This window comes from Muntiacus reevesi, chromosome 13, assembly GCF_963930625.1.
Source record: "Muntiacus reevesi chromosome 13, mMunRee1.1, whole genome shotgun sequence".
Lineage (NCBI taxonomy): Eukaryota > Metazoa > Chordata > Mammalia > Artiodactyla > Cervidae > Muntiacus > Muntiacus reevesi.
The window spans coordinates 56,180,047-56,430,699 of record NC_089261.1 but is presented as its reverse complement, the minus strand read 5'-3'; the positions used below and the strand labels follow the sequence as shown (position 1 = coordinate 56,430,699).

At 41.3% G+C, this 250,653-nt stretch overlaps 1 protein-coding gene, 2 non-coding genes and 1 pseudogene across 4 annotated transcripts; 1 reads left to right on the top strand and 3 right to left on the bottom strand.

Annotated features, from left to right (window-relative positions):
- Window positions 1–24,782: 24,782 nt before the first annotated feature.
- On the bottom strand, window positions 24,783–153,764 carry GAB1 (GRB2 associated binding protein 1). 2 transcript variants are annotated; one of them, XM_065904397.1, is made up of 11 exons: window positions 152,825–153,764; window positions 67,169–67,463; window positions 53,776–54,001; window positions 48,846–49,447; window positions 47,330–47,415; window positions 46,835–47,138; window positions 37,786–37,875; window positions 35,983–36,076; window positions 33,520–33,643; window positions 30,256–30,378; window positions 24,783–29,425 (listed from the first exon to the last, which is right to left on the bottom strand). In XM_065904397.1, the coding sequence occupies exons 1-11, from the start codon at window positions 152,894–152,896 to the stop codon at window positions 29,267–29,269; spliced, it is 2,175 nt and encodes a 724-aa protein (XP_065760469.1). In that variant the 5' UTR covers window positions 152,897–153,764; the 3' UTR covers window positions 24,783–29,266. The 2 variants fall into 2 exon arrangements, with proteins under 2 accessions (XP_065760469.1, XP_065760471.1); XM_065904399.1 differs by lacking the exon at window positions 37,786–37,875 and having other exon boundaries at window positions 24,786–29,425; window positions 152,825–153,758.
- Window positions 63,690–63,815, bottom strand: LOC136146188 (small nucleolar RNA SNORD22). Its single transcript, XR_010658921.1, has one exon. It is a non-coding gene; the product is annotated as a small nucleolar RNA SNORD22 (small nucleolar RNA).
- An 11,952-nt stretch (window positions 153,765–165,716) lies between the features above and the next one.
- Window positions 165,717–165,789, top strand: TRNAK-UUU (transfer RNA lysine (anticodon UUU)). The gene has a single exon. It is a non-coding gene; the product is annotated as a tRNA-Lys (tRNA).
- A 33,873-nt stretch (window positions 165,790–199,662) lies between these two features.
- On the bottom strand, window positions 199,663–206,003 carry LOC136146009 (COX assembly mitochondrial protein homolog; annotated as a pseudogene).
- Between the last annotated feature and the right edge of the window lie 44,650 nt (window positions 206,004–250,653).

The window sequence follows — 250,653 nt, the reverse complement described above, 5'->3', positions numbered from 1 at the left end:
CTCGTCTGCCCTGCTTGGCAGGGATCTGCGGCACTCCCTGAAAACTTGCCCAGGTTTTGCGCCGCCTACTGCAGCATAGAGGCCTGTGCAGGCCTTAACACTTTCACTGCCGCCGCTTATTGGTGTGACGCCAGTGTGTTGAAGATGGTGTAGTTATCCCAGTTGTCTAAGCAAAAGGGCCCGTTAGTGTAATTTTTTTGTCTACACGTTGGCTGTTTGAATCATTTATAAATTCCTTCTATTTCTCTTTGGTATAGAGTTAAACGATATTTTCTCTGAATTTACATGCTAAACATAAGCAAACTGCCCATCACCATGTAAATGAGAATCATGAGTAATCGATAGGTAAGAGAGGCTATGGGTTGTATCTTTTCCTCAACCACTAATATTAAATTAAAATGTACAGACTTCTGTACATTTCTTTCTCCTTAAGAAATCGAATAATCACCAGTGGTTACGCCTTCCGCTGTACTCAGCACAGCCTGTGGTTCTTTTGCGCACGGATCTGCTGCAAATTATCATGAACATCGTGTTCTACTCAATAGAAAATCGTACTGCTGTAAATTACTATCTGCCCTGCACAGGCTCTTATTCATCTTTGTATCCCCATATCCAGTATTCTATCAGTAGGTATTGAATAGAGGAGACACACTTTTCAAGAGTTAAGATTTGAGCAAACTGTTGATTATGTTGAATTTCAAACAGAAGGGCTCTCCTCTGAATCAAAAGGCTGCAAACTCTTAACTGGTCAAATAATAATTTTTTAATTGAAATCTGGAAAAATGCCCCCCAGCCCATCAGAAATGCTATTGAGACTACAAAGAACCATCTAAGCATATACGAACAGAAAAATACACAAATGATGTTTGTCGTAGTCTTTGCCTGTTACTGCAAAAAGCTAGCAGTAGTGAGTCCAACATAGAAAGTATGATTTTAAAGCTGTTGTACACCCACACAGTGAACTATTATTGATCTTTAACAACCATTAATGTAGAAGTGTTTATTATATAGCATTAACTGAAAAAAATTAAGTTCAAAAACATGAATAAAACATTGGAAGGATGATCATAAAAGTATTGAAAGTGATTGTTGTTGGCATGTATTTCCTAATTCTTTTCAGTTTGTATTTTTATTTTTTTCTGAAGTGAATCTGTGTATTACTGTATTGAGCAAACTTATTTTTTTTTCAAACTTATTTTTAATATTTAAAAACTACTTTCACCAGAAAAAGATTATGTGGAAGTAAAAAGTTAGTGTCTAGGGTAACAGACACTGACATACACTCAACAAATACTTAGGAACAGATATTTATTTAATATTGACATTAAGAAGAAAATGTATAACATGTATTTAATATTCAGACTATTTCTTCACTCTCCAGGTAAGTATCTTGGATCTTGGTTTGGAAACCCTAAAAATACACTGAATATGTAAATGGATGACTCTTGAAGGCTGACAATATGAAAAACAGTAGCAAGAGAAACAATAAAATTACCTCCAAAATGACACCTGTCTTTCTTAACACAGACATTCATACTGTGACTGCATTTCTCATACGAAAGCTATATGAGAATCCTGTGGGGGTAATTACAGAGGAAAGATACTTAGAAGAAAGGAGGAAGAGGAAACAGAATGTTTGAACCCAGGAATCCAACCACAGGGACAGAGAAACATTTTGATCAAGGTGTAGGAGCAGATAGAAAAGGGAGCGAGGAGCTACAGAAAAGACAATGTTTGAAAACCGAGTGGCAGACAGTAGTGCCCATTTAGTGGCCAAATGACAAAAGGCTATTGTTCTTCAAATGCTGACAGGCTGAAACTTCCAGCTAGTTCTGAAATTGATAGCATTGTATGAGATAAGTGTAGTTAGTAAGAGTAGGTTGGAGAGTCAGGCAAGTCTGGAATCTCATGTAGGTACAAGAATTTAATATTTGTGTGAATTCAGGCAAATTACCTAACTTCTTTGAAGTCAGTCTTTTCCTCATCTTTTTATTATTCCAACTTTATATTTGGATGACATTCTTACAATAATGTTATAAGAATTATAATAATTATAATCATAAGATAACAGTTATATTAACCTAATTATAACATAATAATGTCATAAGAATTAAATGAAATCTCGTATGCAGGGTGTTTAATACAGTGCCTGACATATACTGAGCTCTGGGTTCAAGTGTTAGGTGTTCTAAATACTGAAGGATCATAAGCCTAAGGGTCAGAGTAGGGTCATCTACTGTTTTTATTAATAAGGAGGAGGGTAAAGGGAATAGTGTCATGAAAACACTAGAAAGAAATACTTCTTTAAACATGTTCCCCGAAATAAATACTATAATGTAACATCATGATAGTTTATCTCAAATATGCAAATACATGTTGTCTACACCTAAAATTCTCTCTGCTGGATGTAGTGTGCTAGAACGGTTTGTGCTGTGCTGAGCAAAGTGGAGCAGAGAGATAACTGCCAGAGGACAAAAGATGCCAAAGAGCTGGGACTCTTTCAACATTTTGGCCTTGAATGGTAACAAAAAGGATTTTATTAAGTTTATCAAGAACACAGGAAGAATGCTGAGCCTGTCTTTATCACATGCTCATTTTATTTTGTGAAAACCTAGGAAAGTAAGTCTGGTTACTACCTGACAACTATAAAACAGTATTGAGTTTGTGAGTATCTTAAGAATGGGCGTTTCCAACATTAGATACCAATGATCCCATGTACATCTTTTTCAGAATTCTCTTACTTAGGTCATTTGCCATATGAGGGGATTTCAATTAAAGAAAAGTATTAAGTAAAGTTCCAATGCATCTCTCTCATGTTTGGTCACCAACTCATATCAGTGGGTGACTCTGTCTGCTTGGTGTTTGTACATATGTTTATGCCGTCATTTAAACTTGCCTTTTCCCTCCTACTATTTACAAGTTAAAAATTCAAGTTCTCTGTGCATTTCCTCCCTTGTAAAAAGAATTTTTTTTCTTCTTACTTGAATGCTTACTTTCAAAAAGTGGAATAGTCTCAAATCAAAGCTTCCATCTCAGAAGCCTAGAAAAAGAAGAGCAAAATAAATCCAAAGTAAGCAGAAGGGAAAAATAAACGCAAGAGCAGAAATCACTGAAATTAAAATCAGAAAAACTCAGACAAAATAAGGCAAGGAACTGCTTCTTGACAGGACAAAATTGACAAAATGTTTGGAAAACTAACAAAGACAACACAAATCATCAATATTAGGAATTAAACAGAACCCATAGTTACTGACATTGAAAACATCAAAAAGATAAAGGGAATACTACAAGCATAAATTTGACAAATTAAATAGACCACTTTTTGGAAAAATAACTCAGACAATATGAAGTAGATAATTTGAATAGTGTTATAACTATTTAGGAAATTAAATTCATAACGTAAAAGCTCCTCAAAAGAAATCTCTAAACCCAGATGGTTTCATTGGTGATTTCTATCATCTATGTCTACACAATTCTACACAAATTTTATACAATCTCCTCCCAAAATATAGAAAAGGATGCACTTCCCAAATCATTTTATGAAGCTACTATAACCCTCATACCAAACCAAGGATATTGTATAAAAGAAAATGAAAGTCCAATATCTTAATGAATATAGATGTAAATATCCTTAACAAAATATTAGCAAATACAATTATGCAATGGATAAAAAGAACTGTGTAAATAGAATTTATTCCAGTGATGCAAAAGTAGTTCAATACTTGAAAATTAATGTTATCTGCCATATTAAGAGGTTAGAGAAGAAAACTCACTTGATTATATCAAGCAATGCAGAAAAGGCATTTGACAAAGTTTCGACATCTTTTCATAATGAAAACTCGCAGGAAAAAAAAGTATATAGGGAGACTTCCTCCACTTGATAAAGAGCATCTAAAATACCTTCAACCCAACATGATACTTTGTGAGACTGAATGTTTTTCCTCTAAGATCAGAAACAGGCAAAGATCCTGCTCACACCCCTGTGTGAGTGCTGGAAAGGAAAAATAAAACTGTCTCCATTTGCCAATGACACGATTATCTACATAGAAAATCCCAAGAAATCTGCCAGAAAAAGCCAAAGGCCTAATAAGTGGATTCTGGAAGTTTTCAGGGTAAAGAATAAGCATTCAAAAATCAACTGTATTTCTACAAATTAGCAATGAACATGTGGAGTCGGTGCAGAGGTTTTTCAACAAATGGTCCTGGAGAAATCTCCATGGGGTTGGGGGGTGGGGGGGAGAAGCAACCCTGACCAAAGTCTCACACCTGACACTCTGCAAAAATTAACTCAAAATAGATAGTAGACTTAATGTAAAACAGAAAACTAAAAAGTTTTAGAGAAAAATATGGGAAAATGCTAAGGATCTACGGTTGGGCGTAGGTTTATCTTTGACACCAAACGTGTGATCAGTAGAAGGAAAAATTAATAAATTGAATAAAAAATTAAAAGTTTTTGCTCTATAAGAGACTGTCAAGGAGATGACAAGTTGCAGAGTGGGAGAAAAATATTTACAAACACATGTCAAACAAAGGATGAGTATCGAATTTTATAAAGAACTCTCAAAATTCAACAGGAAAAAAGCAAGCAGTCTATGTCAAACATGAGAAAAATAAATGAAGTGACATTTCGCTGAAAAAGGCATACAGATGGCAAATTAGCACATTAAAGATGCTCAAAAGCATTAGTCATTAGAAAAATGCAAATTTAAACCACAATAAGATATTCCTTCATACCTAACAGAATGGCTAAAATTAAAAACAATGACAACATGAAATGCCGGTGAGTATACCAAGAAAATGAATCACTCATACGTTGCTGGCGGAAATGTGGTGCTAAGGAGCTCATAGGCCCAAAACCCTGAGAATGGGTGCTTTAGGAACAAACTATTTTCCTCAAAAAACAAAAGCATGTGCATAGTTGTATTTCTCTGAAACTATTGCTCCTAAGTATGTGATCCCAATCATTTGCTTTAATCATAACTTCCCTATGACTCAGATGATAAAGCGTGTGCCTCAGATGGTAAAGCAATGCAGGAGACCCAGGCTCAATCCCTGGGTTGGGAAGATCCCCGGAGAAGGAAGTGGCAACCCGCTCCAGTACTCTTGGCTGAAAAACTCCAAGGACTGTCGCCTGAGGAGCCTGGTAAGCAGTAGTCCATGGACTCACAAAGAGTCGGACACGACTGAGCGACTTCTTTCACTTTCTTTAACCAAAGAAATTTTATTTTCCAGAAAACTAAAGGGTAAGTCATTGTGAACTGTATGATCTACATTTTAGCGAACTAGCAGAACTTATGAATACATAGAACACAACTTTCTGCAGCCACACACATCCTTTATAAGGCTTCACAAAGTGGCAAAGTAAGCATGTTCATTTAACAGACACAAAGAAATAGTCTCTTTGTAGCGTTTAAAATACAAAGTGAAATGGTATACACTGAAAATTATGCTTAGTGATCAATGTTTCAATGTCATGTCTTAAAAATGACTTAGGCATCCAAGGAATATCTGGGAATCAGTTTGTTACAAGTCTAAGGTATTAAGTTATCTAAGTAAATTATCCTTAAGCTAACATACTGTAAAATGTAGCTTCTATTGAAAATCAGAGTAATAATTCATTTTGGCTGGAATTCAACTCAGGTCCTTGTTGGTAACCACTGTGGGATATATTTTTATTCATTTTCCTGCATGTCTCTCTAGAATGGCTTTCTCCACTTTGTCTTGTTTCCTCTGCTCTTGATTAATTAAGTACAATGTATTTGCTTTGTCCCAGTTTCCAGTTGGCTGTGCATTCTAGTACTTCATAGATTACTATCAATGTTTCAGTTTCAAATTCCTAGTGTTGGGAAATGGATCAACCCGCTCAGATCAGATGCTCATTCCAGATTTATTAGGTGTTAAAAGGGGTTCAGCTGCTAGATACAAATATAGTCACCCAGGTCTGCCTCTTGAGCAGGAGCCAGGATGGGAGGCAGATTCTCGAAGAAGAGTTGGAGATGCAAAGCATTGACTGGCATCTCCAGCATAGGTTTGCAGTCTATATGTGTCACAGAAAATTAAAATTTTTATTAAAAAAAAATCTACTCATGTTCCCATTCAAGCACTGTGATTCTTTAAATTTTCATTCATGGTTTAAATTCCATCAAAGATATCAATTCTAAGCTCAATTGCACTTGAAGTACATTCAGCTAAATTGTATTTGAAATATGTTTTGTGAGAGCTTTAATTTCACATCTGAGCTCTTTAGGTATGTGTGTGCGTATGTGTGTGTGTGTGCTCAGTCATGTCCAACTCTTTGTGACCCCATGGACTGTAGCACGCCAGGCTCCTCTGTCCTTGGAATTTTCCAGGCAAAAATACTGGAGTGGGTTACAATTTCCTTCCCCAGGGAATCTTCATAAAAACAGATGTAAACTTAGCATCTTGTCAATTCTAAAACTTCCTTCATCAGCTTTCGATCTCTCTCAAACTAGATGCTCTTCACAAGTGTTGAAGGTAATCTTCTGTCCACAGTAAATGCCCCAGAGGGCTTGGGAGGGGGAATTCCTGTCACTTGGTTACCAGTCAAGAGACCACTGAGTTGCATTCTTAAAAATAGCACCACTTTTGGTTCTGCCCTGGGAAGATGAACTACTTCAGAACCTAGCTAGGGGAAGGAAGTGGAGATTATGTAAATCTCACATTCAGACATTAAAGAGAAGGCCGGAAGTCAAAGGGGGCATCCATTCACTATTTTGTAAGAGAAGCAGGAATTATGGAGCAGGGACCTTGACTTTACAAGAAGTTTGTAAGACTCCCTAACATTTGCAGGCCACTCTTGCTTGTCATTTTTATCACTTTTTGGTGCACACTTAAAATCTGAACTCTTTTACCACTGAACTGTCTTCTTCTATGGTCCTTTCAGCACTTTGAATTGATGAACCACTGATATTTGGAAATAGTCTGAATTATTTTGCAAATATTTAAAACTTTTTATTATTGGAAGATAATGGCTTTACAATGGTGTGTTAATTCCTGATGAACAGCAACAGGAATCAGTTATATGGATACATACATCTTCTCCCTCCTGAGCCTCCCTCTCACCCCACCTCCCCATCCCCCCCCAGGCCATCACAGAGCGTAGAGCTGAGCTCACAAGGTTCTCACTATTTATTTTGCACATGCTATTGTATATAAGTCAATGCTACTCTCCCAATTAATAGTCCAAATTTTAATTCTGGATTAAACTCTCAATGAAGTGCTTATTTTCATGATGCTGTAATTTCCTTTATGAAACTGGTAAATCTTATGCAACTTCAATTCCAACTCAGAACCTTAAGGTGGAAATAGTGATTGTAATTGTATCTTCCAGATGGTTGGTATTTTATTTACATATGGTAGTCATGTCCTTACAGCAGTAGACACATACGAAAGGTTTACTGGGTGGAAACACCTGTTAAGGATAAAGGGGGAAAGCAGGAGCAGGCAGGGAGTGCCTTCAGAGATGCAGGAGGAACACTTGTGAAGTGTTCCTGGGAACACTGGGAAGGAAGACGCTCAGCTTTCAGCAGAGCTCTAAGAAAGATGGAGACCAGGCTGATGGGGAGTTTTTAAGCCACCATCTCCTGTGAGATCAGTGCCATGTTGCATGCTAATACTCCTAATACCAGTGCCTGCTTGGACAGACTGGAAGAGTACACAGCAGTACAGGGTCAGTAGTCTGGGGGTGTTTTGAGGGGTGGGGGTAATAAGCTGGGGGTCAGGAAGGTGGGCCAAGATGGGCAGTCGCTGAGGCTACCATTGTAGCACATGGTAGTTTCATGATGTTGAACCAGAGGCTGTCACTCCAAAATATGCTGGTTTGGCATGATTATTATTGTGATCTGGAGGCAAAGGAGAATCAGAACCAACAGATGCAGAAAGAAGCCTTCCTAGAGCTAAAAGCAGAAACTTCTGAAAAATGAAGAAAGCCATGACTTCCCTCTCCCGGGGAAGTTTTATAGCTAGGAGGAAGACAGAAAGTCGACATATACACACCACTGATACTATGTATATTGACAAAATAGATAACTAATGAGAACTTACTGTAGCGCAGGGAAGGCTCTGTGGTGACCTCAATGGGAAGGAAATCCAAAACAGAGGAGAAATGTGTATACGCATGACTGATTCACTTTCCTGTGTAGTAGAAACGAACACAACATTGTAAACCAACTATACTCCAGTAAAAATTTAAAAAATAAAACAGAAAGTCAGCACCAAGATGAACCTACACAAACCCTAGTCCATTCTTTTCCTGCATATATTTACCTTCCTACATTTTGCAGCCCTCGAAATCCTAAAATCTAGTCCTTTGTCTTGTCACTGCTCAGCAAATTTATCGTTCTTTTGTTAAGATACTGTAGAAGCTCAAGCTCTAAGCACTCCCTTTAAATTACTCTTCATTGAGGTTTCTCCTGCAGTTTGTACACAGCACATTAGTAAGCTCTTTGGTTTTTCTCTTGTTAAGCTTTTGTCAGTCTAATATTGTAGGGCCCCAGACAAGGAACTTCGGATGGTAGAAAGAACTTTTTTTTTCCCTAGCGAGGCCACAAACATATATGACATGTTTTAGCAAGAGAAAGATACACTTTTAATAAATTTGTCTTCCAGTTTTACTTAATTAATTTCCAATGAATTTATACACACAAATATACACACACGTAGGGCTTCCCAGCTGGCACTAGTGGTAAAGAATTTGCCTGCCAATGCGGGAGACCCAAGAGACACGGGGTTTCAATCCCTGGGTTGGGAAGATCCCCTGGAGGAGGGCATGGCAACCAACCCACTCCAGTATTCTTGTCTGGAGAATCCCTTGGATGGGGGAGCCTGGTGAGCTACAGTCCATAGGGTCACAAAGTCAGACACAGCCAAGGAGACTTAGCACGCCTACAATCTTCCATCAAAGCACAAACACATGCACAAACACTCACAACCTTCAGTGTAGAAAAATTAAACATCGACTTATTCTTGAACCTTTAGTTTGGACTTACAAAGCTCCCAGGTTCTCAGAGGAAGGTAAAATCTAACTGAAAGGGGGTTTGCACTTTGATGAAGGTGATACCGAATGCTTATTTGTTAGCTACATGTATCATGCCAAGTGCTGGTCCAAGTGTTTTATTAATACAGTGCTAACTTATTTGGCCCTCGCATTGTTATTATTGTTTAGTTGCTGAGTTATAGACTGTAGCCAGTCAGGCCCCTCTGTCCATGGGATCCCATTAGCCCTTGAGAAAAGGGTAACATTTGCTCCCATTCTGCAGAGAGAGAAACAGACAGAAAAGGTAAAGTGGTTTATACATTGTATAGCCAGTGTGTGATACGGCAGATAAGTTAGACCAAATTATGTTCGAGTAAAAGACGAGAAACACTATGGTTCAAGGCTGGTAGCTTATTATGAGTGTGGAAATCAGTGAAGACTACACAAATGAGAACAAAAAGAAGTTATTTATTCAGAGCTGACTATACCACGGAAGTTCACAGCCATCACTTGCTCTAGGCGGAGTGGGAAAGCGTTATAGTCTTATCCTGCCTGCTACACAGCACCACCTAAAAAAAAAGGGAACCTGTGTGCCCAGCTCTCTGGTGAGGGAAAAATTCAAACACAGGAAAGAGGAGATGGAAAATAAAGTTTCAGAAAAGTAATACTCAAAGCCAAGCATATCCCCAGGGGCATGCCAACTCAGCTCCAAGGCAGATATCAAGAAAGAGACTAAATATTCCAACGGAAGAAGAAGATTGTCAGGTTGGATAACGCAATATAACTGGTCTAAATGCCACTCATAAGAGACACGTGTTAAAATAAGGATTCTTGAAGGTTGAAAATAGAGATAGAAAAAGATAGTCCTTGCAAATACTTAACCCAGAGCAAACTATTATCATTATAATAACAAGAAGCATTACTAGAAATAAAAAGCGATACTTCATAGAGATGAAAGAAGCAATTTAGCAGGAAAACATAAAAATTCTGCTTGTATGCATCTACTGACAAAGCCTCAAAATACACAAAGCAAAATAATTAGAAAAATCTATCATTAAGTGGGAAATTTCACATTCTTTTCTGAGAAACTGATACAACACACAGCAAAAAGAAGTCAGTATGGATAGATGTAAAACTGATATCAAGCTTGACCTAATTAACATATGTATAAAATTGCACCTGCCAACTGTAGGTACTCATTCTTTTCAGGAACACATTTGCCAAATTTGAGGCTATGCTGAGTCGTAAAGCAACTGTTAATAAATTTCAAATACTTGAAATCAAGAGCATTTTCTCTGATCATACAGGAATTTAGCTAGAAGTCAGTAATTTAAAAATTACTATAAGTCTCTCATGTTCAGTAATTAGTCAGTGTAACTCTAAAAAAGTAAAAATGGAAATTACAAAATATTTTGAACTAAATATTGGTAAAAATACGAAATTCTAAAATTGTAGAATAATAGCTAAAGCCAAATCAATAATCCAAGTATTCATCTCTGTAAATTACAAAAAACTCAACAAAGTAAATTCATACTGAAAGGAAGGATATGGTGAAAAAGTAATGTTAGACATTAATGAAAGAGAAAAGAGATGTACAATAAGTATCAGCATTGCCAAAATCTACCTCTTTGGAAAGACTAATAAAATTAACAAACCCCCAGAAAGTCCAGGTAAGAAAAGTGAAAGCACAGTAAAATAACAAGAGTGAAAAACAGCATTACTACAGAGTCACCTGGCATTTAAAAGACAGTAAAAGCCTATTACGAACATTTTTCTAAGAATTTGAATTTTTTTTGAAAAGGACAAATTTCTAGAAAAACATGAAATCCAAAACTGACAAAAGGACAAATAGAAATTTTGAATAGTTTTCTATCTGTGTGAAGTACTCCTGTTTCCATCGAAGTCTTCCTGGGCTCTGAATTCCATCTGTAGCCATTTCAAGGAGTTTACGCCTACAGTTAGTCCTTTTAAAAAAAAAAAAAATTATGTATTTGGTTGTGCCAAACCTTAGTTTCGGCACTTGGGATCCTTGATCTTCACTGCAGCACGAAGGATCTTTAGTTGCAGCATGTAAACTCTTAGTTGCGGCATGTGGAGCCTAATTCCCTGACCTGGGATTGAACCTGTGCCCCGTGCATTGGGAGGAGTCTTAGCCACACCTCCAGGATTACCAGGGAGGTCCCCAATTAAACCTTCTCTTCTCTGGATCATAGATTTTTTTTTTCCTTCTCTATTAGATCTTTGCCACCAGCATGTGTACATGGGTTAGTGTCTGATACTCTAAACACACTCCCCCTCTCACACACACAACTAACCCCTCTGATATCTTTGATATCTCATCCCTCAATATTTTTTTTAAATCTTTTCATAGAAAAATTTCTTGAAAGGGCTGTTAGACGGATTGAAGTCTGTACTTGGGAACCATCTGGACTGCCCTAACCACACTCTTGTCCCCAGCACCATACTGAAAGTGCTAGCGTCAATCAATGATTTTCATGGCGTCAAATCAAATGGCTGTTTCTCTGTTCTTTCACCTCTCAGTAGGATTTCACATTTTTGATCACTCCCTTTTTCCTGAAGTACTCTGTGTTCATAAGACTACAAACTCCTGGTTTCCTTCTTGCTTTAGTACACATTCTTTCTCAGTCTCCTTTGCTGACTCTTTGTCCTCTGCTCGATTTCTCCGTGTTGGACTGAGTCATGCAATCAACTCTCTTTTCTAACTGCACATTCTCCCTAGGTATTCATCCATTTCCAGGATTTTGTATACAGCTATACTGTGAGGACTCCCTACTATCTATCTGTGTGTGTGTGTGTGTGTTGTCGTGTCAGACTCTTTGTGAGACCACGTGCTGTAGCCTGCCGGGCTCCTCTGTCCATGGGGTTTCCCAGGTGAGAAAACTGCTGTGGGTTACCATTTCCTTCTCCAGTCCATCTTCCCAACGCAGGTATCCAACCTGAGTCTTTTGTGTCTCCTACATTGGCAGGCTGATTCTTTACCACTGAGCCACCTGGGAAGCCCATATATATCTTTTATCCACCCCCTGAGATTTTATCACATTCAATAGACTGTCCATCACAATGAGATACACTTCACATCAGAATGGACATCATCAAAAAGATGACAAATAGCAAATGTTGGTAAGCATGTGGAGAAAAGGAAACCCTTGTACACTGTTGCTGGGGATGTAAATTGGTGCAAACACAGCAGAAAATAGTATGGAGTCTTCTCAAAAAAAATAAAATTAGAACTACCATATGACCCAATGTCATATGGTGTGGAGTAATTCCACTCCTGGCTATATATCTGAAAAACATAAAAAACACCGATTTGAAATGTTACATGCACCCCAATGCTTATGGCAGCATTATTTACAGTTGCCAAGATATGGAAGCAACCTAGGTGTTCACTGACAGATGAAGGGATAAAGATGTGATTGATATATATCTATATACAATGGAATACTTCTCAGCCATAAAAAAGAATGAAATTTTGCCATTTGGAACATGGATAGACCCATAGAGTATTATGCTAAGTGAAATAAGCCAGACAGAATAAGACAAACTCTGTATGATGTCATTTATATGGAATCAGAAAGATACAAAGTGAAAGTGAAAGTGAAGTCACTCAGTCGTGTCCGACTCCTTGCGACTCCATGGACTGTAGCCCACCAGGCTCCTCCATCCATGGGATTTTCCAGGCAAGAGTACTGGAGTGGGTTGCCATTTCCTTCTCCAGGGTGTCTTCCCGACCCAGGGATCGAACCCGGGTCTCCCGCATTGTAGGCAGACGCTTTACCATCTGAGCCACCAGGGAAGCCCCCTAAAAAGATACAATAAACTAGCAAATGCAATGAAAAAGAAATAGATTCCCAAATATAGAGAACAAACTAGTGGTTACAAGTGGAGAGAGGAAGCAGAAAGATGCAACATAGGGGTAAGAGATTCAGAGATACATGTATAAAATAAATAAGCTTCAAGGATATACTGTATTGCACAGGGAACATAGCTAATATTTTAGGATAACTATAAATACAATATAATCTTAAAACACTATGAATTACTATGCTGTACACCATATTGCACACAAACTATGTGTGCTTGCTAAATTGCTTCAGTCATTTCCGACGCTTCGTGACTCTATGGACTGCAGCCCACCAGGCTCCTCTGTCCATGGGATTCTCCAGCCGAGAATACTGGAGTGGGTTGCCATGCCCTCTTCTAGGGGCTCTTCCCAACCCAGGGATTGAACCTGAGTCTCTTATGTTTCCTGCATTGGCAAGTGGGTTCTTTACCACTAGGGCCATCTGGGAGACCCACAAAAACTATACTTCAGGACAAAAACAAAAAAACAAACATAAGGCCCAGACAGATAGGCTGCTGCTGCTGCTGCTAAGTCATGCCAGTCGTGTCCGACTCTGTGCAACCCCATAGACGGCAGCCCACCAGGCTCCTCTGTCCCTGGGATTCTCCAGGCAAGAACACGGGAGTGGGTTGCCATTGCCTTCTCCAGACAGATAGGCTGAGTAGAGCCCTATCTAGAGTTAAGAGGGGCCAGGTGAGAGAAAACACGGGAGTAAATAAAGGCAGGAGCAGAAGAGAGGAGAATGGACTAAAGACAGAGGAGAATTTAGTATATTGAGTAGAGAGAAAAGACTGAGGGGTTTTGAAACGTTTGAGAAGAATTCCTCACAATGAGAACATCACAGCACACGCGTTGATAAAACGAATGTGTCAGCAGCACCTTTCTCCTCCTGAGTCTGTTTCCCAGCTCCCCTAACTCCCTGCCATTTAGTCTTCACATGCTGCCCAGTCCCTTCTCCAGCTTTGCTCTGCTCTGTCTTCCTGCAGCTACAAAAACAGGGAGTTAGAACAGAGTTAAAGCTGAGTAAAACTAAAATGTCACAGGAAATCATCAAAGGCTATTCAATCTACCGCATCCAATATGGCACATGACTGTAAACTTTATTAATAGCAGCGAGAATTAAGTCAATTCTGCCAATTGTTCATTTGGTAAATTGGTCTGATTCTGTGAGCCCTAGGGTGGAAACTTGGCACTGGATGGCTGAAGGAGGTGGAGGGAAAAGGTCATTAGAGCTCAAGGAGCCGAGAGAAGCTAGTGTTCTGTATGTGCTACTCAGGAGGCTATTAAAGTCACACAGAGACCTGAAAAAATGGGGAAGAGGAGAAGATAGCGATCTATGGGGTGAGGGTGGCGGGCAAGATGGCATGACCACCAAATGAGACGGGTGGCCAGGAGTCACTAGATCGTAGCAACAAGTGCAGTGGTTTCTTAAACTAAATTGCTAGAGATCTGGGAGGAGAAGGGAGTCTTGTCCGAAGCACTGTTAGCCAGGAAGGGAACTTACTTCCTGCTCCCAGGGCTGGGGCTCTGACAGGAAATAGTTCCATTTAAAAGAGCTGGGAACATGATATTCTCAGGGTAGCCCACATCCCATCAAGGCAAATTGGGCATGAAGTGGAGATAAAGTTTCTACAGAACCAGAGGAAAGGCTTGGCCAAAGGAAAGGGGTGGGAGATGCTAGCTGATGGAATGATCATTTGGGGGTTGGAGATGCTAGTAACAGGAATTCAGGGAAAGTTGGGGAGATGGAGAATGAGGGGAGCCCTCAAGTGTGATGGCTGGTACTGTGGTTGGAGTAGTGTTGGTGATGGACAAAGAGCAGTCCAGAGCAGGACCATCCTTCTCTCCTATTGTAAGCCTCTGAGGGATCATCTCAGCTCAGAAGTTTTCCATTTTTGCAGCTGTAAAAGGAGGACAATTGAATGTTTGTAGCGGCATAATGCATAACAATCAGAGTGGAAATAATCTAAATGCCTGTCAACTGATGAATAGATAATTAAATGTAGCTGAGTGGAATATTACTCAGCTGTAAAAAGGAAGGAAATGCTGATACATGCTACAACATGGGTGGACCTTGTACATGCTAAGCCTAGTGAAAAAAGAAAGTCACAGAAGACCACCTATCATACTGTATGGTTCTATATATATTAAATGCCTAGAAAAGGGGACTCTACAGAGACACAATAGATCAGCGGTTGCCTAGGGTTTATGGGTAGGGTTGGGGAAACAGGTAGTGACTGCTAACAGGTAAGAAGTTTCTCTTTGGAGTGATGAAAATGTTCTAAAATAAATTGTGATGACAGTTGCACAATTCTGAATGTACCAAAAACTGCTGAGTTGTACACTTTAAATGAGTGAGGTGTATGGTATGTGAATTATATCTCAATAGAAAAGGAGGGCAATAACTCCTGTTCTAATCAAACAAAATATGGATGTGAGAATTCTTTAGAGACCAAAAAGTACAAAGTACCTTTGAGATTGCTAAGGCAAGTGTGGGGATACCTTCCTTGAGAGCATCAAGAAAGGGTTAAAATTTGGGGGCTGGTCATAACTGAGTAATTGAAGGTGTGATGACAGACTATATGGCTTCAAGGAACTTTTATATTTGTAATTCTGTGAAAGAAGTCATAAGTTTATTCCCTTGTCTGGACTTGCCTTGCAGATTCAGTTTTATGCACAAGGGGGCGATGTCCACTAAATAACAAATGCGCAAGCGGCTGGAAATACTCAAATATAATCTTAGGGGAAAAACAAAGTATCATTAAGAACAACTGAAATTTATTAGTTCCATTAATACATATGAATTTGCTTATGAGTATACATCTGGGTAAACAAATAATGTGAAAGGAATATTTTTTGGTGCATAATATTGTTTGCTTTCTGTGTTTTATACTATGTCATTGTGTTCTTTGTTCAAAATATTATATAGAAAAATAATTCATAAGATTGTTTTGTGCTCTTATTCAGATTAAAATATCAACTTTTTAAAAGGGATGTAAAGAATATATGCAAATTGTAGACATTATTTAAAAAGTTTTTTCAGAGATTGCCAATTCATACTAATAACTTAAAAACATATTCCAGTGAACTTAAGGTTTTATTCTTACCATTCTGTTGTCTCTCTCTTCTTCTTTCCTTCCTTCCTTTCTTTCTTTCTCCCTTTATTTCTCCCTTTTTTCTTTCTATCTCTTTTTCTACAGGAAATATCTATTAGCTTTTCAATTATTTTTCAATTTTCTACAACCAAAGTCTTCAACAGAAAGCTTAAAGAATACTGCAGAAAGTACTCAATCCCTTGACAACAATTATTAATATTTTGCTTTATTTAAATCTGTTTCTCTACAAATGTATATATTGTGAGCAATTTTTTCAGATTTGTTTCAGGATTTTTTTTTAGATGCTCTCACTTTAAGTATTTCAAAATGCATATATTTGATGACGGTTATCCAACTTCAACTACAGTACCATAATACTATTACTACACCTGAGAATATTGACTAATTCCTCAATATTGCTTAGCTTCTAGCCCACTTACAATTTTCTATTTGTGCCTAAAACATTTTATACAGCTTTTCCCCTCCATTCAAGGTTTACACATGGTGTGGTGGTTGTTATGCGTCGGAAGACAGTTCAGTTCAGTTCAGTCGCTCAGTCGTGTCCGACTCTTTGTGACCCCATGAATCGCAGCGCCCCAGGCCTCCCTGTCCATCACAAACTCCCAGAGTTTACTCAAACTCATGTCCATCAAGTCAGTGATGCCATCCAGCCATCTCATCCTCTGTTGTCCCCCTTCTCCTGCCCCCAAGCCCTCCCAGCATCAGGGTCTTTTCCAATGAGTCAACTCTTCGCATGAGGTGGCCAAATTACTGGAGTTTCAGCTTCAGCATCAGTCCTTCCAATGAACACCCAGGACTGATCTCCTTTAGTATGGACTGGTTGGGTCTCCTTGCAGTCCAAGGACAGAGGGAATGAAAAGTGCCCACTGAATTGAGAAGACCTCCTGAGACCAAAAAAATGAGAAAGACAGTTCCATATAATCAGTGGATCAGTGTATTCTAGGGTAACTTACTTTCAGGGTGGGACTGGGTGGACAGTGATCCCAAAGCATTCATAGCTGCACTCCATACCGCCAAGGGGCCACTGTGACAATTCTATAGTTAACCTAGGGCAACAGAGGAGAGTGAGAAAGCTGGTTTAAAACTCAACATTCAAAAAACGAAGATCATGGCATCTGGTCCCATCACTTCCTGGCAAATAGAATATATTTAAAATAGTATATATTAATGTTCATTTTGCCTATTTATCTCTAGCAATCTTTTATCTATAGATTTGCTTGAATTTTCTACATGCATAATCATATCATTTGAATAATAGCAGTTTTATTTATTTTGTTCAAATCCCCTACTTCTCTTTGGTAGGGTCCCTTAGTTCATAACGAATGAAAATGCTAATAGTGGACATACTGGTCTTACTTTAGGTCTCAAGGAGAAAGTTGTCAATATTTCATCTTATGAAGTATCATGTTTGATGATGGATTTTTAAAATAGATATTCTTTTCTTGGTAATGCATTTCTTTTTTTTCATGTTACTAAGAGTTTTGTTTTCAGTATATATGAAACTAAGCATAGAGATTGAAATTATCAACAGGTTTTCTGCATTAGTTAAAATGACTGTGTGTATTTTCCCCTTTATTTTACTAATGTGGTGTATTGCCTTGTATTCTTGAACTCACGTAGGATTGGCATTCTTTCTTAAATATATGATAGTATCTATTGGAGATTTTATTTTAGCCCAGAATTCTCTTTGTAAAAAAGGTTTTTAACTATAAAATTCATTTTAGTTGATAATTCATCTTAGTTGATATAGGACTATTCAAAATTTTTTCTTTTCTCAGCTGTAGTGTTTTTTTAATAGCAATTTGCTCATTTTATAAAATTTTCAAATTAATTTGCCTAAGGTTGCCCATAATATCTTTTTTATTGTTATTTTAATGTCTGTAATATCTGTAGGGCTATCTGGCTATTTTAATCCTGTTAGTTACATACAAACATAGACTTATATTATGCTTAGTTACGTAGACAATTTTTACATAGCAGTATATCTTGAAAAATCATTGATGACATCAAATATTCCTTTATTACAATGGTTAGAATGTTTTCCAGTAGCAGAAACTAGTTTTCAAATAGAATCTTACACTTACCTTCCAACATGGAAACAGAAGCACCCTAATTAAAGCAAGGTGAAAAGGCATTGGATCTCACAAACTTGGACTCCCTTTTATTTCAGAGGTTTCTCTTATTGAGGAACACACTTGAAAATTATTGTTGTATATTGTAAATGACTACATACATATGTATGCACAATTTAACCAACCCTCCAATGTTGGATACACTTCCAATTCCTTGGAGATAAATTATTGTGCACGTGTTTAATTCTTCAGGGTTGGTGGTGGTGGTTTAGTCGCTAAGTCACCTCTCACTCTTGTGACCCCACGAACTGTACCCCACCAGGCTCCTCTGTCCATGGGATTTCCCAGGCAAGAATACCGAAGTGGGTTGCCATTCCCTTCTCCAGGGAATCTTTCTGACCCGGGGATTGAGCCCATGTCTCCTGCGTTTTGCAGGCGGTCTTCTGCATTGCAGGCAGATTCTTTACCACTGAGCCACCAATCTTTAGGGTTAATTACTTGATATTCAGTTACTATATGGTTGCTATACGGTTAAATATAGTTTCAAGACATTAAAATTGTAATAATAAACTGCTCTTTAAAAACAGTTGTACCGATTTGTGTTCCCAGAGGTAGTATATGCTAGTGTTTCACTTCCCACGCCTGTATCCAAATTGGATCTTTTCATTGAGTATTTTAAAATGCTGAAAACAATATCATGCAGTCTTTAAAGATGATGATTCAGATACATGTTTAACACCTGGGAAGATATTTATAACAGCAGTCGGTGCAGAAAGCAGAATCCAGCTGCACATTTGCAGGCAAAGAAAGGGAAGTAACACAGCTTGAGTGTTTTCCTCTTACTCCTACCCCTCCCCCTCAATTTTCTTTAATTATACAGTTTTGCAATATGAGAATAGGAAAAATATTCCAGAATGCAAGGGGCAGAAAATGACCCCAATGTAATCTTCAACAGAGGCAAGCCACTCTAGCAATTTTAAACAAAATGGGATTTAATATAGAGAATAAAGAATTGACAATCACTGGCAGGTGTGTATGGCCTTTAGCAATGATTCTCAGGACAATGCCATCAAAGGGCCAGGCTTGGAAACAATCAGAAACCTGGATTCAGGAAACCACTTCACTAGTGGCTGATTCCAGGATCACTTGCCCATGGTTCCATGAGGGTGCAGGGAGCCACCACAGATGATGGCTCCCCGAATTCACCATCTTAGCTGTCAGCCAAGGATCAGGAACACACTGCTTCATCTACCAAATGTAAGTGGCTAGATCTAACAGTAATGATGCTTTGCAGAGTTCTGCCTCCCTCTCCACTGAACTGTTTCTGAATTTAAGTGATTGTTACTGGTGGAAAGTGGATGATGGGCAGAGTGCTAGCTGCAAGGAAGTCTGGGAAATGTAGTTTTTATTCTTACAGCTTCTGAAGTACAGGTTGTTGCTGTTCAGTTCCTAAGTCATGTCTGACTCTGCGAATCCATGGACTGCAGCACACCAGGCTTCCCTGCCCTTCACTGTTTCCTGGAGTTTGCTCAAACTCATGTCTATTGAGTCGGTGATGCCATCCAACCATCTCATCCTCTGTCACCCCTTTCTCCTCCTGCCCTCAATCTTTCCCAGCATCAGGGTCTTTTCCAATTAGTTTACTGTTCACATCAGGTGGTCAAAGTCTTGGAGCTTCAACTTTAGCATCAGTCCCTCCAGTGAATATTCAGGGTTGATTGCTTTTAGGATGCTGTCCAAGGGACACCCAAGAGTCTTCTCCAGCACAACAATCTGAAAGTATCAATTCTTTGGTGCTCGACCTTCATGGTCCAACTGTCACATCTGTACATGACTACTGGAAAAGCTATAGCTCTGACTATTACAGACCTTTGTCTAAAAAGAGTTTTGATCAGGTGTTTAAGCAAGCTAATCTTCCACAGACCCTTTATTTCTTTGATGGTTTGATATGTGAATATGAAACCATGAAAATATGAAGATTGTGAAGGATTTTCTCTGTTGGCTTTTAGCCTTCTCTGCCTTGCCATTTGCCCTGAGAAGATGACCTCTGTGTATTATACATCTCCTGGGGCTGCTGGTTGCTTTAGCCACTGGCAAGTCATAAGAGAGGTAACCTCACTCCCTTGCAGCTGGTTCGCATTTGGGAGTGGTTGTGTCCTTCTACCTAAGACTCAAGTGTGGACAGCTCTTGCTGGATGTCAGTAGCATCACCTTCCATCTGCTCCTTAGATCTAAAAGTGGTGATGGCTAGTTACTGTCACTAAGGGTTTTTAACTTCCCTTCACCCAATGCACAGATTTGCAATTGTTTCTTCATTCAACTCTCTTCAGTTACTCCTCAGAGTGTGACATCTTTTCTTGCTGGGGATGTGGTGGATGAGACAGATATTAAATAAAACATAGTTTTTATTCTAAGGTGCATACAGCTAGGTTGATGAGCTAAACATAGCTAATGATTATGAACTGAACTGTGTCCCCAAATTCATATTGAAGATTCAACCCCCATACCTAAGAATATGTTTTTGGAGATGGGACCTTTAAAGAAATAGTTAAGGTTAAATGAGTCATAAAGATGGGGGGGTCTCATTCAATGTGGCTGGTGTCCTTATAATGAGAGAATGTGACACCAGGATTCCAAAGGCCAAGTGAAAAGGCCAAGTGAGAAGGCAGCCATCTATAAACCAAGGAAAGAAACTTCAGAAGAAACTAAATCTGCCTACACCTTGACCTTGAACTTCCAGCCTCCAGAACTGTGAAAAAATAAATCCATTATTTAAGCTCCCCAGTCTGTGGTACTTTGAGATAGCAGCCCTAGCAAATTAATATCCCATCACAAAAGCCAAATACGAAAAACAGAAGAGATTTACCAGTATTGAGTCTTTCAAGGGGAGGAGCAGCATCTCTGGGTGGGGGAGTTAAGGGAAGGCCTTGTGGAATTGTTTTTGCTGGAACTTCAAGGTTGGAGAGAATAACTACTTTGCAGTGTCATGGGGATTAAGTAAGTGTAAATATAAAACACAGCGTCTCAAGACTTCCCTGTTGGTCCAGTGGCTAAGACTCTGTGTTCCCAATGCAGGGGGCCCAGGTTTGATTCCTGGTCAGGGAACTAAATCCCATATCCTGTAACTAAAGAGTTCGCATACTGCAACTAAATATTCAACATGCTGCAACTAAGACCCAGTGCAAGTAAACACATAAATAATAAATATTAAAAAATATAAAGTGTCTCAATATCTGTTGAACCACTTTGTAATTTACAAGGACCCACAGCTAAATTCACAGATGCAGTTTCAGGGCTATTTCCTGACTTCCTGTGGCCTACTCTTTCCAGTGGAGTAGTAAGATGTTCTAACATCTTAAAGTTCTTAACTCTCAATAAACTTGAGTTCCTTGGTCCTTAAGGTCATCTACTTTTGGTGTCATCTCTTAACACTCAACTCTGTGAAAACTAGCCTCTAAGATTCTTTCAGTAATCCCAGTTTCTGGTATTCACATCCTTGTATGTCTCCTCCTACAATGAATAGGGAGTAGACCAGATGACCCAGTAGAGCGCATGACATTGTAAGGCTTCCAAACCTAGGTCACAAAAGGCATGGAAGCCTCTGCTGGGTCTCGGGGATCACTAGCTTGGGTGGAGCCAGCAGCCATGCCATGAGGACACTCAAGCAGCTCTGGAAGAAGTCCACGTGAAGAGGACACAGGCCTGCTGCCACTTCCCAGCCATGTGGTTCAACCTCCTTGGGAACACATCCTTCATCTCAAGAGTACTGCAGTCTCAACTGATTCAACTTCATTTCACTAGAGACTGAGCCAGAATTGCCACGCCAAGATACTCCTTAACTTCTGACTGTGGGAAACTGTGAGAATGGATGATGATGATTATTTTTTAAACCACTACATTTTAGTTTATTACATAGCATTAGATATTGACACATTTATATTACATTACATTAATATTTATAACCTTCCATCTAACACATAGGGGCTTCTCAGGTGGCTCAGTGGTAAAAGAATCTGCCTGCAGTGCAAAAGACACAGATGTGGGTTCAGTCCCCGGGTCGAGAAGATGCCCTGGAGGAGGGCATGGCAACCCGCTCCAGTATTCTTGCCTGGAAAATCCCACAGACAGAGGAGCCTGATGGGCTACAGTCCATGGGGCCCGTAAAGAGTCAGATATGACTGATCACACACATCTAATACACAACACAGTTCTCCGCATTCTACTTGTTTTCTTCTCTTTTTGCACCCCTCTTCTCAGAAAATGAAACCAATAGCAAACTGATAAATGAATTGTCCATATTGTTCTTCTTTGTATAAAATGACTTCTTTTTCCTTCTTGCCAGTCATCCAAAGTTTGGCTCAATCTCCACTTCTATGAAGCTTTTGATCTACTATATTTTAACGGTCTTTGCCCAGTACCTCACTGTTGGTACTTCAGAAGTAACTACTGACCATCCTGTATCATTTATTTTACACGCATCCTTGTAAAGGTAAGACTGATGCAGATTTCTTCTGCGTCTCCCACAGCACCTAGCATAATGCCACACAAGTAGCAGCTACTCTGGGGAAGTGATTTAATTTTTAATAGACCATCCATCCAGTCAAATCAAAATCTGGAAAAGCAGTACTTCTGTCTTAGTCTGAATTCCAAAGTTATTGATTTAAAGATTGAAATAAGCAATTTTCAGACTGTTTTTAGGTATATAGAGTTTATGTTCTACATACAAAAGGGAAATTTAAAGCAAGGATAATTAAATAAGCATATTAAAGTCATAGCATATGACAAGGGCCAAGACTACAAAAAAAGTGCAGCAAATGAACTTGTGTTCATAATAGGATCCTGTATACCATCCAACAAGAATTCAGTAATCTTTCTGTTCCTCTTAGCTTCTGCTCTCTCTCCTTTGGGATGCTAATATAATGATTCCTGAAAGAAAAAAAAAAATTATGGTCCACAGAAGTGGAAATCTGTTTCACTGTAAGTAAATGGCTTCAGAAATTCAACACTTTAATTTCAGAAAACATTTTTGGAGTAGATTGTCAACATATTCAAATTGTTTTTGTAACTTGCATTTCAAATTAAACCTCAAAATCATTGCTTGCTCTTTCTATAAATACATAGATATCTCAGAATAATGAATTAACAGGGGTTTCCAGAGAAAGAATCTACTTATCCATCCATCCCTATATCTATTTAACTACTGAGATAGAACCAATATAATCTATTTGTCTATCTCTCTGTCCATCTCCTCAGGAGATTTGAAGGAACCGGCTCATACAATTGTGAGGTGGCAAGTTTGAAATTCGTAGGGTAAATCAGTAGGCTGCAAATTCACACAGGATTTCTGTTATAGTCTTGAGGCAAAAATTCCTTCTTTGGTAGGAAACTTCAGTTTTTGCTTTGAAGGCCTTCAACTAATTGGATGAGGACCACCCACCCTCTGGAAGGTGATGGGCTTTGCCTAAATTGATTGTAATGTTAAAGACATCTACACAGCATTTTTGCAGCAACATCTATACCAGTGTTTGAACAAACACATGGGCACCACAGCTTAGTCAAGTTGAAACAATCATTTGATACCCTACCTGAGAATGTAGGCTTTTAAAACATTTATTTGACTTTTTTGTTTTCTGTACCATCACATACTGAGTCCTCCAAATACTTTGGGAATCACACACAAAATCAGAGACACACTGAGCCATGAGTGAATCACCAAAACAACCATGATTAGTTGGAATAAATCCTGTTCAGTGAATTATAGGAACAAACTTCAGAAACATAATTTTCTATAAGTGTTTATTAATAAATAACTGTATAATATTAAAACAGAATCTAAGGGGAGAATGTGACTCACCACGAGAGCTAATAAAATGCCTCCTGCTACTGACTCAGCTTTTAAATATGCAATGATGTGCATTCACAGAATGGCCAAAGTATTCTCCAGAAAACTCTAACAAAACTCTAATTCAAAACATGTGCTGGTATCAGAGAAGCAGCTTTCCCCCCAGAGAAGGTATATGCAAATATCCAGAGATTTCACCATGTACAGGGTGACAGACAGATGGGGAAGAATGATCTCAGAAATGTCACCCTCTCGAGCTTCCCAAATATGATCTAATGACAGAGTTGCACACTGCCACAACTTACGGTAATTCTTGGGGTCTAATGAAGCACTGGAGGCGCCTGAAAATGTTCCTAGATATGGAAAGGTCGATCCTATTACAATTTCCCAAGTCATGTTGGAAATGTGTTTCCTGACCCAAAGGTTCTCACTTACTGGCCTTTTACTCAACAAAGTGCCGCTAGGACTGAGCAGATGAAGAAATAAAGGGTATATGCATGGGGCAACAGTCTCAGGAGGTTTTTGTATTTAGTTAGAGCATGACTGTTAACATTTTAGCATGGTTTAGTGGGATATTTGGGGTTTCCCTGGTGGCTCAGATGGTAAAGAATCCACATTTCCTGCAATGCAGGAGACCTGAATTTGATCCCTGGGTCGGGAAGATCCCCCAGAGAAGGAAATGGCAACCCATTCCAGCATTCTTGCCTGGAGAATTCCATGGACAGAGGAGCCTGGTGGGCTACAGTCCATGGGGTTGCAAAGAGTTGGACACAACTGAGTAACTAACACTCATTCAGTCAGTGGGATCTTTATTGTAGAAAGTGAGCGACCCTCTAGAAGCAGAACTGGGAAACATAGTTAACAGCAGAATCATGTTTTTGGTTTAGATAAAGATTCTAAGGAAGGGTTGAAGATAGAAATTTACACATCCTTATTGGTTCACAGTCTCAGAATCCAAATTAAGTATTTAAGGTCTTGAAACCAAATTGTTTGAAAAGTTTTATTTGGTAGCAGAAAATATCGACAACTGGATCTTTACAAAAGAAGGGAGAAATAAATTTATACATAAGATTCTGCTGTGGAAATTTGGGATGGTTATCAACAATAGATTTAGGTTACAAGAACTCACACAAAGCCATGTCTTTTTAATAAAGGAAGCAAGAAGCTAGGTTAATCCCTTGATGAAACAGACTGTTGAAACTCATAATATACACCATACTGAACCTAAAGAAAGATAGACCTATGGAGGATGAATTATTTCAAGTTGCAGTAATATATAAACATATTTATCAGATTAAAACCAATCATCTCAAAACCTGACAAGTGATTTCTCATCATCACAAGTCCATGATGTCTAAAATATTCATTTGTACCATGGCTTTTCATCTCACAGTTGTTAGTATTTTAAATTATGTACAGATTTACATAAAGCAGATGTTATTGTTTTTCTGGAGTATGACCCCCTCTCTCTGGATCCACTTGGTTTGGTCATGTTATGTCAATCCTGTTAAAAAGCTGACTGCTTATCTAACCATAGAGGATAAGACCAACCGCAATGACCTGAAGATAGGAATAAAAAGAATTGGCGCTGTTTCTAAAATTTTTAAAAAGATAATTCACTTGAAATACTAACACTGATGCTTTCAATGGGTCAAATAAAGAGGCACTAAGAGTGTCTGGGAGTATCTAAGCATTATGCTTAAGGTATGGTGTACAGGCATAAAATAGTGAATAGCTAAACAAAACAAAAAATACTATTTTTGCTAAAGGGAGAATGCAGGCAACTTCCCACTAGTAGCAAAACAAACACTGGGGTTCAGTTTCCAGTTTGAGTGCGTTTATGAATATGGAGATTATAAGCGCCCATGAATTAAATATAAAGAGTTCAGAGGGAACTATGACTTAGGACATCACTGTGTAAGCATGGCAGTATTTCTGTATCCAATTAGTCTATGGTTAAACACAATGCTACATGTACATACACACACTCATAGTACCTTCATGGAAGTCTCTAAAATGCCTACAGTGGCTTATACAGTATTGATGAAACATAAAAGATGAAAATGTATGGCATGCAGATAAAAACCATTTTTATAGCTTACTGAGTGATAACTCCTGTGGGTTAAGTAGCTTAAATTATTCAAGTTCGAATTTTGATTTTTTAAGTGGCACTGCACACTGGGATTCAAACTTTCATGAAATTGTACAGTTTTTCAAAAGAAAGACTAGAAGGGAGAGAGCATAAACATGGTGGAAAAGACTTCTGATTTATAACTCAACTGTTACATGGTTGTTTAACAAGTGGTGTTCAACACATGTCTGGCCAGAACTCAGCTTCTTGTAGGGATTAAGGGTATTAAGGGGTCTGTTCCCCCAATGGCTTAATGGTAAAGAATCTGCCTGCAATGCAGGAGGCACAAGAGACATGGGTTTGATCCCTGGGTCAGGCAGATCCCCTGGAGAAGGAAATGGCAACCCACTCCAGTATTCTTGCCTGGAAAATTCCATGGACAGAGGAGTTTGGCGGGGCTACAGTTCATGGAGTTGCAAAGAGTCAGACACAACTTGAGCATGCTCACATATGTGTGTATACATATATACATACACACACATATAGGTATTAAAAATGTTTGATTCAAATTTGGTTTTTATAAAAGTGCATAGTTTAAAAACTTACTAAAAATTCTACCACACTGGAGACCGCTTATGTATAAATTTCTACTACCAGGATAATTTACTTTTATATAAACTGGGAATACGACTATAACTATCTCTAGTTAAAGAATCTCCTGTAATGTGTGTTTAAACCCTATTATTTTACTTACTTACATTTGCATGAATCAAAATTCTCTTGATAGTACTTAAATAACAAGGCAAAGAAACAGACTGGCAGCTGAGGCTTCACCAACTATAATCTCAACTTCACATTTGTGTTACTTAGAGATCAATGTTAGATTCTTAGTAATGGACTAAGACAAGCAGACATAAATGTGGACTCAAGATATGATTACACTGATTAAATGGACTTTTCAGGCTTTATGTAATGGGCTTATACAAAGTTTACTTTAAAAAGATTCTAGTGCTAAAAAATGTTTGGGAGATACTGTTCTATAAGAGACTGTCTTTCCATTTAATTTGCTAATCCAGTATTTAATGCGATTTACTGTAACATACTGCTTAATACATTTCAATTCTTAAATTACTCAGCCTAATGGGAAAATTTCTACACATTAGTGTTGCGGGTCTTCAAAAATGATAACTTGTAAAATATTTAGGAATTCCACTAAAAAAGTCATAATTGCCTTAGGCTTTTCTGATAGGTCACTTTAAAAACAATATTTCTAACTTTGAATTAGTCACATATCTATTGTTATATTCTAAATCTCAAAACATGTTTATCCTCCATGCAACACAAGTAAGTATCCTCACACTAAAAACTGTGTTGTGTGTTTTGATAGTTGAACATTTCAATGATTTTTTACTTTATTTTGTGGTTTCATTATAAAACAGCTTGCACACACCAAACTCAAACAATCTTTTTTATTTAAAAACCCACCTCAAAATTCAGTTCTGGGTTTAGTTTCTGTTTAAAAAGAAGCAAACATTTAAAAGCATCAAATGTTATTCGTCTACAATTCATCTTGTTATGAGTGTTTTTTTAGTTCATGGAGGGGACATAAACCCATTACATAAGTCAGGCACCATACAGTGGCCAAGAGCCAGAAATCAGGGCACATCTGTGTTTTCAGGCAACAGTTAGAGGTCCCAAGTGGGGGGGGGGGTAACTTGACTCAGCTGTAGGCTCTCCGATCTCTATGCCCCCTCCAAAAACTGTTAGTAAGTCTCAAATCAGTACATAAGAGATTGTATGTAACGTATTTAAAACCCAATCAAACCAACAAGTATATCTGCTTTCTAAATTACATTGCAAAGCCAAGACAGATAAATTATAGCCTCGCTATATATAATGTGTGGTCTTGATATCCATGTCATAGGACCATGTTATAGGTGAGACAGAATTATATGATACCTCTGGTGGTTTCAGAAATCTAGTTGGAAGAAGTCCATGGCTATAAGATTTCACATTATAGCAAGCCTCCACTATTTCTTGAATTGGGACGGTGAATATAAATCACAGTACAAAATCGTTAATGTTTTTTTTTACTGGAAAAGCAATATAGGTGCTACATATGAGAATCACTTACATAACATCTATTTTTAAAAAAAAACAACGCAGATATAAAACATTAATTGCATAGGGATTTAAATAGGATAAGGCCAAGAAGAATATTAAGTTTTTTAAAAAACCATAGAAAGGGCACTATGGTGTCAAAAGACAGAATTTCATTCTTAGAGTAATAAATCTGCATGACTGTCTGATTAAAAGTCACAGTATGTTGCTATAACTAACAGTGAATATCAACTGTGTCATTAATTCCAAACTGGAAACCAACAACGTTAGAGGATTAACAAGAACACAACTAAAGCTTGTTGCATAAACCTGATCAGTGTATTAGCACATCAGTGCCTGGTACGTACCTGATTAGCTGTATGATCTACACTTTGCAAATTTTAATACACGGTAACAAGTGTGAAAGCACATCCTTACCACATGCCATGAGTGATCTGTACACTTACTTGTTAGTGTCATTATTCACTCTTTCCAAGGTGTCAGAGCCCACCTGGCAGAATCTTCACTCAGTGAACCAGAAACACTGTAATTAAGAAAATATAACAAGGTTCCACCACTGAAAACTAAATGTCCATGAACCAGAGAACTAAGTCCTGACACCAGTATGGACATGATGTTCATTCAGCACTTTGAAAGGCACTGAACGATGAGTTCAACTCTACTTTGTATTTTAAGCTAACGATTACCCTGCGAAGTTTCAGGTAGAATGGCAGATTGTGAAGGTACTTCTCGGGCCGTATTCTTATCCTGCAGGTGAAAGAGCAATTTCTCGATGGGAGAGTAGCTTAGTTTACTCAGCATCGCTCTTAAGAGTAGTGTGAGAAAAAACAAGAACTCCCAATAGAATCATGTTAAGGTCCACTTGGGAATACCCAAACCAATGCTTCAAATGAAAAAGTGCATAAATATAGTAATACTACAAGTGTGTTAACTACAGAACAAATGTTTCTCTGGGAGCCAAACAATAGTATTTTCCCACATTATTTACATGTGATGAATTGTTCAGATACCACAAAGCACCATTTACAGTCTTGACAGCTTGATTAAGCCTGAAAGGTCCTCCGACTTTGACTCTACTTAGTTGAGGATCTACCTAGAGTAGAAGGGTCAAGTTATCTCGGGTCAAGCAGGATTTCTCTTTACAGTTCAGTCCTCTTTTGTTCAGACACATCAAAGCAGTCTTTTCATTTCACATTCTTGGCTGGTGTTTCAGACTCTGTGGATTGCCGCCCATCGGTCCAGGCTTCCCGGGTGCTTTTCAGAGCGAGGGTCTTCTGCTGGTCAACCACCACATAGTCCACTCTCTCGTCGGCTACACTGCTGCCTGAGCCGCTGCTCTTTTGCTAAAAAGCAAAGGAAAAGTCCCGTAAGTTCCCACAGAAGAAGGAGTGCTTCTGCATGAACTCCAGTCTTAAAACATGAGCACATACACACTGTGAATAACTTCTGAAATTCTTCTGGTTCACCAAAAAAATAACACCAACTACTGCAATTTAATGATGCTGTCGCTGTCCTAACTGTACTCTGCTTTCCCACTAATTTTAGAATTCTTATATTTAAGAATTAGGGACTTCCCTTGTGATCCAGTGGCTAAGACTCCGGGCTCCTAATGCAGGAAAGTGTAAATAGACAGTGTCTGTATAAGAAGAATGTGTGTATGTGTTAGTCGCTAAGTCGTGTCCGACTCTTTGCAACCCCATGGGCAGCCCACCAGACTCCCCTGTTCATGGAATTCTCCAGGTAAGGATACTGGAGTGGGTTGCCATTTCCTCCATGATATCATAAGAATACAACTAATAATGTCTACTTTGTGAGTATAACAATACCAACAAAAAACTTAAAACTTTTGGACAAAGTCAGTAAGGGAATAATTTGAGTAAACTAACATTGGAAAGAGAGAGAAGACCATGATTAACTGTGGAACTTCAGAATTTTCTAAGCAAGCATTTTAATGATAATCCCCAAGACAGTACAAAGTATGTAACTTCCATGCCATTAGACGTGAAAAAATAAATTAATCTGCAAAACTGTTGTTTGTGATTTATAAAAAGGCACTAAGTAATAGACTTTTCTAAATTTAAATTAAACATACTAATAGAATTAACTCAAAGGAGACAGTTCTTCAGGTTTCACACGTGAGCTAAGTACACTTATAGAAAGAGGTTTCACTTACCTTACGTGGTGGTGTGGATTTCCCAGAATCTAAATCTAGATCTAGGTATTCCACTTGTTTGTCTCCTTTGGGCTTGATCATTGGGCTGTTTCCTCCATCAAGACTATTACTGCCAAAAAGATTCTGAAAGTACAATATGGTAAAATCAACTGTCAAACACTCATGAGACATACTGCTCTTTACCTTGTCTGCCATCTATATAAGCCTAAATATTAAATTTAGGAGAATATAGCTTGAAGAAATGTCTCCATAGAAGATAGTATTTTGGGACAGGGAAAGATAAGTAATATTTTAAGAGGTGATTAAAACATAGTTTTGGGACTTTCCTGGTGGTTCGGTGGTTGGGAATCTGCCTGTCAATGCAGGGGACATGGGTTCGATCCCGGGTCTGGGAGGATTCCACATGCCCTGGGGCAATCAAGCCCATGCGTTGCAACTACTGAGCCTGCATACCTCAGCTACTGAAGTCCATGTACCCTAGAGCCCACGGTGCACAATGAGAGAAGCCGCCCGCAACGAGAAGCCCTTGCACCTCAACTAGAGAGCCCACGTGCAGAACGAGGACCCAGGGCGGCCAAAAATAAAATTTAAAAACAACAACCACCAAAAAAAAAAAAAAAGCTTAGGTAAGCAAGCTAAAAGTAGTTTGAAGAGTAACACTTGGCTCAGACTAAGCCTGGGACGTCAAGCTATAGTTAGTTGGAATAGTTCTACCTCAATGCTATCTGAACTCAATTACATTCTTTAACTATAGGATCCTTTAGTCCATGTTTTCTGATTTTTTTTTTTTTTAGGGATTGAACAAGATGGTGGAAAGGACCTGAGCTCACATCTTCTTAAATTAAAATTTTCTCTTAAAGTTCTACATTTTATTTAAAGGCTTTCATGCCAAAGTATGGTAACTAAAGGCTATGAATACTGACTCTATTGGCAAAGACTATTTTCCAACCATCTGGAATTTTTATCACTTGTTTCTGTCTTCTCTTAGCCATATCTTTCTGTCCCTAACGGGGGCTGTACAATAGAAGGGCTACTGTCTAAGAAAAGAAAAAGAAAAAGGGAAGACAGAGGAAGCACTAAACGACAAGAACAAAAAAGCCTGAGGCAGAAAAATGAAGAAAAGAAATAGGCTATTAGGAACATGATGATCGATGCTAAGTAAAAAGGAAAGGATGATGTGAATTTATATGCCTGCATACACCCTCTACTCTGATTACGGCAGTCTTCAAATGTGCTCCAATAAATGATTTGTTCCCAGGCCTTGCTGCTTTTAACCTGAACTAAGAAGGTTCCTGACTTCTCCTAGGTGACACTACATACTAGGGGCCTTCACCTTGTACCCTCTATCACACAGATACTATTGTTCACATGTTAGCTCATACTTTTGAAGAAAACCATAATTGATGTAATCAACTTGACACTTTTATACTTGTTTGAATGACCAACACAATTGGAACGCTGCATAAATCTGCTGTTGATTCTTTCATACTGCTTCTCCCTTTCTTTTGGGTTAAACAGAGTAAAACGTGGTTTAGGGAAAGGATGATTGCCAGGAAAACAGAGTTTATTCACTCATTTGTAAACAGAGCTGCCAACAGCCTGTGTGAAACATTTTTATGAATCAGGAAACGGTGCTCCTTTCTGGGGCAACAAAGTTCTGCCCCCAGGACCCACAGCCTAGGGAGCAGGACGTGGTCTGGGTTGCACTGCAAATGCAGTGTGTGTGTGTGGTTTGCTGGCATGTGTATGCAGTAGACAATCTGCATTACTGAATGTCATGGACCTATTTGGAGGAGTAGGTTTTTAAACCAAATTGATCAACTACTGCTAATAAAACATTAGAAAAGCACTGAGAGTAACATGCAGGGCACAAAAAATGCAAGCAAATATTACTCCTCAGTTAGTATAAATAGCTATTCTCCCCCTCAACCCTGCCTTTATCTTAATTCATGAAAAACTGAAATTTTTTTCTCTAAATGACTCCATATCTCATGCTCATATAAAAAAACCAAGCTGGACTGTGTGTGGGAGTATGTGAAATTTTATATTCAAATGCAAAGACAGAGCTCATACCTGGAATTTCCCTAACTGAAAACATACAGAATTATTCACAGTGTTGCAGGCTATGAACGGAACCCTTGACTTCATGTGATGCGCACATTTAATCTAAGTTGTTCCTAAAGTGAATTTCTCAGAATTGCTACTTAAATTGTATTCTGTCTAATAATTAATAGAACTGGAATTTTTTTCATCCTTAAGTATTGTTAAAATCTATGTCCCAACAAAAAAGTCTGTTTGCTCTCTATCTAATCTCAACTGGGAACAGCCTGTGTCTGCCTTCTAGTTTTTAATGCAGTGTTTTCCCAAAAGAGTTTAGAAAAACCCTAAGATTCTAGGAGTTATTGTGAAATGTTCTGTGAATTAGAAGAGAAAAAAAAAAAAAAAGTTGGGACTTCCCTGGTGGCCCAGTGGTTAAGACTTTGCACTTCCACTGCAGAGAGCGAGTGTTGGGTTCCTTAGTCAGGGAACTAAGATCACGCATGCCATGTGTTATGGCAAAAAAAAAAAGAAAAAACTAGTGCTTTTTCTAAAATTCTTGAAAAAAAAATACATACAAGTATTAAGCATATTTTTGTTACCGTTACAATGTATATGTCTTTAGTAATGATGTACCATAACTTGAATTTCAGGTTTAATTAAGTGAATTTCATAACTTAATTTTCATTAATGAAATGAACATTAAGAATGAACATTAAGAGTTCATTAATGAACTCGTAAGAGTTCATTGCATGAATGCTTGATTTTAGATCTTTGTGTAAGTGAATACACAAAGCACCCTGAGCTCCCTGATATGAGTCTGGAGAAATGCGTTATAAAATGCTTCCAGTATAAAGCATTTTCTTGAATGGTTTCAAAACATCAAGTACATATGAAAAGAACTATAACTGGAAAATTTGTTTTATCATTTTTACCTAACTTATATCTACTTTATAGATATAGTATCACACTCTGACCCTATATTTGTTTTCGACTTTATGATCTGCTTTTCAAAAGCATTTTTGAAACTCTCCTTAAATTCTTATTCAAATTCCTCACTCTCCAGTATGGAATGAATTAAAATATATACAAAGCAAAAAAAAAAAAAAAAAAAAGGTGTCCTTTTTCCTGAAGTAAATAAAGAAAGGTGGATGGGTAGCATGTATGTATGAACTGGGAGAAAGGCTGAGCTGCGGGAGAGAGATGCGCAGAGAAGACGCTACTTACGGAGTCCTCACTGGACAGGTTGGGGTTCATGGGGACGTAATTCTCCTCACTGTCGTGCGAGTCGCTGCTGGACGTCGTGCTGTGCACGGAGTCCGGCCGGGGAGACAGCGGAAACCTGGAGGCGCTGACGGCAGAGAGGGTCGTCACACACGCGGCAGAGAGGGCCGTCACACACGCGGCAGAGAGGGCCGTCACACACGCGGCAGAGAGGGTCGTCACACACACGGCTGAGAGGGCCGTCACACACGCGGCTGAGAGGGCCGTCACACACGCGGCAGAGAGCGTCGTCACACACGCGGCTGAGAGGGCCGTCACACACGCGGCAGAGAGGGCCGTCACACACGCGGCAGAGAGGGCCGTCACACACGCGGCTGAGAGGGCCGTCACACACGCGGCTGAGAGGGCCGTCACACACGCGGCAGAGAGCGTCGTCACACACGCGGCTGAGAGGGCCGTCACACACGCGGCTGAGAGGGCCGTCACACACGCGGCTGAGAGGGCCGTCACACACGCGGCTGAGAGGGCCGTCACACACGAGGCAGAGAGGGCCGTCACACACGCGGCTGAGAGGGCCGTCACACACGCGGCAGAGAGGGCCGTCACACACGCGGCAGAGAGGGCCGTCACACACGCGGCAGAGAGGGCCGTCACACACGCGGCAGAGAGGGCCGTCACACACGCGGCTGAGAGGGCCGTCACACACGCGGCAGAGAGCGTCGTCACACACGCGGCAGAGAGGGCCGTCACACACGCGGCTGAGAGGGCCGTCACACACGCGGCAGAGAGGGCCGTCACACACGCGGCAGAGAGGGTCGTCACACACGCGGCTGAGAGGGCCGTCACACACGCGGCAGAGAGCGTCGTCACACACGCGGCAGAGAGGGCCGTCACACACGCGGCTGAGAGGGCCGTCACACACGCGGCTGAGAGGGCCGTCACACACGCGGCTGAGAGGGCCGTCACACACGCGGCAGAGAGGGCCGTCACACACGCGGCAGAGAGCGTCGTCACACACGCGGCAGAGAGGGCCGTCACACACGCGGCACAGAGGGCCGTCACACGCGCGGCACAGAGGGCCGTCACACGCGCGGCACAGAGGGCCGTCACACGCGCGGCACAGAGGGCCGTCACACGCGCGGCACAGAGGGCCGTCACACGCGCGGCACAGAGGGCCGTCACACGCGCGGCAGAGAGGGCCGTCACACACACGCCCCCGCCCAGGTCTCTCAGCTCGCTTCCACGGCCAGAGGAAGCGAGAGGGCATGTTCCTCCCGTAACTATGGAAGCTTGCCATCATTCACTATCCATATTTATTACAGTATACTTCACTGCAGATGTTCAAACACACAACTAGTATTTACAGCTGTTTGTAAACAGATATTTTTAAAAAAACTTACAGATATTAAAAAAAAAAACTTTGAAAGGTTACTTTCCATTTAGAGTTATTACAGAACACTGCTATATTCTCCATGTTGTACAACACATTCTTGAGCCTGTTACACCCAGGAGTGTGTACCTCCTACTTCCCTTTCCCTATCCCTCTCCCCCACCCTGTCCGGTACCCTAGTTTACTCTCTACATCTGCAAGTAGGCCTCTGTGAAGGGATGCTGAGCTGTGTTAAGCCGCGTCAGCCATGTCCGACTCTCTGCGGCCCTCTGGACTGTAGCCCACCAGGCTCCTCTGTCCATGGGATTCTCCAGGCAAGAACACTGGAGTGGGTTGCCATGCCCTCCTCCCAGGGGGTCTTCCCAATTCAGGGATTGAACCCACATCTCCCCATAAAGGGATGTTTCTGAGCATCTAATAGCCTTGTGCAGAGCAAAAAAAAAAAAAAAAAAGTATTGCAAGTGATATGGGGGATAATGATATGGGGGATAAATAGAAAGTCACAGCTTTAAATCAGAGATTTAGAATTCCTATTTTTTAAAAAAATTTGTTCATACATATAAAATATGAACACGTCAATAGAGGTTTGTAACTATGAACATTCTTTTTATTTCCACACATATATTTAAATGAATCTTTATTAAATAATCCTCACTAGAAACTACCATAGTTCCCAGATCAGTAGTTCTCAGAAATTTCTAGTCTCATGAACCTTTCACACTCTTAAAAAATTATTGAGAACCCCAAGGAACTTTTGTTTATAGGGTGATATCTATTGATATTCACCATATTACAAATAATAGAAAAAAATTTAAACGTAAGCATACACAAAGGCATACTCTACTAGCTGTCACAACCATATCACCCAGTTTTAGCCACCTCTGGAAAACTCCAGTGTACATTCATGAGAGGAGAGTGGAAAAGCAAATGACATCTTAATATATTAAAGAAAATAGCTCTGACTTCACAGAAACCCAAAATGGGGGGGTTCCCCAGACCATCCTCTGGGAACCACTGTTTCAGGTACTTTCCATTATAAAGAACAATTGAGCTATGTATTTTATACAAAGACTTACTCTCGAGCAAAACTCCTAGTGATGGGAGATCTAACTGGGGCTTGTAATTCTTCCCATTCTGGCAAAGGTTTTATTTCTAAAGGTGCTGGCTTGACTGAAACAAGAGAGAAAAAATGAGATTTTAGTACATAGAAATTTGGAAAACATGACCTTCTTTCTACACCTCTATTATAGCCAGAGTACACCTAGGACCAGCTAGTTTTCACATGAAAAGAAATTCACAGATGTTATGTGATTTCTCCAAGGTTACACAGCTAAAAAAATTAGTGACAATCGCTAAATTAGATAATTTCCTGACTGTTTACTGAAAGTCTAAATAAAGCAAATTACATGTTGCTTCTTAATTGAAGTAAATATTTTATGACTATAAACTTAATGAGAACAAGAAAGAATAATGTGGCACAATTCCTTCATAGTTATTTGATTTATAATTTTCATTATTTCCTTATTTTTTCTACTAATGCTATCATCAAACACAGAGGTTTAATTTTCTATGTAAAAATGTTCCTCATTATCCATACCGAAGCATGAGGTGTACAACTTTACACACAAAATGATGTTTAGAAAGCGATAAACACACTTTGCTAAAACCAAAAACTGAAAAAGGAATCAATGATTAAATTTTTGAAATTAATTCAGGTCCAGTCTGGAACCAAATAGAACAAAGCAGTAATTACATCTTTATACTCAAACTCAGATCTGAGAAAGGCCATAAAATTAAACAACTACCTCAAATTTTTCGCTTCCTTTAACCAACAACGTCCTCTATCAAATTAAGTAAAAATAAATGCTAATATTCTCATTAGCTTTATTTGTAAGAGGTCTTCACTAACTTACCCCATTATTGCAATTAATTACTGCGAGAATTAATTACTCTGCTAGTACATACCACAGAGCTCTCTGCCCTCAAAGTAGGACTCAGATTCCAGAATCAGAAAATGAGCAAAAGAACTACAACATCATCTGTTAATATTCATTATAATTTAGGAGACTATTTAAACGTACTAGGTAAACATTTTATAGTTACATTTCATCCTACCACCCTAAAGAAAAAATTTTCCATTTTTTTCTCAGTATCCCTCCTCCAGCCTTTGTCCATTTGTATGTACTTTGAAACACCAAGTTATAATCATCTTCAAACTATAAAACATGTAGCCATTTTAAAGGATTATGTAGATCCAATGAGGCTTATGCCAAAATATTTTTGTCAACTCAAATACAAAAAAATTCAATGTATTTTTCTGAAGGCTACACTGACTTCAGTTCGAGTTAAAATAATTTTGTTCATCTATACACTTAAGATGGACATGTACAAGAATACTGTGCTTATACTGAAAGCATTTAACTCTGATGTTTCATTTTTTTAAAGCCCAAAGACAAATAGCAGTTTAGCTGTCAAATTCTAAGTAATGGCATAAAATAGTGAATCCATGGAAATGATTGTATATTGTCTCAGAACAGAATATATACATTATACATAAATACAGGAGATGGTTGGAACTCACTAGCAGTTCACAAGCTTAAAGAAATCACTGTACTGATGTCTAAAAGGTTAAAAGAATAATGCGAAAGGATAAGACAACATCACACATGATCAAATATTTAACATGCTGCTGTTAATGGCATAACAAATAGACTCATTGTATATTATGGGAAGCATTCACTTTAGAAAGTATATGCTGGTAAGTTTTATTTCCAACAGCAATAGAATTTAAGACTCTTCTTTACTTTTTAAGGAAAAAAAAATCACAGAATAAATAAATTCCCAACACCCCATCCAGCATGCGGTGCTAAAGTACATACCCTTTCTTCTTGTAGCAAAGTCACCTATGGTTTGTGAATCAGTTCGCTCTAAACCATGGGGTTTGGGTCTTAAAATTTTAGGACTTTGACCTAATTGGTAAAAAGAAGACTCTCTTAATATAATGTTATTTTTTTAATTGGAAAAAAAAAATGGATTCTGTAAAAAAGCAACAGAGCCCTGAGCAGAAACATTACATCTCAAAAGCATCAACAAAGTTTGTTTGTGTAGACTATTTCAGTCTTGCTACTGCATATCATTCATGCTTAAAACCACAGGAACCAGAAAGTTGCATGCAACAATGTCATAAGCAAACTGTTATAAAAGATGGTAGGGTTTTGGTGACATAACCACCTAGTTAGTTGTTATCTTTATTTGGAGGAATGGAGGAAAAACATGTGCCATGTTAGTTTTCCTTCTAACATGTCTTAGAAAATCGGATTGAAGAAAAAATGATAAAACCCCACAGTGAGGCAGCAAGTACATCTTTTCTTTGAAGTCTGGTGTCTCATACAAAAGTACCAAGGCCTACTTTCTTAATTTGATGGAGGTGTTTTAAAACCCTTAATCTGACTACTCCTTCATCTCCTGAAAGCACTCTTCTAGAGGAGCAATGCTACAATGTCTGCAAATCCAAAGTCAAAACCAAGACCAGCATTTATTTCCCCTGGATACTCGGTGGCTCCCTGTGATGCCATTTTGCAAGGATTAGATGTCTAGATTCCAGAACCGCTGATTATCTGACTTAATATGAGAACTGTTTTGTTTTGCTTTTTGTTCATGCACCATGCAGCTTGCAGTTCCCCAAGCAGGGACTGAATCCATGCCCTTGGCGAGGAAGGCACAGGGTCCTAACGACCGGATCACCAGCGAATTCCCGTTTTAATTTGAGAATTGGAGAGCATAAATTCAGTCGCTATCTCCCTGCCCCACCCCCGCAACGGGCTGCCCCCTCTTCCCGCCCCCAATCTCTGCCATGCACAAGTACTGCCGAAAAGCCTTATGAAAAGTACAGGTTTACCATCCAGCAACTGGCCTCACACTTTTTCCCACTGAAAGCCTGGAGATGCAGGCTGGAGATGCTGGGGTAGCAATGTCATTTCAATCAGGAATTTAAACTACTTTATTCTCAATGATACCAAATTCTCTTTTTTCTTGGCATTTACAAAACTGAGTCGACATCTATTATATTAGATGGCAAAATTAGTTTGCTGATTCAACATTGATAGCTAAGCACCTCACTGACCGAAATCTACAAATTTTTGAAAATATGATTTTCTAGCTTATAAAACAGGAAAATTCCCTAATTCACAGGTACTCTCAGAGGTACTCTTTAGTTGTCTTCATAGAAGAATACTTTATTAAGTGAATTTTTTTTTTTACATAGCATTTATAAAATTTACATGTGTTTTCTACTCCATGCAACAGTTCAGGTTGATTTTAGGACAAATGTCTAAAGGTGAAAAGGTCCTGAACTGAACCTAGTCACTTAGGCATTTTGGTGGCTTCATTTCTTTGTATTTTTATTGCCCGGCTCAACCTGACATTTACATTCCAGACAGAAATGCAAGTATTAGTCTCTCAGTCATCTCCCACTCTTTGCGACCTCATGGACTCTAGCCTGCCAGGCTCCCCTGTCCACGGGATTTTCCAGGCAAGAACACTGGAGTGGGCTGCCATTCCCTTCACCAGGGGATCTTCCCGACCCAGGGATAAACCCTCATCTCCTGCACTGGCAGGCAGACTGAAATGAAAATGAAAGTGATACTCAAATGATGGCTCAATATGATTGGGCTGGCCAAGAGGTTAATTCAGGCTATGAACCTTTTGGTCAATCCAATACTTACGAGGAGAGAAAGGAGAAAAATCCAAAGTATATGTACTTCTCCTCTACAGCCTGGAGGCAAACATTTATTTGAATGTTTCTCTGATTACTTAAGAAAAGTGAAAATAAGGAGTAAGAAATAAGAATACTAAAGTAAAGGCAAAAGAATGAACCAACTTTGAGGATACACTCTTCTCAAATTCTGAGGGTTGATAATAACTCATCTGAGCCTCAGCCTTTAAATCCAAGGCAATTACAAGTGGGCTTTAGGTAGATTAGTTTTATTTTTTTTTTTAGCTAGATTAGTTTTGAACAAAGAAAGTGACATGACACATTTTGTTTAGCAAACAGTACTGACTAGAGGTGAAATCCCCATTGCACTGTAACCCTTATAGATAAGCGCAATCTCACCCAGGATTGTCAATCTCTGGATCATGTGATGGCTCCCTCATGGGTAACACAATCTGATAAGTCTTAACCTCTGATTCAGATCTACTCCAGGATCCTTATTTGCATATCGACAAAGCCACCCCCATGTGGAGGTTCTGTAGGCTTTCACACTACATGTTCAAAAATGGAATTTAGCTTCTCCAACCCACCACGTATCTGCTTTGTTTTCCCTCTCCCCACTTGCTGAGGCAGATCTCTTAGGAGTTACTATAGATTTCACTTTCTCTCTAATCTCCCTATATCAATTTAAATTTCTATTTGTAATGACAATAGTTTGTTTTCCTTCAGCCAAGAAAATGACAAAATCTGAAGTCTGAAGCTCTTCCTTCCATCTTTAATGTGCACTTTATTTACTTACTTGGTTTATTTTTCAGAAAATGATGAACTCACATAGTATAGCTAAATGACCTCCATCTATACTTCAAGTGCCCTCCAAGCTTGTAAAACAATCACTCTAGGTCCCTGACTCGAGGCAGCTATGAGAACCACAGAAGGGACTTTGGTTAATGTGTTCCTGTCTGATCATCTTTAAAGTGAGGCTTCTAGAACCCTGGGTTTTGAAAACCTGGCAAACCACTCTTCAAAGAAGATGCTGAAGAAGTATGATTGTATAACATTTTACATTAAAAAAAATACCATTTTTTCCCTATCATAGCCTTAAATCTTAGAATGAACTTTCTAGAAGCTAATCTGAGTATGTTACTTGCCTCCATAAAACCTTTCAGTTGTGTTCTCAGAATAAAGCTCAAACTCATTAGCATGGACTACTTGAACCGCCAGGGGCCAGCATGTGACAGGCCTTTGGCATTCTTTCCTGCATTCTTAACTTCCTCCCTCCCACCCAAGCCAGTCCTGTGTTCCCCCGGGTACGCTGTTGATTCTAACTAGAAGATCTATCATTGTTTAATTGCCATTCATCCTCTCAGACTTTCCTCAGAGGAGGGAGCTAACAGTGCCAAGAGCTTACCTCAACCACAGTGTCTTTTTGTGCTAATTATGATAATGTGTTTACTTTTCTACCTCCTCCAGTAAACTGGGAGCTTCTAAATTACCTTTTCTTCCTTCGGCTTCAAGACCTCAAACCTATCCGAAGGTATATTCTATCACTGGGAGATCCTTCAATCTGTTTTGATGAACTGTCAATCTCTTAAAGCTTAATCTGATAGTTGTGTTTAACCTGATCAATGTTATAATTTTGTGTTTGTCTCTGAAGAGGAAAAAACAAAAAGCAACTGAATGTTGTTTCAAAAGTGGATCATTCCAAATATGGTCAAGGCTGTCAGTCATATGAGGTGTCAAGCTTCAAAGAAGTAGATGCAATACTTTTTGAAAAGTCCACACACGATTAAGTATTATTTTATTTTAAAATGCTTTTTATTAATTTTTTTTCATTGTACTGCAGGGTATGCGGGATATTAGTTTCCCAACCAGGGATCAAACCTGTGTCCCTTGCATTGGGAGCAAAGAGTCTTAACCACTGGACTCCCAGAGAAAACTCAAGTATTATTTTTACTTACATAGATTCAACTCAAAGTGGAAAATTTATTTTCTCTATCATTATAGGTTTAACTTAGCCTGTTTACTCATCTGAAGTTTCAAAGATGATGCTACTATTTCCAGTAGGCATCTCAAAAACCAAGAAAGAAAAAAACTAATTCATAACATTAGTCGTCTCTGTTAATTCCAAAAAGTAATCACGGTAGCACACTGGAAAGCTTCTACACTTGTTTGAATGGTCTTATACAAAGGGGACTATAATTGTGGTAATTATATTGGAGAGCATTAGTTGCTCAGTTGTGTCCGACTCTTTTGGAACCCCATGAACTGCAGCCCGCCAGGCTCCTTTGTTTATGGGATTTCCCAGGCAAGAACAATGGAGTGGGTTGCCATTTCCTTCTCCAGAGGATCTTCCCAACCCAGAGATGGAACTTGGGTCTCCTACATTGCAGATGGAGATGCATTTTACCTGCTGAGGCATCATAATGGAAGGTCAGGAAAAGGAAAAAAAGCCCAAAGGCAGAGGCTGTACTGTAAATATGCCCTCTATACTCATGTCCTTTAAACTGTAACCATCAATCCACAAATCTGACTTGAGTCAAACTTTAATACTTGCTTATATTTACTGGTGTCATTTATCCATCTTTAAATATGTATTATAGTACAAACATGATCTTTAAAAGAGCATGTTACTTTTTAACAACATTCAAAAAACTTCTTTAGAAGCTCCCTTGAAAAATATTCTTATCAAAGATACAAGTGTGCCAAAAGGATCTACCTAGGGAGGCTGCTCGGTACGTCTTCTGGGTGCTTTCTACACCAAAGTGGAGATCTAGCCAGACATGAAGATACTTTAACCAAACTAATGTATAGAAACACCAGAAAAAACCTCACACTGCTTTTATGAAAAACCAGCACAACAACTAGAGGTCAGAACTACTGTAGAAAGCCACGAATGGACAAAGCCAAATGAAACAAAATAAAAAGACAGCATACCTGGGGCTTGAACAGCTGCTATTAACATTTCATGTTAGAGACTGAATGAGCCTAGCAAAGTGCAGGGATGAAAGCTGGGAGGTTTACGTAAGGACTTACTTTAAGAGAAACCACAATATTTCACAGAAATTTCCCAAACTTTACAAAACTGCTTTTCCACTAAAATATGAAAGTTTCAACTGAAGCAATCAAAACAGAATTTGTCCTACATTTCCAATGACTCCTCTGCTTTCCTAATATTTAATACATGAAATTATGATTTTTCTCCTCTATTAATATACATAAGGCATGGCTCAGAACAAATACTCTTGTGACAGAAATAGTATGGGCGAAAATATAGCTACTACAGTTGGGTGATAGATAAAGGATCCATGAAAATACATTAAATATAAGTGTTTAAAACATGTATGTATTTCTGTAGCTTCAATTACTCGGAAGTATTTGAAAAACTCATCTGCTAACTACTAATTACAGCAGCTGACATCCATAATGGGTGGTATAAACAAGACTAGAATGTCACTCATCCACTGTAGACCCTTCCCAAAACCACAATCACAGAAACTGGTTATATTGGGCGTTGAATCGGTTATACTGAGTTTTGAAACTAACGAAGCCATATTTTATAGTGCTAGGTTTGCTTATTATGAGGTTTAGTTAATAAGAGATACTAGAATAACAGATTGAGTCATGTATCTGATGTCACAAAATCTGAAATGAAAACAGACTCATCAGATACTATGCACAGTGAGAAAAATTTCAGGACCATTTTATAGGTTATTAAGTTTTTTGTTTTTAAATGTATGCCAAGTAACTTAAAAAAAAGTATCTTAAAGTCTTTATTGAATTTGTTACAATATTGCTTCTGTTTTTATTTTATTTTTTTTAGCCCTGAGGCATATGAAATCTTAGTTTCCCAACCAGGGATTGAACCCACACCCCTGCATTGGAGAGTGAAGTCTTAACCACTGGACCACCAAGGAAATCTCTATAGTTTAAGATTTTAAGGATAAACTTTTCTCTAAGATCTGAAGATTAAAATGTTTTTCTCAAATAGCTATAACTTTCTAAAGTGAGTTGATAATGTGTGCCCTGCAGTATTAAATACTTTCTCATGCTTCCTCTCATATCATATATTAATTTTCAAAAGTAGAGCAGTGTTAAAGAACAGCAAAACACACTTTTTTTTTTTTTCTATTTGCATGCAATATTTCCAGGTGGTACTAGAGGTAAAGAACCCTCCTGCCAATGCAGGACAGTCTTCCTGGATGGGGAGATCCCCTGGAGGAGGGCATGGCAATCCACTTCAATATTCTTGCCTGGAGAATCCCATGGACAGAGGAGCCTGGCAGACTACAGTCCATGGGGTCTCAGGGTCAGAGATGACCAAAGCGACTTAGCACAGCACGTGCACATTTACTAGTTATCATGGAAACTTTCTGAGGTAAGCAAGGTAGATTTGTTATCCCCATTTTACAGATGAGGAAACCAAGTCCCTGAGGGCCAAGGGACTTGACCAAGGCTCACAGCTGGGGACTGACGGAACTGGTACCCAAAAAACACTTCTTATTTTTTTAAATTACTATGACTTTAGTAACCTCTTTACTGTCTTGCTAAACTTGTTCTCCTTTTTCTAAAAAAATTTTCTTTGCCAAAAACTATGTGGAAATTTTATTCTGGGTGCTTTTTCAGTTCATTTCGTATCTAAGCAATGATGCCAAATCAGTCATCTGACCCATGAGCTCAGGATGGTCTTTCAATAATTCAGTTTATTTTTTTTTCCCTGCTGTGCCATGTAACTTGTGGAATCTTAGTTCCCCTACCAGAGACTGAACTCAGGCCTTCAATGGTGAAAGCGCAGTGTACTAACCACAGGGCCACAAGGGAAGTCCCTCAGCTAATTTTTTAAAGATGAAACAGAATCTTCAAAAGTAACTATAGTAGAGTCTACAAAAGTTCTATAGTAGAGTCACCATAGGTTGGTTCAGAGCACTAGGATAATCTCTCATGTACTAGAACATATAGTACTTTCACTATACATAGGGAGGTATAATATGCAATACATACAATGTATAGTACACATGCCATATTATTATGCTCTGTACATAAAATAATATATACCATAATCCAGGGCCTATGAACTCTGTCAGACCTAGATGATACTAAAAGTGTGTGACTATGATCCTGCAACTTTTCCATATCAATAGGAACCTTTTCTGATTCTGAGTTGTGCTTACCACATGGAACTACGAACTGTGAAATACACAGGGAATTTTCAAGCTGTACTCTGTCGAGCCAGAGGGGAACAAAGCCTGAAGGACTCAGGGCTCTGTCCCTCACCCAAACCGCTCCACCTCCATAGTTATGCAGGACCTCAGGATGTAAAACCATTACGTTTGGTGTCAAAAGCTAGCGATCTGCTGCTCACGTGCAATAATTTAGAGGAAAACAAGAAAACAATCATCTGAGCATTAAAATGAAGATCTCTTTCACAGAGTTCATAACACTTCCATCTTAATCCTTCCACCATCTGTGGGCTCAATTATAAATCTACCCATGCCCAAACGTACGTTTGTTTGTTGTAGGCAAAGAATAAAATGACTGGTGATGTCTAAATAGATCTTAAAGCAAATGAAGACCCAGAGAAACAAGAGGAGAAGTTATCACAGAAAAAGCCTGGGATGCTCACGCCCTTTCTAAAGTAGCTAGCCCCGATCAGGGCCCTGCTGCCGGGGCCGTGTGGATGGCCGGGAGTGTGACATGACCGACTGCCCAGCTGTCTAACCGAAGATGGGGACAGACCCACAGGCAGCCCGCACGTGGGCTGGCCTCCAATCTACAGTGCGGACGGACAACTGAGACCCATCCGACGGTGGCTGAGCGAACTGGTAAGTCAGTAACGAACAAGGCAATTAGCAGGGGGTATGGAAGCTGCGAGGGCCCATAAAAAGCAGCCTTGGGAAGGCATCGTGGCCACAGACGCACATCGGAGGCGGAAGTTCTCTGACAGCTGAAAGCACAGAAAGTAGAGGAGACAGCATCAAAGAAAACAGGAAAGAAGGGAAGAATGTGAGGGAGAAGCAAGCAGGATCAGAGACCTTCCGGAGGACAGAAATGCAGGGAAGGCAGGACCAAGTCTCAGCTGCCACTCACTTTCTCTGTTCATTTACTTAGCAGAACAAAATAAAGCTCATTCTCTTGAAGATATTCCTACTCTCAGTCTCACACTGGAAACTTAACTACAGTAACTACTAAAGAGCCAAGACCAGGTTAATGAGAAATTTACACAAACATTAACATGCTTTTAAAAAATCTACATACAGCACATGAGACTTTTCAAATGTGCTGGATGCCCCAGAGACGGTGCCCCGCATCCCACCGCCAACATACTAACCTATTTGGTTGCCAAGATTAAATCACACCAGCAGCACGCTGGTTTTAACAACTCGAATCCAAATTGTAAAAACATGGGTATATATGACCAATTTGGCTGAAAAGTTTCTTTTACATCGAGTTCTTGACAAACCATGCCACCATAGAATTTAATGTTACTTATGAAGCCCAGGACAAAAGAACAGACCAGAAGCATTTGCTTATACCCCAGCCAAGGTAGAATCACGTTTCAGAAGTTGTTATACGGACAGAATAGAAAGAGTATACAAGCAACCTTGTACGTCTTAAATAATGACGTCAAGGGCACTAATGATCTCAAGTTTGCTTTGATATCAAATACTCTGGAGAAGAGGTTACCAAAGGGAAGAAAAGACCATATCTGGCTTGTAAAAGTGTATGTGGTGTGGTCTGCAATGTTCTGTTGTTTCAAATAATTAAATTAGCTAGTACAGCTTAGAAATCAAAAGATAATATAAGTAGGACCCCCAACTTTGGACTTCTTTTGATAATCGGATATTTTCCTCTAGGAGCTATGTTAATTTCACAAGTTTACAAAGGGCTGCCGCCAGACAATGGTTAATTACTCCATTTGCATGGGGCAAGCGCATTTCAGTTTTTCCTAATTATCATCCATGGCTTGCCAATCCTGGTGAATATTTTGGTTTGTAACCTCTGCTCTAGAGATAGGAGACTTAAAAACATACAGCATCAACATATGACATAACAATTATTCATCTCTAAAAAGGAATACCACTATAAAACAAGTGGATGACTAAGATAATGTGAAACACTTCTGAATTACTAGTCCCGATTCTGTTTTGGATTTAATGACAGTTAAATGCGGATCTAAACCGGCAACCCCTGGTCCTTTTGCCATGCCATGCTCTCCGTACCTTTTCTGTCTGGTTTGAGGTTCCGATCCACGGGGGGTGGTTCACAGTCTGCAACAGGAACTGGCCTTCTGGGAGGGGTCTTGGGGCTGGACCTGAAGCCCATATGAGCGGGAGGAGGCACTTGCATTCCAAATGAAGAAAAGTCAAATGTCCCTGGAGTCATTGGAACATAATTTGCTTCCTGAATTGGTTCTGTAAAACTGCTGGAATGTTGTCGTGGTGGAGAGTTGGGATTCATGGGCACGTAATTTTCATCCAGTTCTTCACTTGATACACTTCCCGCTGTCAATATGTTTTTGATTTTCTAAAACACACATACATTTCTTTTAATAAACAAGAACTATTGTCAAACAGGAAAATACAACTATAAGTCATGCCTATTCATGTGGATCTGAAGGGACTTTTATTTCAGGATATCATTTAGTCTCAGGGCCCTAAGTGTAAAGGTTTTGACGATGAAATACATTTGATGATGCCAAGGTCAATTATACTTACAAAATGGTTGTGGAAGCCTTCGAGGGAACTAGATCTATCACTTGGAAATGTTCGTGGAATATCATAGCAGTCTTGAGAACTAGCATCTAAAACAGAGAACAAACTATCAATTTTCTCCCCATCTTTGCCAGTTCTCAGGGTAATCAGGCATGACCTTCTCTCTCTCTTTTCATATATTCACACTTCACACACATAAAGTTTAAAAAGGATGCTCAAAGAAAAATATCTTAAATTGAAACATTAAATAACTAGGAAATACAGACACTTATAGGCTAACCAGTAGTAGTATTTGGCTATGACACTGAGACAGGTTATCTAAAGACGGAAAAAGAAATACTTCTATTTCCTCATCTTTTGCACCCTTGGGTCCAACTTACATCTCACTAACTTATAACAACCTCAAGATACATTACAGCCACTTCGAGGACTAAGTTAGAAATTGGTACTGAATGGCTAGACAAGTATTAGTACAAGCACCATTCACAACAAATCAGATCTTCATCTTCTTTAAAACAACTGGATAACACTATCACGAAATCCAAAAGTGTCAGGACGTAGTTTTTAGGGTCTGTGCCTTTTAAACTTTTTTTTTTTTTTTAATTTTCAGACCTCTAAGAACCTCAGAATCTAACCCAGACTCAACGGTACAGAAATTGGTAAAATGACTAGGGGTAAGGGGAGAGAGAAGATTCACAGTTTTAAAAATAAATAAAGCCAAATAAACAAAAAGCAGAATGACTTGATTGGAACTGAGTACCAACTGGCAGACATAATGTAAAAACTGTTATCTGGGAAGGAAACGAACGGAGTCCTGAGTACCACCTGGCAGACACAGTGTGAAAACTGTTGATCTGGGAAGGAAGGAAACAGAGCCGAACAGATGTGGCACAGAAGTGGCCGAAATGGGACACAAATACAGGAAGGGGCATGACCAGCAAGGCTTTGTGGCTGGTCCATTTCCTGTTCCTCTGCCCCGGGTCTGCTCACCCAGGATGTGGAGAGGAGGGAGAAACAGAGGCGCAGGCTTCCTGATGCCCAGAGTATTTATTACTAAGGCCACACTTCTTCAGGGCTGTAAAACTCCTCCTCTTCTTCCCTCACAGCGAAACACCCACACAGGCACACGCCGAACACACAAACACACTTCCCAGGATTTACTGAGACTCTGACACCTTTGCTATCTCAGGGGATACCTGCAGCGCTGAAGGAAAAACGGACTGTCCTTTAACATCACACTGCTTCCAAGAACAAAAAGAGGTTTTGGGGACTTTTCTGGTGGTCCAGTGGTTAAGGTTCCAGGCTTCCAGTGCATGGGCCACAGGTTCGACCCCTGGTGGGGGAACTAAGATCCCACCTGCCGCAAAGCGCAGCAAACAAATTAAAAAATAAATAAAACAAATAAAACATTAAAAAACAAAAAAAAAGAAAAACTGCAGGAGAAAATGTTAAAAAAAAAAAGAGAGAGAGAGATTTTCTACCATTAACCTCTAACCCGGGAGAAGCCAATCGTGCTGACCTTTTCGCAATTTGTTCAGATCCACAGTGGAAATGGTATTGCTACGTGAGGGCGGCAGGCCGGCTGTTGGGATACAGTAACTGCTATCAGTGTCCGAGGCCGTGCGTGCGATGCTGCACGTGTCCACAGGAGATCGGTCATGAGCCGGGTGCGGTTTCGGTGGCCGAGGCGGAGGAATATCTGGAATAGTGTCGAGCTTTGACGTCTGCCCCAAGGCGCCTTCTGGAAATGTCCGTGGAATCTGGTAAGTATTACCCGGTGTTGGAGGAATGTCATAACTAATAGATACATGCCTCATTTGAGGCTCCACGGTCGAGGTCCCAGACGGGGTGTTAAAAACATACAGTTCTCCGTCTGCTTCGGTACTCGATGGAGACACCTTTGGTAAAACGTCGTGGGAGTAGCTGCGGGGCAGGTTATAAAGGCTGGAGTCTACGGAGAGGGATGCAGCGCGAGACGGTGGAGAGTCGTACATCATATGCTGCTGGAAAAAGCCGTTCACTCCATGTTTGCTCTGGGAGGAAGCGGGGTTTTTATGAGAAGGGACGTTATCATTGCAGTCGGTTTCCGAAGAGGTGGATTTTGCAGAATCAGCATGCGTTCTAAATAAAAATGGTTAATGACAGAAAAGAAAACACGGTGAAGACCTAGGGCTACATTTTAGTAAATATACTTCTAGCTTAGCAATCAAAATCCATGGCTTTTTCTCATTCGATTTTTTGGTCTGTGTGATCCATCCGATTGAAAGCACGAATGTCCCTGAGTTTTTAAGGATTATGCACCAGAGAACAATACCGCCACCGCAAAACCAAAAGCATTCTCCCTAATTCCTGTTCTGTACCTGCCCACACCCTCAACTCCACCTATGAATTCCACACATAAAATCACAATTCCTGAAGCATTGGAATTAGAAAGGTACAAAACTCGGAGGAAGGTAAATGATTAAGGCACACGACACTGGGAAAAGCATTTCCTCTGAAGAGCATGCAAAAACTTCATACCAATAGCTTATCAAGGTGATCCTTAGCTCTTTAGCTCACCTGTGGCACTCTGTTGTCAAATCTAACGATGATCTGGTATTGAATGAATTCAGTGTGATCTACAAGGTGTCAACTCAATAGGTTCTGCGTATCTTCCTTTCTACTAATTTTCTTTAACAAATATTTAGCCAATGTCATAGGATCAAAGGATCAAAATACAAGCCATGGGGTTAGCCAACTCCAAACAATAATTCACCTTGAGAAATTTCATTAGAGTGTTTTTTATACTTTGGGAGTGTTTTCAGTCTCTGTATTTTGTGGTATCACAAAATTTGGGAGTAAGTCAAGATGCAGCTACCAATATCAGAGTGCTTGTCCTTCCTTAATGCTAAACTAGATCCCTTAACTACCTATGTGTGTTGTTCAAAGTCCTGGAGGAACTTAAACTCAATATTTAAAAAATAGTAACTTGTGATAGTTCTTTTCAAGGTCATATCTTCCTGACATCTTGGTAACATCTGACATTGGGTATTGCATTTATTCACTGAAACTCTCCCCTCCTGCCTGGTATCACAGGGACTTGACTGCAATATCTTGACTTTCCTTCTTCCTCACTGATTATGCCCTTGCTTCACTGACCAAGCCTTTCTTCCTATCTCTCCACCTGGAAGTGACTATCAGAAAACAGTCCTCTAAGTCTTTACTGCATACACCATTAAAAAATCCTCCTTTCCTGTAACTTCATCCTTACTGAATGCTGACAACTCCCATCTTCTCACCAAACTCTGAGTCCCATATCTGCAAATGGCTCAAATTTATTTTCACTTGCTTATCCCAGAATTCCCGTGCTCATGTGTACCAAATCAAACTCAATGTACCTCTCAAATTGGTGGCCCTTTCTGACTTGCCTTGACAAGAAATGTCTTTATCTGAATTGTCTAAACTGGGAACCCCATCGGCTTTGATTTATTCTCTTTGATCACCACCATCGCTTGGGCACAAAGTCCTTCTTTCTACCCAAGTTATCTTTTCCTCTTCTCTGTTCCCACTGTCACCACCCAAGTTCAGGTCTGGGTCTCTGCTGAAATCTGCAACACTGGATCCTCCTCAGTAAACTTCTTTCCTCTGGTTTCTCCCTCTTCCAATATATCCATAGTACCATCTGCAGGACCAAGACTGTTAGAAGATCAATATTTTCAAAACCTGGTTTTCATGTCACTCATCTAATTCAGAGAAAATCCTGTTAAGAGTTCCTACAGTCTATGGGAACTACAAAAAGCCCACAAACTACTTGGCACTGAGGCTACTATTATTAATAGCCTGGTTCCACCTTATACATCCAATCTTACGACCTGCTGGTTGCTCAATGGAACCCTTCACTCCAAGCAGGCTCTCTTCCTTATTGTCTTCCTCTGGGGGCTCTCATCTTCACTTTCCCTTGCCCTTAGGCTATTTTTACATAAATTTTTAATGACGGTCTCCTCCCACCAACCAGGTGTGGTTCAAAGCCTACTCCTCCTATGAAGTGTCTCACCTTCCATCTCGAAAACACATGCACTGTCCTTTCTAGGAATTTCTAACACATATTCTAAAATGTGCACTTCATTTAATTCAAACGTGAAGAGGAAGCTAGAAATACAATGAGTACTAAGTTCCCTGTCCCTGACTGGTTTAGAGTTTAATGGAGAATAAATGCAATTAGCAAGTTACTTCTGATTCTTGGAGACACGGAGGCCCAACTAGGATGCTGTGAAAACCCAGAGACATGTAATCCTGCCTGGGTGTTTGGGGGAAGGTCTCCTAGAGGAGCAGAAGTCTGAGCTCAGTCCTGCAGGACAAACATAGTTGTCAAGGCAATGCTCACATCTTGCCTTCATCTATAAGTACTTCATGCTTTACTTTTCAACTCTGAGGGTGACTGCACCTGAGGGCGCTGTATCTTATGTCATTAGTTTGTACCTTTGTAGAACCTAGCCAAACGGTGAGCCCATAGTGGATACTTCACAAATATTTGCTATTAAACTGTCACTTTTGCAAAATACAGATACAAAATATATCTGAGTAATGATTCTGAGCATAATGTCTGTGACAACAGGAACACGGTGATACCAGTGAGACTGATGAAAGAGGCTACATAAAAAGAAAATGTACTTAAATCTGTCACTTAGCTGTTGGCTTTTAAAAAGGCAGATACGGAAAAATAATTGTAGAGTTCCCCTAAAATAAAATCTTAGTTAGTAGCATATGCAACAAAGTTGCGAGTGTATAATTTTAAATTCTCACAGCAAACAAGCAAAATCAAGTTAGAATTTTATATTATTAACTTGTGATTTATAATTTTTTTTTTTTACTTTTACAGGTAAAATCCCATTATAACAAATATATAGAAACTTATCTTTGAAAGTTTTGTGAGCTTCTTCTGCTATCCTAGGGAATGGTTCTTAGAAACTAATTTATGGATCTTAACAAATGCTATGTAAAATTTTTTGAACAAGGCGTTTGTATGATCCTAGGGTCCAATAGCAGTCATTTCCTACATGAAAAAAAAAATCTTTCTTTTGTTACAAAAATAATTCTGGAATCTAATATGTTTAAAAAATATCTTTCATATTTCAATGCAATTCACATCCTCCTTAAATAATGCAAATTAAGACAAGAAATGTACCCAGTATTACTAGTTCTGGGATAGACTGAGGGCAAAAGGAGAAAGGCATGACAGAGAATGAGGTGGTTGGATGGCATCACTGACTCAAATGGTCATGAGTTGGAGCAAACTCGGGGAAACAGTGAAGGACAGGGAAGCCTGGCGTGCTGCAGTTCACAGGGTCGCAAAGAGAAGCACAGGACTTAGCAACTGAAAAACAGCAGCCTTACGAGGTGTCATACAGCTGCTGATGGCATCACAGGCATCATGATCATCTGCTTCTGGCTCAAACCTTATTACTACTTCCAGCCTTCCAGTTATCAACATCAACTGAGAAGAATAATCAATTAAAATATAATTAGCTTAGAAGAAGAGAGGGGTCTGGGAGCAGAGATAAAGATGACAGGGAGGGACTTCCCTGGTAGTCAGGTGGTGGACTTTACCTTCCAACGCAGGGGGTGCGGGTTCAATTCCTAGTTAGGGAACTAAGATCCCACATGCCTAGCGGCCAAAAAACCAAAACAGAAAACAGAAACAACATTGTAACAAGTTCAATAAAGACTTTAAAAAATGGGGCACATTAAAAAAAAAAGGGGGGGGTGACAGTTTGGGCTTGGGGAAAGGTTTTATACTTTTGGTCAAGCACTGAAACCCATATACTTCATTCTACTTAAAAATCTGTTAAGTCAAGGCATGTGGTAAGCTCTGCTTCATTGCCAGGTGTGAAGATTTGAAAGTTTCAAAGTTTTTAGCAATATATTTGATTTTGCCACATTTTAGTAACATCTGATTTGTTTAATCCACAGAATTTGCTGTATTGGGATTTTACCTGTGTGATTAATTTCTCACACAGATTCAAAGCAACCACAACACACTCACTGCAATGGAATCGTTTTGCTTTCAAAATCTTCTAGCAGTAGGTATTCCTCTCCTTCTTCAGAAACAAAAGATGACCCTTGGCTGGTTTACAATCACATAAGAAATGGAGCAAGATCACCATTTATAAATCAGTGACATCTGTTAAGCAAGTAACACTGTGAGTCCGTAACAAAGACTAAGACCCAGGAGACAGATTTCCAAAAAAGCCCTGAAGGCATGAGTGTTCTTAGCCAAAAAATGATCAACAATGTGTTTCTTCAATAAAATCTCCTGAATATCAGAAATCATTAGCAGAGGAACATCACCCTGAAGTGTAAGCCTAAGAGATGACCTTCTATAGATGGTTTCTTTTAAGCCTTCACATCAGGGTTAAAAATGTTTCAAGGAAAGGGGCCTAAGTGATGCACGCACACCACGCGTGGTTTACCTGCTGGGTTCAGGTTTCTTGCTTTGACAGTTGATTAGCAAGAGGTAGTCTTGAGGATCCTCCTGGATGCCAAGGGTTTCCAGGTGTGGTGGAAGGCTGATGAGCTGATAGGGAGGCGGCGCAGCAGCAGAGGAGGCATCCCCCTGGGAGGATGGTGGTGCTGCACTTATGGCCAATGGTAAATCGGCTGGTGCCGGTAAGGAGCTGCCAGGTGGCTTCACAGGATCTGCAAAACCCAAGTGTGGCCATCACTGTCCATCCCATTTTAAGGTTTCTTTAACACAGCTACTTGAAAGTTCGGGGATAAATCGCTGAAACACAGAGAACCTGGATAAACTAGGACAAGGTCAGTTAAAATTTGTACCATGTAAATGGTAATTCTGATACAGAAAACTATTGGTTCTCATTAAAAGAGATCTGAAGATAGGGCTCTTTCTTCCAGATGCTCTTAAACAAACAAACAAACAAAAGCCACAGTGGGGAATTCCCTGGCAGTCCTTTCACTGCTGGGGCCTGGGTTCAATCCCTGGTCAGGCAGTTAAGATTCCAAATGCCACAAAAAAAAAACCCAAACAAACCATGGTTAACATTGCCTTGAAAACTTTGATTTTGAGGCTATTGGGAATGGAGATGTTAGCACAAGTAGCAGTAGATTTTTTCCCCATGATAATCAAGTGGAAAAGCCAACCTTTCTAAGCCAAGCCAGCCTTCTAAGGAGACCCACTCTATTGTATGGTATCTACAGGCACATGACGCTGTGTACACCAGGGCCAGCTCTTCTCCCAAGTTTATTCTGTTGTTCATTCTTTTCTTTGTACCTCTCAACTGACCAGTCTTGTTCCAGGACTCACATTTAAGGAAACAGCTTTGCTTTAAGGTATCACCTCTTCCCTCAGCTCATAGCCTTATTTTCCATTTACTGGATTTCTGTAGTATTTTCATGCAAAAGCATTCGGCAGAGAAAGTAGTAATTTATTAAACACTTAACTGCATTCTGAGAAGACATAAGAAAATAGCTAAACTGTGTAATATGAGTAATTTGAAAACAACTGGAAAGCCTAGAAAAAAAATCTCACTGTATTCACTGACAACCAAGGAAATTATTGAGGACCCAGGAGAAAAACTGTTAGTCTGGTTAGCAATACGAGGCTATAAATCCAAGGAAAAAGGATAAATGCTCATATTCAAATATACAAATCTGTTTATATTAGAACAGAAAAGGCTGGGTTGAAACTGAGATTTTTCACAACAGAACATTACCTAAAGATGCTAAAACATGGTAAGAAGACTTAAAATGTTCTACAGAATAGAATAACAGGCAGGTCATTTGGTCTGTCAATTCCCTAGGGAAGGGCTACACCTCCGTTCTATCTTCTTTGAAATCTACAGAATAAGCCCACATGCTTTTGATGAGGTCTTTATGTATTCAACATTAACATCCACATATGCACTACAGCCAGGATTAAGTAACTTATTTCAAAACTCTTCTTCCTAGGCAGAGAAGCTCATATCCTAATGGTAAAGCCTGAATAATAACATGGGAGTATTGTATCTTTCACCCCGGATAGCTCAGTTGGTAAAGAATCCGCCTGCAATGCAGGAGACCCCGTTCAATTCTTGGGTCGGGAAGATCTGCTTGAGAAGGGATAGACTACCCACTCCAGTGTTCCTGGGCTTCCCTTGTGGCTCAGCTGGTAAAGAATCCACTTGCAATGTGGGAGACCTGGGTTCAGTCCCTGGGTTGGGAAGATCCCCTGGAGAAGGGAAAGGCTACCCACTCCAGTATTCTGGCCTGGAGAATTCCATGGACTATATAGTCCATGGAGTCGCAAAGAGTTGGACATGACTGAGTGACTTTCACTTCACTTCATGGTCATCTTTGGGCTTCCCAGCAGCTCAGCGGTAAAGAATCCACCAGCCAATGCAGGAGACGTGGGTTCAAGCCGTGGGTTGGGAAGATCCCCTGGAGAAGGAAATGGCAACCCACTTCAGTATTCTTGCCTGAGAGGAAATCTCATGGATAGAGAAGCCTGGTGGGCTACAGTCCATGGGGTCGCAAAGAGTCAGACATGACTCAGTGACGTTCACTTATGACAGGAATTCATTCATTCATTCTTTCTTATTTATGAAAGGCTAGAACAGAAGATGGTGGAAAAATAAAACTTTCCAACATTTATATGAGATAATGCCATAATTTCACGAGAACTCACATGAACCTCATCATGTCTGATGTTGGTTATGGTGTTTATAACAAACCTCATGAAATTTTTACTGCTTTGATTCTGTAACAAATATAAAGAGATTTATTCAAGGGGATTTAAAATGCCACAGATTTTTCAGTGAATCAGAGTAAATCCTCGTGCAGTGTTCAACTTCAGAAAACTATGAAAAATATTTACCCTTTAAAGAGCTTAAGAAAAATACATACAACATTGAGGCCAGAAAAGCAGCAGAGAGATCACAGAGTAGCTGCTGCATCCCATGTACCCGAAAGGGTGTGTTTACAAGTATATTTCACATACTTCTTTCTTCTACCACAGAGATTTGGTGAAACTGTACAATCCAGTTCAGTGTTTACTTCTGACCAAACAAAATCAAACCAAACACAGCAAAAACATTACTGTATAAAACAGTATGAATTCTAGTTTTCCACAGTAATTCCTGAAATAACTTTTCCAGGTGGTTGCTCTCATGGATACACTTTTCCTATAGCAGAAACCACACTGGATGGCTGTATACTACATGAACGGAGTGATTCATCTCAAGTGGGAAAACAGTCACCCAGCTAAGCAATCAGTTTTGTCCAGCCTTCTTTTTATTAACACAATGGGACTGTTTCATTTTTAACCCTCCATTTCTGCCACCTGCGAATGATGCAAGAGACTTTCAATTTTCTGGAAGGAGGGGAAAAAAAAGGAATGGGGATTGTTTTACTATCTTGTTCATGACATGGGAAGACTTGGGTATACTTCTAAGTGGCAAGAATTAGAGAGAAACTTCCATTATGTTCACTAGCAAGCTTACGGAAGAAAAGACTTCAAACAGCCGTGAACAGCAATCCCAGTCGTTCCGAAAAGCATTAATAACTTGGGACTCAGATAATGGACCATCTTTAACATTTAGTGTTTGGGATGATTTTACTCATGGTAATTTGACTACATACTCAACTCTGTACATTTCAATGCCAGTATGGCATGGTGTCTAGATATTCTATAACAGAAGATTTCTAGTCAAAGTTAACCAACTGATCTGAAAGAAGAACCTTCTCTTTGACCTTATAAAGACATTGCATTAGCCCCCATTTGACCCTATGAGTAGTTGAGCAGACTGTGTTTATCACTTTCTGCCTCACTTGGGTTTCTGACTTACTGATCTTTCTAAGTAATACCAGTATCATGTTTCTGGGAATCAAACATCAGCATAGGGTGTGCTTCTGTGTGTAAAATTATTTCCTGTCTCTTAATTCAGAAGCCATGACGAGAATCATTAGCATGTAGTAAAGGCCCAATAAGCTACTGTAGCAAACTCTTAGTTGAATTTTACTTAGAAAGCTCATAAGGACTGCTAAGTCTTAACAAGTCTTCAGTGAACAAGAGTAGATTCTTCTTGAGGAGAACCACAAATAATAGATTGGGTCACAGGATCCCTACCTTAATGCACAGGTTTTCTTTTTTACCTTTATGCACATTATGGTTTCTGGAACCATAATCCTCTGGAGTAAGTGTCCCTCCCATAAGATGGGATGGGGTGCCGAGATAATGCCTTGAAATATTCAAAATACTATATCTTTTAACCAAATGGAGCATGTGCTTAAGCCCAGGGAAGCAATGACACTCTTTCTTACTTGGTAAGGGAGACTGTTACAAAAATGACATGACAAGACCCTCTGATTTTGAAACTACTGACACACCCCATGTGAGCAAGTGGTGCATATAGGCAAGTCACTTCAGCCGTGTCTGACTCTCGGCAACCCCGTGGACTCTAGCCCCGCCAGGCCACATGGGATCCATGGGATTCTCCAGGCAAGAATACTAGAGTGGATTGCCATGTCCTCCTCCACAGGGTCTTCCCGACCCAGGGATCAAACTCGTGTCTCGTGTGTCTCCAGCATTTGCAGACAGGTTCTACGAGCACTACCTGGGAGGCCCAAGCATGCGGTAATAAAATAACTTATAATATATTCACACAGTGGAGGGCTACATAGGATGTAGAATGCCACATGGAACATGGATGGGTCTCACAGACTTAGTACTGGAAAAAAGTCAGACTCAAAGGTTTTACTGAGTTCAAGCATCGGCAAAACTGTAGTGAGAGAAGCAAAATAATGGTTGCATTTGAACTTTTTTCTGTGTTTTTACAAGGAAGACGCATGGGAAAACCTTGTGGGGGATTGGATTTGTTCCATTTCTTGGTTTGAGTGGCCAGTTTCACAGATTTCTATTTCTACATATAGATACAGAATGGATAAATAAAACTGTATTGAACTGTACACTGCATTGAACTGTACCTTTCACAGCAATTAAGTTATAGCTGAGTAAGAGTAAATAAAAGGAAATTTAAGTTCCCCAATTAAGAAGCAGTGCTTTGCAGAAATGGGAGCAGGTGCATATTCTCACACATTAGTTTATCTACTTTTCTAAAAGGAGGAATATCAGAGAATCACATTATTTTTTTTAAAGCCAGTATTACCCAGGCATTTTGAGAAAAGCAACTCAACTGATTAAGAGGCAAATTTTTAAACGTGCACCTGAAATGAGACCAGGAGCCTTTGCACCAAGCTGTGTTCAGCCCTAAGGCTGAGTTTCCTGGCACTTGTTTAGCAGATTTTATAGCTTCCACCTCAGTGTAGAAACAAAAATAAAACTGCACATTTCCAAGAAAAACAAAAGAAATTAGTTTCTAAGTCTCCAGACTACTAAATAAAAGCATTCATAGGAACCACACACAGTGCAATGAGCTAGAATTGAAAAACAGATTCAGCCTGCCAGCATTCTGAGTATTCAATAATAGCAATGGTCACCTGGGGCGGCGGAAATAACATGGTAACGATATTTTGAGAGGTTCCTGGAATCAAAACACAGGTCAGATTTTTCCCCTTTCCTTTTGTTTTCAGGAGAAAATTAGTTATTCTCCTAGGGATCGGGGATAGTTATGTTCTCAGACTGTAATGCCAAGCACAGTCTATTTCTTTTCATGTCTACTGAAACTAGTTACAGTGAAAAATCATTTTGTGTTATTAGTTTTAAGCCAAGAGTGGAAGCAAGTTTGGCTGTCTGGAAAGGGAAGAGCCCAGGGCTCAGGGGACAGATCTAGGTAAAGACAAAAGCACCTATTATTTCATGAGTGGGGGTGAGATCTATCTGGAAGCATGAGAGTATAAAGCAGGTAGTAAAGTTAATGGAAGAACAAAGACATTTTGATATTTGCCTTGTCATATTCAACTGTATAAATGTGATCACAAAGGGTAACAGCAGTTCTCTGTAGTTTAGAATTTGATACAAATCTTTACAGATGCATAATTTTTAAAAAGGCATCTAGCAAAGTCAGTTACTACAAATGAATAGGGAAATGCAGTGGTTGGCTTTAAAGCCTTTTTGCAGTTTTGGTACTGTGCATCAAAAACCAAAACTATGGAGCAAAATAAACTATTTGTGTGGATCCCTGATAGGACACAATGAAGACTGCTCATCTTTCACTGATTTATTCCAAGAAACTCAAGTCTCTAACACAGCCTAGTAAGACATTTCTAACTGTGGTTATTTGGGAGATGGCCAAGATGAATTTGTAAAATATCTAAACTGTAGAATTGAAAAAATAAACACAGTTGAATTCAGAGTTAGCTCAGGATCGAAAATCGAAAAGTATTGGCAAATTGAAACTCTTAGGGACTTGCTTTAATGAACAGAAAAGTCATTTGTGATTAGCGTAGCTCTTCTTGGTAACCAACTTAGCATATATACATCAAATTTGATTAATCATACTGAATTTGATTAATCATACATTTTCTTATGACCTCTCGCTTCATAGATACTGTGAAAATTACAAGTTCACAAACTGAGAGCTTCACTCAAGACAGACACACTTCTGATCTGTTTATAAGGATCTGAGTTTTGCTACTGGAAAGGTGGCTTTCAAGTTTTGAAACTTCCCCCTCCCCATGCTAGGAAGTTTACGAAGTGAAAACAGGCATTGTAACTGATTCTGATTAATGCCCCTGAAACCGCTCTGTTAAGGACAAAAATTAAGCTCTCAGTACAGTGTCAGTTATAGTCACAGAGCCATTTAAAACTACCGAGGCTTTTCCTGGCCCTCCTGAGACAAAAATCAGCTGCTCTCTATGCTTTTTTTCCTGTTTAGCAGAGCACCTATCAACCTGCATCATATTTCCTAGCATCTGCCTCTCTATGACTAGACTGGGCTTCTGAGATGGTGCAAGTGGTAAAGACCCTGCCTGCCAATGCAGGAGACTTAAGAGACGTGGGTTTGATGCCCTGGTTGGGAAGATCCCCTGCAGTAGGGAATGGCAACCCACTCCAGATTCTTGCCTAGGAAACCCCATGGACAGAGGAGCCTGGTGGGCTACAGTCCTTGTGGTCACAAAGAGCTGGACACAACTGAAGTGATTTCGCATGCATGAACTACTGTAAACTCTATGAAGGTAAGAAGTGTATTTACACACTCTCATGGTATCACACTTTAATATATATGTATACTTTTATATTATATATTATATAATATATTAATTATATAGATTATACTAATTATACCAACTATACTAATATAGGTTACATATTAATATTTTAATATATACTGAAGTACGACATATAAATAAATATAAACATATGTATACACACACAGACACATATGCGTATAACTTGTGCTGTGCCGTGCTGTCATTTCAGTTGTGTCTGACTCTCTAACCCTGTGGACTGTAGCCCACTAGGCTCCTCTGTCTATGGGATTCTCTAGGCAAGAATATTTATCAACTGTAATGAATTATTCTGGGTATGAATATTCTCTCATAAGATGCTCAGTTCTCTGCCTGTAATACTTCATCTGTCTCCCTAACTAGTCACCTAATATATATTGGTTGAATGCCCAAAGCCTAGCAGATCCCTGGCAAACTCAAATAACTGGGTAGATTAATGAATCAGTTTTCTAAAGCAGACAAAACTTACCTACTTCCTACAGCTGACTGGGTGGGTGTTCATCAAGTTCCCAGATGATAAGAACCATTCTACAGTGAACAAATGAACCAGACTCTATGCCTTAACACTTGTAAAGCTAATTTGGGATACCTGAGCATTAGACATTCTCATCTGGGGGGTTATCAACTCTAACCACCCTATGAAAGTGCTTCTAAAAAATCACACACTTACATTCCTTGACAGAAGAATGTACTAAGAGGGCATATAATATCCTTTGTTAACTAGGAGAATTATAAAGAAAACAAATAGAGAGACAGAAGAACACCTACTGGAGTCTTCAGATCAGCTGAATCGGTACCAATGGAAACACAAGTCTGACTTCATATCCCCCCAAACAAATTCTGAACTGAAAAGGTAGCAGGTAAAAGAACAACACTGACACAAAGACTATACAAATACTTCAATTATTTTAGCTGACAATCCATTATACAGTGCAGCAAATGTGGTGTCTAAATAAATCATTATCATTACTGACTGGCTGTTAAATAACCATTAGAAAGAGAGCCATGTTGTCCGTTGACAGATGAGTGGATAAAGAAGCGGTGTTACATATATACAATGGAGTATTACTCAGCCATAAAAAGGAATACAATTGAGTCTGTTCCAATGAGGTGGATGAACCTAGAGCCTATTATACAGAAAGAAAAACAGTGTCATATAAAATGCATATTTATGGAATCTAGAAAGATGGGACTGACGAACCTATCTGCAGGGCAGCAATGGAGACACAGACATAGAGAATGGACTTGTGGACACAGAAGGGGAAGGAGAGGGCGGGGCGAGTGGAGAGAGCATGGAAACACACGCATTACCGTATTTGCTGTATGACTCAGGAAACATGCACATTACCGTATTTTCTGTATGACTCAGGAAACATGCACGTTACCATACGTAAAGTAGAGAGCCAGTGGGAACTGGCTGTGTGACCCAGGGAGCTCAAGCCAGTGCTCGGTGACAACTAAAGACGGGTGGGATGGGACGGGAGGTGGGAGGGAGGCTCAAGAGGGAGGGGACACATGTATATATACCTATGGCTGATTTATGCTCCCCTGGTAGCTCAGACGGTGAAAAATCTGCCTGCAATGTGGGTGACATGGGTTGATCCCTGGGTTGGGAAGACCCCCTGGAGGAGGGCATGGCAACCCACTCCAGGATTCTTGCCTGGAGAATCCCATGGACAGAGGAGCCTGGTGGGCGCAAAGAGTCAGACATGACTGAGTGACTAAACACAGCACAGCGCATGGCTGATTGAGGTTGATGTATGGCAGAAACCAACACAATATTGTAAAGCAATTATCCTTCAATTAAAAATAAAAAATATATATGTACAAAACAGAATTTGAAAAAGAATAGATACATGTAAATATATAACTGAATCACTTTTGTTGCAGACCTGAAACACAACACTGCTAATCAACTGTATTCCAATATAAAATAAAAAGTTTTAAAAAATAAATAAAATTAAAAAAGATACATTGAATAAAAAATTTTAAAAAAAAGAGCCATCTCATTTGTGACTTCAACTTAAAAATCCTCCACTGCATTCAGCTACAGATCATGTATGCAAGCAAAAAAGGAGTTTAACTGGATTAAGAAATAATACCCACAGGTCCACTTGAACTGGGAACATATTTAGTAACTTTACAAAAACAACCAAAGCTTTAATTCCTTATGCACAACAATTTCTTGAGGCTTTTAATCAGCAGAACTCTGTTGAAGTGCTCTGTCATTAGCCTCCTGTCTAAATCAGTCACCTCCTTCCCTATCTCAGTGCTGTTTTCCCGTGAGCATTCTGGAGTCCCTCAGCAGGGGCTCCCCCCTCCCCACTGGGCCAATCCCAGTCCTAGAAGCCTCCTTCTCCTGGGGGCTGCCTGGCCAGAGAGGAAACTGTGCTGACCTGAGCTAATTAGAGATGATGACTGTTTCACTTGAATCCAAATCTTGATGTTGATTGTTAATACAATTTTTCCACCCCTCACCAAAGCTCCAAGTGCTCCTAAGTGCATATATTTGGAAATGCACACTTGTCGATGTGAGTGTAACCATGAAGATTACAGGGTCAAAGACCTCGGGCCACCTTTATTTTTACTTTTTGGCTCTGCGAACCTATATTAGTACTGGAGTCCCCTACACGGATTCTTAGTGTTTGTTTTAAAAAGTGGAGAAGCAGACAAGGAATCTAAATGGTAAGGACAGCTACATCAGTTCAGTTCAGTTCAGTTCAGTCCAGTCGCTCAGTCATGTCCGACTCTTTGCGACCCCATGAATCGCAGCACGCCAGGCCTCCCTGTCCATCACCAACTCCCGGAGTTTACTCAAACACATGTCCATCGAGTCGGTGATGCCATCTGGCCATCTCATCCTCTGTCGTCCCCTTCTCCTCCTGCCCCCAATCCCTCCCAGCATCAGGGTCTTTTCCAATGAGTCAACTCTTCGCGTGAGGAGGCCAAAGTGTTGGGAGTTTCAGCTTCAGCATCAGTCCTTCCAATGAAAACCCAGGACTGATCTGCTTTAGGATGGACTGGTTGGATCTCCTTGCAGTCCAAGAGACTCTCAAGAGTCTTCTCTAACACCACAGTTCAAAAGCATTAATTCTTCGGCACTTAGCATTCTTTTTTTTGGGGGAGGGGAGAAAAAAAAATCTGCTTTTCAGATAAATAAACCAGTCCTTTATTCCCCTCTTTTTCTTGTTTAGAAATTCTCATGATCCCTCAGACAGTTGCCTCTGGAACGAGCTTTCCTCTTCTCCCCCAGCCAGCCCCAGTGGGTTCACCTTTACAGGCTCTGGGACTAGGACAGGAAGTAAGACTTGTGAATATTTCTTCACTGGGAAGGCACTTAGCATTCTTTACGTCCAACTCTCACATCCATACAAGACCACTGGAAAAACCATAGCCTTGACTAGACGGACTTTTGCTGGCAAAGTAATGTCTCTGTTTTTTAATATGCTATCTAGGTTGGTCATAACTTTCCTTCCAAGGATTAGGCATCTTTTAATTTCATGGCTGCAATCACCATCTGCAGTGATTTTGGAGCCCCCCAAAATAAAGTCTGACACTGTTTCCAGTGTTTCCCTATCTATTTCCCATGAAGTGATGGGACCAGATGCCATGATCTTAGTTTTCTGAATGTTGAGCTTTAAGCCAACTTTTTCACTCTCCTCTTTTACTTTCATCAAGAGGCTTTTTAGTTCCTCTTCATTTTCTGCCATAAGGGTGGTGTCATCTGCATATCTGAGGTTATTGATATTTCTCCCGGCAATCTTGATTCCAGCTTATGCTGCATCTAGCCCAGCATTTCTCATAATGTACTCTGCATATAAGTTAAATAAGCAGGGTGACAATATACAGCCTTGACATACTCATTTTCCTATTTGGAACCGGTCTGTTGTTCCATGTCCAGGTCTAACTGCTGCTTCCTGACCTGCATACAGGTTTCTCAAGAGGCAGGTCAGATGTCTGGTATTCCCAACTCCTTCAGAATTTTCCACAGTTTATTGTGATCCACACAGTCAAAGGCTTTGGCATAGTCAATAAAGCAGAAATAGATGTTTTTCTGGAACTCTCTTGCTTTTTCAATGATCCAGTGAATGTTGGCAATTTGATCTCTGGTTCCTCTGCCTTTTCTAAATACAGCTTGAACATCTGGAAGTTCATGGTTCACGTATTGCTGAATCCTGGCTTGGAGAATTTTGAGCATTACTTTACAAGCGTGTGAGATGAGTGCAATTGTGCGGTAGTTTGAGCATTCTTTGGCATTGCCTTTCTTTGGGATTGGAATGAAAACTGATCTTTTCCAGTCCTGTGGCCACTGCTGAGTTTTCCAAATTTGCTGGCATATTGAGTGCAGCACTTTCACAGCATCATCTTTTAGGATTTGAAATAGCTCAACTGGAATTCCATCACCTCCACTAGCTTTGTTCATGGTGATGCTTCCTAAGGCCCACTTGACTTCACATTCCAGGATATTTGGTTCTAGGTGAGTGAACACACCATTGTGATTATCTGGGTCGTGAAGATCATTTTTGTACAGTTCTTCTGTGTATTCTTGCCACCTCTTCTTAATATCTTCTGCTTCTGTTAGGTCCATACCATTTCTGTCTTTTATTGAACCCATCTTGCATGAAATGCTCCCTTGGTATCTCTAATTTTCTTGAAGAGATCTCTAGTCTTTCCCATTCTGTTGTTTTCCTCTATTTCTTTGCATTGATGGCTGAAGAAAGCTTTCTTATCCCTCCTGGCTATTCTTTGGAACTCTGCATTCAAATGGGAATGTCTTTTCTTTTCGCTTCTCTTCTTTTCACAGCTATTTGTAAGAGGAATTCCACCTGTAAAATTCTTCTTGAGGTCTTTAATCACTCAGTTCTTCCAGGTTGTTGTTCAGTTGCTCAGTCGCATCCAACTCTTTGCAACCCCATGGACTGCAGCACTCCAGGCTTCCCTTTCCTTCACTGTCTCCTGGGTTTACTCAAACTCATGTCCACTGAGTCGGTGACACCATCCAACCATCTCATCCTCTGTCTCCCCCTTCTCCTCCTGCCCTCAATTGTTCCCAGCATCAGGGCCTTTTCCAGAGATTTGACTCTTCACTATAGGTGACAAAGTATTGGAGTTTCATCTTCAGCATCAGTCCTTTCAATGAATATCCACGGCTGAATGCCTTTAGGATTGACTGTTTTGATCTCCTTGCTGTTCAAGGGACTCTCAAGAGTCTTCTCCAACACCAGTTTGAAAGCAACAATTCTTTGGCACTCAGCCTTCTTTATGGTCCAATTCTCACATCCGTACATGACTTTTGCCATAGGTTCTTCCAGGACAGGCACCCAAATATTAGATACTTAAGAAACTCTTCCCTTGCCTCTATCATTCACAGTCCTCTTCTCCAACCAAAGAGGAGTCCACTTCACCACTGCATCCTTCCCTAGCCCCTAAGCCTGCAGGTTCTGCATCCCTCCTTTCATTCATGTAGACAGAATACTACTTCCTTCAAAAGTCTACAGTTCACAATTGATCTTCTCTAAGAAGCTTTTCTTCACCACCTCTGTTTCCAAACTCAGGTCTCTTCTTCCTCCACATGCTTTATAGGGCATCTGTGTTAAGTAAATTGAGATGTTTTTTCTTTTTCATCATGTTTTGTGACTGATTCTCAATTTTCTTTTCATAGGTATTGATAGTCACCTTGGCTATTTCATAACTCCACAATCCAATAGTGTTTAAAAATAAGCCCTGTGTCCATTATTAGACGAATGGATAAAGAGGGTGTGGTGTTTATATATATATATACATATAATGGAATATAACGTATGTATTATATCATGATGTGATATGATATACTATAATATATACCATCAATATAACATATATAATCGAATAATACTCGGTCATGAAAAAGTCACGTTGCTACTTGCAACAACATAAATAGACCTGGAGGGTGTTATGTTAAGTGAAATAAGTCAGACAAAAAAATACAAACACCTTATGATATCACTCAAATGTGGCATTTAAAAAACGTTACAGACTAGTGAATACAACAAAAAAGAAGCAGACTCAGATACAGAGATGAAATTAGTGATCACCAGTAGGGAGTGGGGAGGGAGAGGGGCAAGATAAAGTTAAGGGACCTCAAGATAAGGGCATTAAGAGATTCAAAGGGGATTAAGAGATTCAAACTATTATGTATTAAAGAAACTGTAAGGATATATTGTATAACACAGAGTACATAGCCAGTATTTTACTTATAAAGAGCACACCCTTTAAAAACCATGAACCATTATATTGGACAGCTGTAACATATAATACTGTATAGCAACTATACTTCAGTTCAAAAAACTTCTAAAGAATTAAGTCGCATGAAAATGTTATTTTAATAGGTTGAAATATCAAGTATCAGCAGTGTTAAGGTTTAACTTAGTATTTACACTGGAACTCAAGAAACACTCTTAAATTTGAAGTATGCCTTCTTGTCATCTTCAGGACCTTATTTAGACGTTGCCCCACAATGATAGTCTTTCCTTCTAAAATTTACATAAAGTTTCTCTCTAGACATTGAGAGGTGTGCTTTTTCTACATGTTGTTACTATTATAAAAAATATATTGTGTAACTGAAATAACAATGAATTTTATAATGGCTTTTAAAATGCAGTAATAAAGGAGAACTCAGGGTGAATCACAAAATCCTGAACTTACCTTCTTCTGTAGGATTAAACCCACAGATGTCACAAATACAACGAACCCACTTATTCATTTCCTCCTCGCTGTCGGCTACCAAGTAGAAAATCCGGTCAATGGTGTTGATATCAAAAATGTAGCTGTTTTCAAACTCTTTTTTGTTAAATGTCAATCCAGCGTCAACTTGCTGACATAAATTTAAATCAATAATACGGATAGGCTTCTTGGCGTGATCATTTTTGTAATATTCCAAGACATCTGGGTCTCCAGTTAAACGGCCACTGCGTAACACAAACCATCTCCTCTTCCATGCCTAGGAACAAAACAAAAATATCCATCCAGTGTTAAGCTGAGAGAAGTTTTTCAGATGCACATTTGTCAAATCAAATTTACAAAATCACTGACTATAGAAAGTCACATATGATGTTTTGTTTTCATAGAATAATGTATCATTCCTGCCAAGTTTACTGGTGTCTAGTCAATTAACTCAATAATGTGTGTATATACACACTTATTATTCTCTATCATCTGATAAAGTATTAGAAGACATTGCTTGATATTAGAAGACATTATACTGATGTACTATCAAGTCAACAAATCAAGGAAGATTTAGTTGTCATTAAATATAAAAAAGTAAATGGTGCTGGAAAAACCGGATATCAACTTGCAAAAGAATTAAAGTAGACCCTCACCTTACATTATACAGAGATAAACTCAAAACGGATCAAAAACCTAAATGTAAGAGCTAAAACTATAAAACTCTTAGAAAAGCACATAGGGGAACGCTTCACAATGTTAGATTTGACAATGATTACTTGAATATGATACTAAGAGCATGGGAAACAAACAAACAAAAAAAACAGATAAACTGGACTGCATCAAAATTGAAAACTTCTGTATTTTAAAGAAGGACATGATCAAAGGGTGAAAATACAACTCACAGGAGGGGAGAAAACACTTGCAAATCACATATCTGATAAGACATTAATGTACCGAATAACTCCTACAGAACTCCTACAACCTAATGATAACAACAGAAATATACAACTCAGTTCAAGAAAGGGCAAAGGACTTTCATATTATACATAAAGAAGCCTAGAAATTCTTTCACTATTATCCTCTTTAACCTCAACATTGATCAAATTAAAAAAAAAAAACACCACAACCAATTGTCTGAAACAGTTGACTTCATCAGTTTTTAAACCCAACATCTCTGTCCAGAGACGAAATGAAGCTTTACTCTTCTGTGAGGGTCTTCCTGAGTGGGCAGTCAGACCAAAAAGGTCTGACTGCCTTTAGCAAGATTCAAGTTACCTACTAAGAGCCATTCTCTGCTCTAGACTGAACATACAAGGTCAGACCACCAGGAAGTGGAAGAACTGAGAAACAGTAACGTATGTACCCCAAGGGAATCAAATCTTCATGGACATTGTCCACTTCTGCCCATCTGGAGAACATGATGGAGCATCAGTCACATCGCAGTCCCCTAATTTTGGAAAAGTGTAACAAGGCAGAGTATGTCTCTTCCAGTGATAACTTGGGGGGGTACTGACAGCTTTATGCTTATGGCATGTTCAGAAATTTTCTTCAGAGCAGTATATGAGTTTGGTCTCCACCTATAGTCTATTCAGGCTTCCAGGTGGTGCAGTAGTAAAGAATATGCCTGAGAGTACAGGAGACATGGGTTCAATCCCTGGGTCAGGAAGATCCCCTGGAGAAGGAAATGGCAACCCACTACAGTGTTCTTGCCTGGAAAATTCCATGGACAGAGGAGCCTGGTGGGCTACAGTCCATGGGGTCGCAAAGAATCAGACATGACTGAGTGCACACACACAAATACACACGCACACACACAACAGTCTAATCAGACAAAAATGTTCATGACGTTGGTACTATAATGTAGGGCAATCCCCCTTCCCCAAATGGTACTTCTGTTTCTTCATTAACATATTGATCCCTTTATTTTAAAAAATCTACAAAATTTATAATCACTGAAAGGACTACTACATGTAGTGACATGATAGGGTCCCTATTTTTTTTTTCTTTTGCAGAACTTGGCATCTGTAACACAAAAGGCATGGCAGTATCCACTAAAATCTGCTTTATTTTATCCTGAAAAATACATGCAAACCGAGAGGAGGACTAACCAAAACCCACATAAACTTCTCCAATAGGTGTTTAGTCTCAGCCTCCATAATGACCACCTTTTTAAATAAATTCTGACACGAGTTAATTTTGACTTGTAGTTCATTGATGGAGTCACAGCTAGGAAGCTGTGACAATTCTCTGAGGCAGAGAAAACGAAAATTAAGGGACTGGAGTGGTGCAAAAACCAGTTCATGTGGTCTATAACAATTCGGACAACTGTTTCGATAACTGAATCAACCAGGGTGATAACTTCAGGTTTCACATTTTAAAAGGTTCTTTAAATTGAATTCACCCAAGAAAATTTAGACATACTAAGAACTAAATCAATGAAATAATCAGTTCATAAGTTATTGATTTTACTATAAATGACATGCTAGGTTATTTGTGTGAAGAAATGATAGGAAATTCATGATTTCTTCTCTCCAAGAATCTACTGGCTATGAAGAAAACACTCGTCATACTTGCAGATACTTGAGAATATAGCAAGCCTAGTAAAATACATGCAGGACTACAGACAGAGGAGCCTGGCAGGCTACAGCTCAAGTGGCTGCAAAAGAGTCGGACCCCGTGACTTAGTGACTCAATGACAACAGTCAAATGGACTGGCATTCCTTCATGGAAAAACTTACGCAATCCTTTAATGAGAAGATCAAGTAGAAAAATCACAAAGACCTAAAATATTATATATGTACTTCTTTAATATCGACAAGATTTTAAAAAATATCTATTTGGCTGCACTGGGTCTTAGCTGCAGCATGCAGGATCTTTGGTTGTGGAGTACAGACTCTCTAGCATGGTGCACGGGGTCAGGTGTTCCGTCCCATGTGGGATATTCGTTCTCTGCCCAGGAACTGAACCTGGGTCTCCTGTATTGCAAGCTGGATTCTTAACCACTGGACCACCAGGGAAGACCGTATATCAAGATTTTCAATTTATTTCTCAGTCTGACTGCAGCTCAAAGTTAAAAGCAAATGATTAGTGTCCAGAAGAAGGCACTGTTGGAGTTCTACAGATGCTTTAGATAATACTGAAAAGTTATAAAGTGTTAAATCCGCATGAATTTAGCACTGGATTCTGGATTATAAAAATCCATTCATAAGTCTATTTATTTCAAAATAAATAAATATCATCTCTTAGTAAAAATCATGCCCTCATGGCTACCTCCTTATCAAGCAGTAAGCTTTAAAAAGGAATAGACAAGTAAAGAAAAAGGAAAACACAGTATTATGTCACTTATCCAGGGCCATCAAGGAATCATATCTTTTTGTAAGTGATTTCTCCAGATGGTGAAAGTTCTGTCTTTAAATACAGAAATGACTTTTTAAAACTTTAATGTGGTTGGTGCAAGGAAATCTTTCTAAAATGCCTTACTACATAATTCATTGAACATAATTCATGCATCCCCCTATGACTCAGACTAAATATTACAGGCACCAACTTCTATCCTCCCCAGTGCAGCTCTCAGGCTGTAAGATGTATGCAGAGTTGTGTGTTATTTGCTCAGTCGTGTCCAACTCTTTGCAACCCCATCGACTGTGGTCCGTCGGACTCCTCTGTCCATGGAATTGTCCAGGCAAGAACACTGGCGTGGGTTGCCATTCTCTTCTCCAGGAGATCTTCCCAATCCAAAGATCAAACCTGGGTCTCCTGCATTGCAAGCAGATTCTTTACCATCAGAGCGACCAGGGAAGCCAGTATGCAAGGTTATCGGCCCCTATACTAAATGCTACCATATTGTTGTGCTTGTATAGTTCATCTCTAAATCCCTAAATACAGTCATTTTTTTTCCTCTTAAGTTTAATCAGCTGTCCCTTCTCCTGCTAATCATATGATTTATAGGATGTCAAACTGTCTCCTGTCTTGGAGACTTTGCACATGCTGGTTCCTAAGTCCAGAACGTTCCTTCCTCTCTTTGCCAGGCAGACTTTCACCTTTAGGTTTCTCTTTCTTGACCACCCTCAACCCATCACTCCCCAGTGTAGAGTAGGGCATAATTTTAGGGATCTCATCACTTACCTATGTATTGATTTTTATAATTCTGTGATCCAATTTTTCTTTGTATTTCTTTATTTAGTTATCTAACTTCCCAAGCAGATCGTAAAGTCTGAGTAGACAGTGACCATTATTTGCCATTACATACTCAATGCATAGCCCAGGGCCAAGTACATAGAAATATTTATACAATAAACAGAATTCCCGTAAGCCTGTGAAGTCGTCACAATTTTCAGGTTATTAGATTAGATACATGGGCCACACTGAATAGAAAGGCATGCTTTCAAAACCTCTTCCACCTGAGAAAAAGAGCTCCAATGCCGAATGGATATATAATAAAGTAGACAAAAGCGAGCTTTGCCAAAACACACGCACAAAACACCCTGGGAAAACAACAAAAAGAGAGAACAATGCAATACGTCCCTTTGCTACAGTTCTCATGTCACTCTTGATCATCTGGCTGACTGTGGCTCCCCCATCCATCTCTATGTTTCCCTCTTGAAATGATACTGTTAACATGTAAAAGGCCCTTGGAAACGAAAATAAACAGCCAAGAAATGAACAGCAATGAATCGTGGGCACTGGGCAGATTGGGGCAAGCGATGACAGAGGCCGAGAAGACATTATCTAAGAGATGAACCCTTGCAGCAGGAAATTACAACATGAAAACACAGAATTTAGCCCAGCAGCACCTGCCACTTATTTATTTATTTTTAACATGGTCCAAATGCGAGTGTTTGTCTCAGTCACAAAATGAGTCACTCTCATTGAATCTGGCACAGCTTAAACGGGAAAACAAAAGCAATTACATAAACTACACACTTTAATAAGGCAGATACAAAGGTTCTCTGGATTAGGGTACAAAGCGCGATTTAGCCACAGAATAAAGCTTGATGCTCAACAAGAGAACTGACCTCAGCACCCTCGCTAATCGCAGCACAAAAGCTTCTCTATGTTTTGTCTGAGCACAAACTCGGTCCACATAAATCAGTCTTTGTTATCCGAAAATATCTGGGATTCTTAAAGTTTGCCCTATTTTTATCCTTGCTGCCTTGGTAGCCCCAGAGAAAGCTGTACATTGCCTTACCAGTTCTACACTGCAGGAACGGACCAAACAAGGACACATTTTTTTAGGAAACACTCAAAGCCATTTTAAACAAAATACATGTGAAAAATCATTTTACCCACTGGCTAAAGAGCAGGTGTGGTTAAGGGAGCTATGCAAACATTTATTTTGTTGTCATTGCCTACATGCAACAGTCAGTTCAACCTGAAGTTGAATAGATGATGCGTTAAAATAAGATTGCACCAGCAGGTCTGCATTTTGAAGCAGCTTAAAAGCACCACAGTCTGATGCCCGTGTCCCATCTCAGGGTTGCAAGATTAAATTTGGCTACTATATGAAAGTCAAAAGAGAATAGCCACAAAGAGTGCACAAATCCCAATGGACATATATTTATATCAGACGGTGAAACTAAACATCTACAATGCTTGGAGTACTCGCATTATTGCTTTTACCTGTCCCCTATATTCAGTGACTGCCTGCTGCCTGCAGGATAAGCCAAACTCTCTCTGGCAAGAATACAGGGCCCTCCCAGCTTCTGCTATCTCTCCAGCCCCACTTTTTGCTGCTCTGCCTTTCAACTGCATTGGAAATACATGCAGGTCCCTTAATACTCTGCTTCTGTACTGCCTCTGGCCCTGATACATTCTGGCCCTTAGCACATAATCCACTCCTAGATTTAGCTCAGACTTTAGGAAACCATCCCTGAATGGCCCCCTCCAAGCTCTCCGTTTCCCCCTCATTTCCAGTTACATAGTTTGACATCCCTACAAGTGAGATTCTTGAGGACTGGAGCCGTGTCTTTTCACCTTTCATCTTCTCCTAGTCCCAGGCTGGTGCTCAGGCAATGCTGAATATGTCAAGGGAGACACGGATGAAAATATGGAAGTTCTCACACTCTCTGTGCATTAAAGGGATACTGACATGACTGTAATCTTTCCAGTCCATTTACAACTGGGCTGAGAAGAATTATTCAGGAAGGACAGAGGTGCATAAACCATAAATTCATCAGTTTTAAAACTCTACAGCTATGAGAGGTTTTCTTGTTTGTTTGTTTGTTTGTCTGTTTTTGGCCACACCATGCAGCATGTGGAATCTTAGTTTCCCGACCAGGGATCGAACCAACAGCCTCTGCATTGGAAGTGTAAAGTCTTAACCACTGCACCAAGAGGGATGTCTCAGCATAGGGCATTTCAAATGCTCACCAGGTGATTCAAATGTGCTCAGACAGAATTAGGCTGGTTTTTGAAAAAGAATTAAGCAAACAAACAAGTATAGAGGTTCTTTTAAGATTTTATCTAATTCCATCTCTTCTCAAGCCTTCTGCTGCCACCAAAGCAGTTTATCTGTTCTCTCCTCAATTTTGTCCACAGTGTTTACCCCACTGGAGAGTATATTTGAACTCCTTTCTACTACTGGAAACCTAATCATTCTCCAAAGTTCTGTTCAAATCTTTCCCTTGTCTTGCCACACCTGCTCTCTGGAGTCTTCGTGAAAGTCTTCTGCATGGCTATGGACAGCTTAGAACCATCTGTTATTTTATCATTTTCACTGGTGGCTCAGACGATAAAGAATCTGCCTGCAATGAGGAGACCTGAGTTCCATCCATAGGTTGGAAAGATCCTCCGAAGGAGGAAATGGCAACCCATTCCAGTATGCTTGCCTTTAGAGACCCATGGACACAGGAGCCTGATGGGTTACAGTTATCTTAATATGTACATTTCCAAACATTCCAAATACTCATGAATTATTTTCCCAACCTGACATCCAGTTCTTTGAAAGCTGAGACCATTCCTTAAATTTTTTTGTGTCTGCTGCGGACAGCCAGTGAACTTAAATGAAAAGACCTCAGGGAGAGAAAAAAAGAAGTTCACTGTTGTTACTAGGGTAGTCCAAACTCACAGGTCGGTGTACAAAACCATACTTATTATACATCAAAACAATACTTACCCTCCCTGCCTCTCTAGCCAACACACATATTTTGTTGTTTTCAGTCTAACACATCCTCTTACTCTCACCTAATGACCCTACTCTGCCTTCAAGAGTTAGCTTTAGACTCTTCTTTGCAACTTCCCTCAGCTTGCTCTGAGCTAAGGCACCTAACCTACTTGCTCCTGCTTCTCTGAGATCTCAGCACACAGGTCCTAGGTAGTATGTTCCCTTCGAGTGGTTCAGAAAAACCTCTAATGACTCCATCCAGGTCTGTCATAGTCGCTGAATCCTCAACTTGACCTTGACCGGACAAGCTGAAGAATAGCACTTTCTATATTCTTGAGTCAACCGCCCTTCCATCATGAAACATCACCACTGTAATTTTACTAACCCACTATTATCCTAGGAAATTGGTGGAAAAAAAGAGTGACACTTTCTTATTCTGAAACCTCTTAAAAGGTATTTCACGACTGAAATTTAAGGAAAGAAGGTCATAACTGTGAATTCAAAATTTATGTACAATCTTGGAAATCTGTAAAATGTTAACAAAGATAGGTGTTTCACTAAATGAAAATGCTATTTTTCAATAAGGGAGGTTTTAATCTAAACTTCACCAGCAGGGTAATGATTAAATTTAAATAAATCTCGAGATATAAATACAATAATAAATTGATGCAAAACATTTAAAAAGTGAGACAAATCCATATATATGAAAAATGCATGCATGTTCAGTTGTTAAGTTTTCTCCAACTCTTGTGACCCCATGGACTGTAGCCTGCCAGGCTCCTCTGTCCATGGGATTTTTCAGGCAAGAATACTGGAGTGGACTACCATTTCCTTTTCTAGAGGATTTTTCCAACCCAGGGATCGAACCTGCGTCTCTTGCAGGCAAATTCTTTATCACTGAGCCACCTGGGAAGCACATATATGAAAAATACTCACAAGATAATTGTTAAACTTAAAAAAAAAAAAAGCTACAGAATTGCATGATTCCATTTTGTCTGAAATGATCTTGTCTGTATGTATAAACTGTGTTTAGAGGGCAGGTCTGGAAGGAGACACATAGGAAGTGTTAACTGCGGTCATTCCAGGAATAGACTTGGGAGGGTCAGACCAGTTTCATATTTTTATTTTATATAATTTTGTGTCTGATTTTTTTCCAAGGACTTTCCATTCAGTACTGTTATAATTTTAAAAATATTACATTTTTAAAAAGCTTATGCTTCAAAATGCTCTAAAAAGGATGCCTATTAATTAATATTATAAATCTAGGAATGATGTACATAAGACAAAAGGGCTTATATCTGTATGGAAATGCATATTCCTCTTCATATTCTGGAGTTAGTGAACAAATTTAGCCTTTCTTTTAAATATAGAATTCCAGGATACATCTGGAGAGACTGAGTCTTAGTCAGGAAACAGCTTAGACAAAGTATAACTACTTTGTTTTAAAAACTGGAATTTAGAGGGTTAAAAAAAAAAAGGAAAGGTGGAAGCACTTAAAATAGAGAAACAAATTTCTTCTCACAAAGTCTGGTGGTCTTAACATTCTTACAATTTTAATTTATTTGAAAAACCATGTCAGTAAACGGTCATATACTTAGATATTTAAATATCTAAAATAAGCACTTTGGGAATTACTTTTCCTATTAAAAACATTACCTTTCCAGAATAATAATACAACTAGGGTAAATGAAATAAAGAAAAACAAATTAGCCATGAAGCAGGGACAAAAGAAAACCATTTGCTTTAAAATACTTGAGTTGTTTTCCAGGAAGCACCATCTTTTCTCATAGAGCAAAATAAGGAAAAAACAGGCTCACTGGAAGTTTCCACTCCATTGGCTCTGTCATTAAGATCATCTGTTCCAAACACACACAAGCCTAAAATTTCCTGTTTTCAAACTATTGTCACCATCTTCTAGCCTAGTGTTATCTGTGCTAACTTTAGCTTAGTAATATAAACAAAAGAATACACCAAAAATAATGCAAGACAATGCCTAGAGGTAGGCTAACAACTGTGCCACAAACTTCTTAAATAGGGGTTTACATACAGTGTCTGGACAAAAGCAAATTAGCTGGATCTAAAGCAGTTTCGTAATAGCAAAGCTAGCAAAAATAACAAAAATCAAATTTAACTCAAACACTATGGTAGCTGGAAAAAAAATTTCAGGGAATTTTAAATGACTAATGAAAGTGCATCTCATTTACTTGTTGAAATCATTGCTAAACTGATGCCTCCCTCAAAACTCTGGTGGAAGTCCTGTATCAAAAGAATAAACAAAACAGCAATGACAGAAACTCCCTGATATTTTGCATACACAAACTAGTTCTCACACCTTTTGGGATCATTAGACCGTTCTGTGAATCTAACAAAAGCAATATAACCTTTTCTTTAAAAAAAGGCACATAAGTAACATCGCAGTTTCAAGGGTTCACAGGACTCCTGGGGCACATGATAAGAATGCTTGAAACAGGACTTGCCTTTACTTCTTACTACAAAGAAGAGTTTGATATGAGGCTCTGGACCCCAACTAGGCACATTCATTTCTAAAATTCCACAGGAAGGTAGGTCACCTCTCAACACAGCATGGTGGGGCAGGTTGAATATATATTTTCACTTGTGAATACAAGTTCATCTCTCATCATATTTCCAAGTGTGAGGGTTATGGGACACACTAACCCTGTGAATTTCCAAGGTTTCCTCACCCCGACGAGGAGGAAGCTAAGAGGCAAGAGACTGGCTAACGTGGATGCAAGATAAACTTGCAACGTCCTGTGAGGCTGGGGATGAAGGCTTGGGGTGACTTCATAGTGAACCTGTACTGGGAAGAAAGACCGCCTGCCTTGGGTTTCATGTCATCTCACCCTTGGCCTGTGACCAAGTACTCCAAGAGTCAGTGCGCTCACATCAGCGTGTGATCACAGGACGGTGGCGTCAGCGAGTCCACCTCAACTTCAGGAATCAGCCTTCAGCCTGCCTTTGGCCTAGATGAAAGGTATTTGGGAGTCCTATGTTATCTGGTTAGCTGGAGATTTAGGACGGCAGCTGTAGTGACTTCCGGAGCAAGTGTGTACCTGGCTGTGTCTTTTGCACATCTCCCTAAGAACCCGTGGAAGCAGAGGTAGCACAAATGCCCAGACAGATTCCTCCCAATTTAGCTGAAAACAGCAAAAGTACCATAAAGGGCTGTGAGCTTTACACAGGTCCAGAGTCATCAAACCATTCATTTCATCTCTAGGAGTCTCACTAAAGGCAATAATCCAAATACATAGGGCATTCAAGCACTCAGTACAATGTTGGTTATATGAGTAAATATTTGAAACAATCTAAATATGCAACAATAGGTAGGGTGAGCAACCATTCCGGTTTCCCCAAGACCATCCCTATTTTTACAAGTCAAAATTCCACATCCTGGGAAACTCCTCAGTCCTAAGCAAACCAGGAAACAAACTGGTAACAGTAGGAAATTGAGGAAATAAATTAAGATACGTTTCTATGAAGGAGTCTGACACAGTCATTAAAATGATGCCTTTGAATGGCATTTTAAAGATCCCCCTCCCCCATGGTTTGAAAAATTTCCAAACACTGAGAGGGCTTGGCCAGGAACTAATCTTTTCCACTTTGGAGTATCTGGGATCTGCTGTGAAGGGAAACTGCAACTCCTTCCTGTCCATCAACACCTTCCCTGGCGCTCTGTGACCTGCTCCAGGTAAAGCTGACTGCTCCAGGGTATCCAGAGCACCTGTGCAAATTTCTATCTGAGTATGCTTCTCCTGACTGTCACGAAGTCCTTTGAACAGCGGTTTCCTACCTGGGACCTTGTCTCATTTCTCTTCCATCTGAGCGCTCAGCAGAGTGCCGAGCAGGCAAGGACGTGGTGTCTTAAAAGACAAGTGTGACAGCTGTTACCTGAGCAAATAAATGAATGAATCAATGCCTCCTGGTGACCCTGAAGATGCCGTCTCTGCTCTCTATGAACCTAGTCTCTGTGTAAATCAATGCTATGCCAAACCAACAGTGAGTCTTCTCGTTGCTCTAAGAGTTCAGCTACAAATCCCATCAAATCTCCTCCTCTGCAAGGTTCAGTCAACAAAAAGTGAAACTACTCAGTCAAGACACAAGTCAATACGAAACCATATGGAACAATGCCAGTGTGCTACAATCCTGGAACCACAGCTTCAGACCACAACTTCAGACAAGTCCCTACAGTATCGAGACATCTACATATTTTAGTTATAAAACATTTATGTTAGTATATTTAATTATATATACAACTATTCTCCTATATATTCAACTTTGGGGTGTGTGTGTAATGACATTCCTGTCTCTGAGGGTAGGATGTAATATCATTAGGAGAATAAAGGCAACAAGGCATGTACTATGAAGAAAGAAGTACAGTGTCAAGGGACATGGTTAAGTGAAGAATAAGATGTGAGAACTTTAAATTTTGTTGTTTCAGTGGTAGGAAATTGCTATCACATCTGAAAATCACCATAATTTCTAGCACAGGAACAAATTCTAAGTGCAGTTTTAGAGCAATGCTGTCCAACAGACCTTTCTGGCATGGTGCAAATGGCTATGTTGACCATCATAGCAGCTACAAGTCACATGCAGCCACAGAGAACTTAAGACGTGTCTGGTGCGACTCAGGAGTGGATTTTCCAGTTCATTTAATTTAGCCACATGCGTGTAGTTGCTATCATTGGACAGTGCTGCTTTAAAGTCTATTTCTTCAACTTGAGCAAGAGGCAATACCAATTGCTAAAGAGGCTGCAGTTCTAAATAAGAAAACCCACAACGAATGTTTAAAATTGTGAAATGTTACTGTAGGCTGCTGTGCCTGAGATGCTGACGATTATGTGAATATGTTTCCTGATTTTACTGTGCCCCACAAATGCATGTCCCCTGCACTGTTTTCACTAATATTGTTCTTGGGAAAAGAACATGCTTGCTTAAATAGTGACATTAAAAAAAAATATAACACGAATAACACTTTGAAATTAAAAAAAAAAAATTATCTTTCATAAACCCAACAAGGGTCTAAACTCTTTCTTGTTTAGCTATTCAAGTCAAAATAATAATTAATTCTGGAATAAAGCTACCATTTTTAGTTTCCAGCAAAACATAGAAAAACATTCTCTTTTTCTCCCGTTTTGTACTGAACATTCACAATTCACAATAAAGTAAAACACTGCTATCTGGATGACACTTTAGAAACAACACTTTCACATTAAGAAGTAGAGGAGAAGCGTAAAGCGGTACAAAACAAAATTTCAATTTCCATAATTACATTTATCTTGAATGAGCCAGAAAAATGCTTTGTATAATTTTCTTCTTGACATGAAACTCAATCTAAAGCTTCCGGAACAAAAGGTATGTGGCAATGAAAGGCTTCCTTGGAAAGATATACTTCCAAAGAGATGAATTATGCATTCTGGAGTCATTGACTATAAAGCACATTAAGTTCAAGAGGCAAGGAAGAAGAATCTCACCCAAACAGAAGTAAGCACAAAGCCGAACATGACACAAAAATTACTCCACAGACAATGAACGAAGAGGATCTTTGGTGGGACCATAGAAGGCTGAGCCCGAGTGCTGACAGGGATGCTCCCCCCACCCCCGCCCCTCTTCAATGAAAGAGGGGAGCATTATCCTTTGGAAAGACGTGATTCTTTGGGGGAAACACTTTCATTCATGTGACATCCAGATAATCATCTCACCCTATAAAAAAAGCTGTTGATCATTTTTCAACTAATGATCAACTAATTTTCAACTAATTTTCAGCTCTCTTTTTCAACTAATCAGCACCATCTTGCCCATTCTATGACGTCTTGGCCCTAAAAAGAGCCCGGCTTTCTTTTTTCTGTCAACTTTCCATCTCCCTCTACACCACCCAAGTCTTATAACCTTTGACCAATAGGAAGTAAAAAGGGAAAGACTAGAGATCTCTTCAAGAAAATTAGAGATACTAAGGGAATGCTTCAGGCAAAGATGGGCTCAATAAAGGGCAGAAATGGTAGGGACATAACGGAAGCAGAAGATATTAAGAAGAGGTGGCAAGAATACACAGAAGAACTGTACAGAAAAGGTCTTAACAACCCAGATAATCAAGATGGTATGATCACTCACCTAGAGCCAGACATCCTGGAATGTGAAGTCAAGTGGGCCTTAGGAAGCATCACCATGAACAAAGCTAGTAGAGGCAATGGAATTCCAGTTGAGCTATTTCAAATTCTAAAAGATGATGCTGTGAAAGTGCTGCACACGATATGCCAACGAGTTTGGAAAATTCAGCAGTGGCCACAGGACTGGAAAAGGTCAGTTTTCATTCCAATCCCAAAGAAAGGCAATGCCAAAGAATGCTCAAACTACCACACAATTGCACTCATCTCACACGCTAGTAAAGTAATGCTCAAAATTCTCCAAGCCAGGCTTCAACAGTACGTGAACGGAGAACTTCCAGATATTCAAGCTGTATTTAGAAAAGGCAGAGGAACCAGAGATCAAATTGCCAACATCCGCTGGATTATCGAAAAAGCAAGAGAGTTCCAGAAAAACATCTACTTCTGCTTTATTGACTATGCCAAAGCCTTTGACTGTGTGGATCACAATAAACTGTGGAAAATTCTGAAAGAGATGGAAATACCAGACCACCTGACCTGCCTCCTGAGAAATCTGTATGCAGGTCAGGAAACAACAGTTAGACCTGGACATGGAACAACACACTGGTTCCAAATCGGGAAACGAGTACATCAAGGCTGTATACTGTCACCCTGCTTATTTAACTTATATGCAGAGTACATCATGAGAAACGCTGGGCTGGAGGAAGCACAAGCTGCAATCAAGATTGCCAGGAGAAATATCAATAACCTCAGATATGCAGATGACACCACCCTTATGGCAGAAAGTGAAGAAGAGCTAAAGAGCCTCTTGATGAAAGTGAAAGAGGAGCATGAAAAAGTTGGCTTAAAACTCAACATTCAGAAAACTAAGATCATGGCATCTGGTCCCATCACTTCATGGTAAATAGATGGGGAAACAGTGGAAGCAGTGCTAGACTTTATTTTTTTGGGCTCCAAAATAACTGCAGAGGATGATAGCAGCCATGAAATTAAAAGACGCTTGCTCCTTGGAAGGAAAGTTATGACCAACCTAGACAGCATATTAAAAAGCAGAGACATTACTTTGCCAACAAAGTTCCGTCTAGTCAAGGCTATGGTTTTTCCAGTGGTCATGTATGGATGTAAGAATTGGACTCTAAAGAAAGCTGAGTGCCAAAGAATTGATGCTTTTGAACTGTGGTGTTGGAGAAGAGTCTTGAGACTCCCTGGACTGCAAGGAGATTCAACCAGTCCATCCTAAAGCAGATCAGTCCTGGGTGTTCATTGGAAGGACTGATGTTGAAGCTGAAACTCCAATACTTTAGCCACCTGATGTGAAGAGCTGACTCATTTGAAAAGATCCTGATGCTAGCAAAGACTTAGGGTGGGAGGAGGAGGGGACGACAGAGGATGAGATGATTGGATGGCATCACCGATTCCATGGACATGAGTTCGAGTAAACTCCGGGAGTTGGTGATGGACAGGGAGGTCTGGTGTGCTGCGGTTCATGGGGTCACAAAGAGTCGGACACTACTGAGCGACTGAACTGAGTGACACGGGACTGGAAAGAACCATGACTGGAAGGATCTACAAGTACATGAATTAACGCTGAGGACTGGGAGAGAACGGCTGGGGGAAAGAGAAAAAGACTAGCTATTTCTGCTGGCCCCATTTGGCAGGACCCAACTCATCCTAAACTCCAAGAAAAACTGTTACTGAAGTTATACAGTTCATAAAAGCTTTTAAAAAAAGACCATATGTATAATAAAACATATAGACATATCACTTGCAGTTGACACAAGATAACTTACACACGTCTCTGCTTTAAATATGTTAGAAACCCCAGACAATCAGTCATTCACAAAGTGCCGGCATCTGAGGTAACAGACGGCAAATGACTGTGTCTGACTTGCCAACTTGGAAGTTCACTCAAGTCTGCAGAAGCTAAAAATAGCCACACAAACATGTTTACAACATTGTGAAAATACAGGATCCACACTGTTTTCTAAATATAGACCTTGAGTCCGAAGCACAGGGATTGGTTCTGGGTTTTCAGAGACGTCACTGGTACATCCCACACTTGGCCACAGAAGTCCACATTTCAGGCTTTTACTGTAAATATATAATTGGTGGTATTTAACTAGAGTGAAGGTGGTGTGGATCTGGAAGGGAGAGGACAAGTAGGAAAAAAAAATGGTATCGCTTCCTCTGTTTAATTAGAGGGCTTCAGAAGACCACAAACCCCCAAGTCCTTATGGTGGGATCAGCCTGTCATGAAATTCTGAAAGAGGATATCCTGCCTATATTTTTCCACCCAGTATGTCCACGCTCTGATCTAGTCCCTGCCCCGTCCCTAAGACTGTAGGTGCTACTGAAGTAGATACATGTAGACAGGGAGTCAGATGGAATATGTACATATGCATAAAAGTCCCTGCATCCCACTTGGTCCATGAGTAGTGTAGGCATGTTAAAGGCAACAATTCTTTGGCTGTGCTACATGGCTTGTGGGAGCTTATTAATAGTTCCCCGACCAGGGATTGAACCTGTGTCCTTGGCAGTGGAAGCGCAGAGTCCTAACCACTGGACTGCCAGGAAATTCCCAAAGGCAATAGTTCTAATTCTTGTCCTGTTCCTAAAAAGTGAAGTCATTCTAGCTCAAACACAGGGGGAAATTTCTAGCTAAAACCCATAATGCTTTATCAACTGGGATTGCTGGTAGGAGGGGAAGGGAGTGCTAAGACTATAAAAAATTCAAAGGAGTATGCTATTAGTGTAGGAAAAAATATTCAGTCTAAGTTATGAAAAATTATTTTTTGTTATTAATTGGTGGATAGAGTTTGTTTAGATTTTATCCTCTGCATTTAATTCTAAAAACTTAGCTATTAAAAGAAGTAAGAAAAAGAAAAACCTATAGCAACAGACTTAGCCCTATACTAGTATATTATAAACGTCACATGTAGAATCCATATTTCTGGAGGTTATTCGAGATCCAAGAAAAGTGTTCTCCAGAATAAAACTGTGTAAGTTGTATAGGCATTTTCTTAACAAAATAAACTACAATCAACGACAAATTCAACAGAAAAACTGGAGGAAATTATATATAATCCTACCACTATCAAAAATACATTTTTCCATATTTTCATCTAGTTTTTATTCATGTACATACATACTTTCAAAGCAGCTAACTTTTTCTAAAAAACTGGAGGATAATTGCTTTACAATGCTGTGTCGCTTTTGCTGTACGGAAGCGTGAAGGAGCTGTAAGTAGACATGCGTCCCCTCCCTCCTGTGACCCCACCGCCGTTATCCCCTCTCGTCATCACAGAGCACCAAGCTGAGGCCTCTGTGCTCTCCGGTAGCTTCTCAACGGCTATGTATTTTACACATGGTAGCGTATATGTGTCAGTGCTAAGCAGCTAACTTTTAAAACACAGATGGTGTGTTTTTGCTTTCCTGAGCCACACTTCTAACTTTCAGAAGCTTAAAATTCTTGGGTTTAAAATTTTAATTCATTAATATTTCACTAACATTCACTAAGAGTCATTAATTTTTCCAGGTGTTGCTTATCATGCTAGGATTTACAGAAATAAAGGTGAAGCCCTCACTGAAATGCTTTCTGAAACCTGATAAAGAAAACACACCCAAGGACTATAAAAACACAGGACATTTATTCACCATGAGCTTCTTTAGCATAGAATCCCAGATACACTCTAGCAATTAAGATATTTAATTATAACTCAAAGGATGTCCTACTGGGCCTTGTCTAATTTTGTACAGTATGCAGTTGATGCTCTAAGCACATAATGATGAAAATAAACATGTATTATCTTCTTGAAAGAAATGGTAGCATTTGTTTACCAATAATGGCAACCTCATTCTGTATAGAATGATTTATTAAATCTAACAGAAAAAGAATTTATTCCAGAAAAAAAGACTTTTTGATACTTCAACTTAATGTTAGGCATTGTAAACTGAAGATATTCTCAGAATAAATGTTTATACCTTAAGATTAAAAGATTAGGCAATACATTATCTACAATGAACAGAGGATAGTTCGGTCCAAAAATAGAGAAGCTGAGGAGAAACCAAGTGTCTCTGGGCTTCCCTGGTGGCTCAGTGGTAAAGAAGCCACCGGCCAATGCAGGGGACCCAGGGTTGGAGCCCTGGGTAGACAGATCCCCGGAGAGGGAAATGGTGACGTACTGCAGTATTCTTGCCTGGAGAATCCCATGGACAGAGGAGCTTGGTGGCCTGCAGTCCATGGGGTCTCAAAGCATCTGACACGACTTAGCCACTATACAACAACAAGAGTTATCTCTAGTTAAAATCTGACTAGCTTTAAAAAAAAAAGAAAGAAAATCAAATCAAAAGCACCGGTTCTATATTTTGTTGAATAATTGACCATGAAAAGACAAATTAACGAGGTTTTCACTTAAAGATTAAAATTCTGTAACCCTAGGCTGGCAGAGGTTAATGAGTTTCAGGTAACTAGATCTAATTTTTGGTGGAGCAAAGACAAAGAAAGAAAGAAAAAAAAAGACCTTTAGCTAGTCTCCTAGACCTGTCACTGAGGTCCCCACACCAACCCCATATGGTTTTCTAATCTTTAGGAGCAGTTGAGAAAGAATAATCAGAAATAAAAACTACCCAGCATTGTAGCCATCATGTATTCCTTCCGGGGAGGAGGACAATTCCTTGCAGAGGTGGGAGTGGGGGGGTGGGAGGTACAAACTACTGGCTGTAAAATAGGCTACCAGGATGTACTGTACAACATGGGGAATATAATCAATACTTTATAATAACTGCAAATGAAGTATAATCTTTAAAAATTTTATTAAAAAATTATAAAAGAATTGAAAGGAAAAAAAAAAAAGAATCCCTTCTTTGTCCTCTCAGCCTAGTCCTTTCACCAAATGGCTTGGGGAGCAATTGCACAAACATTTGCTACGTGCAGCCTCCTAAGAACTCCCTCTTCACTGCTCTCGTCTCAAAACCTAACACACACAAGGCTTGACAAAAGTAGGAACCCAATGAGTGGTTACTGAGTGAATGAATGAAGAACAGTATTCATGGATAAGGTGAACCTCACAGGGACCGTCATTATGGTCGTCCATAAATAATAATTAGTGGTTTGAGGTTCGATGCCAGAAACATGCTAGAAAAGCAAAAGAAATATACTGTGATGATGAATTAATTGAGAAACTATCATTAAGCCTGAATAAGTATTTACACTTTAAATATATAGTTGAAATAGATGCTATTATGTGAAATACACAAAACAGAAAGAACTTGCCCCAAGGTATCCAGAAAGAGCAGCAGACACAGGGCATAGCTTTATAGCTGGTTTCCTCTGTATTCCGTTCTGTTTTCTGCCCCCTAGTGGAGCCCTCGTGAGCAGAGAAAACATAAAAGAGGCAGGCACTTCAGAAATCAGGAAAACCCAAAATAGAACCTAAAGTGAAAGGCACAAGGAGATTACTTTGGACTTCTACGAATCAGTTCCTCAAGGACAGAAAGCTAACTTCTAAATTCGTATTCAACACTTTTGCTCCGAAGACAAAACTCTCGTATCAACTTAGGTAGGTTCACTGTTTCCTTATGCACCTTTGAACCTTTCATCATTACCTTTTAAGGAAAAGTTGGCATCTCTAGATTGCACCCAGGTGGCATATGGGTTTCTGCATATTTAAGAAGACAATTTACTAACTGCTACTTTCTAAGTTCACCTGGTCAGCCTGCTTTAACTTCAGGTGTTTTTCAGGTGCCTTTGACATGAGTGGCTAAAACAGAAAAACTTCCACAAAGATGCCTCCGGCAAGCTCTGTATTCATTTTCACTGCACTTCAAATCGAGGGACAGGTAAAGTGAAACAGAGACGCTTAACAGGGATGGCAGACGCGGCTGATGACTCCTCCCAGAAAGCAGGCTTATCTCCATGGGGATCTTTCTGTCTGGAGAGGGGTGTGGGTTTTGTCTATGATCTCATCTGTTGCAGCAGCCGACTCGCCTCCAAACCGGCGGCCCATTTTATACCCGAGTTTCGCACTAACATGTACAGTTCTTTAAATATGAAGATGACAGACGCTGCTACTGACTTATGTAAACAACCAGTCACATGAGCCCCTCCACTCCTTCTGACTGGTGACACACCTCTGCAAGCCCACCGGCCAGAGCTACACAAACTTCACTCACTGAACAAAACACCCGGCAATCACTCCTGAAGGGGAGATACAAGTCTTCAGCGTTTCGGGGTGTCAGGGACCCAGTGGTTCCACTTCTTAACCTCTGAAAGAATCAGAATGCTAAATAACTTATGATTATTTTAAATAAAATGATCTCCAGAGACGTGATACTAGATTTTTCTCCTGTATGTACGGACTTGCACATCTAAAACTCCTGCACTGGTGAGATCTGTTTCCCAGAACTGTATATAAAACAAATAAGAGGATTCATACCAAAAAAACATTCAGAGATGAACAAAGGGACTAAGATAAACAGTTCCCTTAATTATCACATTTACCGCCCTTGGTAGAAGTGCATTAGTGTGATAGTTCTGGCAGGTTCTAAAAACAGTTCATTTCCAGTGATTTATGACTATATCTTATATGTGACACAGTTATCAGCTTTAAACACCCTCACCAGCTTTTTCACGGAGGAAACAGAGAGGCCTAAATCAGGGGAGACGGAGTAGTCAAGTTTATTTTAATAAGCAAATGGTCAGGGGAGAGGAACACAAGAGGTAACATTTTTTTTTCTGTTCTCAGCCTGCTGTGGATGCTATGAAAGGCAAGAGGAATGAGAAGACAGCTGACAGACGTCTTCCTCTGTTCCTTTACCTTTTCCCTTTGGACAAACCCTCGGCAACAGCAAGTATCAAGAACACAGAGGAAAACTGTGCTGGTAATGCCTTCCCAACTTTCTTCTTGCTCAGATCCCTACTACAAAGGCAAGGAGCAGCAAACTTCCACCTCTGAGGACCTTCAAAAGATTTACTCCAAGCATCAAGATTCCTATGTCAGGAAGAAGGGATGTGGGGGAACTTCCCCAGCTCTCTATACTTGGGTGTTATGGATTCTTCGTTTAATTTTTATCTGCTGTTTTACTACCACGTTATTTATAGAGGGCAAAGTAGCTAAAAAACTGACTTTCTTAAAACTTACTATGTTTAGACAATGATATCACTACTAAATTTGAAATATGATATTATGATATAATTCTTCAAGCATGCTTATATATCTAATTTAATGTTTTGAAGTCTGTTCAAGTGATTCATTAAAATGAGTAACAAGGGAACAAATGAGACAGCTGTTGTGTTTGTAGATCTGATTTGCAGCATGCCGTTTGAGCTCAACAAGCTACTCAAGAAAAGAACTGTTCCTGTTTTCAAATAATTATATTTTAAAAATCAGTGCAGTATCCCTATTAAAGACTTAAGTTCATACAAGTAGCGCTAACTTTCTGCATGCTATGAAATTAAACTTACAGCATTCATCATAATTTGTAATCACAATGATTATTTTGTTTGATGGTTCGTTTAGCATCTTCTCTCTCCAAGGAGACAATAAGGAATTAAGAGGAGACTGAGCCTCTCCAGTCCACCAAGCTTCTAGCACATCGGATGATATGATAGGTGCTGAATAAAGGTATGTATATTAAAGTGTTCTATTAAATTCATATCTGCAGAAGGTCAAATATCAAGTTGTACAGGAGAGTTTATCACACAATACTGTAATCCCACTGCCGGCATCCTCACCCTGAGCTGGACTCTAAAGAGAAGCTAGTCCTGGTTTGGGCTTCTCTTGGTGGTTACCCTGGGTTGGTTATTCCTAGTTAAACCCCTCATCACAGATGCATTCTCCACCTGTCTCTGTGTCTGGGGAAGAGTTGAGTGTATTTATCCCCCTCTCTCCCAGCTTTACCTAATTCCTGAGCACAGAGCCCCTGGGTGGTTACTCCTCATTGTTTCAGGGCTCAGGGGTTTGGTATATACAGCTTTTTAAATGAGCATTTATTATTTCCTCCCCTGTCCCTCCAGCCCTAAGGGTATGAGGACCCTCATGTAAGCCCAACCCACAGCCCCATAAACAGTTCCTTCATTAAGGTCTGCATCTGAACGAGTCTCTTCCTAGTATATAAAAGATACATCCTATTTCCAAATACTATGCTTCTACATGACTTCCCATTTTCAGACATGATCTATGGAGGTCTAGCCTTGACAGCTCACTTTCCCCTACTGCCTCTTCCCCCTTCCTCCCGAAGTAGTGATAACCCCAGTTCAGCCCCTCGACCAGATGGATTCTGTACCACATACTAAGCCACTGTTGTGCTTTCTCAGGCGTAGGGTGTAATTTTCTAGGAAAAACTTGTTTTCGTCCCCTCCTCCATCTTTCCTCAATGACCTCCTACTGCCTAATTTTCATCTGCTATCCACATACTCTCACACTATCAAGGCTGATAACACATTCTGTCCTATAACCACCTCAATTTTCTGGTGTTGGGCATTTACACTGGAGACCGTGGGTATGTTGTTCCCCACGGCCCCTGGGACTAGGATTGCACTGGCTTCTCTGTGTGTGCAGGGTCAGCATCATTAGCCCCAGGCCATACAATGAAGCATGCTCCTTGGGTTAAGGTTTAATGGAGTCTCTGCTTTCTACTTCATCAATTCCCTTCATCAGATCGTCAACCTTTCCCAAGCCTCCCACTGTAACGCCTGTTTTATCAATCCTCTCCTTTCCTAGGTCCACTCTACTTGAGTCCTCCCGTGCCTCAACCTTCTGCTTCAACAGCAGTTCCTTCTGTGATTTCCCGCTGCATTTTCCCAGGGTGGGTCCACCAGGCCCCGCAGGCCAGCTTTCCTCCGTCTTGGTTTACTCCTCATTTTGTTACAGCCAAACCCTAAGAAAGGGTATATGGAAGGTATGCTTTAAAAGATGACAGCAAAAAAGATGTATGCACTCCACTGTTCATGGCAGCACAATTTATAATACCCAAGACATGGAAGCAACCGAAATGTCCATTGACAGATGAATGGACAAAGGAGGTGTGGCATATATATGTATACACACACACATATATGCACAGTGGAATACAACTTAGCCGCCAAAAAGAATGTTATTTGCAGCAACATGGGTGGGTCTAGAAATTATCACACTAAGTGAGCTCAGAAAAAGAAGGACAGATACAGTATGATAGCACTTAAATGTGAAATCTAAAATATGATACAAATGAACTTATCTACAAAACAAAACAGATTTATAGACATTAAGAACAGACTCGGGGTGGCCAAGAGGGGAGGAGCATGGGGGAGGAATAGTTTGGAAGTTTAAGATGAACAGATACATGCTACTATGTATAAAACAGATTTAAAAAAGGACCTACTGTATAGCACAAGGAACTGTATTTGAAATGTCATAATAACCTATCATGGAAAAAAAATCTGAAAATAAACACACATACACACACATTTGTATAACTGATTTACAACACTGTAAATCAGCTATACTTCAATAAAAACAATTAATTGATTTTAAAAAATGGCAGCAGAGCATAGTGGTTAATAACATTGTATAATCAATTGCTCCTGGAAAGAACACTGTTTTAAATATGGGTACTTATTAGGCTATTCTCTTCGAATAAAGGGAACAATAATATAGCCTGCTCTCCATATCTGTATGTTGCTCATTCATAGTTTCAACTAATCTCAGATCAAAAATATTTGGAAAAAATAAACTCCAGAAAGTTCCAAAGAGCGAAACTTCAATTTGTTCCAGCAACTATTTACACAACATCTAGACTGTACTAGGTATCACAGATAATCCAGAGATGATTTAAAAGTCTACAGGAGGGGAATTCCCTGGTGGCACCCATCGGTAAGAACACGCCTGCCAATGCAGGGGACACGGGTTCCACCCCTGGATGGGATTCCACTCTCTGTGGGGCAGCTGAGTCCATGCGCCACAACTACTGAGCCTGCACTCCAGGGCCCTGGAGCTTCAACTACTGAGCCTGTACACCTCGAGCCTGTGCTTCACAGTGAGAGAAGCCACTGCAATGAGAAGCCCAAGCTCCAAAACAAAGAGCAGCTGCTGCTTGCTGCACCTAGGGCAAGCCCACGGGAAAGCCACGAACACACAGCACAGCCAAAAGTTAAATAAATTTTTTTTTAAAAAAAGTCTACAGGAGGATGTGCAATAAGCCATTTTATATAAAGAACTTGAGCATCCATGGATTGTGGTATTCGAGGTGGGTCCTGAACCCCTCCCCCTCAGATACCAAGGGACAACTGTATTTTAAAACCCCTCTCAAACATTTTTAGCGACAACTAAAGGCTTTAACTGCCTGAGTCATGGGTATCTAGCAGTCTTACACCTCACCATTTACAATGTTATTTGGGCTTCCCTGGTGACTCAGACAGTAAAGAAACTGCCTGCAATGCAGGAGACCTGGGTTTGATCCCTGGATCGGGAAGATCCCCTGGAGAAGGGAATGGCAACCCACTCCAGTATTCTTGCCTGGAGAATCCCATGGACAGAGGAGCCTGGCGGGCTATACAGTTCATGAGGTCACAAGAGTCGGACATGACTGAGCGACTGAAGCTGTTACAATATTATTAACCCATGAAAACATGGATTTCATGTTGCTTCTTTTATGTGCTCAACTGTTCATGGGTTTAAAACAGAATTCATTCAAAATTTATTCTTAAAATATCCATCTCAGCACAAAAACGGCTAGAATGATGCCAGCTGACAACCTACATGTGTCTGGGGAGGATATTTCAGTGGAAATGACAAATAACTGTATTTAATCCATTCATTCATTCATTCACTCATCCAAAAATATTTACTGAGTAACTTCAGGTGCCACTATTTTGGCTCCTGGAGAAACGTTTAGTAGTTTACAAAACAAAAACTGGGACTTCCCTGGTGGTACAAGGGTTAAGACTCTGAACTTCCACTGCAAGGGGCACAGGTTTCAATCCTGATCAGGGAACTAGGATCCTTCACATGCATGCCATGCGGCTTGACCAAAAAAACCAAAGCAACACAAAAAAACAAAAATTCACCTACCTCAGCAAATGTAAATTCTAGCAGAGGAGGACAACCCCAAGCAAATGAGTAGGACTGATTTTAATTCTGTAACTGCTATGAAGGAAAACCAAAGTCAATCTGAAAGTGATAACGTTATCTGAACAATCTGAATGAGAGACGGGAGGTGATTATAGCTCTCCCATAAAACGTAGTTTAGTACAGGAAGCCACCACTATCCCTAATACAGTCCCACTGGGCAGTGACGATTATCAGGCTCTCGGGATTGGATCCTGGAAGCTGCATGCTTGAAAAGCTCTGCAATCTCGTCTTTTCAAAGGTCTCCATCAGCTAATAAGATGAGGTAATAATCAATGCAAGACTCTGCTATGTTATCTCCGTGCAAGGCCATTACTCTAGTCTCCTGACATCATCAAATACCAATTCTGGACCACTCATCTCTCTGCTGCCATATCCACAAACAGAATAAACAACTCAAGTAAAACAGAAGGAAAAAGAATGAATTTTACTTCAATCATTTTTTTTGGTGTGTTTCTTTTAACACTTTCTACTTTCTGTAAGAAAAAGTTTGTTCTTCCCCAACTTGGGAGCGAATCAAGGGGCACTAGAGAGGATGAAGAAAAGTATTTAGAAATTCAACAAATGTTAAGAATAAGAATGATGGTGACGAAGGCAACTGGCTAAGGGTAGTACAACTACTGGGCTTCACAAATAAATATACAAAATACGATGATTTTGCATATACATGTGACAAGTTTTCTGAGGGAACATACCTTACATACCATGTGTGTTCTGTAAACAGTCCTTGACTTGAAGCTGAAAATTTACTTCTGCAGAGGAAAATGATCAAACACAAGGCGAGAGGCTTTCCTTCAAACAGGAGCAATTAAACTGGACACACAGAATAAGGAAAGTGGGCTCCCCGGGGAAGGAGACATAGCCACACTGGTCATCCAGAGGAACGCCCGCCAGCCTTCCCTTTCTGATACACCCTTTCTCTTCTGCTGACGGCCTTTCCTGTTCCTGCTTCCTCTTTTTTCTCTCTCTAACCATCATCCTCTCTCTCTGACAGCTCGCATTTCCACTTGAGTTCTTCCCAAGCTTGTCATAAGTAACATCGAAGAAAGTCTGTTTGCTTTGTTTTAATGTGTTATGTTTAATGTTCTTTTCTGAACCTAAAAAGAAGGCATCTCCATTATTTCCTTTTATGCTTTTAAGCATTTTTTTTAAACAGCTGAGCATGGGTCTGTCTTGATGTCTTTTTTCAGTTAAGTCGGCACTATCAGAAATAAAATGGGTCTTAAGCTGAAAATGGTCTTGGATAATTTGCTTGTTCACCAGCCGAAAGCAAAGGCTAATCTAGGTGAGTTCCCACCACAACAATAATAATAATTGCTGACATTTATTGAGCACTAAGTACTAGGCATTGTGTGTGTGTGTGTGTGTGTGTGTGTGTGTGTGTGTGTTGCTCAGTCATGTGTTCAACTCTTAGTGACCCCATGAACTGTAGCCCTCCAGGCTCCTCTGTCCATGGAATTCTCCAGGCAAGTATACTGGAGTGGGTAGCCATTCCCTTCCCCAGGGGATCTTCCTGACCCAGGGACTGAACCCGGGTCTCATGCACTGCAGGCAGTTTCTTTACGGCGAAGCTACTCAGGAAGCCCCAGGCACTGTACTAAACACTAAACATTAACACAGTTCTCGCCACAACTCTGTGAGGCTGGCACTGTAACGATTCCCATTTACAGAAGAGAAAACACATCACAGAGAAATTAACTTGCTGCAAATGGTAAAGCCAGGGTTTGAACCAATGTCTCCCTGACCCCAGAGTCTGTACCTTAATCACTTAACATGATACAGGAGGCAGCAAACTTTTTTTGTTATGGGTCAGAGAGCAGATATTTTAGGCACTGCAGGCTACACATGGTTTTGTCTCATATTCTACTTCTTTTTATTTTTATTTTTTTTTTTACAATTAAAAAAAAACGTAAAGGTCTTCTTTGGTGGCTGAGACAGTAGAGAATCCACCTGCAATGCAGGAGACCCAGGTTTCATCCCTGGGTTGGGAAGATCCCCTGGAGAAGCAAATGGCAATTCACCCCAGTATTCCTGCCTGGAGAAGTCCAAGAGCAGAGGAATAGACTGGCGGGCTACAATCTATTAAGTTGCAAACAGTTAGACACAAAGGAGTGAGTAACACACGTGCACGCGCGCACACACACACACAGGTTAAGAAGCCTTCTCAGACACAATCAGACTTACAGGCTGGAGTTTGCTAACCCCTGGGATATGACTTTATTAATTCATATGAGTCACTACTTTTCATTGAGACAAACTCAGATAGAAGCAAAGGTGAAAGGTTTCAGACAGGTGGTTCATAATCTGTAGTCCGTGAATGTCCAATAGCTACTTATGATGGGATGCCATTAAAACAGTAAGTGAAAGTGAAAGTGTTAGTCACTCAGTCATATCCAGCTCTTTTCAACTCCATGGACTGTAAAACAGGAAAGGAAAAGAAAACGCAAACATCTTCAAAGCAACCTAACTGTCCATCAACAGACAAACAGATGAAGCAGATGTGGTATATACAATGGAATACTACTCAGCCATTAAAAAAGAATAAAATTTTGCCATTTGCAGAGCCATGGATGGATTTGGAGGGTATCATGCTAACAGAAATAAGTCAGACAGAGAAAGAAAAATACTGTATGATATCACTTATACACAATGAACTAGTGAATATACCAAAAAAGTAGCAGATTCACAGATATAGAGAAGAAACTAGTGGTTACCGGTAGGGAGAGGGAAGGGGGGGGGTATAGGATTAAGAAGTACAAATGATGAGTATAAAATAAGCTACAAAGATATACTGTACAAAACAAGGAATATATCCAATATTTTATAACTATAAATGGAGCATATCCTTTAAAACTTATGGGTCACTATACTGTACACTTATAACTTACATAATATGGTACAGCAACTATAGTTAAATTTGAAAAAAAAAGAAAATGTAAACAACATCAGAATCAAAGAATTGTAGGGGGTTTGAGGGATAACATATTAAAAAGCAGAGACATTACTTTGCCAACAAAGGTCCGTCTGGTCAAGGCTATGGTTTTTCCAGTGGTCATGCATGGATGTGAGAGTTGGGCTGTGAAAAAAGCTGAGTGCTGAAGAATTGATGCTTTTGAACTGTGGTGTTGGAGAAGACTCTTGAGAGTCCCTCGGACAGCAAGGAGATCCAACCAGTCCATCCTAAAGGAGATCAGTCCTGGGTGTTCATTGGAAGGACTGATGCTGAAGCTGAAACTCCAATACTTTGGCCACCTCATGCAAAGAGTTGACTCGTTGGAAAAGACCCTGATGCTGGGAGGGATTGGGGGCAGGAGGAGAAGGGGACGACAGAGGATGAGATGGTTGGATGGCACCACCGACCCGATGGACATGGGTTTGAGTAAACTCCGGGAGTTGGTGATGGACAGGGACGCCCGGCGTGCTGTGATTCATGGGGTTGCAAAGAGTCGGACACGACTGAGCGACTGGACTGAACTGAACTGACTGTGAACACAGGGAGGGACACAGAGCTTATGGACATGAATGTACAGTTGTCACTGATGGGAATTCACTAAAAAAAAAAAAAATGAAGTGAGCCTCAGCAACCTAGTATTTCACAAGTAGAAAACTCTGGATATCCCTCCCATTATCTGTTGGACAAAACTACTATCGTACTCTGCTTTCTGACACCCAGCAATAGCATCTGCATTTATTTGTGGCTGTAGCACATGGCATGTTGAGTTCTTAGTTCCCTGACCAGAGATCGAACCCCCACCCCCAGAGTTGGAAGTGTGGAGTCTTAAACCACTGGACCTCCAGGGAAGTCCCTGGCATCTGCATATTAAAGAAATGCCTTCTTTTTCAAAGTCTTTCATCCCTAGTTCATTGTTGAATTATCAAAATATTTATTATTTTCAATGTCAGAAACTAAAGAAGGGCAGCTAATTAACGCCTAGCTCAAGACCCCTGTGGAATTTGGAAATTGTTGAGAATCTGAACTTCATCTATTGGAATTCTTCCTGGGCCTCCGGCAAGATCCTACTCATATAAAATATTAACACGTCATCACTACCTACCACCCTCTTAAGATTTCAGAATTTTTGAAATAAGATTTATAGGCTCCATATATTTCACTACAACTTAATTTTCCTTTAAAAAACAAAAGCTCTATTTATTTTTGTTCACATGTGCACTGATTCATGTCTATGTAAGGCAAGAAACCACCACAATAATGTAAAGGAATTATCCTCCAATTAAAATAAATAAATAAATAAATAAACAAAAGCTCTATTTCGACAGTGCAGTAATCATTTTGCTAAATGAAATCAGAAACTAAGAATTTAAGCCCTTTTTCTGACTCTCCAAGTCAGGTCAAACAGGTCAATCTACAGAACCCCACCTCACAGAAAAGTTACTTCCTTAGAAGTAAACACATGAAAGTTGGTTCCAGGTATAAGCTGTTATTTATTTTTGTCATTTTGGTGGGGAAAAATAAAAACTGAGAAAACAGTCTCACTTCTACTTTCTTTGCTATCAACTTTGGACCATTGGCTTAAAATAAACGCAGCAATTTTCAGTGGTTAGGCAAAGGGTTACTTATAAAAACAAAAACCAATGCCAACTCACATATGAGCATTACTTGAGTACAAAAGAGTCTAAAGTAAGTTATTTGTCAAGTCTAAAATTGTAAGTTTTTAAAAATATTATAGAGAGACTTGGGCCATTATTTCATTCCTTCTAATTGTTTCTTAACAATTGGTAAATGCACGAGAATAAAAGGACGTGGAGATCATTTTTCTAAGCATTTAAAAACACTTGCTCTAATATGAGATCTTTACTCCCAACTTGGCTGTCTTCAAGAATCTGTGCATTTCTTCTGTTGAGAAAAGTTGTTTACTTATAGTTCATTTCTTTTCCCTTAAGTACTTTTTTTAAAAATTGGAGCATAGTAGGCATCCCAGGTGGTTCAGTGGCAAAGAATCTGAGACACAGGTTCAGTCCCTGGGTCGGGAAGACCCCATGGAGAAGGGAATGGCAACCCGCTCCAGTATTCTTGCCTGGGAAATGCCATGGACAGAGGACCCTGGTGGGCTACAGTCCCTGGGATCGCAAAAGGGTTGGACACAACTTAGTGACTGAACAATAACAAAATAGTTGCTTTACAACGTGGAGATTTGGCCCAGAGGCTGTCACACAGAGTGAAGTCAGAAAGAGAAAAACAAATATCACACATCAATGCATATATGTTGAACCTAGAAACTGGTACGGATTTTGAATTTAGTGTGAATTACTTTCTTTAAAATGCAGAAACTCCTATATTTCAACTTTGTCTTTTCTTTGGCAACAGTGACAAATCAGAGAGAACCTCAGAGAATATTTCTGTAATTTTTTCCTTTACATAGCACAAGGGCTTCCCTGGTGGCTAGATGGTAAAGAATGCCTGTAGTGGAGGAGACCTGGGTTTGATCCCTGGGTTTGGATTGAGAAGATCCCCTGGAAAAGGGCATGGCCACCCACTCTATTGTTCTTTCCTGGAGAATACCATGGACACAGGAACACAAAGTATGTTTTTGAAAGAGAAAACTCAAGATGAATAAGGCTTCTCTGTGCAACTCTTTTCTCTGTGCTTCTTGCTCCTAGAAAACATCTCTCTACAAGCTACTGTCCTTTGCCCTTGCCTGGTAAGCTAAGGGGTTCAGTTTAATTCACAGAGCGGCCCTTTCAAGAAGAGCACAGCTAATCGGCCTTCCCTGCTTTTCATCACATCTCTACCCCTTCTGCATCTTTCTTTCCACCCTTGCTACTCTCCCTCAAGGCTCACCTAGATTTGTAGTTTAAAGGATCCCTTCCTTCAAAAAGCAGCTAATCTCTTAGTGGTGGTTTAGTTGCCAAGTGGTGTCCAGCTCTGGCGACCCCACGGATTGAAACCAGTCAGGCTCCTCTGTCCGTGGGATTTCCCAAGCAAGAATGCTGAAGTGGGTTGCCTTTTCCTTCTCCAGGGCATCTTCCTGACCCAGGGATTGATTCCCGCACTGCAGGCGGATTCTTTACCGACTGGGCCACCAGGGAACCCCATTAGGGCTAACCTCTTAGGGGACACACAAATTCTGTGCTGCGACAGCTTTTTCATTCCTCTCCCCCTAGAGCAAGGATATTGAAACCCGTCTTTGAGAAGTTATAAAGTTCCTTCAGGTTTTAATATCGTATAGGAAAACCCGAACAAATTTTTGGCCAACCTGATTATTTTTCAATAAATAAATAATGGTTGCATTGATTAAGCTCTGTTCCCCCAGGTATATTTTTCCATCCTTCTATTTTGAATGCCTGGATCCATGCCACCTGGTTAGAAATCCCACTTCCAGCCTCTCAGGCTGGAAGTGGGATGTGGCCAGGTGACTTAATTCTCCCAAAGGGAGAGTGACTTAATTCTCCCAAAGGGAGAGTGACCCCAGGGGTGTATACCTTTTCTGGGGCTGGGCCTGAAGATATGGGGCATGGCGTCTCCACACTCTTTCCCCTCCCCCCAAGCTTGGACACAGAAGTGCTAATTACCTTGCTTTGACCATGCAGATGGACTCTACGATGTGGGGGAGGATGGAGTCACAAAGTAGAAAAAACCTGGGTCTGGTGGAACAATTTCCGCAAGGAGCATGACTGCCTTTCCCTGCAGGCCTGGATGCACTAACTACAGTTGTATCTTCTTTAATTCACTGCATTTTGGGGTCTCTTTGTTCCAACAGCATGGGTTTTATCACAATTGCCACAGCACTGCTACACAGCGGGACATTTTCCTCTGAGGTAAATAAAGTCACTGTTCCCCGTTTCCAGGTGAAGAAACGCAGACTTGGGGGACTAAGGGACTTCTTCCAAGGACAAAAGCATGGTGCGCTGATCAAAACTGCAGGTCTGTTCGATGTAAACGCCCACCCACAACACTACAGTGTCCACTACAGATCCTTTTGTAAATCATCTCACTCAATTCATTGAGATTTTTCTGCTCTGCTATCTTTTACATAACCAGAACAGTTACATTATCAGCTCAAAATGAAGGGGTATCAATTATATCTGGTGTGCTCACAGATGCTGTTAATTTACTGCCTGTTGAAGATTAAAATTTGTAGAAACCCACCAGCCCCCGCCACCAACTTCAAAGGAATCAGACAGAAGGCCAAGTTGAAAGAGGCTTCTGGTTGAAACTTTACTTCCTTTCCAAAATTCTAGGATCTGACCCACAAAGCCCAGATCTGTACCTCCACTCAAGTGCTCCCACACAGGAAAAATTCATAATGAACGCACTTTGGCTATGTTTAATATCTTGCTTATTATGAAAGGGGCCATGAAACCCTTACCCAACACTGGAGTGTTCCTTTCACTAATAATAAGGCCACACGCCTCCATTCCTCACAAAACTTTTAAAACTATAACCAGGAGACATGCCAGGGACGTGTATACTGGAAGAGGTCGGCAGGATGAGGACACAAGGGATATTGGAAGGATAAGCCTCTTGTCTTTCCATGTCACCCCCGGAAAAAATCAATTTGCTTTAGAATCCATTTCATCTTCCAGAAAGCTCTTATGACTAAGTGCCAGAGTCGACTTATTTATTCCTTCAGCATGTACGTATTGAATACGTACTGTGTGTTGACAACTGTGCCAGGCCCTTGACATAGAATAGTAAGTACAAGACAAGTTAGGAGACAGAAGGTGGTTTTTTTAATCCTAACTTAAGCTTGAGTAAAAATTACAGAATAAGTTGTTTCATCCCTTAAGAATTGAAAAATGCATAGATTATAAGAAAGGAAGGCCCCTCCCTTCCATCCTTGCCAACACCCCTCCATCAGAGGGGGCTACCAGCACTATCTGTAGGGGTGCTTCAAGCATCAGCTCTTGGGACATTTCTGGTGGTCCAGTGGTTAGGACTCTGGCTTTCACTGTCAAGGGCCGGGGTTTGATTCCTGGTCAGGGAACTAAGACCCCTCAAGCCACATGGCTCAGATTAAAAAAAAAAAAAAAAAAAAAAAAACACATTCAAATACTACTTCAGGTCTGAAGAAAACACTTTCATGATGTAGTGACCTTTCTCTAAAAACTCGCTAAAAAACTGCTCTGAGTTTTGAAGATCTTAAGTGGCACTTAGGATCCATAGAGCCCTATTTTCACTTACACCTAAATTCCTCCAGGTCAGTCAGTTCTCTCTTTTGTGCGAGGCATTCACTTGTAAAGAGCATCAGTGGACCGCTGACTGGCACCTAACGGGCAAAAGTGAAACGCCAGGGCTCAGGTAAATCTGAACCCTGGCTCAGAGAGCTGACAGCTTCTGCGAGACCAGAAACACAGACAGGATGACTCTGAATCCTGCACAGAAGTAGCAAAAGCCGTGCTGGGAGAGATCATGGAAGTGCTAGAAGCATTACAGGCAGGAGAGCTTCTCCTCAGGGTGGGAGACAGGGCCCAGCTGGAAAGCAAATTTAAACGTGAAAAGCATCGAAAGGAAGACAGCCCCTACATCTGCCCAGCTGTGAACATGCCTACCCTGTACCAGCCATGGCCTCGGTCCCCAAAGCCAGCCTTTCAACAGTGTGAGGCGGAGGAAACAACAGGAGCGGGACTTCCCGGGTGGCCCAGTGGCTAAGACTGCACTTGCAAAGCAGGGGGCCCAGGCTTGATCCCTGGTCGAGGAAGTAGATCCCACATGCTGAAAGTAAAGATCCCAAGTGTTGTAACCAAGAACTGACTCAAATAAATAAATAAATACTTAAATATTTTTAAAAAGACAACGACGACAATGGGAGCAAATTCATGGAGATGGCCAAGTGCAGACTGGGCACGAGGTCATTCTGGGAGGCTGGAGACTGGAGTGTGTGTGTAAGGCTGTAAGGAAAACAGGAAAGGAGATCAGGACTAGGGTCAAGGAGTGGAAAGATCTGGAGTGACCAACCAAGGAGCTGGGTCTGTATTGAGTAGCTAGTGGTACCCCCTGGAAGTCCTTTAACGGGGAGGAATATAAAAGCCACATTGAAAGGAGTTCCCTTGGATGTTTGGAGGCTGAGGCTCTGTGCAGGGGAACCAGTGAAGAGACTATGGGAAAAGAAGAGCCGACCTGGTAGGGGCACTGGGAATGCAGCAAGCATCACACGCAAGACAGAGGAGTGTTTAAGACTCTGCCTTCCAATGCAGGGGGCACAGGTTCAATCCCTGGTCAAGGAACTAAGATCCCATGTGATGCAGTGAGAAAAAAAAAAAAGACAGAGGAGTGGGCTGCAGGAAGGGAGCAGAGGGCACTTGAGATCCGAGGCTCTGCTCTAAAGATGGAAGCTGACTTCAGGAAGTCATCTCATGTCTTCACCCCCTTCACCTCCACCTGGCTCCTTATAGCTTTCCCAATACTGCTTCTTCAACGACTACCTGCACAGCCACCCACTCTCCCAGGGGTCATCAGTCTTCATAAGATTCAGCTCCTAACTCTGCATCTCCAAGGCAGTGACTTACCTGCTTATCAGAGCCTACAGGTTGCTGCCCTAACAGTCATTTCCCCCTTTTCTGCAGTGGAGGTCAGCAAACCTCTGGACGGCACCAGATAGTCAATACTTCAGCCTTGGGGCTTCCTCAGTGGCTCAATGGTGAAGAATTCGCCTGCCAATGCAGGTTCCACCCCTGGTCTGGGAAGATCCCACCTCCTGCCGAGCAATTAACCCCATGCGCCACAACTACGGAGCCCAAGTGCCCGAGAGCCCAGCTCTGCAACAAGAGAAGCCACTGCAATGAGAAGCTCACATACCACACTCGAGAAGAGCCCGCACATCAACCAAGACCCAGCACAGCCAAAAATAAATGAACAAAATGATCTTTAAAATACTTTAGGCTTTGCAGGCAATTAAGATCTCTCTCACAACTCCTCACCTCTTCCGTGGTAATATGAAAGAAGCTGCTGACAATTCATAAATGAATGGGTGTGGCTAGGTTCCTGTACAGTTTGTTTTGAAAGTGTTATTGATTTTTACTGAGGCATAGTTAGGTAGACTGAGGTATATACAATGTTATATTAGTTTCAAGTGTACAGTAAAGTGATTAATTTATCCATACGTACATATATGTATACATATTCTTTTTCAAACTCTTTTCCATTATGGGTTACTATAGGATACTGAATATAAATCTCTGTGCTCTCCAGCAGGACCTTGAGGTTTAGCTGTTCTACGTACAACCATAAGTGTATGTTAATTCTAAATTTCTAATTTTCCTCTGTACCCTCCACCATCCCCTTTGGTACCCATAAGCCTACACAATTTTATTTACAATAACTGGTAGCTGGCTGATTTGATGCTCAGGCCATTTTTGGCCAGCTCCCGTTCTATAGTACCAGAAGTTTTCGCAGGGTGTCTGGCTTGCTAAAGATGACATTTTCCAGCCTCTCTTACAGCTAGCTGTGGTGGCGTGACAGTTTGGTAATAGGATGTGAGTGAAAATGATCTGTACCACATCTACATCATGTCCCTTCTCAGGGCTGAAAAGAGGTCAGGCTGAGTCACCTTGACTACGAAGAGGGGGACTCCCACAGAAGGGCAGAGAAACAAGATGGAAGGAATCTGTCTGTTGAGGTTCCCTGCCAGTCCCAGGATGGACCATGTGGACTGTTTTGAGATAGAAAAGGAAAAAGCCCCCAAGCCTTTTAACTTATGTCACTGTATTTTGAGGCATCTCTTTATAAAGTTTTGCATAGTCAAGTTTAGCTCAGTGCACAAAGAGGCTGCATTCAGCAGGGCTGGGCTACTGAATGATCAATCATCAGTCAAGAGCCCACACAGTGGTTGGATGACTCGGAACAAATCTATCAATCATCAAAGCATGCATCTATCCTCATCATGGGAACCAATACTGAGCAAAAGCTTACTCTGCGCCATGCACTTACAAGATACAAAGCTCACTCATCTTGGAAGCAATTCTTATTCTCATCAGTTTTTACAGACGAGGCTCAGAGAGATTACAACACATGCTCGTAGCCACACCACTCCTAAGTAGCTGCACAGATACACAAACTCGGGGATACATGATTCTCCGGCACACTCTTTCGCTCACATCGGCAGCTCCCTCGTGTCCAGGACAAGTCACAGTGGTCAAATCCAGGGTGATTTTTAGAGATGAATCTGGGACTACAGGCTTCAGTACTCAAACTGAAAAGTGCCACGAAGATCTCCAGTTGGCTTCATCACTACTCCCCTCCACAAGCCAAGTATGCCAGCATGGCACAAGGTTACATGACTTACCCAGATTCCTCCGATACAGTTTGAGAATGTCAGGCTGTGGATTTCAGGAGACAGCCACAGGGGCTGCCAACTCGGCTCCAGCTCTGCCACCACCTCCTCCTTCACTGACTATTAGAAGTTAACTGTCTCAACACCTGCTACCCCAGGCTGAAGGGAGCCTGCAAAGCCATTTCAAAATATGCCAGAGGAGGGGAAGGGCTTCTTTTCTCTCCAGGAAAGGGTGAGCAAGGCCGCCGACGTCTGCTGTTGACCCCGAGCTGTCAGGTGGAGCAGCCGCTTCTGCTGGGGGTTTGGCATCCGCCGTGGGGACCATCTGGCTCTGTTTCCCTGCCTGCTCAGCCGTTCCAGACCTGTGCAGCCAGGAGGCCCAGGGAAAGTCAAGTTCACCCCCAAATTACAGCCGAGTCAATGGCAGGTGAACCCGAAATTCAGGTGAAGAATATTTTAATCTTATTTCAAGTTTAAAAGGAAGAACTATTTAAAAAAAAAATTTTTTTTTCAGTCTCGCCATGTGGCATGTGAGATCTTAGTTCCCTGATCAGGGATCGAACCTGTGCCCCTTGATGGAACTGTAGAGTCTTAACTACTAGACTGCTAGGGACGACCCTAGTCTGATTTTTTTTTTAAAATAGGATAAGTTCATTTGACAAAACTTCACTTGTTTAATCAGCTGTGAACGGCCAATCAAAAGTTAAGCACTATAATTAGTTGTTACTATACCAAGAACTACATAAAGAAAATGTTTTGTTACAGAAATGTTTATCGTGAGTAAAGCACAAAATTAACATGTTCTCAATTACTTTTTTAATGCACTTTTTTCTTTGCCACATCTTTAACAAGTATTTTCAGAACCAAACTACAATGGAAGACAAACTGTGCAGCTATTTAAAACCATGTTTTCAAAGAATATTTTTGGGATGTGAAAAAAGTTCTTACATATATTGTTAAGTGTTTTTTTTTTTTAAAGCAGGTTTCAAAAAGGTTTACAGACAATCTTGCAGAAGAATAACTACCTATCCATATAAATAAGCATAGAAAATTAGTCTGGAAGTAAACACCTCAATATTTTCATAGCAGTTTTTCTCTGAGTGGTAAAATTGTAAGTAATTTTTATTGTCATCTGAGCATTTTCAAGATTTTCCAACATATCATAAAAATATGTTTTTAAAAGAGTAGGACTACATAAAGAATAACATGACACTAAAAGCAAAGCTTTCTCCTTTCACTGCATTCTGGAAAAGGATGCAGAATATGGCTTACACAAGCTATTTCATGTCCAAACCATATAGAAAATTCTCAGAAACTCCCATATGAAAGACCAAATCACAGTGCTGTAACAGTAAACGTTTCAGCAAGATCAGAGGGGCAGCATAACATATGGAGCTAGGAAGCCACTGGGGAGAGGGACCAGATTCATGACACCCACAGCTATTATCCGTGTTTTATCTCCACTAAATTGACATTAAAAATGGAGTAGGCAGTGCATATAGCACTCAGACACCTGTGACATATCATTATGGAAGAAAAATATTTCCAGGAATTCAAATTCCCAAGTACTGCCTTACAGATTGAGGAAACGGCAGAAAAACAACTTGGAAACTGACAAGAAAGACGTGCCTGTCACAATTTAGCCATCGCTAAGACCAACTGGAAATCAGTTTCTATTTCACAAGGGGAGTTACTAAAACCACAGAAAACCCCCACAATTAGGGAACGAAAGTCAGAATCAAGTCTAACCCTGGAGGACGTTATCTCCCACCCCTTGTCACAACGCTGAGGGCCCAGAGACACACATTTGTTTGTAGATATGAAAAGAAAAAAAAGGACCGTCATGGCTCCAGCTAACAAATCATTCCCCAAGTTTCACACTAATGGTCATATGATCCCTCAAGTGCTGTTTCTCAGACAAACAGTCTCTTCTTTTATAAAGTCAGCGAATCACCAGAAAGGCCCAGGCCAAGCAAGCTCCAGTACTTTTTAAATGACGGCACCTCTTAACAGAGGAAAACAGGACTTTGAGAGAAATATTTCAGGAAAAGTGAAGGTAGGGAGGCTCAGGAAAATGTCTGATAAAATTCCACTGCCTTTCCAAAACAACAAAACATCGTTTCCCAAGCCCCTAACACAAAAGCAGAACAGAAAATAAAAGCGTGTTCTCAAGCAACATGATACGTGAGAAAAACACACTTTCACTCACTATTTCAACGAATATTTTCCCCACAGGGTTACATTACTTACAGAGAAAGAAAAAGACAATATAGAGTGAACAGTCCCCAAAGGTCACATCTATTTATATATACACAAACACTCCAGACATATACAGCTTCAGGGAGAAATTTTACCTGCCTTCCATAAACATTCAGTTAACTGAAGAGAAGATTTTCAACCATAGAACAACAATGGAGAAAGATGTACAGCAAATCAGCGTTAGTCTGTCTAAATCGAAAACAAGTAAAATGACCACTAAAAAAAGAGATAGAGGTTTGCAGGGTAAGAGAAAAAAAAAATTACTAAGATACTACATAAGATTCTGGTCCATCAGCATCAGTTACGAGGAAAATGGCAAACACACCTTTCGTGCCTAGAAGGACAGCTTCGCCGTACCTCTGATATCCATTATCCTATTCAGGACCAGCCCAGGAAAGTAATATACGCCCTCAGAAACACTGGCCTGGCCCGCACCCAAGTCAGTGACTTCAACTGCTCCACATTAATAACAAAAGCCGTACAGAGTGGACAGGCGGGGAGAGAGATGAAAGACCAGAGCAGACTTCTAAGAGCAAATCTATCTGCTGTGCAAGTTGCTGGCCAAGCCCTGATCCTCCTTGATGGAAAATAATCTGCTCTCTTTGGAAAACCTACAGTTATTTCATGCAACGGACGGTTTGAAAGTCTGCATGATACTCTAAGAACAACAACAAAAGATTTTCATGGTAATAGACGGCAGTAAACATGGACTTATGTGCCAGAAACTGTTGTGTACACTGCACACAAATTAACACGTGAGAGTTCTCTGATGTAAGTGCTACGAGCCTTAGTTTACAGATCTGAGAACTGAGGCACTGAAATGCTGAGTGACTTTCCTGAAGATCACAGGGCTAGTATAATTGAACCCAGGCCCTTAGGCTCTGCTTGGCCAATGACTTAACCATGACACCAGGCTACCCTGTCCTAAACCCTGCTAGTGCCTCCAGCCCTCTGGACCTTAACCCAGGGATACCCAACATCTGGGATCTAATAATGGCTGATGATCTGAGGTGGAGTTAATGTAATAATAATCAAGTTCACGATAAACATAAAGTGCTTGAGTCATCCCGAAACTATCCTCCCCCTCCCTGGTCTGCGGAAAAATTGTGTCTTCCACGAAACCAGTCCCTGGTGCCAAAAAAGGTTGGGGACCGCTGAGCTCTCAGACACTGCTACTCCACAGGCCGCAATTTTGCTGCTGCTTTCTGGCTGCTCCAGGGGCTGGAGGGGAAAGGCCGAGAGTTATCTTCCATGGAGTGCACTACTTTATGTCAGCCCCTTCAGAAAACAGGAATGTTCTCTTCTATCCTGCGAGTGGCTCAGCTGGCAAAGAATCTGCCTGCAATGCAAGAGACCCGGGTTCGATCCCTGGGTCGGGAAGATCGCTGGAGAAGGCAATGGCAACCCACTCCAGTATTCTTGCCTGGAGAATCCCACGGACAGAGGAGCCTGGCAGGCTACAGCCCGTGGGGTTGCAAAGAGTTGGACATGACTGAGCGACTAAGCGTGCACACACACACATATATCCTATGATCTCAGCATTGCTATTGTAATTCCCATTGTACAGATGAAAATCAGATTCTGAGGTTAAGTATCCTGCATGAGGCTAGTGAGAAGCAGTGCTGGCATCTGAACCAAAATCTGTTTTTCACCTGTTCCATGTTCCCGCCACTACAGAAGGCGTCTCCTGCCTCAGTCACAGATTCATCCCTTAACTGGGGGATGCATCCAACAGCCACAGGTGAACTCCCTGATTTTAGCTAATTGTTTCACAAATGAATGCTGCCTGGATGATTAGGAGGAACACCAAGGGAAAAAAAAAAAACGGCAGTAAAATTCCAATACAGCAGCCAAAAAAAAAAACAAAAACCCTCTTACACTGCAGAAAATTCCAATTAATTAGCAGAAAGCACATTTTCTGTGTACATACTCAGCACTGCTGCAGAGTGAATTATCAATGTACAAAACTGGATATTTCTGGTGCACATAACCTCTGCAAATCATATTACATTTTAAACGCACTGGAGGAACTCGCTACAGAAAAGGATTGTGTGATCAAATCCCTCTGCAAAGTCAAAAACTTGTTCACATTCTCTAAGTCAGGGGTCCCCAACCTCCAGGATCTAATGCCTGATGATCTGAGGTGGAGCTGATGTCATAATAATAGAAATAAAGGGCACTAGAAATGTAATGGGCTTGTACCATCCCCAAACCAGGCCCTCCCCCAACCCATGGAAAAAATGTCCTCCACAAAACTGGTCCCTGGTGCCCAAAAGGCAGGGAACTGCTGCTCTAAATCTCTGAATATTCAAAAGCAGGCATAGTCTACTTTACTCATGAGGTGTACAATAATCCAAATTACTTTGTATTCTGCCTTAAAATGGAAGAAATGGGCCATTATACATTTCCCCACTTTTCCCAGCCTGTGGTTCTCTAAAGTTCAAGTTGCCAATCACATATCAGCATATAAATGAAGATCTATATCTTGGCGAAGAGTTTCTTGAAATGAAAAGAATAAAAGTAATCAAAAGATTGATGATTAAAAGTAGCAGGAGACTGTGACTCACAAAATGTACAGATATGAAGGCTTCAGATTTCGATATCCTCACTTTATGGATAAGAAAACGAAGGCCCAAGAAGTAAATGATCTTTTCTAAATCTTCACTAGAATCAGTAGGAGAAACTCTAATATCCAATTCAGTGGTGCTGCGTGGTCCCGAATGGGCTCCCTTAATGATGTGAGATAACATAGCACTGCAAGTTCTAACAGAGCAGAAAGTGTGTCTGTGTCTGGCTTCTGCAGCTCCTACAAACTGTTGTGCTTAATAAATAGCAGTAATTCTGTCTACAGTGGGAGAAGGTAATCAGAGGTGGTACGGTAAGGCTACCTGCTACTTCATTTCTGATCTGTATAGACTGTTAGGCAGATTCTGGGATTTCAATGAACAGCTGGGCACATGAGTGCCAATCTTGCACACAGAACAGAGAGTGTGTGAGTGTGCTAATAAGTTCTATCTGTCATGTCCGGCTCCTTGCGACCCCATGGACTGAAGCTCGTCCGGCTCCCGTCCATGGGATTTTCCAGGCAAGAGTACTGGAGTGCGTTGCCATGCCCTTCTTTAGGAGATCTTCCCTACCCAGGGAGGCCCAGATGTAGTGCCTTAAGGACATCCTTTGAAAGGGCTCAAGATCTGAAGCCATGAAACATCTGCAAATCGGTTTACTGGCCCAGCTCAAGGTTTCTCTGCTCCTGACCTCTATGACTGCTTCCAACATTAAATGTTATTCTGTTTAGGTCTGAAATTTATAACTTTGACACGAAAAACAATATTTTACTAAGCCCCTTTTAATGTGCCTGTTTGGTGGGGTACTGTGAATTTTACACATTACAAATAGTCCCACCTGACCTGGCCCAGTGAATGAGGTGGGGGATGGGAAGGATTGACTTTGCAAGGGCCACTGGGCCCCCATTTCCTTTCCTAATACCACTTCCCCCAGAAAAGCTCCTGAGTGGGGGATGAGGCCCACAGCACTTGGAGTTTTACCTCTAGGATCAGAGTCTAGGACCAGGTTTGTACCATCAAAAATATGTTCGCCAGGCTGTGATCCCTCCAGCCAGGCCGTCCCTGTTTGATGTCCAGCGAAGCTTTGAGCAGAAGGGGGCCCCTCGTGTAAGCTGGTCAACGGCAGGGGCTGCCGACACTGCAGAGCTGGTCTGAGTCCAGAGGCACGGGTCACAGAGAGGCCAGGGCCACTGGGAGGCCAGCCTGGAGTGGGAGCCCGGCTATGTAACCTGAAACTTGAGAAGGTGATTAAGAAAGACATACTCAGACACGGAGAGAATGCAGCGGTTTGCAGCCTAGAAAATTGAGAGCATGAGAGAGCGACTACCTAGGAAATTCCAACTAACCGTCTCAGAAAGCAAAGGCTATTGTCTCCCAAAGAACTTAAAAGAATGTCTACTTACTGTGTCTGTGAGCTATCTGGGATCTCATTCGTCATTAAACATCAGAGTATTGCTACCCATACAAGGGTGTCAGGAGAAAGAAGCAGCCTGGCCGCAGCACTGTCACAGTTAAAAGAACAGCAGAACTTCCACTGTGTGTGTGTGTGTGAACAAAACTCTACAGCTTACAAATCACTTTCCTGTGCGCTTTCTGCTCTGATCCCTTCTGATCCCTACAACGACTTCACGACATTTGAATAAACTGAAGTCCAAGAGGCTGACTTACTGCTCTAAGAGGTTCAAACTGCTACAGAAAAGGTCTTTAGGTTCACCTGGGGCTCTTCCACCATGCCAAGTCGCTTCAGAACTACTTTTCCTCAAAACCCACATTTGAAGAGAAAACAAACGTATTCTTATGCATTCATTGTTTCCCCCCAGTTTTAATGTCTAGCACTGAAACAGGCTGAAGGTTGAAAATCATGAAACAGCATTTGCTTTTTCAATTTATCTTATTGAAGTATAGCTGATCTACAAAGTTGTGTTAATTTCTGCTGTAAAGCAAAGGAAGTTATACATACATCGATATTCTTTTCCACATTCCTTTCCATTATGGTTTATTATAAACTACTGAATATAGTTCCCTATGCTATACGCTAAGACTTTACTATATATCTGTTCTGTATAGAATAGTTTGCATCAGTTATTCCCAAACTCCCAATCCTCTGCTTCCCCACCTCTCCTCCCCCTGACAACCACAAGCCCGTTCCCTATATTTATTTTTTTTATTTTATTTATTTTTTTGGTTCCCTATATTTAAACAGTGTTTTGATACACTGCATAGGACTGTCCCTTTGCTGCAAAGCATGTTAGCGTACGATGGGTTAACTAAGCTTTGAGGGCCAGCCTGGAAACTTTAGCATCACACATACTATCCCATTGTTTCTATGGGAAGTTCTGTTCCAAGCTCCAGTCACCTGACTTAAAATAAAAGAGAGCTTTTGGAGCATATGAACACAGCCTAAAAATAACCACCCCTGCAAACTAAAGGCATTTTCTTGGATTTAATTTTTCTTTTCCATTTCATTTAAATGTATACAGGCATACACAGAACCTGTTTTCATGGAGCATCATGTCCGGTATGAAAAGCTAAGAATTTCAGTATAAAAGAAGAGATTTCACCAAATACTCCCACATGTGACAAGTGTGGATTACATAAAGAAATGGGAAAGTCCCCTTCTACCCTAGAACTGTGCCAAGACATCTGACATGCACATATCTGCCAGGAGTCTACAGTTGGAATCCATGTTTTAGATAAATCAGCATAATATTATAATGATCCAAAAAGTTCAGAAAGGACTTCTTGCCAGGAGAACTGCTTTACAGCCCCTCAAAAGATCTGTTCTGAGAAAAATGTTTCCCTGCCAAGGAGTTCAAATGCTAAAAGCAGAAGGGTAAGTTTCCAGTGCTGAATTTTCAGCAAATGACCCAACATATTACATGGTTGAAAGTTCTCTCATCAAGAATCAAGGTGCCGATTTAAGAAGAGTTTTTACAAGTCCAGCATATATAAAAAGATAAATCAGAACAGGGTTGGGACCACTGGATCTATTCAAGGACACAGAGGACCAGACCATTGGGATAAATTCCATTAACAGGTTTACCTGATGCTTTCTGATTCTTTAAAGATGGATTTATCCACAATTTCTCAGAAAAGTTTCTGCTGCGTGGGTTCAGATGTGGATTATGCTTAAACCAAATTGAAACCACAAGAAAGCGCAATCAGGTGGAGTCTAAACATAATACTCTCAACCAAAAGTTCAGGCAACAATCTGTCAGTCGCATTTCACCCTACCTCAGATAGGAGGGAATGTGAGGACCCATGCCTCGGGATCCTGCCATTTCCCTTCTGCCCTCACTCAGGACAGTCCTTCCAGCAGAAACTTGAAAAAGACAGACTAAGAATGATAGGGATCGAAACAAAAGGCAGCTTACACGCATGAGAAACTCTGAATTGCCCAATTTCAGTCCCCGAGCGTCTCAGTCGGCTGATCCTCTATAATTTTTGATGAAGTACAACATAAACCTCTTTAAAGCTGTTTGTAGTCAAAAGGTACAAAGTGTGAGAACTGAATCCTCTTGGTTATTGAGATGAGTCTTAAAATAACCACAGCAGCTAACACTTAATTCGGTGTTCTTGCCTTTCTGTGAGAATTCTCAGTAAGATAGCAAATGCCCTTATAAAACACAACTTAACCTACAGTGGAAATAGCTGATGGGGGAGACCACTGTCTAGCTTATCTAGATCTAAAAGCAACTCACTTTATGAAAAAGCCAAATTACTGTTACTTATAAAGAAACTCTTCTGTACAGCTTCACAGGGCTGTGCCAGAAATCCAGTCACATGCTAGTGGGTTTGCTCTGCTCTTTTTTTAATCTAAGAAATATTCCATAAATACTTTAAGTTCTTTTTTGTGCGGTGCTAGCCTTTCAATTTTCTGTGATGTGAATCTTTATTCAGCTTTCTTATCTATTTCTATAAGCTTATGTTTTCTTATGAGTTGCTTGAAAGAAGTTACACTTTCACAATCTGTAAACAATCTTAAATAAGCCTCCAGTATAAATCAGTATTATCGCTCATACTTGTATTCTTTTTTCTATTCACCTATTGCCCTGGGCTACAGTTTTCTCAGGTACAAAATGGTGGTGTATGTTGGAGTGGGGGTGGGGGGTATGGGGAGAAGAGGGGAAATAAGCTTTATGATTTCGAAGTTCCCTTCCAATTTCAGAGTTTTATTATTTGCTGGGTTTCTCTGGTCTGCATTTATCCTAGACATGAGTTCCCATAGAGCAGTGGTTCTCGGCAGGGGGGCGGGCAGAGAGGGGACTATTTTGCCCCCCGCCAGATGTTTGGCAATGTCTGCAGATATTTTGGTTTCAGCTGGGAGTGTGGTGTGCTACTGGCATCGAATGGGTAGACACCAAGGATGCTGCTACCTAAACAACCTACCATGGGCAGGTAGCCCTACAACCAAGAATCACCTAGGTCAGCACCATCAATAGTGTGAGAGTTGTAGGGTTACAAACTCGGGAAACTAAATGATCATCATATTCAGAAAGTTGTGGAAGCCACTTCCTAAAATAGTTAACTACCTTTCCTATTCCTAGACAGACAGTTTGCATGCTTCACCTCCTAACAGGGAAGCAGAAAGCAACTGGGTTTATTTCCTTTCTTCCTCTATTTCTCCCTTTCTCCCCCTATTTCTCTCTTCCTCTCATCCAAACCCACAGAATGATCCATGCTAGAAGCAGGATGGATAAGCCCTAGTCCCTGCCTTCCTGGTGCTACCACCGAGTGAAGGAGACAGAAAATGAACAGTGGCCAGTGCTCTGGATGTAGCAAGACGTGATGTGGCTTGCGAAAGCATATAGGTTCTTTCAAAGACCCATGAGGTATCAAATCTTCATTTAATCAGCAGATTTACCAAGGAGCTTTCAGTGGCAAGTTTTTAAACAGATAAATTCAACTAGAACACTCAGTTCCATTGAGAAGATATTTTCCATCTATCAAAACGATGAAAGTTGTTTCTCAGCCATGAAGAGCAGCTTTATCTTTCTAAAGGAACATACGATCAAATGTGCCTCCAGGGAAACCAACAGTATTCCAAGGATTGCTGGGCGCTCTGGTCCTACAAGTTCATCCTGGCATCTTTTTGTGGGAAAAGGTGAGTAAGGAAGGTCCAGAGGTCAGAGCTGTGACTGCAGCTTGGGAACCACTGCTTTCTAGGATACTCTGGGATGTACCCAAGGGAACCATACAATTTTTCTTCCAAACCAAGGCACTTCTGAGAGCGAGTTATGCCAGGGCACAGTACGAACCAGGATCAGTGTTCACCGAAGCCGTGACTGCTAGCTGTGGTGGCCCTTCTGAATGTCTGATGGAAGACGATGCCCACGGGAACCTCGGGAGAGCCTCGGGCACTGAGCAAAAGTGTCACTTCCGCTTTCTTAGTCAACTAACCATCAGCGATGGTCAAAAGGAAAAGAAATATGATACCCAGGACAAAGCTGACACAGTCAAATCTGGAAAATCCAAACATACTCTGTGAATCTAAAGTATGAGATTCCCACCAGTGTGGTCCAGATGAACACAGTCTTTTCTCTGGAGCTTGTGAAAGGCAACAAAAACGGTGAAACAGTTTCTAGTCTATCAGTTTAGATGGTATACTGATCCTTGTAACACACCGACCTTCCAATACGCGCAAGTGCATTTCTGGTACTTGCAATCAAGGCTAGTCCTCCGCTAAAAGTCATGTGACTTGGCAAGTCTGGTGAGTTTAACCACACTCTGGCCCACTCTGGCTCATACGAGGCAAGAGACAGTCTCAGTAACTCTTCCCTCTAAAGTCACGTGACCAGCAAGGTGGACAGGTTCCTGGGCATTTGAGTGAAGCCAAAATGTTCTAGGGCTTCCCAGGTGGCTCAGTGGTAAAAAATCTGCCTGCTAAGCAGGCAACCCAGGTTCAATACCTGGGACTGGAAGAGTCCCTGGAGAAGGAAATGGAAACCCACTCCAGTATTCTTGCCTGGGAAATCCCATGGACAGAGGAGTCCGGTGGGCTGCAGTCCCTGGGGTCATTAAGTAAAACACAACTTAGTGACTAAAGTCACCAGTCAACGAAGATGTTCTACACTAAAATCTAGAAACTCCCACAAAACAGGATACCTTATGCTTTGGGAAACAAAAATATGCCCAGGATCGGTAAAGTCAAGTTTGCCTTTCTTCTAACCTATCAACAAGGTAACCTCTTTAGAAAACCTATAATCCTACAGGGAGCTTGTGAATTAACAGCCAAACCATAAACATGTCATAATGCTTTGGACATGAGAACTCAGCCTGCGTGTACGAGCTGCCCCTGCGAGCGGGCCCGGGAGGCCCCGGGGAGAGCCAGGGGAGGCAGCAATCCTGGCTCCACCACGTCTCCTCCCACCATCTTTTAAGCTTCATCAGAAGCAAGATTAAAAATAATAATAATAATAATCCTGGGAAAGATGATACAACCTTCACCAAAGTCAGAAGGCTCAATTATTCAACTTCTATTTGACCCCAATGTCCTAGATTTGATCAAGGGAGAGGCTTAAAACTGGCAACTGGGGCCCACTCTGAAAAGAGGGATCAGAGGCCACTTTTCATTCTTAGGAACCAAGGGAGTCGCTACAGGCAAGCTCACCACACATGAAGGCAGAGGTTCCAGAAAAAAGGACACATACAAAAAAACGAAAGCACAGACAAGGAAGCCTGGTATCAATTCAAATACAATCCTACGGGACAGATGTCAAAGACTCGGGGTAAAAGGGAACAGTGGTAGCTTAGTGTATTTCCAATGTCATGTCGAATTACCCTAATATGTTGTTTGGTAAGCCTGCCTGGTGTCAGAGAGAAATGCCATGAAGAAAATGTCTCTGCATTTTTCCAAAAGGTCTGAATAAAATGAAGATATGTGAGCTGGATGACATAGTTAAGGATTGTTGTTCAGTCACTCAGTCATGTTTGACTCTTTTGCCAATGCATGGACTGCAGTCCTCCAGTCTCCACTGTCCATGGAATTTTCCAGGCAAGAATACTGGGGTGGATTGCCCTTTCCTCCTCCAGGGGATCTTCCTGATCCCGGGATCAAACTCATGTCTTCTGTGTCTCCTGCTTGGCAGGCAGATTCTTTACTACTGAGCCACCTGGGAAGCCCATCATAGTTAAGGGTAGTGACAATTATTTGAAATACCATCCTCAAAGAATATTAATTATTGAACTGCTGTAACCCGAAGGAAAGGCCTTGTGTCATTATTCTTTTTTAACTGAATACTTATATTAATCACTTAGAAGAAGTCTGAGAATACCCTTATCAATTTTATAGATGGCATGAAGTCAGATGAAAGATAATACTCAAAAGAATCTGAATGCAGAAGACTGCATGGACAGCAATGAGATGACATTTTAATAGAGACAGATAAGAGGCCCACATTTAAGTACAATATCAGCTGTACCAAAAGAAACACTGGAGACTTAACAGCATTTTAACAGTGAGAGTCAGAAGTAACACAGTTGTTCAAAAAGAAAAGCAAATTCAATCCATGGCTGCGTTACAAAAATTAAATAAGCAGATCAAGGGAAGAGACAGTCTACCAGGTGACACCCAAGTTGAAAACACATCTAGGGAATGGAGGTAAACCCTGGGAGCAGTTTTTCAAGAGGAAATTGATTATCTAGAGAAAGCCCAGGATGGTTAAGAGTACAGAAATCATAGCATCTGAGAAACTGTTGACAAAACTGGGAAGGTCTGGCCTAAAGAACACTCTCTAGGGGAGATGATGGCTTTCTTCAAGTACTGAAAGGCTATTTCAGGAGCACAGGGAACTATATTCAATAGCCTGTGATAAACCACAATGGAAAAGAATATGAAGAAAAAATATATATGCATAACTGAGCCGTTTGGCTATACAACAGAAATTAACACAACACTGTAAATCAACTATACTTGAATTAAAAAAAAAAAGACATCCTGGGAACATCCCCTGAAAGAGTTCAGGTTCGCCAATGACCTTCTAGAATGTAAAGGCAACACTCCAGGTCCAGGAGGACAATCAGAAAGCAAAGGAAACACAACCTCTGTGTCTGCAGTCTGTTTACACAGCCTAAGACGGAATGGGGCTTTTTGGCAACAGTTGACTCATAACGAACTTAGGTTTCTCATGTGAACCAAGTGAACAGCTTTCAGGCCCAGCAATTAGCACCACTGATCGGTCAACACATTGTACATTTCTGTGCTCAGTGTCCACTTCAATCCACTAGAACACAAGCTTCATGAATGCAGGAGGAGTTCTGTGCTGTTCACAGCTGAATTTCCCACACCTAGAACAAGTCCTGGCCCCTAGTGGACATCCAGTTAATACAGACTGAACAAATGAATGACCGTTAAACAACAACCAACAAAAAAACTATAATGGGGACAAGAGATAAAAGGCAAGACAGCAGCCTGGTTCTAAGCAGCTCCCAAAGAGAGAACAAACAACCACTCTAAGTTACAGGAAGGGACTTTCAATCCAAGAAAAACCTCCCTGATCATTAGGACTGTTCCACAACAGAACAAGCTGTTCCTTCAAGTCAGGTTTTGTTCTCTATAGCTGCAAATATTACACTAGATGTCTATTCGTCTACTAAACTAGATGAATAGGAAGTCTGCACTTCCTATTCCTATCCAGTTCTCGATGCCTGAACCGGGTAACCTCAAATACTTCTGAGACTTGAGATTTTTCATAGAAACAAGTTACATGGCATCAGTGAGGATGACTGGGATATCCCCTTTAACATCTGGGCTGAACACTTTCCAGCCCACTCCACTAGATCCACCCTCCACTAGATCTACCCTCCACCTGGTCCTGCCTGTCCTGCTCTGAGCTGGGGGAGGCGAACCTAAGACTACATCCTGTGTCACAGCTGGTTCTCTGGCTTTGGGATGAATTTGGTCAACGGGGATGAGAGAGAGAGAAGGCGGAGGGCAAGGGACTGAACCTCGGCTGCAGGCCTGTGCGTCCCTTGACCAGAGACCTCAGCTCCTGCAAGGCATCCATCTCAACACAGCCATCCCTCCTGGGGTTTGGGAATATTCCTTCGTCTTTCCTCTTCAGGTGCAGGCACTGGCCCAACACTCCTACTCATCCATATATGCTCGCTCTTTGGGTAAGCAGTCTTTTGATCCAGTGTGCCTCAGATTATACAACTGGAGCATGCCACTTGCTTCCCACCAAGCCTTGACCCACGTACCAGCGAGATGGGGACTCACCCAGGGTCTGTCTGAATGCTCCCAGGGACGGGCGGGTTCTGGAGGGCTCTGGTTCACAGTTCTAATTGCCAGACATGCCTCCTTTCTATTCAGCCAACTGCATTATCTGATCCATTCATTCAGTGCTGCTATGATAACACTCGGCTTTTCACGGCTTGGAAGCCAGCTTTCAGAGCCAGTCACGACACTGGGAAGGCAGTGCAGCCCGCAACAGTGCGCAGCCGCCTCATGTCCCAGCAGAACCACTTAAGCGGTTCGATTTCCTCTGCGCTCTGTAACAGCAGCTTCCCCGTGAAGCAAGCCACTGGCTTCACAGTCAATCCCTCCTTCAGAAAAAGGAAGCCGTGGCAGGCTGTCACACAACAGTATCAGACTTTGGACACCAACAGCCGTTAACAGGAAATCATGTACATATTATGTTCTTCCTCCAAAAACGAGTTTATGAAAACGAGCAACCACCACCAAACGTCTCTTCTTCATCTCTTTTTATGGAGGCTGCCTTTCTGTGGGAACTAGAATAATAGCATGTTTTCACCTGCGTTGATTTTTATCTTATAAAGAATGTATCCAGTAGGGAAATAAGTGTCTTTTCTTACTGCCAACGGAGTAGTACAAAATGAATGAAAATATTTGGTAAGAACCAGTATTTCTTTTCATGGCCTAGTGACACAGCAAGCATTAAGCAAAAAAAAAACATCAGGTGGGAAAACAGCACATACACCCAGATGGATTTAGACAAAAGAAGATAAAGACTGCTTTTTAAGTTATTAAATAAAGAGGAGCAAAATCTTGAGAACTGCCCAAAAGATGAAGTAAAACTTCCATAGGAATCTACTGCTGAAAACGATGACTTGCATATCATCATTACTTTTAATTGTACATATTTATAGAAATTTGGCATCTGTGGCAACTTAAGACAGGCAGAAATGGAGAAGATAAAAATGAAAGCCATGGGACTTCTCTGGGGGTAGAGTGGATGGGAAGCCACCTGCCAACGCAGGAGACATGGGATCAGTCCCTGGTCAGGGAAGATGCCACAGGCAGCGGAGTGACCAAGTACGTGAGCCTCAACTACTAAAGCCCGTGCAAAGAGGCTGTGCCGGCAACAGAGACCCAGCACCGTCAAAAATAAACAAAGTATAAGATTCATATGAAGAAAATATGAAAAAAAATTTTTTACAAAATACAAGCCTTAAAAAAAAAATAAAAGCCTTAACATTTTCATTATAATTCCTCCTGCAACAAGTTTTCAAACTGCTCAAATATCTAAGTTTTGGAAAATCATAGGATGATGGGGTAGCATCATCTACTCCAGAAACAGTACAGTCCTATTTGGGGGCCGGCGGGGGAAAAGCTCTGTTATTAAAAAAAAAAAAACAGAAACTAAGTGAATCCTAAGAGTTGAGGTACTTACTTCTTCCAACAGTGTGCAGCTGTCCTGTTCTGCCTGGGGCTCCCTTTTGCTGACCTTTGACCACGTAAAGTAATTGGCACTAGAATATGACATTCTTTGCTACACTGGCAGGAACCTCTTTTTTATTTTTTTTTCCTTCCTTCAAAAAAACAGGACCTACCAGTAACATCTTTCTTCCTGTTCAAAGTCCTGTGGATGGAGCTGAAAACACTAGCTTAGAAGCAGAGTCCCTCCCCTGTTACACCTGAGGGGAGCCTCTGTGAATGGCCTCATCAGCAGAACTTAGATCTGCCACAGAACTGGCTTAGTCGGTTAAGAATTCACCTGCAAAGCAGGAGACCCAGGCTTGATCCCTGGGTTGCAAAGATCCCCTGGAGAAGGAATGGCCACCTGCTCCAGTATTCTTGCCTGGAGAATTCCATGGACAGAAGAGCCTGGCGGGTTACAGTCCACGGGGTTGCAAAGAGTCAGACAGGACTGAGCAACTAAACCACCACCACTTCAGAATTTGCAGCTCAAGCCCTGATGTAATGTTAGTCTAAACATAGCTTCAAAAAAGCTGAAAGATGGGCCCTTAAGCCCTTGTTCTTAGGGGGAAATTTATGACAGCCTGTTTTATTGAGGCTTCAGTGGTAACTGGTTCCTAGAACTTACGCCTCTGGAAGGGAAGAGGAAAAAAGCAAACATTTAAGGACATATCCAAACATGACACATCTAATATCAAAGTGAAAAGCAACTGCTCTGAGGCTCTCCTGTAAAGAGACACGCTCCAAACATTTTCCTCATTGGACCAACGTATGTTCTCACTCTTGCTCTCTCCCATTTCAATTTGGGGCTTCTAAGTGTATTGATAAAATATAGAATTTCCTTTCTAGAGACAGTGAAGATTTCCCCAGTCCTCCTACCGACCCTGGATTCAGTCCAACAAACATGTATTGAGTTCCAGTTATATGCTAGGCACTGGGTCACTGTGCTAATAATGAGAATACAGCTATTTCCAAAAATGTAGGTATCCTCCTTAATTCCTGGTTCAGTTTTTTGGCATCCTGACTAGAAAGAGTAATTATCAATTATGGTCTTAGTCTTATGACACTCAGGTGATCGCCAATGATTTAACTCACCAATTTAAAAACTGGTTGTCAGTCGCTCAGTCCTGTCCAACTCTTTGTAATCCCACAGACGGCAGCCCACCAGGCTCCTCTTTCTTTGGAATTCTCCAGGCAGGAATACTGGAGTGGGTTACTGGGATCTTCCCAATCCAGGGATTGAACCCCGGTCTCCTGCACCGCAGGCAGATTCTTTACCATCTGAGCTACCAGGAAAGCCCATATTTACTGACTTTTGGCTACTTGCAAGGTTACTTCTTTTTTTTTTTTGCAAGGTTATTTTTCTAATAGCAACAGAAATGTTCCTGTCTCAGGCACTAAAATTTGAAATGAGGGAAAGAAAGTAACCACAGGGGTCGCAAAGAGTCGGCCGCAACTGAGTGGCTAAACTGAAGTGACCAAAAGCATGAGCTGAAACTATGGCCCAAGGAACTGTGACGATCTGGAGGAAGAGAGGTTACTTATCACTCAAGGGATCAAGGAAAAAACATTCTAAGAGGAAGTAGCTTCTTTTTTCATGTATTTTTTAATTGGAGGAAAACTGCTTCCCAATGTTGTGCTGGTTTCTGCCATGTAACAATGCACATCAGTCATAATTATACATCCATCACCTTCCTCTTGGGCCTCCCTGCCCTCCCTCCACCCCAGCCCTCTGAGTCATCACAGAGCACCAGGCTGGGCTCCTCGTGTCATAGAGCAACTTCTCACCAGCTGTCTATTTCACACACGGTCGTGTCTGAAAACGACCACCTGACCCGGCAATCCCGCTGCTGGGAACATACCCTGAGAAAAAAACCACAATCGAGAAAGACACATGTACCCCAGTGTTCACAGCACTGCTATTTACAACAGCTGGAACATGGAAATCAACCTAGATGTCCAACAACAGACAAATGGGTCAAGAAGACGTGGTCCATATACACAGTGGAATATTACTCAGCCAAGAGAGGAATGAATCTGAGTCAGTTTTAATGAGGTGGATGAACGCAGAACCTGTTACAAAGAGTGAAGTAAGTCAGAAAGAGAAAAACAAATACTGTATATTAATGCCTATGTATGGAAACCTAGGGAACGGCAGTAATGAACCTATGTGCGGGGGAGGCATGGACACGCGGACATAGAGACAGACTGCAGACACAAGGAAGCATCCTGGAGGCAGTCTCCAAACCAAGAAACACTTCAGTGAGAGCCCAGCTGTGAAAAGGATGGGATGTGAACACAGGGAGGGAAGAGAAAACAGCCTTGGAGAATTGCAGAGGGTCTTGAGGATCACAAAATTTTCAATTAAAAAGTAAATTTAATCCATTTGAGATAAACCAATTGTGAAATAGCTATACAGTAGAAGATTATTTGGCAATAACAAGGCGTAATGTTCTGATATATGCCAACAACAGGGATGAACATTAAAATCATTAGGCAAGTGAAAGAAGCCAGATACTACAAGAGGCCACATATTATATAATTCCCTTATATGTAATGGCCAGAATAGGCAAATCCATATAGACAGAAAGTAGATTAGCGGTTGCCTAAGGCTGGAGGGAGGTGTGTTGCAGGGAGATGGGAATTACTGATAATGTTATGGGATTTCATTTTTTAAGGTGATGAAAATGTTCGGGAGTCAGATAGTGGTGACGGATATATAGCTCTGTGAATCAACTAAAACCCAGTGAACTGCACCCTTACATAAAAGGGTGAACTTTATAGTATGTGACTTATACCTCAATAGAGCTGTTATAGAAAATAAAATCAATTCATTTAATAGTTATGTTTATGTAGAATTTAATGCCTAGGCTAGTGCCCTATACGTATTTTCACTTTGACACATATGTATTAATGATGTACAGAGGAATACCACATACTTATGTAACATAAAACATAACAGCAGGATGAAATTTTTAAGTAAGATTCACTGTCTTAAAACTTTCCTAGAAGAAATGAATCCATCTTAACTTTCCAAATCAGATGCATTTCGGGTATTAAAAAATAAATGACCCAAAAAAATAAATAAATAAATGACAAAATAAGCTACGCAAAGCTTTTTAACATGAGCACAGAGTAGTTACTGTAAGAAATCAGTGTCCAAACACCATTTTTACTGAAACTCAGGGGCTGTATTCCATTATATGCTTTCTAAGACCAAATAAAAAAGACCGATCATAAACTTTCGGATGCCAGTTTTGTGTGTGTTGATGGTTCATTTTTTTTGTTCTTAATTATAGAAAGTGGCCTGATATTGGAATCTAATTTTTTTTTATAATTTTTATTGCTTTTTGTGACACTGTGCAGCATGTGGGATCTTTGTTGCCCATCCAGGGATTGAACCCACATCCCCTGTGGTGGAAGCACGGAGTCTTAACTTAACCACTTAACTTAACCACTCTTAACCACTGGACTTTCCAGGGAAATCCCTAGTATTTAGTTTATTCTGTCTTCCTCTGAGAAAGACTCAAAAACTTTAGAAAGCTATTGATAACAGTTTCCTCTTCTGGGTCATATGTACCATAATCTCCTGATTTTGTGCTTTGCCATATACACAATGAACTTAGGAGAAGCCAAATTTGACTCATCACGAGTACAAGTCTAGCTAAATGTACATTTTATAAGTAAAAGGAAATGAAGGTGAAAAAGATAATACAGAAGCACATAAAATGATAAAAAAAAAAAAAAAAAAAGGCTTACCAATTTTACACCATGGCATGTACTTATGGAAGGCACAGATGGAAGGAAAATGTCTCACAATGGGCCAACTTGTAGACTGTGAAGTGACCTGAACTTCTGAGCCTGAACGCAGCACAAGCGACAGGATCACTCACTGTGTGCCTGTTACGTGCCAGTTGTCAAGAAAAGCATTTCCCTCATTTCAAAGTTGGTTCATTACTCTGCAATAATCTGACTTTCTCCTACAAGGAGAACTTTAGTTGAAAGCAATCTTCCAATAAACTGGCAGAAGTGTCTCTACCTTTCATTTCTATAATGGTGAAAGAATAATGGGTATTGATTAAACCAAGTTAATATGCATCCAGTTTAATAATTCAAGGTTCTTGTCCACGTTATATAATGATCTCTTTTTGTCAGTAGGAACAGTGGGATGTATACCTGCATACAGAATGTTTAACATTCTGTATTAAACAGCACAGCAAAGAAAACTGAAAGACTTACAGAAGCAAACTGCTGAATAATTTATGAACTGTTCTATCACTAAAACTGAACTCTCCTCAAATGTGTGTTTTCAATTTCTCTTAACTATGGGGACCAGATTTTAGCTAAAGATTGATTTTTACATTAAGAAAAACTGTCAAAATGATGAATGAGAAACCAACAAGGCAAGGAAATATGTAATTTGTTAGTAGTTATTGTAGAGACAAAAAAATAACACTCTAAACTGTATATATAAATTCAAGTTTAAGCACTAAGTCAGGGATTGTCCTGTAACCCTGATCACTAAATGGAATTCCTGAAATTAGACATAGTACCTGTTTCTCTCCAGATCCTGAGAGAAAAGTCATTAATTCACTTGCCAGAAACAATTAATATATTACCTGAATTATAAGATTTAATTCAAAATAAGAGATCAAAGAAGTTTGTGGTTCAAATCATTTGAAACTACCTACCAGGTAACTTTTCCAAGTGTTAAGGCAGGCCAAGACTATTTCCACACAACCCAAATATTTTTTACTCCAGGGAGTTCCAAGTATTTTTTTTACAAATATCTGTAGAATTTTTTATATAAACATCAAGATTTCCCACATTCCAGTTCCCAGAAACTAGATTCCATTCATCAAGTATTTATTAAGAAGTGTGGGTAAAAAAAAAGAAAAGAAGTGTGGGTAAATGACTCGGGGAAAGGAGGACATCACATTGAAATATTTCACGTATCTGAAGAGATGCTGTGCTGTATGCATGTGTATGTGTGTGATGGTGACAATGGAGGAGGGATACATACTTGCTGCAAAAATTCTGAAAATTACAGGATAGCACTTTAAGAATATCTGTTAAACCCGAGACCCATACATATTATCCTCAAGAAATATGTATAGTTTCAAAATAAAGCCCCACTGCTCTAGTTTTATGTCAATTTCATGATACATCCAGCTTCATTCTTTCCATGATAAAAAGTTGGAATAAAAATAAACGGTTTGGGACTTCCCTGGTGGTCCACTGGCTAAGATGCCACATTCCCAATGCAGGGGGCCCAGCTGGATCCCTGGTCAGGGAACTAGATCCCACATGCTGAAACTAAGAATTTGCATGCTGCAACTAAAGAACACACAAGCTGCAATGAAGACCCAGAGCAGCCAAATAAAGAAGCAAGTAAAAATATTTAAAATAAATAAATGGTCTACTCCTGGATTTTTCATTCTCAACAACAAATTCAAAATGACTTAAAGGTTGTAACATTAATGTCATTATGCTTTCTCCATTATTAACATACAAATACATTTTATAACAGAATCATGTGTGACAAGGAAAATGGGCACATGAATATAGCAATTCAAAACTACAGAATTACTGAACATCAGGGCTGGAAGTCACCTTGGGCGCTATAGGAGGGCAATTCCTATTTAAATGGAAACCTGACTGTGAACTCACCAGGAGACAATCCCTATTTGATTCACCTGTGTGTCCTTCTTGCAAAGCTCGGGATGTGTCAGGCACTCTACATTTGGAACGAGCTATCATGTTTGTTGGATAAAGGAAATCCATTTTAATGTAGTCGTTTATCCTCTCAGAAGGAAAGACTTCTGGCTCTGCTCCTCTGACAAAGAAATAGCTTACTGTTCATTTATATACTAGTAATGAATAAAAGCCTGAACACGAGATCATGCAATGACAGTCCTCTACTAATGGAAGGGTGTATTCGAAAGTTTGTAAGTAGCTTCACTTGAGCTCAGAATGCATTTTCCCATAGAAACAACGTGGTATATAATGGCTCATGTCTCTGGCCAGCCCACAAAAACTTCCTTAAGTATATAGTTGCAACAGACTGACCACTGCGCAAAACACCATGCCATGGAAAAGTGTCCAGCATCCCTCTGCAGGAACCATCCTGCTGCTGCCCAGAAGCAGGCTCCTTCAAGATGAGAGATGTGGGGGGACCTCCCCAGAGGTCCTGTGGTTAAGACTTGGCCTTCCAATGCAAGGGGCACGAGTTGGATCCCTGATTGGGGAACTAAGGCGTGGTGGGTGACATGGGTGTGGTCAAAAAGAAAAAAAGAAAAGATTAGCAAGTCGGGGATGAGCAAGAACTCAGATCAGGGCAAAGTCGTCAGGAATGACAGAGAGAAATGATGGTTTACTCTCCCCGCCACCCCAAACTCGCGCCCCCCCCCGCCCCGTCCTTCACTCAGCCACTGAGCATGCCTATCTGGAGCATCTTCTGTATGTCTGGCACTATGAGAGCCCTGGGTGACACAGCAGAGACCAAAATCCACAGGTTTTTTATCCTTCCAGAGCTTACAGTCTAGTAGGGAAGACGGACACTGAAGAATCAGAAAGGCAAGTGGGGCAAGGCTGAGCGGGGAGCAGAGAGAGCCGAAAAGGAAGAGGATTTAGACACAGGAGGGATCATTTCCTCTTTGAGCTCCCATCTGCATTCATTTCCTCATCGGGGTGGAGGAGAGGAGGGACAGGAACGAACAACTGAAAAGCTGATGCAGTGGCGTTGTTCCTGGTTGACAAGGTTCTGCAGAGCTAGGTTCTCGGCTTTCCCAAGGAAGCTGTGAGCTACCTAAAGGCCTGAAGAAACTTTTTTTCCTGATGAAATCAGCCAGAGGTTTCTGTTCCTTACAACTGAAGATCCTGTCTGATATACCAAGTCACGTGACACTTTATTGCTTTGGGTCAAAGGCCACCGTAAGATTTACAGAGCAAACAAATACAGTGAGATCCTACCAGTACGTCAGGCAATCAAAGTGAGAGGCCGAACAAGATGCTACTGAACATTTCTGAAGTCATTTCTTACAAGGAATGACAGGATGAATGCATCAGCATGCCGTTTTATAGTAGTACCTAAAATATGGTGTTTGTTTTTTTTTTCTTTTTTCTAATCAGACTGAGAGATACAGAACCCTGGCCATCTCCTAAAAAGCATTCAGTTCCTTTCTCACAAGCTTAAAGTATCCTATTGCTCAGGAATCCCAGTTGCTTCCTCCAAAGACTTGAATTTTTATCTCCCTGCTTGATTATTCCAAAGAAACTATGATACCATTCCATTAAGCTAGCTCAGGCGATAGCATCACCTTTATTAGACTGATAGAAAAAGTCTTAAGAACACACCTCCTTGGGGAAAAGGCCAGGTAGGAAATGAAAAGTGTAATTTTTGAAGCTAGAAAAATGTACTCATATCCTTTATCTTAAATTAGAATTGATATGTCCTCTACAATAATCTAACTTCATTCACCTTGGATAATGCATTTATTAATAATTTCCCTTACTATAAACTGTACAGAAGTTCATATTTCATTTTCCTTTTGGCTTATTATCAACAACTTTTACCACTGCTTCTTAAAAAAAGAAAATTTGGCCTAGCCATGAGACATGTGGGATCTTAGCTTCCCAACCAGGGATCAAACCCAAGGCCTCTGCATTGGGAGCTTGGAGTCTTAACCACTAGACTGCAAGGGAAGTCCTTTACCACTGTACTTTGAAAAAAAAAATGTTTTTCTTTTTCCAATAAGACTCATGTGATTTCATGAGTAGAAATCACATGAAAAACAAAACTTTGGCATATGAAAAAATTCTAATAGTAAGCAGCAGGATTCTGAGAAAAAAAGCAATGCACAAGAAAACTTTTTTTAGTATGATGGCAAGAGTTTGGGAAAAAGGAACTTACAGGAAAACGTTTGTGCTGCCAGTTATTCACCCACTTTTTTTTTTGTTGTTGCTATTTTTGCAATGTCCAACAAAAATTTATTTCCTAAGCTTAATTTTATTTTCTATTTTGTACTCCAAAGGTCTCACAATCTTCTGATTATAAACTCCAGTAGTCAACCACTATAAAGATGATAATTCCATGGATGAAGGTTTCAATTCAAAAAAGGACAGAAAAATGTATTTTTGATTTAAAACACCAAAAATGATGTTAAAAAAAATTAGAATTGGAAGAATGTGGACTGTTTGGTAATTTTCCTGCCTCTCAATACTGATTTAAAAAAAAAAAAAAAAAGTATGTGATATATATGAGATTATTCTCCTCTCAGTATTTCAGAGAAGGACAGAGTGGTGAATCTAGTTATACAAAGAAAGCTTCTGTCTATAAGCCAGGATTCATATGAAGTTAGATCATTTGCACGAGGCCATATAGCTTTATGCTACACTCATAAAAGAATCATTTCCTCTTCTACTCTCTAAAATCATTATTAACCAGAGATACTGAAAAATCAAGCATGCTGTAACCCTACTGACCTTCAGAAATAAGAACCTCTTTTTAGGATATTTCAAACTAAGAGTGACTCATGGCGGGTGAGTAGGTTGCTGTTAAACTGAAATCTTGAGCTAGCATTCGCTGGTCTTTTTGCTCAGAGGGAAGTGCCTAGATGGGCACATGTGAGACGGAGAGGCAGGTGGAGGTCCTCACCGTCCCTTAGGCTGACAAACTCTCTTGGCTCTGGGAAGCCCTGCAAACCTCAGAAAGGCCCTGGATGGAAGGGAGAGGCATTCAAGGAAGACTTTAAGAATATCCACGAGGGGATTCCAACTTCCAGGTGGGATGTGTGTGTGCTCAGTCGCTCCATCGTGTCCAACTCTTTGCGGCCCCCTAGACTGTAGCCCGGAGAAGGCAATGGCACCCCACTCCAGAACTCTTGCCTGGAAAATCCCATGGACAGAGGAGCCTGGTGGGCCGCATTCCAGGGGGTCACGAAGAGTCAGACACGACTGAGCGACTTCACTTTCACTTCTCACTTTCATGCATTGGAGAAGGAAATGGCAACCCACTCCAGTGTTCTTGCCTGGAGAATCCCAGGGACGGGGGAGCCTGGTGGGCTGCCGTCTATGGGGTCGCACAGAGTCGGACACGACTGAAGCGACTTAGCAGCAGCAGACTATGGCCCTCTGGGCTCCTCTGCCCATGGAATTTTCCAGGCAAGAATACTGGAGTGGGGTGCCATTTCCCAGGCCAGGGGATCTTCCTGACCCAGGGATGGAACTAGCATCTCTTGAGTATGAAAAAGACACACTTAACATGGAATGGGACACGCAGCTCTGCAGAGGGTTCAGAGAAGTCACACAAGAGACCGTGTACATCTGCCAGAAAGTTCGACAGACAAGGTCCGAGGATGCAATAACCCTATAATCGGGGGTGAGTCAAGCCCCATAGATCAGCATAACCCTGCCAGGCGCAGGCACCTGAAACGCTCAACACAGAGCACGTGGACACGTTCTCTCACCCTGCACTGAACTCAGAAGGGGACAAGACCCAGTCATCTAGTCGCTTCCTCCTTCGTTGTTTTCACACTGGGCACAGATGGATGAAAATGGTCCCACTGGTATGGTGTGTCCGTTTCTGCTTGTGTACACAGCTCATTAACAGACACCGTTAACACCTGCTTTCAGGATCTGACGTTTCTAGTATCGGACAAAGCATGCTGGTTGTCATCTGCACTGAAGAGTGGTCCTCTGGCCAGGCGTTGCTATAGTTTCACGAGGATTTCCTGTTCCTAAGGGGAAGAGGAAATGCACCCACCCCCACCCCAGGAGGCAGAACCTGGGCCCCCTGACAGCTGGGCCCCTCTGCTACGTCCCTCCTTAAGTACTGGTTAACTTTTAATCCATTTAAAATGTTAGACCACGTTTACTTAGCCCGGCAGTTTATAACAAACCCACCAAACAGGACAAGCCAGTCTGGATTATATAACATGTAAATAAGCCAGGGCGCTGAGGAGAGAGCTTAAAAAGGATGAGCTGCAGGGATGGTTAAACTGGTTCCACCTCATGACACCTGAAGACAGCCTTTCCACTCACTGCTCCCTCTTAGAACTTTACATGTAGAATAAGAAGACAAAAACCAACCCCCAAAAGTTTATCATATGTATCCCCACAAATACTGACTAATAAGTCACTAAAGGGCTTCCCTGTTGGCTCAATGGATTACAAAGAGTCGGACAAGACTTAGCAACTAAACAAGTCACTAAAATCAATTAAAAGGGACACAAAAGTAATATTTAGATTTCATTTAGATTTTTTTTAAGCTGGTAAACCTACCAAATCACTCATATTTGGACCTAACAATATTAACACATTCTAAAGAGATCATCAGTACCTAGTAGCTTTTTCCCACACACATATGTTATCAATTTAAATGTGGGCCAAGTGCCAGAACTCAAGTTTTACCAATGTGTTCTATGACATGAACAAACTGTACTATAATTTCAGACATGTACTTGTTTAAAAAAACATCTTATATATCTACCATCCTCAGAGGTGTTGAAGATGTACTAAATGGTGAAACTGGTAATGCTGCATGTTGTATTAATTCTATAATATGAGAAACTGACACAATAGAGAAGCCTCAAGAATATAAGATTTAACATTTTATAATAAAAAAGAAAAACACTGAACTAACAGTTATTCATTTTAACCCTACATTGCTTCATGAATTACATGATTACAATCATCTATAAATATTTTTCTTTTAAACAGGCTGTTAGGAATCAACTGGAAAAAAAAAGCTATGAAGACTCAAAGTTGGGAATTCCTTGGCAGTCCAGTGGTTAGGACTCCATGCTCTCACTGTCAAGAGCCAGGTTAAGATTCTGCAGGCCAAGTGGCAGGGCCAAAAAAAATATTATATTAAAAAAAAAGAATCAAAGTTTTATCTTTATAATTAGTTAAGAGTAGATGGTGATTGTGTAAATATAAAAATCACATACAACACTGAAAAAACTACAAAGAAATTAGTGAAGTTCAACAAAAGGTGACTGCAATTTAATAACTGTGGTCTAGACATTTAAAAGCATATATATTTATAAATGACTGGCATACAAAATGTAAATATATAGGCTCACTATAATATCTGTAAAAAATTTAGGGCTCTGTTTAATGCACCAGAGTTCTTTTTCAGGTTCACATTTTTTTAAGTTTCTTTTTTTTTGTTTTTTGATAGCTATGATCAAATTTGTTCTTTCCTGGTTTTGATACTCTGTATTTGTGATTTTAAAAAGTCAGTCTGGACTTTCCTGGTGGTCTAGTAGCTAAGACTCTGTGCTCCAAATGCACAGGGCCTGAGTTTGGTCTCTGGTCAGGAAACTAGATCCCACATGGCACAAATAAAAGTTCACATGCCATGACCAGGACCCAATGCAGCCGAATAAATAAATATTTTTAAAAAATCAGTCTTAAGGACTAACTTTGAAGAGATCAAACACACACACACACACGCAGCTCCAATCAGGAGGCAGAAAAAAAAAACCCACCTTTTCTGACAAGCCTATTAAATGTACATTTAACAGTGGATTGCAAATTCTGTCGCAGGAGGAGTGAGCACTGGAGTCATTAGGCTGTATCTTTCCACCACGTACAGAGGAAGTAGGGTAGCAAACTGGCCTAAACTATGGAAATGACCACACTGTGGCAAGCACCCACAGCTTCAACTGATTGCAGATTTAAATGCCACCTTTCTTGATCATCCCTGCCCACCCTTCAATGGAATATGGGGGGAAAAAAAATCAAAGTAAATGGTTTTTGAAAAAGCTCCCTAGTGATTTTGATACTCCCCTGAGTATACTCCTGAGCATCAGTATGTGAATGAGCGATGGTTGCTCAGTCATGTCTGACTCTCTGCAACACCTATGGATTGTAGCCAGCCCGGTTCCTCTATGAACGCAATTTCTAGATGAAAATACTATAGCAGGTAGCCATTCCCTTCTCCAGGGATCTTCCTGACCCAGGGATGGAACCCGGGTCTCCTGCATTGTAGGCAAATTCTGTACCGTCTGAGCCACCAAGGAAGTCTTGGTGGGAACCCAATATACTTCCCCCCTAAATGAGAGCTAGAGAACGGAATCCTGCCTCATCTCACCCTTAAACGTACTACATCCAGATACCTGAGAACCTCTGGTTTCAACTGACTACTCACCTGTCTAGTTTTAGAGCCCACAGTTGTGGTTGCAACCAGACAGGTATAAATGCAAAGTCAAATGTGATACAGGCCCCCCAGAGAGAACCTTGTAAAGACCACTTCTCTGCTGCACAGAGCTGAGCCAGGCTGCCATCTTTATGATCTGAGCATCTACTGGGTAGGAGTTGACTCCGCAGACGCCCTAGTTTATCCTGTCTGTCCTGTTCCCATCATTTGTGTCCACATGATAAGTTTGCAGAGGAGTTGCCCCGGCAAGGCTCACGGAAACAGCTTCGGGACTAATTCTGCAGAAACAAAAATCCAGGCAGAGCAGGAACTCAAACTCAACCCAGAGAGACTACCAAAAGCTATCTGTGAGAAAAGTCCTACTGTACTATTCTGAAAAAGTGCAAAAAGGTGGTGGAAAGAGAAGTTTTTGCAGAATTTGAAGGGGAGGAAAAAAAGAGTTATTTTGTTCAGAGGGTAAGGGAAGTATCCTAAACGGCATCTTCTAAGATGTTTCCCCTCCAAAAAGAAAAACATTTGATAGGCTCCAATCTCCACACTCCTCCCAGAAATTCCCATGGCTCACTTGGCAGGCCTCCAGGTTGCCTAGCTCAGCTGGCAAATATTCAAATAGTTATTCCAAATATGTTAATGAGGCTACCAGGATGCTCCCATCACATCACCCCACCCTCCCTTTCTTTGTGTGAACTGAACCTGTGCAGGTTAAAACAGGCGTGCCAAACACTTGCTAAGTGAGATTACTGACTGTTGGCTAAGTGACTGCCAATTTAAAATAAGCACTTAGGGAGAATGGCTTTGCTCAAATGTATGTTGTCTTTCAAAAGGAATATTTTGAATGTTCAATTCACTCCCACTTCCATATTCTTCTTGAGTATAAAAATATAAGCATTAATGATTTCCATTCTTTCAGTACCATATTCAAAGTATCTTAGAGATTCCAAGGTGCTTTAGGAGTATTCTTTTAAAAGCAACTCTCCGAAATCCAAAAGCAGGAGGGGATATATGTATACATAGCTGATTCACTTTGCTGTACCATAGAAACTCACACAACATTGAAAAGCAACTATACTCCAATAAAAATCAATTTAAAAAAAAGAAAAACTACTTCCCAGTGACATATATTTGATTCCACAAATGAAGAAACAGAATTAGTGATTACACATTGGGAACGATAATAACTGCAAGTCACAGGCAGGTTTACTAATTTGTTAATTTATCAGTTAATAAACTTAATCAACGCTAGCTCTTTAGCCCAACATCAAGTATTTCCTTTGTATACTCAAAGAAATCATAAAGCCAAACAGCCACTTATTTTTAGTTAGCCTGTATTCTAAAAACCTCAAAATTTCCCCCACGAAATCAGACTACCTAAAAAGTTTCACTCCCCTTTCTTCCTGCCTCCCAAAAAGCTTCAACTTGTTTCTTCATCCACACAGACATTCCACACATAGTCTGAATATTAAAACAGGCCAGGCAGCTTCACTGTCAGCAGAATGGAAAGTGCCAGTTCCAAAAAAATCTCAACATCGCCTGGTCCCTAAATTAGTCCCCAAATCACTGCGCCTTACACAGGAAATCAGGATCCAGTATCTTAAGTTAAAAATTAAAGGGAGGTTGGAAGAAAGGTATAAGTGGGATTGCATGCTTACCCAGGGTGACTCACGGTCATATGCTGAAGGTTAAACTGAGCACAGACTCTACAACCAGGAAGGAATTTTTCCTCTGGGGCAGAAAGGGGCGTGGGATTTCCAATGGGCAATGAGGTAGGATCATCTGTGGGGGTCAGGCGAGCAAATTCCACACAGTTAACTTCCTACTACAAGGAAGGAGGGCTTCCCAGCTGGTCAGCGGTAAAAGAGTCCACCTGCCAACGCGGGAGCCACAGGAGACTCGTGTTAAGTCCCTGGGTCGGGAAGAGTCCTGGAGGAGGAAATGGCAACCCACTCCAGTATTCTGGCCTGGAGAATCCCCTGGACAGAGGAGCCTGATGAGCTACAGTCCACAGGGTGGAAGAGAGTTGGACATGACTGAAGCGACTTAGCACGCAGACATGCCAGTGTTCTTGCCTGGAGAATCCCATGGACGGAGGAGCCTGGTGGGCTCCAGTCCACAGGGTGGAAGAGAGTTGGACATGACTGAAGCGACTTAGCACGCAGACATGCCAGTGTTCTTGCCTGGAGAATCCCATGGACGGAGGAGCCTGGTGGGCTCCAGTCCATGGGGTCACAAGCAGTCGGACACGCCTGAGCACAGTCAGTACAAAAAAGGAGCAAAGGCAGGTGAGATGCAGGCCCTCCCAAACGGTGCCGCTCTAAAGGCCCTTCAGATGTTCTCAAGGCTCCAGAGACAAGAGAGAGAAGCAAAAACAGACTGGGGTGGCACGACCATGTCAATACACTTGACATTGCCGCACAGTGCACTTAAAAATCAGTAAGAGGGTAAATTTTATGTTATGTGGGGATTTTTTTTTACAATTAAAAATAATTTTTTAAAAAAAGTAAGAAATTGGGCTGAACCTATCACATAGTCACAGCTCTCCAGGGCAGCTAAAATGCTCGAATTTTGGAAAGACAACAGCGCACTGAAGATGCAGATGAGGCCGCTTGGGATTGGCCCCGGGCTGGGTGTCAGGAAGTCTGTGTCCATGACTTCCCCTGCCTGCTGAAAACAACTGGCCTTGAACCTGGGCTATTTCCGTGGCCGCAATTCCTTAGGTCCTCATTTTTCTCACTGAGAATGGGATCAGTAGTTAGGTTTTTCTCCTTTCACTACTTTAAGAAAAGTTACCATCCGTGAGCCATTTTCTTCTCCTTAAGTATTTCAATAAAGATCTCAAAGTTATACAATTTTGTTCTGCTTTGGAAAATTATGGTTTAGAAACACAACAGGCTCTCTACAAACAGGAATGTTTGCAAGTCTAGAGCTTTATCTGAAACATTAAAAATACTTCCATATCCATGTTCCAATATCCCTTAGTTAATAAGAACATGGGTTTCTCAACATACAACCATTTCTCTAGCTTAGGAATAAAAATCACACTTGCTAAAATATTTAGTGTACATAAAACCTACCATAAAAGATTTCTTTTAGTTGTTTAAGAATCACTAAAATCACTAAGGACACACTAAACTTTTAAATACACCTGAGCACTAAATAAAAATGATGTCTTAAAACACAGAAACAAAATACCAACATCCTATGAATTTTAAGTTAATCTAAGCATTTTCCATTTAAATATAAGTAAATATAAAATCATTAGAAGTTAAATATGTATATTTAGTTTAATACTGTCTTATTTAATTCTGAGAAAGACATCTCCCTTTAGTAACTTAAGCAAAGGGCAATACCTCTATTTACCTAATATTTTACAACTTTTTAATAAATACTCTATAACTTTTTTCCCTATATGCTGAACCCAAACCAGAAAATTTTAAGTTAAAAGACTCCCACTGATAATTTATAAGCTATGTATGTTTTTACACTGCACTTGGATGACTACTTAATGTTGTAGTTCTCCCTAAGAGCATTTATACTTGTTTTCAGCAAAGTTAAATATTCATTGGAAACACCTACCACTATGTTAAACAACATATGGGTTAGAATAAATTCTAGAAAAAATAACTAGAAATATCAAGAGACTCCTAAGAAAAGAGGTCTTCCAAGTATATAGATCTAAAACTCAGAAAAGCAAGACAGTAAGGTCACCTGGAATAAAAGAACAAGTCGGGAGCCCAGCCTTCGATTCTTCACGCAGGACAGAAGTCACAGTGGTCTAGCTTTTCTTGGTAGAAACTGGTTCCAGGACCCCACCACCAGCAGCCACAGTCCTTCTATTCACTTCGGGAACAAAGTGATCTACTGACTCTACGTACTTGAACTTGAACTCTCAGTGCGATGAAAGGGTGTGGTAGACACTTCATTTAATAACAATAATGATACTAAACACTTACAAAGCAGATGGGAAGATTATCTAAGATCTTGTGGGCAGATGGACAGCGTATCTAAGAGGCTGAAGGGTTCCTGAGTAAGGAAATGAGGGGAAGGAAGAGAGTAAGAAGGTTGGGGGGAAGGAAAGGAAGGAGGAAAGGTCAGCCAGCTCAGGGTGGTGGAAAGTCTGCAGCACAATCTGGGTTCCCAGAGTGGAAACACGAGCACTTTGACACAGAGCTGGTTAGGGTAAAGGAAATGCAAAGATGAACACCTTGAAGAAGAGACGGTTAGAGCAGAGGTAGGAAGGATTTAACAAAAGCTGATGATGGTCAAGTTCAGGTTCAAAGAAATAGATTAGAATATATATATTACACACAGGGAGAGACAGAGACATAAATTTGAAAACAGAACTGTAGTTAAGTATTTTAAGGCCCTTTTACAGACCAACCACATCTCAACTAATCAAAAATTGGGGCAAATCAGACATGTACTATAATGACAATGGGAAAAAATATCTGAAATTAGAACTATCCCAGAAAATCTGGACTATATTTTAATAATATGCTTTCAGATCCAATAACCAGAAAAACCAGAAGTTCTGGCAAGGAGTTAATCCTCTGTCACCTCTCCTCTTAGTCTCTAAGCCATTCAGAAAACTCAATTCAGGAATGCACATTCTTTTTCAAATCGATACCTACACAATAGCTTCCTTGATTTCGTAACATCTTTGAGTTTCTTGGCAATGGTTAGGTACTTTCTCATATTCTAACCTTTCCAAAAATGCCCTTTCACTTTTGTCATCAAGAAGAGTTTGATCAAAATCACTGCAGGAAAACACTAAGCACATATTTTTTATTTTATTATTTTATTTTTTTAAGCACATTTTTAAAAAGCATCAAGCATATTGCCCTCATCTCACAGAAAACTCCTTTCTGAGTTTTGATTCTTGCCTGTCTATCCCACTCTCTATACACATTTACTTCCATGGGATTTTCTTTCTTCTGGCATTTTTTTCTCCATGCTAACTCAGTATCAGTTAAAGACCACCTACAACAGAATCAGCAGGGATTTGAATCAGAAATACAGTTTTCTGGGCCTCTACCGAGATTTACTAAAAGTTTCAAAACAGGGGTGGGGTGCAGAATTTTTATTTCAGAAGTCACCCAGGTGACTGGTCTGCATACGAAAGCTTGAGGACCACTGCCCCCAAACCCTTGATTCTTCCTGCACCAAAGGACACAGGGACTCTATGGGACTATAGAAACAAGTGCCATCCCAGCGGCCAAGAAGACAGAGCAGCGTGGTAGCTCTGATCACCTTCCTTTTGAAATACAGATGGAAGCGGCAAGGAAGTGTGGAGACTGAACTGAGACATCAGCACAAATGCAGGCTCGTCAGCCCTGCTCCGTGGCTGCTGCCAATTACAGTAGCCAGACCTGCAAGGGGACTGATTACATGTAATTTATAAAAAGTAAACAAGCTGAGCGGCTTGTGAACAATGAAGGGTGATATTCAAGCCAAGAGGTAATAAAAAGCATGAATAAATGACTCAGCATCCCCCTCCCCACCCAGACAATTGGTTGTATTCCAGCTAGGAGCAGCACAGAAAGAAAAAAAACAAACAAACCTGTATTTGGGGGAATGATATAAATGATAACAGACCATGTACCATGGGAGAAAGATTTATGTCTCTCACTGGAACCCTTGTTCCAGACCCAAACTTTGGGGTTCTACAGCTCAGCCGTCTAAATGGCTTTTTCTCAATATTATTAAAGCCAGAAAAGGAAGTGCCTGGGTCCAGGGCTGCAACACAGTCCTGCATCTGAATTACGGCTTTTAAAGGAAACACAGGGAAATAAAGCAAATGAATTATACAGTTGTCGGAACCAGGTTTTATGAAGGATACCTCTACGTGAGCGTTTCCCAACTTCAGCCCTGTTGGTGTCTGGGGCTGGGGCATCCCTGGTTGCAATGGCTGTCCCAGGCACTGCCGGATGTTTAGCAGCATCTCTCCCTCAACCAGGGCTTCCCCAGTGGCTCAGAGAGACACAGGAGGTTTGGGTTCAGTCCCTGGGTTGGGAAGATCCCCTGGAGGAGGAAATGGCAACCCATTCTTGCCCGGAAATCCCATGGACAGAGGAGCCTGGTGCGCTTGGGGTCGCAAAGAGTCAAACATGACTGAGCACAGATACCATACCCTACAGCCTCAAGCTATCAGCCACCAGTAGCACCCCCAGTGGCGTCAACCAAAAAACATCTCCATAAACTGCCGAATGTTCCCAGTGGGGCAAAATCACCATCCCCCTAGCACTGAAAGTCATTGCTGCACACAGACACATCATGGGGAAATGTTCGTATTAGTGAGTTAGCTTGAGGACCATATTTTTGACATCATAAAGATCTCATGATTTTTGCTTTTAAATATATATATATATATATCATATCATATATATCATTCATATATATATGTATGTGTATATATATATATATATATATATATATATATATATGATCTTCCCTGGTGGCTCAGATGGTAAAGAATCAGTCTACAACACAGGAGACCCAGGTTCGATCACTGGGTCAAGAAGATTCCCTGGAAAAAGAAATGGCAACCCACTCCAGTGTTCTTGCTTAGAAAATTCCATGGACAGAGGAGTCTGGAGGGCTACAGTCTATGGGGTCACAAAGAGTTGGACACAACTGAGCAACTAACACTAACACATACACACACAATCAGTTCAGTTGCGGCCGACTCTTTGCGACCCCATGGACTGCAGCACGCCAGGCTTCCCTGTCCACCACCAACTCCCGGAGCTTGTTCAAACTCATGTCCATCGAGTCAGTGATGCCATCCAACCATGTCATCCTCTGTTGTCCCCTTCTCTTCCTGCCCTCAATCTTTCCCAGCATCAGGGTCTTTTCCACCGAGTCCATTCTTCACATCAGGTGGCCAAAGTATTGGAGTTTCAGTTTCAACATCAGTCTTTCCAATGGATATTCGGACTGACTGCCTTTAGGATGGACTGGTTTGATCTCTTTGCGGTCCAAGCGACTCTCAAGAGTCTTCTCCAACACCACAGTTCAAAAGCATCAATTCTTCAGTGCTCAGCTTTCTTTATGGTCCAACTCTCACATCCATTCCATACATGACTACTGGAAAAACCATAGCTTTGACTAGATGGACCTTGGCTGGCAAAGTACTATCTCTGCTTTTTAATACGGTGTCAAAGCTTTTGAGAAAAGCTATGACCAACCTAGACTCCACATATAAGTTAAATAACACACACATACATACACACATATATGACTCTTAAGTCCACGAATCTAGTTTTTAAAATATATTTTTTGATTACCAGGGACTATAATACACAATCGTAATACATTAGGGAGCTATTCAAACCACCACAAACATGCCACATAGGAAAAGAACTGAGGGGGCTTCTTGCCTGTCCTAGTCACAATCAATCAGCTGTCTACTTTATCACCAGAGGATTTCTGTTCACCTAACAGAGCCAAGGTATCCATCAGGCACAGGTCACCAAGTGTTAGAACCCATAAGACTTTAAGGAGACCATGAAAAGTATCTTAATATGATATTTTTTTAAAAATTAGAATAAAAAATGAACATCATAAGAATAATGGCTACCTACTAACAAATCGAGCTTGGAATATATTCATTTTTATCTGGACATGATTGTAAAATAAAATGTTTATTTTTTTTGGGGGGGGGGAGGGAACCCACAAGGGCAAAAGTACCAGGGGCTCATGAATAATCACATGGACCTGACCTCTAAATGGGAGGCAAGGATTTAAACAAACAAGTGCAATCTGTGGTGATGGGTGCTGTGCCGCAGGAATGACCAAGCATCCAAGGAGAACAAAACAGATACTCTGGGTCCACGGGGTCCGCATGAGCGAGCGATGCTGGTGGGGGGAGGTCAGGGGAGGCTCCAGGGGTAGCCTGGGAGTGGAGGCACAGACGGTGGGGCCAGGAATTCCCGGCAGAGAGAAGCGCACAGTGCAGGTCAAGGACAGAGTGACCGATCACGAGGCCAAGTGGGGACCTGGAGTTCAGAACAACTGAAGCGGAGCACGTGAAAGAGGAGGAAGTACCTGCAGGGGCCACATCTCAGGGAGCCCTGCCAGGTGAGAGAGAGGGGGTGTGGGCATTCCTTCGAGCAAAGGAACCCTGCAGGGCAGCCTCAAACTGGGACGGTCAGATCTGGGTTTCAGAAAGGCTGTGCTGGCTGCCCTGATGAAGACAGTTTGGATGGACACAAGATGGGCTTCCCGGGCAGCACTAGTGGTAAAGAACCCACCTGCCAATGCAGGAGATGTAAGAGACACAGATTTGATCCCTGGGCCGGGAAGATCCCCTGCAGCAGGAACTAGCAACCCACTCCAGTATTCTTGCCTGGAGAATTCCATGGGCAGAGGAGCCTGGAGGGTTAAAGTCTGTGGGGTTGCAAAGAGTCAGATAGGACTTAGTGACTAAACAACAAATATCTATATATCAATAGATATCACTATATTAATATCTATGCATTGGTAGAGATGGGCTTCCTCAGTGGCTCGGTGGTAAAGAATCTACCTGCAATGCAGGAGATGCAAAAGACATGGGTTTGAATCCTGGGTTGGGAAGGACCCCTAGAGGAGGGCATGGCAACCTCTCCAGTATTCTCACCTGGAGAATCCCATGGGTAGAGGAGCCTGGTGGGCTACAGCCCCTGGGGTCGCAAAGAGTCAGACACGACTGAAGCAACTCAGGAAGGACGGAGCCAGGCAGTGGACTCGCTATTGCAAAAATCCCGCAGAAAGGCAAAAAGACAGCTTAGGCAACACACAGGTCAAGAAGCCAAGAGATCTTTGGAAGATAAAACAGACAGGATTTGGTCACTGGGTGTGGAGAAGGAGAAAGCAAAGAAAACCATCTGGTTTAAGCCAGAGGGGAGAGGAGGGCTGCAGGGAAGGTGGCGTGACCGACTGTAGAGAGAGGGAACAGCAGGAGGACAAGCGGACAGATTTAGGGAGAGGATGGTGAGCACCGCTCTCCGTTGCCGTGGGGGTCGAAGCAGTGAGGGATCTACTAACCCGTCAGAGCCATGGATGAGTGAGAAATGGGCGGAAAGTGTATCTTTGAATCATCAGCATATAATCCAGGGGCATTTCACTGGACTTTAAGATCCACAGATGGACTTTAAAAGGTTAGGAAACATGCAAGAAGCTTTGTGCATCGGTTTGGAAGAATTCTAGGGACACTTCTGTTCAGTTGCTCAGTCATGTCTGACTCTTTGTGACCCCATGGACTGCAGCACACCAGGCTTCCCTGTCCTTCACTGTCTCCTGGAGTTTGCTCAAACTCATGTCCACTGAGTCAATGATGCCATCCAACCATCTCATCCTCTGTCGTCCCCTTCTCCTCCCGCCTTCAATCTTTCCCAGCATCAGGGTCTTTTCCAGTGAGTGGGCTCTTCACATCAGGTGGCCAAAATATCGGAGCTTCAGCTTCAGCACCAATCCTTCCAATGAATATTCAGAATTGATTTCCTTTAAGATTGATCTCCTTGCTGTCCAAGGGGCTCTCAAGAGTCTTCTCCAGCACCACAATTCGAAAGCATCAATTCTTATGGAAACTATTATATATAAAATAGATAACCAAGAAGAACCTACTGTATAGTATGGGCAACGATACTTAACATCAATATCTTGTAATAACCTATAACGGGAAATAATTTGAAAAAGAATATATATATACACACATATATATATTCAATATGTATAGCTGAATCACTCTGCTGTATCCCTGAAAGTTACAAAACTGTAAATCAACTACACTTCATTAAAAAAAAATACTGAACCACCACCATGATGTGGGGACAAGTCAGGCAGGAAAAAAAAAAAAAAGAATTCTGTGAAAATGAAGAACACAGAGCTATTACCACATTTTTAAAAAGGTTCATGAACTCCCAAAGGACGAAGAGCTACTACCAGCGTGACATGAGAGAGGAGACCAGCCAGGGCTGGCGGGCACTAGACCCCTTAGGAGCACTAACACTCCCAGAAACCAGAGCCTGGCACCAGGAAGGCACAGGGCAGTGCGTACTTTGAGACTGACCATCTCCTGGAGTCAAGAGTGCCATGAAAAATAAGAATTAACAAGCTCAGATCGGACTACCCTGGTGGCCCAGTGGTTGAGAATCCGTCTGCCAATTCAGGGGACTGTGAGTTCAATCCCTGGTCCAGGAAGATGCCACACGCCGAGGGGTAACTAAGCCCATGTACCACAACTGCTGAGCCTGCAGACCGCACCTCCCGAAGCCCGAGAGCCGGTGCTCCACAACGGAGGGAAGCCCCTGCCCACCACCCCCGGAGAAAGCCCGCGTGCAGCAACCAAGACCCAGAGCAGCCAGCAAGTGAGTAAATAAAAATGAAGCATTCAGATCTAGTCCTGCTAGACTGGGCAAGCACGGGGGACCTTCGTGGGAATCGGTTAGATGAGAAGGGAGGAAAAAGACCCGGGTTGTATTCCACGACAAGATAAGCAGCCGGTAAGGAAGAGGCAGCGGGCAAGTGGACACAACCCACCTATGAGTCTGGCTGGGAAAGGGAGGAACAGAACGAGTCTCACCCTAGCCCTTTCTTTGAAAACCGAATCCACCTTTTACCGTCCCGGTGAAATCTCTCTCGAGCCCTTCATAAAACTTTCCTCGAGTCCTTGAACTCACCTCCCTTGGCTGAATTCTTCTAGAGCCTGGCACCACACACCGCTGATCGTAGCATAATCTGCGTTACCCAGCGCCTTCTATGTCCCCAGCAGCCCCTGGACTCCTGTAAGGTGGAGGCAGTGCCTGCCCTCTTGGGCCTCTCCTGAATTCCTCCCAAGGCCTTATTCTCAGCCAGCATTCCATCAAGGACTGCAGGGCCTGACCTCTGAAGTAAGAGATCTGGCCCTGCCAGAACAGCTAGTTAACTTGTATGACCTTGGACAAATCAATGAAGTCTCCCGGAGGCCAATTCCTGTAAAAAGAGGAGGCTGAACTCTCCGCTAGGGAAGAAGGAGATAACTGTAATTGGGAAAGATACTCGATATGGTGATTGTTTTTATAATGCAAATCATAGAAAATAAAACTGGATTAAAAACCGCTGGACACTCAAATAACATGTGATAGCAAAACAAAACAGGCTAGAAAAGATTGAGAAACATTGAGATGATTTATAATTTCAGGCTTAAAATTTGACAATCACTCAGCCATGCTATTCAAAAGACTGAGCCAGGTACCACACTGTACATTTCAGACACAGAGAACAAATGCCATCTTTGTCCTCTGGAAATTAATATCCTATGACAAACACCAAAGAATGACAGATGAAGCCGTAATTTGCTTTGTAAATAGATCATGTGTATACATCTTCTACTGTGTCTACTATGGGTCATTATGAAAAAAAAAAACGGAAAAAAATATGCTAAAACTACACCAGGTATGCTTTTCCCATTCGGACTATTTCACTGCTTAAATGAAGAGAAGGAAGAAAGAATACGGTCCAATAGCGTGAATTAAATTTTGTGCACTTTTGTTCAGAGGTAAATGACCTAGATGCCCTGGGAAGATTACTCAAATGGCTTTGGTTTTATGTAACAGCATCACCAGCTTCCCAGGTGGCTCAGATGGTAAAGCGTCTGTCTGCAATGCGGGAGACCCAGGTTTGATCCCTGGGTTGGGAAGATCCTCTAGATAAGGAAATGGCAACCCACTCCAGTACCCTTGCCTGGAGAATCCCCCGGACAGAGGAGCCTGGTAGGCTATAGTTCATGGGGTCGCAAAGAGTCGGACACAGCTGAGTGACTTCACTTTGTCAATGCAGGAGATGCAGGAGCCCAGGGTTCAATCCCTGGGTTGGGAAGATCCCTAGTGTAGGAAATGGCAATCCACTCATTTTCTTGTCTGGAAAATCCCATGGACAGAGGAGCTTCATGGGCTACAGTCCATGGGGTCCCAAAAGAATCAGACACGACTGAGCACGCGAGCACAACAGCATCACCAGGAACCAATTAACTCTCAAATATTCCACATTCTTACTAGCTCAGTATTTCCTTTTACCTTTTCCCAGCACTTCAACCATTTAAATCTGAAATTGTCAGGAACTTGTAAAATCCAATCCTCCTACACAACTTTGGGGTCAATTATAACCTTGCCAGAGAGAGAGAGAGAGAGAGAGAGAGAGAGAGAGAGAGAGAGAGAGAGAGAGAGAGAGAGAGTGTGTGTGTGTGTGTGTGTGTGTGTGTGTGTGTGTGTGTGTGTGTGTGTGTGTGTGTGTGGTCTATTATAACCTTGCCAGTGTGTGTGTGTGTGTTTGGGGTCAATTATAACCTTGCCAGAGAGAGAGAGAGAGAGAGAGAGAGAGAGAGAGAGAGAGAGAGAGAGTGTGTGTGTGTGTGTGTGTGTGTGTGTGTGTGTGTGTGTGTGTGTGTGTGTGTGTGTGTGTGGTCTATTATAACCTTGCCAGTGTGTGTGTGTGTGTTTGGGGTCAATTATAACCTTGCCAGAGAGAGAGAGAGAGAGAGAGAGAGAGAGAGAGAGAGAGAGAGAGAGAGAGAGTGTGTGTGTGTGTGTGTGTGTGTGTGTGTGTGTGTGTGTGTGTGTGGTCTATTATAACCTTGCCAGTGTGTGTGTGTGTGTGTTTGGGGTCAATTATAACCTTGCCAGAGAGAGAGAGAGAGAGAGAGAGAGAGAGAGAGTGTGTGTGTGTGTGTGTGTAACCTTGCCAGAGAGAGAGAGAGAGAGAGAGAGAGAGTGTGTGTGTGTGTGTGTGTGTGTGTTTGGGGTCAATTATAACCTTGCCAGAGAGAGAGAGAGAGAGAGAGAGAGAGAGAGTGTGTGTGTGTGTGTGTGTGTAACCTTGCCAGAGAGAGAGAGAGAGAGAGAGAGAGAGAGTGTGTGTGTGTGTGTGTGTGTGTTTGGGGTCAATTATAACCTTGCCAGAGAGAGAGAGAGAGAGAGAGAGAGAGAGAGAGAGAGAGAGAGAGAGAGAGAGAGAGAGAGAGTGTGTGTGTGTGTGTGTGTGTGTGTGTGTGTGTGTGTGTGTGTGTGTGTGTGGTCTATTATAACCTTGCCAGTGTGTGTGTGTGTGTGTTTGGGGTCAATTATAACCTTGCCAGAGAGAGAGAGAGAGAGAGAGAGAGAGAGAGAGAGTGTGTGTGTGTGTGTGTGTAACCTTGCCAGAGAGAGAGAGAGAGAGAGAGAGAGTGTGTGTGTGTGTGTGTGTGTGTGTGTTTGGGGTCAATTATAACCTTGCCAGAATGTGAGTGTGTGTGTGTGTGTGTTTGGGGTCAATTATAACCTTGCCAGAGGGTGTGTGTGTGTGTGTGTGTTAATTGCTCAGTCGTTTCCTACCCTGGGCGACCCCATGGACTGTAGCCCGCCAGGCTCCTCTCTCCATAGAATTCTCCAGGCAAGAATACTGGAGTGGGCTGCCATTCGCTTCTCCAGGGGATCTTCCCGACCCAGGGATCAGCCCCGGGTCTCCTGCACTGCTGGCTGACTCTTTACCGTCTCAGCCGCCAGAGAAGACCACTTCAAGTACTACCTCCCTAGCCCAAGAGGTGAGCCTTCTTCATCAAGTTCTGGGTAACACCAACGGAATTCAAAACATTTGGGGCAGTATTTCACCAAGTGTCTCTCCTCTACGAAACAAAGATTAAAGCACGTCTTTCCCCCAAATCAAGCGGTCATCCCCCATCAGAAGCACTTTCCTCTTGGCTGCGATGACTCTGGCTTGGGCACCGATGGGAATGTGTGACGGGCTGGGGTGGGAAAGCGCAGCAGGTACTTAATTCTTGAACTAGGTAGTCATTTCAGCGAGGAGTCCGGCTAGTCAGAAAGTAGCCTACATTTCCCAACAGTAGTAACTAAAAAGTGCATTTCGGGAGAGAAAAACAATCAACCTGCTGGCTGGAACACTGATTCCCAGTCTTGACTACCACATAACAGGACATAAATAACTCTCCCCCATTTCAGGGAAAAAGTAAAAGAATATGTGTGTAAGGATTTTGCCTGAATACTTTGTGATGGTGGTGAGTCTTCTGCTACAGAGGAAAAGTGCAAATGAAGGGGAAGAGAGCAAGAGGGCTGGGGTTCCCAGGGAAGAGTGCTTTCTACCTCCTGCCCACTTAAAAAAGTTAGCAGGTACAGTTCTATAGCAACGGGTAACTGATGTATTAATTACGGTAAATACTGAATACGAAATACTACTTACAGAATATTAAATGCAACAAAAACAACAACAGAGTTCTCCATGCCCTGAGGCTACTACCCAGCATTTTGTATTTCACAAAAGCAAGCCTCAACTAGAATTATATTTACCTGTTTATTTCACATATAACAGCTAAATATCTCTAGGCAATAACGATAAATATTCAATTTAACCAAACAACAAGAAAGTCAGTTACAAACCCTTATTATTAATTAACATTTCCCCCTCTCTTCCAACCAGAGAATGAAAAAGTAAAATGCAATTTTAATGTTTTCTTTCTCCATGTGTGATATTCTTAAAGAACTAAAACTTTTCCCAAAAATTTAAACATTAGTCAAGACAAAGGAAAATAAGTAAAAAGGGAAAAGAACACCAATGAAGCAGGATAGTTAGAGCAAAGTTTAGTATTTTTCTTCCTTAAAAAAAAATGACTAAAGAGTTTTACATTGAAGAGAAATGTTTGGACTGTCGGTATATTGTTTTTAATTCATGGAACAATGCAGCCATTTGTTTTTTTCCTTTTAGGACATTGTTTTGTTTTGAACACAGAGGGAATTACCTAGGCCAAGTATGAATTCAAAGAAAAAAGCTGGGAGAAAAAAAAACTACCACCAAACGAAAAACTCCTGGTAAATCTGGCATTCTTTCCAGTGTATAAAAATAAAACTCAGTTTTGGAAATATGATAAAAATCTCCGAAACACAGAGAAAGAATAGTTAAAGAGTAGAAAAAACAATGTAAGATCACTCACATTTCCCCTTCTAGAAGCTCTATTTCTTTGCAACTCACATCTTCACGTGCAGTTTGCATATAGTAGCTCTGCTAAAAACAACCACATGGAAAATTTTTGTACCAGATAACACTGCAGGACAGGGCTTGGCAGCTACAAGTTGTAATCAGAATGCTTCAAGGGCTAATGTAACCCAGATAACGACCAAGCATGCATTTCGGTGCAGAGTCTTAACTTTTTTTTTTTTTTAATAGCAGGCTGTGGGAGGGTCAAAAGTTACTGGGTTCTACTTCATATGCATTCAGCAATGAGAACTTTTCAGTAAGGAAGCATTTTGCTTCCATGAATAAAAGAATTGCTTAAAATAGACAAGATTCTTTTCCAGCTAATGCATTCTTGTAGGAGGTGAGGTGCTTACGCAGACAAGCCTAGAATGGGAAAGAGTTTCCCAGTTTCTAAAATGACTTTCCCCAGTAATTCCACAGGCCTGCATCTCCATCTCCAATTCATTAGGGCTCCCCCAGCACTGGCAAATGAAGAGGCTACTTATTTAAGGACTGGGGAAATCCATGGTATAATGAGCCACTTTTCCCCAGCAGTAATCTAAAGAAGAAAAGAATGCTGATTTTATTTGTGCCTGTTGCCTAAGAGGGGGAGCAGAAAGAGACCCGGGTCTGGGTAAGTTTCCTGTGCATTCCTGGCCTGAGACAGAGTCCCTGAAGCCTTGTGACTTCAATCCAAGTGCAAGTGGCAGATTCAGATGGAGCTCTCACTTGGGGGAAGTGAGCCACCATATTAATGCAAGGAATGTGAAATGGGAGAAACCCTTCCATCCGCAGTCAGGAGGGGGTTTCATATGACCCAATGGGGTTATTCTCTCTTCCTCCAGCGCTGGCTGGCACTCATGCAGCTGAGCTAAGATGGCTTCCAAAGTCCAAAATAAGATGCTAGCCCAAGGCAGCCTGGGCCCTCCCGCAGGAACCCTGAGGCAAATGAATCAAAGGCCCTTTTATTCTCCCTCCCACCAGAACATGCTCCCTCTCTGTTGTAAACGAAATGCTTGCCAGCATGAATTATTTAGTTCCAAACAGACATAAAGAAATCTTAAATAACACACGTCCCTTGGAATTTTAATAGGTTCAGGTGACGGACAAGTGGAGCTGTTTGGTTTGTTTCTCGCCTGGGATAGAAAATTCACTGGTGGTCAGGAGCCCATCAGCAGCATGAGGTCATGGCAGAAACTGAACCTTCTCAAACTGCAAGTTACAGCTGACGTCCAAACTCCACGCATGAAACGGAGGTGCTCCGTCCTTCTCGCTGGGATGTCTGAACTCCAAACCAAGTCCCTAGTCTTCCTTTCAAACCAGGCTTCCCTTCTGATTTTGCTATTTCTGTCAGCAGCACCTGGATTCTTCCAAGAATAGAGCCTGAAAATTCACTCCTGAAGTCTTCCCTGACTGGCTCCACCTCCCTCCCCTCTACTCTGAACTCTTAAGGGGTTATTGTCTGTATCAACCACTTGACAATTCATCCTTATAAACACAGCTCCTGTAAAACGACTGAAAGGAAAGTGCATTTACAGCTTGCCTTCACAAAGATTAGGAACTCCGTACGGGAAGGGATGGGGCCTTTCCCTCTGCTGGATGCCACACTGGGCAGATTTACAAAAGCTCCAGAGATACCTCTTTATTAATTCAATCAACAGACACTTGGTAAGCCTCCACTCTGAACAGACACAGCGCCCAGCACCTGCACTCCAGCAGCCTTGGGCTCAGTAAGCCTTCACTTCATTAAGGGAAGGCTGGAGGGTCCCCAGAGAATTCTGCTTCTGCAGGTCTAATATATTCACTAGACCATTTAAGATGAACAGGAAATTAAGATTTATTTCCCCCCAAAAAGGAGGCCTATTGAGAAGCTCCGCATCTGCCCCTCCCTCCCAAGGAAACATCTGACAAGAGGAACATTAGATGCTAAGAGAATTTAGAATGAATAGATGTGTTGCCCACTCCTTCCCCATTTTACAGATAAGGAAACTGAGAATCAGAAGTCACATGAGCATCCAAAGGTCTTGTGAACAGTGGCAAAACCCTGGCGAATTCTGGGTCCTGACACTCAGTCAAGGGTTCCTTTTACCGTAGCACAATTTACCCAAAACCTTTCAAAAATAAAGTAGTAATCCACCTGCTAAGATGTGCCTTCTCGTGTGTTAGTCTCTATAAGAAAATGTAGAGTGCTGGCACTTACTCTTAGACATCCTCACCTTGAAAATCATCAAGACTTTATCTACATACTTTTTATGTCCTCTCCAAAATATGGAAATTTACTTAGTCTTAAAGCCGCTTTGTAAAAAAAAAAACAAAAACAAAAACTGCTTTGTCATTTTATTTCTTTCATGTTCTTTACGCAGACGTAAAGACTATTATGGCAAATCACACTGAAATAACCAATTCTCCCGTCATCCAGATTATCCAAGTATAATTCTTGCCACGTTGTTGTATCTGTTCAAAGATGACCAATTAAAAAAAATTAAAAAGACTTCTAAAACTATCCAGGGATACACCTTCCTAAAAGTAATTTTGAATCCCAAAAGACAACAACCAGATTTAAGGATTCGGCAACTCTTATCACTAATCCAGGCACCACAAAGAATTAACTATCATTAACTTTCATAAGGCTTCCCTGATGGCTCAGCAGTAAAGAATCTGTCTGCCAGTGCAGGAGACTCAGGTTTGATCCCTGGGTTGGGAAGATCCCCTGGAAAAGGAAATGGCAACCCAGTCCAATATTCTTGTCTGGAGAATCCCATGGACAGAGGAGCCTGGCAGGCTACAGTCCATGGGGTCGCGAAGAGTCGGACAGGACTGAGCGACGAAAACCACAGCAACTTTCATAAAGACTTAATGTAACTGCTATTTGATGATCTTTGTTACGAGAAACAAAGTTCCTGCCTTACCGGAAAAGGTAAAAAGAAACCACTCAAAATCTGAATGCTCACTAACGTGAGGACTGCAGGAAAAAATTCCCTTCAAAAGAACCATGATGCTCCTTCAGTCACTGTAGGCAAAGACTTCAGAATCGGCTGACTGCTACTGGGGATTGCCAAAAAAGGGCAGGAAGAGCTTCCAGACATCACGGTCCTCTCTGTGGTGGTGACAGTCCTGAGCAGGGACCTAGCCCAGCTCCTGGGTTGTCCCAGAACAAGCAGATGCTGCTATTTTGTCTTCATCATGCCTCTCTCTTCCATGTAAGATGGCAGGTGCCCACCCGGAGGAAGATGCTATTTCTGTTTCTAAGCCCCTTCCCAGAACCACATGTCCAGACAGAAACCATCCTACAAACTGACAGCTGAAGAGCGGAGTCCAAGCTGGGTATGGATTACACACCCAAGAACCGGCTGAGGTCCTGCTGCCCAGCTGGCGGGCCCCTAGCAGGCCACCTCACCCTGGCCCAGATGCAGGCTCTCTTGCTGAGAGCACGCACCAGCCTAAGGTGGACAGCTGGGCTGTGCAGGAGCCCAATCTTGGTGTCCAGGCTCGAGGCGGGCCACAGGGAAGCTCCCCCTGCAGAGACAGGGGGATGGCCAGCTGGCTTGAAGCCGTCCTTTGTTTTCAAGACTTACCTTTTATCTCAGCAACAATTTCAACTGCTGATAAAAACTCATCATTAGTTCAAATGGTTGACTTGTCTTTAAACAGCTCTTTAAAAATCTGAGCGCCGCTGTTGAGTGTATACTATCAAGATTTTACTTGGTTTCTATAACCTTGGTGACATTGATCTGCATGTGATTCTACGCAGGTCCCTAGCAGAGGAAGAAAACAGCTGTTTAATATATAACACAGGAAAAAACAGCAACACAGCAGCAGCAAAACTGCCAGAAAGCAGGAAAATCTTCACTTCCATTCTATATTTTAAAAATACAGAGGGCGAAATACATACAAGAGGTTCTTAGCCTTTTGCAAATAAATATAGAAAGAAAAAGAGAGAGAGACAAAAAGGCTGGAGAGGGATTCCTGGATGGCGCAGTGGACAAGAATCCACCTATCAGTGTAGGAGACACAGGTTCAATCCCTGATCCAGGAAGATCCCACATGCCACAGAGCGGCTAAGCCCGCATGCCACAACTATTGAGCCTGCGCTCTGGAGCCCAAGAGTCTCAACCACTGAGCCGACGTGCTGCAGCTCCTGAAGTCTGTGCCCCTAGAGCCTATGTTCTGCAGTAAGAGAAGCCCCCACACCACAACTGGGGGGTCGCCCCAACACTCTGCAAGAAGAGAAAGCCCCTGCAGCAAGGGCTGCCAAGACCCAGCACAGCCCCAAATAAACAAACCAATACAACGATTTTAAAAATATGGCTGGAGAATCCGCTCACTAGGCTTTCTCTTACTATCTTTTATGCTACTTTCACACTCTTTAGGAAATTCAAGAAAAACTTCCATAGCAGATAAACATACTAATATACAAAAACAATGCTGCTAATTAAAAAAAAAAAAAAGCAAACATAAAATAGAGTTGTAAGCAGAATGCATTGGGGCCATAACTTGAGATGACTTTGGAGATAAGACTAAAACAATATTTTGTCACTTAAAAGCCCTGATGGATTCTCGTAATCAATGCTTGAACTACTCTTATAAACACTGGAAAACAGTGAGACAACTATCAAAGTCCTCTGAGCCAAGTGTTCCCTCCCAAAATCAATGCCCAAACTCTCTGAAGTCTCGTTTAGCGATTATAGTACCAGGCAGCCAAGATATCTTATCACAGAGAATTTGTTCATTCAAAACCATTATCAAGCAACATTTTGCCTATTGGGTGGTTAACAATGTTTCCTTTCATCCAGAAAATAAAGATTTTTACATGAAAACCAAACACAGCACAGGAGATGCATGTATATATACGCCTATATCTTTGAGGGGTAAAGGTGTATTAGCCAAAACTATCTATACTGAATATCAAGCCAAACAGCAATCACTGGGAAATGTCAAATCTTTTGGGCAATCAGCTTGACAGTGCAAATATAAGACAAGCCTCAATTTAGCTTATAAGACTCCAGTAACTCTCTTGGACCCCTCAATTTTGGCAGCCATCCTCCCCAGTCTTCCTGGGCTGTCTCCATGGACTGATTAGTGTGGAAAGAAAACCCTAGTGCCCTGCCTGTCTCAGCTGTTAGGCATATTCTGCCCTCAGTCGACAACAATTGAGTGAGCCCACTGTTCCTCTGAAGTATCCTATGATTTCAGTCTACATGAGCTTGTCCCTGAAAACATCTATGAAGTGGCCATAGGGCTCAGCTTGGGCACACAATTAGAAAGCATGTGGAGTGGCTGGCTTCCTTTTCTTTTTTAAAAAATTAATTAATTTATTTTAATTGGAGGCTAATTACTTTACAATATTGTGGTGGTTTTCACCGTACATTGACATAAATCTGGCTTCCTTTTCTACATACGCTTGTCTTGCACTTCCTTTTCTACATACGCTCGTCCTGAGTTTCTTCAGCACTGCACCTCTGATCCACAGTCCACTCTTCCTTGCACGTTATATCCACAGACTCACAGAAAAGCATAACCTGAAAGGTCCTATCCACATGACCCAGCCTGAGCACCACTTAAACTTGATAAGAGGCGTTAACCTTTTAAATCCCAGTCAGGCAGGCAGATCTGGGTTCAAATCCTGCTTCTGGTACACTCTGGTTCTGTAGACTGTGTTCTCATTTGTTAGACAGATAATAACTGCCTCATAAAACTGCTGTAATGATCAGACGAAATATTAAAATTCTTAAATTTAGAATTTCTATTTTCTTGGTCCCAGTTAAGACCTAATAGTTTGGGCTGAATTTTGTAGTACATTATATTGCAAGCCCAAGAGACAAAGCTTTTTTCCTACTGTTTTTTGTTGTTGTTGTTGTTGTTTAATTTTATGGTCCCTAGTTCAGTGTATGGCACCTTTTGAGAGAGCTATAAACCAAACATGTGAAAGAAGGCATTAAATCCCTATTACCACTACCTATTCCAGCTACCTTAGTGTTCTTTAGTTTGCCCAAGATCAATCATTTCCTAAACAGTGCCTTCTCAAAACAAATACATCTATCAAACCACACCCTCTCCCCACATACATACAATACATACACATAGAACTCCCAGCTGAAAAAAACACTGCCTCTCGCCCCAACTTTTAGAATAAAGTTACCACATTTACCAGAATACTTGGGCAAACTGTGATAGATGGAGAGACGGGATTTGGAAGAATTAAAAAAAAAAAAATCTCTTTAGAACATCCTTAGGATTTGTGGCATCAAATCCTTAAAGGATAACTACTTGCCTATAGCAAATCCTGGCAGTAAGTAAACCAGAAACTCGCTGGTGAGTTGTGGGCGAAGTTAAATATTGCACTTCACTCCGTTCTATGCAAGCAAACAGTGAGTAACAGGGTCACCTCAAGCTTTCGCACTGGGTGCAGAAATCCTTCCACAAGAAAAAGGGTCCATTATTAGGCTCCCCCGTTAGCAAATTTATATTTAAGGGGGCACACATTGTGCTTTTGAGACATACTTTACTAGACAAATATTTGCTCCATAAGCCAGGGCAAAGGTGTCATTTCTTTCCTCTGCAGGGGGCAGCGACAGAAGAATCAATGGGGGAGAAGGGGAAAAGATCCCAGACTCCCCAAAGAGGACAGAGACTTCCGCTGAAGTAACGTTGGTTCTTTCAAGGAATATTTCCCCTAACGGCTAAAACGGTTTAACACATAATCAGCATCTTGTATCAATTACACAAATACCACGAAGCAACTCTGGTGGCCTGGGAAAGGACCATAACACGCAGAACTCCTAAGTGGCCTCGGCTGTCCCCTCCCACGGGGTTTGACAGCGTGTCCAAGGCGCCCGAACACCAGCCATCAGGCTCCCCCCAGCGCCCTCCTCTCGCAGCAAACTGCCAAGGCTCTCGGGCCAAACTCCAACGTCCCTCGATTCAAAACCGAAAAAGTGTGAACCCCGCTAAGCAAACGGTAGGGCGCGTAATAACTTTTTTTTTTTCTTTTCCGTGGAGCGGATTGGAGATGCTCGGCTCTAACGCCAACTTCCCAGGTCTCCCGTCCGCTTTCCGCAACCATCCCGTGGGGAAGGAGGGAGGGAGAGCGGACCAAAGAGAGGGCTGGTGAGTTTTAATATCTCCGTGGTTTTCCCAGTGCAGGAAACTGACTACACAGCAGCCCCTGAGAATTCGGTGCAGGTCTAAAGAAAGGAGAATGCTCTCCCCCTCGCCCCTGCTAAAAGGAACAATAAAAGCACGCAGCAGGCGCTCAACTGGCCATACCAGGCCTTCCTAAGGCCGATGGATAAAGAGATTTCTCCAGTCTGCAATCCGGAGAAAGAAAGATGCCTGGCCAAGCGGAGGCCCGGGCATGAGTGTCCAGCGTGGGTCCCCAGCCTGCCGGGGAAGGGGCCTACAGAGAAGGGATGGCGACTACAGAGGAGCAGTCGGCACGCGAGCCGCCCGGGGAGGGTAACGGCGGCCGAGCTCTACTTACATAACGCTTCAACTTTTTCTCCGGGGGGGACTTGCGGAGCCATCCCGAGCAGACCACTTCGCCGCCGCTCATGGTGCGCGCCTTTCGGGCTCCAGGCCCGGCGCGCTCCCGACACCTTCGACGCCGGACGGCCGTGCAGCGGCTGGGACCTCGCTCTCCCGGCGGCGCACCCCAGGCGGACGGGGCGGACCGGCTCCGCGGCGCTCTGGCTCTTGGCGTTCGAGTTTCTTCCCCGCAGGCAGGTCCGCGGACGTGAGTAGAAGCGGGCAGAGCCGCCGAGGCCGACACCTCGGGGCAGGGGCCGCGGCCGGGCCGAAGATGCCCAGGCCTCCCTTCAGTGCGCCCGCCCGGCCGCCTCCTCTGCGCTCGGGCTCCACGGGACTCTGCCCCGGCGCGGAGCCCGAGCCTCGGCCCCCTGCGCTCCGCCCCCTCGGGACGGGACCTCCCAGAGCGCACTCCGAGACAGACACGACGCTGCACGCGCGCACACACAGTCTCACACGCTCATACACACACAATGCCCCCCGCGCAGTGCCCACTCCGACTGGCCGGCTCTAGGTTTCGCTGCGCTTGGCGCTATCCCCTCCTTCCTCCTTCTGGAGGGAGGGTGGGTCACTTCCCCGAGGCGCCCGGACCGCGGCGAGGAAAGGGAAAGCCGCGAGGGTCCCGTGGTCAGCGGGCGCAGGGCTGGTCCCGGGCCACGGAGGGAGCCGCCGGCTCGGCGTCGCTGGGCAGAGCGCAGGTCCCGCCGAAGGGTGGGTCCGCGCTGGCCTCCGCCGCGGGAGAGGGAAAGCCGAGGGCGGCAGAAGAACGAGGCGCTGGGCTGCTCGGCTGCGGGGACCAAGCCCACCGTCCCGTCCCCTAGCGCTGCTCCTGCGCCGCCTCCCCCACCCCAGGGCGCGCGGCAGGTTCTGGGCGGCCCGGCCCCCGGCCCGCGATCCCTCCCTCTCCCGGCCTCCCGGCTCCCTCTTCCTCTCTTTCCTCCTCCCCTTCCCACGTTCGGGCCGGCTCCGGTTTCTGCCCAGACTTTCTCTGAAACTCCGCCGGAGCGCTTCCAGCCAAAACAACAAGGGCCAGGGAGGAGGAGACGCGCGGAGGGAGGGAGCGAGGGAGGGAGGGCGCGGGAGTCCGAGAGGCACCCTGGGATCTGTAGTTCGGGACGCTGGAGAGGGGTCCTCGGCCCCCCGGCGGCCGTGGATCCCGGAGCCCCCGGCCGGCTGGTCGCCGAGGAAGGCGGCGAGGCCTCGCCCAGGGTAATGCCGCGCCATCTCGGGTTCCCGGGCGACCGAGGAACATTGGAAGGTTCAAGTCTGTGGATTGCCATCTTGGCTCAGCCGAGTGTCAGTTCGGAGTTTGTTCAGTGCGGGAGATCGGGAGTTGGGGGCGGGTACTTGACAGCGTGGAAAGCGAAACAGCCTGGAGGAGGACCGCGCGCCCTGGAGAGTCTGCGATCCCGGGGTTTCTGCCCGCAAGACTGAAGGGCAGAGACCCGGAGGGCGAGGTCGCTGGCAGCGCGCCAAGGCGACCAGCCTGCAGGGGAGGTAGAAGGGGACCCTCCCGGACTGGTGTGTGCTGGTCCCCGGAGCAGCCTTGCCTGAGTGGTGGGAGCGCTTAGTGGACCCATAGGATTCAGTTGGATCTATCTCTGGGGCATTTTGAAGTCTTACACTCCCTCCGTTTGTTGCCAGTTTCTTCCATTTGCCTTGGCTTTTATTTAAAATCAGCCCTTGCGGTGTTGGACCAGAAAAGGGAAACTTACTGGGTGTCCTAATTCTAGTTGTTTTCTTGCGTGTGTTTTACAATGGCTGTGATACCTGGTCCTGAGATTAACACGATCCTGTAAGAGAAATATCTTTTCCAGTGTGTTTATGAGAACAAAGCCCCCAGACATATGTTGGAACGTGATGGAAATAATCAGATAAAAGTGCCAAACGTTTCTGGGAAAAATAACCTCAGGCGTGTTCTTGTTAATACAGCATTCATATTCTGGAGTTCCTCTTGAGTTTGAAAATGTTATACAATTGTAGTAGGAAGTTAGGTGCTGGGGTGGTGACAAATAAAGGTCCCAGCACTCAGAACGGTGACATTTCTGTAGTGGCATAAGACGGGTCAACCCAAGTACAGATTGTGATAAATGTGCCCTGGGAGAAATTGGAAGAATAATAAGGGTGGAACTAGGTCAGATACTAGGGGAGAAGTCTTCCTTAAAGAGGCAGCTAGCCAGAGATGTGAAAGATGTTGTAAAGATGTTGTCTTGTGAAAAGATCAAAGGGATAACCGTAAGGAGGACTGAGAGAGAAAAAACAAATCAGGAGGTCATTGTTTTTCTTAAATGTTAGAATACAAGTGAGTGTAATTTTTATGGCAGCTAATAAACCAAAGCAATTTTTATGTGAACTCGGGTTTTACCACAAACCATTCATATGAAAATAAATCATTAAATTTGTTTTCCACTTCTACCACAAGCAGTGTGTCTGTGTACTGAGTCAAAGTATTTAAAATTAGCATTGCAGAGACTGGTCCTCTCTTTCATAGTTAACTGTTTGCTAGATAATCTACCACTCCTACTATTTTAAAGTTCGTTTTTAAAAATTGAAGTATAGAGAAGGAAATGGCAATCTACTTCAGTATTCTTGCCTGGAAAATCCCATGGACAGAGGAGCCTGGCAGGCTACAGTCCACAGGGTTGCAAAAGAGTGGGACACGACTTAGCCTCTAAACAACAACAAAATAATTTATTTACAATGTTGTGTTAGTATCAGGTGGATAGCACAGTGATTCAGTTATACATATGTATGTGTGTGTGTGTGTGTGTATTCATATTCTTTTTAATGAAAAATTGTGATACAGTCATCCCTCTGTATCCTTGGGGAATTGGTTCCAGGACCCCTCCCATACCAAAATTTTTTGATGCTCAAGTCCCTTGTACAAAATGGTATAGTATTTGCATGTAACCTAAACACATCTTTCCGTATACTTTAAATCATTTCTAGATTACTTATAAGACCTAATACAATGTACATGCTATGTAAATAGTTGCTATCATACAGCAAATTCAAGTGCTGCTTTTTGGAACTTTCTAGATTTTTTCCCAAAGATTTCCTACCCAGTGTTGGTTGAGGAACCCAAAGATCTAGAAGGTCAACTGTATGTATACTGTGTACTACTTTGGAGTGTTCCAATAATTTTTTCCATTATTTCAAATAAGAGGTTGAATTAACTCATTTCCATGTAAGAAACCAAGGACTTCCCTGGTGGTCCAGTGGCTAAGACTCCTCATTCCCAATGCAGGGGGGCCCCGGGCTCAATTCCTGGTCAGGGAACTAGATCTAACATGCCTCAACTAAGAGCTGCAACTGAAAAGAGCCTGCATGCTGCAGCTGAGACCCAGCAGAGGCAAATATATATATATATTTAAGAAAAATGAATCTTTAAGTATCTTTCCCTATCTTCATTTATGTTATTTCTAGATATCAAATAAATGAGAAGAGGTTGAAGATAAATACGTCTTCAAGTACATGTGTTAAAAAGGAAATTGGCTTTATCTTTACATGATACGCCATTTTTAGATTCTTTTGTTAAATTGCATTTTACATCTTTATATGTTAAAAAGTATGCTGGGGAAAAAAATGTATGCTGGGAAACAGTATTACACATCAGTGTCTTAAATTTCATGCATACAACACATACTCATGGAATGTCTTTGTGTGTACAAGTTCTTGAGGACCCAGGATACAAAGAGAGGTTACCAAACCTATTACCTCACCCCTTTGTCCTAGAGAAGAACATTTTGCTAGTAATCAGCCCCTTAACTTCTACAATACAGTTGATAAATGCCGTGAATGAAAAGCCAAGAAAGAGTCTGAACGGGGCTCTACCCTCTGGGAGAAGGGTGAGTAGGGGGAAAAACTTCCCTGAGAAATGGACTTAACTCTGATCTTCAAGATGAGTAGAAATGGCCTAGCCAAGCAGCAGAGAAGAGTATTGCAGACAGCAGAGAAGCTGTCAGATGCCCAGGTCTTCAGGCTGGAGGAAAGGCCTGAGAACCTGAAGGAAGGCAGCAGGGAGGCAAGTGAGAGGAACATTGCACTGGGTGAGGGGACAGACACGGGCAGGAGACAGAGTGCGCAGATGCTTGGAGATGGTCTTAGGGTATAGATTTTTTCCTCGGAGCAAATGACAGTTATCACCTTCTGGGATCTTCAAATCACCTTAGACCATCACCCCTTCGTGGACTCTGTCTCACCTCCAGCAGCAGACTTCCCAATCACTCCATTTTCCAACTTGATCTTTCAAGTTCTTCCTCTGTAATCTCCAGCAGCTTTCTAGCCTGCTGATACTTCTGCTTTTCCATGACCCACCAGACCCCTCCGTCTCACACTCACCCCCTTTCCCAGGTTGAATCTTGTCATCCACATAACATATTGTCCAAATATCATGCTTCCAACCCACAAAACCCCAACCCTGGGTGAACCCGACTGTACTTCCTCTGACACCAAAACAGCTGAGCGTGGTTGGAGCAAATTAAGCAACAGAATGAGCAATGTCACCATAAATTCAGGTTCAGTGACCTCAAATAGATCCTCAGCTATCTGCAGGGGCAGATCTTTGTTTTCTGGAACCTGAAGCACATACAGTTTTGTTGTTGTTGTTTAGTCGCTAAGTTGTGTCCAACTCTTTGCGACTCTACAGGCTGTAGCCCGCCAGAAGACTGGAGTGGGTTGCCATTTCCTTCTCCAGTGGATCTTCCTGAGTGTACCTGCTTCTCCAGCATTGGCAGGTGGGTTCTTTACTGCTGAGACACCAGGGAGGTCCATATTCATTTTGAGGAGTCATTTTAAAGGGGAAGAATATGCAATTACAAATAAAAATGTGAATATGAATCTAGAATGAGGAAATGAATGAGGAACAGATTACTGGAGCCTTGGAGATAGAGCTGCCTTTCCTTTGAGATCTCTATGGTGATTTGGGCTTCCCAGGTGGCGCTAGTGGTGAAGAACCCTCCTGCCAGTGCAGTAGATATGAAAACATGTCTCTTATGAGGATCTTCCAGATCCAGGGCTTGGGAAGATCCTCTGGAGGAGGAAATGGCAACCCACTCCAGTATTCTTGCCTGGAGAATCCCATGGGCAGAGGAGCCTTGTTGGCTACAGTCCACGGGGCTGCAAAGAATCAGACACGACTGAAGCAACTTAGCACGCACACACACACGATGATTTTCCCATCCCCGGTAGCTCACTCCAGTATTCCTGGGCTTCCCTGGTGGATCAGCTGGTAAAGAATCTGCCTGCAATGCAGGAGACCCTAGTTTGATTCCTGGGTCGGGAAGCTTCCGTGGAGAAGGGAAAGGTTACCCACTTCAGTATTCTGGCCTGGAGAGTTGCATGGACTGTATAGTCCATGGGGGTTTCCCTGTGGCTCAGCTGGTAAAGAATCTGCCTGCAATGCAGGAGACCTGGGTTCAATCCCTGGGTTGGGAAGATGGCCTGGAGAAGGGAATGGCTACCCCTCTGTCCATGGGGTGGCAAAGAGTTGGACACACCTGAGTGATTTTCACTTTCACTTTCTTAGTCAATGGGGTCACCAAAGAGTCAGACAGGACTGAGCAACTTTCTGTTTCACTTATGTGGATGTGCCTCCTGAGTGCACCCTGAATTCCCCTCCCAACCCAGAGACCTTCCCTCTTCCAGCAGCTCCCTACTCACATGTGGGCCTGTACAACATGCTTCCTTTTCTTCATCCATGTCTCTGCTACTGGCAGTCCCACTCCTTTATCAGGACGGTGCACTCGACTCTACAAATTTTTCTTTTTAAATAACAGCTTTATCAAGATAATAATTCACCTACCATAAAATTCACATTTTTAAAGTGTAGAATTCAGTGGTTTTTAGTATATTCACAAAATTCTTCAGCCTCACTATATACTTTCAGAATATTTCATCACCCCTAAAAGAAACCCTGTTCCCCCTCCCTCTGCATCCCTGACAACCACTAATCTTTCTGTTTCTGTGGATTTGCCTCTTTTGGACATTTCATATAAATGGAATCATACAGTAGGTGACCTTTTGTAACTGGTTTCTTTCACTCTGCATAATGTCCAGGCTTATCCATGTTGTAGTATGCATCAAGTACTTCATTGCTTTATAATGTTAAATAATATTCCATTATGTGGATGTATCACATTTTGTTTATCCATTTATCAGATAATGGACATGTGGATTGTTTTTACTTTTTGCCTGTTATGAATGATGCTTGCATTAGTGCTTAAACCATTTTCAGATATCTCAAGTGTCCAAACCTTCCACTTTCCCCATCAAACAAAAATCTTATAGTTTCATCAGAAAAGCAAAGTGCTCAGACAGAAACTTATTCAACCACTAGCCATCAGACGTAAAAACCCACATGCCAACTTTACTCCTCCCACCCCCTCCTTCCCATATCAAATCAAAGGCATTACTTTCCTCTTCTGAAAGGTCAGTCCCTCCACTTATGCTTTGAGTTTCATCCCATTACATCTTTTCAAGAACATAACCCTATCAATGATCTCTTCTCTCTATAGTTAGATACTGTACTCTCCATGTAATTTTTTCTGTCATTGTGTATGTTGCAATACAACTTAAAAACAAGTAGCAGGCCAGATTTAGCAAAAAGGCCATAATTTACCAACCTTTGCTTTATACCACCATGATTTGATTGGGCATACATTCACACACACACACACCTCTTTTTTTTAAATGAAAGGGAGCCATTAGTATGAAGCCTTTTAAAATAGTTGTTGTGAAAGGATTCTTACATGAAATTGCCAATAGCATGCAGTTGCAGATTATTTAATTCTTCCTGAATGTTAGCACCATTCCTCTGAATAAACTACCATATCATTAAAATGAAAGTTGGCTGCACTGTATTTGACAAAAGGATTGTAGACAACAGATTACAGTTCTCTTTAGTTTTTATTGGAACCCAAGTTAAATTGTCCATCCCATTTTAAATATCCTCACATCTCTTCTGTTAAGACAATGTAAAAAATCCTCTACATCATATATTGCTTTTTAGCTACATTTTTTTCTAACAGCCTTTCTCTCTCTTTCACAGCCAGACTTCTATTGAGTGTTGCTATAGTTTCTCTCTAGCTCATCCTGCATTCCTCCTCAATCTGTTTCTTTTTGGCTACCATTCCAGTTTTACTCTTATGTTTGCCAAGGTCACTCATGACCCCCACATCGCTAAATCAGATGAGAATTTTCAGACTTCATATTTTTCAGTCACACCTTCCTCAAACTCTCAGTACCTTGACCCTTGAGACATCATGGTTTTGGATCTTCCTGTCCCCTTGCTCCACTCTGATTTCTTGGAAGGCTCTTCTACTGGCCCTTGGCATGTTGAAGTCTAGCCCACCACTCTTCTCATCTACTGCTTTCTCATGTGGGTAGTATTTGACAGTTCCATCCCCAGCTGGGTTCTCTCTTCTGAATCATGAACCTGTAAATACAACTGCCTTCTTTACATACCACTCAGCTTCACAATGTCAACCAAATCAGGGTCATGATCTCCTCTTCAGCTCTCGCCGGATCAATTCTGTCTTTTTATTTCTCTGTGAGTCATTCTCTGTACTGTACTTTCTCGTCTTCTATCACCAACCCATTACCAAAGGTAGATAAGCTTGCTGTGGATTATTTTTCCATTTTATCCATTTCTGTACTATCACTCCTTTCTAAGCTACTTCGTTTCTCTCTTGGATTTTGGGGCATATGCTTAATGTATCTTCTTTACCCCTGCTCTACAGATTCTCCACTTTTCAGCCAAAGACATCTTCAAAAAGCACAAATAAAATCATTTCAATGGCTATCAACTGAGCATAGGATAAAAACCAACATCCTGGGGACTTCCCTGGTGGTCCAGTGGCTAAGACTCTGTGTTCCCAATTCAGGGGGCCTGGGTTTGACCCCTGGCCAGACAACTGGATCTCACATGCTGCAACTGAGAGTTCACATGCCATAACTAAAGTCCTGCATGCCACAAATGATGATCAAAGATTCAGCATGCTGCAACTAAGACCTGGTATAGCCAAGTAAATAAATAAAGGAAGAATCAATTGTATATATATTTTTAAATCCTTAACATGGCCAACAAGATGTGCATGGGCTCTGCCGTCTGCAGGTATCTATCCTGCCTCATCTGGACCACTTTCTTGTCTCTTCCTGCGCTCAGTCACTCAGGCATTCTTCCACTTCTATTTCCTCAAACACACTCATCTTCCTTCCCCCTCCAAAGCCTGTGTTCTCACTGTTCTGTGCCTGGCATGCTGCCCTCACCTTTATGTGCCTCTCATTTCATTTTACTGGGACTGGTTCATTCCTGCCCACCCTTCAGATCTTGGGTCACCCATCTCTGCCACAGGAAGACTTTTCTCAGACTCAGGTTGCACCATATTCCCTACCTTACCATCTTATGGTCCTGTTAAAAGAAATTGATATCATAGTTGTTGTCTCACATCATTTTGTGAGATTATTTTATTGGTATTGACTCCTCTCACTAGATATTGGATGCTGTTAAGGAAAAGGACCATGTCTTTTTTGTTTAGTCACTTTATTTTTACCCCTAACGCCTACCAGGGTACCTGGCATATAAGCAATTCTTAACACATATTTGTGGAATGAGTGGAAGGATGTGAAAGGCTTTGATCAGGTGGCTGATGACCTAGATGTTTGCTTGCTGCTGACATGGTTATGGGATAGTGCTCAAGTCAAGATGCTTGGGTATTGCTACAGTTGGAATGTTCCTGTCCCTTAAATTCCTTCATGGATCACAGCCTTGTCATGATGAAGGGGCTGTGCAGGGCTCCCCAAGGCGGACGGGTCATAATGAAGAGTTCTGACCAAACACGGTCCACTTGAGAAGGAAATGGCAACCCACTCCAGTATTGTTGCCTGGAGAAACCCATGAACAGTATGAAAAAGTGAAAAGATATGACACCAGAAAATGAACCCTCCTGGTCAGGAGGTGTCCAATATGCTACTGGGGAAGATCAGAGGGCAGTTACTAGTAGCTCCAGAAAGGATGAAGTGGCTGGGCCAAAGTGGAGAGGACTTTCGTTGTGGATGTGAAAGTAAAGAGAAAGTAAAGTTGGATGCTGTATAGAACAATATTGCATGGGAACCTGGAATGTTAGGTCCATGAATCAAGGTAAACTGGGCGTGGTCAAGCAGGAGATGGCAAAAGTGAACATCAACATCTTAGGAATCAGTAAACTAAAATGAACAGGAACAGATAAATTTAATTCAGATGACCGTTATATTTACTATAATGGATTCTGTGGGCAAGACTCCCTTAGAAGAAATGGAGTTGTCCTCATAGTCAACAAAGGAATCTGAAATGTGGTACTTGGGTGCAGTCTCAAAAATGACAGAATTATCAGTATATTTCCAAGGCAAACCATTCATCACAGTAATCCAACTCTATTCTTCAGTCATTAATGGAAAAGAAGCTAAAGTTGACTGGCTGTATGGAGACCTACAAGACCTTCTAGAACTAACACCAAAAAAGATGTCCTTTTCATCATAAGGGATTGGAATGCAAAAGTAAGAAGTTAAGAGATACCTGGATTAACAGGCAAGTTTGGCCTTGAAGTACAAAATGAAGAAGGGCAAAGGCTAACAGTTTTGTTGAGAGAACACACAGGTTGTAGCAAACACCCTTTTCCAACAACCCAAGAGACGAGTCTACACATGGACATCACCAAATAATCAATACCAAAATCAGATTGATTTTATTCTTTGCATCTGAAGATGGAAAAACTCTATACAGTCAGCATTAACAAGACCTGGAGCTGTCTGTGGCTTAGATTATGAGCTCTTTATTGCAAAATTCAGTCTTAAATTTTTTAAAAGTAGGGAAAATGACTAGGCCATTCAGGTATGACCTAAATCAAATTCCTTATGATTATACAGTGGAAGTGACAAATAGATTCAAGGGATTAGATCTGGTAGACAGAGTGCCTGAAGAACTATGGAAGGAGATTCATAACATTGTACAGGAGGCGGTGACCAAAACCATCTCCAAGAAAAAGAAATGCAAGAAGGCAAAGTGGTTATTTGAGGAGGCTTTACAAATAGCTGAGGAAAGAAGTGAAAAGCAAGGGAGAAAGGGACAGATACACACAACTGAATGTGGAGTTCCAGACAATAGCAAGGAGCAATAAGAAAGCCTTCTTAGATGAATAATGCAAAAAAATAGAAGAAAACAACAGAATGGGAAAGACTAGAGATCTCTTCAAGAAAATTGGAGATATCTAGGGAACATCTCATGCAAGGATGGGCACGATAAAGGACAGAAATGGTAAGCTAACAGAAATGGAAGAGATTAAGGAGAGGTGGTAAGAATACACAGAAGAACTATACAGAAAACACCTTAATGACCCAGATAACCATAATGGTATGGTCACTCGCCTAGAGCCAGACATTCTAGGGTTATAAAGTCAAGTGGCTTAGGATGCATTACGTGAACAAAGCTAGTGGAGGAATTCCAGCTGAGCTATTTCAAATCCTAAAAGATGATGCTGTGAAAGTGCTGCATTCAAAATGCCAGCAAATTTGGAAAATTCAGTAGTGGCCACAGAACTGGAAAAGGTCAGTTTTGTTCTAATCCCAAAGAGGGCAATGCCAAAGAACGTTCAAATTACCATACAGTTGCACTCATTTGACATGCTATCAAGGTTATACTCAAAATTCTTCAAGCTAGGCTTCAGCAGTACGTGAGCCAATAAATTCCAGATGTACAAGCTGAGTTTAGAAAAGTTAGAGGAACCAGAAGTCAAATTGCCAACATCCATTGGATCATAGAGAAAGCAAAGGAATTGCAGAAAAGCATCTACTTCTGCTTCATTGACTATGCCAAAACCTTTGTGTGAATCACAACAAACTATGGAAAATTCTTAAATAGATAGAAATATCAGACCACCTAGGTAAGTTTCTCCTGAGAAACCTGTATGCAGATCAGGAAGCAACAGTTAGAACTGGACACGGAACAACGGACTGATTCCAAATTGGGAAAGGAGTACGTCAAGGCTGTATATTGTCACCCTGCTTATTTAACTTCTATGCAGATTACATCATGTGAAATACTAGGTTGGATGAATCACAGACTGGAATCAAGATTTCTGGGAGAAATATCAACAACCTCAGATAAGCAGATGGAACATGAAAAAGGAAAGTGAAAGAACTGGCTAAAAAGTCAATATTAGGAAAACTAAGATCATGACATCCAGTCCTATCACTTAATGGCAAATACAAGAGGAAGAAGTGACAGATTTTCTTTCCTTGGGCTCCAAAATCACCGTGGATTGTGACTGCAACCATGAAATTAAAAGACACTGGCTCCTTGCAGGGAAAGCCATGACAAATCCAGACTGTGTATTAAAAAGCCGAGACATCACTTTGCCGACGAAAGTCAAAGCTATGGTTTCTCCAGTAGTCATGTACAGATGTGAGAGTTGGACCATTAAGAAGGCTGAGCCTCGAAGAATTGACGCTTTCAAATTGTGCTTCTGGAGAAGACTCTTGAGAGTCCCTTGGACTGCAAGGAGATCAAAGTAGTCAATCCTAAAGGAAGTCAGTCCTGAATATTCATTGGAAGGACTGATGCTGAAGCTCCAATACTTTGACCACCTGATGTGAAGAGTCAACTCATTGCAAAAGGCCCTGATGCTGGGAAAGATTGAAGGCAAAAGGAAAAGGGAGTGGCAGAGAATGAGATGGTTAAATAGCATCACTGACTCAGAGGACATGAATTTGAGCAAACTCCAGGAGATAGTGAAGGACAAAGAAGCCCAGTGTGCTGCTGTCCATGGGGTCGCAAAGAGTTGCACACGACTTAGCGGCTGAACAACAACACAGTCCATATGTTGAAATCCTAACCCTCAAGGTGAAGATATTAGGAGGTGGGTCTTTGCAGAGGTGATCTCAGTGATAAGGATGGAGCCCCCATGAATGGGGTTATTGACTCTGTAAAAGAGGGGAAGAAAGGTCCCTTGCTCCCTTCCACCATGTGAGGTCACAACAAGAAGATGCCAACCATGAACCAGACGTTGAGTTTTTTCCACAGGAGGAGCCTGCTGGCACCTTTGATGTTGACCTTCCCAGACTGCAAAACTGTGAGAAATTAATTTCTGTTTTTCATAAGCTACCCAGTTTATGGTTTTATTGTTATAGAAGCCCAATGGGCTAAGACAGGTAGGAATTGCCTCCCAATAACCAGACTCCAAAAAGTGATAGACCAAACTTTATATTATTACTTAAAGATGGGATTGTTTTAAAATTTTCCACTTATGTATATTTGATGATTTTTCTACAACAAAAATATATTCCTTTAGTAAGAGGACATTTTAAGTTTTAAAAAACAGAAGTGAGGCTGCATTTTTAAATTAATAAATAACTTTATGCATTGAGATTTTCACACATCTAAATATTTCTAAGGAAGTTGTCTTTAAACAATTTGGGATGAAAATATCCTTGAAATAAGATTTATATAGATACAGTGAGAAAATGGTCTTTTCACAAAGGAATAATATAGTTTGTTTTAGGATATTTCAGTTATAATTTATTAGGAACTATGATAATTAAAATATTATGATAACACTGCCTGAATTGCATAATTTTGTATCAAAGTTATTATTTCAAAATTTAGGTTACTTATTGAGAGTTTTTATTTTTTAAATTTGTAAACCAAAATCCCTTAGTAATTGTGACATAAAGACATTATATTTAATAGTGTTAGAGTTACTTAATATAATTACATTTACTCAGTTCTTATGTTCAAGTTATTTTGGATGAAAAACAATTGTCTACTAAGTTAAAACTTATGTATACTTAAGTTAAATTAAGAAAAGCTAGAGAGTGCCTGGATAGCCTAGTTGGTAGAGCATCAGACTTTTAATCTGAGGGCCTAGGGTTCAAGTCCCTATCCAGGCATCAAAAAAAATAAATAACAAAAACAAAATTTGTTTTAAAAAAGGAGAAAAACTAACTCAGTTTTCCTTTAAACTGAAAATTATGAAATGACTGCTTCATCTCAATGCTGTTGACCAAGCCAAGGTTAAATCTGTATGTACAGAGAACCAAGAAACAGACCCACACATGTATGGTCATTAAATGGATGACAAAATTGACACTGCTCTATAGTGAGAAAATGATAGACTTTTCAGTAGGTGGTTGGTTCTGGGTAAATTGGATACTCACGTTAAAAAAAAAAAAAGGAATCTTGCTTCCTATCTCACAACATATGCAAAAATCAATGCCAAATGCATTATAGATTTTAAAATTAAAATAAAAAAAATACTAGGACATTTCCAAACAAAAACACAGAGAACTATCTTCTCAACTTTGGGAAAAATAAACAGACACAGAAAGCACTAATCTTAGAATTCAAAAGTAATATATTGGGCAGTGTTAACATTGACAACATCTCTTCATCAAAAATCATGTTTAAGAGAATACAAAAACAAGTCATGGAGTGGAAGAAGATATTTTAATTTCTGTATTTGTCAAAGGACTTGCAGTTGGAATATATAAATAATCCTAGAATCAATGCTCAGCATTGATTTCCTCAATGGCTCAGCAGGTAAAGAATCCGCCTGCAATGCAGGGGACACGGGAGACGAGAGTTGAATCCCTGGGTCAGGAAGATCCCCTGGAGGAGGAAATGGCAACCCACTCCAGTATTCTTGCCTGGGAAATCCATGGACAGAGGAGCCTAGTGGTATACTGTCCAGGGGATTGCAAAGAGTCAGACACAGCTGAGCAGCTAAGCGCACACACATGCTTCAGAATCAATAAGATGATAAACAATCCATGACTTCAGCTTGCAACCCAGTTGGAGTAAAAGAGAGTAGAGTTCCTCACCCTACTGAGACAACTTTATAAAAAGATACAAAATATATGAAACAAACAAGGTGAGCACCACAGTCATCATCCTTTACTGCTTTACTTTCTAGGCCACAGCACAGGGCGCTTGGAGTCCTGTCTGAGTCGAGGAGATGGATCTGGGAGTTCGGGGAGACAGGCTAATGCATTTAGAAGCCGTAGGACACTAGACCAGATAGGAAAGAGCTACACAGAGAGAGCACTCCAGATCCCCACTCGGGGCATCCCCAAACATCTCCAACTGAATATGGATCCGTAGATGCAGGTAAAGAAACTCCCTGGCACTAAGGCGGGAGTCACTGGAAAGGACGATAGGGAACAATCCCCAGGGAACCATCCAGGGTGGAAATGGTTCCTGTCCTCCCGGCCAGAGGGGAAAACATCATAATTCACAAAGTACTATAGGACTTTTGTCTCAGGCGTGGGGCAAAAGTATCTCTAGACTAAATGCTGCTGTGACTCTGCCTAAGAAAACTTGATAGCAAGATGCCGTAGGTTCAAACTGCTCCCAAGAAACTTAACTGTCCTAAATCACAGCTCGGGATATTCATAGGAAAGCAAAAATATCTAACACCAACTCATTTTCTACAGTTTGCTCACAGTTTTCTCCATTTATAGCTTGTCCCACTATTTCATATACCTTTAATCTGCTAAAAATATTAACTGACTGCTCTCCTAAATCTAAAGATAATTTCATTTTAGTGTAAATATATATCACATATTTTTGTAAAATTTGTCAAAGTCTGATTTGTGTGCCTTAAGTGCAGGCTTCTTTCACTGTTTATAACATCTGATTTGATAATCAAAAATTCTGGATTTGACATTGATCAGAAATTACAAAGAAGCAGGCAAATATAACTCACAAATGAGGAGGAAACTCAGCTGAAGCCAACCCAGTAGTGATATAGATGGTAAAATTATTTGAAAAACATATAATAGTTGTTACAGATGTATATGTTCAGTAAGTTAGAGCAATGATTTAACATATTAAATAGAGACATGGAAGATATTAAAAAGACCTAAATCAAACTTTTATAGATGAAAATTATAATGACTGAGAGGAAAAACATACTACATGCAATTAATAGCAGATAAGACATCACAGAAGAAGGTTTTAGTGAATTTAGACCTAGAGAAATAGGAACAGAGAAAGAAAAAAAAGATTGAAAAAATTGCACAGAGCATCATTGAAAATGGGACCAGCTTGAAGAATCTATATACATATAGTTGGAGTCTCCAAAGTGGGAAGCACAGAAGAATATTTGAAAAGATAATGGCTGAAAATTATCCAAATTTGTTGCAACTGTAGATCCATAGATTCAAGACATAGCATCACTGAGAGAAATTAAAGAAGACCTAAGTAAGATATACTTAGTTCTTGAACAGAAAGTCAGTATTATTAAGTTGTTAGTTTTCTCCCAGAATAATCTGTAAATTTAACACCAATTCCAGTCACTACCTCAGCAAGCATTTTTTCCAAAATTGATAAGCTGATTCTGAAAATCATATGGAAATGCAAAAGACCTAAGTAGCTACAACTTTGGAAAGGAACAAAGTTAGAGAACTTATGCTGCTTGACTTGAAGACATAGAAACCCACCTTAATAAAGACAGTGCAGTACTGGCATCAAGATAGAGAAATGTGAAAAAATTGAAACTGGAGTTACCACATGATCCAGTAATCCCACTATTAGACATGTATGTAGAAATGATGAAAACTCTTAATTCAAAAAGATACATGTACCCCAATATTCATAGCAGTACCTTTACAATGGCCAAGGCATGGAAGCAACCTAAATGTCCATCAACAGATGAATATATAAAGAAGGTGTGTTATACACACACAAAGAGAGTGGAATATTACTCAGCCATAAAAAAGAATGAACCAGTGCCATTTGCACCAACATGGATGGACTTGGGAATTATCATACAGTGAATTAAGTGAGACAAAGACAAACATCTTACGATATTGTTTATATATGGAATCTTAAAAAATGACACAAATGAACTTATATACAAAACAGAAACAGACTCACAGACAAAGAAAACAAACTTATAGTTACTGATTGGGAAGTTGGGGTAAAGGATAAATTAGGAGTTTGGGATTAGCAGATACAAATTACTATATATAAAATAAGCAACAAGGTCCTACTGCATAGCACAGGGAACTGTATTCAATATCTTATAATAAACTATAATGGAAAAGAAAAGAAAAAAGATAGATAAATGGATTAATGAAACAGAAAACAGTCCAGAAATAGACATACACATATATGGTCAATTGATTTTTGACAAAGGTGCACAGGCATTTCAAAGAAGAAAGAATAGTCTTTTCAATAATTGATGCTGAAGCAATTGGATATCAAAATGCAAGAACAACAACAACAAATTCAAACCATACCTTGCAGCACATGTACAGATATACCTCACAATAGATTATAAATAATAAAAGTAAAACTTGATAAAAAGAAAACTTCTGGAACAAGCAGGAAGATTTTCTCTTCTGGAGAAAATCTGTGTGACTGAGTTGTGCAAAGATCTCTTAGATATGATGCCCAAAGCATGATCTAAAAAGGAAAAAAAATGATAAATTGGTCTTTTATCAAAAGTAAGAATCTCTGCTCTTTGAAAGACTATTGAGAGAATGAAAAGACAAGCCACAAACTGGGGGAGGAAATATTTGCAAATCACATATTTGATAAAGGTCTTGTCTCCAAAATAAAGCACTATACAAAATTTAATAATAAGAAATAGCCTAATTAAAGCATGGGCAAAAGATTTGTATGTATATATATTTAACCAAAAAGACTCACAGATGACAAGTAAGCCATATCAAAAGATGTACTCAACATCGTTAGTTATTAGGGAAACATAAATTAATATCACACGTAGGTACCACTACACACCTATTGTGCTCAGTCACTAAGTCATGTCTGGCTCTTTGAAGCCCCATGGACACACATATTAGAATGCTTAAGATTGAAAACATTCAAAAAAAGGAGATCATCGCATCTGGTCCCATCACTACATGGCACCTAGATGGGGAAACAATAGAAACAGTGACAGAATTTATTTTCTTGGCCTCCAAAATCACTGCAAATGGTGACTGCAGCAACAAAATTAAAAGACACTTGCTCCTTGGAAGAAAACTATGACAAGCCTAGGCAGTATATTAAAAAGCAAAGACATTACTTTGCTGACAAAGATCTGAACACTCAAAGCTATGGTTTTTCCAGTAGTCATGTATGGATATTAATGTTGGACTGTAAAGAAGGCTGAATGCTGAAGAACTGGTGCTTTGAACTGTGATGTTGGAAAAGACTCTTGAGAATCCCTTGTTCTGCAAGGATATCATACCAGTCAATCCTAGAGGAAATCAATCTTCAATATTCATTCAGTTCACTTCAATGCAGTTGCTCAGTCTTGTCCAACTCTTTGCAACCTCATGGAATGCAGCACACCAGGCTTCCCTATCCACCACCAACTCCTAGAGCTTGCTCAAACTCATGTCCATGGAGTCAGTGATGCAATCCAACCATCTCATCCTCTGTCATTCCCTCCCTTCTTCTCCCACCTTCAATCTTTCCTAGCATCAAGGTCTTTTACAATGAGTCAGTTCTTCACATCAAGTGGCCAAGGTATTGGAGCTTCATCTTTAGCATCAGTTCCTCCAGTGAATGTTCAGGACTGTTTTCCTTTAGAAGTAGTTTGATTGGATTGACTGGTTTGATCTCCTTGCAGTCCAAGGAGCTCTCAAAAGTATTTTCCAACACCACAGTTCAAAAGCATCAATTCTTTGGCACTCAGCCTTCTTTATGGTCCAGCTCTCACATCCATGCATGACTACTGGAAAAACCATAGCCTTGACTGGACAGACCTTTGTCATCAAAGTAATGTCTCTGCTTTTTAATATGCTGTCTAGGTTGGTCATAGCTTTTGCTCCAAGGAGCAAGCATCTTTCAATTTCATGGCTGCAGTCACCATCTGCAGTGATTTTGGAGCCCAAGAAAAATAGTCTGTCACTGTTTCCATTGTTTCCCCATCTGTTTGCCATGATGTGATGGTACTGGACGCCATGATCTTCGTTTTTTGAATGTTAAGTTTTAAGCCAACTTTTTCACTCTACTCTTTCACTTTCATCAAGAGGCTATTTAGTTCCTCTTTGCCTTCTACCATAAGGGTGGTGTCATCTGTTTATCTGAGGTTATTGATCCCAGCAATCTTGATTCCTTCTTGTGCTTCATCCAACCTAGAATTATGCATGATGTACTCTGCTTATAAGTTAAATAAGCATGGTGACAATATACAGCCTTGACGTACTCCTTTCCCAATTTGGAACGAGTCTGTAGTTCCATGTCTGGTTCTGACTGTTGCTTCTTGACTGTCATACAGATTTCTCAGGATGCAGGTAAGGTGGTCGGGTATTCCATCTCTTAAAGAATTTTCTACAGTTTGTTGTGATCCACACAGTCAAAGGCTCTGGCGTAGTCAGTAAAACAGAAATAGGTGTTTTTCTGGAATTCTCCTGCTTTTTCAATGATCCAGTGGATGTTGGCAATTTGATCTCTAGTTCCTCTGCCTTTTCTAAATCCAGCTTGAACATCTAGAAGTTCACAGTTCATGTACTGTTGAAGCCTGGCTTGGAGAATTTTGAGCATTACTTTGCTAGCTTGTGAGATGAGTGTAATTGTGCGGTAGTTTGAGCATTCTTTGGCATTGCCTTTCTTTGGGATTGGGATGAAAATTGACCTTTTCCAGTCTTGTGGCCACTGCTGAGTTTTCCTAATTTGTTGGCATATTGAGTGCCAATAGCATCATCTTTTAGGATTTGAAATAACTCAACTGGAATTCCATCACCTCCACTAGCTTTGTTCATAGTGATGCTTCCTAAGACCTTTTTGGCTTCTCATTCCAGCATGTCTGGCTCTAGGTGGGTGATCACACCATCGTGATTATCTGGATCATGAAGATCTTTTTTGTACAGTTCTTCTGTGTATTCTTGCCACCTCTTCTTAATATCTTCTGCTTCTGTTAGGTCCATACCATTTCTGTCCTTTATTGTGTTCATCTTTACATGAAATGTTCCCTTGGTATCTCTAATTTTCTTGAAGAGATCTCTAGTCTTTTCCATTCTATTTTTTTTCTCTAATTCTTTGCATTGATCACTGAGGAAGGCTTTCTCATCTCTTCTTGCTGTTCTTTGGAACTGTTCATTCAGATGGGAATATCCTACCTTTCTCTTTGCCTTTAGCTTCTCTTCTTTTCTCAGCTATTTGTAAGGGCTCCTCAGGCAAACATTTTACCTTTCTGCACTTCTTTTTCTTGGGGATAGTCTTGATCACTGCCTCCTGTACAATTTCATGAAATGTTCATACTTCTCCAGGCACTCTGTCTATCAGATCTAATCCCTTGAATCTATTTGTCACTTCTACTGTATAGTTGTAAGGGATTTGACTTAAGTCATACCTGAATGGTCTAGTGGTTTTCCCTACTTTCTTCAATTTCAATCTGAATTTGGCAATAAGGAATTCATGATCTGTGCCAGTCAGCTTCCGGTCTTATTTTGGCTGACTGTAAAGAGCTTCTTCATCTTCGGCTGCAAAGAGTAGAGTCAATGTGATTTTGGTGTTGACCATCTGGTGATGTGCATGTGTAGAGTTGTCTCTTGTGTTGTTGGAAGAGGGTGTTTGCTATGACCAGTGCATCCTCTTAGCAAACTCTGTTAGCCTTTGCCCTGTTTCTTTTTGTACTCCAAGGCCAAACTTGCCTGTTACTCCAGGTATCTCCTGACTTCCTACTTTCGCTTTCCAGTCCCCTATGATGAAAAGGACTTTTTTTTTTTTTTTTTGGTGTTAGTTCTAGAAGGTCTTATAGGTCATCATAAAACTGTTCAACTTCAGCTTCTTTGGAATTAGTGGTTGGGGCATAGACTTGAATTATGGTGATATTGAATGGTTTGCCTTGAAAATATACTGAGATCATTCTGTCATTTTTGAGATTGCACCCAAGTAGTGCATTTCAAACTCTTTTATTGACTGTGATAGATACTTCATTTCTTCTAAGGGATTCTTGCCCAAGGTAGTAGATATAATGGTGATCTGAATTAAATTCACCCGTTCTGATAGAACTGCCATATGACCCAGCAATCCCACTCCTGGGCGTACACATCGAGGAAACCAGAACTGAAAGAGACACACGCACCCCAGTGTTCATCGCAGCACTGTTTATAATAGCCAGGACATGGAAGCAACCTAGATACCCATCAGCAGACGAATGGATAAGAAAACTATGGTACATATACACAATGGAATATTAATCAGCCATTAAAAATAATTCATTTGAATCAGTTCTAATGGGATGGATGAAACTGGAGTCCATTATGCAGAGTGAAGTAAGCAGAAAGATAAACACCAATACAGTATACTAACGCATATATATGGAATTTAGAAAGATGGTAATGATAACCCTATATGCAAGACAGAAAAAGAGACACAGATGTATAGAACAGACTTTTGGACTCTATGGGAGAAGGTGAGGGTGGGATGATCTGAGAGAATAGCATTGAAACATGTATATTATCAAGTGTGAAACAGATCGCCAGTCCAGGTTGGATGCATGAGACAAGTGCTTGGGGCTGGTGCACTGGGAAGACCCAGAGGGATGGGATGGGGAGGGAGGTGGGAGGGGGGATCAGGATGGGGAACACATGTAAATCCATGGCTGATTCATGTCAATGTATGGCAAAAACCACTACAATATTGTAAAGTAATTAGCCTCCAACTAATAAAAATAAATGAAAAAAAAAAAAAAAAGGAAAAAGAACCTGGAAAAAAAAAATTCGCCCGTTCCGGTCCATTTTACTTCATTGATTCCTAAAATATCAATTTCACTCTTACCATCTCCTGTTTGACCACTTTACCTTGATTCATGGAACTAACATTCCAGGTTCCTATGCAATATTGTTCTTTATAGCATCGGACTTTACTTCCATCACCAGTCACATCTACAACTGGGCATTGTTTTTGGTTTGGCTCCAACTCTTTATTCTTTCTAGAGTTATTTCTGCACTCTTCTCGAGTAGCATATTGGCCTCACTGACCTGGAGAGTCATATCTTTCACTGTCATATCTTTTTGCCTTTTGATAGTGTTCATGGGTTTCTCCAGGCAAGAATACTGAAGTGGTTTGCCATTCCCTTCTCCAGTGGACCACATTTTGTTAGAACTTTCCACCATGACCCGTCTGTCTTAGGTGGCCCCACATGGCACATGCTACATAGTTTTGTTGAATGATACAAGGCTGTGACCCATGTGATCAGTTTGGCTAGTTTTCTGTGATTGTTATTCATTAGAAGGACTGATGCTGAAGTTGAATCTCCAGTATTTTGGCCAGCTGCTGTGAAGAGCTGACTCATTAGAAGAGACCCTGATGCTAGGAAAGATTGAAGGCAGGAAGGGAAGGGGACAACAGAGGATGAGATGGTTGGATGGCATCACTGACTCAATGGACATGAGTTTGAGTAAACTCTGGGAGATGGTGATGGACAGGGAAGCCTGGTGTGCTGCAGTCCGTGGGGTCACAAAGAGCTGGACATGACTGAGCAACTGAATAGCAGCAACAAAATTTGAAGAGTTAAGATGATTGAACAACTGACACTTTCATACACAGCTTATGAGAATGTAAAATGGAAGACATTCTGGCAGTTTCTTATAAAATTAAGCATACACATAACATATGACCCCAACATTCCACTCCTGAAAACCCTGGATAAATGAAATAATATGTTCACTCAAACTCTTTTGTGCCAATGTTCTCAGCCCCTTTATTTTAAATAGCCCCAAACTGGAAACTACTTGAATGCCTTAGTGGTTAATGGATACACAAAGTATCATATATCTGTACAACAGGTTACTACTTATCGATAGAAAGGGATGGACTAGTGATACGTGTAATGACATGGATGAATCTCAGAATAATTATTCTGAGTAAAGGAAGCAAGAGCCAAATAAAAGTGTATGTACATCATGTGAAATGCCAGGCTGGATGAAGCACAAGCTGGAATCAAGATTGCTGGGAGAAATATCAATAACCTCGGATATGCAGATGACACTACCCTTATGGCAGAAAGGAAAGAAGAACTAAAGAGCCTCTTGAAGAAGGTGAAAGAGGAGAGTGAAAAAATTGGCTTAAGACTCAACAATCAGAAAATTAAGATCGTGGCATCTGGTCCCATCACTTCATGGCAAATAGATGGGGAAACAGTAGCAGACTTTATTACTTTATTTCCTTGGGCTCCAGAATCACTGCAGATGTTGACTGCAGCTGTGAAATTAAAAGATGCTTACTCCTTGGAAGAAAAGTAATGACCAACCTAGACAGCATATTGAAAAGCAGAGACATTACTTTGCCAACAAAGGTCCATCTAGTCAAGGCTATGGTTTTTCCAGTAGTCATGTATGGATGTGAGAGTTAGACTATAAAGAAAGCTGAGCACCGTAGAATTGATACTTTTGAACTGTGGTGTTGGAGAAGACTCTTGAGAGCTCCTTGGACTGCAAGGAGATCCAACCAGTCCATCCTAAAGGAGATCAGTCCTGGGTGCTCATTGCAAGGACTGATGCAGAAGCTGAAACTCCAATACTTTGGCCACCTCATGAGAAGAACTGACACATTGAAAAAGACCCTGATTGCTGGGAAATATTGAGGGCGGGAGGAGAAGGGGACGACAGAGGATGAGATGGTTGAATGGCATCACCGACTCAATAGACATGACTTTGAGCAAGCTCTGGGAGTTGGTGATGGACAGGTGAGCCTGGCATGTTGCAGACCATGGGGTCACAAACAGTCGGACACGACTGAGGAACTGAACTGAACTGAACTGAACTGAATGTGATTTTTTCCCCCATTTATTTTTATTAGTTGGAGGCTAATTACTTTACAATATTGTAGTGGCTTTTGAATGTGCTTTTATTTATAGAAAATTCTAGAAATATAAACAGACTGATATGACATCATTGATCTAACCATAGATGAATCAGTGGTTGTCTGGAGCCAGTGGGATTGACTGTGGTGATGGTTTCTTGATGTGTCCATAGACCTAAATTTGTCAACCCATGCACTTTCAATATATCTACTGTATTGCATGTCAGTCATACCTCAATAAAGTTGCTTTAAAAATAGAAGAAGATAGCCAATCCATTAGGAGAAAAAAAGGGACAGAGGCTATAAACTTAGGCAAAACTAAACTATGGAAGTCAGGAGATAGTGTGTTTGAGGGGCAATGGAAAGTTGGGTGATAATGTTGATTTCTCAATTTGGGTGCTGGCTTCAAGAGTGTTTATTGTTGGAAATTCATTCAGTGGAGCACTTGTGATTTGTGCATATTTCTGTATTTGTGTTATTGCCTCCATTTTTTTTTTTTTTTATTAGAAAAAGCTTATGAAAAGCGGTTATATATATACAGCTGTGTTCACGGTGCAGAACTTTGTGACAGGTTGCAGCTCTCTTTCAGGGTAAAGTCTCTGCCACTCTTATTCTAGGGATGAGCCCTCTCATTGTGCAGGTGGTAGAAAAATGTCCTCAGAAGTTTCTCAGAAAGCTGTTTATTATTTTTATAAGTGAAGGATGTGCCGATTTTAGCTTCAAAGAAATCAGCAACCTCTTCCAGACAGGAAATTGCTGGGGAAATGAAATTAGATTGTTGAGAATGTTAGTGCAGTTAGATTCCAGCGGGGTGGTGCCTTGGAGTGCTGGCCAATTTGCCTGTTCAGCTCTTGTGCTTCTTCTCTGAGAACTGCCTCCCTTCCCAAGCCCACCAGGGTAGATTCTTTGGTTGTGGTTGCACTCTCTGATGCTCTTGCCTGGGATGACAGCTGATGGTACCACTTGATGTATGGGAAAACAATCGATAAGCCAATCAGATTCACTCTTGAAGAATTTGGATTGGAGACTGAGACTTTAATTAGTTAAAGGTTCCTGAAGCTGGGAGGTCTAGCCTCTCTCCAGGAAGGAGAAATGAGATGTCTATTGAGGGAGAGATTAAATCTCCCTCAGAAGTACAAGAAAGGGAGAGATAATTCTGGTTTCAGCTTCTCCAGGGCCACCCTGGAGTTCTTGCCCTTGGAATCCATTAGATTCTATGCATTAAATTAAAACATTCCTTTTTTTATTAATATTTAATATAACCTGAGTGGTTTCTCTTCCTTGTATCCAGAGGATTCCTGTCTAAGACATGTGGCAAGTAATCTCAGTAAAAATCTGGTTTGTGGTGGCAGAAGGGAAGAGTCGGATCTTATAGAATCTTCCAAGTTGTGGCAGTGAAACTTCCAAGTTGTCCAGGCTTCTCCATATCAGGAATTCCTCCTGAGAAACCCACTCTGTCTCTGCTTGACCACCACAAGTCTTTTTTTACTCCTCCTTTCCTGCCTTCCTCCAACAGGTGTCTATTGAGTATCCACTGTTGGCCAGGCACTGTTCTGGGTACTTGGGATTAAGCAAACCAAAAAAAAAAAAAAAAAAAATTAATAAACACCAAAATCCTCTGTCTTCAAGTAGCTTACATTCAAATGAGGAGCAACAGAAGGTAAAACTTTTATGTAATATTTTAGAAGGTGATAACTCCTATGAGAAAAAGAAAGTGAGTAGGTCCATTGTGGGGCTTCCTTGGTGGCTCAGTCGGTAAAGAATCCGCCTTCAGTGCAGGAGGCACAGGAGACCCGGGTTCGCTCCCTGGGTCGGGAAGATCCCCTGGAGAAGGGCATGGCAGCCCATTCCAGAATCCCATGGACTGAGCGTGGTGGGCTGTGGTCCACAGGGTTGCAGAGTGGGACATGATTGAAGCAATTGTGAATGCACGCACAAGTCCATTGTACATATATACCACATCTTCAATATCTTGTAATAACCTATAATGGAAGAGAACCTGAAAAAGATGCATCTATGTATGTATCTCTGTGTTTGTGTATCTGTAGAGATATAAACTGAATCACTTTGCTGTAGAGCTGAAACCATTTCTTTATAAGTCAACTGAGGTGCTAGTGGTTTAGTCACTGTCAGGTCTGACTGTGACCCCATGGCCATGAGATTCTCCAGGCAAGAACACTGGAGTGGGTTGGGATTTCCTTCTTCAAGGGGTCTTCCTGACCTAGGGATCAAACCCTCATCTCCTGCATTGGCAGGCAGATTCTTTACCAGTGAGCCACCTGGGAAGCGTGTTTTAGTAAAAGAATTAATTTTTTCAAGAAAGAAAGAAAGTGGGTAGGGTAAGGCCATGGAGGGTGAGCGTGGTGAAGGGGTGTGCATTTAAAACAGTGTGGACCTCACTGGGACACGTCATTTGCAGACACTTCAGGAGGTGATGAAATTTGAGGAGCAGAGGAATCAGAATGAGCTGGAGGGACAGTTGTAGGAGATGAAGTGAGGACACTACAGGGGCCAGATCGCATGGGGCCTGTAGGCAGACTCAAGGATTTTCACTCTTTGAACTGGCGGGGGAAATGTTGCTGGATGCTGAGCAGACAGACATACTCTGACTTATGTGTTAACACAAGTTAAAGACATACTCTGGCTTCTGTTTTGAGAACAGATTATAGGAGGGAAAAGGCTAGATTCAGGGACATTGTGATTACTTTTAAGGCAGCCAATACTGCTGAATTAAAATCTGTGTTCTTATCAGTTTTACCCACTATTCTCAACTCTGTCTGAAGCATTTGAAAATTTTGTGTCTGTTTCTTTTTGAAAATGCTTTATCTGGTTATAAAACTAACCATATAGAGACTTCCCTGGCGGTCCAGTGGTTAAGACTCCTTGTCACCAAGACAGGGGGCATAAGTTTGATCCCTGATCAGGAAACAAAGATCCCACATGCTTTATGGCACAGCTGAAAGATCAGAAGAAGAAAAAAAGAAAGAAAAACTGAACATATTATGTTCCTGGCAGGATAGTTGGGAAACTCACAAAAAAGAATCACCCAGTATATTACCTCCGAAGGCAACCACGTTTTCATTCTTATATAGCATTCTAAGCTTTCCACTGTGCACTCGTGCTACGTCAATTTGGTGCTGTCTGACTCTTTACAACCTGTAGCCCACCAGGCTCCTCTGACCATGGGATTCTCCAGGCAAGAATACTGGATAGGATTGCCATGTCCTCCTCCAGGGTATCTTCCCCACCCAGGGATTGAGCCGTCTCTTACATTTCCTATATTGGCAGGCGGGTTTACATAATTTTAATTGCTTCCCCCAACAATTCTCCAGCAATTTGAAGGAAGACATTCATATTTTTTCCCTAAGTATTTCATTTCCAGGCCAGGGTATCTTATTTTGGGGTTCATCAATGTAGTCCAAGGTTCTGGATATCTCTTGAAAGCATAAGCAAAGTTGTGTGTGTGTTTGTGTAGAGGAAAACATGTTTCTCCAACTTTTCAAAGGGGCTTTGACATCAAAGTAAGTTAAAAAGTGATACAAAACATTTTGAGTATTTGCCTGCCCCATCTCAGTCCATAGAGGACGGTTTATTTATTTATTTATTGCTGTTCCACATGGCTTGGGGGAATCTCAGTTTCCTGACCAGATCAAACCTGGGTTGGCAGTGAAAGTGCGGCATCCTAACCACTGGACCACTAGGGAATTTCCCATAGGCATGGGTTTCTAGCAGCCATGTTTGTCTGATGTGTTGATACTCCATGCCCTTGGCCACAGTTGATAGGGATGGTAGGCATTCCATGCTAAGCCAAGTTCTGCTGGGAACATGGAGCTGGGATGGAGACAAAGTCAGTTTCTGACAAGTAGACTAGAGAGATTGGAGAAAGTTGTCTCATACAGACAGAGAAGAATGGAACAGACGGAGGAGCATAGAGCTGGTACTGCCAAGCCTTCCAGTGACATTTCGTTTCCTGGCCTGAGCCCTTCCTAAAGCTCAGCTGGTATTCCTAGCCCTGGATTCTCTGAGGCTCTTCTGTTTCTAGGGGTGATATTCAAAATATTTAAAGCCAGTATGCTATGGGAACCTGTGAATCAGAGCAGATGCCAGAGTTAAAACAACTAGCAGAGTTGTACCTATGTCTCTCATCTGAATGGCAGCCCTGTCTATATCATTAGGATTTATGACCCTCCTCTTGCCTAAGCCAGATGAGTTTTCTGACGAACCAAAAGAGTTTTAGGGATGTCCCTAAAACTGGTAGTCCAGTGGCTAGGACTCTGAGCTTCCAATGCAAGGGGGCCTGGATTCGATCCTTGGGCAGGGAGCTAGATCCCATGTGCCACAACTAAGACCTGGTGTAGCCAAATAAATAAATAATTTTTTAAAAGTTTTAACAGATAAGAGAGCCACTGCTCAGGCTAAACAGTTGGTGCAACAGTTCCCTGTGCAGTGTACAGCCCAGATCTCCCCATGCTGGTCTGCTTTCCTAGAATTCTCTGTGGTTGGTAATGACCCCCTTGTAGAATGGAGGTCACAACAAGAGTAGTCAGCTGTTGCCTGACCAGTTGAAGCTGAGTCTACGGAGATTATTGCCTGGCGTGATTTGGACACAATCCTATTAATGCAGCCCACAAGAAGATTAGCTTTTAGAGCAGCTAAGTCACGTCACACTGAACTTAAGATCCACAAAACACCCCAGTATTTTCACATAAAATAGTCAAGCCATTTTTTCCATCATCTATATTAATGAGATGGTATATTAATGAGATTGGTTTGGAATTCAAACTCATGGCTGTTAAATCTCCTTCTGTTGCTCTTGAATCAGGCTTCCAGCCTCTCAAGAGCTTTTTAAAGTCTCCATCACATTTGCCATCCCTCCTCGATTTGTGTCATCCACACATTTGAAAACATTGTTCTTTTGTATTCTAGCATGCTTAAGCTTGTCTGAAGCTCAGTCTGGGGAGCATAGCCAGTGACTAGAGTTTCAACAGGGAATCATATGTTGCCCAGTTTCTAGAAGGCTGGACTGTGGTCAGACAGCCAAGTCAGCAACAGATATTTTTGTAAAAGGTACTGAGATGGGAATGTTAGAAATTTGTAGCCAAGGATAAAACTGAATCACAAACCACATGGAATAACTGGAAGTTGGGGCAACTACAGATAGAAATTTCAGTAAAACAGGAGGAAAGTTTGGAGAATCCAGTTTTCTTTACAGAGTACTCAGTCTAGAACTGCTCTTGTCTGCATGAATGAATGACTTTTGCTGCCTGATTGTCCTCACTGACCTCGTTACCTTGGAGAAAGCCTCTCCCTCACCTCCACCTTCCTCCAAACTGCTTGGTAGGAATACTGAGGGACTTACCTGGTGGTTCAGTGGCTAAGACTCTGCACTCCCAATGCAGGGGACCCAGTTTCAATCTCTGGTCAGGAAACTAGATCCCACATACCGCAACTAAGACAGTGCAACCAAATAAATATTTTTAAAATAAATAAATTAATAAAATAAAAATGCTGATCCAGATAGCACCAAAGACAGAGCCACTAAAGACTAGGGTATTACTAGACCTATAAATCTACAAACAGCCACGCTCAGGAAGCATGAAAGAAAAGGAGATGCCAAATCTAAATAGCAACTAGAATCCAAGGTGCAAGTCTGGTAAGGGGGTGCACAAAAGACCCCAACAGTGTTTGGTTGCCATGGGGATGCTTGTCAGCTCTTTCACCTCAGACTTCCAAACTCCCTGGTTTAAAAAGTGTGATTTCTGAAACCCAGTGCCTAGCTATGAGAATGTTAGTTGCTCAGTTGTATCCAACTCTTTTTCGACTCCGTGGACTACGGCCAGCCAGGCTCCTCTGATCATGAAATTCTCCAGGCGAGAATATTGGAGTGGGTTGCCATTCCCTTCTCCAGGGGATCGTCCCAACCCAGGGATTGAACCCACGTCTCCTGCATTGCAGGCAGATTCTTTATCTTCTGAGCCACCAGAGAAGCCCAATGTCTATCTATGTTCATTGTCAAAATTATTTTTGTATAAGTTATAGCTGATAATTTAGCCATATGTTTTATTGTGGACTTTCTTTCATTTTTTATGAGAATGTTAACTCCAGAGATTTTCTCAATGATAAACAATGATGTATTTATCTGGAAACATTTACAGCTTTGAATTCCTGGGTAAGGGATTAATGATCTTCAAATTATTAGTTGCATGACAAAAAGTTGAAGTTGGCCATGAGCAAAGGCTGAAACAAAAACCATAGTTACTACCTTATTATAATTGTGGGCCATTCTGAATCAATAAAAACGAAGTTAAAATGTTTAAAATCTGTATACGACTTGGTAGTTTCCAAAAATGGCACTGCTTTCTAGCCAATGTTTTTTCCTCTTATTTCAGACCTTAAGAATTTTCATACAATTATTGCAAAAATGTATGCAGTTTTGTACTGGAGAATGAAACTATTATAACCCATGCATACTTTTACAGAGTTTTTTTACTTATTTTTTTCTAATGTCATTTAAATATAAGCACTAATGTATTATTTTGACTTCCCAGATTGCTCAGTGGATAAAGAGCATGTTTAGCATGTCTTCACCTACAATGCAGGAGATGCATGTTTGATTCCTGGGTCAAGAAGGTCCCCTGGAGAAGGGAATGGCAACCCACTCCAATATTCTTGCCTGGAGAATCCCATGGACAGAGGAGTCTGGCGGGCTACAGTCCATAAGGGTCACAAAGAGTCAGACATGGTTAAAGTGACTGAGCACACACACATTTGTATTCCAACCAAGAAACTTCTTTGTCCCCTTTCTTTTATCCTGCCCTTAACTCCCCTGGTGGTTCAGACAGTAAAGAGCCCGTCTGCAATGCAAGAGACGTGGGTTTGATCCCTGGATTGGGTAGATCCCTGGAGAAGGGATTAACAACCAGCTCCAGTATTCTTGCCCAGAGAATTCCATGGACAGAGGAGCCTGGTGGGCTACAGACCATGGGGTAAGAGTTGGACATGACTGACTGACCAACACTTTCATTTTTAGATACTTAAAAAATATCAGTAAATTGATAGAAACTCATACATTAACAACAGTATAAAAAGAGAACATTCGGTGAAGACCCTTAGTCCACTTTCTCTGGTGCAGAAGTGGGAGCTCTGAGGCCTGGTTGAGATGGTCGTCACTGCGAAGAACCGCATGTCCTACTGTGATAAGGTGAGATGTGGCCACTGGACACCCATTCAGCAGCCCCTGTTCCTTAGCGAAACCAGGGGGCCTTTACAGTGCTGACATCATTTTCTCTCCCTGCAGTGGGATTGTTCAGTTCAGTCGCTCAGTCATGTCCAACTCTTTGTGACCCCATGGACTGCAGTACGCCAGGCCTCCCTGTCAATCACCAACTCCTGGAGCTTACTCAGATTCATGTCCATTGAGTCGGTGATTCCAGCCAACCATCTCATCCTCTGTTGTCCCCTTCTCCTCCCACCTTCAATCTTTCCCAGCATCAGGGTCTTCTCAAATGAGTCAGTTCTTCCCATCAGGTGGGCAAAGTATTGGAGTTTCAGCTTCAGCATCAGTTCTTCCAATGAATATTCAGGACTGATTTCCTTTAGGATGGACTGGTTGGGTTTCCTTGCAGTCCAAGGGATTAAGAGTCTTCTCTAACACCACAGTTCAAAGGCATCAATTCTTTGGCTCTCAGCTCTCTTTACAGTCCAACCCTCACATCTGTACATGATTACTGGGAAAACCATAGCTTTGACTAGATGGACATTTGCTGTCAAAGTAATGTCTCTGCTTTTTAATATGCTGTCTAGGTTGGTCATGACTTTTCTTCCAAGGAGTAAGCGTCTTTTAATTTCATGGTTGCAGTCACCAGCTGCAGTGATCTTGGAGCCCCCCAAAATAAAGCCTGTCACTATTTCCATTGTTGCTCCATCTATTTGCCATGAAGTGATGGGACCAGATGCCATGATCTTCATTTTCTGAATGTTTAGTTTTATGCCAACTTTTTCACTCCTCTTTCACTTTCATCAAGAGGCACTTTAGCTCTTCTTCACTTTCTGCCATAAGGGTGGTGTCATCTGCATATCTGAGGTTATTGATACTTCTCCCGACAATCTTGATTCCAGATTGTGCTTCATCCAGCCGAGCATTTCTTATGATGTACTCTGCATATAAGTTAAATAATCAGGGTGACAATATACAGCCTTGACGTACTCCTTTCCTGATTTGGAACCAGTTTGTTGTTCCATGTCCAGTTCTAACTGTTGTTTCCTGACCTACATACAGATTTCTCAGGAGGCAGGTAAGGTGGTCTGGTATTCCCATCTCTTAAAAAATTTTCCACAGTTTGTTGTGATCCACACAGTCAAAGACTTTGGCACAGTCAATAAAGCAGAAGTAGATGTTTTTCTGGAACTCTCTTGCTTTTTCAGTGATCCAGTGGATGCTGGCAATTTGTTCTCTGATTCCTTTGCCTTTTCTAAATCTAGCTTGAACATCTGGAAGTTCATGGTTCACATAATGTTGAAGCCTGGCTTGGAGAATTTTTTTTCTTTCTTTTTTTTTAAAATTTATTTTAACTGGAGGCTAATTACTTTACAGTATTGTATTGGTTTTGCCATACATTCACATGAATCAGCCATGGGTGTACATGTGTTCCCCATCCTGAACCCCCCTCCCCCTCCCTCCCTGTCCCATCCGTCAGGGTCATCCCAGTGCACCAGCCCTGAGCACCCTGTCTCATGCATCAAACCTGGACTGGTGATCTATTTCACATATGATAATATACATGTTTCAATGCTATTCTCTCAAATCATCCCATCCTCGCGTTCTCCCACTGAGTCCAAAAGTCTGTTCTTTACATTTGTGTCTCTTTTGCTGTCTCGCATATAGGGTCATCGTTACCATCTTTCTAAATTCCATATATATGTGTAAATATACTGTATTGGTATTTTTCTTTCTGACTTACTTCATTCTGTATAATAGGCTCCAGTTTCATCCACCTCATTAGAACTGATTCAAATCCATTCTTTTTAATAGTTGAGTAATATTCCATTGTGTATATGTACCACAGCTTTCTTATCCATTCGTCTGCTGATGGACATCTAGGTTGCTTCCATGTCCTGGCTATTGTAAACAATGCTACGATGAACAATGGGGTACACGTGTCTCTTTCAATTCTGGTTTCCTTGGTGTGTATGTCCAGCAGAGGGATTGCTGGGTCGTATGGCAGTTCTATTTCCAGTTTTTAAAGGAATCTCCACACTGTTCTCCATAGTGGCTGTACTAGTTTGCATTCCCACCAACAGTGTAAGAGGGTTCCTTTTCCTCTGCACCCTCTGCAGCATTTATTGTTTGTAGGCTTTTTGATTGCACTGGCTTAGAGAATTTTGAGCATTACTTTACTAACATGTGAGATGAGTGTAATTGTGAAATACTTTGAGCGTTCTTTGGCATTGCCTTTCTTTGGGATTGGAATGAAAACCGGCATTCTCCAGTCCTGTGGCCACTGCTGAGTTTTCCAAATTTGCTGGCATGTTGAGTGCAGCACTTTCACAGCATCATCTTTTAGGATTTGAAGTAGCTCAACTGGAATTCCATCACCTCCACTAGCTTTGTTCATAGTGATGCTTCCTAAGGCCCATTTGGCTTCACATTCCAGGATGTCTGGCTCTAGGTGAGTGATCACACCATCGTGATTGTGTTGTGAAGATCTTTTTTGTATAGTTCTTCTGTGTGTTCTTGCCACCTCTTCTTAATATCCTCTGCTTCTGTTAGGTCCATACCATTTCTGTCCTTTATTGAACCCATCTTTGCATGAAACGTTCCCTTGGTATCTCTAATTTTCTTGAAGAGATCTCTAGTCTTTCCCATTCTGTTGTTTTCCTCTATTTCTTTGCATTGATCTCTGAGGAAGGCTTTCTTATCTCTTTTTGCTATTCTTTGGAACTCTGCATTCAAGTGGGAATATCTTTCCTTTTCTCCTTTGCCTTTAGCTTCTCTTCTTTTCACAGCTATTTGTAAGGTCTTCTCAGACAACCATTTTGCCTTTTTGCACTTCTTTTTCTTGGGGATGATCTTCATCCCTGTCTCCTGTACAATGTCATGAACCTGTGTCCATAGTTCTTCAGGCATTCTGTCTATCAGATCTAATCCCTTGAATCTTTCTCAGTTCCATTGTATAATCATAAGAGATTTGATTTAAGTCATACCTGAATGGTCTAGTGGTTTTCTGTACTTTCTTCAATTTAAGTCTGAATTTGGCAATAAGGAATTTATGATCTGAGCCACAGTCAGCTCCTGGTCTTGTTTTTGCTGACTGTATAGAGCTTCTCTGTGTTTTTCTGGAAATAATGTAGTCAATCTGATTTCGGTATTGACCATCTGGTAATGTCCATGTGTAGAGTCTTCTTTTGTGTTATTGGAAGAGGGTGTTTGCTATGAGCAGTGCGTTCTCCTGGCAAAGCTCTGTTAGCCTTTGCCCTGCTTCGTTTTGTACTCCAAGGCCAAATTTGCCTGTTACTCCAGGTATTTGGAGAAAGAAATGGCAACCCACTCCAGTACTCTTGCCTGGAAAATTCCATGGACAGAGGAGCCTGGTAGGCTACAGTCTATGGGGTTGCAAAGAGTCGGACACAACTGAGCGACTTCACTTCATTACTTCATATTTTTTCACTGGAGAAGGAAATGGCAACCCACTCCAGTATTCTTGCCTGGAGAATCCCATGGACAGAGGAGCCTGGTGGGCCATGGTCCATGGGGTCGCAGAGAGTCTGACACGACTGGAGTGACTAAGCATGCACTCCAGGTATTTCTTGACTTCCTACTTTTGCATCCCAGTCCCCTATAATGAAAAGAACATCTTTTTAGGGTGTTAGTTCTATAAGGTCTTGTAGGTCTTGATAGAACTGTTCAACTTCAGCTCCTTCATCATTACTGGTTGGGGCATAGACTTGGATTACTGTGATATTGAATGGTTTGCCTTGGAAACGAACAGAGATAATTCTGTCGTCTTTGAGACTGCATCCAAGTATTGCATTTCTAACTCATTTTTGTTGACTATGATAGCTACTTCATTTCTTCTAACGGATTCTTGCCCACAGTATTTGGTATAATGGTCATCTGAGTTAAATTCACCCATTCCAGTCCATTTTAGTTCACTGATTCCTAAAACATTAACGTTTACTCTTGCCATCTCCAGTTTGACCACTTCCAATTTGCCTTGATTCCTCGACCTAACTTTCCAGTTTCCTATGCAGTATTGCTCTTTATAGTATCAGACTTTACTTCCATCACCAGTCACATCCACAGCCGGGTGTTGTTTTTGCTTTGGCTCCGTCTCTTCATTCTTTCTGGAGTTATTTCTCCGCTGATCTCCAGTAGCATATTGGGCACCTACCGACCTGGGGAGTTCATCTTTCAGTGTCCTATCTTTTTGTCTTTTCATACTGTTCATGGGGTTCTCAAGGCAAGAATACTGAAGTGGTTTGCCATTCCCTTCTCCTGTGGACCATGTTTTGTCAGAATTCTCCACCATGACCTGTCCGTCCCGGGTGGCCCTACAAGGCATGGCTCATAATTTCATTGAGTTAGACAAGGCTGTGATCCATGTGATCAAACTGGTTAGTTTTCTGTGATTGAGTTTTCAGTGTGTTTGCCCTCTGATGGAGAAGGATAAGAAGCTTATGGAAGCTTCCTGATGGGAAAGACTGACTGAGGGGGAAACTGGGTTTTTTTCTGATGGGCGGAGCCTTGCTCAGTAAATCTTCAATCCAATTTTCTGTTGAAGGGTGGAGCTGTGTTCCCTCCCTGTTGTTTACCTGGGGCCAAATTATGGTGGAGTTAATGACATAATGGCGAGCTCCTTCATAAAGTCCCATGCAGGCATTGCTACACTCTGCAGCAGGCCACTGCCTGCAGTGGGATAAGGTAGTTTTTATTTTTCTCCCAAGTTCAAAGTGTAGTAACCCAGGCTTCAGGGTATCAGTGGGTTGGTTTAGAGGAATATACCACTTGGAGATTCCAACTCAAATTTCTAGGAAACACAGTTTAGTTATTATGACGCTTTTGCTATCTCTGCCATGCAGAAGCTTAGAATCCAGTAGAGTTAATCTGCAAGTCATCTAAAATTTAAAGGGTATAAATAGTGTGCAAGTGTTGGGAGAGGTCCGTCTGCTCCTTGAGTGATGTGTTCATGTGGTGTCCACCATGCTTGTCGCTTTTGCATAGAGATGGCCACTAAGATGTCCTTCATTTCTAAAGGTCTGCCTGGTTCCTTTGGTCCTGTAAATCTCTTGGATTCTCCCATGCTGTGCCTGGAAAGCCCTGGAATTATTCAGCTTCCTTCTTGCCAACCTGAGATTAAAAGTGTTTGTGATGTTCTGGTCCTTATCCACTCAGACCCCTCTTCAGAGAGCTTCTCTGGGGCTTACTTCTCCCTGGAGCCCTGTGCAGTGATCATACCACAGGTGCCTGTGGCTTCCAGACCCCACACCTCTCAGAGGTCTCGCTCCCTCCCCAGGCTTCTGCCTGAAAACAGGTGGAGAAACACTCTGACTTGCCTGATGTCTTTTGGCTGAGGACTGCTTCCTCCTTCTCTCCCCACCCAGCCCCGGGGGATCCTCTGTTAGTCTTTCCTCACTTTGATCTCATTTTAAAAATCACTCTGGAAATTTCATCAGTGGGACACAAAACCAGAGATTTCTTTTGTTTCTGCTTCCTTTCCTGTGGCCAGGTCTGACTATGTGCTTAAATGAGGTGGGGGGAGGAAAGAAGTAGGAAAACCCAGAGGTAAAATAGTAGTTGAGGTTTGAAAACTACAGCTGCAAGACAGGAAGGCCATAAAGACCAACTGCAGAAAGACCAGGACAAGCTTTTATGTTCTAAGAAGTGTTCAGAGAAAGGGAGAAATTAGTGTTAACTATAGAGTGGGTGTGGGCTCCCGGGGTGGCTCAGATGGTCAAGAATCTGCCTGCGGTGTGAGAAACCCGGGTTTGATCCCTGGGTCAGGAAGATTCCCTGGAGAAGGGAATGGCTACCCACTCCAGTATTCTTGCCTGGAGAATTCCATGGACAGAGAAGCCTGGGGGGCTATAGTCCATGGGGTTACAAAGAGTCAGATACAACTGAGCAACTAACATTTTCCATAGAGTGGGCATAGGCTCGGTGGAGGAGGTAGAATCTAAGCTAGACTTTGATGGATGGTTACAATGTGGGCAGATAAGAGATCAGAATCCTACATTCTAGGTGGAGAGAATAATTATCCTCAAGACCCAGATGCAAGAGGATGAGGATAGGGACCGTTGATAAGGAAGTCTGGAAAGATTCTGAAGAGCTTTGAATCCCAGGTAAGGAGAACAGTTTTAATGTGAGGAACAGTAGGGGCTTACCCTGGCAGCCCAATGGTTAGGACTCCGCCCTACCACTGCAGGAGGCACAGGTTCACTCCCTGGTTGGGGAACTAAGATCTGACATCTCTTGGCCCCTCTGGGTGATTGTTCTTTTTCTCTGAGCCCCAGGTCCTTTCCATCTTCAAGCCTGTGTGAAGATTGAATTAGGGAACAAGGGCTCCAGAGACCAGAGTAGCTTGTAGAAATCCATTCCCCTCTTCCTCCTTAGAAAGAGAATTCCGATTTTATTTGGAAAGGCAAAGTGCCTGGCTAAAAGCCTACCTTTCCTAGCCCATTTGGCACCTGGCTGTGATCATGTGACTGATGGTTCGGCTAATGAAGTGTGAACAGAAATCGTTAGTTGAGACTCTGAGAAGATTCCTTCTAGAAGACAGACAGCTGTCTGTGATGCACAAATAATGGCTGAGTTCCATCTTTTGTTATGAAGTGACCATGAGGAAGGAAACAATGTGATGAGGAGGCCCAAGCGAAGGAAGAGGAGAGGAGTAGAAATCCTGATTCCCTGGTGATTGTGAGCCTCCATATTTGCCCTGGGCTGCCCTCTATTTCTCTGAAAGGGAGAGGGAGGGAAAGAGGGAGGGGAAAGGGGAGAGGAAGTGAGAGATGGAGCAAGAAAAAGAGAGAGGATATATCTTCTATTTTGTTTAAACCATTATTTCAAATCCCTATTAGCAGCAACCAAACAAAATTCCTAACAACAGTTAGGAGGCCTCCCCCAAGCCTCCAACCACTTAGCCTAGAGAGATGGCCTTTTTTTTTGCCTTGAGGCCTGTGGGATCTTAGTTCCTTGACCAGGTATGGAACTTGTGCCCTCTATGTGGAAGCATGAAGTCTTAACCACTGGACCACCAGGGAAGTCCCAAGATGGCCCTTTTAAATGTGTAAGAGACAACTTCTGGAAGGATTAGGCAGGCACCCTGCTAAACCCTTGGCATGATTGTTGTTGTTGTTCACTCACGACTTAGTGTCCAACTCTTTGGAACCCCGTGAACAGCAGCATGCCAGGTTTCCTTGTCCTTTACTGTCTCCATGAGTTTGCTCAGACTCATGTCCATTGCGTCAATGATGTCATCCAACCATCTCATCCTCTCTTGCCCCCTTCTTCCCTCGCCCTCAGTCTTTCCCAGCATCAGAGTTTATTCCAATGAGTGGGCTGTTTGCATCAGGTGGCCAAAATATTGGAGCTTCAGCTTCAGCATCAGTCCTTCCAATGAATATTCAGGATTGATTCTTTTAGGATTGACTGATTTGATCTCCTTGCAGTCCAAGTTACTCTCAAGAGTCTTCTCCAGCACCACAATTCGAAAGCATCAACTCTTTGGTACTCAACCTTCTTTATGGTCCAACTCTCACATCCATACATGACCACTGGAAAAACCATAGCTTTGACTAGATGTACCTTTGTTGCATATTATGTGGCATGATTAGCTTGTGTAATTTTTATAATAATCCTGTGATTCTTATTATTATTTTCATTCTACAGATAAAGAAACAGAGGCTGTGGAACTTCTCCAAGGTTACAGAGTCAAAAAGTGGTAGAGCTGTGATTCAAAATCAGTTCTGTCTGCTCCTAGAGCTCATGTTTTTTTTGTGTGTTTTTTTTTTAAATTTTAAATTGTATTACTTAAAAAAAATTTTGGCTGTACTAGGTCTTCACTGCAGCACACAGGCATCTCTAGTTGTGGTGCTCGGGCTTAGGTGCCCTGTGGCATATCAGATCTTAATATCCCCAACCAGGAGTAAACTCATGTCCCCTGCATTGGAAGGTGGATTCTAACACACTGGGCCACCAGGGAAATCCCTAGAGCTCATGCTTTGATCTCTATAACCAGGGGTGTGCTACCGTCGAAGATCTTGCTTTGATATTTATCATTAACCTAGATCAAGGAGAAGAAAAGACAACTTTTCTTAAGAGATGACCCGGCATGTTTGACCATTGTATTTCATACAGATTAAGTAGGCCCTTTTGATTAGCCACTTGGTTTATGCTCTCCTGATCACGCTGAGAGTTTATTGTAAAGAGAGCTGAGGACCAGCTCCTCCATCTGGTCAGTCCAAGTCTGAGTTAAAGGAAAGGCCCTAGACTTACTTCCCTTTCCACGTCCTCACTAGAACACTGAGATCTTCTTGCTGCACCATTATTTTGAGAGTGACAACGGCTTGTAGGTACAAATCTAAGCAGAAACCTAAACCCTAGGATTAAACCTTATGATACTGAAATGAAAGGGAGAGGTTTTCTTTTCTAGAACTCCAGGAATTTTTTTGGGGGGGCGGGGCGGGGGATGTTGTGTGTGTACGTGGTCTTCACTAGTTGTGGAGTGTGGGCTCTAGAGCGCGTGGACTCAGTAGTTGAGGCGCACAGGCTCCCTAGTTACGGCTCTTGGGTCTAGTTGCCCGGAGACATGTGGGATCTTAGTTCCCTGAGAAGTGATCAAATCCACATCCCCTGCATTGCAAGGTAGTTTGTTAACCACCAGCCCACCAGGTCCCTCTAGGAGTTTTTGAGATGGCAGATGGGCCTGGTCAGGGTCCCAAACCTCCTAGTTCCCAGGAGGTTTCCTGTAGAGGGAAGTGTCTCTGAAGGAGTGTGAGAGACAGGCTGCAGTGTTCTGGGGAACCTCAGTGGTAAATCCAAGAGAGGCCTGTCTGAGCAGATTTGCTGGTGCCTCAAGGCAAGGGGCAGAGCTCTGAGTCCAGGCATATAAGACATGTGTTTTAGTTTCCTGGACTTCCCTGGTGGCTCAGACAATAGAGAATCTGCCTGTAACTCAAGGAGGCTGGGTTCCATCCCTGGGTCGGGAAGATCCCCGTTGGGTTCCTCCGGCTCCTGTAACAGGCCCACACATCAGACTGCTTAAAACAGCAGAATTGCATTGTCTCACAGATATGGAGGCCAGGAGTCTGATATTAAAGTGTCAGCAGGGCTTTTCGCCCTCTGAAGTCTCTAGAGAAGGCTCTCTCCTGGCTTCTGGTACTTTAGGGATTCCTTGTCTTGAGAGTGGCCATCTTTTCCTTGACTCTCTCCACTTCATTAACCCTCTCTGATGGTCCGCCCCAGGTCCAAATTTCCTCTTTTTAGAAGGACACCAGTCATATTGGATTAATGTCCACCTTTATGGCTTCATCTTAACTTGACTACTTCTGCAAAGGCTCTCTCCAAACAAGGTCACATTCTGAGTTACTGGAAGTTAGAACTTTAACACATTTTTTTGGGAGACATAATTCAACCCACAACAGGATGGAATTCAGATTAGAGAAACAGATGTAGGAGCAAAGACAGAAGGAACCAGAAGGTTAAAAGGCCAGGAATTCTCGGGAAAACTTTCGGAGGCCCTGAACTCACACAAGCTATAACTCTGGGAGTTCAAACCAAGTTTACCTAAATCTCCAAGGATTAGGGTAGCTTTCCTATGAGATCTGGACTGCAGAAGAACAGGAAGAGTCAAGGACACTGCCTGCCGGAAGGGAACACCCTCTTTGATGGAGCTGTAAGAATCCTCACCCCGTAGGGTGGATTCTCTGTGTGCCGGAAGCCCATCTCACAATGCAATTTCCAAGTATTTTTGTTTAATATTGATGTTAAGGTGCCTTTCCAGCTGCCACCAGGAAACATTAAGCTAAATATCATCTTGCATCGTGTTACAACAACATCATTAAAGTACAGAGTTGGGAAGAAAGATATAGCTGATGGATTTGTACTTTCACAAATAGAAGGGAATCTTGAAAATACAGAGTTGAAAAATTGGTTTTTCTTTAATGCTGTCTAAGTAGAGGGTGGTATTTCTAGGTCAACAGTGTCAAGTCATTGCCCCCAATGGATGTAATTAGGTTTATTCTTCCCAGTGTCCCTGCCGCTTCTGCTCCCAGTGACTCTCAGCTGAGCTGCTGAGCTCTCCCCATATGGCTCACTCGGTCCCAGATACTCCCCAGAATGGTTCTAACTTGAGGCAGGAATCATTTCAATAGCGCCAGGTTTCCCTGTAACCAGTGAAGGATTATGATTCAGCTCTCTTGCAGGTTTATTGCAAATATAATATCCAAGCTCTGGCTCTGCGCTGCACGTCTGAGCTGACCACTCATTTTCCTGGTTTGTAGTTGCTCATCCATGGGGCTCTCACCCTCAGGATGGGGATATTGCCTTCAGAGTTGAATTTATGCCCCCCCTGCCCCCCACAACACACACATATGCTTCCCACTCCTCCCTCCTTTATAAACCCATTTGGAAGAACCATGCGTCTATCTTGGCTTTCACTGTGAGTTCCTACCCAAGTCATTTATTTAATCCTTTGGTCCTGCAGTCAACTCTGGGACCCAGCTTTTCCCTGGCTATTTCCTTCTTCCTAATGACCAGGGCCATGTGAGTTCCAAGATGCTATGGCATCTATGGCTATGCTGTGACTAGTTTAGGACACTTAACCTAGATTCCCTGTTGCCGTGTGACCTCATCTACTGGAATCCCTGTTAGTTCCTCCAGGACTTGTTCTTGATCTGAGAATGGAGAGCATCTTCTTCTTATATTTGTTCTCTTATACCTGGCTTTGGTGAGTTGATCCAGCTCAAGGATTATCAAACTTTTTCTGGGAAGGACTATATAGCAAATGTTTAGGCTTTGCAGGCTGTATGGTTTCTGTTGCAATCACTCAACTCTACTGTTGTGAACCAATGGGCATGACTGTATACCAATAAATCTTTATTTATAAGAATAGGTAATGGGTTGGATTTGGCCCAAGGTGCATAGTTTGCTGATCACCTAGTCTGGTCTATAGCTTGTCTCTTTATTACCTCATTTTCCACTTTCTTCCCCCTTTTTCCTGTACCATCATCCTTCCCCCTTATATTGTTGCAAGTAGAGCACCATGCCTTAATATAAGTTCTAAGATAGGACTCTATTTGCCACTGGTTATATAACTAAAAATTAGTTTGTGTACTTGAGTAACAAGTCTGAATTTCAGTGTCCACAGATGCTTCTTAGGGGAGGCACATAGATTAGGGTCAGAGATGGTTCATACTTTAATCAGATGCCGTTTAGGCAGATTCTGCTGTTCCTTTTCTAGGAGCTAGGACCCTGCCTTTGCTTATGTTATATAATCTGGGTGGTCGTCACCATTAGTGATCTTAGTCACTCTTCTAAGTGACTAATGTTAGTCACTAATAATATCCAGTATTGTCCAATATCTACTAATAATATTCAGTTCAGTTCAGTTCAGTCGCTCAGTCGTGTCTGACTCTCTGCACCCCCATGGACTGCAGCACGCCAGGCCTCCCTGTCCATCACCAACTCCCGGAGCCTACTCAAACTCATGTCTGTTGTGTCAGTGATGCCACCCAACCATCTCATCGTCTGTCGTCCCCTTCTCCTCCTGCCTTCAATCTTTCCCAGCATCAGGGTCTCCAATATTATTCCTGACGTATTCCCTGGTAGCTTCAGCTATAGCTGCAGCATACTTAGGGAGGATGTTATCCCTTCAAAGTGTAGGGAATGAATTTTTACCAGGAATTTGTACTAGATGACATCTCAGACCCAGTTCTGGGCAGTAGTGTTTGGGCGAAATCATCTTGGGGTGTTTAGGAAAGACTTTCTCTCCATGGTAAGAGAGAGAGACATGAGGAGAAATCAGTTTCCTTCTCTTCCCTCTCTTGTTTGTCCTTGTACAAGAATATTTTTATAGTTCTTGTACCCATCCTGGTAGCACAAGGGGAGACATGGTCAATACTTTGATGGTGGCAGAAAGAAAAACTGAAGTTTATCTGATTATGGGGTGCTGTCCCATCCTGTGGTGTAGAGTATATGCTCCATATTAACTTTTAAAAAATTTTATTTTATTGAAGTATAATTGATTTACAGCATTGTGTTAATTTCTGCTATACAAGAAAGTGATTCAGTTATCCATATATGTATACATATATATATTCTTTTCCATTAGAGTTTATCACAGAATATTGAATATAGTTCCCTGTGCTATACAGTAGGACCTTATTGTTTATCTAGTCTATGTATATTCCTCCCTATTAACTTTTAGAAAATCTAAGCGATTCCAAATCCTGAAAGACATCTGACCTCAAGGGTTTTGGATAATAGATTCCATACCTGCACTATAATTTGTATCCTGCGTGGGGAAATAAAAATCCCATTTCTAGGGTGAGTAGTACCCCCACACCCCAGGAAAGCCTATTTTTCATACGCTAACAAAGAGGCAGCCTTTCGGTTTGCAGCATCTCCCCAGAGTCTTCACCTCACTGAGCTCAAGTCTATGAAAGGAAGGAAATTCCTGGCTACTCCCCGTGAGAATTCAGTGGTGGCTTCTTCCTCAATATACATTTGTTTTTATGAAGAAAACCCCATACAAGGGTATAACTAGCTAAAAGTCTCCTTCCTTCTTCAACATATGGTGGAGGAATGCACTGGAGCTATGTGGAGGCAGAGATCAGTTCTGTCGCTGACCCTGTGCAAATCAAACTGAAGTATGTAGTGGTAATATGCGACTTATCATGAAGCTTCTCATGTCAACCGATTTCCCCATTTGACCATAAAGAGCCCCATATCTGCTTGGCTGATAGAATCTGTTTGAATCAGGCCTATGTGCTTTGGGTGGCCCACAGCAAACCTCTAAGGGCGGTAAATTGCATCTTTGGAAAGGCAGGCTTTTTGGAACTGTGTCTGCATCCAGACTCCAGGGGATTTCAATGCAGAGGGATTTGCAAGGTTTGCATTTTTCATTCATTAAGGCTGTGTTGCTGCCAAAGTTCTCTTCCTGTTAGTCATCCAGGGAGGAGGGCTCAACACAGCGGGCTGTGTCATAAATTATTGTGAGGCTCAGGGCAGCCCAAATGGGATACCAAGGGGGCCATAGATCTTGGCACAGGTTTTGTGAACAAATTCTGAGAAATCCAAATGTATTGAAAAATCACATGTTTACAGAGGAATGAGACTCAGGCTATCTTTAAATTCAGCAAGCCAAGAATTAAACTTGTCTTTTATCTATACCAGTAGGCAAAACCCAAAATTAGATGACTGTGAATAGTCTATTTTTGTGTCATTCCATAGAACGTTCCTCCAGTTAAATGATTCTTTTGTCTTGATCTGTGGTTCTTAACCTTTTTATTTTTTTAGACATACATTTTTTTGTGAATCCCTTTGAGAATCTAAAGAAAGCTTTGGGCCTTCTGACCAGAAATTGTCCACAAACACACACACAATTATATATACAATTTCAGAAGCTTTATGGGTCCTCTGAGGTTCATCCATAACCCTCAGTTAAGAATCTCTGCTTTTGACACTAGAAGCTCCTTGATGATAACGATTATGTCTAATCGTTATGTCTAATTATATCTAATCTGCATAACATCTCTTCTATTCATGTCTAACACCCCGTTTCATACTCAGAAATTCTAGTTAGTGTCTCCTGACATGAACTTACAGTAATAAAGCTCCTTTCTATTTTTTACAGTATTCATTGAAAACATACGAAGTTTTTATTAGATTAAAAATACAAATCTTGGGACTTCCCGGTGGTCCAGTGGTTAAGACTTCATGCTTCCACTGCAAGGGGTGTTGGTTCAATCCATGGTTGCAGAACTAATATCCCACATGCCCCGGCAGTGTAGCTAAAAAAATGAATAATAAATAAAAATAAAAACCCAAGTCTCCTTTTAAGTAAGCTCTGGAATGTGTCATTATATTCCCTTGATACAGAAAAAAATCATAAAGGAGAATTACTTCCTCTGTGGCTCTAAAATTGCTCTGAAACAAATTTGTACATGGGCAAAATTGGAAATGGAATTGCTGCTGCTGAGAATTGCCCACTAGCTGTCTACCTTCTTCATGTGGACTTTTAAATTAAGGATCCTCCTTTTTATTTAACATTCTTCAGACCTATGGGGGAAAATGTCCTTGCAGGCACTGACGTGAGCAGCTCCAGGGGGCGCCACTCACACATATGACAATGCTGAGCGGAGTCCTCACTCAATAGTGGTAAAGACCACCATTGTTGAGTTTTCACTGTCAGTTTGAGCTCAGACTTTCCTGACTTCAAGACCCTGCCCTTAACTACTGCCCTTGTCTTTTGTCCTTTGTACTTGCTAATTTGGGCTTCCCAGGTGGCTCAGTGGGAAAGAATCTGCCTGCCGGCACAGGAAATGTGGGTTCGATCCCTGGGTGGAGAAGATCCCCTGGAGGAGGAAATGGCAACCCACTCCAGTATTCTTAGTCTGGGAAATTCCATGGACAGAGGAGCCTGGCAGCCACAGTCTAAGGGCTCTCAAAAGAGTTAGATATGACTTAGTGACTAAACCAGAGAAGGCAATGGCACCCCACTCCAGTACTCTTGCCTGGAAAATCCCATGGACGGAGGAGCCTGGTGGGCTGCCGTCTCTGGGGTCGCACAGAGTCGGACACGACTGAAGCGATTAGCAGCTGCAGCAGCAGTGACTAAACAACTCGCTAATTTGCCAAAGAAAATCAGGGTAGGGGAACAGAGGGGGACGAGGTCTATTATCCTTCCTCCCATCTTAGGGAAGAATTCCCAGATGTGTCTGAGGAGCTTCTGGACATTGACACTTCCGGGCATACCAGCCAGCATGCCCCCTGCCATGGGGTGTGATGTGTGGGCATGGTACTTTTGTGAACAGCTCTTATTATTGGAGAAGAACTGAAGGTACTTTGGACGAACTAAGGATCGTATAGGGTGGCCCCTGGGGAAACTGAAGCAGCTTAACATGGTCTTGGGGCCCTTTGGCTTCTCTTCCAGCGACTATCACTTGGGGAACACCCCCTTTTTCATAGGTGAAAGCACATTGATGTGGAGGGGTTGGGGCATTTTCTCACTCATGGTAAGAAAGTGGCAGAGTTTGTTGTAAAGGCTTTTTTAAAAGTCTTATTTTATATTGGAACTTAGCTGATTAACAGTGTTGTGTTAGTTTCAGGTACACAGCAGAGTGATTGAGTTATCCATACACATGTATCTGTTCTTTAAATTCTTTTCCCATTTAGATTCTTACAGAGGCTTGAGCAGAGTTTCCTGTGCTGTTTAGTAGGTCCGTGATACTGTACAGGCGTTTGTTGCCAGGTAACAAAGGCAGGGGGCGCATGGGAAGAGGGGCTCACGTTGAGGTTGGGAAATTCAGTCCTGAGCCAGATGGTGTTGTGGGGTGAGGGTGCAGGGCTGCCAGAGGGGCACACCTGTGGACTAGCTAAAAAGAAAATGATTTCTCCTCTCTTGGGTTTGATTTATCTAGAAGCCGCCCCTGAGGATACCTGGTTGGATAAAGATTCTTCCTCTGGTCTGAGAGCACTGACCCTGTCGTGGGGGTCTCCCAGCTCTGCATCCTGAACCTCTAGTTGACCTTTTCCCTGGGAAAACTAACAAGTTCTGATTCTACCAAAATCTGGACTAATTAGAGAAGCTGAAGAAGAAGAAATAGATACCATCCAATTCTCTATTTCCAAGCTAGATCTTAGATAATGAAATCAAAGTGAAAAAGTGAAAATCGCTCAGTCGTGTCCCACTCTTTGTGAACTCATGGACTACATGGTCCATGGAATTCTCTAGGCCAGAATACAGGAGTGGATAGCCTTTCCCTTTGTATCATTTAAGAACATTTCTCTGGGTTCGATTCCAGGGATGGAACCCAGGTCTCCCGCATTGCAGGCAGATTCTTTACCAGCTGAGCCACAAGGGAAGCCCAAGAATACTGGCATGGATAGCCTATCCCTTCTCCAGCAGATCTTCCCGACCAAGGAATCAAACCAGGGTGTCCTGCATTGCAGGCGGATTCTTTACCCATTGAGCTATCAGGGAAACCCAACGACCCTAGCATTTATACCTTAACAAAGAGGGGGACTAGAAGAGAGTTACTTGGCTGGAGCCAAGGTTGGCGAAGCTCACAGGATGGTGGGATGGGGGTGAAGGAAGAGAAGGATGGTAGGGTTGGAGCACACTACACAGAAATGTCCAGGATAGAAGCAGGGAAGCCAAGGGTGAGCCTTTCCTTAACCTCACATCGCTCCTGGACAGGGGCCGAAGTCTGCTGGAAGCCTCGCACTGACTTCTCCTCCTGCTCCGTGGGTCAGACCATTTGGGAGCACTCACCCTCTGGGTACAGCAGGCTTGGCCTCTGACCTCCGCTGGGTAGTGGTACTTGTGGGAAGAACAGCCACAGCAGCAGGACTTGGGTGAGGCTGCCTGGTAGGGGAATCTGTCTGCATTGCAACCAGAGCTCCTAAATTGGCTCAGTGGTAAAGAATTCGCCTGCCAATGCAGGAGACCTGGGCTCCATTCCTGGGTTGGGAAGATCCCCTGGAGGAGGGAATGGCAACCCACCCCAGTATTCTTGCCTGGAAAATTCCATGACCAGAGGAGCCTGATGGAGCCCAGTCCATGGGGTCTTGATTGGATAAGACTTAGCAATAAGTCATGTCATAAATAACAAGTTACTCAGTAGAATTAAAATGTCCCAAGGGTAATCAGGCACTGTTAATAAGCTGAACAAAGAGAATCTTTCCTGATTGCTACCTAAGTCACTGGGTTTGTTTTTTTAATCTTTATTTCGGATTAAATTATTTCCATAATTAAGGGTAAAGCAAACATATTTCCTTGGGTCCATTATTTTAGGTGATTATGATTTCCATGAACATTGGAAATCCTGAGTATCATTTGAATATTTGCCTGTATGCTTGTAGGAAGCTTCTGTAGCCTTTTCTTGGTAGTAAGTCCAGTTTTTCTAAATTCTTCCCTTTCCTTCAAGTATTCCATTTTGCACTCTTCATAAATGGCTGGATCAGCCATTGTCAGTTAGACATTCTTGCAATGCAGAATTTTCTTTCTGGCATTTTACTGCCATAAGGACTCCAGAGACCTTGCAACATTTAGTGAAATATTAAATTTGTTCAGAACATCTCTCAGGCCTTTCCCCTCATTATTTTAGGGATCAAAACATCTTTCCCAACATGTCTGAGATGCTGCTCTGTGGAGTCGAGCCCAGATTGGGGTTAAAAAATTAGGTGTGTCTATATACCATTGCTTAGAGGAGACTACAAAGCCACAGGATACTAGAGTCTGTTGCCAGAGCTCCCCACTGTGAAAAAGTCACAAATGAACTGTAATTGTTTTGGACTAGACATAAAGCCATGATGTAGAGATTGACCTTCAAGGCCACAATGCAAGTATATGTGGGGGATGAGCAAACAGTCCCAGTTATTGAAATGTTAGCCTCCTAGTACTTCTTGTTCTGCATGTTGAGCAGTGGCCTCTGCCCACTCTTACTTCTCTAGACCAGCATTCTCACCTCTATTCAGGATCACAAATAACTACAGGGAATGTGTAAGAATGATCCGATGAATTTCATACTCAAAGCAAGGCTGGGAAGAGCCCTGGAAGGTGGGAAGTATTTAAGAAGGATCCTTCTTTAGGATGGTACTGATGAACCTATTTGCAGGGCGGCAATGGAGATGCAGAGCTGTGGACACAGTGGGGGAAGGAGAGAGTGGGATGAGCTGAGAGGGTAGCGCTGAAACATACATTATCATCTGTAAAATGGATAGCCAGTGGGAATTTTCTGTATGATGCAGGGTGCCTAAACCCTGTGCTCTGAGACAACCTAGAAGGATTGGAGTGGGAGGTGGGAGGGAGGTTCTCGAAGGAGGGGACGTGTGTTTACGTGCAGCTGATTCATGTTGATGTATGGCAGAAACCAACACAACATTGTAAAGCAATTATCCTCCAATTAAAAAAGGAAAAAAAAAGCCTAAAAACAAAAGGATCCTCTTTTCTAAGGGGGAAATTAGAGAATATTCCAGGTTTATGTCTCATCTTCACCCTTCCTCAATTTTCTTCTCACTTTCATTCAGTATCACACCAGTTGAATAGCTTCTGTGCTCAAGACACTGTGCCAAGCATCACTACAGATGCAAGGATGGGTGAGCCATGGATCCCTTTCTGGTGGGAGTTCTAGGAGGGGGCCAGTGACAGTTCTTGACACAAATAGCTGTGATAGAAGGCCTATTTGGTAAATCCAAAGATAGTGCTTGAGTGACTCAAATAGGGAGAAATGTGTCCCCCTTGAGAAGGGTCAGGAAAGACATCTTGAAGAAAGAAACATTTGCAATGGGCCCTGAGAAATGAGTAGCATTTAATTAGTGGGAGAAAAATTGAGGGTTGGATGAGTGTATCTGGAGGAGGAAACAGTCGAGCAAAGGCCCAAGGACAGGGGACCTGGTAAGGACTCAGAGGTAGGTAGGTAGGAGCATGGGCTGTGTGTGTGTGTGTGTGTGTGTGTGTGTGTGTGTGTGTGTGTGTGTGCACGCACACGCGCATGTGCGTGCATGCGCTAAAGTGTATGACATGTACAGAAGAGGCCTGGGAGCAATACTCTGTTCTTTTGATATCACTAATATAGTACTGAAGCTCCAGTACTTTAGCCATCTGATACAAAGAGTCAACTCATTGGAAAAGACCCTGATGCTGTGAAAGATTGCGGGCAGGAGGGGAAGGGGGTGACAGAGGATGAGATGGTTGGATGGCATCACTGACTCAATGGACATGAGTTTGAGTAAGCTCCGGGAGATGGTGAAGGGCAGGGAAGCCTGGTGTGCTGCAATCCACGGGGTCGCAAAGAGTCAGACATGACTTAGCAACTCAACAACAACAACAACAACAACAACAGCAGCAGCAGCAGCAGCAGCTTACCACATCCCTAGAGCAGATGTCTTTCAGAGCCAGTGATTGAACAGAATATATATTAGGTGATAAAGGGCAAATGGCAGAGTTTCCTGTCTATGTTTCCTATGTTCTACCAACATATATCTATGTTTCCTCTTCCCACTATTTATATTTCTCCCTCCTTTTATTCCCAGGTATTATAGGAAACAAATTTGGCCTTCCACATCAGTAAAGGCATCCATTCTGCTTCAGAAGATATAGCATTGAATTTTTAAACACACAGGCAATTTTTCCTTAACAATAAGTGAAAGAAAACCTGGTGTAGCTTTGGCTTCACAAGTAAACATTCAGTTTAACATTTCAGTTTCTCAAAATTGCTCTGGCTGTCTAGCTGTGTGTGCTCTGATGCTAATAAGCAAGACAGGTCTTACCAGCTATTCAGCAATCCCAAGCAAGTAACATGTCTGAACAGAACATATTTTGGCTACTTTGCATAAAAAATTAAAAGTTTGGTGACCTAATATTTTGGTTACATAAATATTGATATTTAATGAAATATTTGGGGGCATAAACAACACCATTCAACTCTTCTAGAATTTGAGGAAGTCTTATGGCTACCCTGACTCCAGAGGGTTTACTTGGCATGCTGTCATTCGTAGGTGGAAGTGTTCATGAAAAGATTTAATCTGTTTATTTGAGTGAAAACACCAGCAGCGGGAAGGTTCACTGAGTCAAAACCTGGTCACGTTAACCAGATTTGACAGACTTTCATATGGTTGATGTCTGGGCAAGCAGTCCCCTAACTGCTTGGGGAGTGTGAAAAGTGGGTGAGTAGGGAAGGAAAACATCTCCCAGCTCATAGAATTCCCCATGTAACATTAGAAATTCACCAAAAGCTCTGAAATACAGATCTCTCTTGGAAGAGTTGACCTCTTTTGTCATTCAAGCGGTACAAATTACTCAGATGCATTGTACTCTCATTTCACAAGTTGAGCCAGGGTATATGGAGGCATTGGAAATATTGGTAAGAGGTTGATGTTCGGAAGGGAAGGATTCATTTTTAAGATGTTTGTCTCTCTGAGATGTTGGCCTCTCTTATGTATGTATTTGGCTGAGCCTGGTTTTAGTTGCAGGATGAGAGACCTTTTCTAGTTGCAGCAGGTGAGTTTTTAGTTGGGGCACATGAAGTCTTAGTTGTGGCATGTGGGGGTCTAGTTCTCTGACCAGGGATTCAACCTGGGCCCCCTGCATTGGGAGCACAGTCTTAGCCACTGGACCACCGGCAAAGTCCCTAGATGATTTTGTTCTGTTTTTCTTGTAGAGGAGACCCTAGTAGTATTTCCTGGTCTTTATGACTGAATGTGAGACCTCATCAGAGTTCTGGAAAACTCCAGGAGCTGGAAGGGAGCTCTGGTAGAGGAGATGATGCAGGCCCTGGATGGAAGGAGAGGGAGGCTGGGAGATGGGAAGGTTGTAAACCTAATATTACCTACTTCAAAATATTGCCCAAGGACCTAGTAGTAGGAATCGCTCCTTGACATTGATAAAAACCTGCTAACTGCCTGTTTTCTACTCAATGTATGAACTGCTTTAAATAAATATTGTAGACCTGTTTTGAGTTTTTCCTCTCCCTGTAGATAATTAGAGGGATCTAGTAGGCAACTCATTACTTTGGAGTGAAACAGTCTCTGGTCCTTATCCTAGTTCTGTCAGTCATGTGCTGTGAAATGCTGGGCATATTACTTGACCTCTCTGAGCACCCTTTTCCCCTATGTGTAACAGAAGAGGCAATAGTCTCTGTCTGGCAGGTTTAACATGAGAACTAAATAAGATAATGTATGTTAAAAAAATCTGTGCAGGATACTGTCAGTGCATACTACATTTCTTTTCCATAGTGCTTCATTTCATTTTGGAATTCTGGAAGGACTGTCTCTCAGTGACGAGCTGGCAGGGCACTGGGTTATTCTTTGTTAATGTATTTTTTTTTTTTTTTTTGCTGTGCCGAGGGGCATGTGGGATCTTAGTTCCCCGACCAAGGATCGCACCTGCACCCCTTGCATTGGCATCTTAACCCCTGGGCCACCAGGGAAATCCTTGCACTGGGTTATTCCTGATAGGGTCCTCCAGCTCTCAGCTACAGCCCACACCTCCCAGGCTGAAGCTGACTCATTCTCTCAGGGGACCTGGGAGCAGAAGAAGAAATGGACTTGGGTTCAGTGCCAACTAGAGCAGAGCCTTTCCAGAGCTGTCCCAAGCCCAAGGCGTTTCCCTGGAGCCGGACCAGCGCTGAATGGAAGGGGCCTGGCTTTGCTGCGTTTGGCTTGCATTCGAGTTTCCAACGAACTCTACCAGTGTCCTGCCAGACATGAGATGCTGCGCCCTTTTCCCTCAAAGCTGTTTACGGTAATTAATCAAGGCATTTTGGAGCAGGAAATCTTCATGGAGAGGCTGTTTCCCACAGACATTCCAGCCTGGAACACATCTTCCAGGCTCAAAATATTTTACAAGTTCTTGTCCCTACAACTTTATAAATTACCATTCAAGCTGGAAACAGTTGATAATTTATACATGTTTCTTAATTGAATGTCATTTGAGGTGAAAAAAAATCAATCATTAGCCCAGCAACCATCCACTATGTTGTAGAATTAACCCCAGCCTCTCTTATCTGTGTGGTGAAAAGTACTTTCGGAAACTATAGGTCTAAGGAGAAAAAGTAACTGGGGAGGTACCATGTGTGCGTGTGTTGATTTGTTTTTGTGCCTGATTCTCTGGAAGGGTGAAATAAAACTTCTGAAAGAATAGTTTATGGTAATTTGCACAATGTAGTTTGTCTGTCATAGGAGACTACGAACCTTGAGAGTGACACTATCTAAACTTAATCTGGCTCCCCCACAAAAAAGAGCAGTCACTGGGCCTTCATGCTAAGGAGTGGAGTTTCTGGGGGAGGGGCTAGGAGGTTAGCATTTTCTTCTTACTGCTTAAAGTCCCCTTATGATTTCCCTGGTGGCTCAGATGGTAAAGAATCTGCCTGCAATGCAGGAGGCATAGATTCGATCCCCGGGTCGGGAAGATCCACTCAAGAAGGGAATGGCAATCCTCCCTGGCCTGGAGAATGCCATGGACAGAGGCTACAATCCATGGGATTATAAAGTGTAGGACATGACTGAGCAATTAACACTTGCAGAGTCCCCTTTAAGAGGCGAGGAGGACTTACTCTGCTCTTCAGATGGTCTTTTCAATTTTATTTTCCTTTTCTCCTCCTATGTGGCGTGTTTAAAGAGATGGGACTGAGTTAGCCGGTCATTGGAAAGGCCCCTTAGGCCTTTGGAAGTTCTGGGAGAAAAGTTCCTGGGAAAGGGAGGCACAGGCCTGGTTCTTGTTCTGATGCAAAAACACACTCTTGCCTCAAATTTGTCTTGTCTCCTCCTGTTCTGGAAATGGAGAATCCGGGGGACAAGGTTTGAGGGGGGTCTATCAGAGTGACCCTCAAAATGTGGTGTCCAGACCAGGTACTTCAGCATCACTTGGGAGCTTGAAAGAAAGGCCAGAGTCCTCAGGCACCCCCCAGATCTGCTGAATCAGAATCTATGTGCGTAGAGCCCAGGAGGGTTTCCCATGTGGCTCAGTGGTAAAGAGCCTACCTGCCAACGCAGGAGACGTGGGTTCGATCCTTGGGTCGGGAAGATCCCTTGGAGAAGGAAATGGCAACCCACTCCCGTATTCTTGCCTGGGAAATCCCTTGAACAGAGGAGCCTGGCGGGCTACAGTCCATGGACTCACAAAAGAGTCAGACATAGCTGAGCGACTAAACAACAGCAACAAGAGCCCAGTCACCCAGGTCGTAACAAGCCCTCAAGATTTTCCTAGTTCAGATTATAATTGGAGACTGCTGGCCTTGGAAAGCCTATTTCCAGGCTGTCTTAACGAGGCACAGCTGGAAGGGGCTTTGCCTGCCGGGCTCACGGAGACGGACAGATCTGAAGTCAGAAGCCCCGTAGCTCATAGAGCACGTGGGTCCGAATGACTCTGTCCTGTTGGACCTGCAGCAACAGTAAGTACCTTTGAGGAATCAGGTTTTTGAATCAACCTGCTTCTTGAATATTGGAGCTAATATTAGTTAATGAGCTGGTGCATTGACAGGGCCTGAAAGTTACTGGATAAATAGGCCTAAATAAAATGTAATATTCACCATAGGTAGCCAACAAGGGATAAGGCTGGATAATGGAGGCCAAAGTTTTAATTATTTTTAGTCGTGTTTTCAAAGAGAAGGAGTATTTCTTGTTCATTGCGCGCTGTTGTTTGTTTTATGGGGCGGGGAGGCCTACAAAGGTAAGCGAGGTTGAAGGGACTCAGTGCTGGCACCTACCATCTATATGGCCTGAAGCAAGTTGCTTAACCTCTGAGACTTATTTTCATTGTGTATGAAATAGATTAATACAGAGTTCTCAGCACTGGTGTAAGGTTAGAGATTCCAGGTAACCTTAATGCCTTAATGAAGGCGGGTCAATAGATCACCCAGAAAGAATGGATTTCTCTTTGGCTTTGGAGGCATCCTGTGTTTCCTTTCTTCTTAAAGACTCATCTTCCTAATTCTTTGCTTAAACTGAGATGAAGATTCCCTTCTATGGTGGGAAGGATTCCCTTGTATGTGGGAATGCACCTTTGTGGCTGGAGTTTGCCAAGGAGACGTGCCAGCCTTTTGCAGATGACTGGGACTTGGCTTGGAGAAGGACATGGCACCCCACTCCAGTATTCTCACCTGGAGAATCCCATGGACAGAGGAGCCTGGTAGGCTGCAGTCCATGGGGTCACAAAGAGTCAGACACGACTGTGCAACTTCACTTTTACTTTTCACTTTCATGCATTAGAGAAGGAAATGGCAACGTACTCCAGTGTTTTTGCCTGGAGAATCCCAGGGACAGAGGAGCCTGGTGGGCTGCCGTCTATGGGGTTGCATAGAGTTGGATACGACTGAAGCGACTTAGCAGCAGCAGCAAGGAGTTGGCTGCTAAATGTTGGTCTGTTCCAAGGTCATAAGTCATTGGAAATACTGCGCATGTGTGCTCAGTGATATCTGATTCTTCTCGACCCCATGGACTGTAGCCCTCCAGTCTCCTCTGTCCATGGAATTTCCCAGGCAAGAATACTGGACAGGGTTGCCATTTCCTCCTCCAGGGAATCTTCCTGATCCAGAGTTTGAAGCCACATCTCCTGCATTGGCAGGAGGATTCTTTACCACTGAGCCACCTGGGAAGCTGGAAATCCTGTGTATACTTGTTTATGTACCAGTTCTAGGTGCACTCTGCGTACTTGATGGAGGGCAAGCAGAGCAACGCAGAGTAACTGGGAGATAAGTCTGTGCTCAGGCAACAAGGCAGGCCCAACTTGGGAGGTGGGGGCAGAGAGGACTCCCTTGCCTTGATGGAGGCTGGTTCTGATAAAGCTACACCAGTGACTACTCCAGAGACACCCTGGGTAAAACACAGGGGTTGTTGCACCACGATTTTTTCATCTGCAAAATAGTGATATAGCCTGGGCCTTACATCACATTACCCTGAGGATTAAATAAGATGAATTTATATAGCCAGCCCATGATAGGCTACTTTCTACCAGAGTATCTCAATCCTACTGGCCTTCAGTATTTTTCATGATGTGGTGTCTCCCTATTTTCTCCCAGAAAAGCACCATTTTCAATCTGTAAAGAGTAAGAATAGGTGAGTTTCATCTGATATGTCACACTGTGATCTGCCAAAAAGAAAATATCTTTATTGGCTAGGGGAACTAGCTAAATACATTCTCATCTTCATACTCCAGAGCACAGCGATAGCCTGGTCTTCCTTTCTCTCTCCCTTTCTTTCTCTGTTTCTCTCTCTCTCTTTTTCTTTTGAGGCATGCTAGATTCTGAATACAGTCATGAACACAGGAAAACTCCCAAGGTTTTCAGGCCCTCATTCTGCTCCAGTGTTGAAACAGAGAAAGGGTAGAATCAGGACCTCTGCAAACATCCTCACACCTGTTTGTTTTTTTTTTCCCCTCAGTCATTCTCTTAATTTTGTTGCGGGTAACTTTGTTTTGTTTTTTTTTTCCTTAAAACATATTAAATCAAGATTTTCCTTGATGGTTGTTTTTCCAGCCAGTGCCATGTTAACTTGCTTCTTTATACTTTCTGTTCTTTCACACAAACTAGAGACTATGGTGAAATGGCAGCATGGTGATGAGGAAATTCCACATGCTCTCAAGTTCAGTAGGCCTGGGTTCTGCTGACTCAAAAGTCTGAATGCCAACTGTGTGATTTCAGACAAGTCACTTAACCTCTCTGACCTTCAGGTCCCTTATCTATAAAAGGAAGAAAATAAAGGACGCCTATTTCATAGGACTGTTGTCTCTGTTAAGATGGCTAAAGGACTTTGCACAAGGTGAGCAATAAACAGGATAGCTCTGATGAAATCCTAGCCCTGGAGATGATAACATTCATCTGAAAGTTTTTTAAATTTTTATTTATTTTTCATTGCTAGTTCCTGGTTGCTTCACATGGGCTTTCTCTACTTGTGGCGAGCGGGAGCTACTCGTTGCCGTGGCTTCTCTCGGCGCGCGGGCTTCTATAGTTGGGCACAGGGGCTCAATAGTTGGGGCCAGTGGGCTCTAAGCACAAGTTCAGTAATTGTGGTCCACAGGCTTACTTGCTCTGTGGAATATGGAATCTTTCTGGACCAGGGATTGAACCCATGTCCCCTGTATTGATAGATGGATTCTTATCCACTGAGCCACCCGGGAAGTCCCCGCTGAGTTTAAAAAAAGTTGAGCTCTTCACCAGTCAGTCCTAGAGGGAATCAACCCTGAATATTCATTGGAAGGACTGATGTTGAAGCTCCAATACTTTGGCCACCTGATGTGAAAGAGCCGATTGATTGGAACGAGCCTGATGCTGGGAAAGAGAGAAGGCAGGAGAAGGAGATGACAGAGGACGAGATGGTTGGAATGCATCGTCGACCCAATAGACATGAATTTGACCAAACTCTGGGAGATGGTGGATTACAGGGAAATCTGGCATGCTGCAGTCCATGGGGTCACAAAGAGTTGGACGTGACTGAGTGACTGAACAACTTCACCCTTACCCTTTGAGGCACTCTTCTCTTTTTATAGACAAGGAATGGAGGCCCAGAGAGGTAAAGTAATATGGTCAGAGGTGTGAATCTAGAGAGAGAAAAAAACCAGGATTCAGCCCAGATTTTTTGGGACCTTAAATTTATAGCTCCTTTTACACCATCCCAGCTGCCCTCTCATGATAAAACTTAGTTCTCTGTGGTATAATGAGACCCAAAATTGTGAATGCCAAAAACAGATGCATGTGCCTCTTTAAAGCACTGATTACCTTCTGCCTCACAGGATAATTACTTATGCATATGCAATAGCTTATCTGTTAGGTTCTGCTTTGACTTTTTTTTTGCATAGGCTAACTGTGGGTGGTCTCATATTCTCCACAGAATCGTCACAGGAGCTTGGAGCCAGTGTGTCCTCAATGTATATTCACTGAATAATATCGAGCTGAGTGATGGAGACTTACACCCAGCTTTGTGTAATAGTTACACCAGCTTGCCAGCCTGTTTCTCTTGCATGTCTTGCAGAGTTTGGTTTAAAAATAATTTCTTACACCTGTCTCTGGTATCAAACTGCTTGAGGTGGTTTATTGCTCCAATTAATCTGTACCTGACTTCGCTGACTCACCTGGGGAGAGCAACAAGTTCACACACCAATGTGAGTGAGGAAGAGGGAGGGGACAGGCTTTTTGTAAATTATCAAGACACAGGCACTGACATAGCAAAGGACGTCTATGCAAATATGTTCTGTTTAATAAATCAGTTAACAGAAGTCCATGTTGCAATCATTTTCAAGCAGTGCTGTGGCAAAAATTAATGTAGCTGACGGACTTATCAGATAACAACATTGAAAAGTACTTGTCTGCTCGGCTCAGTCATCCTGCGGGCTCCTCATCCCACCGGATCCTGTGCGTAAGCAGCTCTGCTCTTAATGAAGGATTTAAACTAACAATGATTTCACATGTTCAGGTATAGGGTTGCTTCTGGTTCATTTCATGCTGCACAGACTTGCTCTCTTTGAGTGTGAGTTAGTTTCAGAAATGACTTAGTGACACCAGGGAGGAGAAGACCAACCAGATAGAAGCAGCCCACTCAGGGATTTAGCGCAGCACAAGGGAAAATTGATCATGACAATTCAGTCTTAGTGGATGTATTTTCAGAACTAACCAATTTGAGGAATAAATTAGGGTCTCAGGGGAATAAGTTAGGGACTCGTGAAGTTTCCACCGAGGTGGGCACAGTGGCAGTCAGGGTCACAGGCGTGGCACTTGAGAGTCATCATTTTCTTTTTGCAGTTTAGCGACTGCTTTTTTTTAGGTGTTCCCTGGTGGCTCAGAAGGTCAAGAATCTGCCTGCAATGCAGGAGACCCAGGTTCGATCCCTGGGTCAGAAGGATCCTCTGGAGAAGGCAATGGCAACCCACTTCAGTATTTTTGCCTGGAGAATCCCATGGACAGGGGAGCTTGTAGTCCATGGGGTCCCAAAGAGTCAGACACAGCTGAGCGATTAACACTCTCAGTGTGGCTGGACACTGTTATGTAAGCTCATTGACTGCTTTGTGCCTTGGTTTGTTCGCTTGGGACGGTGGTTCTCAACTGGGGCCGTTTTGCCCGCCTGCGGACCACATGGCAATGAGTGGAGACAGTTTTTCGGTTGGCACCAGCAGGGGAAGGGTAGTGGTGCTCCTGACATCTGGTGGGTAGAGGTCAGAGAGGTTGCTAAACATCCCTTATAGCCTAGGGTGGCCCTCACAGCAAAGAGTTATCCAGTTCAAAATGTTAGTAGTGCCAAGAAGGAGAAACCCCACTTTAGAGAAACAAGCCCCTTGAACCACAACCCCTACCCCATGCAGCATTAGGCGATTTGTAGAAGACTTTGAGATCCTTGGATCAAGGTTGCTGTGTAAGTTAAAAAAAAAAAAAAAGAAATCATGTTGTTACAAGTCCCCAGGCCTCCGTGAAGCTTGCTGACAGGGCCTGACTCAGCTCCTTCTCAACATTTTAAAGGGTTATCTTTGCTCTCATTGGGATTTGTCTTTTTTTAAAAAGCTCGTTTTTCTTCCTAAGTCCTTTAACTTTTAAAGGTTTGGTCCTGAAGAGCCTTAATGAGAACTTTGCAAACTGGTCTTGGTTCTAGACGAAAAGAGACTTATTTTCCTGAAATCAAGTAACCTAGTGAGCCTTCAACAATGATCCTATTACTGTCTAACCCAACAGCCGAACAGTTAGGTTAAGAGCAAACTGAGTCTTTTCATTGGCTCTTCTCTTCCCTTCGCTCCTGGAAAATTCTCTTCAGCGGCCCAGTGGGATTCACATAGAGAATGACAAAGAAGGGAAAAAACAATTTCCAGAGTAGACGGTCACAAGAATCGTATTTATTTTTTCTGGAACCATCTAGGAAAAAAAGAAAACAGCCAGACAAGACAATTTTAAACCAAGTCTGCTTCTGATTTAAGTCATTTCCTTTCTGCTAGCCTGTCAAAATTCAGCTGCATCCTATCAGGTCAGTCTGAAAACCAGACTGGCACATGAGGTATTTTTGGCACTCCCTGGACCTTGGCAGGCTCTAGAAAATATCAAATGTGTCAGAAATCTGGGAGGCCAGGGGAATGGAGAAATGGAGTTTATTTTCATGGAAAGTTGGTTGTGTACTCAGGTTGCTGAGAATACTTTCCCTGCGAAAGGATGATTTGAATGAAGGCTGCAGATTAGGGGAAAAAATTAAACCACTGAAGATTAGGCAAACGAGTAGAATTTCTACGTAAGAAAATTTATTTTGGCCCATAAACTTCTATTTCATTATCCAAGGAGAAGCATTCTACCAGCTCTGTTAATAATTCTTCATTATTATTCAGTCAGTTCCTTTAGTGTATGGCAAGAGTCATAAAAAAAAAAAAGTGAGCTGGAGGGCAGCACTGGAAAGAAGTGAAGGAAGATCCAAGGAGGATGCTCTGAGAGTCAGGGAAAGAGCGAGAGAAACAGATTCCCTCGCGGTGGTCACTGTGGACTGCAGCTTTGCTCACAGCCTTGCCTTTGATGTCCCTGGGATCCACATTTCTCTGCTTTCCTTCATTCCACTCTTTGAAGGGGATTATGGGAAGACAATTGGCTCCTGGTGATGACACTAGCATTATGAATAATGCTTGGGGGCTAGACCTAGGATGCTGAGAACTGACTCTTGGTTTCCCAGAACAATTTGCACAATGTCTGGGATGCCATGTCAGCAGAGTGACTGTCACAAGAAATGTAGGCAGCAGAAATCCATTGGAAGAAGATGTTCAATACTAGGTATTTAAACAGAATTTTGCAATAGCATCTTCGTCTCATTTGCGTTGTGGTGTGGTAGTGTTTACCTTGCCTTAATTTTGTTATTTTTTATTCATAGAACTATATAGCTTGAAAAAAATATTCTCTCACTGCTACTTAAGTGTGATTGCTCTTGGCTTCATTATAATTCCTATAATCAGTCATGGGATTGGCAAAAATTCACGACTTATCAAGAAACCAGCGGTCACATCTATGTGCTTGTTTAGATTTTTCTCTTCTGTGTAGACTGGAATTAAAGAAGAAAGTAAGAAACTTGATAGGTAGAATAATTAAACGGGAATGAAATTTCTCTTGCAGGCTAGAGGTGTGAGCAGGGAGGTTTAACTCTTGTAGGAGCAGAACAGGGATGTGGTTATCTCTATGACGAGGAAAGAAAGGGTCTGCTAACACCAAACTCCCAATCCACTCCTTCCCCGCCCTCCCTCTGCCTTGACAACCACAAGTCTGCTCTCTATGTCTGTTTCATAGATAAGGTCATTTGTGTCATATTTTGGATTCCACATGTACGTGATGTCATGTGGTATTTATCTTTCTCTTTCTGACTTATTTCACTTAGTAGGATAGTTGCATCCATGTTGCTGCAAATGATATTATTTCATTCTCTTTTGTGGCTGAGTAGTATTCCTTTGTATTTATGTACCACATCTTCTCTGCTCATTCATCTGTTGATAGACATTTAGGCTGCTTCTATGTCTTGGCTATCCTGAATAGTGTTGCTATGAACCTACGGGTGTGTGTATCTTTTTGAATTATAGGTTCATCTAAATATATACCCAGGAGTGGGATTGCTAAATCATATGGTAGCTCTATTTTTTTTTTTTTTTTTTTTTTGCTTTTTTAAGGAAACTCCATACTGTTTTCCATAGTGGCTGCACCAGTTTACATTCCCATTAACCATGTAGGAGGTTTCCTTTTCTCCACAGCTTCTGCAGCATTTTGTTATTTGCAGACTTTTTCTTGATGACCACTCTGACCAGTGTGAAGTGGTACCTTATTGTAGTTTCAACTGGCATTTCTCTAATAATGATGAACCTCTTTTCATGTGCCTGTTAGCCATCTGTATGTCTTGGCTGGAGAAATGTCTGTTTAGTTCTTCAGTCCATTTTTCGATTGGGGTTTTTTGGGGAGGAGGGAGGGCTGGAATTTTTTTTAAAAGACCTTTAAAAAAATGTAACTACTAAATTAGGATCAGGCTAACTTAAAGGACCTGATAGTACATATTTTAGCAACTAATTAGCTCGGCCTTTGTAGTCTACATGCAGCACAGAGAACAGGAACATGAATGAGTATGACTGTGTTCCAATGGAAGTTTATTTATGGATGCTGAAATTTGAATTTCATGTAATTTTTCACATTTTACAAAATAAACTTCTGATTATTGTCAACCATTTAAAGATGTAAAAACCATTCTTAGTTTGCACACTGAGGTGGCATAGCAGACTTGACATGTGGTCTGTACTTTGCAGACCCCTGGTTTAGAGGTAAACAAAATGGACTTGAACTTGGGCAAACTTCTAGAGATGGTGAGGGACAGGGAGGCTTGGCGTGCTGCAGTCTGTGGGGTTACAGACACTCAGATATGACTGGACGACTGAACAACAATAACAATGGGGACTTTGGAATTAAAAATCTGGCTCCACCTACAGTTCACACACTTCTTGATTTGACTGCAGGCAGATCCCTTTTCTAAGCTTCAGTTTCCTCCTGTGGAAAATGAAGATAGTCTAGTCTCTCATTCATGGTTATTATGAGTATAAAAAAATAACATAAGTAAAATGCTTGATACTCTGTCAGTGTTCCCTTGGCAAATGATAACAAGATAATAAACACTATTATTGTTAATTGCATGTACTCAAATTCAGTCACCCGTCTTTGCAATATGAACAAAATATTGTGCATTTCTTTAAAGGGAGCATGAGATCAGAGTTTTTCAAGTTGGTCACTCTAACTCTACAGGGATTTTCTTCATCCAAATGCATTTCTGTGGTCTCCTCCTGCAGTCTATAGATCCAGACTCAGTATGTATGAATGCCCGCCCCCCGCCACATCTATAGCTCCTGTCTCACATGCACAGATAAACAAACACTCAAAGCATGTTTTTCTTGAACCTTCTTATATGGCTTCTGAGAGAAGCTTGTCAGCTTCACATTGCAGTTTAAACCTGGAAGTTGCTACATCCTGGTTTGCCGAGAAAAGCAAACTTGGCAGGATAAGCCTCTTTGGTTTCACTTTAGGGCCTCATATTTGTGACAGAGCAAGAGAGCCATGAGAAGAGTGTTTGCCTGGCTTTTGCTCAATGCTATAAGTGAACCTTCAGAAGAAACTATTCAGATAAGCCATCACATCTAATTCTTCAAGGTACCAGTGTTTCTCCAACCATATAATTTGTGAAAATACCTTCCCAAGGTCTATATTTTCCTGAACCCAGAACATTTTTTAATTAGATTTTCCACTTGAAAGAAGTATCTCTGTTTCTTTATCTCTTCTTTTATGGTATCAAATCAAATTTTGAAGAACAGTGTGACCTATGGGGCCAGCATTAGGGAAAGATACATAGGACACTGGCTTTGGGTGCAAAATTTAAAGGGCACCAAAATCTTAGTACTCAAGATAAATGATACTTTAACATTTTTTTAAAAATTAAAATCCATCAGAACAAAAGTTCAAAGTTTTACCTAGAGACAGAATCAGAAACAGTGCTGACCAAACCGTATTTGAGCTTAAGGCCAAAGGAAAGATCAGTAATACTGACCCAATAAATCTTACTTAGACTCCTTGATAAACTATTTCTCCCTTGGAGCCATGCCTAAAATTGTTCCTGTAGTTAAAAACACTGGTTTAGCAACTGAGTTGGTTCTGTTGTACTGTTTTCCTTACTTCATTGCCTACTTCCTCCACATTCTCTCCTTGGACTGTTTTTTTTTCCTCTTTTTTGTTTTGTTATCACTCACTCACATTTCTCTTTGTTACTTTCTTTCTGCACATCAGCTTTGACCCATTTACTCTTCCTCAGTTTTTGGAGGGAAAACAATCAAAGAGCTCTTTCATTTATAATAACTGGGTAGTTTCCTATCAGTCAATACTCATTCTGAGGCAAAATGCCTTTCCTTGATGGTGGTTTATGTCCTCTTGGCTTGAAGCTGCCATTGTGGCCCCTTTCACAATTCTCCCAGTTCCCTGGGGTATAAAAGTCTCCAATCTGGGAAACCCTGAGCTACGTGAAAGCTGATAAAACCACAGTAAGGCTGGAAGATTTCCCTGTGTTCTATCGGGGACAGTCTTAGAGTAAGTGTTCACACGTTCAGGGGGCCACTCCTCCATGATGTGTGATAGTTACCAGCACATTCTTTAGAGAGGAGGATTTGAGAACCAAATGTTTAAAGAAAGCAAATGTGGGGATGTGTCGGGCTATTAATGTGGCAGCATCTGGCATTTATAATCTGAACAAAGCTCCCTTCCTCTTTCTTAATCTTTATCCCAGATGAGAGCATGGCTCAGGACCAAAAAAGTTTTTAGTTTTTCTTCCCAGGAAAGCTAAGTCAGAAGCCAGAATGCCACAGGGAAGCGACCATGGAAAGAAGGGTCAGAGCTGTCATATGTTCCATGCAGTAGCTAGCGCACCATGGGGACACAACCTCTGATGAACATTTTAAATGCAGGCAATTACATGAACACTGATTCAGTCCAGCCTTTTGAGTTTACAGCAGATAATCAGACAGAGTCATGATTTGGGGCTATTTTTGCTATTCTCCAGTATTTTAAAAATGTGTTTAGCTGCTCAGTTGCCCAAGAGTATATACAAGTGAGAGTTCCTTTTGTCCAGAAGTTTAAGTTCTAAAACAATAAAATAAACACGTTACATATTTATGCACATGTTATCTAAACACATACCAAGTACTTTTTGTGGTTTGTTTGAAGTTTTGATTCTGGTTTTCTGTATTTATTTATTTTTCTTTGAAGAAACAATGTGAATATCCTGTGCTGGGCTAGGCTGGGATTGGGGGGAGGTGACTATTTTTCAGATGACGAAAGAAATCAAACTTAGTTCTTCCAGGCTTGGAAAGCATCCTGCATTAAGTAGAATTAAAGATGAGCTTGAACAAGGTCAAAAAAAAGAGGAGTTCTCTGAGGAGATAAGGGAAACTTTTTCTAGTGGGGTTTAGAGGCAAATCCAAGGGAAGTAGAAAGCCGTGTACTTGAACTTGAGTATGCATTAGAGTCACCTGGTGGTGGTGGTCAGTCGCTAAATCATGTCTGACTCTACAACCCTATGGACTGCAGCATGCCAAGCTCCTCTGTCCTCCACAATCTCCCAGAGTTTGCTCAAATTCATGTCCATTGAGTCAGTGGTGCTGTCTAACCATCTCATACTCTTTCACTGCCTTCTTTTGCCTTCAGTCTTTCCCAGCATCAGGGTCTTTTCCAGTGAGTGGGCTCTTCACATCAGATGGTCAAAGTATTGGAGCTTCAGCATCAGTCCTTCCAATGAATATTCAGAGTTGATTTCCTTTAGGATTGGCTGGTCTGATCTCCTTGCTGTCAAAGGGACTCTCAAGAGTTTTCCCCAGTACCACAATGGGAAAGCATCAATTCTTCGGCACTTAGCCTTCTTTATGGCCTGTCACATCCATGCATGACCACTGGAAAAACCATAGCTTTGACTATACGCACCTCTGTCAGCAAAGTGATGCCTCTTGGAGTTCTTCTTAAAATATGCATTGCTGTGGAGAAGGAAATGGCAACCCACTCCAGTATTCTTGCCTGAAAAAGTCCATGGACAGAGGAGCCTGGTGGGCTACATGCAGTCCATGGGGTTACATGACTGAGCACGTGTGCATGAGGGTGGGGGCAGATGGGTTGGTAGCAATATACTGGTAAAACTAAAAAAAAAGTGCATCACTGGGCCCCACCCTTAAAGTTTCTGATTTAGCAGGTCCAGGTGAGGCTTGAGCACTTGGAATTTTAACAAGATTCCAGGTGATGCTACTGCTGATCCAGAGACTAGTATCAAGTCAAAGTTTATCTTAACTGTATTACAGACCCCACTGGAAATCCAAAGAAAGCTGTTAGTGTCTCCATGGAAAACTGCACAAACAAAAATGTGAAATTTTGAATCTAGTTTCAGGATTCATTTATCCAGATTAAGTATACTTGCTTGGTATTGTCCATTGAAAAAATAGTGCCCAACCTGAAAGCTGAGAGTTATGTTTTATTTGGTGGAAAAAACTCAGAACTTAAGCATCTCAGATAATTCTGGAAGACTGTGCTATAGAAGTAAAATGGAAGCCAGGATATATAAGGATTTTTTGTAACAAAAGACTAGGTAGTCAGAATCCAAAAGATTACTGTTAAAAGAAAAGCAGATATCTCAAGTTAAGGAATTTAGTGCTTTTCTATATATTGTTGTTATTGTTCAGTTGCTAAGTCATGTCTGACTTGTTGCGATCCCATGGACTGTAGCCCACCAGGCGCCTCTGTCCGTGGGATTTCCCAGGCAAGAATACTGGAGTGGGTGACCATTCCCTTCTCCAGGGGATCTTCCTGATCCAGGGATCAAACCCACATCTCCTGCATTGCAGGCCGATTCTTTACCGTCTGAGCGACCAGGAACGCCTGCTTTTAGGGATGACTTAATTAAAACCTCCGGATTTAACTAACATTCTTAAAGATAGAAAGGATTTTGTAGAAAACGAATCATTTTAAAAACTCCGGAACTTCCCTGGTGGTTCAGTGGTTGAGACTCCACGCTTGCACTGCAGAAGGCATAGGTTTGATCCCCAACTGGGAATCTAAGATCCTGCATGCCATGTGGTACAGCCAAAACGTGAAAAGTAAAAACCAAAAAACCAATATTTAAGACTCCGTGTACATGTTTTTACAAAGTTTATTCTGATGCCCTGTAGGTACTCAATTCATTTTTTAAATAATTTGAGTAAAATTGTAACCCTCCTCTAAAGAAAGTTGACCTTGAAAGGATGAAGGAAAACTGAAGCATTTATGAGAAATATTGAGTATATGCATTGTAAGTGCTGAGTGACAATTTCAAGTCATTTTTTTTCCCCAAGTCATTATGAAAAGAAGGGAGATTTCCAACAAGTAAGTAAAGGGGAAAAAAAAAAAAAAAGCTCATTCTCTTTGCAGATTGCAGCCCCAGGCCATGGTGCAAAGAAAGAAAGTCTAGCAAAATGCAAAAAGGCATGTGTTTTTGGTCAGAAGACTTAAATTTTGGTTGCAGAAACTGACTTTTATTAACTTGGTAATCCTGTGAAAGCTATTCCCTTCTGGAGCTTCAGCTTCCTTTTCTGTAAAATGGGAGTGTTATCTATCTGACAGGTCTTTGTAAAGATAAGACTTATTTTTCAACTCCCTTAGCATAGAGGACACTCAATCAACATTCTGCAGGGTGTAACTTTTCCCATGCCCAGTGTTATTCCCTTGATCCTTTCAGGTGGTTCTTCGCCCATCATTGGATGATTTCCTCACTTGCATGCATTGAATGAATTCTCAGAGGGGACTCTGCAGATCTCTGGAGTTCTGTCTCCATGCAGCTCTCCCTGGTTTTTGGCCCTGGGAACTCTGGCAATGTTGGTCTCCGGGGACTTTCTTACAGCTCAACTCAGGGACTCTTCCTGAACTCTGCTTGAGACCCTGCTCTGCTCCTCCAGTTAGAAACTCTGTTAAAGCTATAAGCTAGGCCAATTGTCGGGTTTACCTCTCAGGGATCACTTTCCTTCTTTGCCTGGTGTTCGGTGTTTGGCAATCATTGTGTGATATGTTTTGTCCATTTTTTGGTCCATTGTTTTAGGCAGTAGTCTTTTTTCTGTTACTCTGTCTTGTCTGGAAGTAAAGATTTATTATTATTATTATTTTTTTTCTTTTGAGATCTATCGCATGAATGTAAGAGCATTTAAAATGCATGTGTGTGTTAGTCGCTCAGCCGTGTCCCACTCTTTGCGACCCAATGGACTATAGCCCACCAGGTTCCTCTGCCCTTGGGAGTGTCCAGCAAAAGTACTGGAGAATACTGGAGTGGGTTGCTATTTTCTTCTCCATTAAATGCATATATAAATTTTTAATAATAAACACCCTTTCACTTATCAACCAAGTTAAGAACATTGAGAGTGTACTGAATTTTTCTCTATGTCTGTTCTCAGTTCCCTTCCTTTCTTTGCGAAGAAAACAATTCCTCTGAATTTTATGTCTATCATTCACTTAAAAAAGTATCTTTGCCATCCGTATGTGCATGCTTATTTTTTAAGTCTTGCCTGTTTTTGTATTTTCTATAAATGAAGCGATCATGTATATACTCTTTGAACTTGTTCCTTTTATTCTACATTATAATTTTGATATTTATGCATGTGGATGTAGTTCCTTCATTTTCATTGGTTGTGTCCACATTTTATTTAGCATTCTGCAGTTTATAAACTTTTAAGTTGTTTTAAGTTTGGAGTTAGTGAGCACAATCTGCTTTTTTATTCTTACACTTGTATTTAGGTGTTCAGGTACATGAGTTCATTGAGGACATGTATGTTGGAGTGAAATTACTAAAACTGTAGTAGTGTATGCACAAGTTTACTAGTAATGAAACATTACTTTTCAAAGCAGTCATTCCTATTTATTCCTCCAGCAAAGTACATAAGAATTCTCATTGATTCCCTGCTTCTACACTTTGTATTGCCATGCTTTTTAAACTTTGCAAAATTGGTGGGTTTGTGATGGTAACTTATGGTTTTCATTTGCATTTCTTTACTAGCGAAGTTGAGTATTTTATATTTGAGTTTCTTGTTGGATAGTATCTGTCATCTATCTATTTTCCCCCAGTTTTATCTTATTTTCCCCCTTTATTAATATAATAGTATTCTTCATATATTCTGAATGCTAGGCATTTGTGCTAGTATGTGTTGCAAATAACTCTTCACAGTTTGCTTTTTACTCTCATGACACAGTTTGAGGAATTCTTAATTTTTATGTAACTGAGTTTATTTTCTTTCCCTTTAAAATTGTCCAGTAAGGAAAATCTTAAAAAAAAAATCCTTTATTACCCTCAAGGTCACAAAGATATTCTCCTTTGTGATATTCTTAAAGCTTTATTTTTTTGCCTTTCTTGCTTAGATCAGTTTTCAGCTTGAAACTGAACTGCATGATTACATTGGGCCAAACTGTAATATCAACTCTATCATTTATCAAATGGTTGTCTATGCAGAGGTCTTCATTCTTTTTCATAGTTTGTCTATTACTGTGCCAAAACCACATTGTCTTAATCATAATAACTTTACTGTAAACTTGATAACTGGCAAATTCTATCTTCTTTCTTAAGAATTAACACTTTCACAATAATAAATCCTCTAATCCAGGAATTTGAGGTACAGGTTGATTTATTTAGGCCTTCTTTAATACGTAGTAAAATGTTTATGGTTTTCTCCACCAACATTTTTATACATCTTCTGTTAGCTTAATCTTAGGTATGTTTAAAAAATATTATTAGAAATGGCATTTTAAAAAGTTCATCTATTTGTTACAGGTTTGTAAAAATGCAACTCGTTTTTATATGTTAATTTTATATTCAACTACATTGCTGAATTTGCCCATAGATTCTTTTGTATTTTCTGTGTTTGTAGCCATGCCATCTGTAATAATAATTTTGTTTCTCCTTAATTATGGCACTGACCTAGAATTTTCAGCATGATATTCCCTACAAGTGGTGATAATGAGCACTCTTATCTCAGTTCCCAATCTCAAAGGAAATATAACATTTCACTGTTAGACATATTAACGAAAGTATTTTTGGAGACACCAGTTCTTTAGGACTCTATTATTTCATTGTCTTCCAGCTTACTTTTTTTTTCCACAGATGAATGTTATATGTCAGTCTAATTTTTCACTCCTGACCACTTTTTAAATCCTCTCTGACTTTAGTCTTTTGCAGTTTTATTTTGAAGTACCTGGTGATAGATTTCTTTTTATTTATGTTGCTTGAATTTGTGAGATTTCTTGAATCTGTGAGTGAGTACTATCTTTTAAGAAAATTCTAACTCTTCTGTCATCAAATATTTCCTTTGCCGAATTCTCTCCCTCATATCTTTCTGGAAATCAAGTTAGATTTATGTTAGTTATTCTCATTGTACTCTTGTAACGTCTGTTAAATTCTCTTTCACAATTATCCTCTATTTCTTTATGATTATTCATGGATAATTTTTTCCACTCTATTCCTGTTCACTAATGCTCTTTTTGGTTGTATGTTACAATATATCCATTTTGTTTTCAAAAAAAATTTTTAATTTTTAGAAAGCCAGTTTGATTCATTGTAACATATGCTTATCCTCTTAAAGCAATTTCTTTTCCCATGCAACTCTTTTCTTATTTGTCTTACTTTTGCTTTTATTTGAAGGAAATGGACACCCCCTAGTTGGATCTTGTTGCCTATTCAATCGGTCAGTCTCTGACTTTTGTATTTTAGATTATTTAATGTGGCTATTAGTATGATTGAATTTAAATCTAATATCTTGCTATTGTTTTCCATCAGTTCCTTGTTCTCTTTTTCCTCTTTTACCACCTTCTTTTGGATTGAGTCACACATTTCTGATTTCATTTTATTACTACTCTTTGCATTATTAGTTGTATCTCTTTTTAATTTTTTTTAGTGATTATTCTAGAATTTACCATATCCATCTTTAACTTATCACAGTCTACCTTCAGCTAAGATTATATTACTTCCATATTGTAATAATCATTTAATGCTGTGCTTCAAATTCTTTCCTCCCACTTTTTGTACAATTTTGGTTATACATTTTACTTTTACATGTTTTAAAACCCATAATACATTGTCATTTTTGCTTTAGATAGTCAATTTTGATCAAATATTTCCTATTTCCCTATCATCTTTAATAGAGAATGTCAGGTATAATTTAGCTTTTTTGTGCTTACTTGGAATAATCATTTTGAGTATACTTTTTAAAAAAGTATTTATTTATTTATGGCTGCTTTGGGTCTTTGTTGCTGTGGACTGGCTTTCTCTACTTGTGGCAAGTGGGGGCTACCCTCTCTCGTTGCAGAACAGGGGCTCTAGGCGCAAGAGCTGTGTAGTTGAGGCTCTTGGACTTAGTTGCCTCGTGACATGTGGGATCTTCCTAGACCAGGGATTAAACTGGTATCCCCTGGATTACAAGACAGGTTCTTAACCACTGGACTGCCAGGGAAGCCCATTTTTGAGCATTCTTAAACTTCTAGTCCTAATAATCCTACCAAGCAGATAGTACAAGATGAAGATAATGAGACACTGTATATGTTCTTCATCTAGACTAATTTTATTCTTTTTGTTCTTTATTTCTCTTTGAGCCCTTTGCAGAGGTCATAATCATTTAACCCTTAGGACATACAGCTTGTAGCTCCTATGAGCAAGGATATTCTTTTATCTCATGTATGGTCTTGTCAAGGCTGTATATTGCCACCCTGCTTATTTAACTTCTATGCAGAGTACATCATGAGAAACATTGGGCTGGAGGAAGCACAAGCTGGAATCAAGATTGCCGAGAGAAATTTCAATAACCTCAGATATGCAGATGATACCACCCTTATGGCAGAAAGTGAAGAACTAAAGAGCCTCTTGATGAAAGTGAAAGAGGAGAGTGAAAAAGTTGGCTTAAAGCTCAACATTCAGAAAACTAAGATCATGGTATCTGGTCCCATCACTTCATGGCAAATAGATGGGGAAATAGTGGAAACAGTGGCTGACTTTATTTTTCTGGGCTCCAAAATCACTGCAGATGGTGATTGCAGCCATGAAATTAAAGACGCTTACTCCTTGGAAGGAAAGTTATGACCAACCTAGACAGCATATTAAAAAGCAGAGATATTACTTTGTCAGCAAAGGTCCGTCTGGTCAAGGCTATGGTTTTTCCAGTAGTCACATATGGATGTGAGAGTTGGACTATAAAGAAAGCTGAGCACTGAAGAATTGATGGTTTTGTACTGTGGTGTTGGAGAAGATTCTTGAGAATCCCTTGGACTGCAAGGAGATCCAACCAGTCCATCCTAAAGGAGATCAGTCCTGGATATTCATTGGAAGGACTGATGTTGAAGCTGAAACTCCAATACTTCGGCCACCTGATAAGAAGAGCTGACTCATTTGAAAAGACCCTGATGCTGGGAAAGATTGGGGGCAGGAGGAGAAGGGAACGACAGAGAATGAGATGGCTGGATGGCATCACTGACTCAATGGACATGGGTTTGGGTGAACTCTGGGAGTTGGTGATGGACAGGGAGGCCTGGCGTGCTGCGGTTCATGGGGCTGCAAAGAGTCAGACATGACTGAGCAACTGAACTGAACTGAACTGATGGTCCATTATCAAATTCTATAATTATCTGAATACTATCCTTATAGCTTTAGTTTTTTAAAATCCAGGATCCGATAAAGGATCATTTACTACCTTATTTTGCTTCTTTAGTTCTTAACCAGAGTGCCTTCCTTTCCTTTTTGTTTTCTTTTATGATATTGACTTTTTTCCTAAGTCCAGGCCATATTTTTATAGATTGTCTTTCAATTTGCATTTAATTGCTTCCTTTTAATGTGATGCAGGTAACACATACTTGGAAAGAGTACTGAATAGGTGATGTGGGTCCTTCTCAGCAAATCACATCACAGGCACACAATGTGGATTTCCCCGCTAGTAGTAACATTGGATTTGCTCAGTTTGTCATTTCTGCCAGAATTCTGCCAGAGATGCAAAGCACCTTTTCCTTTTCAAATTAATAATTAATATCAGGCTTCAGCCTTGTGACTGTGTATGTATTTTTTCTCAAATAATCTTTTACCCAATAAGTTTGGCACCCATTTTTGGTTCCTGCTGAATCAGTTATTACTGTTGTGATTGTAAAAATGGGAATATTCTCATTCCATCATGCCTTTGCATTTATTTGTTGGCTTTTTTCTGTAAAGAATAACTCCTCCTCCACTTGAATTGTCTTAACAGTTTTTATCAACATGACCTTCTTGGATCCCCCCCCCCCTTATTTTTTCAACTTGTAATACCCACTTCAGTCAGTATTCCTTCTGGTGAATGTACTGTCTACAATATTGATCATAGCTGTCCCTTCATGCAGACTCCTGCAATCTCTTGGCGTGCCCTTGTTAGTTGCCCCCATTAGTTGGAACACCATCCTTCTGGCAATTCCTTCCTTACTTTTTTACTACAAGATGCCCCAGGCTCATAGAAGTCCTATATAAGGTCCTCTATCTCTGGTTGTTATGCTCTGCCCTTTCCTAGGTTCAGATCTTTCCTAATTTCTTCCCTCGTCTTTTCTCCTTGGTTTTTCTAGTTTCTCTTGATTCTCCCATTTACTTCATCCATTGTGCTGACAGAGTATCCCTTAATATCTATTTCAGGCGATCAAAATGCATCACTTATGCCATAAAAGCTTTGTCAAAGCTTTATTCTAAAATAGCCTTCTATCTTGTCCCCTGTTTCCATCTTGCCTCCTACAAATCATTTTTTTTTAACAGCAGCCAGAGTAATTAAAAAAATAAAAAGAAGTTATTAGTGACTTTTCTGCTTAAACTCCTCCGGTGACATTTGACTGCACACACAAGAATAGAACTTCTTCCTGTGGCTGCTTCTCCAGTCTTACCTCCCACCACTCACTTGCCCCCATGCTTTAGTCTTTGTCCATTAACACATTAAGTTTATTTTTAACTTGGGTGCTGGAGCTTTCAGATTGTCTGTCTCTGGGATGCTTGTCCTTGGATCCTTGTATCCTTTTCCTTCCAAAACTTAGCTTGAAGGCCTTCTCTGTTCAACCGTCCAAATAAGGCCTTGTCTGTCTTATAATTTATAGCCATCCCCTCACCACCACCCCACAATGGAACTCATTATGGATGGTAAATAAGTATTTGTTAAGTGACTCACAAGTGAATGAATGACTAACTCATGTACAGCACACCAGAGTATCAGGTGTGATATGTGTAGGTTGAGTGAGTTCTTTGTTTTCATTCTGTTTCATTTTGCTCCCTGTCTATGTATGATCACTACTATTGTCTTATTGTCGTTATTTTGTGTGTGTGCAGGAATGGAGGGGTCCGAGTTACTTCCAGGTTCAAATCCATTTTGAAAACCTTAGGGTCCTAGGAGGCTGTCTTTCAATAGCAAATGTTTTACTGTTTTATACATGAAATTAAGTATTTCCCTGGAGTCTGAAGACCCTACACAAGATCAGAGCTCCCCTGGAAAGCATCTGGTGAGAACTTACTCACAGGTCAGTCGTGTGCTTTGAAAGAGAAATGGGCGGGGGGAGGCACAGTCATAGAAGCGTGCCTCCGCTTTACACTGCGCATGGCTCAAAGGCTGCGCTTTCTGCTTGTGAGACTAGCTTTGAGGAGAAGACTGTGTGACTTAATGATATGACTCACACTTCTGAAATGTTAGCTATTCCACAAGACTCTGTTTTAGTTATACTTACATCTTCCATTTTCTGTGCAGCAGGCTCACAGCAGGGAGAATTCCCCCAAAATAATACACTATAGGTCCCAAGAAAAAAATAATCTGTGAGTTACATGTGAATGTGCTCTGCTGTGCCCAGTCACTCAGTCGCGTTGGACTCTTTGCAACCCTGTGGACTGTAGACAGGTCACCAGGCTCCTCTGTCCATGGCATTCTCTAGGCAAGAGTACTAGTGTGGGTTGCCATGCCCAACTCCAAAGTATCTTCCCAGACCAGGGACTGAACCCAGGTCTCCTTCATTGGAGGCAGAGCCTTCACCACTGAGCTATCAGGGAAGCCGCTGTTCCTGCATCAGTCAGTTCAGTCGCTCAGTCGTATCCGACTCTTTGCCACCCCATGGACTGCAGCACGCCAGGCTTCCCTGTCCATCAAAAGCTTCTGAAGCTTGCTCAAACTCATATCCATTGTCAGTAAAGCCATCCAACCATCTTATGCTCTGTTGTCCCCTTCTCCTCCTGCCTTCAATCTTTCCCAGCATTAGAGTCTTTTCAAATGAGCTAGTTCTTTGAATCAGGTGGCCAGAGTATTGGAGTTCTTCTTCAGCATCAGTCCTTCCAATGAATATTCAGGACTGATTTCCTTTAGGATGGTTTGATGGTTTGATCTCCTTGCAGTCCAAGGGATTCTCAAGAGTCTCCTCCAACACCACAACATCAAAAGCATCAACTTTTTGTCATTCAGCCTTCTTTATGGTCCAACTCTCACATCCAAACATGACTACTGGAAAAACCAGAGCTTTGACTAGATGGGCTTTTGTTGGGAAAGTAATGTCTCTGCTTTTTAATATGCTGTCTAGGTTGGTCATAGCTTTTCTTCCAAGGAGCAAGCATCTTTTAATTTCATGGCTGCTCTCACCATCTGCAGTGATTTTGGAGCCCAAGAAAATGAAATCTCACTGTTTCCATTGTTTCCCCATCTATTTGCCATGAAGTAATGGGACCGGGTGCCATGATATTTATTTTTTGAATGTTGAGTTTTAAGCCAGCTTTTTCACTCTCTTTCATTTTCATCAAAAGCCTCTTTATTTACTCTTCACTTTCTGCCATAAGGGTGGTGTCATCTGCATATCTGAGATTATTGATATTTCTCCTGATAATTCCAGCTTGTGCTTCATCCAGCTGGGCATTTCACATGATGTACTCCACATATAAGTTAAATAAGCAGGGTGACAGTATACAGCCTTGATGTACTCTTTTCCCAATTTGGAACCCGTCTATTGTTACATGTCCAGTTCTAATTGTTGCTTCTTGGCCTGCATACAGATTTCTGAGGAGGCAGGTAAGGTGGTCTGGTATTCCCATCTCTTGAAGAATTTTCCACAGTTTGTTGTGATACACACAGTCAAAGACTTTGGCATTTCAATGAAGCAGAAGTAGATGTTTTTCTGGAATTCTCTTGCCTTTTCTATGATCCAACGGATGTTGGCAATTTGATCTCTAGTTCCTCTGCCTTTTCTAAATCCAGCTTGAACATCTGGAAATTCACAGTTCTGTTGAATTTCACAGTACTGTTGAAGCCTGGCTTGGAGAATTTTGAGCATTGTTTTGCTAGCATGTGAGAGGAGTGCAATTGTGCAGTAGTTTGAATATTCTTTGGCATTGCCCTTCTTTGGGGTTGGATTGAAAACCGCTCTTTTCCATTCTTGTGGCCACTGCTGTGTTTTCCAAATTTGCTGGCATATTGAATGCAGCACTTTCCCAACATCACCTTTTAGGATTTGAAATAGCTCAACTGGAATTGTATCACCTCCACTAGCTTTGCTTGTAGTGATGCTTCCTAAGGCCCACTTGACTTCACATTCCAAGATGTCTGGCTCGAGGTGAGTGATCACACCATGGTGGTTATCTAGGTCATGTAGATCTTTTTTGTATAGTTCTTCTGTGTATTCTTGCCACATCTTCTTAATATCTTCTGCTTCTATTAGGTCCATACCATTTCTGTCCTTTATTGTGCCCATCTTTGTGTGAAATGTTGCCTTAGTAGCTCTTATTTTCTTGAAGAGATCTCTAGTCTTTCCCATTCTGTTGTCTTCCTCTATTTCTTTGCATTGATCACTGAGTAAGGCTTTCTCACCTCACCTCGCTATCTTTGGAACTCTGCATTCAATGAGTATATCTTTCCTTTTCTCCTTTGCCTTTAGCTTCTCTTCTTTTCTCAGGTATTTGTAAGCCCTCCTCAGACAACCAATGTGCCTTTTTGCATTTCTTTTTCTTGGGAATGGTCTTGATCACCACCTCGTATATAATGTCATTAACCTCCATCCGTAGTTCTTCAGGCACTCTGTCTATCAGATCTAGTTCCTTGATTCTATTTGTTACTTCTGCTGTATAATCATAAGGTATTTGCTTTAGGTCATACCTGCATGATCTAGTGGTTTTCCCTACTTTCTTCAGTTTAAGTCTGAATTTATCAATAAGGAGTTCATGATCTGAGCCACAGTCAGCTGCTGGTCTTGTTGTTGCTGACTGTTAAGAGCTTCTCCATCTTCAGCTGCAAAGAATATAATCAATCTGATTTTGGTATTGACTCTGCATATAAGTTAAATCAAATCCTAAAAGATGGTGCTGTTAAAGTGCTGCACTAAATATGCCAGCAAATTTGGAAAACTCAGCAGTGCCCACAGGACTGGAAAAGGTCAGTTTTCATTCCAATCCCAAAGAAAGGCAATGCCAAAGTATGCTCAAACCACTGGACCATTGCACTCATCTCACAGGCTAGCTAAGTAATGCTCAAAATTGTCCAAGCCAGCCTTCAACAGTACATGAACTGTGAACTTCCAGATATTCAAGCTGGACTTAGACAGAGATCAATTTGCCAACATCTGTTGGATCATAGAAAAGGCAAGAGAATTTCAGAAAAACATCTACTTCTGCTTTAGTGACTACGCCAAAGCCTTTGACTGTGTGGATCACAACAAACTGTGGAAAATTCTTCAAGAGATGGGAATACCAGACCACCTGACCTGCACCTGGGAAATCTGTAAGCAGGTGAGGATGCAACAGTTAGAACCGGACATGGAACAATGGACTGGTTCCAAATTGGAAAAGGAGTATGTCAAGAATGTATATTGTCACCTTGCTTATTTTACTATTCCTGTATAGTTTAATTGAAATCAATAGTTTAATTGAAATCCTGTATAGTTTAAATAGAATTAAGACCACTGCATCTTTTTTTTTGATGAAAAAAAATGTATAATAAAGTCTAGTATCCATGATGGTAGATATATACGATAGCTAATGAAATAGGAGTCAGATACCCTTTGCATTTGTCTCCATATTTGGTCATTTCCTGTTATGTGGACAGATGTTATCTGAGTTTTAAGTTTCTTTTGAATGTTTAGCTGCCCCTCGAATTTTGTTTGGCAAATCATTTTCTATCCCTTAGCCTTCCAGGTTCTTAGCTATAAATAAGTCTAGAAATATTGCTGAAAAATTTTATTACCTTTTCAAAGTACAGTGATAATTAAGAAAAATAAGTGAATTTTCTGAATTAAAAAAATAACTGCTGTACCAAATGTCATCACTCTATAGTATGGATTTTTTAAAAATTATTTTTATTAGTTGGAGGCTAATTACTTTGCAACATTGCAGTGGGTTTTGTCATACATTGACATGAATCAGCCATGGAGTTACATGTATTCCCCATCCCGATCCCCCCTCCCATCTCCTTCCCCACCCGATTCCCCTGGGTCCTCCCAGTGCACCTGGCCTGAGCACCTGTCTCAGGCATCCCACCTGGGCCGGTGATCTGTTTCACCATAGATAATATACATGCTGTTCTCTCGAAACATCCCACCCTTGCCTTCTAGTATGGATGTTTTTGATGCTTCTTACTACCTAGATAATTAAGAAAGAACTGGTTACCTGAAAAAAAATTAAAAATCATTAAAAGTAATTGTTAAGTAAAGGTAGCAGAGGCAAGATGTAATACAGATGTGTGTGTGTATATATGCATATATACGTATATATATGTACAGTATATACATGTGTGAAAAACATCTATTTCTGCTTTATTGACTATGCCAAAGCCTTTGACTCTGTGGATCACAATAAACTGTGGAAAATTCTGAAAGAGCTGGGAATACCAGACCACTTGACCTGCCTCTTGAGAAACGTATATGCAGGTCAGGAAGCAACAGTTAGAACTGGACATGGAACAGCAGACTGGTTCCAAATAGGAAATGGAGTACGTCAAGGCTGTAGGTTTTCACCCTGCTTATTTACCTTCTATGCAGAGTACATCATGAGAAACACTGAGCTGGAAGAAGCACAAGCTGGAATCAAGATTGCCGGGAGAAATATCAATAACCTCAGATATGCAACACCCTTATCGCAGAAAGTGAAGAGGAACTAAAAAGCCTCTTGATGAAAGTGAAAGAGGAGAGTGAAAAAGTTGACTTAAAGCTCAACATTCAGAAAACTAAGATCATGGCATCTGGTCCCATCACTTCATGGCAAATAGATGGGGAAACAGTGGAAGCAGTGTCAGACTTTTTTTGGGCTCCAAAATCACTGCAGATGGTGATTGTAGCCATGAAATTAAAAGACGCCTAATCCTTGGAAGGAAAGTTATGACCAACCTAGATAGCATATTAAAAAGCAGAGACATTACTTTGCCAACAAAGGTCCGTCTAGTCAAGGCTATGGTTTTTCCAGTGGTCATGTATGGATGTGAGAGTTGGACTGTGAAGAAAGCTGAGCACCGAAGAATTGATGCTTTTGAACTGTGGTGTTGGAGAATACTCTTGAGAGTCCCTTGGACTGCAAGGAGACCCAAGCAGTCCATCCTAAAGGAGATCAGTCCTGAATATTCATTGGCAGGACTGATGCTGAAGCTGAAACTCCAATACTTTGGCCACCTGATGCGAAGAGTTGTTTCATTGGAAAAGACCCTGATGCTGGGAGGGATTGGGCGCAGGAGGAAAAGGGAATGACAGAAGATGAGATGGCTGGATGGCATCACCAACTCAATGGGCATGAGTTTAAGTAAACTCTGGGAGTTGGTGATGGACAGGGAGGCCTGGCGTGCTGTGATTCATGGAGTCCCAAAGAGTCGGACACGACTGAGCGACTGAACTGAACTGAAATGGCTGAATACATATATAAATGCATAATTAATAATGTGCTGAATGCTGTGCTAAGTTGCTTCAGTCCTGACCAACTCTTTGCAGCCCCATGGACTGTAGCCCACCAGGCTGTGCTGTCCATGGAATTCTCCAGGCAAGAGTACTGGAGTAAGTTGCCATTTCTTTCTCCAGGGAATCTTCTGGACCCAGGGATTGAGCCCGCATCTCTTATGTCTCCTATATCGGCAGGTGGGTTCTTTACCATAGCATCCCCTGGGAAACCCTTAATTAATAATGTATACATATGTGTTTTTCCTCCAGGTTTTGTGTTCATAACGAAATGCTATTAATCTTGTGGCAGGTTGTTTGTCAGAGTTATTTTAAGAGCTGATTCCTACTGTATTGCCATTAAGTGTTTGAAAAGCCAAAAGGGTTGACTCATCCAGGACTGGATGCAACTGTCATCAGCTCACCAAATTCACTAACAAATGGACATTGAAAATAGTCTGGACAAGTTAAGTAATTTTGACCTGAGTGCTGAAGAGCTAGATCATCTTCTGCTTGGACCGCTCGTTGGAGTTAGACTTGGCATTTAGAGAGTCGTCAGAAGTCACAATATTCTGCCTCTGTATATGATGACAGCTATGGTGGTCTGCCCTCCTGCAGGTTGACCCCCTTGGGATAAATGCTGTGTATTGGATTGGCCAAAAAGGTTGCTTGGATTTTTCCATACTATCTTATGGAAAACTGGAGTGAGCTTTTTGGTCAACCCCAAATATATTTATTTATTTTTAGGCTGCACAGTGAGACTTGCAGAATCTTTGTTCCCCTACCGAGTATTGAACCTTGGCAGTGAAAGCACAGAATCCTAACCACTGGATGTGAGGGAGTTCCCTCAATGCTGTTTTTTTGGGAGGCACAACTAGTGGTCAGGGAGATGTTTTGTTCCTTGCAAACCTAAGTTGCCTAATATTGAGGACACAGAAATGGTAACTAAAAAAAATAACCTTAGAGATCTAAATCAATATGGGTTCCCCCAAAGCACCTCTCTTTCTCCTCAGAGAATCTAACATAATGAAATAAAATTGTAAAAACTGGATCCACAACTTCACCCTTTAATTCCCTCTTTCTTTGATTTTCTGTTTAAAGAATTTTAGATCCCACAGAAAAGTTGAAACAGTAGGGCAGTGAACACTTCTCTCTAGATTCAAACAAGGATACATTTTGCCACAACGGACCATTTAAAAGTAAATTGCAGACATCATGACCGTAATTCTTCACCATGCACCTCCTGAGAATCACAGACATTCTTCCATCATATCAGTATTGTGCTTAAGACAAGTAACGGTAGCTTTATAATATAGTCTTATGCCTAGTTTATTTTCAAATTTCCTCAGTTACCACCCAAAACATCTTTTTTAGCTGTTTTTTCCAGCCAGGATCCAAAATGGATTTTATGATTTTAAATTGGTGGTTAGTCTCTAGTGTTTTAAAATCTAGATCAGTATCCTTCGTCAGTCCTTTTTTACTCATAACGTTTATTTTTGTAATGGTACAAAACTGTATCTTGTTGACAAATGTATAGAACCTACATTATTTTTTTTAAAGAAATTCATATTTACTCAAATACTATACCTTTAAAATCATACTTGTCTTTATTTTTACATTGTTTTGTATTTTCAAAAGTAGTTTTATAAGAGCCTCTAGTTTTATGCTTATCTCTTCTTTCCCTGTGTAATGACTCATTTACAACCTTATTCTTCAGGTATTCTCATAGTTAGTTGTTGGTAGTATATATTGAAGTCATCTTTTTTGTTGGGCAGTTTTGAAAGCATCTATGAATATTTAAAGTATGTATGCCCTTGAGTCACAATTCTGTACTTTGGAATTTATCCAAAAGGAATATTTGTACAGATGAATAAGGATATATGTATAAGGACAGTGACTGTAATGGTATTTGTAATAGCTCCACATTATCAACAGTATTAAAGTACATTCAGAAGTTGCTGTTGAATCTTAGCAAATCCATACTATGTAAAACTCTGAAGTTGAGTAACATGAAGTAGACCTCAAAGTACCCATGAGATAAGATGTTCATGAACTATTAAGTGGCATGTTACCTAATTGTATTTTGTTTAAAATGTTTTATATATGCATATACATTTTATTTGTTTAATAGGTACATAGACATGCATTTATACATGTTAGATTTGTATATGCATAGGAACATGTCTTAAAGGTGAAAATAATAGGAAAAGTAATTCTATATACTTTAGGTTAAGTTTTCTTTAAGAAACTTAAAATTTGGTTTTTTTAACAGGGTTTTGGGAGATGGGAAAAGGAGCATCCTTCCCTTTTTACTTTGTAAATTTATGTGTTACATTTTGTGATAAGCGCATATAGCTTTTATAGTGAAAAATGTAACAAAGATTTTAAAACTTCATCATATCCAAATAAATTGTATCATATGCCAAAATTATCTTCAGAGAATTTAGAGATAAATGTAAAAATCTAATCTTTTAAGGAAAATAGAGATAAATATCAGTTGAAAGTAAAGGAAAAAACAGAGATGTTTTTACAAATTTTAGACTTTCATGTGTAGACCACTAGTCCGCCTAATGAAAATCTCTGTGTTTATTTAAATATAGTTTTCAATATTTGGTTAAGAAGTTTTGCTAAAGCAAATTAAGCAATAGTTTTTTGAAGAACTTTAAAAACAAGATGAGAAAGTGCTGATGGCTTGTTGCATCATAAGAACATCTTTGCTAATGTTTTAAAAAGTCAAGAAGGAAAGGAGGTTCTTGGCAGTTTTCTCAGATTAGAACATCATAAAGCAGGGGGGCTTCCCAAGTGGTCCAATGGTTAAGATTCTGCAGGGGATACGGATTGGATACCTGGTCAGGGAACCAATGCCCATGCCCACATGCCCAATCCCACATGCCCAGCGGTGTGCCCAAAAAAAAGAAAAATAAAAAAGAAAGAAAATCATAAAGCAGGAAAGGTTTAGAAGAGGGCCAATGTCAGGAAGACTGGGGCTAGGGAGGAAAGGCAGAAGGAAGTATCTGGAATTCAGGGTATTGTGCAACTAAGTAGCTTCTTCCTTTTTTCCATCCAGCCACCTGCAAGAACCTCAAGGGAGATAGAAATGGAACAGCCATTTTAAAGGAACATCTGGTAGACCAATCACTTTCTCAGGCCTGCTGGCCTGCATTTCAGGATAAGACCAAGAGGCTGTAGTCAGGTGGGAAGTGCTGTGGCTTTTGTCACTACCCTGACACTGAAAAGGCCTAAGAGGGCCTAAAGTGGAAAGAAGACTCACGGTCAGTTAGGGAGAAACCAAGTCTGATGATGGTAAGTAGATTTCAGCCAACCAGTAATAACACGGAAGGGAAACTGAGAAAAGATCTTGGTTGCCCATGTTCTTTAACTGTTATAATGATTTTGCTTTCAATATAAATTTGGCATTTGGAAATAACAGTTAATCATTACACTAGATTTTTTTTTTTTTTCCTAAATGAAGAGCTCAGGTTTTTAGAAGCATAATTGGGTGGAAGAATGTGCTAAGATCTTTATCCCAGGAAGCCACACCTATGAATGGCCTCATCTTGAAAACCATGAGGTCACAATCTAACCATAAGTCCTATTAAGATGGTCTGGCTTAGGGTGAAGCAAAGGATGTTCCCTCTGATTTCTAATTCTGATTTCCTCTTAAACTGTGCTAGGCTGCTTGAATGAATGCTTTTGCTGTGTTTTTTTTTTTTTTTTTAATTTGTTATAGGCTATACTGGATTTTCATAGCTGCATGTGGGCTTTCTCTAGTTGTGGCAAGCAGAGGCTACTCTCTAGTTGTGGTGTGCAGGCATCCCATTGTGGTGGCTTCTCTTATCGTGGAGCATGGGATCTAGGGTGTGTGAGCTCAACAGCTGAGGCTCCCAGGCTCTAGAGCACAGGCTCCATAGCTGTGCACAGGCTTAGTTGCTCCACGGCATGTGGGATCTTCCCGCATCAGGAACTGAACCCGTGTCTCCTGCATTGGCAGGTGGATTCTTTACCACTGAGCCACCAGGGAAGCCCCACCCAAGCTGTTCTAATCATGTTTTTATTTTGGGCACAGCAATCAGAAGATGTGTTTATTATCTCCCCTTCCTATTTCTTCCAGATCTCCTGGGTCCCATGTACCCATACAATCAGGACTCTCCCTGCAGTGAGGTAGCAGGAGATGAAATGGTTCAGTGAGGCTCTGAGTCAACATGCAGCAGAGCTGGGCCCTGTCTAGTTGCCTTTTGTGGGAAAGCTGAGGAGCAGACCTAATCCTAGGCAAAGATTGCCAAGTGCAGAGCTGGTGTGTCTGGGTCAGCCTTCAACTTTCGAGGATGCCACTGCATGTCTTCTCTATGTGTTCTCTCTGTGTGTACACTTACTTTTACTAGAATTCTCAGGAAATTACAAATCGTTTAAGAAAGTGAAAGTGCTAGTTGCTCAACTGTGTCCGACTGTGAACCCATGGACTGTAGCCCACCAGGTTCCTTTAACCATGGGATTCTCCAGGCAAGAATACTGGAGTGGATTGCCATTCACTTCTCCAGGGAATATTCCTGACCCAGGAATCAAACCCCGGTCTTCTGCATTATAGGTGGATACATAACCATCTGAGCCACCAGGGAATCATTTACAGAGATTGTATGTCTTGTATAGACTCAGATTAAAAAAAAATTATTTTTTTTATTTTATGTATTTATTTCACTGCAACACATCCTAATTGCCACCCACAGGATCTTTTAGTTGTGGCATGCAAACTCTTAGTTCCTTGACCAGGGATCAAACCCCCGGTCCCCGGCCTTGGGAGCACAGAGTCTTAGCCACTGGACCACCAGGGAAGTCCCTAGACTCAGTTTTACTACTGTCTTTTACTTTCTAAAGTTTGGGCTAGCCTTCCTTAGGTCTGCCTTCTGCTCGTTTGATGTAGTTTCCCAAAGGTTGGCTGCAAATGAGCAGATTGTCTGGTTTAAAATATAGAGATCCCCCATGCTGTCTAGGCCACTCAGTCTTCACATTCTGTCCTAAGACCGAACCACCTGTCCCCTCTCCTGAGAGTATGATGCTAATTCTTGGGTTATGTTCAGGTTCAAAGTTCACATGCTGTTTTCTGTACACTTTTTCCAGTCTGTTTTTGTTTTAAGGTGTTACCTGCATACTTGAGCAGCTTTTTGTACTTGAAGTGCAGCTTGGTTAAGGGAAGGTGACATTCTTTAACTTTATTCTCTCCTACACTGGCTAACAGGCATGGTAGAAAGTTAATTGAGGCTTCTTTTTTTTTTTTTTTTAAATTGAGGCTTCTTCTTGCTAAACAGCACTTTTTTTTTCCTACAGCTGAGGCTACTAATCAGCATATGGACAATACTCCCTAAATTTACATTAAGGTATGCCTGATCGTACACTTGATCTTAGCCAAAAATTTGGAAAGCTCAGCAGTGGGCACAGTACTGGAAAAGGTCAGTTTTCATTCCAACCCCAAAGAAAGGCAATGCCAAAGAATGCTCAAACTACCACACAATTGCACTCATCTCACACGCTAGCAAAGTAATGCTCAAAATTCTCCAAGCCAGGCTTCAATAGTATGTGAACTGTGAACTTCCAGATGTTCAAGCTGGATTTAGAAAAGACAGAGGAAACAGAGATCAAATTGCCCACATCCACTGGGTCATTGAAAAAGCAAGATAATTCAAGAAAAACATATATTTCTGCTTTACTATGCCAAAGCCTTTGACTGTGTGGATCACAGTGAACTGTGGAAAATTCTTCGAGAGATAGGAATACCAGACCACCTTACCTGCCTCCTCAGAAATCTGTATGCAGGTCAAGGAGCGACAGTTAGAACTGGATATAGACCAACAGACTGGTTCCAAATCGGGAAAGGAGTACGTCAAGGCTGTATACTGTCACCCTGCTTATTTAACTTATATTCAGAGTACATCATGAGAAATGCTGGGCTGGATGAAGCACAAGCTGGAAGAAGATTGTAGGGAGAAATATCAATAACCTCAGATATGCAGATGACACCACCCTTATGGCAGAAAGCAAAGAAGGACTAAAGAGCCTCTTGATGAAAGTGAAAGAGGAGAGTGAAAAAGTTGGCATAAAGCTCAACGTTCAGAAAACTAAGATAATGGCATCTGGTCCCATCACTTCATGGCAAATAAATGGGGAAACAGTGGAAACAGTGACAGACTTTATTTTCTTGGGCTCCCAGATCACTGCAGATGGTGACTGCAGCCATGAAATTAAAAGACCCTTGTTCCTTGGAAGAAAAATTATGACCAACCTAGACAGCATATTAAAAAGCAGAGACATTACTTTGCCAACAAAGGTCTGTCTAGTTAAAGCTATGGTTTTTCCAGTAGTCATGCATAGATGTGAGAATTGAACTGTAACGAGAGCTGAACACCAAAGAATTGATGCTTTTGAACTGTGGTGTTGGAGCAGACTCTTGAGAGTCCCTTGGACTGAGAGGAGATCCAACCAGTCCATCCTAAAGGAAATAGGACTGATGCTGAAGCTGAAACGCCAATCCTTTGGCCACCTGATGTGAAGAACTGACTCATTTGAAAAGACCCTGATGCTTTGAAAGATTGAAGGCAGGAGGAGAAAGGGATGACGGAGGATGAGATGGCTGGATGGCATCACTGACTCAATGGACGTGAGTTTGAGTAAACTCTGGGAGTTGGTGATGGACAGGGAGGCCTGGCATGCTGCAGTCCATGGGGTCGCAAAGAGTCGGACACGACTGAGTGAGTGAACTGAACTGAACTGGTCCTGATCCAGGGCTTCCCCAGTGGCACTAGTGGTAAAGAGCCTTTACCTACCAGTGCAGGAGGAGACTTTAGAGACACAGGTTTGATCCCTGGGTTGGAAAGATCCCCTGGAGGAGGGCATGCAACTCACTCCAGTATTCTTGCCAGGAGAATCTCATGGACAGAGGAGCCTAGTGGGCTATGGTCCATGGGGTTACAAAGAGTTGGACATGACTGAAGCGACTTAGCACAACACAGCCTGCCTGATCCAGTTTCTCCACATCCTTGCCAGATTTGATGTTGTCACTATTTTGTTTTTTATCTTTGTTGTTCTGGCAGCTACGATAGGTCATTTTGGTTTTATGTTTCCCTAAAAGGTAATGATATTGAGCATCTTTTCTTGTGCTTATTTGCCATCTGTTTCTCCTTCTCTGTGAAATGTCTGTTCGCGGTTTTTACCCATTTCCTTGATGCGTGTTTTTTTTTTCTACTGAGTTTTGAGAATTCCTTATGTATCCTAGATACTAGTCCTTTGTTGAATATGTACCTTGCAAATATTTTCTCCGATTCTATAGCTTGTCTGTTCATCTTCATATGGGTTTTCACAGAACAAGTTTTAAATTTCATGAGGTTCAATTTACCAGTTTTTTCCTATCATGGATTGTGCTTTTGATGTCAAGTCTAAGAACAGTTAGCTTAGCCCTCCATCCTCTGTGAAGACTTGCATTTTTCACCAAGTTTGGTACATTTTCATTCATTATTTCTTCAAATGCTCTTTCAGCTCTATAGTGTTTCTCTGGTCCCTGTGCAACTACAATAGTAAGAATGTTGAATTTTTTTTATTATTGTCCCACAAGTAGTTGCTTGAAATTCACTATTTCTGACCTCTGTCATCTTTACTATTGAGTACATCCAATGGGTTTTTTCATTTCTATTACTGTATTTTTCAGTTCTACAATTTCTATTTAACCCTTTTAAAATAATTTTTTTCTTTGCTTAGTTTTCCTATTATTTTTCATTTATTTCAAGAGAATTTGTTATTGATTAAGCATTTTTATGATTCTGTTTTAAAATCCTTGTCAGATAACTCCTACCTTTGATTTCTCTTGGTGTTAGCATCAGTTGATTGCCTTTTCTTATTTAAGTTGTAATTTTCCTGTCCTTGGTATGATGGTGATTCTCAGTTGTATACTGGACATTTTGCCAAGTATGTTGGTAATCCTCTGGATCCCATTTAAATCTTTTGTTTTAGCAGACATTTACCCTGTTTGGGGCTTCCCTCACAGCTCAGTTGGTAAAGAATCTGCCTACAAAGCAGGAGACCTGGGTTCGATTCCTGGGTTGGGAAGATCCTCTGGAGAAGGAAATGGCAATCCACTCCAGCATTCTTGCCTGGAGAATTCCATGGACGGAGGAGCCTGGTGGGGTACAGTCCATGGGGTCACAAGAGTTGGACATGCCTTGCAGCTAAACCACCACCACCCTGTTTGGGTTTAGCATGCAGCTTTTGGCCTGTTTTTGTGGTCTGTGGGTCCAATGACAGTTTCATTCCTTTAGCCTTTATGACATTATTTTAGTGGGCTTGGTTTTCAGCGCCCTGGCGTTCCCCATGCTCTCTGCTGGCTAGGTGTGCTACTGGCTGCTTGGGAAGCCTCATTAGTCCCATGGGCCCCAGTCTCTCCTCTGCCCGGAGATACTAAGGCCTCCAGGACACTGACAGGGGCATCCCACCACACCCCTCTGCCCCAAGGCTCACTCAACACGCAGGCCTGGAGACCACCCTCCACCAAATGAACCACTTCATTTTACTTGGAGGCGTTCATGATGCAGGCACGCCATCGAAATGAACCCTCCCTGGAAACCTCGAGTCCAATCACAGGATGCACGGCATTTTGCTGTTGTTGCTCATTGAGTCATATTGCTTCCTCATCTAGACTTTAAGCAGTGGACGAAGAGAACTGTAATAACTTTGCTATCCATTTTCTCTCCAGTAGCCATCACAGTGCCTGATACACAGTGAGTATTCTTATTTAATAATTAGTTACCCCACTGAGGTGTACTCTTCTGATAGTAGAACATGTCCCTTCTCTTACTAAGCTTACCTTCTAGTGGGAGAGAGCTTCCCTGATGGCTCAGAATGTAAAGACTCCTCCTGCACTGCAGGAGACCCAGGTTCAATCCCTGGGTTGGGAGATCCCCCAGGGAAGGAAATGGCAACCCACTCCAGTATTCTTGCCTGGAAAATCCCATGGACAGAGGAGCCTAGCAGGCTACAGTCCATGGGGTTGCAGAGTCAGACAGGACTGAGCGACTAACACTCTTACTCACTCTCCAGGGGGAAAATAGACCATAAACAAATATTAGATATAAAATAAACCACAAGAATGTATCATATAACATGGGGAATATAAATTTTATAAGAACTATAAATGCAATATAACTTCTGAAAATCATGTATCTCTATACTGTACACCTATCACATACAGTATTATACTTTGAAGTATCAATTATACTTCAATTAAAAGAAAAGTAAATATGTAAAAAAAAAATTAACTATTGCAGATACTGGTGGGGGTGAGAATGAGTCCTGAATGTGGAAGAACTGCTTGTCTTCTCAAGAACTTACACCTTTGATGAGGAGGATTCATGGGGAAATAACTAATGGTGTTGTAAGTCATTCAAATAAATGCTATTAATAGAAAGCGATTAAAATGATCAGCCCTGGTAGTCCCCATCAAAGAGAAGTTAATTACTAATTTATGGGATCAAGGAAGACTTTACACAGGAAGTGGTTTTCAGCTCTTCTGGAAATAATGCAATCCAGTGGATGGTAGATTCCTTCTCCGGAGTGTACCCTCCTTTTTCCTGGCTTATATTCTTTTTCCTCAAAGGAAAAATTCTTACAAAATCTTCCTGTTACTAAGGATCTGCTTCCTGCAGAAAGTCCTGAATAACATGTAGTGATTTAAAAACAAGAACCTCTCTGGGATGACAGTAGATCCAGCTCTGGGTGCTAAGTCTGGAGGGAAAATATGAACCAAGTTTTCAACCCAAAAACTATTCCAGGGCCTTTGGGAGTCTCTTTGTTTTGCGTTAAGCAATGTGTTTTGGGCTCATAAGTAATCTCAGATGGTAGCAGCATTTCTAATTAGATCTTAGTCTTGCTGATTGTAATTCATTTAAGGGTGTGAACATTCTTTTTCCTTAATTGGATTCACAGTGTTACTGAATTCTCCAGAGAAACTGTATAAACTTCAGTAATTTGATTTTCCAACTGAAGGGCTGTTAACTCTCTCAAAAAGAGAGAATATATAACAAATCCAATTGAATTGCTATTTTCTTATAAAAGAGCGACACATTTTCATAAAATATTTTGCTAAAATATTACTGAGTGTTTTGGGGCCATCTCCCTGATTTTTCATCAGGAATTTGGTTGAAAAGGTGGGGAAGACAAATCATATTGCTTTTCTTTAAATGATTTCTTCAGCGCAGAAAGGTTAGGTGGCTTGCCGTTTATCACACAGCAGACCAGGAGCCAGAATCATTAACTGCATCCTACATGATATACTTACTTTGTGGCTAGAAAAAAAGATTTAAAAACCTTTGCCCTTAGTAGTAGTTAGGGTACTCACTAACCACTCAGAAAGTGAGGGTGTGGGAGTGGGGATGAAGGAGTTAGAAATGAACATCTTGAGAAAGGCGCAAGATGGAGAAGTTGAAGGCTGTCTGAGGAAAGCATTTCTGAAAGCAATTGGTAAGGCCACACCATTGGGCCTTGCCACCAAAATGATGGGATGTAAACATCAGAAGAGGCTGTGACCCTGGGGTCAGGGGTGACCAGATGCCCATCAGCAGATGAATGGATAAGGAAGCTGTGGTACATATACACCATGGAATATTACTCAGCCGTTAAAAAGAATTCATTTGAATCAGTTCTAATGAGATGGATGAAACTGGAGCCCATTATACAGAGTGAAGTTAGCCAGAAAGATAAAGAACATTACAGCATACTAACACATATATATGGAATTTAGAAAGATGGTAATGATAACCCTATATGCAAAACAGAAAAAGAGACACAGAAGTACAGAACAGACTTTTGAACTCTGTGGGAGAAGGTGAGGGTGGGATGTTTCGAAAGAACAGCATGTATATTATCTATGGTGAAACAGACCACCAGCCCAGGTGGGATGCATGAGTCAAGTGCTCGGGCCTGGTGGGCTGGGAAGACCCAGAGGAATCGGGTGGAGAGGGAGGTGGGAGGGGGGATCGGGATGGGGAATACGTGTAACTCTATGGCTGATTCATATCAATGTATGACAAAACCCACTGGAAAAAAAAAAAAAGAGCTGTGGCAGAGCGAACTACCTGAAGGCTTTTGTTGTTGTTGTTCAGTCACTGAGTCGTGTCCGACTCTTTGTAACCCCATGGACTGCAGCACGCCAGGCTTCCCTGTTCTTCACTATCTTCATCATCTCCCAGAGTTTGTTCACACTCATGTCTCTTGAGTCGGTGATGCCATCCAACCATCTCATCCTCTGTCATCCCCTTCTCCTCCTGCCCTCAATCCCTCCCAGCATCAGGGTCTTTCCCATTGAGTCAGCTCTTCACATCAGGTGGCCAAAGTATTGGAGTTTCAGCTTCAGCGTTAGTCCTACCAGTGAATATTCAGGGCTGATTTCCTTTAAGATTAATTGGTTTGATCTCTTTGCTGTCTAAGGGACTCTTAAGAGTCTTCTCCAGCACCACAGTTCGAAAGCATCAATTTTTTTGGTCACTCAGCCTTTTTTATGGTCCAGTTTGGGTTAGTTAAACATCTCCAGGCCTTTCCTTCCTTTTCCTGAAGTATTTTCTATCTGATTATCTCCAGCAGAGCTTGTTGGGGGTGAAACATTTAATGTCTGTACTTTAGCATCAGCTCTCATCTTCTCCTTGTTGTGCTACTTACCCTGACTTCTCCCAAAATAGACCACAGTCTCTTTTGGGGCAAGGACCAAAGCTTACAGATTGTATCCCCATAGGGTTCTGCACAATTCCTTCTACAAGTTAGAAAGCCAGTAAGTACCTTTTGATAGTATTTCATTTAACGTAGACATAAAGGGTGTCCATTGTGTTTATCTCCAGGTTGAGGCAATTCCCATTTTAAAAGTTATTTATTTATTTATTTGGCTGTGCTGTGTCTCAGTTTATGGAATGTGGGCTCTTAGTTGCAGCATGTGAGATCTGGTTCCTTGACCAGGGATCAAAGCCTGGCCCTGTGCATTGGGAGTGAGGCATCTTAACCACTGGACCACCAGGGAAGTCTCCAATTCCCACTTTTTGAGGACTGATGTTATCAGTGTAGGCACCAGAGCAGTGCCTTCACTTTGAGATTCTACCTGATAAGCCAAGTCGAGCCAGTGAGTCTTTCTCTTAGACCTTTGGCATTTGAGACAAGGAGGAAAAAGACATTAGCGTTTCCTGCCAGTGGAAACCTATTGTTAGAAGAAAGTGAGGTTCACAAACTCCCTGGTCCTGTGTGAGGCAGACACTCTGGTTGTCCATCAAGAGGCATACATTCCATTCGTATCCACTGTCACACACCACAGTTTCCCTCCAGCATCAGCTGACGATTGCTTGAGTACATGAAAAATGAGATTCCAATCTAGAGATGATCATAAATCTACAACCCAGTTCTATTCAACGACAATCATAAACTCAGTTCTGTCAATGAGACATAGTTGGAAGTCTGCTGAGGGTCTTCTGTAAAGTACTTATTGCTCTTTGAGAAAATGAGAACAAATAATGTTTCTCTCTGCCCTCACCACCATCCGCTACCATCCTTACCCTCTGCTTCCTGCCTTTAACTGGAGAGCCTGCTCTTAAGGCAGCTATTTTGTGGCCAAGAGGCAATCAAGCACAGGACTGACTGGCACACAGAGGCTGGTAAAACGATAGGATGAGAATCTGCCTCCTTGATGACATTGTTAAGTGGCTGAACCAGCCCTGGACTATGTGGAATGTTATTTTGTTGGAGAATTAAATGTCCTTTTTTCTAAAGCCACTCTTAGTCAGATTTTTGGTTGTTTGCAATAAAATGTATCCTAAGGATAGACGCTTTGACCCAGATCTTCCTAGAATTTCATTTGATTCACTAATACCCTTCCTATATATTCTTTTTCACCTTTGAGTAACTAGAGTAAATTTCTATTTTGCAAAGCCAAAGAAGCATTAACTTCTTATGTTGGCTTATTAAACTATTACATAGGCTTTTTGCAAAATATTTAAGGTTTTTTCTTTCTTATATCATAGGAGAAAGTCAAGATAAATGATCATCCAAATACAGAGAGCATTTGTTTCTTCTGCTTCCTTGAGTTTTTTCCTCTGTATTTTGACTTAACTCTGGATGAAAGCAATAAGCAACTCAAAAACTACTGTTGCTGTTATGCTTTTAGCTTTGAGAGAGAATTGCAAAAGAGAGATGAGAGAATTCAAGTTTAGCTTAATGAAAGATAGATGCTCTTGCTAGTAACCTAGAATGTGATTCAAACTTAACCATTTTATGTTACCTGAGGTGAGAGTAAAGTTTAGATAAAAATATGTAGCAGAGAGCATTTCAAATCAGCATATCTCCTTTTCAAAGAGATAAAATAATATTTAGTAAAAGCTGCAAAGACATTCATGTCCTTTGACCAAGCAATTCCATGCTAGAGAATTTTTCCTAAGGAAATATTTTGACAGATGTAGGACAGATGTTTCTATCTGTAGTAGGGAAAAAAACACTGAAAAAGAAAAACATTAACTATTCAACAATAAGAAGATAATGTAGTTAATTACAGTATATCAACAAGAACTGCAGTCCAACCATTAGATATATAATAATTATGTAAACAAAGTAAGAATATAGAAAATGTAATTTTTTTAAAAACACAGTACATAGTGACATGTAAACTATGATTGTGAATATAGATAAGATCTGGAAAGTATATGAAAAAACTAAAAAATAGTTTTTGGAATTAAGTGGAACTGAGGATGATTTCTTTCATTTTTTTCAGTGTTATTCTAATCTGTGTTTTATTCTTCATGCCAAGCTCATCACCTGTGCATGGAAAAAAAATTTCCCTCTCTCCAAACCTCATGGGGACTTAAGAATTTTCTTATATATCTGTGTTCTTATGCTGAATAGCCTAAGCAATGGAAAATTCTTGAGTAGTCTGAAGCTGAGAATTGACAGGCCCTCCATCATAAGGGACATGAATGTACCAAACAAGTTCTCCAAGGCCTTAGCAGGATTGATGACATGTGGTCTAAGGGGCATCAGAGTGGCCTACATTCTTCCTGATCCCTAATTTCTCTCTATGGTCTACTGGGCAGCTATTTGTCTCTTTCCTTGAAAAGTTTTCTGAGCCTCAGAAGTTCTCCTCTAGGCCTTCTGAAGTCCGTGCATTTCGCCAAGGTCGTGTTCAAGGACATACCACATATATTGCCTGAAAAAGATCTCACTAAAATAGTTCCTCCTACTAGAATTTAATAGTCCTTTTCTTGCAAAGAATGGAATTAGTATAACAGCAACATCCAGAAAATACTTTCATTTGTTCCTTCTGTTAGAAAATGCTAGCATATGATGAGTATGGGGCAGGGCTGGGCTAAGATGACCTGGGAGTGAGCTCCTAGGGGAAGCAAACACATTAAATTCTACTTCTAGTTAAAAAAATAGTTTGATTGATTTATTTGATTTTGCTGGGTCCTCATTGCTCTGCAGGCTTTTCTCTAGTTGCAGGGAGCATTATTTGAGAGTTGCAGGGGCTACTCTCTAGTTGTGGTACATGAGCTCCTCAGCGCACTGGCTCCTCTTGTTGCAGAGCACCAATTCTAGGCACACAGCCTTCAGTAACTGTGGCTTCAGGGCTCACTGGTTGCAGTTCCTGGACTCTGGAGCACAGGCTCAATAGTTGTGGTGCACAGACTTCGTTTTTTCGTGGCATGTGGGATCCTCCCCATCAGAGATCCAAACTGTGTCTCCTGCCTTGGCAGGTGGATTCTTTACCACTGGGAACCACCAAGGAAAGCCCTTTCTTCCATATTTATTTGTGAATCCAAATAAGAAAGCACTGCATGACAACAGCCACTTTCAATGGTAAGAATGGACCCCTGTTAGAAGGAAACTTGACTTCAGCAAAGATGAATACAGCCCTGGAGTAAAATCTTGGTCTTATGAGTAAGAAGTCTGGTGTCCCAGCCACAAGAAAGTAAGTTGCCTTTTGGGGCTGTGAGACAGAGCCTTGTCCATATAGAAGCATATGCTTGAGGTACAGTGTTTCTTGGTATTTGGAAATGTGGGGGAGAATTTGTAAGGTTAGAATAACTAGGAGATATTACTCAAGTTAGTGAGCAAGGGCTTGGACTATTAATCTCCTACAGTGTTGCAGACTGTCTTGAACAATGAAGAATCATCTTCCATAAAATTCCAATAATGCTCCTGTAGGAAAACACTGGAAGATCAAAGCTGGGAATAATCATGAAGATAGTCATCAAAAATGCAAAGAGTAGGGGAGACTACAGAAGAAAAGCATATGTCTCTGAGTGCTGAGTTTTGTTTTGATGGTAATGATTCAACAATTCAGGAATGCATCTAGTTATTAGGAAATGCTTTATCAGAGATCCTTATACATCATTGTCTCAGGAAAAACCAGCTGTTTTGGAATTCTCCAGTTAGATGCATTATAAAGGCGGTGACATTGAGAGATTGCTTTGAGAGAGGAGCTTACAAAAATCAGGTTTTGAAAATATATACCTGCTGGAATTTTTACCAACCTTTATAATTGTTCTCAGCTTTCTAATTTCATCTTGACTTCTGGGATGGAAACTCTGATGACGGAGAATATTCATCAATGAGATAAAGAAAGAATACTTTTTACTTAGATTTTCCACATTGAGCCTAGCTCTTTGTGAAAACCATCCAAATTTTTTTGGCCTGATGTATATTTTTTACAATCTGGGGATAGTTCCGTTTATGCTAATATGTTTAGCCATGCAGCATGATAGACTTTTAATTAAATCTATTGCATGATGAACTGACTCTGAGCATAAAGTTTCTGTAACACATCTTCATCTATTAGCTTCATGCAAAGGTCTTTCTTCAGTCACAGAACTGTAGTTATGTTTATTCAACCTGTAGTTTTAGGGTTTAACTAAGCCTTTTAACTTTAATCTCCTTTTCCCTATGACTGCTTTTTCATTATTATAGAGGATTAATATAAGGGAAGGCTCAGTCTAGTAGTGATTCTTCCTTAATTGCATTCTCTAAAGGGGAAAAAAATAAACTGAAGCACAGTTCAGTTCAGTCATTCAGTCTGTCCAACTCTTTGCAACACTGTGGACCACAGCATGCCAGGCTTCCCTGTCCATCACCAACTCCCGGAGCTTGCTCAAACTCATGTCCATCGAGTTGGTGATGCCATTAAACCATTTCAGCTTCTGTCGTCACCTTCTCCTCCTGCCTTCAGCCTTTCCTGGCATCAGGGTCTTTTCCAATGAGTCCATTCTTTGCATCAGGTGGCCAAAGTATTGGAGTCTCAGCTTCAGCATCAGTCCTTCTAATGAATATTTAGGACTGATTTCCTTTAGGATTGACTGGTTTGATTTCCTTGCAGTCCAAGGGACTCTTAAGAGTCTTCTCCAACACCACAGTTCAAAAGTATCAATTCTTTGATGCTCATCTTTCTTTATGGTCCAACTCTCACATCCATTCTACACATGACTACTGGAAAAATCATAGCTTTGACTAGACAGACCTTTATCGGCAAAGTAATATCTCTACTTTTTAATATACTGTCTAGGTTTGTCATAGCTTTTCTTCCAAGGAGCAAGCATCTTTTAATTCCCTGATTGAAGCACACCACCCATCAAACTAAGGACAAGTGAACACACTGCAAAGAGAAATACTATCAACTTATTTTCAGTCTTTTCTATAGGCTTCTAATATATTTGAAAGTACAACCCTAAATCTAGTTTTTCCCACATCAGAGATTTTAGTTTCCCTTAAAGAAAAACTGAATATGCCCCCTGCTTCTCTCTCTTTCTCTCTCTTGTAAAAAGGATTCTAGTGCCTTGGCTAGTTCTTAATGTATTTTTGTTCTCCGAGTGCTTTTCTTGACTCATCTCGAGTAACGGAACCCAGTGAAGAAGAAGTAACTTTAACATTTTTATATACTTTCTCACCCCTTCTCTTCTGTCCTTGCACAATGTCTGCCATGTTGCTCTTGGCAAAGTTACCGGGACAGTTACTGCGAAGTTACCGGCCAGAAGAGGTGGGGATCTTAGGTTGGCCCTGGGTCATCTTCCTAGGTGGCTTTTAGGAGCCTGAACTTCCACCGTGCTGAGAGGGGAAAAACTCTCTAGGGAGTGGAGGGAAAAAAAGATGAAAGAGTGTTTTTCTTAGTTTCCAGATCAAAACGGGAACCTGATCTTTGGTCTTGTTTTTCAGCACTCCCTAACCCAAGGAATCCTTCTTGCATCCAGAGGCCTTCCCTCCAGAGCAGACTGCTCACAGCCTGGGTGGCCAGGGAAGCTTCCTCCCGGAGAGAGGCATGAAGAGCCAGGGAGTGGCCGGGGCAGGAGGGCAGGTGAGCATCCTGTGTTCATCCTTCTTCCTGACGCCACCCAGGGTCCTCGACTGGGAGCTTCAGTTGGGAGGGCGGATGGAAACAATTTTCTCTTCTCTGTTGTTTTCAATGAGAGGAATATGATTATATTATTCTACTCTTGAGCCTCACTTTGGCCTTACTTTTCAAGTATGCTATTCTTTTCCCAACAGATAATCACTCACTTAAAAAGGCTTTATAATGAAGGTCTCTTAAGTGGATACAAGCAAACATTGCAAGGCAGTCAGGAAAGACACATTTTCCCCCTTCTGTGAAATTCTAGTGGAGGCTTATCACAAGCTGTTTCTGTTGCTTTAAATGCCCGCTGCTTTCTCGTCTGTTCAGAGAACTGCTGCTAAATTTTCAACCCTCCTGGGCAAAACCTTCCCTGAAAGCATCTGCCTTTTCTTCCCCAGCTTTTATGCCCTCTCAGTGCACCGTGTAACACACCCTGGTAGAAATGAACTTTTATTAAAACGTCACACTCTAAGCAGGTCACAGGCACGCTGCCCACCAGGCTTTGGTCCTTCAGCAACAGAATAGATAGGCAGTCAGGTCTATCTAATCCACGTGTCTTTCTGTGATGGAAACCAGAGAGAACCTTGAACTTGAGGTTTCTACGAAGATGACAATGACAACAACAATTCTACTTAGTTCACGTGATGAATAAAAACCATTTACATTTGACTATAGACTTCATTTGGGTTTCCCAGGTGGCGGCACTAGTGGTAAAGAATCTGCCCGCCAATGCAGAAGACTCAAGAGAGGTGAGTTCGATCCCTGGCTCTGGAAGATCCCCTGGAGGAGGAAAATGGCAACCCGCTCCAGTACTTTTGCTTGGAGAATTCCATGGGCAGAGGATCCTGGTGGGCTACATACAGTCCATGGGATTGCAGAGAGTCAGACACGACTGGGCAACTGAGCACACAGCGCACAGACTTAATTTAAATCTTTTTGTTGGAGTTTCTGTTGGGATAGTAGCAGTGATTCAACTCCCATCTCCCCCCTGGTCCCCCCTGCAACTATTATAGGGTCTAGAAGCCTGGAAGCTACATTTTCCAAGTTTCTTTGTCATCAGGTGTCTAGTTTAGGTTCCAGAAATGGGAGCCCTCTTTGAGATTTAGAACAGAACCAAAGGGGAAGCTATCATTGATTCAGCAGTTGTGGACAAACATGTCAGGTCTAGCAACACACAGACACGAGCCTTTGGCAGAAGTTTCTAGGTATTCTTTTGAAAATCACCCACTGTGGTACAGTAGGAAGCTGAGATCATCGGCTCAGATTTGGTCTGATCCTTGAACTTCCTATGAGGAAGTGCCCTGATCTTTGTTCTGTTCCGCCCTTACGGTGGTTTTGCATTAATATAAGGGTCTAATTCTCTGAATTAAATCCCCTCCTGCTTGAAATACCTAAGTGGTGTCTGTTCCCTCGACCAGACTCTGACTGATACAATCTATATAATTGATTATAAAAGATAATAGGGCTATAGGGTGAATCTTTGATATGAGATTTTGGTTACTGTTCATCAAGGTTCAGATGATTAAAACGAGTTTTTGTTTTTTTTTTTTTCTCATGCCACCCAAACACTGTTCATCCTCTTTTGTATGTTTCATTTCTGTTTTGTCTCCTACTTGTATTGTGATCTGCTTTCCACAAAGAGCTCTTTTACGCTTATATGTTACAACGGTTTGAACATAGTAGGTCCACAGTATTTATTTGTTGAATTAAAACAAACTATACTTATGCCTTGTTTCACATTCATTTTAGATAGAATATTTGGTAGCTGCATGGCAAAAAGAGGGGCTACTCTACTTCCAGAACATTGTGCAAAATGTCTAATGATTACAGACACCAAGGAACAATTCATCGCTCAGTGTGAATAATGTTGAATCACTGCCTATTTGTTCTTGCAAGTAGTCATTTACTTGGTAGATATTTATTGATCACCTATTATGTGTCAAGAATCATTCTAAGTACTGGGACACATGAGGGAACAAAACAAGCAGAAATCTCTGCCTTATTCATCTCCCTGCTTTGATCTGATCTTGAAACCTGAGACTGGATGCTGCTTCCCTTGTTTCTTTGTGGCAAGTGTCTCAATGTGACTGTGACAGTTATTCTGGTGGGATGATCAGGGTCCCTGATGGCAGGTCCAAGTGGAAAACTGATTTTCCACCTTAGGAGGGAGCACAGAGTCCAAGGCCCTGTCTGTGAACCTTATCTTCCTGGGACTCTTGAATCCCGGGATGACACTCCTGTCCCGCTAAGCGGCATCACACACATATGTGGACCCAGTTCCTTCCTGTGTGAAAAGTCAGACTTCCCTTCTTTATCAACAGCAGTTAAGCACAGTGCCTCCTCAAGTCTTGGCAAGCTCTGTGTTCTGCTGGGATTGATGACACTTCGTAGCACTCTCATTCAAGTCCCTTCTTGCCAATGGTTTATAGTATTTCTCTTGTTGTTTAGATTTAGACATCAAATAGTCTGGAGAGGTTTCCTATTCTATATGTTGTTTTTGGCATAGTGCCTCAAAGAAGGCCTC

What these genes read in the sequence shown, in the direction of transcription:
- GAB1 (XM_065904397.1), bottom strand. Translation starts at nt 152,896, where the DNA reads ATGAGCGGCGGCGAAGTGGTCTGCTCGGGATGGCTCCGCAAGTCCCCC. An exon ending in GTTTAATCCTACAGAAGAAG is followed by an intron (nt 54,002 to 67,168) that starts GTAAGTTCAGGA and finishes TGGGTTTTGCAG; the next exon opens with ATCCTGTGAAGCCACCTGGC. An exon ending in ACTAGGAGTTTTGCTCGAGA is followed by an intron (nt 33,644 to 35,982) that starts GTAAGTCTTTGT and finishes CTCTGCCGTCAG; the next exon opens with CGCCTCCAGGTTTCCGCTGT.